At 34.2% G+C, this 215149-nt stretch overlaps 4 protein-coding genes across 18 annotated transcripts; 2 read left to right on the top strand and 2 right to left on the bottom strand.

The window, feature by feature from the left end:
* Nucleotides 1-8610: 8610 nt before the first annotated feature.
* Nucleotides 8611-33197, top strand: ACAT1 (acetyl-CoA acetyltransferase 1). Its single transcript, XM_016160570.2, has 12 exons — nucleotides 8611-9104; nucleotides 20471-20518; nucleotides 21537-21654; nucleotides 21936-22031; nucleotides 22254-22354; nucleotides 22717-22860; nucleotides 23293-23443; nucleotides 24364-24459; nucleotides 25786-25899; nucleotides 26685-26749; nucleotides 32291-32448; nucleotides 32877-33197. The coding sequence occupies exons 1-12, from the start codon at nucleotides 9033-9035 to the stop codon at nucleotides 32995-32997; spliced, it is 1284 nt and encodes a 427-aa protein (XP_016016056.2). The 5' UTR covers nucleotides 8611-9032; the 3' UTR covers nucleotides 32998-33197.
* Nucleotides 33198-33899: 702 nt separating this feature from the next.
* On the bottom strand, nucleotides 33900-93493 carry LOC107518684 (protein NPAT). 5 transcript variants are annotated; one of them, XM_036220217.1, is made up of 18 exons: nucleotides 93330-93493; nucleotides 71731-71849; nucleotides 68231-68291; nucleotides 66669-66741; nucleotides 65017-65057; nucleotides 64370-64594; nucleotides 63373-63454; nucleotides 62369-62456; nucleotides 61721-61812; nucleotides 61552-61639; nucleotides 55368-55464; nucleotides 54547-54675; nucleotides 50801-52447; nucleotides 49301-49416; nucleotides 49117-49225; nucleotides 46549-46606; nucleotides 46318-46445; nucleotides 33900-42269 (listed from the first exon to the last, which is right to left on the bottom strand). In XM_036220217.1, exons 1-18 carry the CDS (start codon nucleotides 93364-93366, stop codon nucleotides 41989-41991), a joined length of 3471 nt encoding a protein of 1156 aa, XP_036076110.1. In that variant the 5' UTR covers nucleotides 93367-93493; the 3' UTR covers nucleotides 33900-41988. The 5 variants fall into 5 exon arrangements, with proteins under 5 accessions (XP_036076110.1, XP_016016046.2, XP_016016047.2 ...); XM_016160560.2 differs by lacking the exon at nucleotides 33900-42269 and adding an exon at nucleotides 42797-44094 and having other exon boundaries at nucleotides 45287-46445; nucleotides 93330-93492; XM_016160561.2 differs by lacking the exon at nucleotides 33900-42269 and adding an exon at nucleotides 42797-44094 and having other exon boundaries at nucleotides 45287-46445; nucleotides 49367-49416; nucleotides 93330-93492.
* A 149-nt stretch (nucleotides 93494-93642) lies between these two features.
* Nucleotides 93643-212852, top strand: ATM (ATM serine/threonine kinase). 11 transcript variants are annotated; one of them, XM_016160559.2, is made up of 64 exons: nucleotides 93643-93806; nucleotides 94250-94423; nucleotides 98249-98349; nucleotides 98435-98547; nucleotides 99738-99883; nucleotides 102843-103007; nucleotides 110175-110340; nucleotides 111020-111258; nucleotides 112819-112982; nucleotides 114394-114563; nucleotides 115219-115590; nucleotides 116140-116334; nucleotides 117139-117234; nucleotides 118117-118342; nucleotides 120568-120693; nucleotides 121246-121371; nucleotides 122283-122372; nucleotides 123416-123587; nucleotides 124339-124538; nucleotides 126686-126768; nucleotides 126863-127018; nucleotides 127815-127890; nucleotides 128014-128144; nucleotides 130265-130385; nucleotides 131944-132117; nucleotides 133213-133382; nucleotides 134284-134530; nucleotides 137022-137137; nucleotides 138090-138216; nucleotides 138677-138876; nucleotides 142915-143089; nucleotides 143636-143800; nucleotides 144595-144727; nucleotides 146043-146138; nucleotides 146980-147151; nucleotides 149736-149877; nucleotides 150805-150981; nucleotides 152598-152775; nucleotides 160965-161052; nucleotides 163772-163927; nucleotides 167213-167300; nucleotides 169254-169342; nucleotides 169441-169543; nucleotides 170090-170238; nucleotides 172093-172197; nucleotides 173431-173550; nucleotides 176496-176730; nucleotides 177271-177438; nucleotides 178510-178623; nucleotides 179319-179539; nucleotides 180041-180248; nucleotides 181205-181318; nucleotides 181631-181789; nucleotides 182236-182374; nucleotides 186417-186499; nucleotides 187636-187776; nucleotides 188542-188658; nucleotides 195015-195164; nucleotides 197194-197359; nucleotides 198704-198790; nucleotides 203713-203827; nucleotides 205366-205429; nucleotides 209378-209514; nucleotides 209623-212852. In XM_016160559.2, exons 3-64 carry the CDS (start codon nucleotides 98278-98280, stop codon nucleotides 209804-209806), a joined length of 9177 nt encoding a protein of 3058 aa, XP_016016045.1. In that variant the 5' UTR covers nucleotides 93643-93806; nucleotides 94250-94423; nucleotides 98249-98277; the 3' UTR covers nucleotides 209807-212852. The 11 variants fall into 11 exon arrangements, with proteins under 11 accessions (XP_016016045.1, XP_036076101.1, XP_036076102.1 ...); XM_036220208.1 differs by lacking the exon at nucleotides 93643-93806 and adding an exon at nucleotides 93813-93992; XM_036220209.1 differs by lacking the exons at nucleotides 93643-93806; nucleotides 94250-94423 and adding an exon at nucleotides 93813-93992.
* On the bottom strand, nucleotides 170654-170984 carry LOC107518687 (60S ribosomal protein L30-like). The gene is given in 2 exon segments (XM_016160571.2): nucleotides 170654-170921; nucleotides 170923-170984. Coding segments are annotated over 2 exon segments (330 nt in total).
* Nucleotides 212853-215149: the final 2297 nt, after the last annotated feature.

Genomic DNA, 215149 nt, shown 5'->3' with positions numbered 1-215149 from the left:
TTGTGAGGCTATGACATAATGACCTCTAAAAGCAAAGCTCCCCCGACCCCAAAAACATCACATTGGATTAAGTTTCAACATATGTCTTTTGGGGAGACACACAGTCTATGGGATTTTATAATGGCTCTGAGCTAAACCTTGGACTTTAACTGGGATTCAGGGTTTAGGAGAACTGACTTGGAAATGAAAACAGGTAAGTACAGTCTCAGTGTAAAATTCATCAGAACCTAGAGACATTTACCATTCTGCTTAAGCTTCTGGGCCCTTTGCTTGCACAGGTCCCTTCCAAGGTCCTCAGAAGTGTTCCTAGGAATTTGTTATTTTTCTCAATCCCCAAAATATCAAAAGTTGGATCTAGTTCTGCTAAAACTGAATATAAAAACCTGTCTGACACATAGTAGAAACGTAGTAGGCACTTACTTAAATGTAGATCGAATGAGTAAGAGTGTATGTTCTTGAGAACAGGCTAGAGTTCAGTATTTTAAGTTTTAAATGGGGACATTTTGGTAGTTGCTTGTTCTAGGCTATAAATTCAAACATGGATGTTATATGTCACTAACCTTCTGTTTTGACCAATGGACAGTCTGGAGCAGGGGTCTTAGACTGTTGAGGAGCTGCTGACTTTTTTGAGCATCTCATTCAAGAAAAAGACAGGCATATAAAGGTAGAAACAATTCAGAGTATAAATGTTAAGTGTTTCAACACCCAAGATTAAAAATCTTTGATAGATCCTAGAGTGACGAAAGAGAGTAGCATTTTGTTCTTTGGATTGGTAATGACCTAACGTCACAAGTTCTGATTCAAACTTACTCTAGTGTTTGGTTGTTTGTCTAAAGAATGGATAGGAGACTTGCCTAGGTGTTATTGAGTTTTGCTATTTTCATTTAATGGTAAATGGTGTATTTCCTATATTGTCTTGTGGTAACTGAGGCGGACTGATACTACTTAAGGTGTTTCTTTAGAGGTAGTTGATGGTTGAAAGCAGTGGGAGAGTGGAAACTTATTGTTTAATGGGTATAGGGTTTCTGTTTAGGATAATGAAAAAGTTCTGGACGTTGATATGGTGATATTTGCAGAACATTGAATGCCACTGATTTGTACACATAAAAATGGTTAAAATGCTTATTTTTACCACAATAGAAAGATAAATATGTTTTAGAAAGGAATGAACTACTGATACATGCTATGATATGGATGAATCTTAAAATGTTATGCTAAGTCAAAAGTCATAAAAGACCACATGTCGTATGATCCATCTATATGAGATGTCCAGAATAAGGAAATCCATAGTGACAGGAAGGAGATTAGCTGTAGCCAGGGCCTGAGAGGAAAGGACAGGTAGAGAATGAGTTTTAACTGCTAATGAGTATGGGGTTTCTTTTTGGAGTATTGAAAATGTTTTAAAATTTTATTATGGTTGTACAACCTTATGAATTTACTTAAAAGATATTGAATTGCACATTTTAAATGGATGAATTGTATGGTGTGAATTACATCTCATAATAATCTTAAATAGATAATAAGTATTAATGGACAAATAGGTGGAAGTTGTTACTTGAGAAAAGGTAAAATATCTGTAACATGTAATTGGAATCAAAGAAGACAGAAAGGCCATAAGCAATAATTGAAGAGCTATTGACCAAAAATTTACCAAATTGATAAGATACTGACTCAAACTCAGGCATCTCTTTGAGACCTGAGCAGGGTAAATGCCAATTAAAGCTTCCCTAGGCACATCACAGTATAACAGCTAAAAACTGAAAACAACCAGAAAGCTAAAACAGCCAGCGAGGGGGTAAAATTTCACACTACCTTCAATGGCAAAGAAGTTTGAGGACAGAGCCAACTTTGCAATGAGCCAAGTTTAAAAATTAACGCCCCTTGTTAAGAGACCATAATTTCTGTACCTGTGAGAAAGAGTGGGGCTTGGGAACATCTTTCCAAGCTCATTTTCCTATGGTTGCTAAATGTGTGATTCCCCTCACTACCTTACCACCTCCATTCTCAGATGACCTTGCTTTGGGAAAACAAGCAGGAAAAACAAGGCCTAAGGGCATGAACTTTTATAACTTGCCTTCTCTCCACCTCTAAACTTTACCTCTAACAGTGCACATCTTCATCTGATGCCTGTCTTGGGAAAGAGAGAACCTCACTTCTTACTCAAGGCTAACTCTTTTACCTTTTCACTGAACCTCTTCTGCCTCCTGTGCTAAAAATATCTATGTTTTCTATATCTATATCCTTCCTTTGGTGATTTCCTCCTTAGCCTACAACAAGGATGCTCAAAGTTTTTGGTCTACAGAGCAGCTGCATTATCATCACTTGAGAGCTTGTTGGAAATGCAAGTTTCTTGAGCCCTACCCCCAGACCTACTGATTCAGAACTCTTCAGGTGGGGCCTAGCAATCTGAATTTTAATAAGCCCTGCAGGTGATGGCAATGCACACTAAGGTTTGAGAACCACTTGCTTACAAATGTATTCAAGTATCCACCATCCTTTAAAAAAATTCCTCCCTCTACCTTGATCATGCTATGACCTTATTTTCTTTCTTCCATTCTTTGGTAAACATCGTGAAAGAGTAGTCCATAGCATCTCTAGTTCTACTTGGTACTCATTGGTTATGTCCCCACTGGACCTCTCTCCCAGCTCGTCAGTGACCTTTCTGTTGGTTAATGGGAAGTTCATATTCAGTCTTCCTTTTGCTCTATCTCCATATAGCATTTGCACCTTGAACACTCCTAGTTATGGAATTTGTTTTAGCCCTTAGCTTCAAAGATACCATTCTTCTTCTCATGCTTCTCTCTCAGCTTTCTCTCAGCCTCATTCCCTGGCCCTTTGTCTTCCTTCACATCTCAGGATTCCACCTCCGTTCTCTACACTTGGTGAGCTGGATGCTCTTCTCTGGCTTCAACCACTGTCTGCATTTTGATGCTCCAGACTGTCCCTAATTCAAGCTTTCCCTCCCAAGATCAAATGTGTTTCTTGAACATCTCATCTGTCAAACTTGTTCCACTTAGTAACTATCTCAGTCTCCCAGGTTAGCAACCTTGATGTAATCTCTATTGCTTCCCTCCCGACACTGTGTTATGATTCTACTTATCTCTCGAATCTGACATTTATTTACCTTCTGTGTTCGCTGAATTGAAAAACAATTTCATAGTATGCTTATACCATCTGAGGTATGTGAGGACTAGCTGCCTGGCTCCTTCTTGGCCTGTGTTTCAAAGAAGAGTGTACAGAGTGGTAAGCGATGGTCAGTAAGATTACTTTTGCTTTAAATCTGTGGCCCTTCTGGACCCGTGGCCTAAGCTCAATCTTTCTCTTAATTGAGCCTGAGGCCTGAGACACCAGATGTGAATTGGATCATTCCCTTTAGCCTATGGCTGAGGGATCACCCCAAATCTAAAGCATAAACGCAGGGAAAGTATTTTCATTTTTTAAACATTTCCCACACTTTCTAGTGCAGTTCCTTGCTCAGTTAGGGTCCCACTATTTGTAATATGAATTGCTAGGCCTGGGAACCACTATTGACAAAACCACATTGTCTGAAGATGAAGGAACATGTAACAAAGCCCAAACATTCTCTGGACAAATAGGACTTTTGTCTCACACTCATTAAGACCTTCCTAATATTATCTTCTTTTGTATCTTTCTGTTCTAGATCCCAAGATAAATCATATGAAAGTGATTTTTAGGAACCATCTACTATTGTTTGTGTATCTGCCTATTGTAATCATTTTCTTAGAACCGTCGTGTCAAACGACAAAACAATTTATTAATAAGTTTGATGTCCTTATTCAAGGAAAAACAATCCATAGATTGGGGGAGTACGTTTCCTCACAAGCAGAACATGCTTCCCAAGGGATTTGGAACAAGAGCAAATTTTTTAAGAGTGATAAGCAGCAATGTGGAAACAGCACAATTGGCTTGGAGGTTAGGCTATTCTTATCAGGCTAGCACATCAATCAGGGAAAAGGAAAGAGTATTTGGCTTAAATTGATTGGCTGAGGTTGCATATCTGACCTTATTTAGAACAAGGAAATCATTACAGATGCTTGCAGTTGGGGATTGACTGGCTGCACATACCGCACTTCTGGACAAGCGGAACATTTACAGGGACGCAAAAGTTATCTAAGTTTCAGTTTGCTGACCGGCACCCCGGGCAGGTGTGGCTCCATTTTGGACCTAGAAATTTATTTCAACAATGGAGTACAAACACTTCCTTATGTCTACTGAAGAAGCTCTCAATATTGTGTACTTCCCAGGACTTCAAGGAAAGAGATATTTTATGGGGCATATACAGTAAATAGAAAAAGTAAGGAAATGGCATATGCAATTCCACCCAAGACATGTATTTTTGTTTCCTATGGCTACCGTAATAAATTACCACATACTGGGTGGCTTCAGACTACAGAAACTTATTCTGTCACAGTTCTGGAGGCTAGACGTTTGAGATCAAGGTGTTGGCAAGGTCGGTCTCTTCTGTGCGTTCTAGGAGAGGATCTGTTCTGTGCCTCCTCTCCTGACCTCGATGGATGCGGGGACTCCTTGGCATTTCTCATTTTGTAGACTCATCACTCCCATCTCTACCTCCATCTCCACATGGCTTTTTGTCCTGTGTCTGTCTCTCTGTGCTCTCTTTATATGGATACCAGTCATTGAACTTAGGGCCCATTCGAATCCAGTGTGACTTCATCTTTACTTGATTACATTGCAAAGACTCTGTTTCCAAATAAAGTCATATTCACAGGTATGGGGGTCAGGCTTTTGGGGGACACTATTCAACCTAGTACAATGAGTTATCCAATACACTAACTACGATAGAAGTTACTTGTTATAGAGGAACTTAATTAGAAGTGAATAACAAAGATACTTGTATTATGAATCTAATATCCAGATTTTTTCTAAATTTCTCTTTAAATTTTTTTATTTTCTGATTTGTTCCCTGCCATGGAAAATATTTTTATAACCTTCCTAAAATTAGCTCTACATTTAGAAAGCCATTCTGGGGCTTGTATTATGGACATTTATAGAGAGGAAGGGGCCAAAAATTTTACCAAGACTGCTAACTAAATATACTGTTCAAATCAGAAGTCGCCACCTATGCTATGGCCACTAGAGGGCGATATTAGCTAGATTTCTAACAAGTGTAGTTAGAAATTATGAGGAGCTGCATTTCAAAAGATTTAGCTCTTCAGTAAAAACTATGTCTAGATACGGTGTTACTTATGGTGGCAAGAATGATAACTAAAAGGTACAAATTCAGATATGCAAAAAAAGTTTTTAATTTTTAACTGGACTTAATTTTCTTAAGCCCAACACTCTATCTCATGGAAGAAATTTTGATGTAGTAATTTTTACCTAAACTCAGTCAGATTTGGTTACCTTTTCATAAATTTTAGGTTTAAGCTCTGTGACCTTCAGGATTGTTACCTTTTCCCCTTCCGTCCTAGGCATTTATGTCACACTGGTCTACCCAGACCCAGGCACTGTCTGCTGCACCTCCACATGGACTTGTATTGTGAGACCTGATTTCCCAAGAGTGGAGCCTCTTGAGAATCACCAGCTCTAGCTAACTACTCTTCACAGCTACAAGAGGAAAATCACTGTTAGCTGTTGGGGGAACTTTTTAGGGTATTGGAGGCTTTCTGTGAGGCTACCTTAGGCCCCTCGTATACAAGCATCCCAAGCAGCCACCTCAATCTTCTATTTAACCTCTGGTCTCATGTGGACTTCTTTTTTGGAGAAAATAGATCTACTCTCATAAAACTGAATTTAATGTATGTGTGTGAGTATGTACGCACTCGGGTGTATGTAACAGGGTGGGGGTTCTATTGTCACAGTCTCCTGTGAATGGGCTGCAGGAGGAGGCAAGGACCAAGGCCTTGTCTCAAGGACACTACTCATCAGTGGCTAATCCTCTGGCTTTTTCTCCAGCCCTAGCCTTCCTTCCCTGAGTTCTACATAACAAGCATTGGGTGGCAGTAGGAAAATGGATTTTTAAATTGTTCTTGTAACCTAACCTAAAGTCACCTAAACTATGACTTTAGAATTTTAGAATAAAACATTTTGTGTCCTTCTGTTTGTTTCGGTTCCGATCTCCAGGGTGATCATGACTTCACAAGTTGAGGGTGAATAGGAGATCATTTACAGATTTTTTTAAAAGGGGGTGGAGGATGCAGCACATTACAGAGTAGTCTGGTTTTCTGCTACCTTTCTCTTCACAATTCTTGCTCCATCTGCTTCGTTGTGTTCTCTTCCTCCACCTGAGGACAGGTCTTCCCTATCCTTTGGGTAATCACATCCACTTAATACCCTCAACAATTGCCTCTCTGCTCTGACTTTCAATTATATATTTTAATCCTCAATTGGTTTCCATTTTTTTTTTCTGACAAATGTAAATAAAGATCAGAATTAGTTTTTATTTATTTAGGAGTCTAATCTGCCCCAAGTACAGTCTACTTGAGTGCTATAATTATTCTGGATGCAGTCCCCTGTCCCCCTCCCCCCATTTTCTATACAAAATCTTAAAATTTCAAATAACTAGATTCTTAAAGGAGATTATTAACTATATTTGTGATGAAGCTGCTCTGATTTTTTTGCAGTTTAGTTTAAAAGAGCAGTTGTCTGCCATAGTTCAGGGAAAAAAATTGCTCTCCTTCTCCCCCGCCTACCTCCTAGGTCTCTTCTTATTTAGAAGCTGTCCTGTCCAACATAGTGGCAATATTTCCATAGTGGAAGTGCTTTTGATGGCAGAATTGTCCAAGGCTGACCCCTCTGCTTCCAAGGTAAGTCTTTCTTAAGGCAAAACTAGTGTAAAAGTTAAAAGCCTAGTGCCTGGGTTCAAATTGCAACTCTGTTACTAAATACTTGTATTGCAAACTTGGACAAATTATGTAATTTCTGTATTTGAGTTTCCTTATCTATAAAATGTGGATAATAATCTCTAATTTATTGGGATTTTGTGAGGATTAAACAAATTAAACTGTGAAAAAACCGTGTTGTACTAAGAACTATATAAGTAGCCATAATTATAACATATAAAAAAGAGGCATGAGAGCTACACAGATTGGTTAAATAAACATTAAACCAAGTTGAATTGAGAGCCTGCTACTTGCAAATAGACTCAGAACCTGGCAGATTAGCTTTAAGGCCAGACTACAAGGAATCTGCAGAACAAAGGAAGATTCCTGCAGAGATTGCTAACAACTGTTTACCCATACCTTTAACTCTTGCCCATATCATGAAAGGAAAACAGGAAAGCAAAAACTTTAAGCTGTACCTTGCACAAGTTAAAGATAAACTCAATCATTCATTCAGTTCTTTACTCCCTACAGTCAATAATTTTTCATAGAAACTAAAATAACATATGTAAACCCAGCTCTTCAGATGTTATGGGTCATCAGCCTTGGACTCTCACAACTGGTAATCTCTGTTACGCCAGACAAACTATTTAATTTTGTTATTCGTTTAAAGTTTCAGCTTTTAAAAACATCTAACATACTTTGTACATTATACACACACATGCACACACACATGCGCGCACACAGCTTAAGCACTAATACACATCGCAATGATTTATTTTTAATAGCTATTGAAGCAATAGTTATAAAAATGTTTGTTCTTGGCCTAGAGGAGAGTCTCCAAGAAAGAAGGCATGGATGTGACAGTCAAAGGCAAGACTTGGTGACTTATTGAATATAGAGGATCTGTTGGGTAAAGGAATCACACATTGCTTCAAGGGAACAACCTGGGGTGACAGGGACATTAAAGATAGATGTGCTGTATTTATCTATTGCTATGTAAAAAAGTTATCCCAAAACACAGTGGTTTAAAACAGCAATAGATATTTATTCATTCATTTATTTTATTTTATTTTTATGTGGACCATTAATTTAGGGCACAAGAGGGGCAGCTTATCTTTGCTCAATAATGCGTGGGGGCTCAGCTAGAAGGGTTGAAGACTGGGAACGGGAATCATCTAAGGGCTTTTTATCCATACTTGTGGCCGGACCTAAAAAATCACATAACCTCACTCCTGCCATACTCCATGGTGGAGGCAGTCAGTAGTCCTTGCCCAGATTTTAGGAGACAGAACACAGACCCCACTTCTGGTTGGAGGAGTAAGCATCAGTCACATTAAAAGACGGCTTGTGGAGTGAGCTAACTATAGGTGTGGCCAGTTTGAAAAAAACAATCTCCCACAGCTGCCAACAAAATGTAGTAAGTTAAAAAGTAAGTAAGGGGGTTACTTTAGGAAAAACAAAGGTTTGGCTTAAAGTTGAGTTGAAGTGTTCATTTTGTATGTTGGCATTCCTTTAATCTTCTATTTGACATTTAATGTAAAGGAAAATAATGCCACAAAGTCAAAGATTCGCTGTCTCCAACTGAAGATCCAAAGTTAAGTAATAGGTTCCCAAAGTGTGAGAATGATCACAGTACCAATATCATTCTCTGTGCAATATGATGATATCAGTTCAGACCCCAGCTCTACAACTTTCTCTGCAATCATGGACAAAAACTTAACTTCTTTGTATTTTAGTTATTGTGCATGTTCAGAGATAGTCACCCCAAGATGTGCTTCTGTGGTATGCGGATTGTATTGAGCTAAAGACTTTAGCTTCAGGCTCAGGAGAAACTTCTGCCCTCTCTTTGACTACCTGGAAGAACTTGAATTAGGGGTGTATGGGAGATTAGGCCTAGGTTTACACATAAACCGCTGGCTTGGGAAGGTCAAGGGCGGTGCAGCCCGCAGGAGCAGCGTGCCAGGTATTTACTGTCTTGCCTGCCAGCGTCGGGAACCACGTGGGCCGTTCCTCAGCTGGGCCGCGCCAACTTCCCGCGAAGGCTCCGCCCCTCCTCTGGAGACGGGCGGATCACCGCGGGCAGCCGGCTCCTTAGCTGCCATTGGAGGACGCCGCTCGGGGGCTGCAGGGTTGTGGGGTGAGGTAGCGATTGTTGCGCAGTTGGACCTGCGCGCTCGCGGCCCGTGCTCCGCCCTCGAGTCCCCTGCTCCGCGCCAGGCCTGTCCCATGGCCGTACTGGCGGTCCTTTTGCGCGGCTGTGCCCGTGGGCGCAGCCCCCTGCTTCGGCTACAGATGCAGGTAAGAGGGGCCGGCGCCCGGCGTTCGGCGTGCCCAGTGTCCCCGTGGCAGGTCCCTGCCTGCGGCCCCGCGGCGGAGCCTCGCTGCAGGCTCAGGACTCATCCCTCCGCGGGTCCTGCTCAGAAGGCGCCCCAGTGCGCGTGTGGGTTCCCAGGGTTTCTTGTGTAGTTGCGATGGTTGCTGACTGGTGTGCTGAACGGGCCGCGCAGTTCGTCCGGCGGAGAGGCCTGGGATTGGCTCTGGCCTTTCCTGACCGCGTGGAAGTTCCGTAAAAGTACTTCCGAGCTTTTCTGTGAGCGTTAGGCCAAGAGATTTTGCAATAGGTAATCATTGGGCTTACAAGGTCGAGGCACTATGTGATAGTAAAACGACGTATGCCTTTATTGGTTAAAATTAAATGGTCCTTTAGATCTTTTAGGCCCGCAGTTAGATTTCTGTGGCACTCACCTGAAGAATACCAGTGATTTTTTGGTGTATTTTTTCCTCCTTCTTGACCTTTATACTGTATTGGACTCTATTGACCTCTACTTGTAACTCCTATTTTTCTGTTTTGAACTAAAATCGTTATTTTAATACTCAGACTTTAAAATTTTTTCCTGCATTGTTCTTGTACTGGGCCTGTTAGCTTCCAGATTCATTACTCTGCTCTCTGCTGTATGGATTGCTGTGAGGCTGATCGTTGCAGGTCCCAGCGGTCTCCATTAGCTGTGTGCAGACACCTGCTGGAGATTGGGAGACAGCAAGGGAGAAGCCACGATAATTTCCCCCTGCCCATTTCTGTGGTGTTTCTGACAATGTCTGTGACTCCTTTGGTTCTTGCTTCTGTCAGGTAACCCTGCTTCTTCCCTTTGTCCTAAGTGTGCTAGTGCCTTCTTGTTGCTAATCTCTGTACTCCCCGTCTCCTGTGTTCTCAGCTCTTCTATCACCTGTGTATTTCATTCTCTGCATTTAATTCTGTTTCAAGTGAATGGTTTTTATTATTTCCCTGGTTGAATCCTGATGGATACACTCAGTGTTTTTGCTTCCTCCCATTCATTTTCACCCTGTAGCTTTTTGAATCTCCTTCCTTGGGCCTTTCTTCCTAGTGGGCCAAAGGAACAGCCAGGTATTATATGCAAACAAGTAGTGCTAGTGATCTGACGTAGTAATAGACAGGGAGATAAATGGATAGATTAAAGAGGAAAGCACCATGGTAGAATCTGTTAACTTAATGACTGGCTGTGAAGGGCTGAAAAAGGAGTTAAGTATAATTTTGGGGGCCTGGCCTGACATGTTTGTGGATACTAGTAGTCACTGAGGAACAGATGTGGTGGTAGAAAGAAAGTTGTGAGTTGAATTTTAGACTGGTGTTTGGAGTTGCTATTTAGGAGAAAGGGTTTGGCGCATAGGACTACTGGGTGAAATACAGATTTGGGAATCATCAGCCGTGGATGCAGTGACGTCCAAAGGCATTGACAAGCTTACTTAGAGTTAGTGCGTAGAGGAAGAAGAGGGTTTAGCATGGGGGCTTCGGAGACACAGTATTTCAGCAAAGGCACCAATGAAGGATAGTGTCATGGAAGAAACTCAGTGGAATGTAGTCAGTTGAAAGCCAAGGGAGGTGAGATCTTCAAGGAGGGTGTATTAGTTTCCTTAGGCAAATGTAACTAAATACCACAAATTGGGCAGCTTAAAACAGAAATGCTTTACAGTTCTGGAGGCTAGAAAGTTTGAAATCGCGGTGTCAGCAGGACCCTGCTCCCTCTGAATCCTGTCGGGAAATCCTTCTTTGCCTCTTTCTGGCTTCTGGTGGTTTGCCGGCAAACTTTGGAGTTCCACAGTTTTATAGATACCTCACTCCAATCCTCATGCATAAGGCAGCCTTTCTTTGTGCTGCTCACTTTATTTTTCCTGTGTGTGTGTGTGTGTCTTCTGATTTTCCCTTTTAGTAGAGATATCAGTCCTGTTTGATTAGGGCCTACCCTAATGACTTCATTTAACTTATCTCTATAAACACCACATTTCAAATAAAGTTACATTTTAAGATGCTGGGGGTTAGGACTTCTTTTTTTGGGAAGATACAAATTCAACCCATAACATGGAGCATTCAACAGTGTAAAAATTTAATGTAACAGCAGGTATGTAAGATTTTAACAAAGGAATTATATAAATGAAATACATAAAATGGGCATACATAAAATGAAAAATTAGCACAACTATTGAATACTTAGCTTCATAACAGTGAAGAAATACAGATGTGGGATATCACTGTTTTATGTAAGAGAATTTTGCTTTCCTTATGCAGACATTAATATATCAATGCAAGGTATTTTGAATACCAGCTGCTAAGCCCTCTATACTAAGAAGTTGAAAAAAATTAAAAAATTACTTAATCAGGTTTCTGAAAAGTATTTCCTTGATAATGGCTCAATTTCTAATTCATTCAACTGATTTTTACAGTTATTTTGGCATGTAGTTATTTCCCTTGAAATGTTTTGTATCCTTTGGTTCCACCTATATCTACAGCAGAATAATGAAAAATTAGTGTCACTATTGACATGCTTGGTCAGTGAAGGATATCATAAGCAAATCATTAATTACTGAAAGATAATGTAGTACTTTGGAAAGAGCAGTTGCCTCAGCTTCCTAGATTTTATTACCATTTTAAATAAAATATATACTGTGTGTAATAAAATATATAATATGTATATATAATTTGTATGTATATATGTGTAAGCATGTAAAAACATGCATGTATAATAAACTGATTGGATTTGAAGCACACTGGCTGTGTGACTCTGGGCAGGTTGTTTAACCTGCCTGTGCTTTAGTTTCCTAACCTGTAAAATAAGAATAGTACCCACGAGCTGGTTCTACCTCTAGAACATATTCCAGATCCATCTGTTTGACTCTACCCCTCTTGGGACCTCCCTGGCCCTAGCCACATGAGGTCTTGCATGGGCGCCTCCTTTTTCTACTCCTGCCCCACTAGTCAGTTCCCTATGCTGTGGCCGGAGTGGTCCTTTTATAGCAGTTTCAGTAGCTTCTCATTACGCAGACCAGAATCCAGACTCCTCACGTCGTTCAGTCCCTTTTGCTTCTCTAGCCTCTGCTCACCTCTAGCCGTGCTCTCCTGAGTGTGTCTCTCCTGCCATACTGTTCCACTGTCTATACTCAGCACATGCCAAGCTCCTGATTCAAAGCCCAATGCCTCAAATGCTCTTTCCCTAGATCTTCCCAAGGCTCTTTTATATTCATTTTTCAGCTCCAATGACATCTCCAGAGAGCCCTTTTTTGACCATCCTTTGTAAAATAGCCCCTCACTCTAGCTCACTATCCCATTTTGCTGGCTTCATAATGTATTTACTCTGGCTGAAATGTTTTTCAGAGTTACTAGTAAGCATCAGGCTTTGTTCAAATGTTTGTTTAGTATCTCTTGCCATCACTGGGATAGGAAATAAAATCAGTCTCTTCTTGGAACTCACAGTCTAGTGGGGACCGCTGAGGGTTACAAAATTGTCCATTCTGGGGAAAATGAGCCTGTGCGCAGGGTGCTGTGGAAGCTGGGATGGGAAGCCTGTCTCTGTCCGGCATGGTCAGTGAGTTTCCAGAGTGGGTGGTGCAGCTGAGCTGTCCTGGAAAGATTGTCTTAAGCAGATAAAACCTAACTGGTTGTGTTCATTCAGCACAGATTTATTAAACACTGTTTTTAGTCTCCTGACTCTTCTATACTTTTTCCATTCATTCTGAGGTATTCAAGGAGTACTAGGGGCTGCACCAAATAACAGGGATGTAGCAGTGAACAAGAGACAGTCCTGCTATCAGGAAGCTTGCATTATATTGAGAGAAGGAGGGAGGAAGAGGGAGGAAGAAGGAGAAAGAGGGAAAAAGGAGGAGAGAGGGAGAGAGAGAAGTGGAGAGGGCAAGGGAGAAGAGGGAATAAAGATGTGAACCCCATATTTATACAGTGAGATGTGCTTGAAGGAAGTAAACGTCAAAATAAGAGAGGCCAACTTAAGGTAGCTAAGGAGAACCACTCTGTGGATGTGTCTTTTGAGCTGAGAACTGAAGAATAAAAATGAACCAGCCATGGAGAGCTGGGGAAAGACTTACTAGGAGAGGCACACTGCCAAGATCTGGAGGTAGGAACTGGTTCAGAACAAAGAGGTTGCTGTGGCTGGCATAGAGCAAGAGTGGCATGAGTTTGGAAAGCAGGTCCGGAGCCAGATCATGCAAAGCCTCGCAGGATAAGGGGAAGTATTTGAGTATTATATCAAAGTCAATGGGCCATCAAAGGATTTTATTCAGGGGAATGATGTAATCTGATGTACAATTTTTTTTCCCTAGTGCCAGAGCCAGCTGGCTTAGATTGAACAGCACCTGAAAGAGGGGGTGAAGCCTAAAGAAAAAAGAAGAAGACAGGAAAGTTCTTCGGGAAGGCATGCAGTCAGAGCTGCAGCTCCGAGCCGAGTTTATTTAGCATAGCCTTTTTTAGGTGATTTTGAATACCATAATCAATCACTGCATTACCATAGCAAAGCACACCATACATATCTAAAACAATGCTTGTCAATTACATAAGATTCTACACATTATTGTTTCCGTGGTAGTATAACATTCCATTACCTTAAAAGGTGACTTTATGAGGCTTACCAAGGTAACTCAACATCCTGTTTCCTAGAACCATTGTTTTAAACTCATCAGCCATACTATGGCTTTTAGCTACGTGACTTCTTCAGTGCCTCATAATGGCTCCCATCATGTCTCAGAATGGCTCTCGACACCCTAATCCCTCTTTTATTTATTTTTAAATTTTAATTAGTTTCAGGTATGGAGTACATTGGTTAGACATCTATATAGTTAGTAAAGTGATTCCCCCAATTGCTCCCTCCCTTCCCTGACCCTCCACCTAGCTGATGTATTAATACTAACTGCATTCCCTCTGCCTTGCTGCCCTTCCGTGTGACCAACTATCAACTACTAATTTGTACTTCTTTAACCCTTCACCCCATTCTCCTAACTCCCCAAACCTCCCTCCCCTCTGTCCGTTGCCAAATTGTTTACTATATTTGTGAGTCTGTTTTTGATTAGTTCTTTTTATTCCTGACATTCTGCATATAAGTGAAATCATATAATGTTTATCTTTATCTGTCTGCTTTAAATACCTTCTAGGTCCATCAAAGCAACATCTTTTTCCATCCCCTTCCTTTTCATATGCAGGGGTCTTGTTTTCTTATCCTTTCAGCCACTCTATCTTTTGGTTGAAGCACTTAATTCTTTTCTAATTCAGGTACTTATTGATAGGAATGTAGTTGTTACCATTCTTTAATCCTGTTTTTGATACATGTTTTCGTATTAAAGAAGTCCTTCCAACATTTCCTGTAATACTGGCTTGGTGGTGATAAATTCCTTTAGCTTATTTTTGTCTGGGAAGCTCTTTATCTGTCCTTCAGCTCTAAATGATAGCTTTGCTGGATAAATTATTCTCGTAGATCCTGGGTTTTCATCCTATTGAATATTTTGTGCCATGGTCTTCTGTCCTGCATAGTTTCTTTTGAAAAATCAGCTGCCAGTCTTATGGGTGTTCTCTTATAAGTAATTATTTGTTTTTCTCTTGCTGCTTTTAAGATTCTTTCTTTGTATTTAACCTTTGGCATTTTAATAATGATGTGTCTTGGTGTGGGGCTCTTTGGATCTCTGATTTTTTGAATTCTCTGAGCTTCCTGGGGTTTTATGTCCATTTCCTTCACCAAGTTAGGGAAGTTTTCCATCATTATATCTTCAAACGGGTGTTCAACATCTTGCTTTTATTCTGTTACACCAATAACAGAGCCTTAATAGTGTCCCATATCTACCTTAAATTATTTTTATAGTCTTGGCTTCTTTTTTCTTGTCATTCTGATTGTCCTGACTGGCTTTCCTATCTTCTAGATAGGGCATTGTATCTTCTTCTTTATTCACTTTGTTTATTCCATTTAATATACTTCTCATCTCACATAATGTGTTCTCCATTTCAGACTGGTTCTCTTTTATAATTTCCATTTCCATTTTTATCTCTTTGTTGGCATTCTCTACACTTCTCAGAAGTTCATTCAGCATCTTTATAACCAGTGTTTTAAATTCTGCATCTGTTCGATTACTTGACTCCATTATATCTGGATCTCTGTTCTTTTCTCTCATATGGTTTCTGCTTCTTTGTCTTCCCATTTTAGCTGCCTTTTCATGTCTGTTTCTATGTATTAAGCAAAGCTTCTAAGTCTCCCAGTCTTATTAGTGTGGATTTTTGAAGTAGGTGTCCAGTGGCATAGTCCTGAGAGGGGTTCAGCTGCAGGCCAAATTTAGCCCAAGCCTCTACCCCTCTGGGGCTACCTGCTAAGATTCAGCAAGCAATCCACAGATGCTGTGCATATAGTTGCCTCAAAAGGCCACGCTAGAAACTGAGGCCAGCTGTCTCCACTGGCGTGAGTCTCAGCAAGGAGCACATGACTTGCTGAGGCTATACCTGGATGTGGCTTGAGTGGACCTGAGTTGGAATAGGCGGGGTTTTAGGGAATCCTCTGGGTAGAGCAACTTCTATTATCCAGTTTGATGATGTCTGCTATGGCGATGCTGTGTCTGGTGCACTGGGTGCAGGGAGGGATCAACATGGAACAATGGATGCTCCTGGCACTTCTGTACAGAGTAAGTCTCACTTAGGCCGTCACTCGGACAATGTCTCCCTGTAAGTCCCTGCTGCCCCCTGTGTGTACTGAATCAGTGCTGGTGCTCAGAGCGAGCAGGTCCGTCACTGCGAAAATCCACTCGTGGATGTGGCCCCTTTAAGAGGTTTCTGCTGCTGCCGCAGCCTCCGTCTCACTCAGCTGCTTGAGACTGGGCAGCCCCACATCCTCACCTAGTCCTACTTTTTGCCATTGCAGGGTGGTTTTGGAATTTCTCCCTAGTTATATGGCTTGTTCATCTAGATCCCAGGCGATTTTTCCTTGCTGCTTCTCCTTGTTTCTGTCACAACTATGATTTGGTCGCTGAGGGATGAACAGATCCTCTCACCTAGGCCATTTTTTTTTTTCTCCTCTGATTTACATTTTTAAAACTAGATGGGCTATGGAAGGGAAGTCGGGAAGCCGGAAGCGAGATAGAAGACTATTATAGTAGCAAGTGATGGTGACTGGGACTAGGTGGCAGTAGTGAAGATGAAGCAAAGTGAAAGAATTTAGGTATATTTTAGACACAGTATTGACAGTATCCATGATAGAGTATCTGCGTTTTAAGGAAAGATGAAGGGTGAGTCCTAAGATTTTGGCTTGCATACCCAGGTGAATTGCAATGCGATATCCTGAGGTGGGACATACTAGGAAGAAACTAGTTTCCTAGTGGTGGAAATTGAGAGCCATGATATTTTTAAAAATTAAGTTTATTTGGGGTAACATTGGTTACTACAATTAAAGAGCCATGATTTGGACATTAAATTGAAACTATCAAATCAGCACATGGATAGATGAGCCTGGAGGTCAATTGAGAGGCTAAGGCTCCAGACAGAAATTTGGAAATCATCAGGACATAAATACTGTTTAAAGCCATGGGACTATATATAATTAAGAAGAACATGGATAGACCTCGAGATAATCATGCTAAGCGAAATAAGCCAGACAGAAAAAGTTGAAAGTCACATGATAACATTTGTATGTGGGATATAAGCCTAAAAACAACAAACAGGAGAGAGACTCATGGACATGGACAATAGACTAGTGGTTACCAGTGGGGAGGTGGGATGTAGATGGGGTAAAGGGGGTCAAATATATGGTGACAGAAAGAAATCTAACTATGAGAGGTGAACACAGAATGTAAATATATATATATATATATATATGTATATATATGCGCCTTACTATTATAATGTTCAGCTGAAACTTACAGGATTTTGTTAACTGGTGTCACCATAAAAAAAATAATAATTAAAAAAAAATTTAAGGAGACAGTGAAGTTGGAAAATTAAAAGGGGCCTGGAACAAAAAACCCTTGGGACATTTCATCACTTAGAGGTTCAGAGCAGGAGGACGAGACAGCAAAGGGGACAGAAAAATAACTAGTGAGGTAGAAAGGGAACCTCAGGATTGTGTTAAAATGGAAGCCAAGAAAAGGGAGCGTGTGTGTAGTGGTTTACACATATTACCTCATTTCATTCTTACCGCAACCCATGGCGGATAATTGAGAAAACCAAGGTAAAGGAAGTCTAAAACTTGCTCAAGAATTCTTAGCTAAGTGAGCCCTGGCTCTTAACAACTGTGCGTATTTCCTGAAGAAAAGTGAGTCCGATGTTGCTGAAAGGGTGAGTTGATTACAGTGATGTGTGTATTGGATCTTGCTACACAGACATTGTTGACTTTGCTCAGAGCCAATGATAGTGTGGATAAAAGCTGGATGGGGGAGGCTTGAACAGTTAACAGGAGGTGAGAACAAGGAAACAGAAATTATCAATAACTTGTTGGAGAACTTCTGTTATAGAAGGGAGCTAAGAAATGAGGTGAAAGCTTAGTGGGACTGTGGAGTAATGGAAATTTGTTTTTTTAGTTTTTTTTTTTTTTGTATAAACTTATGGAATGATCCAGAAGTAAAGATGAACGATGTAGGGGAGAGGGAAGGGATAACTGAACATGTGGCATCTTTGAAAAGGCAACTAGAGACGGGATCCAGGGCAAAGTGGAGTGACCAAAGAATGTCCAGAAGCTTTAAAGAAGAGTAGAAGTGGCTTAAAAAGCTTTCTGATGGCAAGAACATCCCATTCCAAATTAGGCACGTACCAAGGAGCATTTTTGAAGATATATGATAGACAGGCTCTTGGACAGCCAAGGAGAGAAAATAGCTGGTGTTGCTGAAACCCTGAGGAGAAAAACACTAACCAGTCTCGTTTTGTCTCTCGTAGTGTACCATGGTCATTTTTCTTCTTTTAGCTGAGTATTCATATGTCATTCCTTTTCTTCTCTGCCTTTGCCGTAACCTCTGCTTTTATGTGGCATTGGCTGGCCATGCTGCTGGTTAGCTCTCGCCCCTTGTGACCTTTCAGTTCAAGTGCCCATCAGCATCCAGCTGGCCTTGTCTCTCAGGGTGCCAACATGGGTCAAAGTGCATTCCATTCTTGGCCCTGTAAGCTCTGGGTCACCTTAGGCTGTCCCTTGCAGACCCTTTAGGGAAAGGAGTGTAGTTGGAGAGTAATGACTGGCATGTTTACTACAAGTAAGAACTTTTAACTGATATGTTACAATCCTTAGTGATAAGTAGGTTATATAAGCAGCAGCCCAAATTACATGACACGTTAGGGTGCACTTGTTTTTGCACAGCTCATACTAAGAGGTGTATCCATTAACCAGATGTACCTGGGCCTACTGAGCAGATGTGTGCTGGGCTGGGCCAGTATGTACACTGCCACTTTGATGGACATGTGAAACTCAGGGTAATAAAAACACAAACCTTGCTAATCCAGTGACACAGCTTTCAGAGGTACAAATACAGAGATGGCATATAAATTTTACTTCAAGGTCTGCACAAACAGGTTAATCTGATAGTAACAAGTAACATGTTGATGGTGTCTATTATGTTTACACTGGATATTCAAAAGATGAATTTAAACTATGTTTGTAGAACTCTTGCCTGAAGCATTTAAATGGAATCCTATATTTGATGTTCACTGCACAATACCAAGTAATCTTTCTCCTTTGAACGTGTTGCGGGATTCTCGAACAGACAGACGAGACACCAAGGCTATAAGCAGAAAGCATTGTTTATTGATACCGGCACTGGCTCAGCAGATTCTTATCCAAAGACTGAATGTAACATAAAGGGCAGTTTTATGCAATCTTGTCATTCCTACAAATAAAAGGAAGAACACTGATTGGTTGGTAAGCTGTGAGAAAACCGATGCTGGCGGGAGAGTCCTTGGAAGGGGGTGGGGGCAGTCAGGAACAAACTCGTTCCAGCAGGAAATGGCCTGGCTGGGTCAGGCTGCCGCAAACCCTGAGGATGGCTTGTTTTTATGCCTCCCTTATAGTTCTTACTAAATTCTGGCTTAGGAATATGTACAGATAACTTTAACATTTCTCCCTTATAAGATTATAATAATGCTTGAATACAGGGACCATATTTTACAGATCTTACATTTCCCCATAGTGCCTTCTATAAGGTAAGTGATCTTAACATGTCTGAGAAAGCGAAGGATCAAACAGTATTGTGTGTTAGTTATCTCTCCCTCACAAAGATGGCGAAGGCATCTCTTCAGGGTGGGGGCTTCACTGAATATTCTGATGACATTTTCAATCAAATCAGGACTAAATAAAGTTATTTCTTATAGCAAAGTTGTTTTTATGAACTTTCTACATAAAAGTGACTTTATCTATTAACTTTGGAAAAAAGATTACCTTAAGTTAAATCCTGTTCTTCCACTGCCTAGGAAAACATCATCTTCAAGCTGCCATTTTCATATATCTATTCTTATCTAAACACTTTATAAAAATAAATCTTGGGAGGATACCATGTGGTTACTGTGGTTATCTTTGCTTATAACCACTACTTGTCAAATAATCTTTCTTTTTGTCTGTATTATAAATTAAAAGCTTTAGTTGATTATTTGCATGGAGTCAGAACAAAGCTTGTTTAACCTGTGAAAAGCTAAGTTCTTGGGTTGGTTTAGTTTTTAAATGTTTATAGGCTCTAACATATGTTTGGGCATTATAACTATCAATGAGATTAGGTTCTAAATATAAGTTGCCATGTTTGAATATTTATTATGCTTTCTGATCTTAGAGAACAAAAAACTTATTTTGTTCTTCATCTAGAAAATTGTCCAATTTCAGATTAATTAGGTCTCTGAACTATGATCTGCATTTTTAGAATTTGTTCTTATTGGCATTGTTCTTAAGAATAGCGTGCAAAGAATTGAGATGTAAGGGCAAGATATTTACTTTTTTTTCTTACAAAAGAATTTATCTGATAATATAGACCATATTGGTATGAGGTGTGTTTGCCTGAAAGCAGAGACATTCGTTAGAAGTGGGTGGGGAGAAACAGCAAGTTTTATTTAAATATTTTTTTAAGGAATGAAGATATTTTCTGTGGTACTCAAATTATTTAATTTAGAACTGAAAGATTTAAGTTAAAACTGTGTTTTATGCTTTTGCTTAAAAAAGGCTTAGACATTTTAAGATAAACCAGATGTTAAAACATGAACAGTTAACCAGAAAAGCATATTACATAGTAATATTTTTTTGATATATGCTAACTGTAGAACATTTGAAAATAGAAGCATACAGAAGCAGTCACCATAACCTCATCACTAAGAAATATAAAATGATTTTGATTACTATTTTCTACATCATAACATTGTATTTATATTACAGGAAATAAGTTATGTAGAACGAACTTATGCATCAAAACCCACTTTGAATGTAAGTATAAATTTAAATTGTGCTTTAAAATTTAAGAATTTAAAGGAAATGTAGTCAGTAAAAGAAATGCATATTCTTAAGATTTGTGTGTGAGGGTCAAGTCATGGTGATACAATAGTTAGGAATAGCTAATTATTAAAATATTAAGTTAAACTCCTAAATTATCACAAAAATATTTCAATCTAGTACCCTGGATAATTTCTGCTTTTTCCCCTTGGTATATTGTAAGACAGCCTTCTCTCAAAAACTGGGCAAAGTTTTTCCCTTAACTCTCAGGGACCCCTCATTATATTGTGTGGCACATTGTAGAGGCCATGTGGAAGATACTAGAAGGGACTGAACTAGGCTGGGTATTAGACAAGGACCATCACCTGATCACCTAGTGCTTTCTGAGGGAGTCCTCTCTGTTTCATATGGGTCCCTAAAATGATTTAGTAATAGCCTTCTACCACAATCTAGGGACTGAATCTCTTATTTATGAGTTTCAAATGAGAATGTGGAAGGCAAATGTAAGGAGAGAATTGTTACAGTAGTGTTTCAGAATATTTGAGAGCCTTTTATCTACTTTAAATTTCATTTTAATCATTTAAGAAATTATGGTTCTGGCTGTGTCCTAGTTGTGGTATGGCCACATCTAGCATACAGGTATTGATTCCTATCTCAGAGTTCCCTCCAGTAAGGAACCCTTTGGTTAGGGTTGTTTAGTATGCAGTTAATGACAAAGTAATCCTTTCTTAAATTTAACTGAGAAGAATTGAAACTCAAGATTCTGGTTTCAAACCTCCTGTGGAGAACTGGGGAGGATCTATGCCTACTTTAGAGTTGGTTTGTCTTAGGTTTTCTATTAGGTCTTAAATCATAATGTACCAGCATTGAACTGATTAGTTTTATTGTTCAAATATTATTTTAATCTTTGATGAGTAGTCATATTTCTTAGATAATAACTATGAATCATTTTTAATAAATGATTTGGGTAAAATATTTAAATGTAATGTTATTTTATCTTCTGTCTCACCAGGAAGTGGTAATAGTAAGTGCTGCAAGAACACCCATTGGGTCCTTTCTAGGCAGCCTTTCCTCCCTGCCAGCCACTAAGCTTGGTTCCATTGCAATTCAGGGAGCCATTGAAAAGGCAGGTCAGTAGTTGCTTTGCTTTTTGTGTTGAGGGGGCAGTGAATCAATAAAACAAATACTTATTTTGCACTTACTGTATACATCTCACTGAGAAATGACTTGATGCCTACATTTCTGAATTTCCTTGTAAAGAAGTTCTTGTACTACAGAATTAGGAATAAAACTCAAAACTGACAAGAAAAAGAAACCGTTCCTACTATATAATGTTATGTACTGTATTAAGTAGTCACTAATTATTAAATTGAACAAAATATGGAAATGCTTTTGATTTTTTTTAAAAAAGGGATTCCAAAAGAAGAAGTGAAAGAAGTATACATGGGTAATGTTCTACAAGGAGGTGAAGGACAAGCGCCTACTAGGCAAGCAGTACTGGGTGCAGGTACTTGGAATACATTTTTGCTTATTTTATACTTAAAATATTTGACATGACAAAATGGAGGTCATTTCAGCTTAAATGTTAAATGCATAATGTAACATTTAGAGACATATTGGCAGGAATATCGCAGATTACAGCTTAACGTGCTTTATTAATTTTAATTCTACAGTTGTTTGATGAGTATCTTTGTTTTTTAAAAATATGACTTATTTATATTGGTTTTAGGCTTACCAATTTCTACTCCATGTACCACTATAAACAAAGTGTGTGCCTCAGGAATGAAAGCCATTATGATGGCTTCTCAGAATCTTATGTGTGGACATCAGGTAAGAAGCACCTTTATTTCCATTTTATAACTAAAATACGCAGTGCAAAAAGGCACCAAAAGCCTAAGCACATTTATGCTTTAAAAATGATTCTCCTAAGTATAGTTGCTATGTTGTTTCAGACACTCGAGTGTAATTCCTTTGGAAGTAGAGGTCAAAACAATAGCTCAGGCACCTGGCATTCTTATTAATGTTAGATTCTAATCTTAATTATTACACATTTTGGACCATTTCCTTTCGTCAGGATCAAGAGAGTTCTTCCTGTATATAAAGTCTGTGTAAAGAACTTGTTTGTTGTAGCGGTATAATGGGTTTACAATTACTATCTGAACTGACACCTGGTTTTCTGTGTTGCTGAGCAGGATGTGATGGTGGCAGGTGGGATGGAGAGCATGTCCAACGTTCCCTATGTAATGAACAGAGGAGCAACACCGTATGGTGGGGTAAAGCTTGAAGATTTGATAGTAAAAGATGGGCTGACTGACGTCTATAATAAAATTCATATGGTAATTATTGCTTTTTAATGGAGAAATGCCATCTCTATACAATACTGCTTGATTTTAAAAAATTATATGAATTTTAGAAATTGAACTGAACGTTGGGCTCTGTAAACGTTGATTTTAGCCATTCATTTTAGACAAATATTTTTCTATGCTCATTGCATCAGCTTGGCTCAGTTGTTGAATGAACCGCCCCACACCAGAATAGGGTATTTTCTGACTTCTAATAATGGATTCCATAACTATTTAATTATTTGCCTTTGAAATAGCAACTTCTGGGCTAATTCAAGTATTTGAAGATAAGACATGAATGAAAAGTTACCTAGTACAGAAAAGTAAACTTTAAGAAACTAAATTTAACTGCTAATTTTATTTTATGGAAAGGTAACAGATATAAGTGATGCAAAGTTAGTTTAAAAAAATTCCAACTTTTATCAGGGCAACTGTGCTGAGAATACGGCAAAGAAGCTGAATATTGCCCGAGATGAACAGGATACTTATGCTATTAACTCCTACACCAGAAGTAAATCAGCATGGGAAGCTGGAAAATTTGGAAATGAAGTTATTCCTGTCACAATTACAGTAAAAGGTAGAGGAATAATGTTCTAAAGTAGATCTTAATTTTTAGTATATTTTACATGTTGCTAAGTTTTTTAAGTTTTAAACTAGTATACTTTTATATTTGTTCACTTCCCCTGAGGACAGACATTTCTGCTCTGGTTAAGGAAATGTTGCTACTTCAGAGTTAACATAGTTCAACCCAATTTAAGATTCCTACTCAATTGCAGATTACACTAAGCATATTTCTGAGAAATGTATTTATTAGAACCTTAAGTGACCGACGACAATTAGCTTAAGCGAAAAAGGGGATTTGTTAGAAGAGTACTGGGTGTACCTCCCAGAACTGAAGGACGTACGGTAGCACCCAGTCAGCTCTGGGAACTTCAGAGATTGGAAGTGCGTATTCAGTACTATTAGGCTATGCTCTCTTGGCTTCTCGGTGAACCATGCTTTTGCGCTTTATTTGCTCAGTTTTCCCAAGTTGCTGGCTCCATCTCTAGGGCTCTCAGTCAAAGAGGAAAGAGACCTACCTCCTCACCAACTCCACTAGAATAAATCCACAGTAAAGACTCATTAACTTGGTTTAGGTTATATATCCACTCTAGAAATGATTATTGTGCTCAGAATGATGGGGTACTAGAGCTTATCAAGCCTAGGATGGACATCTCCTGTGGTCGCAAGAATGGGATCTGTGATCACAGAAGGAAGTGGAGAGAGAAGAGAATGGGGTGTGGCTGAAATAGATTTAAATTGTGTTAAGCTACTTAAAAATCTCTTTAAGACATTAACAGAGATTATAGATGGCAGATTCTAGATTAGAATTTACCTGGTATGGTTTAATGTATGCAGGCATACAGGGGAGGCACAGGTGACCAGGCACCTTGTACCAGTTTCTTATTGAATAACTGTTGTCTTGAATGGCGGTTACTTAAAAGATTTTTGTTTTAGGCAAACCAGATATAGTGGTGAAAGAAGATGAAGAATATAAACGTGTTGATTTCACTAAAGTTCCAAAACTGAAGACAGTTTTCCAAAAAGAAAACGGTTAGTATTAAAAGCATAAGAAAAAAATGGAGTCAATATTATGTCTAGGATTTGCCTAAGGATTTTAAAAAAATCGAGAAAACCTCTAGATCTGCGGCCCCCAACCTTTTTGGCGCCAGGTACTGGTGCCCTTATACGATTCTAATGCCTGATGATCTGAGGTGGAGCTGAGGCAGTGATGTTAGCACTGGGGAGTGGCTGCAAATACAGATGAAGCTTCACTCACTTGCCCACCACTCACCTCCTGCTGTGCAGCGTGGTTCCTAACAGGCCATAGACTGGTACTAGTATTTGGCACAGGGGTTGGGGACCCCAATCAAGATGGTATTTAATGTTTTCAGTATATCAGGCTCAAGTGAAATTAACAAATGATATTTAAAATTGCCTAACAGTTAATAGTTTTGGAAGAGATTACAGAATGACTATAGAATTCAGTTTTCCATATGCCATTCATCTTGAAAATTTACTGTGATATAAAAGTCAAGTTTCCATAGTCGTTAGATATCTGTAAACTTCTTGAGGTCTAAGATGACCACTGTAGTTCACTGTTGTATCTCCAGTGCCTGGCATGTAGTAGGTCCTGAAATAATTGTTGAATGTTAGTATAAATGGGATTCAGTGTTAATGGTTTGGAGATCCATTGAGAAAAAACAGGTTACACCTGCTTTTAAAATTGGCCGTATACAGTTGTGATAAAATTGAAAAAATTTCCCCTTTCCTGACTGAATTTCTCAAAACTAAGTATAGGAACAGATCAGTATTTTTTAAAAAAGCACGCTAAAGTACACTTAAATATTTGGCAGCAGTCTAGTATAGGGTCTTCATTGATCTTTTTAAAAAATAGCTCGACAATTTACATACCATAAAATTCTCCTGTTTAAAATTAAAATGTACAGTTCAGTGAATTTTAGTATTCATTGACATTTAACTTCAAGTGATTGTAGAGAAGAAATTTCTGATTTCACATTGACTTGAAAAATATGAGTGTCTGCTTTATGGTGGATAAGCAGAGACTCGGGAAAAAAATATGAACTGGTACTTATCTGTGAAGAATTATAAACCAGCACTTACTTACCCACTGCTATCATGAATGTGTTTCTGAGTTAGCTTTGAATAAACTGTTACCAAAAATTAACACCAACAGGCATTCTTCCATTAATTGTTATAGTTAGCTATGTGTGTTTTCTGAGGGCAGGAGTTGTCTCCATCATATTTGCTAATTATCCATGCATTTAACAACTAAGCAGTACTCTGTAGGAATTTGTTATATTGAACCAAAGGAATTCAGTGTGAATGTTTTGACTTCACGCTTGTTGATGCTTTCAGGTACAGTAACAGCTGCCAATGCCAGCACACTGAATGATGGAGCAGCTGCTGTGGTTCTGATGACTGCGGATGCAGCCAAGAGACTCAACGTTAAACCACTGGCAAGAATAGCAGGTAGAAGATGTTCTGAACTTGTTTATTCTTAAACCTCTATAAGTTTTTCTTGAGTCTCCTTGTCAGTGACACATAATACTGAAGTTGGCTGTTTCTAGCTATAGGTTGTACTTTGTGACAGAATTTAACTACTACATATTTTAATTGAGGAAAGTTTCTTTAATATTTTTGTTATAATTTGCTTCATGTAAGAGTAAGCTTTAAAAATCTTTTCCTATCCTCTATGAGTGGGAGAATATAAGGTATATGTTTTACCCTAGCACTATGGAGAAAAGTAGCCAGGTAGAATCCCATATACATAAAAAGAATATGGGATTAGGAGTCTGGAATTATGAAATCTAGATGTATTGGCATTTATTATTAACTATGTCGGCTTGGCAGACCCTCAGCCTCCTTAACCATATTTTTAGCTATAAAACCTGCCTTGCCTTCTTATAAGGATTTACATATTTTTGTTACTTTATAAAAACCTTGTAACTTCATTTTATTCTTAATTGATCATGGTTTCTTAAACTTAGCACCACTGATGTTTTTACCACAAATAATTTTTTTGTTGTGGAGGCTGCTCTATGTATTGATAGGATATTTAGCAGCAACCTTGGCCTCTACCACTAGATAGCATGATAAGTGTCATTCTCCCTGTTGCGACAATCAAAAATACTGATGTGTCCCTGGAGGCAAATTCTCCTTTCCTGTGAAAGTCAATGGCTTAGATTATTAAAGTATAAAATTTTAGAAAAGGAACAGATAAAAAAGATTTTAATGACTTCATTTTTTTAATAAAGCATTTGCTGATGCTGCTGTAGACCCTATTGATTTTCCGATTGCACCTGCATATGCTGTACCTAAGGTGAGAACATACTCCATTATGTCAACTTCTGGTTTGCTTATACCAAGGCTGCAGGTTTTAGATTTTAAGATCTCCCAAAGCACAGAGATAGCTTGAATTACTTGTAAGGCACATACTGGTATGGTAACCACAAAGTGGAAGGTTGGTATGGCAAAAGAAAAAAAGGAATGCTGAGGGTCCTGGCACTAGAATTCAAAGCAAATACTACCAGAAGGAGAGGGTTTCCATTCCAGAAAAGGAACTGCTGGAAGCACACAGAGAACACACTCCAAATTGTCAGTCTGTATCTCTGTGGAAATTGCTGAAGAGTCACAGGAAAAGAGAGCCCCAAGTAGGTTTAGGGGTTGAGGGATCTCAGAAGACTGGAACAAATATTCTCTTTCAGAAGGAGGGCCTCATCCAAGAAAGCAAACTTCAGAGAGTAGCACCAAGGTTTTTTTTTTTTTTTTTTTTTTTTTCTTAAAAAAGGGCAGAAATCAGTGGCAATTAAGGATAGAGAAAATCAGAAACAGTGGGGAGTGACCTGTCCAGAGGTGGCAAACCTCAGAAAGTGACATTATACAGCAAAAAGTGAATGAATCACCCTGAAAAGCTAGAGTGATAAACAGTTGTGGATTCTGAAGGTAGAAGCCAGATTCTGAGAGTGAGAGAATAGCTACACTTGGGTGCCATGTTTTGACTTGTGATGCTGGGACAGAGGAAGATGTTTGAACTGTATAGCTTAGAAAGTTATCCGAGTTCACTGGCAGAATAGAGGAAGGGGAAGGAATAGTTTAATTTTATTGTTGCTTACAACAGCTTCTGAAGAAAAAGGGCACTAGCAATATTTAATGAAGATAATAGTATTAAGGATAATCATCACTAGCACCACAATACCTTCCCGCCTATGAGGAACTACCAAAAGAAGAGATATTTTAAAAGACTTTAAAGAGATAAGATTCGATAATTTACAGTCAAGTTATATCTCTGAAAATCTGTGCCCCAAATACTGTCCAGCAACTTTTATAAAGCATAAACTATAAAGGATGCAGTAAAAAACATACTAACACTGGAGATTAACATACCCTTCATTTGAAAGATCAAGAACCTAAAACTAAGCAACATATAATCAGTAAAGTAGATCTTAGTATGTGCTTCCAAGTAGAAGGCACATACTAAGGTATCCATGGAATGTTCAGGAAAATCAAGTTTCTCTTGCTCCAAAACAGAAATAAGATAGTGCAAACAAAATCTTTTGATTATAATTCAGTAAAATGAGAATTAATAAGAAAATAAAAGGGCCATTCCTCCTTGATACTAAGAAACTCCCAATTTAAAAATCTCTTGCATCAAAGGGAAAAACAGACTGAGCTTCTGGTCAAGATGGTGGAGTAGGTAATGATAAAGGGATGATCCAACAAGTGGCTATAACTCTTGTAAACATATGCACCCAACATAGGAGGGGGCTTTAGCACCCCTTTGACATCAATGGATAGATCATCCAGATAAGAAATTTAACATGGAAACAGTGGCCTTACATGACATATTAGACCAGATGTACTTAATTGATAGTTTAAGGATATATTTCACCCAAAAGCAACAGAAAGCAACAGAAGAAGAATGCACTTCTCGAGTACACCTGGAACATTTTCCAGGACAGACCACATGATAGGCTACAAAACAAGTCAATAAATTTAAGAAGACTGAAATCATGTCAAACATGTCTGATCACAAAGACATGAAACTAGAAATCAATTACAAGAAAACTGAAACACACACAAACATGTAGGGGCAAAATAACATGCTTTACTAAACAATAAATGGGTTAGCAATGAGATCAAAGAAGACATCAAAAGATACCTTCAGAAAAATGAAAACGCAATCACCCAAAACCTATAGGACACAACCAAAACAATTCTAAGAGAGAAATTCATAGCAATACAGCCTTACCTCAAGAAACAAGTCTCAATGTAACCTTACACCTAAAGTAACTAGAAAAAGAACAAAGCGAGTAAAGGAAAGAATAAAGATCACAGCAGAAATAAACTATAGTCTAAAATACAACAACAGATCAATGACACCAAGAGCTAGTTCTTTGAAAAGATAAACAAAACTGATAAACCTTTAACCAGACTCATCAAGATAAAAAGAGGACACAAATAAAATCAGAAACGAAAAAGAAGTAACAGCACCACAGAAATACAAAGGATAAAAAACTATGAATAATTATATACAAACAAATTGGACAATCTAGAAGAAACGGATAAATTCCTAGACACATACTGTCATTCAAGACTGAATCAAGAAGAAAAAGATCTGAACAGACCAATAACTATTAAAGAAATTGAATCAGTAATTTAAAAAGCTACCAACAAACAAGATGATGTCACGGGTAAAATTTACCAGATATTCAAAAGAATTAACATCTATTCTTCGCAAACTATTACAAAAAACCTGAAGAGCAGTGAAGGCTCCCAAGCTTATTTTACGAGGCTAGACTAGCATCATGTGGATTCCAAAGGCAGACGTTACAACAACAAAAAATTATAAGCAAGTATCTCTGATGAGCAAAAGATACAAAACCCCCCAACAAAATATTAGCAAACCAAGTTCTACAATACACTGAAAATATCATACCCCATGATTAAGTGGGATTTATTCCTGGGATGCAAGGTTGGCTTGGTATTTGCAAATCAGTTGTGAAACACCACATAAACAAAATGAAGGATAAAAATCATGTGATCATATCAACAGACGCAGAAAAAGCATTTGACAAAACCCAGCATCCATTTATGATAAAAACTCATCATGCTATAGTTGCCACCCCCGAAAGACACATAGACCACCAGAAATCAGTGAGTTATAGGAAACACACTCTTCATTCAGCCAGCCGGGTCTGCCAGGGGTACGCAGACCCCAAATTAAGCAGCCCCAAAATGTAGAGGTACAGGGTTTTTAGCCCCTAAACCCCATTCTTCATTCTGTCTGAACACAAAGGTCTACTTTTCTTTTATTTACTACCTGTCAACCCACAGGATGGGTGTGCAAGCGGGGGTACAGAAGCAGAAAGCTTATTATTAGAATATTATGTTCCCATGGGTGATAGCCTATGTTCCCATGGGCGAGAGCCAAGCAGTAATTTTCCAGCCAATCAAAGTGGGCATAGAGAGAACACACCTCAACATAATAAAGGCCATATATAACAAATCCACAGCTAACATACTCAGTGGGGAAAAGGTAAAAGCATTTTCCTTAAGATCAGGTACAAGACAAGAATGTCCACTTTCACCACTTTTATTCAACATAGTATTGGAAATCCTAGCCACAGTCATCAGAGAAGAAAAAGAAATAAAAGACATCCAAATTGGAAAGGAAGAAGTAAAGCTGTCATTATTTGCAGAAGATGATACTATATAGAGAGAACCCTGAAGATTCAAGCAAAAACCTATTAGAACTGATAAATTCAGTAAAGTAGCAGGATACAAAATTAATATTCAGAAATCAGTTGCATTTCTGCACACCAATAATTAACAGAGAAATTAAGAAAATCCATTAACAATTGCATTAGGAAAAAAAACAACAACAAAAAAACAAAATAAATTTAACCAAGGAGGTAAAAGGCATGTACTCGGAAAATTGTCATTGAAGAAAGAAACTGAAGATATAAATAAATGGAAGCAATATACCATGCTCAAGGGATAGGAAGTATTAATATTTTGTTAAAATGTCCATACTACTCAAAGCAATCTAGAGATTCAATGCAATCACCATCAAAATACTAAAGGCATTTTTCACATAACTAGAAAAAATCATCCTAAAACTTATATGGAACTTCAAAATACCCGGAAAAGCCAAAGCAATCTTGAAAAAGAACAAAGTTGGAGATACTATGCTACCTGATACCAAACTATACTACAAGGCTATAGTAATCAAAATCGCATGGGACTGGCATAAAAACTGACATGTAAAAAAATGACACTAGACCACTTCCTTATACCATATACAAGAATAACCTCAAAATGGGTTAAAGACTTAAGTGTAAGACCTAAAACTCCTACTAAAAAACAGGCAGTAAATTCTTTGACATCATTCTTAGGAAATCCTTTTGGATGTCTCTTTGGGAAGGAAAACAAAATAAAAAATAAATGGAACTACATCAAACTAAAAAGTTTTGCACTGTGAAGGAAACCATGAACAAAATGAAAAGACAACCTACTGAATAGGAGAAGACATTCACCAATGATCCATCTGTTAAGGCAGTGGTCCCCAACCTTTTTGGCACCAAGGACTGGTACTCCTATGAGAATCTAATGCCTGATGATCCGAGGTGGAGCTGAGGCAGTGATGCTAGCACTGGGGAGCAGCTGCAAAAACAGATGAAGCTTCACTTGCTTGTCTGCCACTCACCTCCTACTGTGCAGCCTGGTTCCTAACAGGCCATGGACCAGAACCAGTCCCCGGCCCAGATTTGGGGAACCCTGTGTTAAGGGGTTAATATCCAAAACATATAAGGAACTCATACAGTTTTAACACCAGAAAAAAACAATCCGATTAAGACATGGGCAAGGGACCTAAATAGACATTTCTCCAAAGAGGATATATAGGTGGCTAACAGATATACGAAAAGATGCTGAATATCACTAATCATCAGAGAAATGCAAATTAAAACCACAATGAGATACTACCTCAACCTCGTCAGAATAGCTGTCATCAATAAATTAAAAACAAGTGTTAGCAGGGATGTGGAGAAAGGGAGCCCTTGTGCACTCCTAGTGGGATTATAAATTGGTGCAGCTACTATGGAAAAGTTTGGAGATTCTTCAAAAAATTAAAAATAGAACTACCATATCATACAGCCATTAAACTTCTGTGTGTTTATCTGAAGAAACCCAAAACACTAATTCAACTATATGTACCCTTGTGGTCAGTGTATCACTATTTTACAATAGCCACGATACGGAAGCAACTTACGTGTCTATCAGTAAGACAACTGGATAAAGATGTGGTACATACAGAGAATGGAATATTACTTGGCCATGAAAAATGAAATCTGGCCATTTGCGACAACATGGATGGACCTTGAGGGTTTTATACTAAGTGGAATAAGTGAGACAGCGAAAGACAAAGACCATGTGACTTCACTTCAAATGAATAAACAAAACAAAAACAGGCTCAGATACAGGGAACTGATGGTTGCCAGATGGGAGGGGGCTTGGGAGGTTGGTTGAAAGGGGATTAAGAAGTATAAAGTGCCAGTTTTAAAAATCACAGGTATGTTAAAGTACAGCATAGGGAACATAGTCAATAATGTAATAACTATGCATAGTGTCAGGTGGGTATTAGACTTATAGGTACTAGACTTTATGTAACTTTTGTAAGTTATATAAATGTCTAATTGCTATGTTGTATACCTGAAACTAATATAATATTGTGTCACCTGTAACTGAAAAATATTACATATATTAAAATAGAAATACAGGCCAAAATTGCAGAATTTCAAGAAAACAATGAAAAGTTTTGACTTAATTATTTGAACATAATCTATATTTTAAACAATTTTAGGTTCTTAAAGATGCAGGATTGAAAAAAGAAGATATTACAATGTGGGAAGTAAATGAAGCCTTTAGTGTCGTTGTACTAGCAAATATTAAAATGCTGGAGATTGATCCCCAAAAAGTGAATATCAATGGAGGAGCCGTTTCTCTGGGACATCCAATTGGGTAAGTAAAATCATAAAGAAAATCTCTAAGTAGGTTAATGCTTGCTTTGCGTTTCTATGTAAACTTAAACTGCTTCATGATAGTTACTATTACTCTGGGCTTGTTTTCCTCCTTTCTCCATATCCTTCATAGGCAAATACCATCTGTGATAGAATCCAACACCGAGCACAGAAATCTGTCACATTTGTTGTGTTGCTTGAAAACTAATAGTTTTATGCTTAAGATCTAAGATTAAAGTCTATCCTAGTGCTTTTAAAAAAGCTATAACTGTTTTTGAAACAAGTCTCCTAAATTTAAGAAAAGTAGTGAAATTTAGCTAGAAATAATGGCTAATAAACTTTTCAATAAGTTAATTTGGAATAGAAACATTTTTTGGTTACTCAAATTCTGTAATGCATTAAACAACCCAAATATTTTCTTAATTCTAGGATGTCTGGAGCCAGGATTGTCAGTCATTTGGTTCATGCCTTGAGGCAAGGAGAATATGGTCTTGCCAGTATTTGCAATGGAGGAGGAGGTGCTTCTGCCATCCTGATCCAGAAGCTGTAACACAACCTCTGTTGTCTAAGGAGACAACCCTATGTGGCTAGAAAGGCCTGCTACAATCAGTGTGACCACCTTGGGTCAGCTTGTTCTCAAAATAACGTTTCATTTTTTAATTATTTTCTATTTTAACTTTTTTAATAAGGTGAAAAGATCAAATCTCAAAACCTTTTGAAATTACAAATAAATGTTTTCTTCTGCTTTAATTTTTTTTTAATCTTTAGAAGTTTAACATTTTTATGTTATAAAGTTGTAATATTTGAAATACCAGTGTGCAAACTTAGTGACTTATAAGTAGCTAGGAACTTTTTAGAAAATAATTTATTTTTGAGGACTATTAAAGATCAGGTGAGTGTCATCTACAGCTAATTTGGATCTAGTGGACTCTTTAATGTGAGAGTGGCTTTATTGGTCAGAGTAGCAGTCCCTCATACCATTAGTCAAAAAGCTACAGATGGTGTGTGCAGCACTGGAGAAAAACATGTGCTCAGGTCTAGAGTGGGTATAATTTCTCATAAGCTCAGCATTCCAGATTTGGGGTGGGGTCACACAGAAAATCCTGATATTTGAGCTCTGAATTACTATAGCAGCACAAAAAAATGGGAAAGTAGAAACTGCTCAACTGAATGGATTTATAAAGGGACGAGATTACCAACTCCAATATGCCACAATGCCTGTTTTTAAGCAAGGTAAAATGCAGCACAAGCTTATTGAATTGCATTTCATCTGGGAAAAAAATAAACACACTGTAGGCAGGGGCTATGCACACCAACCCCAGCTGCAGCTCTGGGAAGGGAAAGGTCCTATTTAATTTGAGATACACAGTAGTGGGGGAAGAGAGAGGACAGAAAAGGTCATTGTATATACATATTTCTTGGCAGATAATTCATCGTGGATCCTTATCTTTGAAGGAACCACAAAAAAAAAAAAAGGGAAAAAAGTTTCGTTGAAGGAATACTTTGAAAAATATCTGTATAGCAATCACAACTAACTTTTGTGGCTCATCATGTGCTAAGTACTGTCCTAGAAGCTTTGTATTTGTATTAATTCCTTTTAGCCTCAAAACAACAACAACAAAAAAACAAGAGGGTAGGAACATTATTCATACTAGACAGATAAGGAAATTGAGGCATGGAGAGGCTAAATAATCATTCCAAGGTTAAAGACCTGGTAAGTAGCTGAGGTAAGTTTAAATTGAAGCAGTCTTGCTCCAGCGCCCACGTTCTTAACTCACTGTGTTTATCTTCTCAGTACTCTTCATAAATATATGCCCTAAATGCAACAGGAACTGGGTAAAATTCATGAAGAGGAAACCCAAAATATATCAGAACACTTCATTGAAGATAAGCAGAATTAACAATGCAGCCAAAAGTCAGTAATCTGGAAATGTCTGAGGAGCTCTGACAATTCTGAGAAAAAGTGGAGAGGAAACAAAAAAAAAAAGATACAGAATCAAGTAAATGGTAGTTCTTGAAAAGAAATAAAAATGGTATTCTGGTAGTAATTACAATATAATAAAAACCAAGATTTTTTTTTAGTACTAAGCAAGCAGATTTTACTTATTTCATTAGCAAATTAACAGAATCATGCTAAGACAATCTGGAGAAAACATAGTAAAAGAAAAAAATTCTTCAAACATCTTGGTAGAATAATAGATAGCCTCAGTCCTTATTTCTATTATATTAAATGCCAAAAGATAAGTGACCGACACCTGCATAGTATTTTTAACAGAATAAAGTGATAAAGATACTAGATAGTATCTACGTATGTATGCAGGAGCTTAGAAAATACAGAACTGTGATATATTTCTTCCAAACAGGAAAAAAATCAAAATTAAGAATGCAGTAATGTGAAAGTTAAAATATTTTTATATGACCAAGGACTGGCTGGGGAGAATGGGAACATACTAGTAAAAAAGGGATAGAAATTATAGTTGGCTAAACAATGCGTGGTTTAGGGGCACTGAGCCCTGGTGCAGTCAAAAATCTGCATATAACTTTTGACTCCCCAAGAACTTAAGTCGTCCCTCAGTATCTACAGGGGATTGGTTCCAGGACCCCCTTGCAGATATAAAAACGCAATGATGCTTAAGTGCCCTATGTAAAATGGTGTAGCTCAATGCATACAGTTGGCCCTTCACCTCTACAGACTCTCAACCATGGATCAGAAACAGTGCAGGTATCCACTGAAAAAGTTTAAGAGACAAAAGGGAACTCTGGCCAGACTGATAAGGTTCATATCTTACATAAGATTACTCTGTCAAGATTGAGAGAGACGGCTATTTTACCTCATGCACAGAAATCAACAGAGTAAAGAAGAAATGAAGTGTTCCAAATAAAAGAACAAGATAAAACTGCAGAAATAGACCTTTATGAAAGAGATAGGCAATTTACCTGATTAAAAAAAATCAAATTGATGGTCATAAAGATGCTCAACGAGGTTAAAAGAACAATGCATAAAGAAAATGAGAATTTCAAAAAAGAGAAGTGGTGAAAGAAAAAACTGCCAACCAAAAATATTTTACCCAGTAAAGGTGTCCTTCAGAAATGAAGGAAAAATAGTTTTTAGACAAGCAAAAACTGAAGTTCATCACAACTAGACCGGTCTTAAACAGGAAATATTAAAGAATATTCTTCAACCTGAAACAAAACCACACTAGTAATAAGAAAACATTTGAAAATATGTCTCACTAGTAAACTCAGAATACTCTAATGTTGTAATGTTGGTGGGTAAATCACTTATTACTCTAGACAAAAGTATTGAACATAGTATATCTTCAAAAAATTTTAATAGAGACACAAGATGAAAATATGTAAATTGTGATACTGAACACAAAATGTTGGGGGAGGAGAGTAAAGACCTTGATTGAGTATATATTTGAAATTAAGTTGTTATAGGTAAAAATAGACTTACAAATGATATATTTTATGTAAGTATCATGGTAACCACAAAGCAAAAACCTGTAATAGGTTTTTAAAAAACATGAGAGGAAAAAAAAAAAGGAATCTAAGCCCAGCACTACAAGAAATCATCAAATCACAAAGAGAGCAAGAGATAAACAAATTACAAAACAGTCAGAGAACAATATTAAAAATGGCAAGTGAAATCCATATCTATCAATAATCACTTTGAATGTAAATGAACTAAATTTTCCCATCAAAAGACACAGAATGGCTGAATGGAAAAAAAAATACCCATCTCTATGCCGCCCACGAGAGACTCACTTAGGCTTTTTAAAGACACATGCAGACAAAGTAAAGGGATAGGAAAAGATATCTCATGCATGGAAAGCAACAGAAAGCACTTATATTGGACAAAATGGACTTCAAGACAAAGACTGTAATAAAATACAAAGAAGGTCATTATCTAATGATAAAGAGGTCAATCCAAGAAGAGGATAAATAATTGTAAATATTTATGCATGCAACACAGGCGCACCAAAATATATAAGGCACATATGAACATACCTGACGGGAGAAATAGACAGCAATATAGTAATAGTAGGGGACTTCATTATCGCACTTTTAACGATGTATAGGAAATCAAAACAAAACAATTATCAAAGTGGTATGGTATTAGTATAAAAAGACATGTAAATCAATGGAATACAATAAAGCCCAGAAATATACATATAAATGGTCAATTAATTTAGGACAAAGGAGCCAAAATACACAATGAGAAAAGGACAGTCTCTTCAATGAATGGTGCTGTGAAAAATAGCCAGCCATATGCAAAATAATGAAACTGGACCCCTATCTCACATCATACATAAAAATCAACTGAAAATGAATTAAAGATGGAAATTTAAGACCTGGAACTGTAAAATTCCAGGAGAATAACACATAGGGTGTAAGCTCCTTGACATGGGTCATGACAATGATTTTCTGGATTTGACACCAGAAACAAAGGCAACAGAAACAAAAATAAGCAAGTGGGACTACATTAAACTAAAAGTTTCTGCACAACCAAGAGAATCATCAACACAATGAAAAGGCAACCTATAGAATGAGAGAAAATATTTGCTAACATAACTGATTAAGGGTGAATGTCCAAAATATGTAAAGAACTCACACAACTCAATAGCAAAAAACCCCACAAACAAACCATTTAAAAAATGGGCAGAGGTACAGAACAGGCATTTTTCTAAGGAAGACATACAAATGACCTGTAGGTACATGAAAAATGCTCAACATGAGTGCTCATCACTGAAATACAAATCAAAACCACAATGAGATCAATTTATACCTTTTAAGAACGGCTGTCAATAAAAAGACAAGATCATAAATGTTGGTAAGATGTGGAGAAAAGGGAATTCTCGTGCACTGTTGGTGAAAATGTGAACTGGTGCAATGACTATGGGAAACAGTATGGATGTTCCTCTGAAAATTAAAGAGAAAAAAATATGATCCAGTGATCCCACTTCTGGGTATACATCCAGAGGAAATGAACTATTATCTGCCCTCCAATACTTACTGCCATGGCTGAGATATGGAAACTCCTAAGTGGCAGTCAACACATGAGTGGATAAAAAAGATGTGGTAAATATATACTATAAAATATTATTCAGCCATGAGAAAGAAGGAAATCCTGCCATTTGTGACAGGATTCTATCTTGATGGAATTAAGCTATATAAAATAAGCACAGCAGAGAAAGACAAAATACTGTACGGTAACACTATTATTTGGAATTTAAGAAAAGTCAAAATCATCTGCAGGAATGTGGTTGCTATGGCATGGTGTAAAGGTAATAACAGGGAGAGGTTAGTAAAAGGGTACAACATTTCAGCTATCAGAGAATAAAGTCTGAGCATCTAAAGTACACAATGGTGACTACAGCTGAGAGTACTGTAATTACATAATTCAAACAGAACTCAAATGTTGCACACACAAAGATAAATATGAGGTGATGCATGTGTTAATTAACTAGACGGGAAGAATTCTTTCACAGTGTATACATAGATAAAATCAACATTATGTATACCTTTACAATTAATTTTACCTCAATAAAGCTAAAAAAAAAAAAAATGAAGTTATGAGTTACACCCTATACACTGAGCAGTAATACCTAATAACTGAAGCAAAAACTATGGCCAAGATAATTGTAATGGGAAATCAAACATTTATGACAGAAGTGTTTAAAGCAGTTAGATGCAATTTGATAGTTTAAGATTGAATAAATATCAAACTTTTTCTTTTTATAAACAAAATTCCTGCTTTTAAGCATCCATACAACATTTATAGAAAAATTTAACCTATCCTTTGACCACAACAAAACCAAATTTGTAAAAAAAGCATGTTACCTTACTCCAAGTAATAAAGACATAAAAAATAACTAAACAAAAAAGTGAAAGTACTTACCCCATCTTCCAAATTTTGATGTAGAAAGTTGAAATCAGACCTAAATTTATCACTTTAATGAAATATATGGTTTTAAAAGAAAAAAAAATCAGATAACTTCAATTTAAGCAGTTAAACATGAAAAAGAACTCTGAGGAAAACAGGAAACAAAGAATAAGAAATTACTGAATCAGAAAGGTATACAAATGTCAAATATTAGAGTTAATTTTGTTATAAAAAAGCCACATTTAAAGAAAACACAAGTAAATATTAACACATTTTCTTCTGCAAAAGCCTCCATGCCTAGAAGATTTATCAGTGATTTAAGGAAGTTACTTCCCATTCTAAATAAACTCCTGTAGAAAATAGAAATAAACAAATAAGCTAATTGTTAAAGTGCTTATTATATTCTAGACATCGACCTAAATGCTTTACATATATTGCCTTATTTAAATATTGCATTAATCTTAAAACAGGTACTATTTATTATTCCAACATACAGATAAACTAAAAAGAGATGGAAAGTTTCACATTCATTTAAAAAAATTGGTGTAAGCTTGAAATCAATTTCATTAAAAGTAAACATTTAAAATGTTGACAAATCAAATTTAGTTATATTTAAAGAATCACTAAGATTGCAAAGTATACAATATTAGTATTATTAATATAAAAATAAATTCATGGGTTTAATAAAAATAATTTGATATTAGAACAGCACCTAGTTAAGTTGAACAGATACTCCTAATGCAAATTCTTAAATTACTGTAAGAAAAGTCAACATTATACTTAACATTTCCCATTAAAATGAGAAATAAGATAATGAAGTCTACTTTGATCATTATTAGTTGAACTAGAAGTGCTAATCAGTGTAGTAAGAAAAAATAAAATTGGCAAAAAATTATTTAGAGGTGATACATCTTTAGTAAATAAAAAATAACCGTGAAGAAAGCCATTAATTCTACTAGAGTTCACTCAGTAAGGGGCCCAAATATAAAATATAAAATAAATAAATCTTATATAGTAATCAAGATGGCATGTGACTGACACATCTTTAAAAAACAATCCAATAGAACAGACTAGGATCCAGAAGGAAATCCAGATAGATAGTTTACCAGCTTATGACAATGGTAACAGTGCAATATATTTGGGAAAGGATAGTCTTTCCTCAATAAATGGTGCTGGGTTAATTAGATATCTCTATGGAAAATAAATTGAAGATGGATGATCAAGGAAAACACAGAAGGTTAAACAAAACTGAGTAAAATAGTTAGACATCTGCTATCCATCTGAAAAGGACTAGTTAGTATCTATTTATTACATATCAGTAATAAAAGGTAGACAACCCAATATAAAAATGGGCAGAAACTCCACAAAAGATTATCGAAATGGCCAATAAGCATTTGAAATGGTATTCAACTTTATCAGGAACAATTAAAACCACAACGTGTTACCAGCATACTTCACCAAAATGGCTAAAATAAAAATACCAAGGACTAACGATGTGGAGACTGGAACTCCCCTTATACTGTTGATAGTATGATTTGGTATAGCCACTCTGAAAAACTGAAAAATATGATTAAGGTTGGATATATACAATCCTAGGACCAACAACTCCACTCCTAAGTACACATCCAACTGAAAAGTGTAATACATTCACCAAAAAACATGTATAAGAATATTCACAAGTTCTATTCAAAATAGCTTCAAACTGGAATTAATTTAAATGTTCAACTATAAAAGGGATTAACTGTGGTGTAATACAATGTGGATAAACACAATGAAAAAAATACACAGTATTGAGGATGAGAACTGAGTTATATACAACATGTGTAGATCTTGCAATGTTGAGCAAAATAAATTATGAAAGACTATATACTGCATGAATCCATTATACAGGGTTAAAAAAACAAGCTGAACCTATGGTGCTACAAGTCAGAATAATAATTGCCCTTGGGGCTAACAGTTACCAGACTGAAGCATGAGGGGATTCTAGGGTCCTGGCAATGTTCTATTCTTGATCTGGGAAATTAAGTGAATGAGTTTACTTTTAGGAAATTCATTGAACTGTATGAACTTAATAGTTTATGTACCTTTTCTATATTATGCTGCCATAAAAATTTTACATTAACTAAAAAAGCAATAGTTAAAACAAAACAATGGAATGAAGAATTCCCTAAATATAGCAACAAACAATAAAATACCCAGTTTAGCAAGAAATTTATGAGGATAAGAAATAACTACATAACTATTATGCATACCATATTACCATTACCATTTCCTTATTTCAGTATCAGATAACTTAAAGGGTTAATGTAGTTTAAATGAATATTTCACAGAATTTTAACTTGAAATAATACAAGTCAATTCTGAAGTTACCAGGGAGCATAAAAGGAGCGAGCACTTAAAAAATAAGCTATAATGGACACAAAGCTATAATTAAATCACTGGCACAAAATAATCTATGCACCACAGAATATATAGTGTGTGCATATGTGTATAAAAATTAATATAGGTCCAAAATCTTTGATTTTACACCTTTATGATTAGCTGGGTTTCATAATAGGATTTTAAAAAGTAACACAATGTATATGTTATATACCCTCAGTTAAATCTGAAACAACACACTAAGCACATAACTATTTTTCCAGCAAAATATGAACGTTTACATCAAATGAGGACTCAGGCCTTATGTCAAATCAGGTCAGGTTTTGCCATGAAATGAGTTTTGATGCTAAACTTAGGGGGAAATATTGGTTGTTAGACCTTTTGAATTCTAGAATTGTGAATAAAACATAGTGCATCAATACAGAACAAGAGAGACATTATAAGTAAATGTATGTGGGAGAGATACCTTATTTTAACTAATTATACTGAGTCAAGTGGTTAAATATTTAGGGAAAAAAATGTACATTTTTACTTCAAACCAGGTACCAAAACAAATTATATGTGGATAGCTTACTACTAATTTAACAAATCAAGAAATAAAAGCTTGTAAACCAGTGATGATATAGCTGAATATATATCTGTAAGAGATAAGCATATACTATAGAAAAAAAAAATGACAATTTGCTGGCAAGAATGTAAATTAATTTTCTGGAAGAATTGGGCAAAATGTATTGAGATCCTTACGAAATGCACATTAATTTTTTGATTTGGAATTCCACTCTCTAAAATGTCTCCTAAGGAAATAACTGATAACATATTTATAAAAATGTTCACTATTTTTAAAAATATAGCTAAAAACTGCAAAATGCTTGATATTATCTTAAGTAAAAGAAGCATCATAAGTATAATTTAAATTCAACTATGCAGAAAAAATAATTTAGGAAAAAGGGACTAAGTATGTTAAAATATCAACTAACAATTATAAAAAGTCTATTAAAAGAGGAAGTATAGTAATAAAGTCAAAACTTGATGATAATTTCAAAAAGTTGGGCCTGAGGCTGAAAGATGGTGGCTTGAGAAATGGATGAACACAGACTATGCCTTTGAAAGTATTCCTATTGAAGCTTAAATCTTGGTCTCCCTAATAGTCAAGCTTTTGACAAACCTGACCATCACGCCTTTGCTGAATGTTAATGGATGCTTTTCTCATATAAAATTTCAACATTTGGTTAGAATTAAAGGGTTCTAACAATATCTAGGGCTAAAATAATCAACTTAATTATAAGACTTCAAAGACTTGGCATACACTGACATATTAATCACTAAGTAATGTCCAAAATAAAGAGTGAATCTCTTTTGTTGTAAAAGTGGCCACAAGTTGTTTGTGGTATACTTTGACCCTAAAATGCTGTCACTGGGCATCTGACAGTTAAAATAGGTTACCAGGTACAATACTAAAATTAAGTCCAGCACACATGGACTTTTAAGGTAAAATGTGGATTTTGGTTTTGGTCTTAAACATAAATGAAAGCTCCAAGTATGAGTTTGTCTTTGGACTCTATCAGTGGCTGCTGGCTAGTGAACTAAGAATCTTGAAGAAAGTGAACTTATTTGTAGGTGAATTCTTAGTACTTTGCACACAGACTAACTAAATAAAAAAGAAATCTGTAATTTTCAGCATTATGTGAACTTCTGAAAAAGCAAGAACTGACTTGCAAAGGAATTTAATCAAAGTATCTAAACAAGAATGACTGCTAATATTAATTCAAACTTTAAGTTAATGAAAATATTTATTCAAACCTAACTGTATTACAGTACCATGTTGAGTTAAATAAACTTTAACTGTATATTTAGTCCTTAAGAATAGACCACTCCATATCATAAAAATGTCTTCCAACACAAATTTCTGCTGTAAGGTTCAGCAATTATGAAGTGATTTCCACACTGAGAAATGTTGTGTTAGAGTAGGATGGATTTCATTTTTTAAAGGCCCAGTACAAAAAATGGTTGCGGAAAATAACTCTTTTACCAGTACATCGGTAGAAAAAAACCTTAATATATCTGATATTTAACCAAACAGAAAGCACTTAAAAGAACATACTTTAATATCTAGGCACAATCGGTCAGGTACTAATTATAATTTCTGTTCTCACTTAAAGGTTTAAACCAATTCATCCACTTGACTGACGTGTGTGAGTCTAATACAAAGAAGGCACCTCTTTCATTCTCCTTTTTTAAGAATAACTCTTAAAAACATTTTAAGGGACACAGAGACAATGTGCTACATCTAAGTACAATTATAGTTATGTAACATAGCTCATTTCAGGAAAAATTCCATTAAAACATAAAACTGTGATTTTCCTTCTTACATCTTATGATGGACATGGCTTTCTAAAAGGATGCCAGAAGATAACCCTCCACATAAGCTTTAATATAGAATACAAGATTTAAATTAAATATGTATTGGTCACTACTATGTAAGGAGTTCTATGAATTAGTGCAATTCTTTAAATTCCCAGTACTTAAGGGAAAAGTATATACATCCCAAGAAATCTCAGCTACTACATAACCAAACTTTTTATGGCTCAATAGTTTAGACACTTAAAGTTCTGTAAAAGGTCTTGAAAATTATAAACAAAAGATCAAATACGCAAATGGTTTACAAAACTCTCTTTAAAACAGAGACCAGAACGACCAGAAGTATAAAATTTCAGGAACATAATCTTTACTGCAATTATGAGACAAGTTGGTCAAGTATTCACTATAGAAAAACCCAAATTGTTTTCTGGTTGCTTTACTACCATTTGAGGTGGTTATCACTTTTGTACTACTTAGTGGCTATGTCTTTAAATATTTTATTGGACAATTACTGAAGGCAATTTATAAGAAAAAACATATTTCCCCCCCAAAGTGAGAAACTATTCCAGATAAATAAGCCTCAGAATTAGGGATCAAAAGAAGTCAAAAAACACAGTGTAAGAACATTAGGTTGATTGAACCTCTATTTCAACAATATTTACACAATATTTACAATATGCAATTGTCAAAGCTATACAGTTTTGCAGATTGGCTTTACTTACATTTCTGCAAATATTTTTTTCCAAAATAAAAATATATCAAGTAAATCTATTTACAAACTAGGAAGCTGCTTCAGAAACAGCATGATCTAGATATAAAGTGAAATTTCAGTACGACGAAAGTGCAGGTCATGCTTTCAGATTTCTGTCAATATCTCATTCCCTACACTCATAGTTTAAGGGATACGAGTTTTAAACAGCTATTGTATTTATATGTTCAGAATGTTTACTCATCATAATGCAAGGATAACAAAAATTTGTCCACATCCATTCCAGCTGGAAATGAACTGGGTAGCTTCTTTTTCTGTCAAAGAAAATGAAAATAAAATAAAATAAAATAAAAAGAAAGAAAAAATAAACCTAAGTTAACATATTGAACTCAAACAAGGCTATAAAGCTTTAAGTCAACTCAGAACCCTTATTGGGTTCCTCTATATACTACTAAAATTGTTGCTAAATTTTTTAGTTCATTAGAATTTTAGTTATACAAAGAAGTACATACAAATTTTATAAATCTAAGGCAATAAAATATACATCAATGTTTCTTCCAATATTAGTTTAGGGCAAAAGACATTATACGAATCCAGAATGTTGAATGAGATAAGATAGAACATGCTTTCTATAAGGTGGTCATTATTGCCAAGCCATAAACCTTAGAAAGCTTTACTAAAGTTTTAAGAGTAACAGGTACTTTTCAAGTTCCAAACACATAATATACATCAGGTACTATACATTTAGTCCTCACAGCCATCAGGTAAGATGTGTGGTAACCTTCTGTTAAATCATGCAGCTGAGACTCAGAGAGGCTATATGGGCTTAACTACAGTCACAGAACCAATAAGGAGATGCAGGATTCTAACCTAGACTTGCATGGCAGCAAAGCCAAGATTCTTTCCCTGATACCATATAAACACCTTTCTTTCTACTCAATCCATTTACTAAATGGCTAAACAGATTTAGGAAAAATGAGTTTCATTTGTCAATTCTATCCCTGTAATGCTTTCCTCCAGATAACCAGGGTTAAAGAAAAAAAAAAAACAACAGGTAAATTAGTTTTTACACTGCTCAACATATTAACATCTAAAAGTCTATGAAAGACATGGCAGGACATGTGAAAAAAAATCAAGATGTAAGAATCGCTTGGTAAAAAAAAAAGTTTACATGGTAACTCTACACACAATCGTGGCGTCCCAATCTTTGACGCATTATGAATTTTCCCCCACAAAAACTTGGAACCTACCATGACATAAACAAAACCTCCTTTTCCCAAGGAAGATGTTTATAAACAAAAACCATAGATTGTTTTGAAAATGCCTAGACAACTGAGTACCACACTGGCTGAGAGACACTACAACAGAATATTTATTGCTAATCAAAGCTCAGAGCTGTCTGACCAGATTGTTCAGTCAGAAATGGCAAAAAATGCTGAGCTTTTTTAAGTGAGCACTGAAGGAAGGGCAAAGGTATAATTTTGAAATTAAAATGTTAAAACTTGCCTTAATTCTCTTCTTTTTCATTGGTACTGATGAATTTGTAATATTTTTATTAGAAGTACGAGAGTTTCGCTCACGCTCATCTAATTCCTCAATTTTCCGCTTTTTTGTGGTGTTCCTTGAAGATGCTCTAAACTGTTGTGTATTGTCTTTTAGAGGAGTTGTTGATGTAGTCCTAGAAATGGCTGCTCTGGAAAGAATCATTAATGTATGGGCAGCCATGTTTACACTATTTTCACTCCCTGTTTCACTGGCAGGGCTGCAGGCAGGCAAATCTGGGGTGACAGGAGGGACCATTACTTTGGGTGTACTACTATCTTCAATGAAACGCCTACTAGAAGGGACCTTGATACCATCTGTAGGTTCTTCTTTATGTTTTTCCCCTGCCCCTGAGCCAGATGTACGGGGTACAGATAAATGAGTACTATCAGTGAGCCTATTTACTGGGCTATGTCGCTGAACATCCTGTAACATTTCTGTGGTATGTTTACTTAGCGGGTTAATCAAAGAATTGGCAGATTTGGTTTGTTCCTGTTTTAGATCCTTCATGGCTGCACCTACTGAAATGACATTTTTACTGTTTGAGGATGTTCCTTGTTTTTTGGTTAGTTCTTGCAGTGAAGCTATAGTTTTCTCATTCCGTAAACCCCCATTTTGTTGCCCATTAGACAGTTTTGAAGTTTCTGGATTTTTTTGCCTTTCCACGTCATTGCATAATTCATTCTCCTTATTAGCTGTTGCTTTATGAAAAGATTCCAGTCCAATTTCTGTTGGTGAAACTTTCTTTTCTGACAGAGCTTCTTTTACGGTGGTGTGTCGATTAATGGCAGTTTCTGATTTAGATAAAATCTTAGGCACAGGAGGTTTCTCTCTCTCCCTTTTGAGAGCATTATTAGAAGGGGGTTTTAAGGCAGAGGACATCATGGATGAATCACGATTAGGAAATAAAATGTCATTCTTTTCTCTGTTTTGGGATATCATCTTATGGCTTGTCCCCTGTGTATTTGCCATAGGAGAAGCAGTGTTATCAAAACAGAGCACACGTCTGTGGCTTTCAAATGGTTTGCTAGTTGGAACTATATTCTCTACTGAGAAGGGAACTGTGATTTCTTCTAGTTTTTTCCCAAGATCTGTTGCCATATTCTTGTCAGAAACTTCAATTCTTAAAAAAAAAAAAAAAAAAAAAATAGCAATATAAGGAAATCTTTTATGTTTTGAATCTGAGCATTCAAATAATTTATAATAGAAACTACTTTTATGCTCACCTTTGTGCATGACATCCAACTAAATGACTTGATGAATCCAAATTATTTACCTGCTTTCCTGGAATTACAAATGAATTGATTAGAAAAGAAAAACATTTCTGAAAGGGTATAATCCTCTGAAAGAAAAAGAAACAGACCACAGTATCACATATCATGAGAAAATATTTTAAATGATAGCTAATGTAGAAATGAAATACTTTCACATATTGAGTTTAAAAAGCAGCTCTGTAATATATACAAGATGATTACTCATCCATTTTACAGAGGAAATATGGATAGGAAACAAATGTCCTACTTCAACTTCAGGCAAATGTTATAAATCCAGTCTTTGGCTTTATGAATTACAATGCTCAATACAGCACTTAAGGATCCTATTTAGATTCGGAAAGTTACTTAAGGAAATATGTTACACTTATTTTAAAAATTTGCCCACGTAACTGTCATGTTTATTTGCAAGCCTAGAGCACATGCTCTGAAGCTTTAATAGCCATATTTTAATAATTTCCATGGACTTATAAGTTTATGTGAGAGAACAGCAAGATACAAAGCTTGAAAGAATATCAAAGATGAGATCATGAAAAAGACTATGTATTATGCAGGTTCCATAGAGAAACCTTAAGAGTTTTAAATATGAAAGATACATGATTAGATTTATGTTCTAGAGTCACTTTGGTAGTAGAAGAAAAAATATTGTAAACAGGAATTCTAGTTGGACGGCTATAAATATTCCAGGTAAGAGATGATGAGGGTCTCAAGAGACATTAAAGGGCAGTCACATAGATATGAAAGGTAAAGAAGGCATCAATGGTGACATTAACCAAGGGAGAAAAATTAGGCAGAAGAGGTCTTTGAGGAAGAAGAAGTGAAACTTAGATATGTAGAGCTTGAAGGTCTCAAATTACATAAAATTAGAAAAGCGGAGATGTAGTAGTTTAGTGGTGGTTCCAGAAGCCATCAATAGCATCAACTGTTAGAAGGAAATAAAGTAAGAATGGAAAATGTCCAATGCAAATGGCTACATTAGGCCACTGGTAACCCCAGTTTAAACAGTTTTAGTGGAAATATGAGAAAAGACAGTAAAATGAATAAGGAAAAATTGAGAGCTAAAAGGGGTTGGGGATAAAGAATTGGCAGGTGGGACAAACCTAAGTAACTTTATAGCCAGAAACAAAAGGAGCCGAAAATGAAAAGTTGAAGATCTATAATATAGAGCACAGGTAGAATGCATTAAGCTTATAAAGAATGAGATAATTATTCCTCTAAGGAAAGAATGCTTTTGGAAGTAGAGTAGGTACATATTAAATGGAGGGACATGAGAAAATGAAATTTACTGCTGATGAGTGGGGAGATAAAACCACTGGCCTAGAATGAGGAGGATGGGGATTGGATTTGAAATGAGCTGTCAAAGTCTTTCGGAATAGTCTGGGGGGGACAGGAAATAAAAAAGGATTGAAAATGACTGCTAAGTGGTAGCGAGGGTAAGAATTTTTAAAGTGGTATTAAAGGATATGACACTTTTTCTAAAGCAATGTTAATTTAAGAAGCTCAGGTGTAAAGGCAGAGATTGATGGTTGTTGGTTAAATCCAGGACTGGAGCATAGCAAGTGGGTAATGGTAGAAGAATGTGAATATGAAGGTGTTAAAGAGTACTGGGAAAGTGGTTTGTGTGGTGAATTGTAGAGTCTAGCCTGGATATTAAAGGAACCGAATCCAGAAAGAAACTGAAAGTTCAGGTAAAAAGTAAAGATTCAAATAATAGGAGCCCTCAATGGTTGAAGAGAGACAAGGGATATATGAAAATGAATATTCTGAAAGAAGTTATTGGCCTTTAAAAATCACATAGGTCTAATAAAAACTAGTGAAAAATTGAAGGCAAAGATAGGGGAGAGATTGACTGGGGTAAAGATTAAAGACTTAGAAGTAGAAAGGCTCAAAGAATTCTGAGGGTTAGGGTATTAAGTATGTTAGCAAAATGGGCATTATGTTGCCCATGAAGATGGAAAAATTTGAACTGAGAATGAGGTACAAATTCATGGTGCATCATTCATCGAGGCCCTGAATAAAATCTGGTGTTACTTTGTCTGTAGTCTTTTGTTGACAAAATCTTTAATTTTGTAGTCAGAGCTACCACATTTTTTCATTTATAAATTATGTTTCTATTTTTTAAAAGCAATTTTTTTATCTCAGTATTATTAAGATATTCTCTTACATTTTCTTTTATTAACTGTTTTGCTTTTCACTTTTAGGTCTTTAATCACCTTGGAGTTCACGTTTGTACATGGTATAAGAAAGAGATCTAATTTTTTTTCCTGTAATATGTATAACAGCCAATAAATTTCATCCACTCAGATGTTACTTCTATCAAATGCAAGTTCCTATAAACACGTGGTCTCTTTCTAAACTTTTTTGTTCCATTTATCTTTTTAATTACTGCAAAAAACTTTAAGCAAAAAATGAACAATCACCCGTTGGGAATGGTGTAAGTATTCAAAAAGAAAATACTGTGGAGCTGCTGCAAACAAATGAATATATAGACATAAAAATGACACAATGAACTTAAAAATGTACCTGTACAAGGCTTATTTCTTAGTCCCTGAGTCTTCTGAGATTTTGGAGGTATGGAGAATTGAGGGATACTTCTATTGCATACAGGTGCTGCCAAAGGCATATGAAGGACCTATAAGAGAAGAGGCCATTAATTATACTATATTTAAAAAGTATCACCACACCATTTTTAGTTCATAAATCTTACAGGCTGAGGAGGAGCAGAAAATGTATTTCCATTCTGTCCAACCACAGACACAGGAATCATTCCTACCATTCCTTGGAGTACAGGCTGAACTGGAGAAGCAATTATGATAGCCGATCCTAAAATAAAACCAAAAAACTCAAAATTAGATTTTCTCTGATAAACAAGAGACATCAACATAATTACTAATTTGAAATAGACTATCTATAATTTAATTCTTTTTCCTTTACAATCTACTCTTCTTTTAAAAAAAATTTAGGACAAACAAGCTAAAAAGTAAATTTGAATATTAATGTAGACTTAGGGCATTTAGTCAAGTATCATAAGTAAGCACAAGCCTCCATAGCTAGATCATATTACAGTTATGTCTTGATTCTTTTAGAAAGAATAGTGAAACTGATTAAAATTAGGGTCCCAACTGAATGTTAACAGCCCAAGACTTGTTCACAATCTCAACCTATTATCTCAGTGGTACCGATCAAGAAGGGTCCAGATAAGTGAGCAACTAGTCATAACTTTGGGGGGAAATCACAATGCTTATATGGTTCTTAGAAGTCAACAATATAGTAAGTATGTGGCTATCATAATTTAGCTCTGTCCTGTAAATCAATCTTTCCTTCATACATTCACTAACTGCTTCTGTCAGGTTGATCTCACTTTCATGGACATCTACTTCACTGTCTCAAATACCTATGTACACCTGTGCTGCTTAAGGACTCCCTTCCTTTTACTCCAAATACTACTTTACTTCTCTAAGCTTCAACTCAAGTTCCCATTCTCTATTCATTCTGACCCCTCCTTTATCTTAAACAGCATATGAAACAGATCCATCAGGCTTAATATTTCATTGTTAATATTTAATCAGATTTTATTGTATGTCTGTAATGTAAAAAGAGCATGAAGCCTGGGAACCAATATATAAGAAAATGTAGATGCATGTGCCATAAGCTCTATCTTCAAGGAACATACAATCAAAAATGACCAATATGACAGGCGTGTCAATCACTAACTACACATAAAATGGCATGTAATAAATGCTACAAGTACTACTACAAACAAAGAATTCTAGAGACAGTGATCAATTCTGGAACGTGGAAGGCAGTGAGAAATTACAGAGGATTTTATGGAGGGAGAAATTCAATAGATAATAGATTCTTTGAAAATTAAGACTGTAATGGTTATTTAAAAAAAAAGTCTTCCATAACATTGGGTTTCAGTAGGTATACAGCTATTTGATAAATTAGTCTTTATCTCTTTAGTACCTTAGTACATGGATTGAGAATTGTGAAAAAATACTAAAAAGTAAACCACCAAATTCCATAGCTTACCAGATTTTTAAGAAGTATGACAGAATTAATTAGATAAAGAGGAAGTATAATCATCAATTTCAGAATCTTTTCTCATACTACCTATGACTTATTACCATTTAGTCAATAACTGCATACACAATAGAAATCAGAGCCTATTCCAGGGAAATAAACTTTAATATGTTCTTAAAGTTACCTTGTGAAAAGTTGGGTGACACAGCTTGGTTGACAGCAAATACACTGTTTGACCTTGGTGGTGTCTGTAGTTGAGGTGGTGGAGGCTGGGCAGTCAGAGGTGCAGAATTCCCAGGCAACACCACAACATTAGATTGACTTACAGTTGTTCCTAAGGCTGTTGGATCAGTTACGCAGGTAGCTATCAGAATGTTATTTGAATTGCCAAAAGTTGTGCTTGTTGTTGGCATCAACTGTATGTACCCTCCATCCTTGGAAACACATGGTGTAACACTGGCTGAAAAAGCAATGTTCTCTTCATTCCGAGCATTGTTTACTACAGAGTCTTCGGGTTTAAGCACTAAAAGGCTCTGTTCCATTGAGGCTGAATCCCCTATTTCTTCAGCAGATGTGACAGCACCTGCCATTTCTTCTGAAGATAGGCGTTTAACTATTTCTGCATTTTTGGCAGGTGATTTAGCAGATGACAAAATTATAGTTGGCAAATTTTCACCACTGATACTAGAAACAGCACTGTTGAGTTCTGTATCTGAGGAAACAAATGGATCATCACTGATGATAATTTTGAGAGAGACAATATTCGATGCATCCATCTCTGTTGCGTTGTCGCTAGCAGGTTTATCACTAGTATTTTGGGACTTGGGGTGAGAATCTACCACTGAAGAACATACAGATTCTGGAGGAACAGAATGTCTGTCTTCTATAAGATTACTTTCTGGAGGCATCAGTGCAACTTCCCCACAGTTATTCTCACCTAGAGAGATAAAAATACTATTGCCATCTTTTATGGAAGATGAGGACTCTTGTAAATCCAAAGCAACTTTCTCAGACTTGGAGGGCTGCGGTTCATGGTGTGTATGACCTAACTCAACACATGATGAATCATTAGATGGTTCTTTAATTGAAGATATCGAATCTCCAAGACAAATTTCTACTTCTTGTTCAGATACATTTAAACCTGAAGTTTCAACAGACACAGGTAATATTTCACTCTGAAGTGAAGAATTATCTTGACAATCTGAAAGTTGTGATACAACTGGTAATACGTTATTAATTTCAATTCTACTCTGGTGAATTTCTCTAGAATCTGGTGACTTAGAACCATGGAAATTAGTTTTAAGTGTTCCTGTATCATTAGAACTTTCACAAAATTGACTTTTTTTAGATGGTTTTCCAGTTAATGGTATATTTGGGGATAAAAGTTGAGAACTTTTCCCAGAAAGAATTAAGTTTTGATTGTTAGTTTCACCATCAAGGGAAACAAATGAAGTTATTGGTATATCAGACTGATCATTCGGTACATTTGGAGACAAAGAATTCTTTTCAACTTCCACAGCCATTTTGGTTTCAGTGGACATCTGACTGGTATATAATTCAGTACACTGCTGATTACATTCAGCATCAGAATTTATTCTTTGGTTAAAGTCATTTAAATTAGGCACAGATTCAAAGGTAATATCAAGGTTACTCTTCTGCTCAGCAGGAATAATTGTTTTGAAGGCTTTTTTCTGGATGCTAGAGCCTGTCTGGGAAAAATGTTCCTGGGCTTCCTGTCTAAGTTCATCATGGTTGCTGCCATTCTTCAAAGCATTTGATGTGTCTTCATTTTGATAAGATGTACAAAATGAGGGTTGACCAGATTGATCATCTGCAAAATATCAGGATGGTAGAAAGATATGGTGAGTATGTACAGGTTACAAGGTATTATTATTTTTACCATGAAACCTATTTTGCTAATGAATTAACTAATCATTGACATACCAGTAAGCAGAAGTCTGATAAACTTTATCTTGAAGATACTTTTTTTTTTTATTACTGATATCTTTTTAAATAAGTGCCAAATTGTTTTTTCAAGCCTCTTGGAAAACAGATGACACAATGAAGGAAAAAGTATATAGTTTTAAGAACATCTAATATTTACCAGTTTGTAAAAAAGCTGGCTCTATCTAACATGTAGTTTTTTCCAAAACACTTGACTTTTCAACTTGTACCATTTCTATTGAACTTACTTTATCTGATACATTCTTAAAAGTGAAATGGGGTCAAGTACACGTTGCATGATCAATATTTGATATTACTGTATACTGTTTAACATTCAACACACTTACTGAAGATCAACTATATGACTGGTGCTGGAATTGAAAGATGAATGACCTTGGAGAAATCAGTCTAGTAAGGGAAGCAGGTATAGAACAGAAAGTCAAAATAAAACATGGTGAAAACTATAAAAATAGAGGAACAAAAGGCACCTCTTTCTGCCTGGGGAAGTGAGAAAGTGATATAAAAGAGAAGATCTTAAAAAATAAAAGAACTGTAACAGCTGGAGTAAAAAGGACATTTCAGAAAATAACAGCACTGATACACTGTGTCATACAGCATTCACAGTTTAGGACAGAAAACAGTAACAATTAACAATATGAAAAAATGTAGACAAAAATCCAGAAAATGTTTATCAACTATCATACAATTCTGTTAAAGAGATATCGGTAAAACAATATCGGGTATAGTCTGAAGCAGTGGAAATTACATCTATGTCAAATAAATTGAGGAGGAGTCACTTTCAACAAAGCGGGAAGACCTTCTGAGAAATAGGATTTCAAGTTTCATTTTGTGCAAGGTAGAGCTTAACTGAAGCACAATCTTCCAGCCTAAGAAGAAATGGAGGATTGGGCTTGGGTGTAGGCATAGGATCCGAAGTAAAAGTGTAGTCTGAGTTACTCCAAAACTAGTTTTTGTAAGACATTATGTGAAACTTGGAAGCCATATGGTTTTTAGGAGGCTTACGAGGATAGTGACGTTTAAGATAGACATAAAAGATTACTTTGGCATAGCTCATGTAGACAGAAATGGATAGAGGTGGCACTCTAAAAAGGCATAAGGTCAAGCAAGAAGTGTAAGATGCCAGCATAACGTGAAAGAAGCCATAATGGTTATCTCTGAGGAAGGGGGATGGAGAAAAAATTTATCGGGAGGGGATATGAACAGAAGTTTTGGTGGTGCTAGAGGTGTTCTATTTTTTTGACTTGAGAGATGGTTACATGGTGTTTGATGGATTTTAATTCAATAAGCTATATATATATATTATTGTATACTCTGTACATATATTTGATAAAAGTAAAATTTGAAGAAAATTGGCAAATATTTAAAAGACCTAAGATGCACATATTTACTGCTATCCCTCATTTGAAAAGTAGTTATTGTGGGGCAATTATGCGCCATATTAGTATTCCATGGGAGGCAGAAATACAGAGAACTGACAATAGACACATAGGAATGTTACCTAAAACCTCAGAAAATCCGTAATTCAAGACTATTACATACAATTTCCTCTAAATAAGTGGGATATAGATACTAAGTAGTCAGCTAAACTTGCTTACTAGGATGAACGATTAATACTATACATCAACGTTACGTATTAGGGATTTGAATTTGTGGCTCAAAAAATTGTTACATGTTATAGACTTTTGTTGACTTGGTGAACACTATTAATACTGAATTGTGCAGGTCGATAATCTATTGAATCATGAAAGAGTAAGTATTAAAAATTCACCTTTTAATCAAAGCACTAAAGGCTGGGGAGTAATTTTCTTTTTATTTTTTCCTAGTGAAGAGAGAAAACTATAAATACAAAAACGACCTCTGTGGCAATTTGAACAACTTCCAAATTAAACAGTATTTTTTGCCTTTGAAATTTTGAGACTGACATCAGGATTTGGATTGATGATATTAACAAAGTCAAATTCTTACCAGATTCTTCTGTTTTAAAAGAACCTTTAACTGCTAGATTAGTTTCATCTGCTAAGACTACATTGGGATTGGTTTCCATATGCTGACTGGAAATGCCTTGTGAAATATTTTTATTATTCTTTGTTTTACCTGTTAAAAAGGGAACAGGGAAACAATCGGTTAAATGACCAAAATAAAAATAAGCGTCAATTAATGCAGCTTGACAGTGGTCAAGCTAATGTTAAACTTTGGTTTTCCTTATGGAATTTTGGATGTTTTTAATATGTTGCCTTATATATATCTTTGACAAGTACAAAGATTTTTCCATCAGACTTATAGTTCTTAAATTTCAGTCTATTATCAGAATCACCTGGGCGGGGTGGGGAGAGAAGGGGTCCAAAAATTTGCATTTTTAACACGTTCTCGGTTAACACTGATACTGCTGGTTGGGGGACTACACTTTGAAAATTACACTGCACTAGGCTATAAGATTGAGGGAAGTAGCCAATTTTTTAAATTTCTTTTGTTATCCAATTGTCTTTAATATAATGTATGTACAGTAGTAGATTTTAACACATTTGTGCTGACTGGCAAAAATGCCCACAAAAACAAATCACAAAACTGTTCTCCATTTTTAGAGCTAGCTAAAGTTTCTTTAACAAAGAATAGAACAACAACAACAAAAAACCCAACAAAACCCCTTTCATATCCATATAATGTTTAATGAAAATAGGAACTTTTTTCAGAAGCTCTGGGGAATGTTGCTTCACTCTGGTTAAGTTTCCAAAGAAACCAGAAAAATATTTTTCTTCTAACTGCCTCGAAAGAAATGGTCTTCTTACCATAGTCAAAGAGATCAAAGAGTGCCTGAAATGCTGGATCTGATTCCGTCTGTTCCAATATATCCTGTATAGCTTCTTCAGACATGTGAATTTCGCTCTTAAAAAAAAAAAAAAAAAAACCTCATTAATGTTTAATATCAGCTATATTATAAAACATTGAAATAAAATGAACACAGAAACTATATATGTGTATAAATACAAAATAAAATCACGCTTCTTTATGTAACACATAGGACTGTATAAATTTTAAGTGTACAGCATAATGATCTCACCTACATGTATTGTAAAGTGATTACCACAGTAAGTTTAGTTAACATTCATCAACTCATATAGATTAAAAAATTTTTTTTTCCTTGTGAGACCTCTTAGGATCTACTTTCTTAACAACTTTCAAATATAACATACAGTAGTGCTAACTACAGCCATCGTGTTGTGTATCACATCCCCAGGACTTATTTATAACTGGAAATGTGTACCTTTTGACCACCTTCCTCCAATTCCCCCATTTCCCACCCTCTGCCTCTGGTAATCACAAATCTGATCTCTTTTTCTATGAGTTTGGTTTTATAATGTTAATATGTTTCTTTCACATTAGCTACTGTACACTGCTTACTAGATCCTCCGATATAAATCGAACTCGCCCCTTTTATCTTTCTGCTTTGGTCTTTATATTAAATGTTTTCTTCAAATGTTGGACGATCCTTGCTTGCCTGTTCATATTTAAAAGTAGCATGCTAAAAGTTACCTGAAAACTTTGTGCTAATGGTGGGAGCTTGTCAACTACAATCTAAGGTCTAGAATAATCTTACAGAACCATCTGTATTTTTAGTTTTTTTCTCTCAAGTTAAGATTTCTTGCTGGGAGAGTATGATTGACAACAGCATTTCTGAGGGAAACTGGAATGGAGAGAAGATATGGAATTTAACTAATTCCTAAATTTTGCAACCTGTTTATTGAAGCCCTATCTTTGTCTTTACTTTCAGAAGTACTGGTGCCGAGTCTTTTTGGATTTGTGTTGTAAAGTGGCTTTTACCTAAGCTTTGCTTTTACTGCTAAATCAGGTACCACTTGTTCATTCTGACTTCTAAAAATTTTATGTCCTTTCCTCTTCTTTGTCTTTGTGGGTTAATGCTTTTTAAAAGTTCTTTATAGTGTCTTTTTAGTATTAGGGTACAAAACTAAATTTTTAATCCACTGTTTTAAAAAGGAACCCTTTTGTAACAGACATTTTTGTTTGCATAACTATGTCATAATTTAATTAATTTCCACTTTTGGACAATGAAAACCTTTATCCAGGCCGCTGTTCATTTCTTGGGATAAATTCTTCTGTAGAATTACTAAGTCCAAAGATACATAGATTAAAAATTTTGAAAACTACTGCCAAGCAGCCTTCCAGAGAAGTTGTATAAGGATGCCTGTTCTGTTTTGTGTGATATATGCTCTTACACAACAGACAATCTCAATTTTTAAGCATTCTCAATTTAAGAAATAAAAGTAATCTGATGTCTTAATTTATATTTATTATTGAACTAAATGTATGTCCATGTTTACTGGATATCTGAACTTTTTGGAGACCAATATAATTGAATTAAAATGATACTGAATACACTTTAAAATAACTCATTCAAAGCTGGTGTGCGACCATGGAGTAAAAGTATCCCCTATCCATGAGTAGTCAGCAGAAGTGCTATTTCTCACACTTAAAAGCTATTAAGAGTAAAACACCATCACTGCTGCCATGTTTCCTGTAAAAGTCATTGCAAACAGTAGATTGATAATTCTTATACTGGAGATGGAGTAGTATGCCAGAAGAATGTGTAAAGTAACTGGATAAAAATGATGTATTTTTCAACTGTATAATTTTACATGAAGACTTAAGATAGTTTTAAAAAGATATTTAAAAAAATAAAACAAACAGGTACAGATTATAGAATAAAAAGCCAAACTGACAGAATATTTTCAGTTAAAATATTAGATTTCAAAGAAGTTTCAGTACTCCAGCAAAGGGTGTTCACTTACTCTTCTTTTATAGTTAGAGATGTTAAATTTTCAATTTCAGTTATCTACAAATCATTCTGCAATGCTGTATTCTTCAATTTTCATAAAGCATAACTTTTGAATCTTATGTGAAAGGAAATTCATGTGGGGCAAGAGGTAAAGTGGAACTCTTGTAAAGTGATAAAAATTTGGATATTTAAATAAAAATGGCTATAAAATGAAAAAAAATTGCTTGAAGTTAAAAAACTTGGATTACAAGGATATAGAGAGAATATCAATAATTTTTGGCAAAATGTGCTTTAGAAAAAATCAGGAGTTTGAACAAATATCTCTATTCCATGAACTTGAAAATTTACAGTATTCTAAATGTCAAATCAACGATCTAATGTTACTCAAACTATGAAATGATACACCATACCCTCTTGGTTACTGTTGAAGAAACACATTTTTCTGGTAAATCTCTTTTACCTTAAGTCTATATATAGTTCAATGACCTTTGACCACTGTAAGGACTGTGTAACCATCATCCTCAAACAAAATTAAAATGTTGAACATTTCCATAATCCATGAAATTCATACATCCACACGAACCATTTCCCCTTCTAGAGAACTGCTCCGCCTAGCAAATCACTTCCCTTACCCTCACTCAGGCAAAAATTTCTGATTTCTACCAGCACAAATTAGTGTTGCCTGTTTTAGAACTTTGTATTAATGGAACCATACAATATGCATTATTTTGTGTTTACTGTCTTTGATCAACTTACCCTTAAGATTCATTCATGTTGTTACATGTATTAGGAGTTCATTCTTTTTTATTGTTCAGTAGTATTCTATTTTATGACCGTATCAAAATTTTATTCTTTTTGATGGACGTGTGGTTTGTTTTCAGAGCTTGTCTATTATTAATAAAGCTGCTATGAATATTCTTGTATAAATCTTTCTGTGAACATGTGTGAACATATTTCTTTGGGGTAGAATCTTAGTAGTAATTGCCAGGTGATAAGGTAGGTGTATAAGTGTATATATAAGTTTTTAAGAAACTATCGGTTTTCCAAACTGGCTGTATTATTTTACAACCTCCGCCAGCAACTTTTCATAGTTCTAGTTGTTTCACATCCTTGCCAACATTCGGTGGTATCAGATTTTTTCTTATTTTAGTCATTTTAGTGAGTGTGAAACGGCATCTTGTACTCTTAACTTTCATGTCCTAAATGACAAATAATGTTGAGTACCTTTTCATGGGCTTATTGGCCATTCTGTATCTTCCTTTGTCTGCTCTAGTTTTTCACCCATTTTTTAAAAATTAGGATGGCTTATCTTTTTATTATTGATTTGTGGGAGTTCTTTATATACTTTGGATATAGATTCTTTGCTAGACAGATTATGAATATTTTCTCCAAGTTAGTGGTTTGACTTTTAATTTTCTTTAATGATACTTTTAACTAGCAGACATTTTTAAAATTCCTACTTTACATGCATAACTGGCTGTTCACTGCTTAATGAAGTTGATGCATATACTTCTCAGTTGGGTACTGTGTCTTGCTGTTCTTTTAAAAAATCATTTAAATTTGAATTTTTAACTTTTCCCAAATACTATACAGTATTATGAACCAAGAACAGAGGGTGGTATCTTCACTTTCATATAATCTCTCACAGTATCTAACAGAGTACCTTGATTATAGCAACCATCTGATTTCTAATGTTGTAGATAAAATAAAGACAAAGAGTTTGAGACTATAAAAATTTAAACAGCCAATGTGTATCTGTTAAACATTAACATAAAAGAGGCTTTTTAAAGCAGTAGTGGTAGATAATTTAAAGATTGCTTTAAAAAGCTTATTGTATTTTGTTAAACTTACCAAATTTCACTGTGGGAAAATATAGCAATTTTTTTTTAAAGTATTCTGAAGGAACTGACAAAAGAAAAAAATTCAGTGCTTTTGCCCAGGATTCATTATCTGAAAGAAAACTTGCTATAATAAACACATTTTGTGGGCACAACAAAAATGATTACATTGCCTATAGTACAAGTAAAAGGACATGCTACAGTCATAATCTCACCTGCTCTTCAAAAAGGATATTTGCACATGGACAAATCTTAAAACATATAGTTAAAGTCTTCCTTTACTCGTTTGCATTCATTCACCTTCACTTTCACTGAATAGCAAAAGTGATGGTATCCCCTATCTTCCTTCTCTTAGCTGTAAATCTCACATGACTATTCATTTAGTTAGTAACTTCTCTTTTCAAACCGTCTCGTTCATTTTATTTTATTAAATATTACTTGGACTCACAGATCTTTAACATATTACTTCATTGTTTCTTTACATTTTTAGTTTGTAGTAGTGTAGAGAAAGTAAATTATATATACACTGTATAGTACTGCTGCTTATTGCACACAAATATACCCACTAATGAATCTTTTAGTATTAAATATTTAGAAATCCATGACTGATTGTTGTATGGATATAAGTATTTTACTGATATGTAAGAGTTGGTTAGAGTTATTAGATGGGTTAGAAATGTCTTATTATTTTTAACATTTAAATAATGTAATTTTAATATATACATAACTCAAACCATCATGCTATATGCCTTAAACTTACTCAGTGATGTGTGTCAATTATTTCTCAATAAAACTAGAAAAAAAATAAATATAGTCATGTGTCGCTTAACAACGGGTTATGTTCTGAGAAATGCATCAGTTGTCAATTTTGTTGTGTGAATATAATAGTGCAGCACTTAAATGAACCTAGATGATACAGCCTACTACATACGTAGACTATATGGTACATCCTATCACTCCTAGAATACAAACCTATATATCACATTACTGTACTGAATACTGTAGGCGATTTTAACACAATATTTGCAAATCTAAACATAAAAAAGGTACTGTAAAAATATGGTCTAAAAGATAAAAATGGTTTACCTGTATATAGCACCCAGCATAAATGGGACTTTCAAGAACTGGAAGTTGTTCTGGGTAAATCAGTGAGTGAGTAGTGAGTGAATATGAAGGGTGAGGACATTATTGCATTCTACTGTAGACTATAAAAATACTGTCCTATAAGCCCTGCCCTTGCTTTCTTCTGACAGGGTCAGAAATAGAACATCGAAGCTGTCAGTGCTGCTCAATGAACAGGGATGTGGGCTAGACTGACTGAAAATATGAAGGAGGAATTGGCTGAGTAAGGCATAGACCACCATAATAGTGCTTGTCAGGAAGGAGTGAAAGCTGGCCTGAGGATTAGTAGGAATATGAATCAAGATGGAGAGTTAAAAAAACATACAGGGGATTGTCAAGGCAATACAGTTTTGGCTACTGCATGTTGGACCAGTGGTCAGATTAAGGATCTTTGCGGTATTTATAAAAAAAAGTGGATGTAGAACTGAGAGGACTCAGTATTTTGACTTTGGAAATTTGTTTTTGGTTCCATTGACCCTATCTGGCACAAAGAGCTCTCTGGGATTGAATTAATGGAAGCAATAAATCTTATTTATGCTTACTATCATTACGACCTGAAAATATTTCCAAAATATAGAACAGGCTGGCTCCACGCTACCATAGAAAACTTTTACTAAAATGACAATATTGTTAAGGCAGTGTCTGTGGACCTGTCTTTGTACAGCATCTTAGGTTCTCCGCAAAAAATTTACAGCAATATATCCTGACGACCATCAGGCGAGATCTAGGAGGGCTATAGCCCTCTTTGAATATGTAGTGCTGGGGACAGGCTCCTCTGTGTTGAACTAAGTCACTGGTAGACTTACTGGAAGGTAACTGTGCACTCAAAACTGAGCTGCTGTGAATGAGAGGGAATCTATTACCAAGGCCCACAGATATGGCTCCTGTCAAAAAAAAAATCCTCCTGAACCACATATTCTTCTATTTCTTACAGAAAATTCAGCTCTATCAATAATTATATGGGACCATATTTGTATATGGGTCCATTGTTCACCGAAACACCGTTATGTGGTGCATAACTGAAATGAAATTTTGACTGATTATTTGAAAATTCACTAACACATTTTTAAGCAATGGATTACACTCGGATAATAAAGGAAATCTATATCTTATATTATTATTTAAAATAATTTTACAAGTTATCTAATTTGTTGGCAATGGTTTTGGAATGAAAGCAAAATACCATCAGTTTTAACTATATGTACTACACACAGATACCTGAAGTCCCAGGAGTTCATCGATTGAAGTCTCTGGTTCAGCAGGGTTGTTATCTGTTTGCTTAGGTACTTGAGCAATATTGTTGTCGCTGTAATACAGAAAGGAAAAATTTTAACACAGTTCTCAATGCGGCAAACACAATTAGGCATTTTGAACACACACAACTTACCTAGTCAAAAATTTATTAATGTTTTCTGCAAGCTTTTCTTGAAGAGATTTGTTGCTTAGTATTTTTTCTCGTGCATTTTCAATAACCATTTGCTGGAAAATAAAGTCAATTATTAGCAAAACGATAGATAAAATATTATGTTACTTATATAAAAAGAACCCCTTAATGGAAGCTAGATAGTTTTAATAAATCTAGGTGAAAACTCAGAAGTTTATGGAGGCTCCTTCCATATTAACATCTAAATACTATACCTTACAACTGATAAGTGTTTTCACAGATCCTTCACCAATTCTTTCTTCACTGGTAACAGAAGACAATTCTAAACTCTTTAGCTTTCATATAAGGTTTTCAATAATCTGACTCTAGTAAAATGCCCTACTACATTACATAATTCAACAATAACAATGTATTTAGTGTTTCCTAAATATACCGCTGTTTCTTGGTGCATTTGCACATGCTATCTATTCTGAATGAACTGTCTCCTACTGTTAAACTTCACCACTCTCTATCCCAAGGCAATTCCACTGCACAGTCTTATATAACATACTGTATTATATATGCACAAATAATATATACACAAATTTGTGTATATATTAATATTTTAAAACTCAGTAGTATCTCACCGCAAAGTGTGGAAAACTCACTCACTTTTTCTACTGCAAATGCATTTGGATCCTGGAAATTCCGTATTGCAGATTGAGGCCCAGACAAAGTGATACTTTTCCTTTGAGATTCACTGAAATACATTTTAAAAGCCTGTCTTTTAACTAGTATGATTAACAGAGTCAATGATAATTGTATATACAGACATAAATCTTAAGATAATGGTAGAACAGATATTTTCTTGATTTGTGGTAAGAACAAAGGACAGTAGAGTAGAAAAGCATTACTAGATTTGAATTAAGAAACACATTTAGCACTTATTAGCTATGTGGTCTGTAGCAAGGCAAGCTATAGCTGACCCTCTGACCAACCTTATTATGGGATAAGACCAAGTTTCTTATTGTGTTTATGAAAAAACTGAGTGAAATAAACTATATGTAAAGACATTATAAAAAGGTCAAGGTTCCCATAAATCTTAAGATATTATTACAGTTGTTTTACTTTTTATATGTTTAAGTGAGAAAGACTGTTATCATAAAGGAGACAGGTTAGCCTTGAATGAGAGAAAACGAACAATAAAAATTCCAACAAAAAAACCCTTGGCATGGCAATTGAAAAATCAGGGGAAAAAAACTCTAAAACATTTTAAATTAACATCCCTCTTTCTTGAAATATCCTTCAAACAAACATGGGCTAAGTAGGACAGAAAGAACTTTTCTCAGACTGTCTTGAAAATCACTATCAATTGGTTTAGGACTTTAAATATATGTTTGTAGACATGCCAGCATTACTTGTATTTATTTAGAAAACATTTATTTAAAAAAATCTGAGATAATTTTAAGATATACCTTTCTGTATTGCAAGAGAAAAACATTTCCAATGAAACAGTGATATGCCATTGATTATAAGATGCAACCCGATTTCAGGGAGGTTTCAATGTGAAACCCAAGATTTAACCTGATCTTGTTATTTTATTTACAATGTAAACATCCTGGCATAATACTTTTTTTTAACGTTATTGGAAACTTGTCCTTTTAAAAAGCATTTACCTTTTGCGTCTACCAGGAGACATTAAACTGGCATGAGTTTTCTTCTCCTGAGGACCAGGAATGATATTTAAAGCCTCTCCCGCTGTATTTCAAGAGAACAAAGCAGTAAGTCAAGGAAACTGAATAGTATTCTAAACATGAATTACTGGCATATGTAGCATTACAAAATTTTATATTAAATTCAGTTAGCATACAGTGAGTGACTACTATGAAAAAGGTAATGTAGAAAATATTAAGATTAATAAGATATAGTACCTATCACTTAAGATTTTGGAATACAACATAAAGTACGGCATAGTCTCGACAAAACATAACATGGCAGAATAGAAAAATTATAAGATGTATAAACTAAGTGTGGTATAAAAGAGGTTAGAGAAAAGATGGAAATGAAGAAGAATCTAATAGATGGCAATAAATTTTAGCTGCACAGAAGAGAAAGAAGAATGGACTAGAAACAGAGCAGGCACCTCAGTTCTAATCCCAACTATATTATGAACTAGCTTTTTGCCCTTTAGTGTCATGTGTTTACAGAAGTTTTGAGTATGCAACAAGCAAGATGTACCCAGATGATTTTTAAGTTTATCCCTAGCTCTAAGACTCAGCAAGGAGTATGAAAGATTTTTGACAGGTAGAGATGGAGGTGAACTAGAAAACAGTTCTGATACCAGAAGAACAGACTAACACGAACAAAAATAAGGTTGCGAATTATAAAGTGTATTCCTTTTAAAACCAAACACAATAGGGTCTTTTCTGTTAGTGTAGAAAACTGCAAGTTAGAAGAGAGTTCAAGGCTGGACTTCAGTTAGAGCAGAAATAAGAATCCTATATTAAAATGTCTCGTAGATTTAATAATATGCCTATTTCATGGCAAATGTACCTAAAGTTTATTTCTCATATTTTTTTTTGCTATAATTTTATGAGTATAAAGACATTAGTTTATCATCTCATTCATACAATTTGTTTAAAAACAAAATTTATGAGAGTAATTTCGACTTACTGGTCACAGTGTCTTGTGACTGTGAATGATTAACCACTACAAAATTCGACCTCAAAGGAACTGAAGTTTGGCTAGTTGGTCGAATAACTTGTGTAGCTGTCAAAGGAGCAGTAGTAAATTGTCCTGAAAGATACGGTAAAGTCAGCAACTCTGAACTGACAGGAGCTCCTTGAGATGCAAGCCTTCTCTGCCGTTTGATTTCTGCAATTCCACTTCTTGTTCGAGCTGAAACACATGAGCATTTAAAAAATTAATGCAATATCAGAGTAGTTTGAGAATTTAAAGAAGTCTACATGATATATATCCTACTGTTTAACATGTTAGATCTATAAATTGAAAAAAAGCCCTTAAAAATAACAAGTTTATGTGATGTCATAAGAAACAAGCTAAAATGAATACACTGAAACTTTATAAATCTAAGAACATATTTCTTTTATAATAATTCATACCGATAACACCTCAAACTTAGAGAATATTTAAAATGAATTTTTTACAATAAATGAAAATATTATTTCCTAAAATAACTCTACTTAGAAAAATAATAGTTTAAACAAATACATACTTAGCACACATGTAGTGTTAATTAAAATGTTCTTCTGACATTTTATATAAGTAATCCTGGACATTATTTAAAGCTGAATACCAACCTCTCTGATTGGCAGCAAACCCTGGGGAACTTTGCATGCTCCTAACAAACAAAACAAAGTAGTTAGATATTAAAAAAACTTCTGCTGTTAAGACACACTCTTATTAAGCTGTAGTCAGACCCAAAGTAAATTATGAGTTAAAAGACAGTAAGTGTCTTTCAGACAAAAAAGACAAGCGTATTTTTTTGAGGAGGTGGGTAACCAAATCTTATTTTAGTAGAAAAATAGTGGCACATTCACACACAAATAATTTTACTAAGTTTGTACCTAATGCGATATGCATTAGAGAGCCTTGACATCCCATTAAGTATACAATTTGTCTTGACTTTAAAAACTCAATATATTTAAGAAAGCTGTATATATAAAATTTTATAATTATCAATTATCTCTTAGAATTATAGAGATGTCTTCCCTCAGAAATTCAGATTTCATATATGACTACATACATAAATACTTCAGAATCCCAAAGTTGATTTCAAAGGACATCTTGCTTTATCAAATTTATGACTATTAAATTATTTCATTCAACCTCTAAAGAAGGAACAAAGCAAGCATATAAAATTCACTACAAGGTGATTCTCCTTTTACTATGAATTGGAGTTACCCATGTATTTGGAGAACAATCAAAGACACTGTACCACTGTCCTAGGAAATCTGTCAAATGTCTACCAACAAGAGCCAAAAAACTTACTAAATCAAATAAGCATTTTTAAAAACACACAAACCAACCTTAGAGAATAACCTGGCTAAGAGCCTTCTCTTTTTATGTAACACTTTATCAATAAAATATCCACTTATAAGTATTTATAGGTGTTAATGAAATTGTGAATGTCTTTGAAGATTACTGGAAAGTGGAGAAATGACAAGTCAGAAAAGGAGAATAAAGGTAAGACTACCAAATAAGATGGGGTGCAGAGTTAGACATAAAGCATTGGGACCATTTTAGCAGAAATTAAAGGAGCAGTTTTCCTTTAAACTGAGGAAGGAAAATGAGGCCTATGCTGAATTAAAGTGAGGTATTCACTTGTAGCTCTGGCAGAAAGGGTAAGAAATTAAGGTTTTCATACCAGACTCCATAGTTAGATAAGAGACATTATAAAATTGAAATCAACAGGGCTGGAATTCTTCCAAGGATGCTGAAACTAGCATTCCAAAGCCATGACCCAGGTAGAAGGTGGATATTAGTACTATGTAAAAATTTTAAAAGAAGATTCCAGAAGTATTATTATTCAAGCTTGATTTTTTGCAAGGAAGAACCAACAGAGCATGGATTCCACACATCAATTCTCCATACATAATGAAGATGCAACTGCATAAGAGAATTAACAGAGGACTGGGATTAGGGAATTTGTATTCTAGCCAGAGATCTGCCTATAAATTGCTATGGGAACTTGGGAGTGTCATTAAACTTCTATAAGTCTCAATTTCTTCATTTCTGAAAATTTTATTAAAGCATGCAATTTATTTCAAATTATTCCAATTAAAGACAAAGAAACATCAATAACCTCTAATTTCAAAATTAGATCAGTGTTATATAAATGCACCATGTGGGTCATAAGAAGATTTTAAACTCAAAGTAATTCTTACATGTGTTTGTATCCCAAAATCATTATACACATTCAGATAAGCTTATTACATAAGCTTTTTATTACCTGATCTGAGAAAGTGTATGGTCTAACTTCTTCCACAGAGATGACATAATTGCTGGGACATGATTTGATGTTTCTAAATCATAAGAGGAAAAGTTTCTTAATAAACTCAGTTGGAGAAAACTTATCACTTAATTTGAATAGACATAGAGAATGAGGAAAACTTAAACTTTTCTCTCAGTGTTGACATACTCAGAATAGAAGCTATAATTAGGCTGCTTTCTTTTTTCAAGCCATTGAGTATCAGATGCAATATGAGTGAAAATGGACATTTGTAAAATTTCTGAAGCTTTTTTAGAGTAATAACTTTGTATCTCCTTTGAATTAAAAAGACAAACTATTTGAAATCTTTGTTCTATTTGACGTCCTGTGACATTTAAAAGTAAATTAAAATAATTTGATTTATAAGTAATCATAAGGGTTATGGAACTCCTTGAGTGTGGAAATTAGTTTTCTACAGTCAATGTTTTCATGTCTAAATCACTGTAATTGCCCAGCAACCCCTTAAAAAATGTTACTAGTTACTAAGAATTACGGGCAAAATTCCTGATGATTAATTAGTCTTTTTTAGGATGTGTTCTAAAGCCACAATAATGGGAAACTCAGAAGATTTAAAATCTTTACCATGTATTTATTAAAAAAAAAAAAGAGAGAGAGAGAGAGAGAGAAAGCTATCTGATATAAAAATAGGATATAATTCTTTGGACTGCAAAAGAATATTGTTTTTGATGTCATTTACACTGTAAATATTCCTGTAAGATAGTTAAGGTAGTTTGAGAAAAGAAAACTTTGGCAGAAAGTAACCTTCTTGAAGAGCTAGAAATGAAATTCGAGCCCTGAATTTCCAGACCTATTACTCTCTACAATTTCTAGTTTTGTGATCTTGGAAAAGTTATCTGGCTTCTTTAATCTTTGGTGTTCTGATATTTAAAAATGGGCCTAAAACAATCAACACCTCTCATCAGACTATTTTAAGGGCTAAGATAAAACATATGAAAGCATCTAGAACAATAATGTATACGAATAGGATTCAATAAATGTTAAGCTTATTTCTTTTTTTCTTTACCATTTTAAGCTATTTACTAATTATTCTTTTGTTAAAGTGTGGGTTATAAAAATAATATTAGAGGACAAAATAAACAATTCTAAGTTTCTCCCTAAAACATTTAGGAATTATTTTATATTCTGATAAATATAAGCCAGAATTTTATGACTTGTTCCTGTATCCAGATCTAGACTACAAAAAACTTAAATAGTTTGAAATATTTTAACACAAAGCAATGTCTGTTCATCAGAGTAGATACCCAGAGTTAAGAATTTTACTATATAGTAACTTAAAAATTTTTATTATATTTTCTAATATTCAGATTTTCAATTTATCACTCAACATATACACAAACTATTTGATTAGATATTCCCCACTACAATTTATCTCATAACTGAGACAGTTTTCTTTTGGCTTTTTAGAGGCATTAATATTCTTTAAAAAACTACTTCTAATAAAAACAATTAGATAAAAGCTATATAAAACTAACAAACACCAATCCCTGAACCTGAATTCTTACCTTTTGTTTTCATAGCTACATATTCATTCAGAATTGTTGTCAAGTTTTTTCCAAATAAGGACTGAAAAGAAAAAGATCAAGCATTACCCAAACTGTATACTACTAATTTCTCACCATGAAACAGTTCACCAGATAAAAGTTATTAAAAGATCTGATTGCAGAGCAGCTGCTGAAGAAAGAGTAAAAAGCAGGTCATCAAAAATGAAAATGCTCATTCAAGTTAGGGGCTGAATCAAATCTTACAAGGAATAAGACATTGTGACTATGTTTTTTAGTTCAAATAATGCAAAGGCATAAAAGCAGTTTTCAGCTGGGAGGTAGAGATGCAGTCATACAACTGTTTAAAAACTCCTAATTTGCCCTTTCTACCCTGCAAGCCATGTGAACCTGCCAAAGAACAAAGCAAAAAACTGAGTGTAAGAGACACTCTTCCCAAGGATAAGTACAATTGTGTTTTCACTTCGACCATTTCATAATCTCATTTGTTCCCTATTCTTGCTACTACTAAAGGGCAGGCTTTTACTACCTCAGGTTTGTGGTCACATAATAAAACAGGAAAGAGCAAGGATTTTTAGACAGTTCTGGTTTCAAGTTCAACACTTACTACAGGTATAATAAATCACTTAAATTCTATAAGGCTTACTTTCATATATAAAAATGAACATATTAATTCAGACTCTTGTTACGAAGATTAAGTGAAGATACATGTAACATGACTAGGACAATGTTTAACACATCATAGGTGATTAGTACCTTTTCTCCTCCTGAACTTTCAGATTTCTAATTTGTTTTTCTGTCTTAATTAAAGCCTGAGAGGTTAGGGTATTTGCTTAATACTAACTTTGTCCTTATATCTTGCTTTATTCTAACAGCTAAAAATTAACTGCTGAATGACTTATTATGTACTGAATTGTGTCCCCACCCAGATTCATGTGATGATATAGCAAGAAGGTGGCCTTACGCCAGGAAGACAGTCCTCACTGGAAATGAATCAAGGACACCTTGATGTTCAACTTCTCAGCCTCCAGAACTGTGAGAAGTAAAGATCTGGGTGTTAGGTGTGCTTGTAACTACTAGGGCATTACTGCTACTAGGCCCTTCTAGCTGACGAAACTAAACAAAACACAGACATGCTAATCCACATATACAAACATATCTATATTTATATATTAGTACACATTAAAATAAACATGACTTCATACTGATACCTGGCTATAATTCAACACCACAGGTTTTATTCTTATGTTTATTTGTATCTTCTTTCTCAGAGAAACTTGGCTCCCATTACCTATAATGTATTTATGTACTTGCTTAGAATTGCTAATTTAGAAGAACTAAGAATTTATTTAAGATTTATTCATGTTGTGTGAATCAACAGTGCTATTTTATTGTTTAGTAGTGTTCCACTGTATGAATATACCACAGTTGCTTTGCTTACACAGTTGCTGAAAGACATTTTGGTTGTTTTCAGTTTTTGATCACCAAAGATAAACGTTATTGTGCAGGTTTTTGTGTGAATGGAAGTTTTTCTGTTCACTCGGGTAAATATCTGTGCATAAGTGCTAAGTCACATGAGGAGAGTATGTTTAACTTTACAAACAACTGCCAAACTGATAATATGGAGCGCTTTTTTCATATGCTTATTGTCATGCATATATTTTCTTCAGAAAGGATCTTTAAATCTGCCCACTTAACAAAAATTCAGGTTTTTTTTTTTTTTTTTTTTTAATTTTAAGAGCTTTAAAAATAATCTGGCTAAGTATCCTTTACCAGATATTCCTCCTAGCTGTGGCTTGTCATTCTTTTAATGCTGTCTCTTGCAGAGACAAAGTTTTTAATTTTTATGAGGTTGAAATTTTGTAGTTAGTGCTTTTGGTACCATATCTAAAACCTCCATGCCAAACTCCATACTACACAAATTTTCTCCTATGTTTTCTTCTCAAAGTCTTATAATTCTACATTTTACATTTTACTCTACTATCTATTTGGTTAATTTTTGTATAAGGTATGTGTAGAGGTTCTTTTTTTTGTATCTGGATGTCTAATTGTTCTATTGTCATTTGATGATATTATTCTTTCTTCATTGAATTTCCTTTGCACTTTTCTCAAAAATCAGTTTCCTTCCACTGATCTAAGTGTCTAACTTTCCCCTAATGCTACTCAATCTTAATTAGTATAGCTTGTTAGTAAGTAATGTGAATCCTCCAATTTATCCTTTTAAAGAATTGTTTGGGCTACTCTAGATCCTTTGCATTTCCATATAAAATTTAGAATTCAGCCGTGTTCTATCTATAAAAATGCTTGTGGAGATTTTGACGGAAATGAACCTATAACCCAAAATGGGGAAAACTGACATTTTAACAATACTGTTTCTCGATCCATGAATACAATATCTCTCTTCTTTTATTCAATCTTTGATGTCTTTCATGGACATTTTAGAATACATATCCTGTATTTTATTAAAATTATTACATATGTATTTTATTTTTGTTTGTTGCTATTGTAAATATTTTTTAAAAACTCAACTTTAAATGGTCCATTGTGGGTATACAGAAATACAATGAACTTTTGTGTATTTTGTACCCTATGACCTTGCTAAACTCTAGCAGCATTACGGATTTTTAAAGTTTCCTATACAGATAATCATGTTGTCTGTGACAGATGAAATAAATCTAAGAAGCCATGTTTGAAATAAGACGATAAAGTATTATACCAAATAATGTCACTCCAGAATATACCTATTATATACCAAATGATACTCTTATTTAGTGATATTTTTAAAAGTGGTGACAAGATATCAAAATACCTATTTTATATTTGTCTGAGGTAAATAACCAATAGGAAAGACTGGGCTAATATAAATACCATAGACCAGATGGCTTAAATAACAAGTGATTTCTCATCATTCTGGAGGCTGGACAATCCAAGAAAAGGTGACGGCTATCTGGTTCCTGGTGAGAACCAACATTCTTGCTTGCAGACGTCCACCTTCTTGCTGTGTGCTCACATGGCCTTTCCTCATTGTATGCACATGGAGAGATCTCTTTCTTTTCTACTTATACGGGCATTAATTTTATCATGAGTGTCTCAAACTCTTGATTTAACCTAAACTTAATTATTTCCCAAAGGCCCTATACCCAAATGCCATCACGCTGGGGTTTAGGGTTACAGTATATGAAATTTGAAGTGATACAAATATTCAATCCATATGAGCAGTAAACAAGTAAGTCCAAAAACAAGTAGTAGTAAATGTAATTTGAAATGAGGGTGTCATTTTGAAACTGCTTTTCAGAGGCAAAGTTGTAATTCACTTACCGGTTTTGGCATAAATGTGTGATAAGAAGAGGTGGTGTTCTTTGGATCTTTCTAATCATGCATGAATACAAATTATCAAATTTCTGCCAAATTTGATTTTGCTAATGAGCTGATTTAAGATTGTGCTTATAGTCTCTTATGTTGGTTAATAATGAAATACTTCCTTTAAGAAACAAATCACTCACCAGTAAGCAGGCTGGGATAAAACCTTCATCTGTACAATGTTCTGCGTATTCTTTTAAATGCGAACTTTCCAAAATAAAAGTCTGGCAAGTAGAAGAGAGGTTTTCCTGCTGTAAGTAACCTACATGAAAAATAAAAGTTTAGGTAATTTCAGTAAATTCTGCGCCTTGGATAAAACTATTAAAAATGCTAGAACCCCACTTTGACCACACACAAAAGCAGAGCATTTTCATATCACAAGTGGAATTTCAAGTCGAATGGGCTTGGATTCTGCAGCCTTGCCCAGCAACACCAATTTGTGCTGCAACAAAGTATAATTCCTAAAATAGATGACTGTTTAATGGGAAAAACTCTAACAAAACTAGAAAAATAAAATGTAATTATTGCATAGTAATACTTACAGGAGAATTAATAAAACAATGATAAAGAAATAACAGGAGAACCAATAAAGGAATGATAAATATTATTCTATTCAATAACCTCGATATTAGCTAGGTCAGAAGTTGATATAAATTAACTTACTGAATTATAAAAAAATCTACATTCTCTTAATGTTGCTATTTACTTGCATACTTCACTTATTTGTCCAATGGTTAAAAAAAAATGAACAAAAGAACTACTTTGCACAAAAGGTAAGAAAAGTACTCCTTGGTTTTTAATTTATGCCCTTTGAGAATCAAAGCATTAACTATGTTAACAAGAACTTTAATATTCAAATCTAACTGACATTTATGGAACAATATTATGAACCAGTACTTGGTACTTTTACACTTATGAACACTATTTGTCCTGATTAGCAGCCTATCCTTGTTCTTTTGTTTCTTAGGATTACTAAGTTTTAACTAAACCAACCACGAAAAATAGCAGTGTAGTACAAAAAGAACAGTGGATAGGCTATCAGGAAACCAGGTTCTTCTTCTATTTTGTTAAAATAAGCACTGTGACTTTGTGGGGAAAATTACCAAAATTCTTCAGGACTCAACAGAACTTCATCTATAAGGCAATACGCTTCCCTTGAATTGTGGATCAAATCTGGTTAAATTACTCCCTTGTGTAAAGCCCTTCAATCACTTCCTGTAGCTCTGAGTTTAAACTCTAAATTCTGAGTGGCTTCAGTATGAATGGTGGATTGAGGACTCCAAAAATCCTCTCCTCCATAAAAGCAACGAGAACACTAGCACAAATAATTAAAATCAATTTTTACAGAACTCTGAAAAACAGTAAAAGTGTTGCAAAAACCTGAGCATTTATTTTTAAACATGACTAAATGTTAGCAAGTACAGTGAATATTGTTGAATTTTAACTTGCGCTAGTCCTACACTCATTTCCCCAGCTTCGTGGCACACCTGAAAATCAACAGCCTGTAATCATTGTGAAAACTAACAGCCTAGCAGCCAGGGAAGAAATCAGATAGTGCTGGAATTCTTCTGAAGCCTTATTCTCAGAAACTGTCATTATTTGACCCTTGGGACAACACCCTGTAAAATCGCACTTGCATGGCTTGTCTTCGAACTGAATATGTGCTCATCCAGTGCAAACAAGGTTCTCCTTGCCAGTATTTGCTTATAATGATCTACCATGTAACAGTTGGGACAAACAATAAGTAAACAAACAAAAAAACCCTTAAAAAGTACACACAGCCCCCTGGCAAACAATGGGAAACTTACTGACGCCAATCATTTAAGGAAATCAATGTCCAATCATAGACTATAAATTCAAAGAATACAGACTTTTACTATATAATTGGATCAGCAACTAAATAAATAGCAATTGCTAAAACAACCCCAACAAATAGTAATAACAAACATGGGGAAGAGAGAAAAGTTTGATCCTAAGAGTTGTCACATATAAAGTGTCCAATTTTCAAAAAAAATTTATGAGACATGTGGAGAAACAAGAAAGAATGACTCACATATGGGGGGGGAGGGGTGGGCGGAGCAGTCAATAGAAACTATTCCTAAGGAAGCTAAGACACTGGACTTATGACTTTAAACAGCTACTTTAAATAAGTTCAGAGAACTAATGAAAACCATGCCTAAATATCTATAAAGGAAAGTATGATAACAATATCTCATCAAAAAGAAATATAAGTGCCTACAAGACACTTACTTCGAATCAAAAGAGCAACTGAAAGTAAAAGGATAGAGATATTTTACGAAAATAAAAAGGAAAAAAACAGCTGGGGTAGCAATACTTATACCAAACAAAACAGACTAAAACAAAGACTATAATAAATTAGACAAAGCAGGACCCACTACTACTACTTCTGGATAATTATTTACCTGAAGAAACCCAAAACGCTAATTCAAATGGATGTTAGTACTCATATGTTAATTACAATAAAGATATGGCAACAACCTGGGTGTCTATTAAGAAATGAATGGATGAAGAAGAGGTGGTACATATATATAATACAATACTACTCACCCACAAAAAAAATGACATCTTGCCATCTGCAACAACGTGGATGAACCTAGAGGGTACTGTCCTGAGTGGTGAGACAGACAAATGCCATATGATTCACTAATATGTGTAATTTAAAGAACAAAATAAACAAACAACGGAATGTGGGGAAACATGGTGGAATAAGAGATAACCCTAGATCTCTTCCCAGGAAAAAATAAGGTGAACATTTAAAACTCAACAAAAACCACCCAAACTGCACACGAGCATGTCACAATAACCACACGTCAGAACCCTGGGTGTTGGGCGGTAGACTGAGAGAAATAAAGAAGCTGCCTCTCGAAGCCTGCAGGAGCTCCTTGCAGGAGGAGGGACAGGGGTGAAGGTGCTGCGACTTCCCTGATCAGCCTGCCCTGAAGTGCCAGAACTTCTAGCAGCTGGCAGCAGGGCCCAGCCATCAGGGCAGAAAGCAGAGAAGTGGGATGGGACCACAGAGAAACAACAGTTGATTTTTTTCGGCCCGGTTGCAAAACCAAGGCTGAGTACCGGCCCCCAACTCCCAGAAGCTACCTCTCCCAATACCCTCCTAGACTGAACAAGGTGGAGCCCCAGGGGAATCTGAGCGAAAGCCACCAAAACTGTTGCCAGCATTTACAGGGACTGAAACTGAGAGTACCAAGTTTGATTAAATATCTACAAGAAAATAAAAAAGACATTTAGGCTTTAGATAAAGCAGGGATCCAAGAGGCTTAGATGGCACCTACTAGAAACCTAAAAGAAAAGCGCCTTCTTTGCAGCAGGCTAAAGAGAGATCTTTATATAATAAATCTTTCTGGAAAAACAACAGAATACACTTCCATTAATGCCCAGGCGCAGAAATAGTCCATTAAACACCATGAACAACCAAGGAGACAAGGAATCTCAGAAAGAAAGAAAAAAATCTCCAGAAAATAAGCCTACAGACATAGAATATGAGACTTAAATGACAGAGAAATCAGGATAATACTTCTGAAAAAACTCAGTGAGATCCAAAACAAATCAGCAATTTCAGGAATTGAAAAAACATCTAGATGAGCAAAGCAATGAGACTGAAACCCTCAAAAGGAACCAAATAGAACTGCTAGAGATGAAAAACACACTGCAAGAGTTGAAAAATGAAATAGCAAGCTTGGGAAATAGAGTCAACCAAATAGAGGAAAGGATCCATGATACCGAAGACAGAAATCTAGAAATAAATAAGAGGGAAGAGAGAAACCAAAGAATGAAAAATAATGAAAGAGAAATACAAGAACTAGCAGATACCATCAGGAGAGGAAACATAAGAATAATGGGCATTATAGAAGGTGAGAAAAAGGAGCAGGGACTAGAACGCATTTTCAAATAGTGGACAAGAATTTCTGAAATCTAATGAATAAGCTAGAGCTTGAAATTCAAGAAGTCAACAGGACACCTAATTATCTTAACTCGAAAAGGCCTTAACCAAGACTCATTGTATTAAAATTATCAAAAATCAATGACAAAGACAAAATTCTTAGGGCAGCCATAGAGAAGAAAATGGTAACTTATAAAGGTAAACCCGTTAGATTATCCTTGGACTTCTCAGCATAAACCTTATAAGCCAGAAAGGAATGGAATCAAGTATTTAAACTATTAAGTAAAAAGAACTATCAGCCTAAAATAATGTATCCAGCTAAGCTCTCCTTTAGATATGAAGGAGAAATCAAGACTTTTCCAGGCATACAAAAATTGAGGGAATTCTCCACTATGAGGCCTGTACTACAGAAAATACTAAAAGGGGTCAGCTCACCTAAAATAAAATAATGAAACAAAACAAAACAAAAACAAATACATAATTAGGAGTAAAGTGACTACCAGGCAATTAGAAGCAGGGGAGTGTAACTCTTATTAAGAACACAGCATTATAAGCTTAAATAAGAAGAGAATGGCTATAATAAGATAGTAACAAACATTCAGCATACTCAGAGGCAAACTGAAATAACAATGACAGAAAGGGGAGGATTCAAAGATCCAAATTCGCAAAGGGAAAAGGAAATAAGGAACACGCAGAAGAAAATGGACAACTGTGTGTGTGTGTGTGTGTGTGTGTGTGTATAAAACTATCCTTTACATATTCGTAATGGTAACCACAGGCCAAAGATTAGAACTGAGAACCAGAAGCAAAACCCACAAAAGCCAACCAAAATAAAGAAAACAGAAATGCAAGGACAAGGAAGCAACGGAACACCGAGCTACCAGAAAGCAAAAGATAAAATGGCTACAAGAAGACCTCATATTTCAATAATCACCCAAATGTAAATGGACTAAACTCACCAATAAAAAGGCACACAGTTGCAGATTGGATCAAAAAATAAAACTGAACCATATGCTACCTCCAGAAGAGACACATCTCAGCATCAAAGACAAATACAGACTCAAAGTGAAGAGTGGAAAATGATATTTCAAGCAAATAGTATTCAGAGAAAAGCGGGAGTAACGGTAATAATATCGGATGAAAGACTTCAAAATAAAAAAAGGTAAAGAAAGATACTGAGGGACATTTCATAATGATAAAGGAAATCATGTACCAAGAAGACATAACACTTATTAATATCTACACTTTCAATCAGGGAGCCCTGAAATATATAAAGCAATTATTAACAGAACTAAAGGGGGAAAGAAATCAAAACACTATCGTAGTAGGGGACCTAACTATCCCACTGTCGGCTATGGCTAGATCATCCAAACAGAAAATCAATAAGGAAATAACATCCTTAAATGACACATTAGACCAAATGGACATAAGTAACATATACAGAGCCTTCCATCCCAAAACAGCTGCTTATACATTCTTCTCTAGTACACATGGAACATTCTCAAGAATCAACTACATACTGGGACACAGAAATAGCTTCAACAAATATAAGAAGGTTGAAATCATACCAACCATATTCTCTGAGCATAATGCTTTGAAACTAGAGATCCACTGCAAAAAGAAAGCAGGAAGAACCACAACTACATGGAGATTAAACAACATGCTATTGAAGAATAACTGGGTCAGAAAACAAATAAAAAGAGAGATCAAGAGATACATAGAAATGAATGATAATGACAGTATAACATATTAAAACTTTTGGGACACAGCAGAAGTGGTCATAAGAGGAAAGTTCATACATTAGAGGCCTATTTCCAAAAACAAGAATGAGCCCAAATGAGCAATCTAATGCTTCATTTAAAAAAAACTAGAAAAGGAAGAACAAATGAGGCCTCAAGTCAGCACAAAGAAAGAAATCATCAAAATTAGAGCAGAAATAAATGAAATTGAAAACATAAGAATAGAAAAAATAAATACAACAAGGAGATGGTTCTTTGAGAAAGCTAATAAAATTGACAAACTCCTGGCTAAAGTCACTAAAGAAAAAAGAGAAAAAAACACAAAAATCAGGGATGAAAGAGGGGAAATTACGACTGACACTGCAGAAATACAAAGGATCATGCAAGAATAAAATGAAAAAGTATATAACAAATTTAATAATCTAAAAGAAATGGACCAGTACTTAGAAAAATACAATCTTCCTAGACTGAATCAAGGTCTGGAAAACTTGAATAGACTGATCAGCAGTATGGAAATTGAAACAATCATAAAAATCCTACCAAAAAGTAAAAGTCCAGGACCAGATGGCTTCACCAGTGAATTCTACCAGACATTAAAGAAGATTTAATACCTATTCTCCTAAAACTCTTCCAAAAAAATTGAAGAGGAGGCAATACTTCCCAACTCATTTTCTGAGGCCAATATTACTCTTATAACAAAACCTGGTAAAGATAACACACAAAAAAGAAAACTACAGACCAATATCTCTTATGAACACAGATGCAAAAATCCTAAATAAGATACTAGCAAACCGAATACAGCAACATATTAAAAAAGATTATATACCCCGATCAAGTAGACTTCATCTCAAGGGCACAGGGGTGGTTCAACATACGCAAATTAATCAATGTGATACACCACATAATCAAATGAAAAAGAATCATATGATCATATCGATAGATACAGAAAAAGCCTTTGATAGAATACAGCATCCATTTATGATCAAAACACTTAACAAAATTAGTATACAAGGACAGTACCTTACATAATAAAGGCCATATATGACAAACCCTCAGTCAACATTATTCTCAATGGCGAAAAACTAAAAACCTTCCCTCTAAGATCAGGAACAAGACAAGGCTGTCCACGATCGCCACTCTTATTATATATAACATTGGAGGTCGCAGCCAAGTGTAATTAGGCAAGAGAAAGATATAAAAAGCATCCAAATAGGAAACAAAGAAGTCAAATCATCATTATTTGCAGATGACATTATTTGCTATATAGAAAACCCTAGACTCCACAAGAACACTACTAGAAATAAGCAAATACGTTCAAAAATCCATAGTATTCCTATACTCTAACAACAAAGTGTCAGAAAAAGAAGTTGAAAGAATAATTCATTTCTCAATTGCAACAAAAAGAATAAAATAACTAGAGATAAATTTAATGAAACATGTGAAGGACCTATATAATGAAAACCACAAGACCCTATTAAAAAAAAAATTGAAGATACAAAGAAATGGAAACATATTCTGAGTTCTTGGACTGGAAGAATCGACATAGTTAAAATGACCATATTACCTAAAGCATTATACAGACTTAATCCAATCCCCATCAAAATCCCATTGGCATTTATTAAAGAAATAGAACAAAAAACATCAGATTTTTATAGAAGCACAAAAGACCCCGAATTGCCAAAGCCATCTTGAGTAAAAAGAATGAGGCTGGAGGCATCACTCTGTCCGACTTCAAATTATACTACAAAGCGACAGTAATCAAAATGGCATGGTATTGGCAGAAAAAGAGACACACGGATCAGTGGAACAGAACTGAGAGTCCAGCAGTAAACTGATATTTATATGGGCAAATGATTTTTGACAAAAAAGCCAAAAACAAACAGTGGAGAAAGGAAAGCCTCTTCAATAAATGGTGTTGGGACAATTGGAAGGCCACTTGCAAAAGAATGAAACTAGACTGTTTTCTATCACTACACACCAAAATTAACTCAAAATGGATTAAGGACCTGAATATAAGACTGGAATCAATAAAATGCATTGAAGAAAACATAGGAACTAAAGTCAAGGATCTTGGACTTAAGCAATGCCTCCAATAAGGGCCTAATATCCAAAATAATACAATGAACTCATATGACTCAATAACAACAAAAAAAACAAATGATCCAATCAAAAAATGGGCAGAGGACCTGAACAGACACTTCTCCCCAGAGGATATACAAATGGCCAACAAATATATGAAAAGATGCTCATCATCGCTAGCTATTAGGGAAATGCAAATCAAAACCACAATGCAATAACATCTCACACATGTTAGAATAGCTATAATCAACAGGGCAAGTAATAACAAATGTTTGAGAGAATGTGGCTGGTGGGACTGCAAATTGGTACAGCCACTACGGAAACAGTATGGAGTTTCCTCAAAAAACTAAGAATTGATCTACCATATGATCCAGCAATTCCTCTAGTAGGTATTTACCCCAAAGACTTGAAAACTCATATCTGAAAAGGTATGTGCACACCGATGTTGATAGCAGCACTCGGCCAAGACAAGGAAGCAATCGAAAAGTCCTATGATAGATGATTGGTAAAGAAGCCGTGGTACATATATACAATGGAACATTAGCCATAAGAAGAGATGAAATACTGCCACTTGAAACAACCTGGATGGATCCTGAGATAATCATGCTAAGCGAAATAAGCCGGAATGAAAAAAGTTGAAAATCACCTGATATTACTTATATGTGGGATAAAAATCTAAGAGCAACAGATGAGCAGGAGAAACAGAGACTCAGGGACATGGATAATGGACTAGTGGTTACCAGAGGGCAGAAGGTAAGGGAGGAGGGAAAAGTTAGACAGGGTAATGGGGTTCAAATATAGCAGTGTTCGGGGAGGGTGAAGTGGGTAAAGGAGATCAAATATATGATTCTTGAAGGAAACTGGACTTTGGGTGGTAATCATACAATAGAATATATAGATGTCAAATTATAATGTACAAGTAAAAATTATATATAATCATATTAACTAATGTTAACCCAATAAACGTAATAAAAAAAGAAAACCGAAAAAGCAAATAAATAAACAAACAAACAAATAAATAAACGAACAAACAACAGAAACAGACTAAGTTACAGAAAACATTTCGATGGTTGCCAGATTAGGGGGGAGGTGGTGGTGAGAGGATGGGTTAAAAAGGGGAAGGGATTAAGAAATACAAATTGGTAGTTACAAAAAAGTCTTAGGGATGTGAAGTGCAGCATAACTGATACAGTCAATAATATTGTAATAACTACGTATGGTATCAGATTGGTACTACATTTATCAGTGATTACTTCATAAGTTAATGTCTAATCGCTATGATGTACACCTAAAACTAACATAATATTGTATTAACTGTAATTGAAAAATAAGAAATATAATAAAAAAAGAAAGAACAATTATAGGATAAAAACGAGTAGACATTCTGGAGGTGAAAAACACAGTAACTGAAATGAAAAATTAACTAGAGGGGGCTAAAGAGCATATCTGAGGAGGTAGATGAAAGAATCAGTGAACTTGAACTTGGACAAACACGATTATCCAGTATGAGGAACAGAAACAAACAAACAAATATCATAAAAAGTGAACAGTCTCATAGACCAGTGGGACATCATCAATTGTATCAATATAAGCATAATGAGAGGTCCAGGAGAGGAAAGACAGAAAAGGACAGAAAGAATATATAAAGAAAAAATGTCCAAGAACATCCAAAATATCAGGAAACACATTAATCTACTTATCCTGAAAGCTCGACAAACTGCAAGTAGGATAAACTCAAAGAGAGCCATACCTAGACACATAATAACCAATCTGTCAAGACAAAAAAAGAGAATCTTGGAAGAGAAGGAGAGTTAAGCTCATCATATACAAGGCATCCTCACAAAGGATTAACAGTTGATTTTTCATTAGACACCACAGGAACCATATTCAAAGTGCTGACAGAAAAAGGGTTAACCAAGAATTCTGTATCCAGCAAAATTCCTTCAAAATGAAGAAATTAAGATACTCTTGGATTAAAAAAAAAAAAAAAAACAGAATTTGTTGCTAGCCAACTTGCCTGACAAGAAAGACTAAAGGGAGTTATTTGGGCTAAAATGAAGAGACTTCATAGTAAATCAAATCCATATTAAAAAGAAAAAAAAAGAACACTGGTAACAGTAATTACACAGGTAATCATAAAACAGTAAAAATGATTTTTGTATTTTTCTCTTCTCTTTTAAAAGACAATTACAAATAGCAATAATTACAATCTGAGTTGATGGGCATATGATGTATAAGGATGTAATTTATATGACCTTGACAGCTAAAAGGAAGGGGAATACGATGGAGTTAAACAGGAGCAAAACTTTTATATAGTATTCAAATTAAGTTGGTAGTAATCCAAAAAAAGATTGTTTTAAGTTAATTCTAATCTCTCAGCTATCACTATGAAAATAACTCAAATATAAAAAATATAAAGAAAATAACGGAATTAAAATAGTAACTGGAAAATATTTAACACAAAAAGGCAGTAATAGAGGATGAGAACAAAGAAGTCAACTGATATACAGACTACAAAAAACTAAATGGCAAAATCCACACCTAATCAGTAATTACATGAAACGATAATATATTAAACACTCAAAAGATAGAGACCCACAGAACAGATAAAACACATGATCTAATTATATGCTCTCCACAATAAAAACACTTTAGAGTCAAAGACACAAATAGGCTGAACATAAAAGGATGGAATAAAACATGGCATCCAGACAGTAACCAAATGAGAACTGGAGAGGTTATACCAATATCAGACAAAGTATATATTAAGATGAACATTGTTAGAAGGGTATCAATAAAAGGTTCAAAAAATCAAAAAGATAAGAATTACAAGCAGATATGCACCTAAGAACAGAGGCCCTCAAAACAATAAGCAGAAATTGAGGGGGAAGGGAGAAATAAACAATTCGACAATTAAAGTTATAGACTTCAGTATTATACTTTGAATAATAGACAACTAGAGAGAAGATCAAGGAAACAGAAGACTTGAATACTATAATCCAAACAGACCTAACAGATATCTACATTCCATGGTATCTTCTACCCCAAAACAGAATACGTTCTTCTCAAATGCACATAAACATTTTCCAGGATAAATCATTATTCAGACATAAAACAAGTCTCGAAAAATTTTAAAAGACTGAAATCGTATAGAGTATATGCTTCGACCATAGTGGAATGAAATTAGAAATCAATAATAATAGAAAATGTAGGAAATTCAGAAATATGTGGAAATTAAACACCATGTTCTTAAATAACCAAAGGGTCAAAGAAATCACAAGGAAAGCAGAAAAAATGTTGAGATAAATGAAAACAAAAACACAACATATCAAACCAAACTGTATGGGCTGCAGCTAAAGCAGTTCTTAGAGATATATTTACATCTGTAAATACTTGTATTAAAAAGATGAAAAGATCTCAAATCAATAACCTGTCCTTCTACTTTAAGAAACTAGAAAAAGCACATACTAAACCCAAAGGCAGAAGAAAGGAGATAATAATTAGTAGAGGAGAAAAAAAATAAAAGAGAAAAATCAATAAAACCAAATGTTGGTTCTCTGAAAAGGTCAACAAAATTGACAAACATTTAGCTAGACTGGACAAGGATGTAAGAGAGAAGATAAATTACTAGACAGGAAATGAAAGAGACAATAATACTATCTACATTCTGGAAACAAATTGGATTGAAAGAAATACCATGAACAGCTCTGTGCAATAATTTAGTGAGCACAGATAAAGTGGATAATTCCTAGAAAAACACAAAATAACAAAATTGAGTCAAGAATAGAAAATCTGAAGAGAGCTAAAACCAGATTGAACTGTAATAAAAAAAAATTTCTACAAAGAAAGGCCTAGAATCCAATGGCCTCACTGGTGAATTCTACCAAACACTGCAAGAATCAACACCAATCTTTTGCAAACTCTTCGAAAAAAGAAAAAACCGAGGAGAGACCTCCCCTAACATATCTGAAGCCAATAATAACCCAATACTAAAACCAGACAAAGACACTACAAGAAAACTACACCCAAACTTATGAAAAAGTAGATATAATAATTCTCAACAAAACACTAGCAAACAAAATCCAGTAATATTTGTTTATAATAGAGGTGAATGATTATACACCATGACCAGTGAGATTGTGCCAGTGATGCAAAGTTGGTTCAATGAAACAAAAATCAATGTAAAATACTATATTAATAAAAAAAAACACATTATCTCAATGGATGTAGAAAAACCACTTGACAAACTCCAGCACCTTTTCATGATAAAATCACCAGGAGTAGAAAGGAATTTCTTTAACCTAGAAAAAGTATCTATGAAAATCTCACAACTAACATCATATTCAATGGTGAAAGACTCAAAGCTTTTCCCACAGGATCAGGGACAAAGACAGGGATGTCTGCTCTTGCCACATCTATGCAACATGGTGCTGCAAGTTCTAGCCAGGGCAATTAACAAAATGAAATAAAAAGCATCCAGACTGGAAGAGAAGAGTTAAATAACTACTTGCAGATGACATGATGTTCTATATAAAAATTTTTAAGAAATCTATCCATACACACAGAAAAACTATTAAAGCAAATAAAGGATGTCAACAAAGCTGCAAGATGAATATAAAAAATAACTTTTATTTCTATACACATGCAATTAAAAACCCAAAAATGAAATTAAGAAAACAGTTCCACTTAAAATAGCACCAAAAAGAAGAAAATACTTAGGAATAAGTTTCAACAATTGGAGCTGGGACAACTAGATATCCACAAGCAAAAGAATGACCCTTACCTCATACCAAAACAAAAGTGAACACAAAATGAATTTAAGAGCTAAAACTATAAAACTCTTAGGAAAAAAACATAGGTTGTAAATCTTTCTTTTCGACTTTGGATCAGGCAGTGGTTTCTCAGATACGACATGTAAAGAACAAGCAACCAAAGGAAAAACAGAAAATTAAAAACTTTTGTGCTTCCAAGGATACCAGCAAGAAAGTAAAAAGACAACTAGCAAACAAAATGGAAGAAAATATTTGCAAATCATTTATCTGATATGGACTAGAATCCAAACTATGTAAAAGACAATAAAACACAACCCAATTAAAAAGTGGACAAAAGATTTAAACAGCTCTTTCTCCAAAGAAGATATACAAACTACTAATAAACACATGAAAAGCTCAACTTCATTAGTCATGAGGAAAATGTAAAAGCAAAACCATGAGATATAACCAATTCATACCCACTAAGATAGGTAGAATTAAAAGACAGACAGCAGTAAAAACAGATACTCCTCGAGTTATGATAGGGTTGTCCACATAATCCCAACATGAGTGGAAAACTGAAGTTGAAAATGCATTTAATACACCAAACCTATCAAATATCATAGCTTACCTTAGCCTACCTTAAACATGCTCAGAACACTTACATTAGCCTGCAAATGGGCAATCACCTTGGAGTTTCAGCTCAAGAGTAACTGCCTTCCTTTCTCACCAGAAGGAGATACAGATGTGTGTTCCAAGGACATGATGGGATGTGAAGACACAACATCCAAAAAAATCAGCATACACTATAGACTATCAATTGTTTACCTGTATGCATGATCATGTTGTTGACTGGGAGCAGTTGTTCACTGCTGCTGCTCAGCATCACAAGAGAGTATCATACTGAATATTGCTAGCCAGGGACAAGATCAAGATCGAAGTACAGTTTCCACTGAATGTCTATCACTTTTGCACCATTGTAGAGTTAAAAATTGTAAATGGAACCATGATGAGTCAGGGACTGTTTGCATTGCAAAAATGTAGAGAATCTGGAAACCTCATATATTGCTGGTAGGAACATAAAAATGGTGCAATCACTTTGGAAAACCACTTGGCTGAGTTCTCAAAAATATTAAGCATAGAATTACCACATAACCAAGAAAGTCCATTCCTATGTATATATCTAAGAGTATTAAAATCATGTCCAAAAACTTGTACATGAATGTTCATAGCAGCATTTTTTAATAGCCCCAAAGTGGTAACAACCCAAAAGTCCATCAGTGAATGGAAAAACAAACTAATATAGCTATACAATGGAACATTATTCAGGCATAAAAAGTTTACTAAGTACACTTGCTATAATAACATGGATGATTCCTGAAAACTGTTAAGTTCAACTCAGACAAAAAAGGCCACATATTATATAATCCCATTCACACAGAATGTCCAGAATCGGTAAATCCACAGAGACAGAAGGTAGATTAGTAGTCACTAGAGGATGGAGAAAGGGGGAAATTGAGTAACTGTTAACAGGCACGGGGTTTCTTTTTAGGGTAATGGAAATGTTCTGGAATTAAGGTAGTGGTGACAATTGCACAAAATTGTGACTATACTATGAATTACTGAATTTTACATCTTGTGATATATGAAATTTATCTCAACGAAAAAAACATAATCCTAAATTCTTAACATGTCATGAGGTTCTACTTGTGTTGCATCCTAATTTCCTTAGTCTAATGTCTTGTTATTGCACATCTCTCAGCCAACATGGTCTTTCAATTCTGCAAATAAACGAATGCTCTTATTTCAAGGCACTGTATACTCTATTCCTTTTGCTTGGGAAGCTTTATTTTTTCCTAGCCCAGCTATTTGTGACTCATTCCTTAAGTCTAGGGTTACTATTACTAGAATTTTTTTTTAAGTCCTCTCACTATGTACCATATTCTAATCACCACATACTTGATTCCCTTATACTTGCCTTCATAGTATACTTAGCTCAGTGCTGGTATACTAGTCAATAACTATTAACTATAGTAAGCCCTCACTTAACGTTGTCAATAGGTTCTGTCTGTGACTAAACAAAATGATGTATAATGAAACAAATTTTACCACAGGCTAATTGATACAAACAAGAGTTAAGTTGATGAGCTGGCATCCACCAACACTGAATGAAATGTTATTTAAGGAACTGCTATACTAAAGCAATTATTTCTAAGGTTTCTTCGAATTTAAACATTTTAAGGTTCTACTCTTTTCACCTGAAACCATATCTTTGACCAAGTACTACAAGTCAAAAAACAAATGAATGGGCCCACAGAGTCAATAAATAAGGTTATAAAAAGTAAAGAGCAAGGAAATTGTCTCGTTTTTAGGCAATGCCCTAATTGGGATTTGGGAACCAACTCACAACTTTCTACTTTTAGCTGATGATTTTTCCAACCTCTTGCTAACTAATGCTACAGGGAGAAACGACAAGTGTAAAAATAACAAAAAAACAAAGACACTGTCCTTTGGAGCATGGGAAAGCATTTAGAAATGAAATTTTTTTTAAATCTCTGATACTATTACTTCAATATCCCCGTCATTGACAATGTGAAATCACCTCATCTGTGAAATTAAATGGATATAGATTGCTATTTTCTTTTTTTTTTTTTTTTTTAATTTTTTCACAAATAAACAACCTAGCTTAAAACTGTAAAGTTAAAGCCAGGTAAAAAGAAATAATTTTTAAGATGGTTGGCTTTCTGAGTTATGTTATTTGGAATAAGTCAGCTGCTCCTAGGATTTCATGAATATAGAAATTTAAAATATGTATAAACCATCAGTCATCCTGGAATCAGGGTAGTTGGAGCTTTTTCTTTATATGCTTCAAGAGTAATGTTGAAGACCTCAGGTAAATAGGTTCTATTCATGGTACAGAGTTTTGAAAGCACTAATCACCCCAGATATTTTTATAACCACTAGGAGTTTCTAACTGACAGTGGTATGAAATCTAATTCCTTAAAGTAGATCTGACTTTCTCTAGATCAAGCATTCTCAAAAATTTCACCCAAGGGGGTGAAAATTGGTACTGGGAAGGCAGTAGAAGAAAATATCACTCTTTTTATGCATAAATCACAGATATACATACAAAATATAAACAGCACATTTGTGATATTTAAATTTCATGCAGGAGGACTGATTAGGGAAAAAAATGTCTAAAAATATTCCTTAAGGGTGTGATAATGAAATAAAGGTTGAGAACACTTCCCTATACGAAATGTAGTTACCTTTCTAAGAAAATATGGTTATTTGTGTTAGCATACCCTGGGAAAGGAATCATCACAGATTATATAGTTTATGCTTATCAAAAGACACTATACTTTCATAGACACTTGAGAAATGACTGTTAAGTGGCTAGATTACTTCTAAAACAAGTGTTTAAAAGTTATACTGCATCTAAAAATAACGATATATGAGATATATAACTTCTGCTCTTAAAAACACGCCTCACTTTAGGCAATCTAGAGTTGCCATTTTAGATTAAACTTATTTTGCTTTACCTTTGCCCCAGAAGTTCCAAAATAATGTGATAAAGCGACAATCGACTACATTCATGTTAATTTATCATTATATAACCAGTTATTTGCCTACAAAAAGCTTATTTATCATTAAACCTTGATTGTAACCAATCCTCAATCATAATAGGGGAAATTTTAGGTACAAATTATTCTAAATCTCTAATGTTACAGTGAAAATACAAACTAGGGACCATTTTTTTCTCATTACCATAATACAAATAATTACTCTTCAATTAACATTACTGTTTCTCCTTTTTATTTCTAAAATTAACTTTAAAATAAAATATCTTTTCTGTAAACTTCTGACAAAGACATTCAAATAGGTAAGAAAGTATGCCAGGGTTTTCTTTTTCTCAATACTGCCTTCTGCCTGCTTTTCAGTGACTGCAGTAATGAGTAACAAAATACACTGAAGGGGAAACATAACTGAAAAAGAGGAAGATAAAAATTCTAACTATAAGGTGCCAAGAGTCTGGCTTCTCTTCTTCCTATTTATAAAGATAAAAAGAGAGGTGCCTGATTAAGAAAACAAGAGATAGCAAATCCCCTTACCTGAGAATATCTTCACATAATCTAATAATTCCCCAGAAAAATCAGTTTAATGATCCTAAAAAATATAAATATTTCTTGGGAAGACTTAACTTATGGTGCCTTATATTACTAGATCTACAAATAACAAAGTTTCTGTCTATAAAGAAGTTATGATCTACTAGGACACAGAAGATATACTACACACAAATAACTAAGACAAAGCAAAGGTGGTAAGAAACTAGGACTTCAGGAGAGGATAGAGACTAGGAAAGTATTACTAGACTTGGGGAAAATTATGCAACATTTCAAGGAAGAGTCTTGAAGGATGGTTGAGGAATCCCAAAGAAGCTGATAAAAAGCATATATAAAGAGCATGTTTGGGGAACATGTCCGGTTTGGATGAAGCACAATGTATATGCTAGAATAGGTGGAGATACAACTGAAAAAGACAGAATGGGTAAGAATAAATGGATAGAAGACCTGAACAAGTATTTCTCTAAAGAAGAAATACAGATGTCTAGTAGACATGAAAAGATGCTTAATGTCACTAATCATCAGAAAAATGCCAATGAAAACTACGAGATATCACCTCACACTTGTCGGAAAAGTTATCATCAATAAATTAAAAAACAAGATGTGTTGGCAAGGATGTGGAGAAAAGGGAACCATCATACATACTGCTGCTGGGATTGCAAATTGGTACAGCTACTATGGAAAACAGACAGGAGGTTCCTCAAAAAAATTAAAAATAGAACTACCTTTTGACCTCACAATTCCACTTCTATTTATCCAAAGAAAACCAAAACACTAGTTTGTAAAGATCTATGCACCCCTATGTTTATGGCAGCGCTATTCACAATAGTCAAGATATGGAAACAACCTAAGCACCCATCCACAAAGAACTGAATAAAGATGTAGTACATATATAATAGAATATCACTTGGCCATAAAAAAATCTTACCATTTGCAACAACATGGATGGACCTAGAGGATATAATGCTGAGTGAAATAACTCAGAAAGATAAATACCATATGATTTCACTTATATGTAGAATCTAAAGAATTAAATGAAAACATACTCACAGATACAGAGAACTGGTGGTTGCCAAAGGGGAGGAAAGTTGAGGGGCTGGGTGAAAAAGGTGAAGGGATGAAGACAGGCAAATTAGTAGTTACAAAACAGTCAAGGGGATATAGAGAAAAGCATAAGGAATATAGTCAATATTATTGTTAATGACTGTGTGTAGTGTTAAATGGATGCTACAGTAATTGGGGGATCACTTCGTAAATTATATAAATGTCTGGCCATTGCACTGTATGTCTGAAACTAATATAAAAATATACAGACTGGGTAAGGATCATAAAAAGTTATGTCAGCAATGACATATTATCATAAATAACGTGAATAAACAGAAGAATCAGAATGACAGGTATTCAGTAGACAAAGGAGAATGTCATGATCACAGCTGCATTTTTGTATTTATTAAATATCTATAATGTCATGGTGATATAAAGGTGAATAGAAACAGTGGCTCTTGACTTTTCGGGGGTGTGCCAGTCCCGGTTCTGTTTGTCTTTGAATCTATTCTTTGCCTTTCTCCTACTCTGTACTTGTATGACAGGAAACCTGACCCCATGCAGGCAATGTTTCCTAGGCTCCAGGTCTGCTGGCTTCTGGCTGGGTTCAATAAATGGGAGGGACCAGAGTGAAATTGGAGGGCAGTTGGAAGAAGCTGTATTTTTTTCCCTCTCATTCCTTTTCTGCCTTGGTAGAATCTCTATGACTACTGTTCCCTCACCAGACAAACCTACCTTCCATATTCCAGAGTGAATCCAGCCTCTGGGTTGCCTCATCTCTTCTGATCTCCTGACTACCTTAGCGACTTCCAGCTATTGCTACCTTCTGAGTTGGCTTGTTTAAGCTGTCTTCTTAGCTTTTCCATCACCAGTATAACCAATTCCTTCATTAAATCTCTCCATGTTAAATACTCAGATTGGTTTTTTTTTTCCTGAATGGACACTAACTCATGCAGAAATAAACAAACCTGTTTAGGAATTTAAAGAAAGTTCTAAACACTTCATCCATAAAAATGGCCCCAAATGCACATAAACCTTTATAGTTTTGGGGGAGCCCAGAATTCTTGAAGCATGTCCATTAATTCAGATTAAGAATACTGAATAAGATAAAAAGATAAGTTTCAGTTCAGGAAGATGAAAAAGTTCTAGAGGAGGATGATGGTGATGGTTACAGAACAATGTGAATGTAAATTAACTTAATACAACAGAACTGTACACTTAAAAATCGCTAAAATGTTTAAATTTTGTGTATATTTTCCACAGGCAAAAAGTAAACAAGTTACAATAGAACATGGTAAGGGTATAACAGAAGTAATGTTCAATGGTATGAGAACATTAAAGGAAAAAACACTAACTGTACCTGCTGGAAGAGGCTTCAGAGATTACATCAAATCTGAACCTTGAAAATAAGTATACTGGAAAAACACTGCAGAAGGAAGAGAATACATAGGAATATTTGGAGAAACTGCAAGTAGTTTGGTATACCTCGAGCATAGCATAGATGTTGAGAAGTTGAGATGAAGAGGCACGCAGGATCAGTTCCACAGGGCACTTTGTATAACATACTGATAAAAACCAAACTAGTGGCCCAGTAACAATAAGCAACTTTTATGTATTTTGGCCCGTGCAATATTTAACAAAATTCTAGTAAGTTAACAGCTGGCTATAGCTGAGTAGCAAGGGCTGTTTGAGTAGTAAGATACAAGTCAGTACAGTATGCTGAAGAAGGGAAGATAGGTAAGGAAGTAGAGCAACTATGTGGAATTCATCGTTCTTTGAATAAATTTAACTTATGAAAGGATGACAGTATTAGAATGTGAGTTGGGGTATAAGTGAAATGTTCGATGTGTGTGTATGTGCAAGGGTAAAAAAATCCTAATTATGTAAACTTTAAGCGTTTACTTCTCTATTCTTAGCATTTGGCAGTATCTGGAACATACCAGGCACTCGAAGATTTGCTCAAAAAATATCATGAAGGGGCCAACAACAGAAAAGGATGAACATGGGGAAAGGGTGCTGACAGAAGAAACATGAGCAAATAATAAAATTGTTAATATTTTAAGCCGCTAAGTTTTGGAATCATAGACCTCTATGTGTTGATATGAGCTTCAAGATATATAATGCTAAATGAAAAAATGCAAGAGCAGTAAATGTGGGGAAATTTTTATTACATATTCTTTTGCACAACTTGAAATTCTTGGTAAGTGAATAATTGTTTCTACTTTGAAAATAGGTATAGTGTGAATGAATGCATTAGACAGATTGTGTAACAGTAAATAAGATGAATACAAGACTACATATTGAGAAGCCATAACACAAATCCAAAAGGGAAGTAAGAGGAAGCATATTGCTAGGATAGATAGTAATTAAAATGGAATGTGACAAAACTAGCTTCGATAAGAAATGACTGTGGAGTTTTTATCCATTGGGAAAAAATCAGAAGTCAAGCATAGCCACTGTTTGTGAAGAATAAAGACTCACAAGTTGGTATAAATTATTCCAGTTAGAAAAACATATTGCTTTTTAAAGATGAGTGGTTCTTTAACTGCGGGTGATTTTGCACTCCAGGGAACATGGTGGCAATATCAGGGGACATTTTCATTGTCACAACTGGGCAGGGGTGAGGAGTGGGGTCCTACCGGCATCTAAAGAGGGCAAGAATGCTGCTAAACATCCCACAGTGTACAGGACAGTTCCCCATAAATATTTATCTGGCCACAAATGTCAGTGCTGAAGTTAAGAAACACTGTTGAAGACTGTGGTTACTGAAGGATATCTGGATTACCAAATTGCTAAAACTCAAAAATTCTTAAGCAAACACTGCATGGAAGGAAAAAAAAGTATGTCAATGTTATTGCGAACACTCAAAGTATACTTTAAATTGGTTTATATATAAGTCTAATAAATACAACAATTACAAGATAGCTTTTTCTCATACATACAGATGTAAGTTAACTGTTGATATTCGATTCTGATAAAGTGGGCAAAAGATTAGCCAAACATTAACAAAATATTAAACAAGCCATTAAATTAGTTTTTCCAAAAACGGATGGTGGATCCACTACCCTCTAATATTTCCTGTAAAATGTGTGTATCAACAGCCTGTGCACAAACACTATTTCTTTGGACAAGAATGAGTATTTTAAAAAAAAGGCAAATGGGTTTTTTAAAACAATAAAACAATGGTAGTAATGGCTGTGGATATTGTGGTAAGTTTCATCACAGATGTTTACCATTTACTTTCGAAGATAACGCACACGATGTCTGCAAATCATGGGCTCCAGTTTTGAGCTTTACGCGATTCTCGTTCACAGCAGTACAATCCTCGTTATTCTTTCAAGGGACAAATAACAACAAAACCCGTTTCCCCCACAGACGATATACCCTGACAACTGGCCGTGAATTAACCCTCCTCAAAAGGAGGAAAAACTAACCAGGACAATAAAAATACATCTGAAAGGCGTATTTCCTCTGTGAAATTTTTGGCTAATCGAAATAGGAATTGCTGCTCTTTTAAAATATGCAACTGGCATTTCGAACCTCGAGAATGGATGACTTATTGCGGGGGGGGGGGGGAGAGGGAGGGGACGGAGAGGGAAGAACACCCATTTGCCCCTAATTCGTAGTTCGAAGGGAGACTTATGAGAAGGGCGTCAGGAAGGTCTTTCTACAAAGCTGGGTGGCTGGGGAAGTCCTTATTTTTCCTATTTTGGTCCCAGCCTTGACAAGGAAAAGTGTGCCCAAGGTTGAAACACACGTAGCCCGTCCGTCACGTAGACAATCTTCCTTCAAGGGTCCCAATTAAGTGTGCAGGCCCAACTTGCCCTCCGAATCGGGGCCTCTGTTGTTCCAGCCCGAGCTTCTCTTCAGTCCTCCCCTCGCCACGCAGCCTCTGAGGAGAGAAGCAGCCACACACAAAGAGGCGAAAGTGCCCGAGCCTCCGGCTGAAGAAGACTCACCGGCAGGCTGAAGTTGCAGGTGGGGAGGCAAAACCCTAAAGCTTCCCCACCCTGGGAAAGCCTTTGGTCCCAAAGGTCCTTCCGCCCGGTTAGCTGGTCCAATATCCCTCCCTTTCGCGTCCGAACTTACCCAATACCAGCCGGGCTACGTCCGAGGGTAACAACATGATCCAAGCCGCAGAAGGAATCGCAATAAGACACAAGACTCAGGAAAAAGCCAACACAGCGACAGCTCCTGCGCCGCATCTCCCGGTTCCACTGGCGGCACTGAACCCGCGGCAATTTGTCCCGCCTCTTTCGTTTCACGCCAGCCAATCGCTTACGCGGGAGAAAGAAAGGCGCCGAAATGAAACCCGCCTCCGTTCTCTTTGGAACTGTCGTCATTTCCGCCCTCATATTTGAAGAGGTGGGATTAAAGGGGGGTGAGGAGGTGGGCTGCTTGCCCTGGAGCGCGAGCCAGAGGGCAGGCAGCAAACGCCAGGGCGCACGCCATTGGTGGGCAAGGCGCAGGCGCGGGTCTTCAGCGGAACCCAAAATTTTGGGGGAGCGCGTGGAACGGAGAACCAGGGATGTTGGCGCGCATGAGCAGACGGTGCCCAGGCGCCGGGTCAGTTCACATCTTCCTCCCAAGACGGGCGCTGCGTGGTCACGCCGGTTTTGACCCGGAAGCGGGAATATTGCGTGGATAGCGGGCTCGAGCGGCTGTGGCCGCAGGCGGAGGCTGGTGAAGCGGCGATTTGGGTTGCATGCCTGCAACTTGAAGAGATTGCGCTTTGGCTGTCGGAGTCCAGCGGTAGGGGCACGGAAGCAGTGCTGTTGGGAGAATTTAGTGGTATCCGAGCCGTTCTGTCCCTAGCTCTCAGACGCCCATTCTCACGCACTCCTGTAGAGCGGCGCTTTCTCTACACGGTGTCTGTCCCGGCCTCTCCGAGTCTCTAGCGGATTTAGCCGTGAACCTTTTTCTAAATGCCCTGAGTTGAACCCTCCTGCGCGTCCTGTTTAAACTACATGACTAATCATATTTTACTCCCCTCTAATAATTTTAATCAGCGAGCATCCGTTGAGACTTAAACTACAGTTACGTGGTTAAGATTACCGGCTCTGGACTCACACTGCTTTTCGGAGTTCGAATTCTGTCAGCTGTGTAACCTCGCTGTACTGTCTTCCTTGTGATAACCCTTGCCTGTGGTTGCATTCGAGGGCGTTCGCTGCTGTTTTTACCAGGTACAGAAAAATAAAGAGACTAACAATTCCGGATGGTAACGTGATAGAACTGTGATGGTACAGGGGTCTGTGGAAAGTCAGCCTGGGATACTTTTTTCAGTTTGTGCTGAAACTTCGCAGTGTTAAATTGCCCTCAAGGATGAGAGGAGCCTTCTACACAGAAGAGAGAGTGCGTGTGAAGGCAGACAATGTAGAAGGTTCCTGAAGCTCGAAAGCGAAGTTTCATATTAAATAAAATAGATTTGGGCATTTCAACATGTTGCGGACATAGAAGTGGATAAAATCCCACTGGGAAAACACAGAATGAGGAGGAAAGGATGTCCTTTCAGATGTGGGTAGAAGAACAAACATCAAAAGAGATTTATGAAACAGGAAATAGTGATGATAATCACTAGTGATAATTTATTGGGCATATGCTGTTTTCCACACAGTGTTAAACTTGTACTTAAATCTTGCAATAACTTTTTTTTTTTTTTTTTAGTTTCAAGTGTACAGTACATTGGTTGAACATTTATATAGTTTATGAAACAATCCTCCTAATTGCTCTTTCTCTCCTCTGGCTCTCCACCTAGCCAATACATTAACTGCATTCCCTATGCTGTATTCCCCATCTCAGTGACCATATCTCAACTACTAATTTGTACTTTTTTGACCCTTCACCCTCTTCTCCTAGCTCCCCGATCCTCCTCCCCTCTGGCCATCACCAGATTGTCCTCTATATTCATGAGTGTTTTTGATTAGTTCTTTTTCTTCCTTAGGTTCTGCATATAAGTGAAATCATATAATATTTATCTTTGTCTGACTTGTTCCACTCAGCATAATAACTTCTAGGTCCATTCATGTTGTTGCAAATGGTAGGATTTTGTTTTTTTTAATGGCCGAGTAATATTCCATTGTATATAAGAACCATAACTTGTTTCTGTTGATGGGCATTTAGGTTGCTTCCATATCTTGGCTATTGTAAATTGTGCAGCCATGAATATAGGGGTGCATAGATCTTTATGAATTACTATTTTAGTTTTCTTTGTATAAATACCCAGAAGTGCAATTGCTGGGTCAAAAAAATTTTAATTTTTCGAGAAACCTCCAGACTGTTTTCCATAATGGCTGTACCAATTTGCAATCTTGCTAACAGTGTAAGAGGGTTCCCTTTTCTTCACATCCTCACCAATACTTGTTCTTTGATTTATTGATGGTAGCCATTCTGACAGATGTCAGGTGACATCTCATTGTGGTTTTCATTTGTGTTTTTCTGATGATTAGTGACTTTGAGAATCTTTTCATATATCTATTGGTCATCCGTATTTTCTCTTTGGCAAAGTATCTGTTCAAGTCTTCTGCCTATTTTTTAATAGGATTTTTTGTTGCTGTTGAGTTGTATGAGTTCATATATATTTGGATATTATCGTCTTATCAGATGTATCATTAGCAAATATCTTCTCCCATTTACAATAACTCTTTAAGGTAGGTTCTGGTATTATTATTTTATCATTGAGAAAATAGAGGCATAGAGAGATTAGCTTGCCCAAGAGTATACAGCTTGTAAGTAGCAGAAGCAGCATTTGAACAAGTAGTCTGACTAAAGAGCCCATACTCTTACCACTAGAAAAGAATGTTATGCCAAGGACAGGATTATATTTAGGAAGATAGGATTTGGCATGATTGTCAAATTTTGCAAAGGTATCAACTTGGTTGAGATCTAAAATGGATTTTTGGATTTGGCAATTCAGAGGCAATTAGGAAATCTGGATCATTTCAGTTGTGTGTTGACAGTGGAACCTAGATCTTCTAAATTAATATATTAATTGAATTCAACTTATCTGCTGACACAATGTAGCTGTACTACTTTTTAGCTCCTTTGGTTTTCTTTCAGTTCCTCCAACATACCATGTGCTTTTGCATCTGAGGACCATTAGGCTATGCTAGTTTCCTTCCCTAAAATATTGGTCTTCAAGCTCTATTTGATTAGCAGCAGTTCATTCGGATTTTAGCTTTATTGTAACCTCTTCTGAGACTTGTTCCCTGACAGTTTATCAGAAATGATCCTCTCTTTTGTACTTGTGTATTTGTTTCCTTTGTGTCATATATCGCACTTTGAAATTCTGCATTAATTTATCAGTGTACTTGTTTATTGCCACTGTCTCCTATTAGTTATGACTCCAGGAGGGTAGGATTTATGTCTGTTTAGTTCATTATATGTTTAGATCCTCCTAACATGGTACCTAGAATACAGCAGTTGCCCAGTAAATATTGTTGTAAGTATCAGTGAATGAACATCTCCTATTTATGTAGATAGTGAACTCTTTTGTTTTCTTGAAAGTAATTGAGAAATGGAAAGGGAAAAGAACAAGTTCAGAAAAGCCACAGCTTAATAAAGAAGTTTAGAGCTACCTCTTCCTGGAAGTGTCACATGTTTAGTAAACATGCATTTTTTTTTCACATTAGAAATAACATCTTTAGTGTATTTAGGAATAAAAGTGGCTGTCTTTATAGTTCTTTGTATATTGCTTAAGTGTTTTCATTGGTTGAAATCCCAATTTTATTTTCCATATTGATTCAATCAAGAAGGCTTTAAACAAAGATTGAGCAAGAAGGGGGACAAATTCTAGATAAAACCATAAGGAGTAGAAAAATAAAAATTAATAGACCTGTCCTCAAGAAGTATACAATCAAATGAAAAAGGCTCAAGTAAATAATATTCTGTAACCTATGACAGAGTTAAAGAGGTAATAGGGGTCACAGGAACCAATGAATACGAGAGAAATAGAGCTGTCTGCTAATGAAATAGTCTTATTAGGTAGTTTGATCTCACCGAGAGTGTTTAAAGAGAGAGCATTAATTTTGTAGGAGGGATTTCTTCCTTTGTAGAAAGATTGGACATGGTCTCAGTTCCTCCAAGTTTTAAGATTCTTTGAGATGAAACGGGCAGAGGAGCATTTTATCTCGAAAGATCAAGTAGAATTTATATGGATGGATGAAAAAAGGACTTCATCTTTTTTCTTTGAAATATATGTACATGTAGATATAATAAGCATACATATGAGTGTATTTTTCTTTGTTTATTAACAGTCTAATAGAAATGAAGCCTCTTTTTGAAAAAAGGCTCAGAAACATTAAAAAAATGCTTTTCTTATAAGATTTTTCTTAAGGTTATCAAAGGAAGGTTTGCTTGTATCAGAAAACTTAAAAGGAGAAGAGCTCTTGCAGTGGCATTAAGGTATAATATAGTTGACCTTTGACGTTTGCAAGGGATACCACTGTAGCATATAATTTCCTTCATTTCCTTTTACAACAGGAATATTATTTTCCTCCTGTTTTTATGTATTAAATGAACTATAAAGGCAGTTGAGATGAAGGTGCTAGGCAAGGCTTAGTAGCTCTGATAACCTCCTGCATATCAATTCCAAAGCATAAACACTTTAAGTTTGACTCAGTTAAATGATAAGTCATTACATATAAGAAAGAATGCTTTTAAATAGTTCAAATGGTCAGTGTTAAATCCTTAAGTGCTCTTTTCCTTGTTCTTTGCATGGCTAGCTTTTGTTCATTATGTTTCAATTTAAATGCCTTATTTCTTAGAAAGGTCCCAGAACAATAAAGTAAATAACATGTTTGATATTTTAATCCTGCTACTGTACACGAAACACTCATTTGCATGTTGAAGCTTTGTTTTGATATATTCTAAGAAAGTCTCATTTAAATATGGAAATGTTAAGAAAAATTATTGTGCCTTTGATCATGATATGCCTCTAGTTGTACAGGTAGATCTAACTATATATTAAAACTATAATCTGAAATAATTTTGTATATGTATTTTTTTTTCAGACAATGATCTGTTTTTGAAATTCTGAACCATGAGTCTAGCACTTAATGATCTGCTTATTTGCTGCCGTCAACTAGAACATGATAGAGCTACCGAACGAAGGGTAGTAAATTACTTAAATTCAGTATTTCCTTGAAGCAAGCATATGGTTGCTAATTCATTATTATCTTATTTTTTTTTATTTTCAGAAAGAAGTTGAGAAATTTAAGCGCCTGATTCAGGATCCTGAAACTGTTCAACATTTAGATCGATATTCGGATTCCAAGCAAGGGAAATATTTGAATTGGGATGCTGTTTTTAGGTATTCCATTCTAATTTTTTTACTATATTTTTCTCTCATTTTTATTTCTGTTGTAATTTTATGTGTGTGTATTTAAATCTTCTTTATCTTTGTTCCCTATATAATGTGCCTTGTGTGTGAAGTTGGGGCATAATATTTATCTGAAATAATTTTTAAAAGATGTTTATACAGACAATGTTGAATTATTTTTCAATGAAGTGTCTTAGATGTCTCACTCCAGATAAGAGAATTCCTTTCATATCAGTTTAAAATTAGAGAATAAAATTAAGATATAATAAGTTTTATTATTACTTTGACATCTTTAAATATGGCTCTAAGTAACTTCTAGGTGTTATAATAAGAAAAATAAAATGAATTTTAGAATAATTCCATATGAATGCAATTAAAAAAACAAAACTTAGGCATTGGAAACACCATTGATGGCCGATATTTTTTACATTAAGACAGTTTTTACCTATGAAGTATATTTATATCTGAAATAGCTTATAAGACTTGACGAGATAAATAAAATATTTTAGTATAGAATACTGAATAACTTGAACCAACATTTGCAGTCTAGAGGAATTATGAGTATTTACTTTTCTTGTTTTAGAGTAGGTAATCTATTTTATTTTTTACCTCTTATTTGGTACTAGATTGTTAGCAGTTTCAATGCAGATAACATGATAAATGCATGTTTCTTTTCCTCAGTTACTTAGTTTGTTTCAGATACCACCAATATAGTTATTATCTAAAGATGAATACTATTTTGCATAAGCTGATTAGGTAGGGCAGATACATACTCGCACTTTCAATTAATCATGAATGCCTTCTAACCAGTCTTCATTTAATTGCTAAAGTCATTACCAATGGCCTAGGAAAGAGGTAGGTCATGTATGATTAACAGAAATAGGTGAAAGAGAATTGAGAGCCCTTACTAGCACTGCAAGCTTTCAGTGATAAAAAGAGAAAGCAGACAGTAAAGCAATAGAAAATCATGGAGATTACAGATCAAGAGCTTTGCAGACAAGACTTTAAATTGACATTGTGTGACTTATGCCTTGGTAGATAAATTTATTTCATTTAGCTGGTACATTAATTGAAGCAAAATGGTTTAAAAAATACTCTTTATTATGGCATGAAGGACTTTTTGAAACTATTATAATTTAAGCATTTCATGAGTTTCTGAAATTCCATTTTGGTTCTTGAAGATTTTTACAGAAACATATTCAGAAAGAAACCGAATGTCTAAAGACAGCAAGACCAAATGTGTCATCCTCAACACAAGCCACCAGGCAGAAAAAGATGCAAGAAATCAGTAGCTTGGTCAAATACTTCATCAAATGTGCAAATAAAAGTAAGTGCTGTGTTATTTATTATAAATAATTGGCTTAATAGGTTATCATTGCATGAGTTTGGTCTGAATATGGTGAGATAACAGTTGAGCACTAACTCTAATTTCTAGTACATATAATGATTTTTAATATTATAGGTTCAGTATTTGGGGAATTTATGTAGGCATGGAATGATATAGTCTCGGGTTCGAAAAGATTAAAAATTATTATTTCAACTACCCATTCTTCTTGGATCCCTTCTTTATGTCCTTAGCACTTAAGTAGCTATAATGATTAAACATACCTTTTGAGACTTTATTTTCTATCTTCGAATGTCTTTGAGAGAAAAACCTATCTTTTTGTTACTGCTTCTGTCTCATGAGATAATACAGAAAAATTCTAATCAATTTTTTGAGTATGACATTCTTTAAGATATTTGAACTTGGCCATGGTATTTCCCCTAACTGCTCTGTGCTGAATAGACCTATTTCCTTAAGTACGTATGACCTGATTTTTGCGTCATTTTTCTGAATATTCTTCAGTTTAATTACCTCTCTCTTAAAGTGTGGGACTCCATCTTGTAAGATATATTCTGATTGGTACAGAGTGGAGCAGAACTTGACATCTTTTATTTTATTCTTTTACTAATTAATTTTAAGATCACATTAGCTTCTTAGCAATCAGAACCCACACTTTGAACTAACACTGTGCTTACTATTGATCTAAAAAAATACTGTTTATTTTTTTGCTCCTGATGAGCTACATATCTCCCATTGAATTTGTACACTCGATATTTTGAAGAGTCGATCTTTCTGAACCAGAATGCAGGTTCTAGTAGGCTTATGTGAGGAAATGGACTTCATACAGTATTGAAAAATTAGAAGCAGAAATGTTTGTTTCGGGACTCTTGGGCTCAGATTTTATTCTTCATAGATAAGGATGATGCTTTGTGATATCAAGTTTAGTTTAAAAATCAGAAAAACCCAATGTTAGTAAACATTATTAAGTAGAAGGCCATAGGTTTTTCGTGAGTGATATTTCAGAGTAGAGATATGAGACTTGAGTCTAAAAAACATGGTTTAGCAAAACTTTAGTGTTCTAGCTCCTCTGTGATGCTAGTTTGTGTGGATAGCTGCAAGCCCTTGTCATGGACCCCAGCAGAGACAAAGGAAAACTGCACTGAAATATTCTGCACCTGCTTTTGCCCTGTATGGTAGCCCTGCATTCATTAAAATTTGTAGTTTTGGCTACTAATGTTGGGTTCTCTATAGATCATTACATGTACTTACCGAGTTTGTGAGTAAGAGAGATATCAAGCCCATTTGTAGCCCAAAGGAGAAGTGTACAGTTTATAATTTTGCTTTACAGTGAAAAAAACCCCTTTAATTGCAAAATTGACAATGGATATCACATCTTAAAATATATGAAAATATCAATATGTTGGTTTACAGACATGAGTCAATGAAATTATTAATGTAAGATCATTTAAATGGTTGAAAAGTGGTGTTTTTTATTTCAGACCTTCTTTTCTTTCAAGTTCGACTTTGCAGCTCAAATATCTTTAATCTTAGAGCAAACCCAGGATACTACTATCATGGCATTTCACTTCAGTTGTTTTTTCAAAGGATTGAGGGTTGATGGGAATTTAAATGCAAGTCCAGACTTCGTCACACTTGCTTGGTGTTGTTATCTACAATATGATGAAAGAAACAAAAATTAGAAAAAAAAAGAGGCAGCTAGGATGGAACCAGTGAGCAAATATTGTTTATTCCTTTATGTAGACATTTGTTTTCTTCTACACAGACAGCCTAGACATTTTAGAGAATAGAAAACCCAACTGTGAAAAATGTTAAGTTCCATGAGGTTCCTTCATCTCTACAGCCAATTAAGTTGTCCTTTTGAGGCAGGTTCTTTAGAAAAAGTGTCAGCATAATTCTTGAAACATTTCCCAGATTTGGCAGAGGAAGGATATATATCAGGATTAAGGCCATAGGGATGTAGGATTTCATTCTGATATTAATATATTTGGTTATTCAACAGATGGTTATTAATCATCTACTATAGGACAGTCTCTGGGCTGTGTGTTGGGATACAGAGATTAATTCCTTTCCTTAAGGCTGTAATAATATAATATGTTATAGAAAAGAAAGTGTTATAAAGATTGTAAGAGATGTACAGGGGGTAATAGCAGAGGATCATATGATTGTATATTTCATCACTGGCCAGATGCCTAAAATTATGAGATAAGCCTTAAGTAAAAATGATTTCCCAGTTATATTAGCATACATTAATTTAGCAGTCTAATTCTTCTCAATATGATAGTCTCATCAGAAAATTCTAAACTAGAATATATTCAGAATATAATGACTTGCAATGCCCTACTCATAGCTTATAATAATATATCCATTAATACTGAATTTCAGGATCTCTAATAAAATTGTAAAAATTACAATCTTAAATATTTATGTGTTATGTAGGACTTGAAGTATTTTTGCTTTTCAAAGCAAATATTCTTGTAATCTTATGTTATTCTAATAAATTCATTCTTTATAAATAGTATTAAATAACTTTGGATCATTTTAGGTCTAATGCCAGAAATTGTGAGTTATTAAGGGTAGAATGAATGGTGGTTTTGCTATATATTTGTACTGGGATTGGTAAACTTTTTTTGTAAAGGCATCAGATAGTAAATGTTTTTGACTTCGTAGTCTATATAAGTCTCTATGTCTAGTACCCAACTTTTGTTATAGTCTGAAAGTAGCCACAGACAACACATGAATGCACATGGCTGTGGTCCAGTAAAACTATTTCTAAAAATGGCTTGCAGAATTTTGCCTATGGGCCATAGTTTGCTAATCTGTGCTCTATGAGAAGGAGGTTGGTTAATAGCAATTTCCCAAAAAACAATTATTTATATAGTTACCATTCCTTATTAATTTTTCAAAGATTTATATGTTATTTATTTATTTTATTTTTAAATAGGAGCACCCAGGCTAAAATGTCAAGAACTCTTGAATTATATCATGGATACAGTGAAAGATTCATTTGATGGTGCCATTTATGGAGCTGATTGTAGCAACATACTGCTCAAAGACATTCTTTCAGTGAGAAAATACTGGTGTGAAATATCTCAGCAACAGTGGCTCGGTATGTTTTATTTAAAGTTTGTTTTCAGTAAATTTTTCCTTGTGAAATGATATTTCACCAGAAGAGCAGTCAGTCTATGGCCCTTAAACTATATCACTGTTAAGTAGTACTTTAGTATAATTAAATGGTTATAGGATCTGACCCTAAATTTACATTTATTATATACTTCCTAAATTATTGTTACTGATAATCTATTAGGTGTCTGCTATCAGAACTGCAATTACAGATTTGAAAGATGCCATCCCCTATTCTCAAGGAATTATACCAGTCCAGGGGCAGAAAACAAATAAACCAAAAATTATAATGCAATATGATATAGACATGTTTGAGTACATAGAGTTCACAGATCAATGATATTTAAATTCAACCATGATTAAAGTAGAAAGAAGAAAACCAAAAGTGAGGTATGTTAGAAAAGTGAAAACAAGAGTTACAAGTTGGAAAGGATATGACAATTTAAGTGTCGTAGAAATGATAAGACACAAGTATTCATTGATTCAGGTAATTAGCAGGTCGCTGGTAAGGTATCAAAAGTATTAGAACAGGATATTTAGGACATACTAGGTCCTATATAAAACCTACAGGATGTAGGACCCAGTGACTTAAAAGATAAGTAGAGTGGTTGCTAGGGAGGAATTTAGTGTTGTTGACAATTTGTAGGTGAGAGATCCTGAGAAGACCACAAAGGAAGGAAGTTATGGTCAGAGACTGAAACCTTTGAATTTATTATTTCAAAGGTTGAACATTTCTGCATCTAAATGGGTTTAATGGGTGCCAGGAAGGAATCTAGTGTTATTGACAGTTTGTTAGTTAAGAATTACTGAGAGACCACAAAGGAAGGAAGTTATAGTCATAAAGTGAAACATTTGAGTTTATTGATTTCAAAGATGGAACATTTCTGGGTCTGAATGGGTTTAATGGGTGAAAATGGGATTTGACGGTAATGAGGTGACTCGAAGCCAAATGTCAAAGTCTAATAAAACCACCTGAAATATTAGAAATTCAATAATTTCAGTGAAAAGTATTCAACATAAATTGTGCTAACTAAATTGAGAGACATTTATCTATATTCTTTACTGTCAGTGTATCCTTTCAAAATGAGATATATAGATTATAGAAGTGTGATCTAATCAGTGCCCTGCATTACACTGTACTGTTCCACATGAATAAAAGGCTTCTAAGCTGTTGTATTAATTTCTCAGATGTCATCTGGGGTTTGTGCTATTGCTCTGAATAGGAGGCTGTATCCCAAACACAGCCCTCAATAAGCCTAGTGGCAGCCTTTGGAGAATAGGCCAGTGCTATCTAGGGTACTCTGACAGGTCTCACCAAAGTGGTACATCCTAAATATTTAGGATATTTCCAAATTTTAGGTGAATTAGTACTTAAAATAATGGGCCTCACTGAAACAATGGTGGCCCTTCTTTTTAGTCTCTTTACTATGATTCTATCATCTGGCATGTTCTCTGAAATCTTCTTTTTATTTTTAAGCAAACTACTATCACTTCTAATAATCAGCCCTTTTGTTGAATTATTTTTCTAGTTAGCTCCCTTCCCTGAAACCTGCTTCTCTAATGAGGACTCTGCTCAAGAAGCGAAGTTTATGTTGAAAATACATATTTATTAGTGGTGGTGATTGAAGCTATGGTTATCGATAAGATTGTTTAGGGAGAGATTTCTGAGTGAGATGAGAAGATAGCCTAAGACTGGTACAGGATTTCTGCGTAAATTTAGTATCATCTTGTTGAATTCTACAAAAAATCCTACTGGGATTTTGATAGGGATTACATAGAATCTGTTGAACAATTTAGGAAGAATAGACATCTTAGCAACGTAGACTCTTTCAGTCCATGAACATGATATATCTCACAGCATAGGGAATGCAGTTAACATTAATGTAATAGATAGGTGGAGAGCCAGAGGAGAGAAAACAATTGGGATCATTTTATATACTATATAAATGTCTAACCAATAAAATAAAATTTTTTAAAAAGTCAGTGTTTTATAATTCTCAGTGTATAAAATTTGTGTATTTTTGTTAGATTTATACTCTAGCAGTTTGTAAATTGTGCTTTTATATCATTCAATGCTATTATATAGAAGTGCAGTCAGTTTTTGTCTATTGATCTTATCTTCTGGGACCTTGCTAAAATATTAATAGATCTAGGAGCTCTTTTGTAGATTCTTTGGATTTTCTCTTTAGACAATCATGTCCTCTGCAAATAGTAGAGGATTTTTTCTCTTCATTTCGAGGCCATGTGGCTTTTATCCTTTTTCTTCCTTATATTGGCTAGGACCTCCACTATGATTTATTTAATGGTAAAATATACATAACAAAATTTACCATTTTAACCATTTTTAAGTGCAGTGGCATTAAGTATACAATTGATTCTTGAACAGTGTGAAAGTTAAGGGTGCTGACCTCCTGCACATTTGAAAATCCACACATAACTACTATATTCACATTGTGTGCAACCATCACCATCTATTTCCAGAACTTTTCTCATCTTCTCAGACTGAAACCTACCCATAAATAAGACATCTTTCTTCTCCCCTCCTCCAGACCTTGACAATTGTTCTACTTCGTTTCTGTAAATTTGGCTACTCTAGCTACCATCTGGACGTGAAATTATAAAATATTTGTCTTTGTCAAATGCCTTTTTTCACTTAGCATAAGGTCTTTAAGTTTCATTCATGTTGTAGCATATGTCAGGAATTTCTTCTTAAGACTGAATATTCAATTTATGTATATACCACATTTTGTTTTTTCATTTACCTATCACTGCACATTTGGGTTGTTTCTACCCTTTGGCTATTGTGAATAATGCTGCCATGAACATGGGTGTGCAGATGGCTCTTTGAGTCCTTACTTTCAGTTTTTTTGGGTATAGATCTGGAAGTGGAATTGCTGCTTTGTATGGCAAATCTATGTTTACTTTATTGAGGAACTGCCATACTTTGTTTCTATCAGGGCTGTACCATTTTACAGCAATGCTCAAGTGTTTAAATTTCTCTACATCCTCACAAACCCTTGTTCTTTTTTTCTATTTTTCATAATAGCCATCCTAATGTGAATGTGCGTGAAGTAGTATCTCATTGTAGTTTTGATTTGCATTTCTCTGATGACTAATAATGTTGAACTTTTCATGTGCTTATTGGCCATTCTTATGTCATCTTTGGAGAAATGTCTGTTCAGGTATTTTGATCAGTATTTAATCAGATTTGTTATTTTTTTTAATTGTTGAGTTGTAGGTTCTTTATTTGTTTTGGATATTAATCCCTTATCAGATATATCATTTGCAAATATTTAATTCTGTTTCATGGGATGCCTTAACTCTGATGATAAAGTTTTTGATGAATTAAAGTCGTAAATTTGATGAGTACAGTTTATCCATTTTTTCTTTTGTTGCCTATGCTTTTGATGTCATTTCTAAACAACTGCCAAATCCAATGTCATGAAACTTCCCCTCGATGTTTTCTTCTAATAGATTTATAGTTTTTTCTCCAGTATGGTTTTGAGCAGGAATAGTGAGAGTAGACATCCTTGTCCTATTCCTGGTTTTAGGGGCAAGTATTCAGTGTTTGACCATTAAGCGTATTAGCTGTCAGTACAAGTTGAGGATGTTCCCTTCTATTCCTAGTTGCTCATGGTTTTTATCAAGAGTAGATATTGAATTTTGGTAATTTTCTCTGCATCTACTCAGATTATCTTACGGTTTTTCTTTCTTTAGTCCGTGGATAATGTTGAATTATATTGATGGCTTTTTCACAGATTGAGTCAACCTTGTGTTTCTAGGATATACCCCACTAGGGCATGATGTACTATTCATTTTATATATTACTGGATTGAACTTTGAGGTTGTTTTGGAAGATTTTTAACTCTGAATTCAAGAGATAGCCGCCTACCTCTCTGACCTTTTAACTCAACTAAAATAAAAGCCCACCTCATTCTTCTGATTTTTGTGCTGTAGCTACAGTGCCCATTATTTAGATTCTCTACACAAGTAGTTTCCAAACTTTTTTTAAAAAGTTTTTTAGAGAAGTTTTAGATTCACGGCAAAATTGAGCAGAAAGTAGAGTTCCTATGTTACCCTCCTGACTTCACATGTGCACAGTCTCCCCCACTGTCAACATCCTGCACCAAAGTGATAACTTCATTTCAATCAGTGAATCTTCATTGACACTTTATGTCACCCGTAGTTTACAGTTTACACCAGGGTCACTCTTGGTGGTGTATATTCTATAGGCTTTGACAAACGTATACTGACAAATGTATATCCACCATTAAATTATCATACAGAAGTTTCACTGCCCTAAAAATCCTCTATGCTCCACCTCTTTATCCCTCCCTCCAGTTTCTAACAACCACTGGTCTTTTTATTATCTCCATAGTTTTTCCTTTTCCAGAATGTCATATAATTGGAATCATATGGTATGTAGTCTTTTCAGATTGGCCGCTTTTACTTAGTAATATGCGTTTACGTTTCCTCCATGTCTTTTCATTGCTTGATAGCTTATTTCTTTTTGGCGCTGAATAATATTTCATTATCTTGATGTATCACAGTTTATCCATTCACTTACTGAAGAGCATTTCAATGTGCTTCCAAGCTTAGGCAATTATGACTAAAGCTGCTGTAAACATCTATGTGCAGATACATTTTCAAATCATTTGAATAAATATCAAGCAGTGTGATTGCTGGATTATATGGTAAAAATATGTTTAGTTTTGTAAGAAACTGCCAACTTGTCTTTCAAAGTGGTCATTGTTAATTTCTGTATTAAATATCAGTAAATCTTAATTTTATCTGTAATTAATTTTAATCTTAAAAAGTTCTAATATTTTGTTCTGACACTGCAATGGATTATCTCATACACTCCTATTCAGAGGGAACAAGCTCTTGCCTTGTGGCATTTGTCCTTGTCAGAGGCTGCCCTCTGTATGACTGGTTTCTTCTCATCCTTCAGATCTCAGCTTAAATGTCGCTGCAATTTTATGAGTGCTCTTCTAAATTTTTTTTTTATTTTTTATCAAAGTACTCTGTTTCCTTCATAATACTTTTATGAAAATGTATAACACACTTCAAAATAACTCATGGGTTAAAGGAAAAGTCTTGAAATCAAAGCATAATAGAACTGAATGAAAAATGAAAGTTACAATATATCAAAATTTGTGTACTGCAGTTAAGTTTTGTTGAAAGAGTAATTTATAGCATTAAATGTCTACATTAGAAAAAAGGGAGGATCTTAAATCAATGATGGGAGTTTCCATCTCAAGAAACTAGATAGAAAAACAAACCCAAAAACTTCTAGCAGAAGAGCAGAAATAAATGAAATTGAAAACAAAAGAACACTGGAGAAAAATTAATGAAACAAAAAGCCGATTCTTTGAAAACATAGAACCTCTAGCAAGAGTGACTAATATAAAAACAGAGGACAGAAATTAGTGATACTAGGAATGAGATGGGATATAACTGCAGATCCTAAAGCTATTAAAAAAAAATAAGGGAACACTGTAAAGAGCTCTATACACATAAAACTGACAACTGAATTTAAATAGACCAATTTCTTAAAACCAAACACCATCAAAACTCACACAATATGAAATAGATAATCTGAATGGTTTTTTAACTACTAAAGAAATTGGATTTATAATTTAAAACTTTTCACAAAAGAAATTGCTCTTACTATTTCTATTCAACATTGTACTGTAGGTTCTAGCCAGGATAATTAGGCAAGAAAAGCAAATAAAAGACATACAAAAGAAATGAAACATTTCTATTTGCAGAGAGCATGCTCGTCTTATAAAGTCCCAAACAATCTACATTTTATTATGTAATTTGGGATTTTTATTTTATTTTCTTGACTCCAGGAACTTCTTTTTAACATCATGTTAAACCATCTGCTCTGAGCTTTTTCTGTCATTGAATTCATGGAGGAGGTAAAATCATCTGGAGCCTTTTTTGAAGAAGTTGCACTTTATTCTCCTGAGACTTTTGTTGATGTCTTATATCTGTTTTTTTACCATTTAACTAGAGGAGTATGTGGATTCTTTTAGAATTGGGATAATTACCCCCAACTAACATAATAACCCTGAAGCTTAAGCTTTCATCAGAGACATTTGCATTTTGGGTTTTCCTATTTCACCTCTCTGCTCCTGGCAAGTTTTTCTGATCTCCAAATTTGTATGTATTAGTGCAAATTTTTTACCATAAGATTATGTAGTGGGTGTAGAGTTCTATAGACTAACGTCAGATATGATGGGAATCATTCGAAAATCTTTTTTTTTTTTTTTACTATTTAATGTTTGAGGTATTTATAGTGTCCTTATTCTTTTTTTATATTGCTTATTTTAAACTATTTCTGTAGAATCATATACCATCCACAGTGGAAAAGGAAGCTACTTATAGGTGTTCTTACTTTACTGAGGAGTTTCTTCTTCTTTTTATGGGAAGAAGATCATGCATTAGCAACTTTGCTTTTCATTGTTTTGGGAGATAATTCTCAAAGCATCTCACATTTCTGCAAATGTTATGAGTGTACACACTACTTTTTTCTAGACTATTTTTAAAAATATTCTTGTATGATGAGTCTCGGAAGATAGGGATGATGATGGAAATAACTGATAGTTTCCTCTAGAGCAAAGGACAGATTTGCTTGCAACCCATTCGTTATAAAGACTTGGGATTTCTCTCCTGTAACGTAGCTCGTCATTTGTACTTGTGTCACCTGTCCCTCTTCACGTTGCCTTGGGATTGACGAATTTATGCAAAAATGAAAGTACCCTTGCTACTCTTATTGCCGTGAGAAATAAGTTCTCCATTATTAGTTAAACAGCATTAATACAAAACAAAATGGAGTGTGCACTGTGTCAAGTGCTTTGTTAGGCCTATATGAGGGAACAGAGGATTAGGGAAGGAACATAGAGAAGCTTATTTGAAGTCTGTTTTTTAAACTGGTATTTGCGTTCTCTGTAGCTGTTCCTGTCTTGAAGGCAGTTTATATAAAATACAATGAAAGATTGACGGAATGCTTTTATTAAATAGAAGTATAATTTTAATCTTTTTTACATATGGAATTGTAGAAATTTAAATTGAATTGTGACATTTGAGTTAAATAATTCGATAGTTTTTAAAAATATAACTAATACATTTTGTTTGTCTTTTCAAGAATTGTTCACTGTGTACTTCAGGCTGTATCTTAAACCTTCTCAAGACATTAATAGAGTTTTACTGGCTAGAATAATTCAAGCTGTGACTAAAGGATGCTGCTCACAAACTGATGGATTGAATCCCAAATTTTTGGATTTTTTTTCCAAGGCTATTCAAAATGCAAGGTATTCTAATCTCTTTTTGTTTTGTTTTATTTTGATGATCCATTTGATCTTGGAAGACTGTGTTTTAGATTCAATAACTAAAAATACTAACAATTTTTTAAAAAATTGGCTCATTGTAGTAGAACTAGTGGATTTCAAAAGAAAGTATTAGGTCCAGTACCTTCTGAATATCCAATATACAGAACATGAAAGGATGTTCTTTCTTCAGTGGGAGATCTGTCTTTTCTAATGACAGAAAGTGCTAAATATCCTCTTAAGTAGTTTTATTTTTCCCATTTTTGAGAATAAGAATAAAATAAAATAAAATAAAATAGTATAATTTGGAAGTATCAATATCTTACATTTGTGTGGCATTAACCAGTTTATAATGTAATACATTTTATAAGTGGTAGATATTACAAATCAGTTTTGTATAATTTTATACCATATTTCAGTAGCAGGGAGAGCAAACAGGAATAATCTTCAACATCAAATAAGAATTTTCTTTCTGTTGCTGTATAGTGCTGCTGTGATGGTTTCTTTTTTTCTGATTAGTCCTGAAACTAATGCTATTGTTATTTGAAAATTAGATTTTTTTTCATTGTGTAATTTCATAACTGTCCTCACTTTGTGTATCCACATTCCCCGCCCCATTCCCCCTCTGTTATACCAAGTTGAGTCTGTTTGTTTTCTGTTACAGACAAGAAAAGATCTTTGCAGGTCTAAGTCATATCTTAGCAGCATTTATTATCTTCCTCAAGACTTTAGCTGTTAATTTTCGAATTCAAGTGTGTGAATTAGGAGATGAAATTCTTCCTACTTTGGTTTATATTTGGACTCAACACAGACTTAATGATTCCTTAAAAGAAATAATTATTGAATTATTTCAGCTGCAAATTTATATCCATCATCCAAAGGGAGCCAAGACCCAAGAAAAAGGTATAAAGGAAATTTTTGCTGTTTTAAATTTTCTTCTTCATTGAAACATAGAGGCTTAAGTATGAAATTTGTACTTGGTAGGAGGTTATGACCATCTTCTGAATTCCTGTGCTTGGTAATGGTATTAGTCATAATGATATTGTTCACACTTTTTTTTTAGATTTTGAAGCTGTGGTAGCAAATTATATGACTTACCATTTGTTTAGTACAATGCTAGGTATTATGAAAAATACAAACATAAGACACTGTTTCCTCTAGGAGCTGATTATGCAGCAATTAGTTGCTTAGAGGTATGACACAGACAAAGAATTTAGAGATGGCAGGATTTTGTTTACATATAGCGTTTATTAGAAGATAAAATAGATAAATGTGGACCGAAAACAACCAATTTGATTAGTCAATTCCTGAAGAAGATATGTGCATAGAGACTCATAATTATTTCAGTCCACTGTTTGCTGTGAAAACCAGAAATGAATAACCCATTCAGCCATGATTTCTTTACATTTGTCTTTTATCAAGAGAATATTGATTGATGTAGCTCCGTTCAGTAGACAGGAGCTTTATTGGGCAGAACTGGAACTGAATGAGTTTCCTCATGCTCAGGCTACGTTTACCTTTGGGCTTGTGCCAGCCTATAGACCAATTCTTCATGGCTAGTTTAATGACCTTATTATGAAATCATGCAACAATGAGTAATGGCAGGTAAAACGGGAGAAGTATTGTAGCCACTTTTAATCAAAAGTAGCTGTGTATGTTTCATGAGTTCTAGTATTTATGGTTACACATATTTGTAGCCCATGAAACCACTGTGAGTCAAAAAGTGGTGGCTTTTCTTAGTTTTTCATCTTTCACATAGCTCTCTCTAAGATGAAAATCAGGCTTATTAGGAGATGGTATGACATATATAGGGTTGTAGTTAACTGCATATTTAGGATGAATTAAATATTGGCAGAATCATGAAGCTGCCAGAAATGCTAATGTAGTTTTAGGCTACGTTATTAGATTTCATGTTTTGTTTTCATTTGTTTTGGGGAAATAATAGCCCATTGTTCCCCATACTGGTCAGTTTACAGTTAGTGTATTATGTTCACCAGATTTTGTAGAGTCAGCATTTTAAGAGGGACTTAAGTTGACTGGAGTATGTCCAGGGAAAGAGGACTAGGATAATGAGAATTCTGGATGTCACTTGTATGCTAAAGGAACTGGTAATGTTTTTCATTTTAACTAAGAGAACTTGGTCTTCATGTAAAAGAGGGAATATATTAATTGTATTTGCCTTAGGGAAGAGAAGATATTAGAGAAAGTGTGAGATTTTGATAGAGTTGATTTGAGAAAGATCAGAATATAAAAAATATTAAAATAAATACAGTTTACTATGTGTGAAATAGACACCTTTTTTTACTAGAGCTTGTCAAGGATATTGTCAGAAGAGGCATTAGTACTGAATTGAAGGTTGGACCAGATGTTTTCTAATGTTTCCACCTTAACAGATGAATAGTTTTGTGGGAATTGGCAATATAAATGGAGTGTATATATAATTTATAACTTTTTAAATTACAGGTGCTTATGAATCAAGAAAATGGAGAAGTATCTTATATGACTTATATGATCTGCTAGTTAATGAGATAAGTCATATAGGAAGCAGAGGAAAATACTCTTCAGTATTTCGTAGTATTGCTGTCAAGGAAAACTTGATTGAATTGATGGCAGATATCTGTCACCAGGTACAGTAGGTCTTGTCACATTTTGAAATTTCCCATATTTCTTTTCCTGGGCTTTTTAAACCTGCATTCTGATTTAAAAAAAAAAAAAAAAACAAAAAAAAAAAACATGTGAAATTGTTCTACATATAGCTACTCCTTTCAAAACACCATAAATATTTGGAATTGCCTTCTCACCAGAAAAGATAACTCTGCTGCATATATAAACTGATGAACTTTTCCATTCTTAAAAGATTGTCTATAGGAAGTAAGTTCACCTTAACCCTAAAGTTTCTTCTTTTTGTTCTGAGTTAGAAGTCACATAGCATAAAAATCACTATTTTAAAATGTATGATTCAGTGGGTTTTAGTATTTTCAACATGTGTGCCCATCACCACTATTTAATTCTGGAACATTTCCATCAGCCTCAAAACAAACTTTGTACCAGTTAGCAGTCATTCTTAATTCCCCACTTCTTCTAGTCCCTAGCAACCAACCACTAATCTATTTTTCGTCACTATTAATTTTGCCTATTTTGAACATTTCATATAAGTCAGTGGTCTCCCAACCTTTTTGACACCAGGGACTGATGCTCCTATGAGAATCTAATGCCTAATGATCTGAGGTGGACCCGAGGCAGTGATGCTAGTGCTGGGAAGTGGCTGCAAATACAGATGAAGCCTCACTTGCTGCCCGCCACTCACTTCCTGCTGTGTGGCCTGGTTCCTAATAGGCCATGGACTGGTGCTGGTCTGCAGCCCAGGGTTTGGGGACCCTGGGTGTAAGTGGAATCATAACAATATATGCTCTTTTTTGTCTGCCTTCTTTCACTTAGCATAATGTCTTTAAGGTTCATTCATGTTATACCATGAATCGGTATTTCATTTCTTTTTATCACTGAATAATATTCATTTATATGGCTATATTACATTTTGTCTATCCATTCATCAGTTGATGGCTTAATTTTTTTTAAAGATTTTTATTAAAATATAGCTAACATATAATATTGTACTAGTTTCAGAAGTATACACCATAGTTATTTATTAATGTTTCTTAAGTAAAACTTTTTCCCCAGACATTTGATTAACATCCTAGATAATTTCATTGGTCAAATATTTTATTAATGCTAAATTTATTATTTAATTCCTTTGAAAATAGAGGTTTTTGCTTTACTTTTACATATCTTTCTGTGCTTAGTAAATGTTACAAGGAAATAAAACTAACTTGATAATATTTGCTTTCTAGAGAGCCATTAGCGTCATGCAAAATGTTTGCTCATTACTATGTGATCATATTTATATATTTCTATAACTTATTACTCTTGCTTTATGGCATCCCTGTATCTTCATTTGAGGAAGAACAATCTTTTCCAAATGAACAACTAGAAAACAATAGCAATGTAAAAAAAGTAGGTTATCCTTTTTTAATTTTACAGGTTTTTAATGAAGATACCAGGTCTTTGGAGATTTCTCAGTCCTGTACCATCACACAAAGAGAATTCAGTGATTGCAGTGTACCTTGCAAAAAGAGGAAAATAGAATTAGGCTGGGACGTAATAAAAGATCATCTTCAGAAGTCACAGAATGATTTTGAACTTGTACCTTGGTAAAATGTCACTTTTTACCTCTTTCAGTATCATTTTAGTCTCATTTAGTTTTTCTATAAGACCTCGGATAGAATCCTTTAATATTATTGGCTAGAATTAGGTCATTTGTCTACTTTCAAACCAGTCACTGATAGAGGAGAAGGTGGTCCCAGAACATGTTGAGATCAGCCACTATGGCTCATCTGCTAGGGCCAGGGACAGGGCCGCCTTTCTTAAGCATATTACCATAACAAGGAAGAAGGGAGAATGGCTGCCTAGTAGGCAATCAGTGTATGCCTCTTGGAACCCACTGAGTTGTACACCTCAACACAAAGGGATTTTAGCATATGTAGCACCTGGTAATAGGATTAGATTAGGAAGAAATTAAAAATAGCGTTCAGGAATTTAATAATCTTTTACAAATCTGTGTTTTAACAACCTAAGGGAAATATGAGAGCTTACCTAGGTAGCCAAAAAGTTGTCAATCTTCTGGCCACTTTAGGAAGTGGGGCTTAATAAAAATTAAGAGTAAGTATACTCTTGAGATTAGTATGGAAAATGATGATAGTGAGGCTCTAGTATATTATAAAGGTAATGTGACTATATATTTATTTTCTTTTAACTTGTTAATGGAATAGAATAATTTTCAAATTAATTATATATTTTTTCTTTTAGGTTACAGATTGCAACCCAATTAATATCAAAATATCCTGCAGATTTACCTAACTGTGAGCTGTCGCCATTATTAATGATACTACACCAGCTTCTACCTCAACAGCGACGTGGGGAACGCACACCGTTTGTGTTACGATGCCTTATGGAAGTTGCTCTGTGTCAAAGCAAGAAGTTGGATCTCGAAAGCTCACAAAAGTCAGATTTATTGAAACTCTGGATTAAAATTTGGTCTATTACTTTTCGCAGTATAAGTTCTGAACAAATACAAGCTGAAAACTTTGGCTTACTTAGAGCCATAATTCAAGGGAATTTAGTTGAGGTTGACAGAGAATTCTGGAAGTTATTTACTGGATCAGCCTGTAGACCTTCATGGTAAGTTGTCTCTGCATTGTATAAGATTTTGCAGTTTTCAGTGTGTGTGTGTTTGTGTGTGTGTGTGTGCGTGTGTGTGTGTGTGTGTGTGTGTGTATTTCCCAACCCCCTGATTTTTGGAGTTTGTAACTTCAGTTAAAGATTGTTAAATTCTATTTCAGATGCTTTTTTGATGTTTGTTCAGAAAGTGCAAATAAATAAATGCAAATTTAGTTTTAGATGTGGAGAGGTTACTAAGGCCAGTTTTAAAGAATTAAGTGTTTAAATATTTTTATTTGTAATTTGACAATTACTTGTTTGCTCAGGATTCATAAACCTTATATTTTAATAGTACTACATACTGTTTAAGAGAGTTCTAATCAGGAATTTTCTCAAATGCAGTCAAACTTTTTACATGTTTTTGTGTTCATCTAGTCAATAGAAGTATACAACATGTCTACCATGTACCAGGCACTGTCCTAAGCATTGGTGACCTGGTGATAGACAGTCAGGGTTTCTGTCCCTCAAAGAGATTACTTTTAACATTATTCATCTTTCATTTTGTTATAGTCCTGCAGTATGCTGTTTGATGTTGGCAATGACCATCTGTGTAGTTCCAGAAACAGTAAAAATGGGAATGGAGCAGAATATATGTGAAGTAAATAGAAGTCTTTCTTTAAAGGAATTAATAATGAAATGGCTCTTATTCTATCAGTTAGAGGATGACTTTGAAGACAGGACAGAGCTGCCTCCAACTCTTCACAGGTAATTTGAGTTCATTAGCATGTTGAGTTCATTAGCTGTTTTGGGGGATTTGTTTTGTAAGGTGCCTTCAATTATTTTAAGATACTAGATGGCTTTATTTCACAGTGATAATGCAGGATTTCCCAGAGCTAGCCCTAAAAATATTAAGTAGTCGTTTTGTTTTTACACATTCTATATCTTTGTACCTGGGTCTTTGTCCAAGTACTTTGTTCTTGTCTCTCTGTCTAGTCATTGAGGATAAGGGGAATGAATATGCACAAACTATATGCATGTAGCTCTGAGCACTTATGTGACCCTTTGTGACCTTCTGTAAATAGGGCTGTCTGAACATATATTCAGTTCCAGTGTATTCCGGAATCATAATGACAGTATCTTCTGGGTGAAACGTGAAATCAGTGGTGGGGGAAGAAACGAGAAGACAAAATGGGACTTAAGCACTAGGATGAGAAACAGCTTGCCCACTTAAGCTTTCCATAGTTAGTAATTGGAACTGAATGATTGGAGGACAGACCCTGGATCCTAGTGCTTTCACTTTAATTTCATAATTATTTTATTTCAGAAATGAGCTTTAAAAATTGGACATGTTTCTTCTTCTAGGAAGTATTGAAAACAATAGTAACAAAAAATATATGCTCTTTAAATAATTCTTTCAGATGTTAAAAAATTCATTATAGATGATAGCAATTTTAATTTTGAATCCAGATTTTAGAGGTTAGTATTAAAGCCAAACATGGATGTTTAATTTAAAGACTATGTTAAATGGCTTTTGGTCTTCTAAGTAAAGGTTTTAAATTTTCTTTATAGTGATTTTCCTCATCTTGTGTTGGAGAAAATCCTTGTGAGTCTCACTATGAAAAACTGTAAAGATGCAATGAATTTTTTCCAGAGCGTGCCAGAATGGTATGTTATCTAACAGAGTTTTATTAAGATATAGCTTTGATTGCAAAGATAAATAATTTTAGCAGAATAGTAACTACATCTTAAGAATTATGAACTAAATTGGTCAAGTTAAAAAAAAATCACAACTATTAGGGAAAAGTTTCTTTTAATTCAGTGTTTGCAATTTATTTGCTGTAATTTTAGATCTAGTATACCATTTTTTAATGCTTTATAGTGTGATATGTGACATTTGCTAATGGAAGAAGTGGAATGGTTACGATAGGATATTAAGAACAAAAAAAATTATGTGAAATGAGTTCCTTAAAGGTATTATCCATTTTTATATGTCAATTAAAATCTGGTTTTGTTAGCTTTAAAAACTAATGATAATTGAGGAAACGGAAAACAAAAATGAGTCCAAAAACCTCATTTTAGTTGATTGACTCAAAGGGTTATGTTTATTATTGTGGCTGAAGATCACACATTGGCATGAAGATTTCTAATCTTCAAGAGGGCATAAGATGAAAGAAATTCTACATGTTGGAGAAATCAGAGATTGAAAAGGGAAATGTTTTTAGATAATGTTATTCTTTAGATTTATACCTAGTGTTAGGGTATTCTTTTTAATACTTTCTGGATTTGGGGGGGTCATTTATTTTTGAAATCATAACATATTTCTTTTGTCCATCGATTAGTAAAATTTGCTACTGAATAATGAAATATCATACAAGTATATAACAAAGTCCAAAGAAGAGAAACATTTAAAAGAATAATTAATTGTATAAGCAATCTTTGAATAATGTAGACACTGAGTTAATGTTTTCATTTATAATATATTACTGCTGTATGAAGGTAAAGTATAAGGTAGTTTGATTATAAATTAAAGACCTTACTTTCTTGAAGTGAACAGCACCAAAAAGACAAAGAAGAGCCTTCATTCTCAGCAGTTGAAGAATTATTTCTTCAGACAACTTTTGACAAGATGGATTTTTTAACCATTGTGAAAGACTGTGCTATAGAAAAGCACCAATCCAGTATACACTTTTCTGTTCACCAAAATCTCAAGGAATCACTGGATCGCTATCTTCTGGGGTTGTCAGAACAGCTTCTAAATAACTACTCATCTGAGGTGAGAATTTTCAAAAAAAAATTAAATTCTGTATTTGATTCCACTTTGGTAGAATGTCAGGAGAAATGGACAAGAAAGGCACTAAGGGTGGTGAGAAACTTCCTTTAAAAGCATAGTGACAGTACATGTCTGCATGTTGAGAAAACATCATGAAAGAAGGAAAACTGATGAATAATAATTTGATATTTTCAATGTACCAAGATTCTGGTAGACACTAAAGAAGTAGAATTCTTTAGGCGAGTTAATGGGGAATGATAATGGTTTTGAGCATAGCAATTATTTGATGAAAAGAACTTTGCAATAAGTGATGGGAGATGTTACAGTAAAAGGACATAATTGAAACTGATTTAATAGATTTTGGTGGTGCTTCAAGAAGCAGGAGTTTTTATTTTAATGGTGAACTAACAGTCACCTGTATTTTAGAGGTCATGTAGTAATTTCTCATATGCTTCCATTGTCCTCTTAAAATTCTCTTCATGTGTGCCGTTGTTTTGCCAAAACTCCCATGTTTTCTACCCATTTCTATATGTTTGAAATCTTTACTAAAGCCTTTCTTAGATAACCTCAGCCATAATAATTCATCTTTTAATTTTTATAGTACTTAATATTTTTTTCAAACGACAGCATCTCTGTACCATAATTTGTGTATATGTTTTATATACAGATGTTTCTTGTACCCTGTTATAAGCTCCTTAAATAACATGTTTTATTAATCTTTATATCTGCCGTGATGCCTTGTTATATGGTAGATGATAAAATATTTGTTGAATAAAAGAAAACCTAAAAGCTACTCAAATGAGTGAATTCAGTATTTAGGGAGAGTGAGCTAAAGAGCCAGAGAAGGGACACTGTGCCTATTTCATCTGCCTTACCCTCAATTCTGACATTCTTCTGGATCACAGCTGTAACCACATCCATTACAAAGTAACACGGACTTCTATGTTTTCCCCTAAAATGCCATTACCTACAATATAGGATCAAAAAATACAAAAATCTTGTTTTTCTGTGTAACCTTTGCAAATTCTTACATAATTCTTTAAAACTGAGTAAAGCAGTATCTACTTTGAAAAATATTTGTGTTTAGTCCGTGGAGTCTAAAAAGCTGAATAAATCAAGGTTCTTGTTCTTTAGAAACTCAGTATCAATCTAATGTCTCAGTATCAATCTAATTTCTGTTGATGTTCTAAGACACTTATTTGCCTATCATATTTTTCCTTCTTATCTCAAATAGTTAAGGGCCAAATGTGCAGTACACTGTGCCACTTTAAGAGGAGAGATCTTAGCCATTAGGAGATAACTTCTATTTTTCCTGAGGATTCTGGTTATCACGACTCTGCGGATCCTTCTCTCTCTCCCTTTTTTTTTTTTCAATTTTGAATGATTTATTTTGGAATTAGGATCATGGTTCATGTTGACTGCACACATGGAATTTTATTTTTTTGAAGCATTTTATTATTAGTTTCAAGTATACAGTACATTGGTTAGACATTCATGATTACCCTGTTACTCCTCTGGCTCTACACCTAGCCATTACACTACTGCTGACTACATTCCCTATGCTGTACTCCTCATCCTAGTGATCATATCTCAATTACTAATTTGTATTTCTTTAGCCCTTCACTCCTTTGTCCGAGCCCCCCAACTCCCCTCCCCTTTGGCAGTCACCAGATTGTCCTCTGTATTTGTGAGTCTGTTTTTTGATTAATTTGTTCAATTTGTTCCCTTAGATTCGACATATAAGCAAAGTCATATGGTATTTGTGTTTCTCTGACTTATTTTGCTCAGCATAATAACCTCTAGGTCCATCTGTGTTGTTGCAAATATTAGGATTTCATTTTTTTTTTCATGGCTGAGTAATATTCCATTGTATATGTGAACCATGACTTTTTTATTCAGTCGTCTGTCGATGGGCTTTTAGGTTGCTTCCATACCTTGGCTGTTGTGGATAGCACTGGAGTGAACATATGAGTGCATAGATCGTATGAATTAGTGTTTTGGTTTTCTTTGGAAAATACCTAGAAGTGGAATTGCTGGGTCAAAAGGTAGATCATCTTTAATACAGAGATCTCTTAAATGCTTTTTAGAGATGATCAGAATTATGCCACTATTAATTAATTGAACTTTTATTTCTTAATATATACATAAAATTTGTTCTTATATGAGATAATCATAGATACCCAAAATTATTTATGAACTATATATATTTATTTGTGTTTTACTTTAAGACTACAGATACAGGAACACTTGTTCGGTGTTCACGTCTTCTGGTGGGTATTCTTGGTTGCTATTGTTACGTGGGTGTAATAACTGAAGAGGAAGCATATACATCAGAATTATTCCAGAAAGCCAAGGTAGGAGAATTTATGCAAATAATTCTGGATTAAGTTGAAGTAACTATATTCATGAGAAAATTGTTATATTTATTTGGAAAGCATAAATTTTATGTAGGTTAATCCTTTCATTTATGCAATCTGAGAAGAAATAATACTATGTGTCTTTAACATTTGAAATTATTTTAAGCCAACTATAAATATAGTAATTGAAACAATATCACATTAAAATTTAATATCATTAACAAAAATACTGTTTTTTATGTGTACTTTTAAGTTTTTCCTATGATCAGTTATCCTAAATAATCTTTAACCGTGAGTATTAATCAAGTAGGCCCAAGGCATGAAACTTATTTCATCTCTGGGTACTACTCTTTGTCAGTTGTGTGATTTATAAGGACAAAGTATAAGATTTGTCATTTAGAAAAATTGTTTATAATTTTTAATTAGACTATAAACCAAGTATAACTCCTTAAAGCACTTAATTTTCCCATTAAGTAAAACTTTAGAAAGGAATAACTAAACTGTAATTTTAACCAGAATTTGGATTTTTCTTTCTTTTATTTTTAATAGTCTCTAATGCAGTGTGCAGGAGAAAGTATCACTCTGTTTAAAAATAAGACAAATGAGGAATCTAGAATTGTTTCCTTGAGAGATATGATACATCTATGTACAAGTTGCTTATGTAACTGTACCAAGGTATGATGTTCTCTCTACTTGACAATATAGCCTAACTGGAGGGTTGGTAACTGGTTGGTGTTATTTTTTTCTTTTTTGGTCCATTCATAAGTTTATACATTGATTTAATATTAAATTGAATGATAAATAAAGAGTAGTATCCAGAGGAATAAAGTAATAGGTACTCTGAATTCCTCATTAAACTAATTTCATCATTTCAGGAAGGTTTCTGAGATGATCTTCCTACTTTTAAGTACTATAGAGGTGACTCTTTTATTGCCTGGATATTTTAATTTAATAAAAATTTGTTGACTGCTAGCTATGTGATACGCATACCACGATACCAGGGCTTGTGAGCACCACAAAGAAAAACGGTTCTGGCACATAGCATTACTCCTTTTGTCCAAAGAGTCTTACATAAAATTTGGTAGAAAGAATGCTGTTGTGTGTAGTCTTTGTTTTGATTTAGTGGGCCTGACAGGTATCTAAAGCCAGGTCAGAGTGTGGATAATAATTGGATACATTTTTGGAAGCTAATATTAAGTACAAATCCATACATTAATATTATCAGCATGTATTTTTGGTTTTGTAATGTGTTTTTCTATACTTTTTTACAAGTGGAGAAGGAGACAAGTGGAAGAATAAGCTACAATTATTGTTTTTGTGTAGAGCCAGCTGATATTTTACTTTAATGTTGTTTATATACAATGAAAGATATGTGCTATAGTTATTAGTCTAAGAAAAGAGATTAGTATTTTTGAAGTAATTTATATCTTGGCCCCAATAGTAAACTTTTTATCCATGCTTCTTATGATAATTTCCAGTATAAAGGAATATCTACAGTTCATTCAAGATAGAGAAAATGTCTGCCAAGAAAAATCGTTTGTTTTGATTTCTTTGTTTACTTGTTTTTTTGTTTGTCTTAATTACAGCACAATCCAAATAAAATTGCATCTGGCTTTTTCCTACGATTGTTAACATCAAAGCTAATGAATGATATTGCAGATATTTGTAGAAGTCTAGTAAGTATGTTTCCTGTTTTTATACTGTATTTGATTGATTCTAAGATGCTTTTTCCCCCCATTGAAACCTCTCTTAAATAAGGATACATCTAATTTATGGCATCTTATATTTTTTAAAATGTGAATATTAAAGTTACTTGGTTGAGAGGGAGGATATTTTTTATTGCTTTTTAATTTCATTACCAGCATAGTGCTTGGCTTTTAGTTTCTCAATAAATAAAATAGACTGAATTATTAGATACTAATCACCCAGGCTCATACTTATTTCTGTGCAGCACTATATCAAAATTCAAAATAATTCTCTATCCTTAAAAATAACAAAAACCTTGCCAGAAGGGGAACATATTCTCATTGTGACATTTATATTTCTTCCACACAAATGAGCTTTTTCCATACATACTTTTTTGTCTGGAACAGTACCTGGCACACTTAGAAGATACTCTAATATCTAATGAGTGAAAAAAAAATTCTGTAATTTAATTTTCATTTAATAATAAATCTTGATAATTTTTCCATGTTGCTACATTGTGTTATACCTGACTTTTTTTTTTTTTTTTTTTTTTTTTAGCAGTAGCATATGTATTTTTAGCCCATCAGGTATTAATTGACATTTTAGGTAGTTTTTTTTTTCTTTATGGTCACAAAGAATTCTGTGTTAAAGTTTCTTGTACTTTTGTCTACTTGTATTTGTGCCTATGAAAGATGTAGGATAAACTCTAGAAGTGGAATTACTTTTTCAGAAGGAATGTGAATTTTACTTTTATTGGCTACAATCATTGTCCTCTAAAATAGTCATAGCTAAAATAGTCATACCAATGTATAATTTTCCCTAGACTCTTATCAATTTTAGGTAGTATAAAATATCTAAGTATAAGAAATTATTTATAAAGATTGCATATTATTCTATTAGTGGGCATTAATAGAAATAATACTGCAGTGTTCATAACACATGAATCTTAAATTGTTTGATTAGGTGAGTTTTAATTACAACATGCTTCTGAAAGAAGTCAACCTGAAAAAAACATTTTTCTTTTTTTTTGAAGGCATCTTTTATCAAAAAGCCACTTGACTATAAAGAAGTAGAATCAATGGAAGATAACACTAATGAAAATCTAATGGAGATGGAGAATCAGTCATCCATGAGTATATGTAGTGATTTCCCTGCTAGTAGTGTTAGTGATGCAAATGAATCTGGAGAGAGCCAGCTTACTCTTGGTAAATACAAATTTACTGTTTGGGATTTCTTTTACCTCTTCATGTTGATTTGGCATTACAAAAGTCCTCATACATACCAATTTCGTGCTCAATTTATTTCTTTTTAGTATGTTCTATTAGGATTGTTCCTTTCTAAATTAGATTATTTGATTGTTTAAATTTTTTAGTTTCCTATTCTTTATAGAGAAAATTTTAAATAATTACTAAAGAAAATCATATGATAGATTATTTGGAAAATAGGAAACAGAAGAGTAAAAAAAGCACCCATTATGCCGTCACTCTTAGCCTTTTTCCTGTCATTTCTTTACAGACCCTTTGAAAATTGTAATCAGCATCAACATTCTAATGCCTTCTATTACCTTGTTTGTTTTCGTCAAATGTTAACTTATAAGCATTTTTTCCTTTAGCTACTAATATATCATACTCAGTAACGGTCTCATAATATCCCAATTAACATATATACCATAATTTACTTGACCATTCATTACAGTTAGAAATTTGTTTCTGTTTCCCCATAATTAATAATATTACAGTAATGTTTGTTTACATAGCTTTTTAAAAATAGATTACTGATGACAGAATCCTTTAGTAACCTTTTATGAAGAATTTTGAGGCTTTCAATTTCACTATAATTTTGTTTTCCATATACTTTTTTTTTTTTATTGCTAGAGGGGAACACATTTGAGTTAATGTTCAACATATTTGGTTGTTGTGGTCCTCTCTTAGTTTACCAAGTGCTTTTTCCTTTTAGGGGCCAAGAGTCCTTTAGCTGAAGAACATCTGTCAAAGCAAGATCTACTTCTTTTGGATATGGTCAAGTTCCTGTGCATGTGTGTAACTACTGCTCTTACCAAAACTGTGTCATTTAGAGCAGCTGATATTCGGAGGAAATTGTTAATGTTAATTGATTCTAGCATGCTAGACCCTACTAAACCTCTACACCTACACATGGTGAGTTAAGTGAAATGAAAAAGCTCTTCAATTCTGTCTGGTGTTGCTGCTGGGCTGACATGAGAATCTCATAGTACCTTTGAAGACTTGAAATCACTTCCTTGAGAAACGAATCTGAGACTAGTTATAAAATACACTTCTTGTATGTGCTGTGAAAAAATTTTAAGAGGATACCGAAACATTAAAACTTGGACTTTGGATAGATTTATTTTATATATATACATATATATATATATATATGTATATATATATATTATCATTAATTATTGTAAATTATTTTCAACTAGACTAAGAAACACAGCTCCCAAATGTAAAAATAATGTTTAAATAATGTAGCAGTTGAAGTCTGAATCTTGCCTTTACCTTAGTTTACTTTCTTCAAATTTTTTATCGTAATTTCAAAGTGATAATAAAGTTACAGTACTACAAGAACTTCATATTCCATTCATAAGCTTCTACTGTTAACATTTTACCACATTCGCCTTAGTATTCTCTCTCTACACACACACAGGTACACACACACACATGCAATGATTCTTTCTGAATCATTTTAAGATTAAGTGGCAGATGTGATGCCTCTTATACATCAGTGTATATGTCTTAAAAACAATGATACTTCCCTGTATAACAACAGTATAATCATCTGGAATATAACACTATTACTGCATTTAGTTTTCAGGTCTGTTCATTCTCTTACAATCTGATACTGCTCCTTAGTCTTATCTTTCATGACTTTCATATTTTTTCATAGTACAGCTACTTGTTCTGTAGAATTCTTCACTTTGAGTTTTTCTCACATTTCATCATGATTATATTTAGATTTAGAATTCAGTGAGAATATTACAAAAGTAATCCCTCTCCTGCCCCACACCACATCTACGGATAAGTCTCTCCAATTCCAATAAATTCATCATAGAATTTGTTTATTTCTCTGTATTTATAACTCCCTTTTCCATCAGTAAGAAACTGGGCTTCCCACTTAACCTCAATACATTTGCTTGTTTACCCAATATTCTTATATATATAACTGCTCTGCTGACCATGTGGGTCATCCCTTAGCCCTAGTACTGGTGAACATGCGTGGAGAGTCCCTGGCCCAGTGAGTATGCTGGATGAGTCCGTGGTCATTTCTCTAGTCTCAGCGAATCAGCAAATATGCCAGGTGATTTTCCCAGCTTTGGGAAACATGTCAGGTGATTCATTAATTAGAACTTCTTGGAAACATAAAGGTTGAATTTCTGGTAGAATCCCTGGACATGTTCTAGCTGTGGCGAACATAATGGTTGAGCCTTGTTTGATCCCCTGGTTTCAACCCTGGCAAACGCTAATCAAGTCTCCAGCCCTGACCAGTGGGGAGGGCTGTATGTTCTTCTTAAGGCTTTGCTGTTTAAAGGCACTTCAAGACACTCAGTAACATCACAACCATGACTTTCATGTCAAATATTTAAAATATCCAATTTAATGTTCTTTTATAATATCTGAAGAGTAAGAAACATTTTTCTACATATAGATGATAGGGAAAAAGTCTATTTCTTACTACAGCCAGAAAATTATTTAACAACTCTCAGAAATAGTCATAGCGCCATAGAGAGCCTTACCAGGTTGCTTTATAGGAAGATAGATCAGGGTATTTGACTTCTTCCCTGCCTATGATTATCTCTGCTTTCTACAATTCGTTAATAGTTTTTAAACAGTGAAGTCTTATCCCCCAGCATTATTTTGGAAGGGTGGAGACAGTATAGTTTCAGATTTTTTGCTCAGGCTCTTAACCCCAACAGTGATAGCAACTAGAATTTATTGAATTTTTACAATAATTGCTAGTCCTTTACAATTATTTCCTTTAATCTTCACTGTAATCCGGCCAGGTAAGTGCCATATCCCCATTTTACAGGTGAAAGTACAAAGGCTCGGATGAGAAGGCAAGTTTTTTAACCACACAATAGATTGTGGTGTTGGGATTTAAATCTAACTCTGTTTGACTTTAAACGCTCCCCCACCCCTTTTTTGCTATACTGCCTGTGTAAAAATGTGCTGCTTGTGTGGGTGCATGTGTACACACACATGTGTCTATGTATGAATTTATGGTTATGTATATATTTAAGTAAATGACATAAAAAAAGCTGGGTTTTTTTTCCTCCCTATCTTAGTATCTAGTGCTTTTAAAGGAGCTTCCTGGAGAAGAATATCCTTTGCCAATGGAAGATGTTGCTGAACTTCTAAAGCCACTATCGTAAGATAATAAAGCCATGTTGTGTTCACTTTAAATTTATAAACTAATAGATGTATTTTGTTATGCTTATTAAGTTAAACTTTTTCAACCATAGCAATGTGTGTTCTTTGTATCGCCGTGACCAAGATGTTTGTAAAACAATTTTAAACCACGTCCTTCATATAGTGACGAACCTATGTCAAGGCAACATAGATGCTGAGAACACAAAGGATGCTCAAGGACAGTTTCTAACAGTGATTGGAGCATTTTGGTAGGTACAGACTATTCTGTGGCATTCTTATTTTTCTTTTGCAATTTCCGATACAGGTGCAAACTTTCCATTTCTGCAATGAACTATACGCATGCAGTATATAGTTACCCTTAAATGTAACTCTGTACATCTTTTAATAATAGTAGAATGTAATTTGTGTTTTCTTCCATAATTGCTTGAAGAATTAAACTGTGTTTTTCTGAAGGCCTTGCTTTCTTAACCTGTGAATTTTGAATCACTTAATAGTCTGACATGTGTGGTGAATAAAGCAAAGTGCAACAAATCTAAATTGAATCATTGATGTTCCTAAAATGAACAAATTGGCCTTGTCACTATCTGGTTATTTCATGTGTATAGTCACAGTGTGAGGTAACACCATGATACTTATAGAGGAGCACATGTATGTCATTTAGAGCCCTCATATCATTTGACCGATAAGGACTTCTGAATCAGTGTAGAATATGGTTTTGAAATCTTTGATATAACAACAAAAACTTAAAAAAATTTTCCCTTTAAAGTAAGTTTACTATAACGTGTTTAGATGAAGTATGATAGCCCCAAAATGAGGCTTTATGATATAAAGCTAATAATACACATTAAAATGAACTCCTTTTCAAACACATCTTTTAGCCAGAATTTTTTGGAAGGTAAGAATATTGGCATATGCTACATAATGAGAATTAAAGTTAGCCTGGCAAAGAATTTTGGAAATAACAAAATAATTCTAATGTCCAGTAATTTATTTTTCACTGCTTTTATTGGAATAATTATTTGACATTGAAATACTGTATTTCAGGCACTTGACAAAGGAAGGGAAGTACACATTTTCTGTAAGAATGGCACTAGTAAAATGCCTTAAAACTTTGCTTGAGGTGAGTTACTCCACATTAAATATTAGGTCTTCATAAATTTTGAAAGCACCTTTGTTTCTGTTGTTAATGCATGATTTTTCTCTTAGTATTTCATATTTAATCTTAGTTGTTCTTTTCCCATAGGCCGATCCTTATTCAAAATGGGCTATTCTTAGTGTAAAGGGAAAAGACTTTCCTGTAAATGAAGTTTTTCCACAATTTCTTGCTGATAATGATCACCAAGTTTGCATGTTGGCTGCAGAATCAATCAATAGGTAATGAGTCAAGTATTTATGAAGTGTCTGGAATGTTGCAGATATCAATGCAATATCTAGCACAGTGATAGGTTACTAGTTGTGATATTAAAAATATCTAACTGTATGTCAACTATAATTAAAAATGAATTGAAAAAATAAAAAATAGCTAACACTTGTTAAGAATATACTGTTTGCCTGGCATTTATGTCTTCTCTTAATTCTGACAGCTCTATCACTTAGATACTATTATTTTTTCCAATTTATAAATGAAAACTTTTTGGTTTAGAGAGATAAAGTAACTTGCTCAGTACCATACAACTAGTAAGTGATTGAACTAAATGAAGTGTGACTAGTACTGTTTATGAGAGATATAGAATGTTTGGCTGTTACTATACTTTTATTATGAGTTTGTAAAATGAGTTTACATTGTGCATATTATAATTGTTCATTCAAGTAAACATACAATCATAGGGATCTGCTCTATGTTTCTATCATAGGAATCTGTTTGAGTACCTGAAGGAAATACTAATTTCTTAAAGACTCTATGTTTATCAGGCTATCAAATTGATTTTTAAGCTCTAAATTATAACCTACCTGTACTTTTCCCACTCCTCTGCTTAATTTTTATCTATAGCATTTGTCACTACTTGAAATATTTTAAAACATTACCTGGGATATAAGTTCCTAGAAGTCATTGGTTTTTGTTTGTTCTGTTCATTGCTAGGTATGTATTTAGCACCTAAAACAATACTTGGTATGTGGTAGGTGTTTAATAATTTGTAAAATCAATGAATATTTGAAAAAAAGTTATACTTTAGAAACATCAAAGCTGAATATTGTTTGAGTAACTTTATTGTTCAAATGCAAGTAACCAATAATTAAAGTTCATTGTAAAGAAGTTGCCCCAACAGTCATACAGACATATGTGTTAGATAACCTAATGTGTTCAAAGTTTGAATGTGCTGATGGTAATGTTTTCATAAATTAGAATTGTATCTAACTCCTCCGGTTTGGGACTCTTTTCAGTTAAAACAGTGGATTTGAAGGATTGCTAAGAAATGCGTACTTTACTACAAGGATAGAAAATATATACTGAAGTTAAAGATCTGGGATTAGACTCAGAAACAGAACAAACTGATGGTTGCCACAGGAGAAGGGGGTGGGAAAATGGGTGAAAAAAGGTGAAGAGGAATGAGAAAGAAACTTCATTTATAAAAGAAATAAGTCACAGAGATGTAGTGTACAACTCAGAAAATATAGTCAATAATATTGTAATAATTTTGTATGGTGACAAATGGTCACTAGACTTAGTGTGGTAACCTCATCATAAGGTATATAAATGTCAAATCACTATGTGTTACACCTAAACCAATGTAACTTTGTATGCCAAGTATTACAAAAAAAAAATTTTTTTTTAAAGGATGGGGTTATAGAGGATCATAAGTTGGACGTAATAAAGCAGTGTAGTGGTGGCATTTAACTAGCTCTTTAAGATTCAAAAATGTGTAAATTCAAGAATGGCATGAACCTAGCATTTGGTGATTTTTTGTTGGTAGTTTTTTTACTTGTTAGATATTGAATATTGGACTATTTTATGAGAAACTGGAGAAATCAGAGGAACACCAAAGTTTTGATACTAGAAAAGCATAAAGGACAAAACTGATTAAAGAGTCATCCTTAAATATGCTAGGATATTTTGCAAAAGTCACTTACCAACTGTGCTCCATCACATAAAAAAATTTTTTTAATGGAACATCAAGACATTAAGCTATTAACTTTCAGGGTGGTTAAATATTAGAGCACATTGTCATAGGAGTCTGGCTTCTTCTAATTGGCATTTGACCAGAGGACAATTTTCCTTTTTTGGCTAGTTTGAGTTTAGGGCTATTCAAGTTTGACAATAAGCTAAAAGATTTTTTGAGACCCTTTGTAGTTCTAGGAGAAAATAGAGTATATGGTAAAGACTCTAATATTAAGCAGTGGTTCTGAACCCCTTTAATTGGGCTCAGATTTTCTTAGTCTTTTGAAAGAAAATCTAGTGTGTTAGTATGTCTCACAGAATGACTAATTTTTGTCCTGTAATATGTTTTGCAAAGTAGTTTGAGATAAAGAATTATTTCACTTTTTTTTTTTTTAAGATTATTTCAAGATGTGAAACAAGCAAGTTCTTCTACATTATTGAAAGCACTTCCTTTGAAGCTTCAACAAACAGCTTTTGAAAATGCATACTTGAAAGCTCAGGAAGGAATGAGAGAAGTGGTAAATTTAGTAATGCATATTAGATATTATATACTTTTTATAAACATTCTATATATAACTTTACCATATTTGTCTTGATAGTTTATATTTAATAGTTTACAGAATGAGATTAGACTAGAACAACTTGTGAATTGATTTAAATTGCTTTATTTACAGGTAAGAATTGGCAGTTTCCTTTGGTTTAACTTACATGTAGCATTTTTCTGAGAAAAGCAATTTACTGAAGTTTTATAGGAGTATAAATGCCTTCCTTTTTTATTAAAAGCTTTTTAATAAGACCTGAATAAAATCTAATTCAGAGGGTGATAATAGGAAGAAATGAATTTTGAAAATGTTCTAATAGGTAAGATCAGATTATTTTGGTGTTCTTTAGTGACCCTTACGATTTTCATAGTTTTATGTAGAGTAAATGTTTTTTCTTAAAATGGCAAAGATTATTTTAGTGTTAGAATTTATTCATTTATATATGCCTTGCATTTTTTGTAAAAAGTATATGAGGTAGTTAAATCACATTAGTTATCTATGATAGCACAAGACTAAAAAGGATAGTTGTATGAAAGAATGTGAATTTAGAAAACGATTTCAATAGAATGGAAAGATGACTGTAAAGTAATAGAGATAATGTATATTATACATTTTAAAATCAGCCTGTCATCTGCAAAAATGTGAAATATTGACCTGACAGCAATTCATTTAGAAAAAGACCTAAGAATTTTTACATCTTGAGAGCACAGTATGAATCGACATTGTAATAGTTATTCAGAAAAGCAAATTCTGCCTTTGACATTAATAGAAGCATACTGTCATGAACAAGTTGGTAAGAATTTGATCCGTACATTTTAGAGGGCAGCTAGCATGTCGGTGCTGAGTAAAAGTTGATTTTTAACTAGAGTGTTAGAGATTCTATAGACCTGTCTCTTATAAGGAATAGGTGAAGAAGTAGACTTAGTAGAAACCTCATAGCTATTTTTAAACATGTCGATGATTGCCATTTTTTAAAGGAATTAGGTCCTGTCTTTTTCTTGTACCAAAGAACAACTAGGATCAGAGAGTACCAGTTTGTTTTTCTATATGTCAAGAGAAACTTCTGTCAAATATAGGTAATCAAAAAATGTACACATCTGTTGGGATATAATAAATGATTATTAAACTAGAAGCATATGTCATGCTATTTAGTTACATGGTTTTATTATTCCTTTTGGTAATATATATGATATTTTAAAATGTATAAAGAACCATATATCATAGTGATAATAAACATCTTATGAGGTATACTTGATATACTTTTTAATCTCTTTCAGCTTCTTGCATTATCTTTTTTCTTTTCTTTAAAGTGCTTTATACCTCACTAAAAATTTTGGCAGTTCTTTCCATAATATCAAAGGCTGTTTTTCCCACTCTAGAAACTGATGTCTTCTCAAAATCTCTACACTTCGCTCCATCACTGTAGGATTTAAACTGTTCACTGAGTGCTTAGATGTCATGGTGTACTTTGCTTTTAGACTGATAGGTTTATTTGTAATGTTTAAATATTTACATTATTTTTAAAATTCTAAAGTCCCACAGAGCTGAGAATCCTGAACTTTTGGATGAAATTTATAATAAAAAAGCTGTTTTACTTATGACAATAGCAGTGGTTTTATACTCCAGCCCTGTTTGTGAAAAACAGGCTTTGTTTGCCCTATGCAAGTCTGTGAAAGAAAATGGATTAGAACCTCGCCTCATTAAAAAGGTACATGTAGATGGATATTTTTTATTATAATCTTCCTTGGGTGACTTTTTAACATTTAAAAAGTTAAAGTAGAATTTTTAAGTGGTACTTACGAAAAGACTTGGAGACAGTTTTATTTTTTAGATTTGGAATATTGGAAAGTAGTAACTTTTTAAATTGTATTTATTTGTATGCAGTGTCATGTCTTGCCTTCAGTTTAAGAGTATTTCACAAGGCATTCTTTGAACCAACAAGGGTGAATGATTTGTCATCATGTAGACCAGGTCCTCTAGAATAGCATTTATTGAGGGAAACACATGAAAAAAGTACATATTTTCCCTGGTGGATTCTGGGGCAGGACATAAGGATCTACCAGGGCTGGGAGTCAAATTTTAGAGTTATGAAGCTTTTAAATTGCATGATTAGAGAAGGAGGACCAGGGTCCAGCCTTGCCGTTACATCGGCACAGTGTTATAGAGTGTGCATCCCTGCCCTGTTCTACTACCTCAGAATTCATGGTTTGGGAAATTCCAAGCCTTTCCATTGTAGATTTTAACATGATGAACCAGTGAAAGATTGGTGGCCTTATATGCCATTCTGCATTCTACCAGCATAGTTTCCATGGAGCTTTATATTGGGCCAAACCACAGGTAGTCAGTCTTAGACATTAATCTTTTATTTCTCAGGATTAAAAAAAGAAGTTGTTTTTAAAAAATATTATACAATTATACTACCTAATTATTGTAAGTGGAATATAGTGTTTGGATTTTTCTCATTTGGATTAAGGACTGAGAAGGATTATTTTAGTTCAGATTGTCCTTTGCAATATAATCAGATGTTTAAAATGGCAACATATTTTCCTGTTTTTATTCATTTACCATTTATTAAGGTGTTTTTTTATGTGCCAGGCATGGTGCAAAGTATTAAATACATTTTTCTTATTTAGTCTTGCCAAAGTGAGTAGTTTTATTATCCCTATCTCATAGATGAGTAAATCAAGGTATAGAAAAGTTAAATGAATAATTAAAATCGTACTGTAAGTAAATATTAACAAGGATTTAAATAATATATTATTTCAATGTTTTCTTGAAACTGACTTATTCTTGATTTGTACAGGTTTTAGAGAAAGTTTCTGCAACTTTTGGATATAGTCATTTAGAGGACTTCATGGCTTCTCATTTGGATTATCTGGTTTTGGAATGGCTAAATCTTCAAGATACTGAATATAGCTTATCTACTTTTCCTTTTGTTTTATTAAACTATGCAAGCATTGAGGATTTCTATAGGTAGGTTTACATATGGTGCATGTGAAATGTGTTTAATTTAAAATTAGGTAATGATGTTTGGCAATCCCACCTCCACACGTGCAAAGTAGGAGGCTGTATAGCAAAGGGGCAGCACAGCTTATTTTAATGAAACTATATTGAAGGGAATCTGTGGACTTAGGATCTGGTCCTAACTGTGCCAATAACCAGCTATGTGAATTTAGGCAAGCCATCTAAACACCCTTTGGGATTTGTTTTTCTTAATAATCTGTAAAGTAAGAGAGTTACACAGGAGCTCTTTAATGTTCCCTTCAGCTTTGACATTTGATAATCTCTATGAAAAGTTAAAAATAAATTACCAGTGGCTCATTATTTCTGCCTTGTTTTTCTTTTCTGCTCCTTGACTATAGGATATTTAGTCATTTTAATTTTATTATAAAAATATTTTGCTAATTTTAGAGAAGAAAATTTTGAAAATGGAAAGGTTTGAAACAACTAAAGAATGATGCTTAGGTAGTAGAATGTTGGGAAGGCGTTTCATAATTGTTTATAGTGGTCCTTATTCATTCATTTTGGCAATAAAATTTACATTCTTTGAATTTATAAATTGCTTTCTCATTTCATTTTAAATAGTTTTGCACGAATTACTTATGCAGGAGAAATAAATACAAATTCAGTTTCTGCTTTTTTTGATCACAGAATTAGGGTAGTATACTCTAAGATCTCTCTTTTTTTTTAGTGTGATTGTTTAGAATTTACCTAACTTCATTTTTCCATTTATAAAATTAGAGTAAGAATATCTAATGATGTAGATTAAATTATGTTCTAATGCTTATTAAAGCCTTTTGTTATCTTAAGAACTATATTATGAAATTTTGCTTTGAAAAGTTATATATAACATTAAAAATTTTTATGTTTTTAGATCTTGTTATAAAGTTTTGATTCCACATCTGGTAATTAGAAGTAATTTTGATGAAGTGAAATCTATTGCTAATCAAATTCAAGAAGACTGGAAACATCTTCTAACAGACTGCTTTCCAAAGATTCTTGTAAATATTCTTCCTTATTTTGCCTATGAGGGTACAGGAGACCTTGGGATGGTACAGCAAAGAGAGACTGCTACCAAAGTCTATGATATGCTTAAAGATGAAAATTTACTAGGAAAACAGGTATATGACTTCAACCTTTACATGCATTTTATCCCCTAATTGATCTGAGATGTAACTTTAAAGTTTTAAGGCTATTTATTTATGCAGTTAAATTTAGTATGTGAATATCACCATCTAGCATAGGCAATCCATGAATTTGTTTTTTGTTATTCAATGTTCTCTCCTTTTGATTGGCTTTTAAATTAAATGTTTTAAATCAGAAATTTAAAAAAAAATGAATAATTTTATTTTTTCTTTTTAAAATTTCTTTTAATTGGCAGTAATACTAGATGCAAGTTGTTCATTAAGTTCAGGCAGTACTGAACAATGTTTAAAAAAATTTCCTCACTTCTTCAATTTCATTAAGTCCTTCACTTTTCAAGGAGAAGTACAATCCCAAGTTTTTATACCCTGCTCTTTCTTTTTTTCCATAACTATCTTCTAATAGATGATATAATTTACTTGTGAATTATGTTCATTGTTTATTATCAATCTTCTCTACCATAAGTACTATGAAGGTAGAATTTTTTCTTTTTCTTTACTGGTTTATACTGATGATCTAGTAAATAATGAGTACTCATTATTTAATAAAAGATGGAGTCATGTTAAAAAGGATCTAACAGTTTGTTTTATAATTTATATGCATCCAAACTTATTTGAGATAACTTATATTAAAGAACATTTTTAATCTTTTTTAAGGTAAAAGAGGATTGGTCAGCCCAAATTGTTTTTAATGTAATTAAAAGATGACGGAACAAGTTTGATTATCATTAGAATTACAATTGGATAAACTCCAAGAGACTTTTTTTGGTTTTCCAGTTATCTACATTGAAACAAGAAATGGAACAGCAAATTTCTTAGTTGCTTAGGTAGACCATTGCCAGTCAGAGCTGGTTGTGTCTGTAGACTGGAGGCAAATGGTAAACAGAGGGGCTCCTTTCTCAAAAGACAGTTGTAACAGAATGTTGGCACTCCAAAGGTAATGGAATTACGAGAGGACACTCTGTTGCTACCGCCTCCCACCCTATCTCCCAACTTAGACTTCTGAGCAGGCCTAATCTTATTATTCTTTTCTATGTATTCAAACCAAAAGATAGTAATTTTCAGAGTCAGAATTAGTCTAGGAGGGAAAGGTGATTGTATTAAATCCTGATTAAAACATCAGTCTCAAGAACGGAGGCAAAAATAATTTCTTGGTTAAAAACATAAATTTTTGTTAGTCTCAATTTTATTTAGCATGAAATTGTCATTAAAAGTTAATTTTTTGTTTCTCTAATAGTGCTTTCTCTGAAACTTCTAGATTCTTTTTTCTGTTAACAAGTGTTAATATGACTGTTACCAGTCTTCCGGTCTTCTAAAACTGCCAATTTGTTGACTGCCTAAAATATTTACAGTTATAATATAGTTTAGCTATGCCTAGACATCTGAACAACTTACATGTACTTTAGCTAAACATTACACATCTGACTTATTAGAGAATCATATAAAACTAGTAAATCCAGTTGTCATCTTATGTACAAGGAAGCTCATTAATTTTTTTCTTTGATATTTATCAGACCTGGCCAATTTGTTCTTGCTTAGTCCAGATGTATTTCAAAACAAGGTTGGGTTTATAAAAGGGTTGAAACCTTGGAAATGATGACTTGAACAACTGAGGTGTAAGCCTGAGGGAAAAGCTAGGGTTTTTACATTAGGTTTCTTGTCACATTCAAAAATATTTCTGTTATTTAGAAGTATTTCCAAACCTCCTTGTCCATCAAGTAAATCAGCCATTTGCCTTTTTAGTTTAGAGCACTGTAATTCTTTATTTGGAGTGCTAATCAGTTCACCTTTAGGGCTGTCACACAGTTCTCAATCATTTGACAGAAGTGTAATGTAGCAGATCCATTCTTTATATTTAGTGAATTTATGCTTTTTGTGAGGCTACCTGTAGCAGGAAGTGGATTAATGAAGATTCTGCCCCTGTAGGGAAGGATTTTAGTCTGCTGTTGACAACAGGGAATGTGAGTAGCCCCTAGCTTCAGAATTTGGGGTATCAACCAAAGTAGAAATCTGGGGAGAAGTCATGCAGGGAACAAAGAGATGACTATTATCAGTCACTGATAATTCTTACTAGCAAAGTTTTCTTGTTCCCAAATAAGAGTAAAATGCAGATTGAGGAGAAGCATAGATCAGTGGGGAAGTTGGTTGATGGGAAAATGATTAGTTTGAGGAATTTAATATTAAACCTGAAGCCTATGTCTATTAAAATCATTCTTTAAAATTTAACTAAGAGTTGCATTAGAGAGTCTTATTTGGTATGATTTCCCTACTGTCCTCCACTTTATAAGTCGGCGGCATAACAGAAAAAAGTGGAGTTAGCTGTATGTCTTGTAGATTTTAGATCTTTCATCATTTATTTCCTTCTATGGCTACTGAATAATTTTGGAAATGAGGCTAAAGTGAGCCCCTTGAGCTGTTTTAAATGTCACGGACATAAAAACGTAAATAACTTAATTTCATATCCTTACAGATTGATCATTTATTTGTTGCTAATTTACCAGAGATTGTGGTGGAGTTACTGATGACATTACATGAACCAGCACCTTCTGGTACCAGCCAAAGCAATGACCTCTGTGATTTTTCAGGGTATGGGTATTTTAAACTTACCGAATTAGCTGCGATTTCAGAAATTCCTTAGGAAGTTTATTGGTTGACACCTTCAAATGTCTATTACAGATTTTAGGCACAAACTCTGCTTTTAAAATTGTTTCTTTAAAAATAACTTCTTTTGAATTGATTAACTCATCTGCTTCTACTATAGCCCTGCCACAGTAACTGCTCTTTCTGGTTGGCCCCCTTGTTTGTAAATTCAGTGATCTTTTTTGTTCTCCATCTTCCTGTACTGTTTGAGCATTGTATCATTTGTTGCCTCTTGAAAATGTCTTCTTTATGACAGTATTCCTTGTTCTCCTTATCTAGATGCCTTTCTAGATGCCTTTTCTTTATCGTGCTCCTTAGCTCTCAGAATCTACTATACTACAATTTAATTTGGATGTGAAACTCACTTGGTTATACATGAATGTTAGAATTATTTTCCCAATTTGATTATAAACTGCTTAAAAGTAACTTTTACTTTTTTATATGCCTTAGTGCTAGGCATATAAATTATAATGATATGTACCAAAGTACTTTTATATGTATACTTTCATTTGATATAATGTTTAATAGCTGTGTCTTAAAATATTATTGCATTTACAGTAATAGCATAGAGTTTTAATTCAGATCTGAATTAAAGTGGAGTGGCGCTAAGGCTCCTTTGTGGAAATGCCATTAACTTAATAAAAGATTTTTTAAACAAATCATTGGAAACTGATTGCTAGAAGGTAAATATCTAAAATATACTGGTTTTTATGTATAGACTAAAATGTCATTTATGATTTTATTAAAAATCTACCTTTTCAGTAGAAATATAATTTTTAAATTTAAGATTATTATAATATAAATTTTTATTCTGGAATTTCATTGTTCTGGCAACCAAATCTGTTTTTCTTGATAATTTTGTTCTGAAAATGATGACAGTTTTTCCTGTAACTCTTAGGGATTTGGATCCTGCTCCTAATCCACCTCATTTTCCATCACATGTGATTAAAGCAACATTTGCCTATATCAGCAATTGCCATAAAACCAAGTTTAAAAGCATTTTAGAAATTCTTTCCAAAAGCCCTGTGAGTATACATTACTGGTATAGTTACTGAAGAGAGAATTCCTTTTTTTTTAGCTAAAAAATCAGTATAAGTACATCTTAAAGAGAAAAAGTAAACAAATAGAAAGTTCATCAGAATAAATTAAAAAGAAAAACATGCTTTTATCTTGGTATTATACTTGTCAATATTAATTGAAATATATATGTTACATATGAGGGCTGAATTTTGTGATACTTTAGTCATATATTGAGTCAGGGAATTTTTTTAAAGAATATGCTATTATAGTTTACTATCTGAAAATTAAATAGACAATAGCTTTTTTATGTTTAAGATAGTAATTTTCTTAATGTAATACCTTATATTTGATATCAGACCAAAAAATGAATTCTGTAATTTAGTTATTTTGAATACAAAATGTATTTCTTATAGCTGAGTATGCATGATTTGAGAACATTTTACTAAATGTGTCTTTATTTTCTAGGATTCCTATCAGAAAATTCTTCTAGCCATATGTAAACAAGCAGCTGAGACAAATAACATTTATAAAAAGCACAGAATTCTTAAAATATATCACCTATTTGTTAGTTTATTACTGAAAGATATAAAAACTGGCTTAGGAGGAGCTTGGGCCTTTGTTCTTCGAGATGTTATTTATACTTTGATTCACTATATTAACAAAAGGTAAATAATATATATAGAGAGTAATATATAAGTATTTTTTTATTCTCTTAATTGAATATTTATATGTTTCTAGAGGTAGAAGCCAGAGTACTATTCTCCGAATTTTGTGCTTTTTTTGCATTTTAAAAAATTTTTTATTTTTCAATTATAGTTGACATACAATATTTTATTAGTTTCAGGTGTACAACATAGTGATTAGACATTTATATAACTTATGAAGTGATCACACCAATAAATCCAGTACCATCTCACACCATACATATTATTAACTATATTCTCTGTGCTATACTTTATATCCCCATGACTATTTTTAACTACCAATTCGTACTATTTAATCCCTTACGCTTTGCACCCATTCCTCCAGACCCTCGTCCCATCTGGTAACCATCAAAATGTTCTCTATCTACAAGTTTATTTCTGTTTTGTTTGTTCGTTTCTTTTGTTTTTTAGATTCCACATATAAATGAAATCATGTGATATTTATCTTTCTTTGTCTCATTTAGCATAATACCTTCTAGATCTATCCATGTTATTGCAGGTGGCAAAATTTTGTTCTTTTTTATGGTTGAGTAATATTCCATTGTATATATGCACCACTTCTTTACCCATTTATCTATTGAAGGACAGTTAGGTTGCTTTCATAGCTTGGCTATTATAAATAATACTGCAAAGAACATATGGTTGTATATATCTTTCTGAATTAGCGTTTTGGGTTTCTTTGGATAAATGCTCAGAAGTGGGATACTGGGTCCTCTTCATTTCTTGTTATAGCCTTTGTTTTATAGTCAGTTTTGTCTGGTGTAAGTATTGCTACCCTAGCTATTTTTGTTTGTTTGTTTGTTTCCATTTTCATGAAATGTTTTCATTCCTTTATTTTCAGTCTTTGTCTGTCTTTTGATCTGAAGTGAGTCTTTTGTAGGCAGCATATGTAAGGATCTATTTCTTTATCTGTTCAGCCATTCTGTCATTTAATCCATTTACACTTAAAGTAATTGTTGAAAGATATCTAGTTATTACCATTTTATTATTAATAATATTTTTAATCTTTTTTATTCTTAAAGGAGCCCCTTTAACATTTCTTGTTCTACCAGTTTGGTGGTGATAAACTCCTTTAGCCTTTACTTGTCTGGGATGAATTTTACTTTTTAATATATATTGTATCTGCCTATATTTTTTACAAATTGCATTACTACTCCACCTCTAGAAACCTTAAGTACTAGGGTCTTCAACATTTTAAAATAAATATTCTAATTTTATTTTATTTATTTATTTTCTTTTTTTCTATTTCTATTTAAAACATTTTTTTATTATGGTGACATTGGTTACTGAAATCCAGTAAGTTTCAGGTGTACAATTTAGCAGTAAGACATATATATATATAGCATGATTACCTCAAGGTCCATCTATGTTGTGACTAATGGAAGTATTTCATCCCTTCTTATGGCTGAGTAATAGTCCATTGTACATATGTACCACAGCTTCTTTATCCAGTCATCTATCGTAGGACGCTATGGTTGCTTCCATTTCCTGGCCACTATGAATAATGTTGCTGTGTACACTGGTGTGCAAATATCTTTTCAGATATGGGTTTTCAAGTCTTTGGGGTAAATACCCAGAGGAGGAATTGCTGGATCATATAGTAAAACAATTTTTAGTTTTTTTGAAGAACCTCCATAGTATTTTCCATAGTGGCTGTACCAATTTGCAGTCCCCCTAGCAGATTATGAGGGTTCCTTTTTCTTTTACAGAAGAAAAAGTTATTACTTGCCCTGTTGATAATAGCTATTCTAACAGGTGTGAGATGGTATCTCATTGTGGTTTTGATTTGCATTTCCCTAATAGCTAGTGAGGTTAAGCATCTTTTCATGTGTTTGTTGGCTATATGTATGTCTTCTTGGGAGAAGTGTCTATTCAGGTCCTCTGCCCATTTATTGGATTGTTTGTTTGTTTGTTGTTATTGCGTTGTATGAGTTCTTTGTGTATTTTAGATATTAGGTCCTTATCAGAGACATTGTTTGCAAATATATTTTCCCCTTCAAATGGTTGTCTCTGCCTTGTTGATGATTTCTTTTGCTGTGCAGAAGCTTTTTAGTTTTATATATTCCCATTCATTTATTTTTGCTCTTACTTCCCTTGCCTTTGAGATCAAATTCATAAAATCCTCTTTAAGTCCAAGGTCCTTGAGTTTAGTTCCTATGTTTTCTTCTATGCAGTTTATTGTTTCAGGCCTTATATTCAGGTTCTTAATCCATTTTGAGTTAATTTTGGTGTGTGGTGATAGACATATAGTGTTTTGACAGAGATTTCCTTGACTACTAGGAGCCAAGAGAGAGAAATAAAACCTTTCTTAGTCTTTTAGATTAGCTCTGTGTTAGGGTTCTCCCTTAACACTTAGATGTGCAGCCTAGGAATCAGCCCTAGTGAAAGCTTGTGGTCTTCTCAGGTAGTTTTTGAGCATGCATCTTACCCTGGGCATATATGTGGCTTTCTAAATTCCCTGGATATATGGGTGATTTTGAATGCTCTGATTTTCCAAGGAAGCTCTCCACTTAGCTTTCCCACCTAGATATTAGCCAGTTTATTGTACGTCGCCACAGTAATCTTTTGTCCCAGGCAGCTGTGGGTTGTTGGCCAGTCTTACAATGTTTTCTGTGAATGCCCTCAGCTTTTCCAGCCATGGGGAGATCCAGGTTAGGCAAAACAGAAGTCAGAACCCCTCAGTCTTTCAGGTAATTCCCAGACAAGTTTAGAACAGACGTACACAATAATAATTTGTGAGTAAGGCCTGCTCTGCTTTCTCTGGAAATGAGGAACAGGGAATTAGGGAATGCAGTGTTCCTGATTATGGTCAAGCTGGATGGAGGTGGGGCAAGAACAAGTAAAGTCACCATAAAGCTTTTCTACAGTTTTAAGATGCCATTTTCTTGACTGATTAAGCATTTGCTTGATTGCTATAAATTTTTGTCTATTTAGAGTTCTAACAAAGTTCTGACAGTTCTACTTTTTAAAAAAAATTTATAATAGAAATGATTTTTATTCTGTACTATTCTTAGAGATCCTTCCATGACCAGCTTCAGAGCTGCCACCTCTTTTTAAATTTTTTTTTAATTTATTTTTCAATTACAGTTGACATACAATATTATATTAGTTTCAGGTGTACAACATGGTGATTAGACATTTATATACCTTTACAAAGTGATCATCCTAAGTCTAGTACCCATCTAACACCATATATAGTTATTACAATATTATTGATGTTATTTCCTATGCTATACCTTACATTCCCGTGACTATTTTTATAAATAGCGGTCTGTACTTTCTAATCCTATTCTCCTTTTCTGCCCATTCTCCTAATTCCCCTCCCATCTAACTACCATCAATTCGTTTTCTGTATTTATGACTTTGTTTTTGTTTGGTTTGTAAATTGGTGCAGCTAGCATAGAAAGCAGTATGGAGGTTCAAAATAATAGCACTACTATATGACCCAGCAATCTTACTTCTGAGTATTTATCTGAAGAAATCTAAAACATTAATTCAAAAAGATATATATTCCTATGTTCATTGCAGCATTATTCGCAATAGCTGAGATATACAAACAGCCGAAGTATCCATCAATAAATGAATAGATAATGAAGAGGTACAGATATATAATGGAATATTATTCAGCATAAAAAAGAATGAAATCTTTTACGACAACATAGATGGGCCTAAAGGGTGCTATATTAGTAAGTCAGACAGAGAAAGACAAATACCGTATGATTTCACTAATGTATGGAATCTAAAAAATAAAATAAATGACTAACAAAACAAACAAATGAGTAGTTCTTGTTTTTTAGTGTTTCTGTCAGGGGAGCTTAGAGCTGCTTATTTTTCCATTTTGCTGATGTCTCTTCTCATTTTGGCTTCAAAGAATTAGATATGAAAATGACTTTTGTGTCAAGCCACATCAGAATTAGAACTGTTGAATAAAAATGATGTTTGAATGAGTTTATATCACCGTAGTTTCCTAGAACTTATACTTTATTTTTCCTATATTAGGCCTTCTTGTTTCATGGATGTATCATTACGTAGCTTCTCCCTTTGTTGTGACCTATTAAGCCGGGTTTGCCACACAGCAGTAACTTACTGTGAGGATGCTTTAGAAAATCATCTTCATGTTATTGTTGGTACACTTATACCCCTTGTGGATAATCAGATGGAGGTTCAGGAACAGGTAAAGTTGTATATTATCTTCAAAATGATATTTGAAATACATTGATAAAGTATTCTCGGATTGAGCTGAGTGTTTTATGTTTATTTAGTGTAATTAGTAATTTCAATGAAAATATTCCTTAAAAATAGTTGGACAAACATTCTCAATGAGTTAATTTTTATAAACATTTAATTATAGAACACTTAGTAATTTTGATCTAGTAAATAATCTGATAGTTTGTCTTCTCATGCTGACATGTAGTCAACGCTCAGGACAGTAGTTCACACCTCTACAGTAGTGCGTAGGATATTACTTATATAAAATGTTGCAGTAATAGTGGCATTTTTATACCTCAGTGCCCATGCCGTAGTAGTACTTTAACTATTTGATGAATTATTTCAAAGCACAGAAACAGTAATAGTTGAGTACCTTAGAAGTAATTAAAACATTTTGTCTGAATCTAGATTAGTAGAGTTTTTATCAGTTATTACAGTGGTTTGGTTGTTCTACTTTAAAATATAATTAAGCCATATCTCCCCCTTTTTTTCTTTTTTAAATTATGTTTAGGTATTGGAATTGTTGAAATACTTAGTGATAGATAACAAGGATAATGAAAACCTCTATATCACGATTAAACTTTTAGATCCTTTTCCTGACCGTGTTGTCTTTAAAGATTTGCGTATTACTCAGCAGAAAATCAAATATAGTAGAGGACCCTTTTCACTCTTGGAGGTAATAATTATTCCATTATCTTACTATGTTGTATTAGAGATGATAGACAGTAGTACTTTTTGAAAGCCTCTAATGCTCTGAAAGTAAAAAATTGAATCTTTTAAATTCAATTTAAAAATAAATTGATTAAAAAAATAACGAGATCTACTCCTGTCTTAACAAATAAAAAACTCAGTATATCCTCCTGCATAATAGTAAAAATAAAAATATCAGAGTTTTTTGGTAAAGATTTGAATTTAAATATTGAAGAAATGTGATAAAAATGTGCTTGATTTTCATATGCATAAGATTCATTAATATTTCAAAATTACCATCTGATTCTTAGAGGGACAGTTTAATGTTCGAATTAGAGATACTTAACTTTTTAAAGAGTTTCTCTTTAATTCTCTTTTAACCTTTATAACTTCAAAATTATGTTCAGGTGTATTTTTCTTATAAATCGTATTATAATTTAAAAATTATAATCTTTTTTATATCATATCAATATGAAAATATAGTTAAGTATATTAAGATATAAAACCAGAGTTACGGTACTACATAAATAGAAACTTAAGGTTTTTCCTCTAATTGAGTATGCTATAACATTTTTAAAATCCAATTATGTAATCATGAGATTATTAGAATTTAAATTAAAACATTGTAGAATTTGAAGTGGAAGAAGTAATTTATTTTTAACTTGTTCATTTGTAGTGGTATGAGTGAGTGTCTGTAAAAGGCATTTAATTTTTTTCTTTTAAGTTTTATTTGAAACATGTCAAAAACAAGTTACATTTTTAACTAATTTTCTCTTTTAGGAAATTAACCATTTTCTCTCAGTAAGTGTTTATGATGCACTTCCATTGACAAGGCTTGAAGGGTTGAAGGATCTTCGAAGACAACTAGAACAACATAAAGATCAAATGGTGGAACTTATGAGAGCATCTCGGGGTACTAATTTTAATGACATGGGCTATTTGTACTTTATTTCTTTCTGAAAGAATCTTTTATAAATTATTGCTCTTGGTTTAATTGTCATGGACTTAGTTAAGACTTTTATCATTTAGTTCAGAACTTCATCACTTCTCATTCAATCATAAAAGGCTTCCTAATGGGCTCCTCATCTTGAACTACTCCCATGTTATCCATCCTCTATATCTCTGCCAGAATGATTTCTCTAAACTCAGACATGATCATGTTATTCTAATGCTTAAAAAAAGTTCTCTTCCTACTGCCTAAAAGAAAAATTATTTTCTTGTAGCCATGCATATAAGGTAATCTGTCTCTGCTTACTGCTCCAACTTAATTTAATGTCTCATTTTAAATTATGTATGTAGTATGTATGTATATATGTGTGTTTGTGTTTTTATATATACACATATGTATACATCTAGCTTTATTTTACATCAGAAAACATTCATTTTTATATTAATTTGATTTGAGTTTAGGTTATTATAGTATTGTACTCAGGGGGACCCTTTTCTACTTAACGTTTTGATTTTCATCTTCCTTTTCTATTACATCTTCCTGTGCCCATTATTTTCATATTTCTATTGTGTTATTCTTATCCTCAGTACTTTTAAAAGCTAGTTTTGGTTTTAGCCGTCTGAACTCTTAGTTACTAGTACATTTGTTCTGAGATATTTATATGTGTAAAATATGAATACCTCTATCTCTTATTTTCATGTATTTAGGTATTTTATTGGTTTAGGTCTACCTTGTCCAATATAGCCACTAGCGATTTGTAGCTGTTTAAGTTTAAGTGAATTAAAATGTAATAAAATTCAGAGTTCAGCTTCTTCATTGTACTAGCACATGTCAAGTTCTAAGTAGTAGCATGTGGCTAGTTGTTATCCCTGGACAACAGATTATAGAATATTTCCATCATTTCAGAAAGGTCTTTTGGATAATGCTGGCCTAGACTAAATGCTAGAGATTAAAAAACCAATCATGCTTCTAGGGTTCCTTATAGCTTAATGCTAAATGATTATTGTATTTCCGTTTGTGATTTTGCTAAGGTACTGACTTCTCTAACTACCTTTTTCTCTTTGTGTCTGCCAATATTGCTGAAAACTTTTACATGGTTTTATTTCATAAGGTAGTTCAAATACATTCCCTTCATATTTTTCAAGTACTTATAATTTAAAACATTTAAAAAAACTTAATAAAAAGTTTTCTAGTCAGATAATTTTAATATATAAGCATATTATAAAGAAAGTATTTTCTCCATTATAGTTTAAACTAATTTTTTAAAAACTGCTCCTAGGTAACCCACAGGATGGCATAATGGTGAAGCTAGTTGTCAGCTTGTTGCAGTTATCCAAGATGGCAGTAAACCACACTGGTGAAAGAGAAGTTTTAGGTAAACTCTTTAGCTGAATGAATATGAGTTTTTATATCCAAGTGGTCATCTTTATAATATTTTCAAAATCAGTAAATAAATTCAACAAAGTCGCGGGATGTAAGGTCAACACACAAAATTCAGTAGTGTTTCTATAAACCAGCAAAGAAAAATCAAAAAAAGAAATTCCTTTCCATTTACAATTCCATTTATAATAATATCTAAGAGAATTGAATACCTGGAGATAAATTTAATCAAGACAATGAAAGACTAGTAGTACCCATTGTGTTTGTTAGAAGTGAGTCACTAAGTACAGTCCACAGTCAAGTGGGAGAATTAGGCTCTACCTTTTGAAAGGACTATCAAAAAATTTGTAAATATATTTTAATAAATTCCACTATGAGAAAGAGCTTAACGGAGTCCTCTGGTATACTGAAAACATTCTTTCTTTGTCTGGGTAGTGATAATATAGACAGGAAAAACATGTGTGTGCACATGCATACATATGTATATTTTTGAGTTTTCACTGAAGTGAGCATTTAAGGTTTGTGGACTTCATTTATTTAATACCTCAAAACATTTTTTAAGTTTTAAAGTTGATACTTTGATACAGTAACTATTTTAGACTTTATCCTTTATCTCCTGGATATATTTTTATAGGGGAAATTACCTATGGCTTAAATAGATGATATGTAAAAGAAAGGATATAATATTTTGTAGCTTCTTTAATTGATACAAAATCTTTGAGAAACACTTTACTCTTGGATGACAAAATGGAATTGTATTTTTGAAATTGGAAAATTTCTGTTGTATGTATGATCTCTTAACTATAACTCAACTGATAAGGAATTTCTATATGTAGAGGCTGTTGGGAGCTGCTTGGGAGAAGTGGGTCCTATAGATTTCTCTACAATCGCTATACAGCATAGTAAAGATGTATCTTATGCCAAGGCCCTTGAGTTATTTGAAGATAAAGAACTTCAGTGGACCCTCATAATGCTGACTTACCTAAATAATACACTGATAGAAGATTGGTGAGTATTTAATGATATTTTGTTTATGATAGGACTTATTTAATCTGACATTCAAGGAGAATGATACCTCACATAAAATTTTTAATAGCTTTAACACTTTTCTACATTGCCACACTTTTCCTTTAATCACAACTATTATAATGAAAATCATATTTTTATTCACACAATTACTAAAATCTACTGTGTGCCATTTGATTTAGTAATAAATACATCAGACAAGGTCTGTGTTAAATTGTAGTGAGAGTAGACTAGACAATAAAACTGCCAGGTAGTTCTATACACAATGTTAAGATAGGGGAATGTAATGCAGAATACTTTGGGCATTTGTCAGAATCAAAGGTACTGTTGTCTTCTCAGCTAGACTACTTTGATCCTTTTAAAATAAGTCAGAACAGAAATTTTATAAATCCAAATTTTTTAAGCTAATCAGACAGGTTCCCTCCCCCCTTTTTTTACCCATTTATTCCCTATGCAAAACAGAATTGCAACAGTTATTATAATTTCAGCTTGTTGGTTATGAGATTACTTTTGTTTTTCTTCTTTGCCCCTTGGCTCCCATCCCCGTTTATATATCTGTTTGTTTGTTTGTTTATGGTATATTTAAACACCTGATGGCTGTTTTGGGGGGGTGGGTTGAAGGATTTTTGCCCACAACTAGGCATCCTTCTAAGTTAAATAGGTGTTTTGCATCTGTTTCCCTACAACCCACCCCGTTTCTTTTTGGGAATAAATGGTTGGCAGTAATGTGTACCTGCCATGTTTTCATTGTTGATTTAATGGACTTGTATTTTTTTCTCTTTCGTTGTTACAATAAAAATGCTAGCATGGTTTTATCCCCAAACAGTTTATTATAAAAATTTTTGAATGCACAGTAAAGTTGAAAGAATTTTACAGTAACACCCATATACTTACCACTTAGATTCTACCTAGATTCTATCATCAGTATTTTACTACTATTCTTGCTTTGTCATATCTAGCCATCTTTCTGTCCATTTATTAATCCATCTCATTTTTAAAATGTGCAATTGGCAGTTTTCGAAGACTTTTTCCATAGAAAATTTGCAAGCATTAAATGTTTCATTAAATGTCTCACAGTAATTTGCAGTTGGTTTTTCTGAAAAAGGTGTACATAGATAGTACTTGAACTTGAGAGCCATAAGGAACAGATACAGTTTGTTGTTCCTATCTTTTTGTAGGAGGAAAAAAATCATTTCATGTTTAAGAGGCATCAGGTTTATAGAAGCAATGTTGACCAAGGAATTCCCAGAATACCTGGTCATGAAAGACTTTGGCTAAGGAAATGTCATCTAGCTGAGCCGAGTGATCAGGAATCAGCTGTAAGATGATTAGGGATCAAACATTACAGACAGGGAATATCTAGAGTAGAAATAAGTTTGGTGTCTTTAAGGAACAGAAAGAAGCCAGGTGTGGAACAAGATGGTGTGAAATGAAATGAGAAAGGTAAGACTAATTCTGATGAAGAAATTTGGATTTTATTTGAAATATATAAGGAAGCCATGGAATTTAAAGCAAAGTAGTATCATAATACTACTTACATTTTTACTTAAGTTTACTGAAAGAATATTAGAAATCTTTTTATAATTTTGGCTTTGGTGTAAAAGAATTTTATAGATACAAACTTTCCTGATACATGTAAAATTTTCTAATATATTTATTGGCTTTTATGTGGAAATGGATCGTGATGGGGGAAAAGTGGAAACAGGAAGCCTGATTATGAAGCTTAGAGTAGTGATGGTAATACAGATAGCTGGAAAATGGATGGAACCAGGGTATGTTTTTAACATAGCCAACAGAACTTGCAGATTAATTAAATATGGAGGTGTGAGGGAAATAGGAGTAAAGGATGAATCTAAATTTGTTTATACTTCTATGTCTTAAATTGAGAAACCTAAAAGACATTAGGCCTTTACTTGACAGCTCATCATCATTTACAGTATCAGGCTTTATGACATTTTTTTGTCAGCTGTCATATTTTCAGTACTCTTGTATTGCAGCCCTCCTTTTCCTAATTTTTTTGCAGAAGAGGAGGCACTTCAGTGTTTTAGTAGGTGTTTTAGATGACTAACTTAATGATTCTCAGCTACCTTCTGGTCATAACAACTACTTTTTGGTTAAAATTGTTCTAGACAATAATTTTATCATTTGGAGGGAAATATCATTCTACATTAGCCCAAATTATTTGTATTTCTTAAAGAAATATTATCAAAATATTATGTTCTCAGGTGGATTACTATTCTTCTATCATTCTCATTACTCATTTTTTGTCAATTATTTTTACTTTTTGTGAGTTCTTTTCATTTTTAGTAATTATATAGTCATTATATAAACTGTATTATATTGAATGAAGGGAATTGCTATTGCAGTGATTAGTAACTCAAATTTACTGAAAGAATATTAAGATCTTTTTGTAATTTTGGCTTTGGTGTAAAAGAATTTTATAGATATAAAATTTCCTAATACATATTTTTCATTTAAATTTTTTTCCTTGGAGGTTGCTTAACATTTATCACGATTAATTAATAGTTGATATACTTTATAGGCATTTGAATTATATGTTTTTCAGTGTCAGAGTGCGAGCAGCTGCTGTTACCTGTTTGAAAAACATTTTAGCCACAAAGACTGGACATAGTTTCTGGGAGATTTACAAGACAAAAGTTGATCCTATGCTCATCTATCTACAACCTTTTAGAACATCGAGAAAAAAGGTCTCTCAATAAGCATTTATTGAATACCCACTATTTTAGAACAGTTCTATTTGCTGTAGTATAAGAATATCACATTGCTTAAATAGTATTATACTAACATTTAATCTTTTTTAGAAATAATTCCAACTATATTTTTTGAATCCAAGAAATTTGTATTTTTAATTATGGCAGTGTAGAAAAGCTGAGATAGGTAGCCTAGAGAAGTGATGATTGGTTTGAGGAATAGGAGGAGTTCTTAATGACAGGCCTTTTTTCTGAGGAGAAAATGCTGACTTTGATTCTATAAAAGCCATCGATCCTGAATATGGTTTATAGGTATGGTAATCAACAAGCAAGTATTTATTTCTATAGCAAGTTTAAGTATCACAGCCGCCTAGTGAAATATAAGAAGATCTATAAATTTCTCCCTTTTATCATGCTATCATAACAAGATTACAACAAAAGTACTCCGTGAATGATGTTTAAGAACTCTTATTTCCCCTTTAGTCTAAGCATTCCTATTTATTATTTTCTTTCCATAAAGTGACCGAGAAATGTACTGTTGAGATTTACCAATTTAATTTCAGGGCATATACTCATCACTGAAATAGTAACATAAGACAGATGAGGCAGAGAGTTTGTGATTCCTGTATTATACTAGTAGTGAGTTTAGATTAGAACTCGTTTTCTGCTGTCTAAACCAGTAAGCTTTTGTGATACCACTCTGACTCATATAAACATAAATGTATTTTAAATTTGTAAGGTGACTGACCATTGCCTCTGGATTTAGTTTTAACTAGATTTAGTTTTATTTGGAAACAGATTTGTTTGTCTAGATACTTGTTTTGCACAGGAAGGGCAAAATGTATTTCTGATTACCTTATTTTATTTACATTTCCTGATCACTTTCTGGGTTTTTTTTTTTTATTATTTTTTTTTTCTTTCTAGTTTTTAGAAGTACCCAGACTTGACAAAGACAACCCTTTGGAAAGCTTGGATGATTCAAGCCTATGGATTCCTCAAAGTGAAAATCATGATGTTTGGATAAAGACACTGACTTGTGCTATTTTGGATAGTGGAGGCACAAAAAGTGAAATTCTGCAATTATTAAAGCCAATGTGTGAAGTAAGAAGATTAATTGGTTTGACTTAATCCCTTTCTACCTTTGCTTTTTTCATTTGAGTTTTCTCCTAATAGGTTTTTTTTTTTTTTGCTTGTCCCATGTCATTTAGCTTCTGCGTACATTTGTGGCCTTTATGTCTAGAAAGAGTGCTGTGGTACAGTTCATCATCTTCATGCAGTATTACCTACACTCAGCTGTTGGCAAACCATCAAACAGGGCATCTTTATTTAGCCATAACTTTGTGCAGCAGGTTTCAGCTGTGGGGTAGTTACATACTGGATGAGTTCTAAGGGGTGTCGAGTAATTTGTTACTAATGATAGTTAAAATACTGATCATTGTAAATATTTATATTAACTAAAACTCTGCTCTTTGTTTACTTCTTCTAATAAGGTCATTGTCATTTACTTTTCTTGATGTGCTTTCTTGAGTGAGAAAAAGGGATGGGGGTTGCGGTTAACATAGCTTTTTTATTTTGAAGGTACGGTACAATATATTTCAATAGAGAATAAAGGTATGTACCAAATCGAAAAAAAACTTTAAACGCTTTTATCAAATATGTCATCTAAAACAGCACAATATGATAATGCTCTAAGACTGAAAGGTAACCTAGTTTATAGTACTGCCAATCATGATTCAACAGAAATGTGAAAACAAAATATCTGACTAGGTCAAACATCAACCAGTGACAGATAATTGATAGGGAAGTGAATATTTTCATAAAGTGCACTCACTGAAAGCAGTTTAAAAAGAGTCCTTGTTTCTTACAGAAAAGATGTTGACAGTGAATAAATTATCACACTTTGCAATACTACATGTACCAGGTCAGCAGAGTTGGACACACACACACACACACACACCCCTCATTTTTCAGTGAATAAACGTAATATTTTTATAAAATTCTGACTTTGTGCTGGAGTGTAAATTCCCTATTTCCAAAACTGGCTTTTTGACTTGTCTTTAGTTTAAAAAGGAAAAAGTGTGCAATTGGTAATCTACAACCTGCCTTGTATGTGTACTATATGATGAGCATATGAAAATGATATTTTGGCAGAAATAAGACAAATTACTAAACATATTAAAGCACTTTTCTGCACTTGGAGTATAACACAAATAAGTACCCAAATTTATACTCACAAATTGGGATTTATTAAAAAATAAACATTTTAACGTAGCTGTTGTAGCTCTTCACGGTGTATGGGAAATGTGCAAAAATCAAATTTTCAGCATTTCTTATAAATTTTGACCCCCATTTTCATTATATCAAATTACAGAACTTCTGTTAATAGTAACACTTTTCAACCATGAAATTTTATTTATAGTAATGACATAATTTAATTGTAATCAGTATGCTATTTCATTATATGTAAATGGCCTAGACTAGAACTGAATAATTACATTGTAACTAACACATATGTTTTATATAGGTATTCTAGATTTGATTTTTTTTTTTTTTAACACTGTGGTACACATGGTTTTTGTATATTTTTTAGCAGTATGTTGGATTTACAACATTCATCTATCATTTTTTAAAAATGATGTCAGCAACAGGGGATGAAACTTAAAGTAAAATTTATTTTTTAATTTAAACTATTGACTGGATGTGTTTGTGTGTTCTAGGTGAAAACCGACTTTTGTCAGGCTGTGCTTCCATACTTGATTCATGATATTTTACTCCAAGATACAAATGAATCATGGAAAAATTTGCTTTCTACACACATTCAGGGATTTTTCAGTAACTGTTTCAGATACTCCTCACAAACAAGCCGATCCACAACCCCTGCAAATTTGGATTCAGGTATTATATTAAATTTCTCACATTTATACTGTTAACTTCTCAGTTATAAAGATTGTTTGACTCTCATCAGGATGCTTTGTTACGCTTAATTCCATAGCCTCTAAACATCTATTTCTTCATCTGTAGAATGGTGATAAATGTAGCAAGTTTTCAGTGAGATAATGTATGTAAAGCAACTAGGATAATGATTGGTGGATAGTACATTCTTAGTAAATTTGGCTATTAATAATGGAGAAGCTAATCGAGCATTCAGTATGTGTAAAGCACTATGCTTAGCACTGGCAAAATAGATGTGAACAAGACACACCCTGTATTCTAGCAATGGAAAAAGCAGACAAATAATTGCAAGCAAATATTATAGGTACTATGTTGGAGATATGGTGAAATTTTCATATTAAAGCTCTGGCCAACTCATTTTTTAAAAGTAATTTTTACATTACAAAATCATTTATCGTGGAAAATACATAAAAATCAGCATAAGTTTAAAAAGTTACCCATAATCCTATGATCTGAAATAATGACAGTTAACATTTGGTATGTATCCTTCCAGTCTTTTAAAACAAAAATTGAATTAAACTTTATTTACTCTAATAAACTGCTTTTCATTCCATGCTATATAAGTATTTTCCATATTTAGAGCTTATAGCAGGAGAAATTCCACCAGGAATTAGGTACACATTATAAAAATATGCATACTTGAGAGCTCAGTATGGGTTACTTTTTCAAACTTAAAAAAAAAAATTCTCTTGTCTTAATTGAAAATTTAAACTTTACATCTAAAATTCTACCATTGAAATGGAAAGTAAATATATAGATTTCTATCAAATAAAAAGGTATATCTTTTTTTTTTAAGTTTATCAGGGTGACATTGCTTAATATAATCATATAATTTTTAGGTGTACATTATCATTTGACATCTGTATATTCTATTGTGTGTTCACCACCCAAAGTCCAGTTTCCTTTAGCTACCATATATCGATCCCCTTTACCCACTTTATCCTCTCCCTACTCCTCTATATTTGACCCCCTTTACCCTGTCTACCTACCCTCTCCTCCCCGACCCCATCAGTAACCACTACTCTATAGTCCTCTGGTAACCACTAGTCTATAGTCCATGTCCATGAGTCTCTGTTTCTCCTGTCATTTGTTGCTTTTAGGTTTATATCCAACATATGTGATATCATGTGATTTTCAACTTTTTCTGTCTGCTTATTGGCATATTTCTCTTAGCATGATTACCTTGTGTTCCATCCATATTGTCGCAAATAGCAGTATTTCATCTTCTTATGGCTGAGTCGTATTCCATTATATATATGTACCACAGCTTCTTTAGCCAATCACCTATTGTAGAGCACTTCGCTTGCTTCCATGTCCTGGCCACTGTGAATAATGCTGCTATGAACATCGGTGTGCAAATATCTTTATATATATGAGTTTTCAAGTCTTTGGGGTAAATACCCAGTAGAGGGATTGCTGGATCATATGGTAGAACAATTCTTAATTTTTTAAGGAACCTCCATACTGTTTTCCATAGTAGCTGTACCAATTTGCAGTCCCACCAGCAGTGTATGAGGGTTCCTATTTCTCCACATTCTCTCAAATATTTGTTATTGCTTGTCCTGTTGATTATAGCTATTCTAACAGGTGTGAGATGGTATCTCATTGTGATTTTGATTCGCATTTCCCTAACAGCTAGCAGTGTTGAGCAGCTTTTCATATATTTGTTGGCCATTCGTATGTCCCCTGGGAAGAAGTGTCTGTTCGGGTCCTCTGCTCATTTTTTGATTGGATCATCTGTTTTTTGTTGTTATGAGTTCTTTGTATATTTTGGATATTAGGCCCTTATTGGAGGTGTTGCTTGCAAATATAGTTTTTTATTCGATAATTGTCTCTTTGACTTGTTGACGGTTTCTTTTGCTGAGCAGAAGCTTTTTAGTTTGATGTAGTCGCATTCATTTATTTTTGCCTTTACTTCCCTTGCCTTCTAGGTCAAATTCTTAAAATCCTCTTTAAGTCCAGGTCCTTGAATTTAGTTCCTATGTTTTCTTCTATGTATTTTATTGTTTCAGGTCTTATATTTAGGTCCTTAATCCATTTCGAGTTAATTTTGGTGTGTGGTGATAGACAACAGTCCAGTTTCATTGTTTTGCAGGTGGCCTTCCAGTTTTCCCAGCACCATTTATTGAAGAGGCTTTCCTTTCCCCACTGTATGTTTTTGGCTTTTTTTGTTGAAAATTATTTGCCCATGTAAATATGGGTTTACTTCTGGACTCTTGATTTTGTTCCACTGGTCTGTGTGTCTCTTTTCCTGCCAATACCATGCCGTTTTGATTACTGTCACTTTGTAGTATAATTTGAAGTCAGGCAGAGTGATGTCTTGTTCTTTTTTCTCAGGATGCCTTTGGCAATTTGGGGTCTTTTGTGCTTCCATACAAATCTGATGATTTTTTGTTCTACTTCTTTAAAAAATGCCAATGGGATTTTGATGAGGATTGCATTAAATCTATATAATGTTTTAGATAATATGGTCATTTTAACTATGTTGATTCTTCCAATCCAAGAACATGGAATATCTTTCCATTTCTTTGTATCTTCTTCGATTTCATTTAATAGGGTCTTGTAGTTTTCATCATATTGGTCCTTCACATATTTTGTTAAATTTAATCCTAGGTATTTTATTCTTTTTTTGCAATTGAGAAATGAATTATTCTTTCAATTTCTTTTTCTTTCACTTTATCGTTAGAGTATAGGAACGCTATGTGTGTCTGAATGCTGATTTTTGTATCCAGAAACTACTATATTTGCTTATTGTTTCAAGTAGTGTTCTTGTGGAGTCTTTATGGTTTTCTATATAGAGAATCATATCATCCGCAAATAGTGACAGTTTTGACTTCTTTGTTTCCTATTCGGATGCCCGTTATATCTTCCTCTTACCTAATTGCTCTTGCTAGGACCTCCAGTGTTATATTGAATAAGAGTGACGATAGTGGACAGCCTTGCCTTGTTCCTGATCTTGAAAGATTTTTAGTCTTTCACCAGTAAGAATAATGTTGGCTGAGGGTTTGTCATATATGACCTTTATTATGTTAAGGTGCTGTCCTTCTATACCAATTTTGTTAAGTGTTTTGATTATAAACGATGCCGTATCTTATCAAAGACTTTTTCTATATCGATATGATCAGATGATTCTTATTTTTTAATTTGTTTGTGTGGTATATCACATTAATCAATTTGCATATGTTGAACCATCCTTGTGCCCACAGGATGAGGCCCACTTGATTGTGGCGTAAAATCTTTTTAATATGTTGCTGTATTCGGTTTGCTAGTATCTTATTTACGATATTTGCATTTGTGTTCATGAGAGATATTGGTCTGTAGTTTTCTTTTTCTGTGATATCCTTGCCAGGATTTGGTATCAGAGTAATCTTTGCCTTATAAAATGAGTTGGGAAATATTGCCTCTTCTTCGATTTTTTGGAAGAGTTTGAGGAGAATAGGTATTAAATCTTCTTTGAATGTTTGGTAGAATTCACTGGTTAAGGCATCTGGTCCTGGACTTTGACTTTTGGCAGGTTTTTGTTGATTGTTTAAACTTTCATACTGCTGATCGGTCTATTTAGATTTTCCAGTTCTTCTTGATTCAGTCTAGGAAGGTTGTATTTTTCTAAGTACTGGTCCATTTCTTCTAGGTTATGAAATTTGGTGTTATCTACTTTTTCATAGTATTCTTGTATTATCCTTTGTATTTCTGTGATGTCAGTCGTCATTTCCCCTCTTTCATCCCTGATTTTGTTATTTGTGTCCTTTTTCTTTTTTCCTTAGTGAGCCTAGCCAGGGGTTTGTCAACTTTATTAACCTTCACCAAGAACCAGCTCTTTGTAGCATTTATTTTTTCTATTGTTCTTTTGTTTTCAATTTCATTTATTTCCGCTCTAATTTTGATGCTTTCTTTCCTTCTGCTGACTTTAGGCTTCATTTGTTCTTCCTTTTCTAGTTTTTTAAGACGAAGCGTTTAGTTGTTTATGTGGGTTTGTTCTTGTTTTTAAAGGTAGACCTGTAGTGATAAGAACTTTCCTCTTATGACCACTTCTGCTGTGTCCCAATAGTTTTGATATGTTGTACTAAGATTATCATTTGTTTCTATGTATCTCTTGATCTCTGTTTTCATTTATTTCCTCTTTGACTCAGTCATTTTTCAGTGGCATGTTTAATCTCCAAGTATTTGTAGTTCTTCCTGCTTTCTTTTTGCAGTTAATCTCTAGTTTCAAAGCATTATGATCAGAGACTATAGTATGATTTCAACCCTCTTATATTTGTTGAGGCTATCTGGTGTCCCAGTATGTGGTCAGTCCTTGAAAATGTTCCATGTGCACTAGAGAAGAATGTATAAGGAGCTGTTTTGGGATAGAAGGCTCTGTAAATATCAATTATGTCCAGTTGGACTAAAGTGTCATTTAAGGATGTTATTTCCTTATTGATTTTCTGTTTTAATGATCTGTCTATATCTCACCAGTGGAGTATTTAGGTCCCCTACTACAATGGTGTTTTGGTCTGTTTCTCCTTTTAGTTCTGTTAGTAATTGCTTTATATATTTCAGGGCTCCCTCATTGGGAGCATAGATTTTAATGTGTTATTTATTTCTTCTTAGTGCATGATTCCCTTTATAATTATGAAGTATCCCTCAGTATCTTTCTTTACTTTTTTTATTTTGAAGTCTATTTTGTCTGAAGTTAGTACTGCTACTCCCACTTTTCTCTGAATGCCATTTGCTTGAAATATCATTTTCCACCCTTTCACTTTGAGTCTATATTTGTCTTTGGAGATGAGATGTGTCTCCTGGAGGCAGCATATAGTTGGGTTTTGTTTATTGATCCAATCTGCAACTGTGTGCCTTTTAATTGATGAGTTCAGTCTATTTACATTTAAGGTGATTATTGAAATATGAGATCTTATAGCCATTTTATCTTTTGCTTTCTGGTAGCTCAGTGTTTCCATTGCTTCCTTGTTCATGTGTTTCTGTTTTCTTTATTTTGGTTGGCTTTCGTGGATTTTGCCTCTGGTTCTTCTTGTTTCATGTTATGAATCTTCTGTGTGTGGTTACCATTACGAATATGTAAAGTATAGTTATATATGGTCGTCTATTTTCTTCTGCGCGTGCCTTATCTCCATTCCCCTTTGCGAATCTGGATCTTCGAATCCTCCCCTTTTCAGCTATTTTTGTCTCAGTTTGTCCCTATGTATGCTGAATGTTCATTACTATCTTGTTATAACAATTCTCTTCTTATTATTTAAGCTATAATGCCCTGTTCTTAGTAAGGGTTGCATTTCTCTGCTTCTATTTGCCTGATAGTCACTTTACTCTTCATTATGCATTTTTGTTGTTATTTTGTTTTAGGTGAGCTGACCCCTTTCAGTATTTCCTATAGTGCAGGCCTCATAGTGAAGAATTCCCTCAATTTTCATGTATCTGGAAAGGTCTTGATTTCTCCTTCATACGTAAAGGAGAGCTTAGCTGGATACTTATTCTAGAATAATAGTTCCTTCACGTAATAGTTTAAATATTTCATTCCATTCCTTTCTGGCTTGTAAGGTCTTTGCTGAGAAGTCCAATGACAATCTAATAGGTTTTCCTTTATAAGTTACTGCTTTCTTCTCTCTGGCTGCCTTGAGAATTCTATCTTTGCTGTTGATTTTTGATAACTTTAATACAAAATATCTTAGTGAAGGCCTTTTTTGGGTTGAGATAATTGTGTGTTCTGTTGACTTCTTGAGTTCTAGGCCCCAGCTCATCATTCCTTAGATTTGTCTGAAAATGTTTTCTAGTCTCTGCTCCTTTTCCTCGCCATCAATAATGCGTATTATTCTTATGTTTCCTCTCCTGATATTAGTTAGCTAATTCTTATATTTCTCTTTTATTATTTTTCATTCTTCAGTTTCTCTCTTATTTCTGATTTTTTTCTAGATTTCTGTCTTCAATATCACTGATCCTTTCCTCCATTTGGTCGACTCTATTTCCCAGGTTTGCTATTTCATTTTTCAACTCTTGCAGTTTGTTCTTCATCTCTAGAATATCTAGTCAGTTCTTCTTGTGGGTTTCAGTCTCTTTGTTCTGCTCATCTAGTTGTTTTTTTAATTCCTGAAATTGTTGTTATGATTTGTTTTGGATTTCATTGTTTTTTCAAAAGTACCATCCTAAAGCCTTTGTCATTTAAGCTGCATATTTTTATGTCTATAAGGTTATTTTCTGGAGGTTGTTCTCTTTCTTTCTGAGCTGCCTTGTCACACTGGTTGTTCATGGTGTTTAATGGACTATTTCTTTACCTGGGCATTAATGGAAGTGTATTCTGTTGTTTTTCCAGAAAGAAGATTTATTAACTAAAGGTCTCTCTTTAGCCTGCTGCAAAGAAGGCGCTCTTCTTTGGGTTTCCAGTAGGTGGCGTCTAAGCCTCTTGTATCCCTAGCAGTTTTGGTAGCTAGCATTTGCTCAGATTCCCCTGAGGCTCCGTGGTGATGGGTCTGAGAGGGATTTAAGGGTAGGGACCTTCTGAGTCAGGGGTGGAGAGTTGGGGGCTGCGGTTCAGCCTCTGTTTTGCAACTTCACCAGCAAAAATCAACTGTTGTTCCAATGCGGTCTCACCCCGCTTCTCCGCTTCCTGCCCTGATGACTGTGGCCTGCAGCTGGCTGGGAACAGCTCACAGTTTTTCAAGGCAGAGCTGTCCAGGGATCTCCCCGCAGGAACTAGCGCTCTTCCCCTCCCCCTCCTCATGCAGATAGCTCCAGAGGCTGTGAGAGGTAGCTTCAGTCTCAGGAACATTTGTTCAGATTCCCCTGGGGCTCCAAGGTGATCAGTCTCAGAAACATGGGTTTGAGGGGTCCTCTGGATTGGGGGTTGGGGGCCATGGCTTAGTCTCGTTTTTGCAGCCATGCTTGGTAAAAATCAGCTGTTGTTTCTCTTCGTCCCTGCCCCGCTTTTCTGCTTTCTGCCCTGATGACTGGGTCCTCTGGTCCCTTGCGTACAAGCCCCGGCACATCCAGGTAGGGTTGTTCAGGAATATTGCTGCACCTTCACCCCTCCCTCTCCTCCTACAGGGAGCTCCAGGGGCTGCCAGAGGCAGCTTCTTTATTACTCCCAGTCCTCCGCCCGACACCCAATGTTCTGACTTGTGGTAGCTCTTATGCGCAGATCCCATGCATAGATGTGCTGGTGTGCAGTTTGGGTGTTTTTTTGTTGAGTTTTAGATGTTCAGCTTATTGTTGTTCCAAGGGGCGAGATCTAGGGACATCTCTCACTCCACCATGCTTTCACCCCTTTCAGGTTTATCTTTTCTGATGTCTGTTAGACTCACTGCCTTCACTCGAATCTCCCATGTGCATCTCACATTTAACTCTTTGTAGGTACACTTACCATCTTCATCCTCTTCCCCCAGCCTACTTCTCTTAATATATAGCTCCTCAATGAACGGCATGCAGTTGCCCAAGCCAGATTCTTTGTCACATGTCTCATCTGATTACCAAATTGTGTTGATTCTGTGCTATAAATAACTTTCGTTCATCTATTTCTGTCTGTCTCTGGTGTCCTTACTGCTTTACAGCTCTGTGGTTCAACAATACTGAAATTATTTCAGTAAATTCTCCAAGTGCTTTCTTGTCCCAGCTATCTCAGATACTAGTCACAATTGCCCAGACTACTCCTTTCCTCTTCTACTGCCTGACCATTACTCTTTCATCAGATCTCACTCATTCGGTGAAACTTTTCTTGTTCAGATTGTGTTCCTTTCTATAATCCTCTACAGTCATCTAAACATTCCCTGTCATAGCACTTACACACAGTTTTAAGAGTCAGGCTAGTCAGTGAGTCCCTAGGTGGTCAGAAATAGTCTGGCTTATTTATTGATGTATGCTGCACCTAGTACGTAAAAGATTCTAGGTAAGTATTTATTGAATCAATGAATTAGTCCTTTTCAGAAATAAAATAAATAATTTCTCAGTTTTATTAAACATAATAGTATCCTTTAAAAAAAAAATGCCATTAAGTTCCATATATCAAGTCATACTCTTTAGGAACCAATTTTGTGCTAGGTACTGCCCACCAAAACCTTTTATAGTGTAGAGGGAGGGAGATAAAATGAAGAAAGTGCTTAAGCAAGTTTGCCTAGGACTGAGAGGAGATATCTTTGTCTGTTTGTCAGAGTCACAGCACTTTTCCCGATGTTATTTGGATAAAAAATCACAGAGAACAATGCTTGCTGTTGTGGACTACATGAGGAGACAAAAGAGGTAATGTAATGAGTATTACTTCTTTGGAAGTATAACTTGTTACTGTTGACTACACTGTTAATTTTAACATGATTATTTGAGGTGATGCAGCTGCGAGGTGCTATATTTAATTTGCCTGGTGCTTATATCTCCTTGTAATAATCCATGTTCAGGGTAGTACTTTGGTTAAATCAAATTTAGGAACTCTAAATTTGAGCCCTAACTGTACCAGTAACAGTGCTATCTTTGCTAAATTATAAACCTTTTGAGACTTTAATTTGTTTTCTCTTCAAGGGGATGGGAAAGGAGTAAGTTATTTTCCAGGTTACTTTTAGTCGTATTACTTCTCTTTTAACTTTCCCTTTACTTTTAGCTCATAGAAGTAACTACAGTTATGTAAAAGTCTCCTTTATGTACCTTTATTGTAAGGTATGAGTTTCTTTTGTTGACTGAAAAACTATTGACTTAGATCTTTTGTCACCGAAAAGAATCTATTGGGGGAGGGGGGGAGAAAGAGTTGCAACCCAGTGCATGCAGACATGGCAAGCCACGAGCACATCCGTATTGCACAGCTGCCAAGATGGAGAGGTATTTATAGAAGGGGAAAAGGAAGTTAAAGAGAGGGATAGTTACAATCATAGAGCTTTACTATAATAAGCATACAGCTCTCCCTATAGGGTTCTTGTGATGCCATAGAGTGGGAAAATTCTTCCCATAAGCCCTAAATTCTCCCATAGACCCTCCTGACTAATCATAGTCATTTAAAATCACAGTCATAATCTTTTTCACTTTACTATGTATCATGGTCCTCAAAGTCTATGATTCTTTATAATAATATTGTGCTATGGCAGTGTTTATTTTCTTGATTCTTATACATTGTTCTTAAATTTAATATCTTTGTTCCTATTCTTTCCTTGAGATTTTTAGCAGTCAGTGCAGGAATTGCTAGAGCTTATGGTCTGGCTGATCAGTACTGCTCCAGAGTTGATCAGAACTTTGAAGAAACAATATAGTAGGCCTATAACTTAAGCAGGTGAGAATCGATGTCTCATGGTGGATATGAAGGCAGTGGCAGTAGTTGATAAAGAATGGGAGGAATAGGTGGAAGAAAAACGAAAAGTCATTTAACACATTTACATTTTAAAAAGTTAATTCTTCTGTATCCTGCTCATACCATTCTACTCCATTCTTAGAAAAAGAAGTGTTAGGCTTTTCAGTGTCTTTGTTTCTGGTTAGAAAGTTACTGATTCACCTTATTGTCTTGTAACATCCTCATCTGTAAAAGCCCATAAAAAGCTTTAACTACAGCTGGAAGCATTTCTTTTCTTTGGTGTTGAGAGGCAGTTTCACCTTTAAATCATTCATTTCAGATATATCATTGAGGTAGAATGCTGTTGACATTCGTAGGCCTTGGAGAAAATAACAATTCTTAATGTTCAGTTTTAATTCTAAATAAGACTAGAGAAGATTCCTTGAGAGAATATTAATGAGACATCAAATAAAGGGTAAGGACCTGAGTTTAAGTCTAAGTCTGATACTTAGAAGCTTTGTGTTCTCTAAACTTCAAGTTCCTCAGAATAGCTGCAATTAAGTGTTGACTATATAATAGGCACTTATTCATCAGCCTTATAAGCATTATTTACTCATTGCAACTATTCTCTGAAATATATATTGTTCCCAGGTTTTACAAATGAGGAAACTGAGGCCTAAGAATCTAAGTTGCCAAAGATTATACGGTTTGTAGTAGGGGATCCAGCTATATTTGAACCTAGCTGTATTCTACTCTAAAACCAGTTGCTCTTAACCACTACCTTGTCATATCTCTGTAATGTTAGTTTTAAAAAGATAACATCTATGATCTTTTCCAGTTCTGGCCTGCTGTTACTACAGTGGAGGTTTTTGTTAAATAACTCAATTTAGACCATGAACTAAGGAGAAAATGAACTACAAATAGGAAAGACATGTAACTATGTCTTAGAAGAAACAATATTTTTGTTTAATTGACCATTGAAAAATATTTGTATATGTGTTACTAGTTGTTTTGTGCAGGCTATTCTTAGCTATGGTCCGTGGATCTCTTGGTGGAGGGGTGTTACTGCAGATTTGTGTGGGTTGATTAGATCCATAGCTTTCATCAGGTTTTCTAAAGGGTGTATATTTTAAAAAGAGTGACAGGGCTCTTTAGCTGTTATCTTAGATGTATAGCTACAGCTGGCCCTTCGTATCCACGGGTTCTGTATCTGTGGGTTCTGCAAACACATATTTTAACCAAAAATATTCGAAAAAAGAAATGTTACCTTGTTGCTGACATGTACTATGTAGTTAAGCCTATGATGGTTGCATCTGTACTGAACACGTACAGACTTTTTTCTTGTCATTATTTCCTAAACAATACAGTGTAACAACTATTTACATAGCATTTATATTGTATTAGGTATTTTAAGTAATCTAGAGATGATTTAAAGTATATGGGAGAATGTGCATAGTTTATATGCAAATACTGTGCCATTTTATAGGGTACTTGAGCATCCGTGGATTTTGGTATCTTGTTTGGGGTCCTGGGATCAATCCCCTGCAGAAACCAAGAGACAACTGCATATATTGGAGAAATGTGGTTTTTGGTTATTTGAATGTAATTTTATTTTTTACTAGCACTTGTTACCCTTATATTCAATGTCAATATACTTTTAATATTGAAATTAAAGAAATGGACATGACTTCATTTAAAATTTTTCTTTAGCTCTTCTTCAGGCACAGTGTTCGATGATGCTTTCTGGCTGGAGTTGAATTATCTAGAGGTTGCCAAGGTAGCTCAGTCTTGTGCTGCTCACTTTACAGCATTGCTCTATGCAGAAATCTATGCAGATAAGAAAAACATGGATGATCAAGAGAAAAGGTAATGGAATTTTAAAATTTTGGTTTTAAAAATTAGTGCTGACGTTGAATGTTTTATTAAAGGTTCAATCTTACTGTCACATTTTTAAAAGAAATAATTCTTCTCTGAAATAGAGATGTTTATTACTTCAGAGTTATAAAAATTATACAGATAGGGAACTGCTTAGGGACAGAGACCATACTTATTTTTCCCTGTATTCCTTATGGCAGCTAGCATTGGAAACTTAATATAAGTGAACAATAAATATTTTTCGATTGGTTGAGTGATTTCTTGATTTCATTAAGTTTACTGATACCCCCTCAGCTTAGTCAAGATCCATTTTGCCAGTTGATTGTGAGTAATTAACTGATTTCTTTCTGTGATTAAATCATTTTCATCCCATGTTATCTGCCTATACTTTTAGTACTTCAATTTGCTTTTCCTCCGAGTTGGGACACTCATAATCTAATAAGTAATAGTACTAGATAACAGTAAAAAACAATAGTAAAAAATAAAGAAATTTTAAGAGTAAAAAATCGTTTATAATCCCACAGCCCTCAAATTTTTATTCATTTGAAATAGCCTAGTGTTTTTTGTACTTAGCCTCACTGTCACACCACAAAATCACTTATATTGCAAAATTGAAATCGAAATATGTACTATGTTGACATGTTTCTCATGCTTGCTACTTATAATTTCTACTTTGGATTGCTATTAAGCTGGAAGCATATGATTTTTAGACTGTAGAAAACCAAGAACCAGAATTCAGATGCTTGTTCCAACGTAATTAACTGAGTAGACTTGTACTACTCTCTGGTTTGGTATTTAACGTCTACTTTTTGAATGAAAACAGTTAAAAATCTACAATGTGTAGATCATGTGTATAATATGTAATTGATGTATTCACAGTCACTGTAGACTTCCTATGAAGACAAGCATGTTGTTATTTAAGTATATAATGAATGAGAAATTGATTATTGCCTATTCTTAGAGTCTTAAAAATTTGAGTCAGGGCCTGCATACTTGGTAGTAGTAATTATACCAATGTGCTTCAATATCTTGGGTCCATAGAATGGCATTTCTTATTAATCTGGAGTGTATAACTGAGCTCTTCTATGAGTATAAATAAAATCACCTTTAATTTGAGGGTAGGTGATTATATAGAATGTGGCAAATTTATGCAAAATTGATTATTAATAGCAAGCCAGAGTGCCTAGGTTTTATTTTGGTTAACTTTAGGAAAAAGTACTTGACAGTTAAATAGGGCTTTTATTTGCTTAGATAGTGTGGTTTTGATTTTTTTTTTTTTTTCATGTATCTGATGGGAAAGGGATGGCAAACAGAGATAATGAGGTTTATAGAGGGTATGGAATGCTAGTTTTCTTCAGTGGCTCAGGTAAACTGAGACTTGGTAAATCCAAAGTGATCAGGAAAAGTATAATTGTAAGCAAAATACAGATCAAGAGTTTGTAAACACTGTCGGGTCAAAGAAATGAATGTTCTCTTAAGTTTCCTATTCAAGTTATTTAATAGCAAAGTACCTCCATGCTAGATATTTAAAAATACATATAAAGTTTTATTTATTTGTTACCTTGCTCCTGAAAAAGTGTGGGATTTCAAAGTTAGTGTCCATATTTTTTAGAAAGAAGTCAAAACTCCTTCAAGGAGGATTTAGACAATAGTTGTTACCTAAGTCATTTTAGTAATCCTGACGGAAGTCCTAGCCACTGTTTTTTGCCTGGATGAATGACAGCCTTAAATTTACAAAGTCATAATCTCTAATACTATCTTTCTTACTTTCCAAATTTCTCCTTTAAAAACTAGCTTTTTTCTGTATGACTTGCCAGAATGGAAAATACATGTAATACCTACGTATAACGATTATAAAGCAAAATAGAATGTTGTCAGTAACATTAAGTTAGTCAGTGATCTCTGTGCTCCCTCTAAAGAATAATGTTATCTTCCATTTTGTTTGTCATTCATTTGGATGATATTGGTATTTGAGTATGAACCCATAAATATAATGTAGTTTTTTTCCTGAGCTTTATAAAAATTATGTGTATACTTTCTAAAACTTGTTTTTTCATTCAGTATTTTGTAAGATTTACCTATGTTGTGTGTTGCTGTAGTTCATTAATTTGTCACTGCCACGTAATGTACCAGTGAAAGAATATGCCATAATTAATTTATCCATTCCCCTGTTAATGATATATATTTAAGTATAGAATTGCTAGGTTGCAGGATATGCAAAATTTCAACTTTATAAGATAGTTCCAAATAGTTTTTTCAAGTAGTTATACTAATTTACATACTTCTCAGTAATGTGGTTCATGAGGAAGTAGATCATAGGAAACTTTATATTTGAAGAAGGAAGCCAAGGAACAGTTATTTCTAATTTGGGTTAAAAAAGTAAAGAAGAAACTGGAATAAGTTTACAGGGAAAGATAATAGAAGTATTATCATTTGTTATAGTATTTATTTTATACATTGGATTATTATTATCATAGATACTATATAGCTGGCATGATTTTAGAATCGAAATTACTTATAGGACTGAATATCATATATGTAAATGCATGGTTTAAATATAAGGCCTTGTAGTGACAGAAAGAACTCTATGGGAGGGGAACACACAATGCAATATATATATGCCATACTGTTAAATTGTACACCTGAAACTTACTGGATCTTGTTAACCAATGTCACCAAAAAATAAAATAAAATTTTTAAAAAATTAGAAATCAACTGAACCTAAAAATCAATCAATCAATCAATCTAAGGCCTTGAAGTGGACAAATTTGAATTCTAATCTCTACTGTCTGTCACTTATTAGTTTTATAATTTTGGGTATAGGTAGAACTTACTGATCCACTTCTTGTCGACACTTAGTATTTTCAGACTTCTTAATTTTTGCCAATGTATTAGGTATTAAGTGGTGTCTCAGCGTGGTCTCATTTTGTATGCCAGTGATTAATAATGAAGTTGAACTTTGGGTAAAACCACTGGCAGATGATTAGAAACTGAATGGGAGTCAGCTTCTCTGTTTTTAAACAGGCCTATGTCCATAAACATATTTTGGCATATAGCTTTCCCATGTATGAGATTGTCAATAAAATGTAATTCTAATTGAAAGAATATTGACAAATTTCCATTCTAAGCCAAAATGTATTATGTTTTAACGTGTAAATTGTTTACTATTTATTATTTGTAACCTTTGTTACTTTTTCCATCAAAGTCTATAGTACATGTATTAATAAGCATCAAAATAGTATATTCTCATTAAAAGAAGTATTTTGTGACAAACAGGAATCTTATGTTTGAAGAAGGAAGCGAAAGTACAACTATTTCTAGTTTGAGTGAAAAAAGTAAAGAAGAAACTGGAATAAGTTTACAGGTAAATATTACAGGCCCTATTATTTGTGGTAATATTTATTTCATATTTTGGATTATTATTTTATTATAGAGACTATATAGATGTCATTTGATTTTCAAACTGAAGTTACCTTTTGGACTGTCATGGTTTGAGACTTAGACTTTGACTTTGAACTAGATGGACTTAAGATCTAATCCTCACTCTACCACCAAATTTTATAATCTTGCACAAAATATATTAACCTTTCCAACCTTGAGTTCCTTTATCTGAAAGATGGAAATAAAACCACCTTATCTCATAGGGTGAATTTATACCATATATTTTCTGTCACAATACCCTGTCATTTTCCTTATAGCATGTAACATTTATAATTATATATTGTTTACTTGTTTATTATGTATCACATCTCAGGCAGACTACTTCTTCTGTCAGTTTCTTAACATCTACTCTTAAATTGGCCCATTCTTACTGAATTTCTTTGGTCAACTCATTCCTCTAAAATGACAATTTCAACATCTCTATTTTGCCTAAGAGTCTGGTCTTTTCTTCTCTGCTTTTGATTTCAGCTTGCCTCCTACTTCTTGGAGAAAACAGGGGACACAGATAGGAAATCCCATCACAACCTGCTGTCAAACATAGAAATCTCCCTCCATCTGCTCCCATTATAACCTTTTCTCTTGTTAAGATAGATAGAGTTTCTCCTTCTGTCCAAGACTGTTCTTTCTTCCTGTGCTTTGTTTTTCATCAGCTCTTTCTCAGAACATATACATATCCAAACATTTCCATATTTTTTATTAAGAACATTCCCCTTCAAATTAACACAAAATTATTTTCCTCTTCCTTGTGTTCTGTCTTTTTAAAGTGTCACCCTTTTTTCTCCTTTCTCTTCACAGCCAGACGTTGTGTAAGAAATCTATATTTGCTATCTCTATTTCCTCTCCTTCCACTCTCTCTACGGAAGTAGCACTTGCTAATGTCACATATAAACTTCATGTTACTAAATCTGGTGGTCGGTCACCTTTCATTCAACGTCTTCCTTAATGTTCCATTAACACTTAACACCATCCAAGCATGCCTTGCTTGAAATGTGTTCTATCTCCCTTTTTTTTTTTTATTCCATTCATCTGATTTTTCTCCTTTTTTTTTTTTGCTTCTTTAGTCTTACTCTCCTTTACTGAGTTTTTGGAGTATTTTCTGTGTACCAGGCACTGTGCTAAGCTTCAATACTGAATGTTCCAACACTGAGGGCTTGATTTCATGTTTATGAATAAAAACAGTTTAATTTCAATTATAGAATTATGCCAATATCAGTGAACTTTTGTTTAAAAAATACTCTCTGGAGCAAGTACAATGAAGGCAGCTAAATTGTTTGATCAGTTTCTATGCAATACAGTTTCCAACTTTTTAAGTTTTCTATTTTTTCTACTTCTATTTTACTAGTGATTTAAACAACTAATTTTTTCAGCATAAATTTTACAACAAAAATCTGTCATCAAACCACTTTTTATCCATGTCACATTTTACCAATTATAACATAATGTAATTTCAAGTTTTTTCCCAAAGAAATGAAAGAAATAGAGATCTTTATTTTAACCAAATTTAGTTTTTAAAAGTCAGACTCTACTTCAGAACATCATTTTCTTATCTACAGTTTTAGCTGTTGACAGGATTATTTGTTTTTGTTTTTATGATTTTTTTGCATGTATTAAAAGCCTGATAGGTTGGGATTTATTTCTTATCTAATTCAGGAAATTGCGAGCAATTTTTCTGTCACTACATAATCATTCTTTTGTCTCGGATCAGTGCATTGTGTTGCTAGTCCAGATGTTTTAGTATGTATTTCAATATCATTATATTTTGTAACATAACATTTAGAGTTGAAAATTACATGTCAGTAATGATATAATTTCCAATTTGCTAAATTCATAAAGTGATATTTTTTCTCTCCAATGTTTATTGTTTCCATGTTTTTAGGATCTACTTTTAGAAATCTACAGAAGTATAGGAGAGCCAGATAGTCTGTATGGCTGTGGTGGAGGGAAAATGTTACAACCCCTTACTAGGTAATTGCATTTTCCTAGGTAATGGTATAGTAATTCTGTTTGTGAAGGAGTTACATCCATGTAGAACTCAAAGGCATTTTGAAAATCTTTAATTTTAGACTAAGAACATATGAACATGAAGCAATGTGGGGGAAAGCCCTAGTAACATATGACCTTGAAACAGCAATCTCTTCATCAACCCGCCAGGCAGGAATAATTCAGGTATTTTTTTTTTCTGCTTTGGTAAAGCGCTATAAATGTAACGCTGAGATTATTTCATTGTGTTAATGGAATATTTACACAACCAGATAAACTCTAAGGATAAGGCTGAAAATTACCTATTTTTTAGGCATTCGGTGAAAGTCTCAGAGGGATACATGGGTGAATCAAACAGATCATTGACCTAAAAGATAGTGTGGATTTGTTAGTTATAATCTTGTTACCTAACAGTAGAAGACATTTGTATACAATGTGCCAGGTGGTGGATTAAGTCCTTCACCTGGAAAATCTCATGTGAACTATTTCTTATAGTTTGCATTAGAGTTGGTTCCAAAGGCTATAATATTCCTTAGCCATTCTTCCATCAAATATTAGAGTCTTTGTGTTTTTGGTAGAACATAATAATCAATATTTTGGAATTTTAAGTAATATATTGTGGACTACTAAAATTTTTTCATAGTGACTTTTCATGTTTGATTGCTATTTTTTGTTTCTCTAGTTTTCTGTTATCTTTGATTACTTACATTTTTTTTTTCAACTGTTGCTCAGGCCTTGCAGAATTTGGGACTCTGCTATATTCTTTCTGTTTATTTAAAAGGATTAGATAATGAAAATAAAGAGTGGTGTGCTGAACTACAAGAGCTTCATTACCAAGCAGCCTGGAGGAATATGCAATGGGATCACTGCATTTCTGTTGAGTAAGAAACCTGACACTTTTTATCACCATTTTTCTCTAATTATAAATAATACACTGTTTTTCTCTTGTTCTATGCATATAACTGGAGTTCTGTTTTTGTGTCTTTTAGATCCAGCAAGCTATAGATATGCCTAAGTGCTTAAATTAGATAGCAGTAAGCAGTTAATATACCTAGGCTTGAAGTTCACTCTCTTCTTCTGTTAGGGCAACTATACCCTCCCCTCCCAAGATATATTTGAAAGTAGAAATAGAAAAAGTACATTCTCAGTAGAATCTTCTCACTTATTGGTTTTAAATCCAAAGAAAAATATAGGTATTTCCCTCCCTACTTCTGCTATAGACATTTTATTCAGATAGCATGTTTTCTAAAAAAAACAAGCTCTGGCCAGTTCTATTAAAGAAAAATTTTGCATGATTTACCTTTCACCAGTCTGTTCTGGCCTGCTTCTAATGATGTCAGAATCACCTAGATCAACGAGAGCTAGTGCACATATGCAGTAGGATTCTCCACACACTGTGCCCAATTCAGTATTGCCACTGTAGTGATGGACACCACTCTTGGCCAGCATAGCATAGCACTCTATTTCAGATCTCTTCAAGGCTGGGCTGTTGTTGGCAAGGATGACCAGTTTCACTTTGCCTTGTCTGATCATTTTCAGAGTGTGCTTATACCCCAGCACATACAAGTTGGAGTCAAGAATTAATCAATTCCAGTGACTTTTTTTTTATCTTCTTTGCGGCCACCATCTTCCTGCCTTAGGTGTGGGAGGGCCCCCAACCAAGAGCAGTTGCCAAGATGGCTGGGGAGCCTGAAAAAGCCAGATGGCACTTTTATTTGCTAGATGGTACACAAAAGACTGCTTATCTTTATTTATGAAATGTTTTCTTTGACATAAAAAATACTGTTAAATCACTAACACTAGAAGGTAATGTTTATACCCTGTATGTAAGATAACCATGTTTTCTGAATGAAAAGCCAAACACCTAATTAAAAGATTTTGTATTTATGTTAAAAAGACTTTCGATGATATGAACACCAAAAAGTTAAATCACATTAATTGTATGTTTAACTGCCTTCATAGAAAAAAGATTTTTTTCATTAATTGGCATATCTTTCAAATTTCAAACTATTAGATTGCTGTAAAATTAGAGATATGCTTTTATATTTTTAAAATATTTTACTCTCTGAGCTTATTCCTGCTTGCCTATGTAAATCATTATATACTATACTTCCCTTTGCCTACTCTCTTTCAGCCACATAGGACTTTTCTGTGTTTTTTAATTAGGCCAATCTGTTTCTAGCTAAAGGCCTTATATGTATCTTTTTTCCTGTTACCATATATATGGTTTCTTGTCATTCAAATTCTAGTTTAATAACATTACATCTCAGACCTTTCCTGACCACTGTTGTAAAGTAGCTACTCAGTCATTTTGTCTTGTTACCCTGTCTTAAATCTCTAGATGTCTCTTGTCATTATCTCATATTTATTGTCCATCTTCTCCAAACCATAACATAAACTCAGTGAGAGCAATAACCTAATCTGACTTGTCCACTAATGGATCCCCAGTATCTAGAAACTGGTGCCTACTGCCTGGCACACAGTAGGTGTTTATTGAAGAAATAAATGAGAATATAACATATCTAGAACCAGGCACAATATGTGAGAAATTATTTTTTTCTGTTTGAAGCATTTAAATGACCAAATTCTTTGTATTTTTTACCAAAATTTCTAGAAATGCACTTTTAAAAAAATGTAGAAATCTTAATTTTAGTTTTAAAATTTTCTGTCTTGGTAAAATTATTTTTACATGGGTTCTTTGTTTTTAAACATTTTTTTCTTTTATTTTATCTCAGCAAACAAGTAGAAGGAACCAGTTACCACGAATCATTGTACAATGCTTTGCAGTCTCTAAGAGACAGAGAATTTTCCACATTTTACGAAAGTCTCAAATATGCCAGGTATTAGAAAAAGTTATAATATTTTAACATTTTAATGTCATAACTTCTTTTCTAAAACTTGACAAATGATTTCAGTGTAAGGATTTGCACTGGTGATGGGAGAACTTGATGGCTATGGTCAGTTTGTTTCCTTGTCATCCCTTCCCTCTTCTCAAAAGAAATTACCTGTGTAACTATTTATACCAGTAAGTGTTGAAACTCAAATAATACCGAGGTGGGGGAAGGGGGAACGAGCAGTATCCAATGATTAACGTTTTCATAGCTTTTGCATATCTAAGAAATGAGCGATAAGTTTATCTTCTGCAAACATGTTTTTCTAATTGTGGATGTGCCTATCTTGTTTTCCATTATCTTAAAAAAGTATTCTTTGTTTTTTAAATGGAATATGTTAGAGAATTCCTTAATGTACGTTTGTCAATTATATATATTACAATTTTTATTTTTTGTTTTATATGTAGGAACATGCTCATATGTTAAGTACTTACATATATGTTACGTAATTTTTTTCTTATCTAATTTCTCTTTTTTTGCTTACGTGGTTCAAATATATTCTTTCCTTTAAAAAAAGTTCCCTTTGGGACCCCAGATCAATTCTTTATGCTAAATCCTCAAGAAAGTCTTGTCCATTACCAACCCTCTGTCTTCTTCCTGGACTACACTTGTCTCCTCTAGTGCATAGAATTTACCTCTCTAAGCATTAGTATTCTTTTTATAAAGTGCTGATTTACAGTCAATACTTACAAACTTGTTATAAGGCACAATTGAGATAATGCACCAGAAAGTACATAAGTACTTACCTCTCTAACAAGTTAAACAAATGTAACATTGTTTTTTAACAATAGTTAGTGACCTAATTTATCCTATATTTTATTACAGAAATAGCATTTGCTACCATTTAAATATGTATTATGTTTTAGCCACTTTGTTGGGTTCTTTTTATATGTATTCTCTAATCTTCAAAATAATTATGGAAGTGGAACTTAGGTTCAGAGACAACCAGTAATGTGCCCAAAGTATACAGTCTTAAGTGACAGAACTGGGATTTAGATTTAAGTTTGTGCGATTCCAAGACTTATTTTGTTTTCACTGCATTGTACTGGCATTTGTGAGTACTAGTATCGTAAGGTCAAAATCAAAGCCTATGATGAAAACTCATTAACAATAGGTTTGAACTTTTATATTCCGGAAAACCTCTTCTTAGTTTTCAAAGTGTCTTGTCTTTTTTGCCACTAGAGTAAAAGAAGTAGAGGAGTTGTGTAAGGGTAGCCTTGAGTCTGTATATTCACTCTACCCCACACTCAGCAGATTGCAGGCCATTGGAGAGCTTGAAAGTATTGGGGAGCTTTTCTCAAGGTATGTGATTCATATAACTTTGTAATCCTGAGTTGCAGCTTTTCTTTTACCAATAATGACTTTAAAAAACAAAAAGAGACCAATAGTAGGTTTGTTTCTTTCCTTTCATCAATATGTAGGTTGACTGGCCTAATGAACTGTATCCTTATTAAAATAAACATTTCAAAAATTTTTTTTGTAAAAATTCAAGTTTTAAAAATTTAGCTTTATTATACTTTCTTCTATACAGCTTTTTCCCTTTTCTACCCCAGATAAAAGTGTTTCCTCGTGTTTTTTGCCATAGAACATTATACTCCATTCTTTTTTTGCACTGTATTGACATTAGTGTCATTTTATATATACTCTGCTATGCTATACTAGAAGCTCCCTAAATGAGGGGGCCGGAGCATTCTCTTGTTTACTATCGTACCCCAGTGCTTTTTCCTCATGACTGATTCTTAGTAAACATTCAGTAGTCATTATTCAGTGATTGTCAGTGAATTTGGAGTAGGTATTTAAGGGAGATTGTTATAATGGTCAGAAGGAAGTGTTCCAGAAATATTGGAAAATGAGATAAAACAGTTATTCAGGTTCTGTGGATCTAAGTTTTGATTTTGTGACCCTGAGGAAGTCACTTGACCTCTTTGGGTCTCATTTTCCTTATTTCCTCATTTATATTTTATGGCCTGTAGGACCCCTTTTAGCTCTACCATTTTGAGTCACTATTATTATAAGAGAAAGGAAAGAAGATATGATAAAATAAAGTTTGAAATATGCTTTGTAAGTAGAAGGGAGAGGGAAATTTTAGAGTCAGAAAATACTATGGCTTTTTCAAAATTGCATAGCCAAAGAGAACTGTTGATGTGGTGCTTCTCAGAGAATAAAGGAACAAAACTGCTTTCTGTTTTAATTAAAGTATTTTAGTAGTTCTTACTGTTCACAAGTTCAGGAACTTTTTCTCTTACTGAAAGATGTCTTTAACTAAAGAGAGGGTAGAATTCCTTAAGAAGCCCCTAAAGAATAATACTGGCTCTTTCTGTGGTAGAAAATTTTAAGGAAGAGGAAGAGGAAAGTTGGATGAGCTGGTGAACAAATACTTGCATTCTAGGAAAATAGTTCCAAAAGTGTGGTATGTCGATTCCTGGAGGTCTTCAAGATCTATTCAGGGGGGTCCATGGACCAAAATTATAATTATACTAAGATGTTATTTACTTTTTTTTGTTCTCATTGTCTCATGAGACGCAACAGTAAAGTTTCTGAGATGTATCAGAGAAAAATATCCAGAATTATCTGAAAAGACTGTTAACATATTCCTTTCCAACTACATACCTGTATGAAGGTAGGTTTTCTTCACGTACTTAAACCAAAACATCATGTCACAACAAACCAAATGCAGAAGGAAAGATGAGAATTCAGCTATATTAAGGCAGACTTCAAAGAGATTTGCAGAAATGCAAAACAGTGCCATTCATACTACTAAATTTTGTTTTGGGAAGTATGGTTATTTTTCAGAAAAAAAATGTTGCTTAGGATATATACTATTATAATTTTAAATAAATTAATATATATTTGATTTTTCTTTGGTTATTTTTCAGAAAAGAATATTGCTTAGGATATTTACTATTATAATTTTAAATAAATTAATATATATTTGATTTTTCTTTGTTTTAGTTTCTAATATGGTGAGTATCAATACATATAATCCAGTAAACAGAAACTCTTTAGGGATCTTTAATAATTTGTAAGAGCATAAAAAGGTTCCTGATATTAAATACTTTGATACCTGCTGCTATAGTATTATTTTGGAAAGTATTAAAGTTTTGGTTCCTATGAATTCGTGTCACTGTTTCCTTCTTTATCAAGTAACTAGAAGAGCTTTAATTACCTTATCAGCACCTTGTTGTTATCTTAATCTCCCTGCTTCTCCTTAATCTCTCTCAATACAGTAGTCTTGAAGGATTGGACAGTATTGCTTAGTTTAAACATCTGGGAAGCATACCGTTCATATAAACTAATTCTACAACATGCATTTTCTCTTCCTTTAATAAATAATGTTCATATATGAAACCTTTGCCAGATGCCAGCATTTCCTACACTGCACTGTGATTTATTTAACAGCTTTAGTTATGCTAGAGTTGGCGGGTACAGTAGGTAATTAATGAGCTGACTTCATTTCCTTGTTAACATGTCCTTTTTTACTACAAAGAGCACTGAACCAGGACTAGAGGTATAGGCATCTGGTATGATAGCCCAGATGAATGTATTCTCCCTTTAAAGACTATATATTTAGCAGTGTTATTCTTTGTGAGGTTGAAGAGTATTTTTAAGAATGTCTTCAAAAATATTCAAGCTGTGGTACATATATACAATGGAATATGAGATGAAATACTGCCATTTGCAACAACGTGGATGGACCTCGAGATAATCATGCTAAGTAAAATAAGCTAGACAGAAAAAGTTGAAAATCACATGATATCCCTTATATGTGAGATATAAATCTAAAAGCAACAAATGAACAGTACAAACAGAGACTTATGGTCATGGACAATAGACTAGGAGTTACCAGAGGGTAGTGGGGAGGAGGAAGGTAGAAAGGGTAAAGGATGTCAAATATGTAGTGACTGGAAGAAATCTAACTATGGGAGGTGAACACACAGTGTAAATATATATATGCCTTACTGTTAAAGTGTACAGCTGAAACTTACTGGATTTCATTAACCAATGTCACCATTAAAAAAATAAATATATAAATAAATAAAAATATTCGTCATCTGTGGCCTCTGTGCTAACCCTCAGAGGTCTGAGTGTATTTTTCTAAACTTTGGTTTTTATTTTGGATTATGTAGAAGTTGCAGTCTTATTACCATAAAAATTCATTTGTATTATACCTTAAATTTAGGACTTGCATAATAGCAATTTTTTTTTCATTTCTCTTGCTTATGTGAATTCAATGATTTTGCTTTCAGATCAGTTGCAGATAGGCAACCCTCTGAAGTATACATTAAATGGCAGAAACACTCCCAGCTTCTCAAAGACACTGATTTTAGTTTTCAGGAGCCTATCATGGCTCTACGCACAGTCATTTTGGAGATCTTAATGGAAAAGGAAATGGAGAACTCCCAAAGAGAATGTTTTAAGGACATTCTCACCAAGCACCTTGTAGAACTCTCCGTACTAGCCCGAACTTTCAAGAACACTCAGGTAATAGGATTTAAAACTATGTTTTCTCACTTCTCGACCTTTCCTTTTGTTACCTAGAAAATAGAAGGCATGAGTAACAAAGCCATGTCATTGAGCGACCGAGATCACTATTAAAACATGGTAAAGCATAATTGTTTAAGTTTTTCCATTTTGGAATTACACCTGAGTTTAAGCTTTGGACAAGACACTTACCTTCTGTAAGTCTCAGTTTCCTGTTTATAACATGAGAAGATACCTAACTTATATTGATAACAAGTCAATGATCTTGTATCTTGTATACATACACACATATATATACATATACATATACATATATATATATATACATATATATATACACACACACATATAAATACATATGTATGAGAAAAACACAAGCAGACATGGGAGCTGGGAGAGTCAGGTAGAGATGTATTTAAGACAGTTCTGACAAATAGTCAAGTCCTCAATGAATGGTAATGACTGTTTTCCCTTATTATTAATAGTGGTAATACTAGTAATAGTAAAAATATTTATTCCCATATGTCATTTTCATTTCAGCTTCCTGAAAGAGCAATATTTCAAATTAAACAGTATAATTCAACTAGTCGCGGAGTCTCTGAGTGGCAGCTAGAAGAAGCACAAGTATTCTGGGCCAAAAAAGAACAGAGTCTTGCCCTGAGTATTCTCAAGCAAATGATTAAGAAGTTGGATGCCAGTTGTTCAGAGGTTACTTTTTTTTATTGGCTGAATTAATATTTTACTGTTACAAAAAAATTACTGTGCTTTAAAATATTTTTAGTAAGTCCACAATTTTATTAAAGTCTCGAAATTACTGATCCATAATAAATAAGTCTGAAAATTAGTATTTGTAAGAAAGGTATAGAAAGTTTTCATTTTTCTTACTTGTAACAATTCTTTCAGTCCATTTTGTGGTAGATTTATTTGATTTATTCCAATGTTAAGCCTTTCCTTTAAACTTTATAGAATTCAAGTAGAATATGTGGGAAATAAAGATGAAACAGCTACTATAAATTTGAAATAACAAAAAAAAAAGGAAGAGGAAATGTATGAGAGAACAAAATTTTTTTTAAATGCAAGTTGGAATAATTAGGTTGTCAGTCTAAATACTTTGAAAATATAACGTCTAATATTTTATCCAACATTACCTGTTAGTTACTGAAAACTTGGTTGCTTCTACAGCATGATTTCCAGCATACAGTGGACAAAGTGGAGACATTTGTAGAAATCATGAATTGTTAAAAGATTTGGTCACAATAGTGTCCTTTTGACACTCATCTAGTTAGCAAATATAAACTTACTATACATTTGGTATTGGGCACTTGTATAACATCTTCCGTTATTAGAGAATTCACCATTATACTAGAACATTGGGAGCCAATATAGTATGTTTAAATATTGCTTAACAATATGGGCCCTGGAGTAAGGCTGCCTGGAGTTACATAACCTATTTGTAGCTCAGTTTTAGTTTCTGTTCTGCAAATTCCGAACAATAATACTCATTTCATAGGGTTCTTGTGAGATTAAAAGAGTTAATAATATGTAAAGCCTTTAGAAAGTGCATGTCACATATAGGCTCAGTAATTATGGGTATTTTAGTACTAATAATAAATAGTAGAGAATGATTATTTCATAAACTTACATACTTGGATTATTTAAATAGTCGTATGGTGAAAGCAAATAAAAACATTTTTAACCTGCATTTTTCTCCTACATGGAAGATATTTTTGTAGAGTCAAGATAATGAATTACATTTTAAGATTTGCTTTTCATATACAGAACGATCCGAAGCTAAAACTTATATATACAGAATGTCTGAGGGTTTGTGGCAACTGGTTAGCTGAAACTTGCTTAGAAAATCCTGCAGTCATCATGCAGACCTATCTAGAAAAGGTAAGATTTTCTAGCAACCCTTAATACAATTGTTTAGCACGAATACACTTGATCTTTTTATCAAGGCCAAATTTATTTCAAAAGAAAAAAATATATAGGGTTTCACTTTTCCATATATTATTACTATTTTAGCTCTGTATAACCTTTAGGACAGAATGAAACAAAATATTATAAAATAAAGAACATATTTTAAAAGTAAGCCCAAATATGTCTTCTCTTTACCTTCATACCACAACAGCTACTCTTTCAACAAGTTATTTCTGATAATTTCTGTTTTTATCTATAAAACTAGATGATTAAGGAATATGCAAGTCATCCTTTATTATTCATTTATAGCCCAACCACCCTACAAGCAGGAGTAGGACTTAAGTACTTCAGCTTCTCTAAGCCTTCCTGTTTCTTCTTCTCATTCCTTTAACTAATTTTAGAAATAATTACCTCACTAAATAAGTGTGATGTAAAAAGTATAATATGATTGTTTTTAAATTTTAGAGAGCCCTTTGTTTTTACAGTTTTTTACAAATATTAGCTGTTATTTACTATCAGTTGTTTTGAAAAGTCAAGACTACTTCATGTATTTTAGCTGATACATAAATAAGTTAAACTTTAGTGTAAGTATTTCTTCGACCTGAATGATTCTGTAGATGCATTTAGTACCTGTAAGTATAATATAAATGAATTGTGTTTTCTTGAAGGCAGTGGAAGTTGCTGAAAATTATGATGGAGAAAACAATGATGAGCTCAGAAATGGAAAAATGAAGGCATTTCTTTCATTAGCACGATTCTCAGATACTCAGTACCAGAGAATTGAAAACTACATGAAATCATCAGAATTTGAAAATAAACAAGCTCTTCTGAAAAGGGCCAAAGAGGAAGTGGGCCTTCTGAGGGAGCATAAAATTCAGACCACCAACAGGTAAGTAGGTGTCTGCAAGTGACAAGATAAACAGATATACATACAGTGACTGTATACATACAGAACCAGAACATGAATTCATAATTCTAAACTCATTGTAGAGTATATGGATGTTTGCTTTTTGTTTTGCTTTTTTGGTTTCTTGGTATCATAGTTGAAAAGATATCATGTTAAAATTAAATACAAAAGAGTTATCTATTTGATATAATTAAACCTTTTAGTCAAACCTACCTTTAGTTTGTATATTTTAGTGTAAATAGAGAATAAAGTTAACTAAGTATCTTGGGTAGAGTTCATTTTGTCTTTGGTTGCCTAGGATAGCTTTTGAATTGCACGAACTAACTTTAAGAAAAAAGTTTGTTCCCTTTATAATCCTTAGAATTTTGCTTTTTCTCCTGGGATAAACACCTGATTTTTCGTTTGTGTTGTATATCATGTATGATTTTGTAGTTCCATAAAATTCGATTGCTTTTGTATTTTACTTTAATTATCCAATGCAAGATACATAATAAAAGTTCAACGAGAGCTGGAGCTGGATGAATGTGCACTCCGTGCACTGAAAGAGGATCGTAAACGTTTCTTATGTAAAGCAGTTGAAAATTACATCAATTGCCTGTTAAGTGGAGAAGAGCATGATATGTGGATATTTCGTCTTTGTTCCCTCTGGCTTGAAAATTCTGGGGTTTCTGAAGTCAATGGCATGATGAAGGCAAGTCATCTTTTTCAACCAAATACTCTACCCTATGATTTAAAATCTTATACATAAACCCATCAACGTCATGGACTGTGTATACTTTGTATTCCTAGCACTTATACAGTACTTATAGTACACATAGGTTCAAGTACACCCAGGTTCTTAATTAGGTCCAACAATGTAGGTTTATGTGGAGATGAGAAAATTTGAGTCAGTCTTTTCCTGTTTCTCTGCAGTTACCCCGGGAAAGTATCCAGAATGCTAGATTGGGGGATTTGGAAAGCAATTAAAAATGATGTGATGTGATTATATGTGGGTTTCTTTCCCCCTGCTTTATGCTTTTCTGGAATTTTCACTTTTGTAATTGGAAAAAAATATTTTTTAAGAACACATCAAGGCAGCAATATTTTGTAAGTTTTTATTAAAACTGCTTAGATTTTATTAATGACACCTAATATTAAAGTTAGGTTAACTAGATATAAAGTCAATCAATTTGAAGCTTAAAAGTAAAATGGTTCTTCTAAACAAGAAGAATGATAAGAGTCATAGAAGCAACCAATTTCTGCTACTAGTGCACATTAAATCCTGTTACTTTTGGCAGATAGGGGACAAAAATTATTCCATTTTATTACACACTGACTTCTCAGGAATCAAGGTCACCATAGTCCTCTGACCCATATTTGTCCACCTTGGATTCACTGAAATATAAATAGTGCCAGCTATTCCAGTGGTGAATACAGTTTAATTTGATCAAATTCTGTGACTTAACAGTGAATCCATTTAGAATACTCATCAGAAAGACTTTCAGATGAGATGAATGATATGGAAAAAAAATGTAGTTGGTGAAGTTTTAGTAACAAACACAAATGGTTGTGCTTGTTAAAGAGCATTATTTTAGAATAATTTATTAACTTAGATGTGAGATTGTTTGAAATGCATTATTTCTTAATTTTGTATTTTTTTAATCGTAGAGAGATGGAGTAAAGATTCCATCGTATAAATTTTTGCCCCTTATGTACCAACTGGCTGCTAGAATGGGGACCAAGATGATGGGAGGGCTAGGATTTCATGAAGTTCTCAATAATGTAAGTAAACCTAAAAATCAAAACAACAATTGCTTTTATTTTATATTATATATTATATAAAGTATGTACTACTGTTCCAATCTTGGAAATGGAAATACAAAAAAAAATTTATTTATTATGCTATATAAGGGTAGAAATAAAGATTTCCTTTTGTCTGCTCTCACAGTATAGTCTCTTATTCCTCAGGTCCCTCTGTCTTGTACACATGCTCTACCCATTGCTGTATCTAGTACAGTTAAACAAAGTGAAAAGAGCTGTGAATTTTCTGCTTTTTTGTTTGCATAAATCTAATAGTTCTTTATTTTCTGACAGCTCATCTCCAAGATTTCAACGGATCACCCCCATCATACTTTGTTTATTATACTAGCCTTAGCAAATGCAAACAAAGATGAATTTTTGACAAAACCAGAGGCAGCAAGAAGGAGCAGACTAACTAAAAATGCACCTAAACAAAATTCTCAGCTTGATGAGGTATTCAGATTGAACATACACAACTTTTTGAATTGTGATATTCATATTTTTCCAAAAAATGTTTAAATATCAAGGATTCTAAGAATGTGTGTCATGATTATATTCAGTTTGTAAATCCTTTGTTGTTATGATGCCACCTAAAAATGGTTCAAAATTCTTGACTATTTCTCAAAGCATAGCAGGTACCAGTAATATTTCAATTTTTTTCTTTGCAGTAATGAGCAAATTAAAAATAGATTTTGAAAGGCACCCAGGTCATATACTCTCGAGATTATTATACTGTTGATGTGTTGTGTTCATAAGGTGAATGTTTTAATTGATCTGAGTGATTATAGTCCTTTCATTGTCTACATGTGTGTGTAAATTTTTTTTACTTCTGTTATTATAACTGAAAAGTTGAAGTGTTGGGTATTTTTTTATGTATTGCTTTTTGTTTTTGTCAAAAGGATCGAATTAAAGCTGCAAACAAAATAATAGATACTATCAGAAGTAGAAGACCTCAGATGGTTGGAAGTGTTGAGGCACTTTGTGATGCTTACATTACATTAGCAAATTTGGATGCCACTCAGTGGAAGGCTCAGAGAGGTATACGTTTGAAAGAATGCGTGTTCCTTTTTTTGCTGTCGTTCTCTATAGGGATATATTCATTATTGGGCCTAAAATGTAAATATGTTTAAAGCTTAATTTTTATCTAATAGCTTCAACACTTCCCACTTTTTTATTTAATATCTTTTGGTGGAACTGATAATAGATGACTGCTCTGAATGAATTAATTTGATTTCTCTGGGTAATCTTCTGTTGTAAGTACTTTTTGCAAAGAATGACATAGAGGTAAGTCCTTCAAAATAACTAAATAACTGAGAGTTTCAGGGTTAAAGTTTTTTAAAAATGATATTGGTTACTCACTGTGCCCTAAGACTTAAAAAGAAAAGGCCTTGATTACAGCAGGTTGCCAGCACTGTGAGCCACATTTCAGGGATCCAGCATAGGCAACAACCATCAGAGGATCGCTTCGTAGTTCTTACCAGGTAACCCTGAGCAATAAAAAGCAGCAGCTGATCTTGACCTACGAGGGATCCTCTCCCAAGGGGCCACACACAACAACTCATACTGTGGGTGCAGTCAATTCCTACAATTAGCCTGAACGTTAATCCCACCCACTGATCTACTAACAGCAATAAGGGCTCGGCAACAAAGAAGATCACACACAACCCACACAAAGATCACGTCCAGATCTCCCGGCATAAGGGATCAGGGAGAGTGCGCCACTGGGCCACACAGAACACTTTTCACATTAGACCATCTGGCCAAGGCTGAGAGATGAAACAAATATTCCTGACACATAGAAACAAATACAGAGAGGCTAATAAAATGATAAAACGGAGAAACATGCCACAAATGAAACAACAGGAGAAAACTCCAGAAAATAAGCTAAATGAAATGGAAGGAAGCAACCTACCAGAGACAGAGTTCAGAATAACAGTTGTAAGGATGCTCAATGAACTTATGGGGAAAATTGATGAGCACAATGAGAACCTCAACAGGGAGATGGTCAGAATTAAAAAGGACAAAGAAACCATAAAAAATAACCAGACAGACATGAGGAATACAATGACCGAAATGAAAAATGCACTAGAAGGATTCAATAGTAAATTGGATGAAGCAGAAGATCAAATCAGCGAACTGGAAGACAAGGTAGCAGAATACACCCAATTAGAACAACAAAAAGAAAAAAGAATTTCAAAAAATGAGGATAGTTTAAGAGACCTCTGGGACAACATGAAGCGTAAAAATATTTGGATCATAGGAGTACCTGAAGGGAAGAGAGAGAGCAAGGGATTAAGACTCTATTCGAAGAAATAATGACAGAAAACTTCCCTAAACTGGCAAAGGAATTAGACATACAAGTTCAGGAAACACAAAGAGTCCCAAACAAGAGGAATTCAAACAGACCTACACCAAGACACATTATAATTAAAATGTCAAAGGTCAAAGACAAAGAGAGGCTCTTAAAAGCAGCAAGAGAAAGGAAGCTAGTTACTTACAAGGGTGCCAGGCCACCACTAAAAATCTATTAGAACTGATCAATGAATTCAGTAAAGTAGCAGATTACAAAATAAATATTCAGAAGTCAGTGACATTTTTATACAACAATGATGAACTTTCAAAAAGAGAAATTAAGAAAACAATCCCATTTACAGTTGTGTTGAAAGCTATAAAATACCTGGGAATCAAATTAACCAAGAAGGTACAAGACCTGTTTTCAGAAAATTATAAGTCATTGAAAAAAGAAATTGAAGAAGATACAAATAAATGGAAGCATATACCATGCTCATAGGTAGGAAGAATCAACATGCTCATAGGTAGGAAGAATCAACATTGTGAAAATGCCATACCACCCAAAGCAATCTATAGATTCAGTGCAATCCCTATCAAAATACCAATGGCATTTTTCAGAGAACTAGAACAAATAATCCAAAAATTTCATGGAGCCATAAAAAACCCTGAGTAGCCAGGGCAATCTTGAGAAAGAAGGACAAAGTTGGAGGTATCATGCTACCTGATGTCAAACTATACTACAAGTCTACAATAATCAAAACAGCACGGTACTGGCATAAAAACATATATTGATCAATGGAACAGAATAGAGAGCCCTGAAATAAGTCCACGCCTATATGCTCACTTAATATATGACAAAAGAGGTAAGGATATACAATAAAGTCTCTTCAATAAATGAGAAAATCGGACAAGTACATGCAAAAAAAAAAAAAAAAAAAAGCTGACCATCTTCTTATACTGTATACAAGAATAGACTCAAAATGGATTAAAGACGTGAATGTAAGACCTGAAACCATAAAACTTCTATGAGAAAACATAGGCAGTAATTCTCTGATATTACTAATAGGAATTTCTTTTCAGATATATCTCCTAGGGCAAAGGAAACAAAAGAAAAAATAAATGGGACTACATCAAACTAAAAAGTTTTTGTACAGCAAAGGAAACCATCAACAAAACAAAAAGACACTTGACCGGGAGAAGGTATTCGCTAAAAATACATCTGATATGGGGTTAATATCCAAAATATATAAAGAACTTCTACAACTCAACAACAAAAAGACAAACCAGTTAAAAAATAGGCAGAAGACCTGAACAGATACTTCTCAAAAGAGGAAATACAGATGGCTAATAGACATGAAAAGATGCTCAAGGTTGCTAACCATCAGAGAAATACAAAGTAAAACTACAATGAAATACCACCTCACACCTGTCAGAATGGCTATCATCAATGAATCAAAAAACAAGTGTTGGCGAGGATGCAGAGAAAAAGGAACCCTCATACACTGTTTGTGGAATTGCAGATTGGTACAACTGCTATGGATAAATCTGGAGGTTTCTCAAAAAATTAAAAATGTATATACCTTTGACCCAGCAATTGCACTTCTGAGTATTGATCCAAAGAAAACCAAAACAGTAATTCACATGCACTGCAATATTCATAGCAGCACAATTGACAATAGCCAAGATATAGCAGCAACCTAAATGCCTATCAACAGACAACTGGATAAAGAAATTATGGTTCATATATATATATATACAATGGAATATTACTCAGCCATTAAAAAAAAAATGAAGTCCTATCATTTGCAATGACATGGATGGACCTAGAGGTTATTATGCTTAGTGAAGTAAGTCAGACAGAAAGATAAATACCGTGTGACTTCACTTTTATGCAGAATCTAAGGAACAAAAAGAACAAACTTATCAAAAACATTCACAAATATAGTGGAAATTTGGTGATGGACAGAGGGGAAGAGGTTTGGGAGGCTGGGAGAATGGAGCAAAGGGTTAAAGTACAGATTAGTAGTTGCTAGTTGGTCATAGGGATGGGGAGCACGGCAGAGGGAGGGCTAGGGGAGGGAGGAAGCAATTGGGATCATTTTATGAACTATAGATGTCTAACCAATGTACTGTATACTTGAAGCTAATTTAAATAAATAATTTTTTTAAAAAAATGAAAAGTCCTTTCCACTTCCTCCATGAGTGTTAAGATGCCTTCCGAGTAATCCATCTCTCTTCTTGCTGTGTCTCTTCACATATTTAAAGCTGCTATAGTACCTGGGTATGTGCATATATTTACTAGAATTTTTCCTCCCATACTTTAATAATGATGTTCCTTTTTCTGTCCAGAATTATGTCTTCACATTTAAATTCTTATTAGTTTAAAATAAGAATAAGACATTCTTGTGTGCCCCTAAGCAAGCAAAAACTATTGTCATGTTCTTTAGTCACATTTAATAGTTATATGGCAGGAGTACATCCTTCATGTACTATGCCAACTGTTACGTAATTACCTTAAGATGTGCACCCTGGCCCTGCAGGTGAATGTGGTCTAATTACCAGTGCCAGTAATCTGCAGATGCATCTGGGAGCTCTGTTAGCCATTGCTATGCTCAGACCCTGAGCAACATTGTGTCCTGAGCCCTTGGGTCTTTCTTTCTAAATCAGAGCCTGAACCCACAGATCAGCTACAGGTTGGGGATCTGTGAAATATGCTAAATTGTGCTTTACTTTCAGTGCTGTTCCTCAATTTGCAGTTTTCACTAAAACCTCTTTATTTTAAATGCAGGAGGCATAAATATTCCAGCAGACCAGCCAATTACTAAACTTAAGAATTTAGAAGATGTTGTTGTTCCTACTATGGAAATTAAGGTAACTTACCATTAACTGTTTTGATTTTTGTTTTTATTAAACTAAATTTCTCTTTACTCCTCTTTATTAAATTAAATCATTTGAAATAGCCTTTTTTGGCCAGTCATAATTAGTTAAATATTGGCAATTAGTTAAATATTGGCAGTTTCATTTGTTTCTACCTATAGTTTTTTATTTATTTATTTATTAGATTCCCTTTGCCCAAGTCTTAGAATACTTAAAGGCCTCTCCTGCTTTCTTTTGTTTTGCCTTCACTGTTATACCTCCCATCTTACTTATGAAAGAGGTTCATTAGACTGTTATCATCATCGGCAGAAGAAAGATTCCATGTGTTTATGCCAAGATTAATTTTCATCTTGGCAGGAAACATCCTAATTGTTTTATATTGGTTTTAAAAATTCTGTATGCATTAGAATATTTTAACTATGATGTATTAAAGTGTTAAGTAATGCAATATGTATTACAGTAGTAAATTGACTAATATACCTTATACTTTTAGCTATTTAACAATGATCTGTTATTGATAGAAGTACCATGTAGACAGGGATAAATGTAATAATAAAGGTTATAGTTAAAAATGATCATTTTAACTATATTGTAAATCTCTCAATTTTGCAGTTTAGTGCTTGGTATCTGTAGTTATTTGATTTGAAATATAGCTGTATCATGTGGATTAACTGATAACTTTCCAGCTATACTGGCAGCTGAATACTCTCTGAAAATGCCATATTTAGCAGTTATAACCTAGAAAACTTCTCTCTACACATTTATAAAATTTATTATGTTTTTGTGAGGAGTTCACTATTTCTCGTATGATTTAACATATACAAGCCAGTGTGAAGACCTGAACCCTGGTTTTTAAATAGTTTTCAGTGATACTATTCTAACTTTGTATACCTTACTTTTATTAAGAGAGCTTTAGGGAGGTAAATTGTGTTATCTATGTCACTTTCTTAAACTTTCCCTATGTCAAATATTCTATTTCATTTAAACAAAATTAAAATTATAGCTCTAATTTTTAACCAACAGCACATTGGCATTCATTCCTCTGTTTAATATTAAAATTGTTAATTATAATCCATTTTTCTTTAAATGCAAGTAGTGTATCTTATCTATTACCATATTCTTTTTATTAGGTTGACCCCACAGGAGAATATAGAAATCTGGTGACTATACAGTCATTTAAAGCAGAATTTCGTTTAGCAGGAGGCATAAATTTACCAAAAATAATAGATTGTTTGGGCTCTGATGGCAAGGAAAGGAGACAGCTTGTCAAGGTGAGACTTTCCTTCTATGGTGTGGTTTTTAAAAGTTAATGAAAAAAAGTCAAAGAAAAACTATAGTCGATATTTTCTTCCTTCTTTATTTGAGTCTTTATTTTTATTCTGAATAATTACAAGTAAGAAAAACTTATAGAATAGAAATACATTATTTTCTAGAAGGAGAATGCTTGTCTCTATTTTTTTGTGTATCTGAAAGACCATCATTATAACCGTCAATTGAAGTAAAAGAATACTTGTAATATGTACAGACATGATGAGGTTAACAATCAATCAGATGGCTTGTTATAGAAAAAGTATTTTGGTGGTTGTTGCTTATTGTCTTCAGTAGTCAAATTGAAGGCCTTTGCTTCCGTATCCTGAGTCTGGCACAATGCTAAGTGCTATTAAATGTACCAGAAAGGGACAGCAGTCTTACCTTACTGTGCTCAAAAGCTCTTTGGATCTTGCTGGAGGGTAGTGGGGAGACAACAGTGCTGTTCCACCCAGATATTTTGCCGTGTGTTCTCAGAGGAGTTCCAGTTAGTCTAATTATAAAAGCAGCTAGGGAAAACTTCTTTTCTAAATTGCTCTGTGTTACTACCCAGTGTTATAGCTTATTCTAAATTAAAGAATAATCTAGGTCTTAATTATTTAGGAAACTGTTGAGAGGAGCACAGATGCACAGATTTCTGAATGCCCTTTTTCAGTCCTCGGATGGCTATGTGTGATTTTATAATACAGTAACCTAAGCTCAGTTTTCTTGTTTTGATTATTCTGAAGGGCCGTGATGACCTTAGGCAAGATGCTGTCATGCAGCAGGTTTTCCAGATGTGTAATACATTACTACAGAGAAACACTGAGACCAGGAAGAGGAAATTGACTATCTCCACATATAAGGTAACTAGTGTATACTTCTACTGCTTCACCAAGAACATGTAAAAGATGCCATTATTCAGACCAGGGGTCAGTGAATGTTTTCTGTGAAGTACCAGATAGGAATCATTTGAGACTTTGTGGGCCACATGAGGTCTCTGTCACATAGTCTTTATTTTTCCTTTATAACCATTTATCCTCAAAAAACACTCTTAGCTCACAGGCTGTATAAAAAACAGTCTGGGGCTGGATTTGGTTCAAAGGCCATAGATTGCCAACCTCTGATTTAGCCATATTGTTTTTATATTCGTTTTTAAAAGTACTGATTAATGTTGATGGTAATTAGATGTTTCTTGTAATCAACTAAGATATTTTTTCCTTATCTTTGTCCATTTGGGTTACTCTCGTATAAAAGTATCCTTAAGAATAAAAACGGTGTTACGAAGAAAATAGTTATTCAGTACAGATATAACACATAAAATAGGCTTTAAAATTTTTTAATTTGTTATATATTGACTAGATAATAAGTTTGAATGGTTGAAACTCTAACAATAGTAAAAGGTATAAAAAAAGAAGGCTTCTCTCACCCTTATCCCTGTCAACCTCATCCCCTACCCTTTATTTATATAAGTACCATTTGCATTTGTTTCCAGCATTATGAAAATGGAATATATGGATATATTTCACTGCTTTTCCCTTTCTTAGAGAAAAGACAATATGCAAATCTTTTTTAACTCAACAATATAGAGACCTTATTTTTTAAGAGCTGCATTTTGTGGATGTACATGGTTATTATAAAAGTTCTTATAGTATAAATTGGGTCTTTGGGTCATTAGTCTTTTGCTATTGCAAGCAGTACTATGCTACAATGAATAGCCTTGAACACATAATATTTCACATGTGTAGATCAGTTTGTGGGATAGATTTCCAAAAGTTGTATTGATGTATCAGAGGATAAGTGCACCTATAATTAATTTGTTAGTAATGGCGGAATATATCAATTTGCATTTCCTCCAGCAGTTTTCTGAGAACACAGTTCTTAAATCATATTATTCTATTAGTCATCTTTGGGCCTTATGTTGAAAGGTCATTTAGCATGTTTACATTTTAAAAAATAACAGAAAACCCTCATTTTGAAGGGTTTGTTTTTCATAGGTACATCTTTTTTGGTTTCTCATGCCTGAATCTCATGTTTGCCCTTTATTCTTCTATCACTGCTGTAATGACTTATTTGTTTATTCATTGTTCATGTTTCTGTGAAGGTATAAACAAATTAAGAAAGTATATGAATAATTCACTGCGTAAGAGAGAAGTAGTCTTTCAAAGACTCTTAGGGTAATGTCCCATATCTGTTTCTTATACCTATGAAATGGTACATACCAACAGGTATTTATTTTCTCTAGTAATTAACGCTGCTTGACTTAGAGTTATTTTAACCTTCAACTAAGACTAGTTTAAAAATATAATTGAAAAAAGTCCCTTTCACAGTAATAAAAAGTATAGACTACATGAAAAAATATTTTAAAAATATGCAAGAAAAGGAAAACTAGGATAAGAGAAAGATACCATCTTAAATGGGAAGACACTGAAAAATGTCAGCTCATTTCAAATTAATGCATAGACAATGAAATTCCAATCAAAATTTTTATAACTTGAAAAAATGATTTAAAAGTTTATCTTGAAAAATATATTGTTGAGAAAGACTAAAATGTCTTTGATAAAAGTAGTAGGTGAGAATAGGCTTTATTCAGTCATACTTAATCAAATGGTAAAGTTTTAGTGATGAAAATGGCATGATTTGTGGTGTAATAGATAAGACAGAATAAGTACCCTTAAAACAGATGTTTATGTAAACAATTTATAAGAAATCAATATATAACTATGACTTATAAAAAGTTCTTGAATAAGCCTAAAAATGCTGTCTTCTCTGAATATGATGGGATTATGGGTACTACCTACTCTTTTATATATTTTAAATTCTTCACAATGCACATTTGTTATTATAAAAGTAATTGTTCAACTTAAAATCCCAAATAGGGGAGCAGGGCTGAGGATTAGATCATTATTTGTTAGTAATTTTGAAACAAATATAAAAATCATTTAGTTGGGCAGGGTAGAGACGGGAAAGTATATTATTAAGAAAAGCACCCTTTTAGCCTTCAAGTTTGTGAGAAATTTGCTACATTAACTTTTATAGGATATTAACTAATATAATTGATTCTTCCCATTAGCAGTTAAAAAAAAAAAAAAAAACTAGTTCTCAATGAATGCTAAACGGAAGTTAAACTTAGATCAGTGTTACTCGAACTTGGCAAGCATCATAATTATTTGGAGGGATTATTAAAAAACAAATTGCTGAGCCCTATTTTCAGAATTTCTAATTCTAGGAAGGGGCTTGAGAACATGCATTTCTAACAAAATACCAAGTGATGCTGATGCAGCTGTGCACACTTTGAGACCTGCTAGTGTAGTTACTTTGCTATTGATCTAGTTTCCTTGTTGTACAGAGTTGATGAGCTAATAGCTGTCTCCTATCTGGCCGATACTTTAGTGATTACTAAAGGCAGATATTCTGTAATATGAATGAAAGAAAATTTTTATGTTCTAAATACCAAGCTTTTAGATACAAAGACGATGACTGAAGTTACAGTGGGTTACAACAGGTCACAAAAAATGTGGGCCCTTAGTAGTACCTCCTGATTCTCTCAGAAAGCATCTGAGATTTTCATGCAGATACACAGTTGAGCCTCCAGAGTTCCTTACTCTAAAGCATGAGAGAATTCCTTGACCTAGAATAGTTTGAAGGCAGAAATTACTAAACTTCCACATCTACCTTATGACTTTTTTAATATTTAAGTTTTGCACAGAAATGTTTTACCAATTTAATAATTGCATTATTAATGTTATACAGCTATCTGAATATTAAAGTATGACCTCTTAGCATGAGAGTTTAGGTTTGACTTTATTGCTTAGAATTTCAGAACTAGGCCAATAGATCTGTTATTTTGAGGTTGTTCCAAGAATGTGAAAATTATGTCATCAATATAGTGAGCTAGTTCTTGGGTTTTTTAGTTAAGGTTTCTGGAGGTACTGTACTATATATAGGAAGCAGTCTACCTAGTCCAGACCTTCTGTGGAGTCGTTCCCAATTCTGGCATTCAGACCTTCTGTGATCATCGTGTCAGCAAGAGGGTTCACTGACTACCTGGAACTAGCTCTTGGTACCCAAATCTCAAGTGTCAAAAGGAGAGACTTATATATTGCAGTGCACCAGGTATCTCTTGTCAGAGAGAATAAGATGAAGATGCAGGAAGACCAAGTTCTTACTGTATGTGCAGATAATCATAGCACTAAAAATCAGAATCAGTGTGTCTTGCCTAGTTTTTCTCTACCAAAACTCCATTCTCACTAAGTAAACAGAACAGCAAGTATTATGTTGGGTGATACACTAGATACTGGGGTTATAAAAGTACTAAAACATAGCCCTAGTCCTTAAGGAGCTCACAAGGGGAAGTAGACTCATAAACACAATTATAATGAAAAGTGTTAAGTGCATTGTTAGAGACAGTGCCCTTAGGGTATGTAGTATCACAGGAACAGGCCCAGCCTGAAGAGGTCCTGAAAATCATTAGAAAAATTTACATTTTAGATTGTGGATCAGTAGTCTTGGTCCTTTTGCTCTTTGGACACCTTCTCTGCTTATAATAAAACTAATTTTTCCCTTGGTTAGTCTGTAAAAGATAACTTGTAGCTCAGATACAACCTTTTGGAAATGCTGATTCCTGATGAGGTTAGTCAGTTATGTAGAGCTCTAAGAGATGTCTCAAGCTCAACAGGTTTAAAGTAGAGCTCTTGTTTTATCACCTCTACCTCCAAAAACCCCTAGACCAAAAATAATCTGCTCTTCCCCATCTCAGCAAACAGCACCACCTTCCTTCATCTAGCTGCTCAGACCAAAACCTGGAGGACTTATTTTCTTTTTACATTTATTACTATGGAAAATTTCAGACATATACAAAAGTAAATTGAATTATATAATAGAACCCCTGGTACCCATCACCCAGCTTCAACAGTTATCAGCTCAAGGACAAGTTTGTTTCATTTCTATTTCCACCCATTTCCTTCCTTCCAATATTACTTTGAAGCAAGATATCATATTATTTCACCTGCAAGCATTTCGATGTGTAGTTCTATAAATAACAACTCTTAAAAAAAATGACCATAATACTGGTGTCACTCCTAAAACAATTAACTGTAATTCCTAAATATTACCAAATATTGGGTTTCATTTTAAACCTCTCTCTCTCGTAATTCTCACATCAATTCCATCAGCAAGTCCTTATTGGTCTGCTTTTAGTCAAGTCACTTTTTACCACCTCTGCCATTATCACTCTACTCCAAATGGCAAGTGAACCCTTACTTCCTTTCTTGGCTCCCCAAAGCTAGTTCTACTCAACAGTTAAAACGGTTCTTTTAAAAAAGTCTAAGAGAATGTCACTTTTCTGTTCAAAACCCCAGATGGCTTCACAGTATCCCTTAGTGAAAGTGATTTGCCCTTTGCTGTTTTCTCTCCAACCTGACCTACCACTCTTCCTTTATTTCTCACTTTCTCCTTGTGACGGATGAGTCACCTTTACTTGACACAGAGGATCTTCTTGTTATAGCTCAGATACATCAATTTTGTTTCACCTCAGGGCTTTTTTACTTTCCATTTCTTAGAATGCCCATCCCTCAAATCTTTGCGTGAATTACTCCCTTCGTTCAGATTTGTGCTCCACTGTCACCCCCTTAGAGAGGCCTTCTCTCACCTCAATCACTTTCTCTTTTTTTAAAAAAACATATTTTTCATTCTATTATATTTATTATCTGACATCATTAAGTGTTATTAGTGTTTACATTACCTCACTAGAATGAAGCTTTATGAAGACATGGTCTTCATCTTGTTTGCCACTCTCTTTTCAGTGCCTTGGCAATCATGTATGACACAGAATAGACAGACTCTCAACAAATATAGTTAAAAATTAATGAAAGGCCTCCTAAGACACAAAACAGAAAACAGTTCAACATTTGAGTAGGAAAAAAGGTAAAAAATACAAACAGGAAATTCATAAGAAGAAAATATTCAAATGACTAATTAAGCCTATCAAATTATACTCAGCCTTTCTGGGAATCTGGAAAATACAAATGAAAATCACAACGAGTTACTATTACACACCTCTCAGATTGGGAAAATCTAAAAGACATGCTATGTGTTGGGAAGGTTATGGAATAAACTCTGCTGGTGGGTATATAAATTGGTATAACCACTTTGGGTAGTGATTTGGAAATCTAGTTAAGTTGAAAATGTACATCCCCTATAATGCAGCTGTTCAGTTCCTATGTATTTATTGTAGAGAAACTAAACTATATTCACCGGTAGACTAGTTCATTACAGTAGTGTTTGAGACAGATCCAGAAACAGTGTAAATTAATATATGGATTAGATAAATTAGATAATCGTGGTATATTTATACAGTTGTTAAATGATTTAAATGTGCTAACACAGCTAAAGGTAAAATAGTGTTGGTGAGGAAAAAAATCAAATTGCAGACACATATAGTATAATATTCTTTATTTAAAACCTACAAAAATTTATGGTTATGTAGCTTTGAAATAAAAATACACCAAAAATACATGAACGTGATAAGCAGGTTAGCAGTCATCTTGATGAAGCATCTGGCGTGCCATCTTGGAGAGGGACATGGGGGTTACAAAGGGTGTGTCCTCCCATTCCCAGCAAATATGAGAAAATCTCAGATTCAGTAAAGCTGTTTAGTGAGTAAAAGGGTGTTTGTTTATATCGTTTTCTACACTTAATGTATGTTTATAATATGTCATAATTTTTAATCTTCCCAGTAAAGATTTTATGTTTAGGAATACATTTCTTCTTGGTGAAACTAATAAGACTATAAAGTAAAAGTACATCTACTTATAATTATTAAGGTATATTGAAATTGAGACTACATTCAATATTTTCCAAAGTAAAATTCTTCAGATTTGTTTGACATTAAAAATATAAGGAAAGCATGGTTAATTCATCTTCCAAATGGAACAAGCTAAGTACAGTTCAGGCACGGATGATGAAGCATATCAACAGGATTGACCTCTCAGGGAATCATAGAGACCGAGAGAGATAGATGAGCAGGTGCCCAGAAATCTAAGCAGCAGCCTAGAAAATCTTACTCTGAGCTTAACTGTATTTTTGGTTGCCTGCTTCCAATGAATTCTGTCTCCTATGCACAACTTGGAAAAATGCTTCTGTCTGACTCTGATAGCTGAATGGATTGTCACATGCTTTAATGCCCTTCCATAATCAAAAGGTACTTAATCTGTAATTTCAGGTGGTTCCCCTTTCTCAGCGAAGTGGTGTTCTTGAATGGTGCACAGGAACTGTCCCTATTGGTGAATTTCTTGTTAACAATGAGAATGGTGCCCATAAAAGATACAGGCCAAAGGATTTCAGTGCCTATCAATGTCAAAGTAAAATGATGGTAAGTGATACTCAAAAGTATGTTATTGCAAGATATTTAATAGCTTTAAAGCTGACAGTTATCAAATATAGAATATAAAAAGTTTTAATTTCATCAGGTAATTAACAATACTAAAAAAAGAAAGGGAGCTCACCAGAATGAAAGTGTGTAAGTGAAAAAAGGTTTTTAAACTATGTAGTGTCAACCCTTAATGAGAAATTTAACAGTTTTCAGTGTATGCTAATTTGCTTCCAGTTTGGGGTAAGCTAATTCTTAACAAAACAAACAAAATACTAACAAAAAAACATTATGAAATAATTTTTCTATGAAACTAATACAGAGACCTTTTGAGACATTTGACAATTGGTCAGACATTCACCCAATCAATATTTATTGAATACCTGCTCTCTACTAAGTACTATACTGAAACTTCAGAAATGTTACTACTAATCATCTTCATACTTATCCCATTGTAAGATGAGAAGAAATTTAGAGAATTTCACTTGCCCAGGGTCAATAAACTAATAAATGGTGGAGCAAGGATTTGAACCTTGTCTGTCAAGCTCTAAAATCCATTTACTTGTGCTCTTATTGTGTTTTTTATTATATATTTTAAAAATGTATGGTAAAGTACTATAGGCATTGTAAAGTACTATAGGCATTGTGATATTTTAAAAATGTGGTAAAGTACTATAGGCTTTCTATTATGTATTTTTAAAATGTGTGGTAAAGTACTATAGGCATTGTGATGGATGGCTGAAGAGGGTACAGTGTAGGCACAGAGGAGGAAATGGTTAGTTTTACCTGGGAGAGAGGTGAGTGGAGAGAATCAAATTCAAGGGAGGCTTCACAGAGGAAATGATGTTGGATTTGAGTTTTGTAAATGAATTTGCCTAGCAGAAGGAGATACAAGCAAAGAGAAAGAGGCATGAACAGGCAGTTAAAGACAGCATAGGTTTGGTCTTTGAGTAACAGTAGATAGGTGTTTGGAACAGTAGTCATTGAAAAAATGGAGAATTGTTTAATGAAATGCTAAGTTTGTACTTTTATAGGCAATGGAGAACCCTTGAGAAGAATATTAATATTAGAATTGCAGTTTAGAAAAATAACTGATAGCACTGTGTGTTATATTTTCGAGAAAGCCAATGAGAGGTGTAAGATGGATCTGAACTAATTTTAATTAATTTTCATTAATTTTTAATAGGAATGGAGAATAGGGGGTACATTGAGAAATATTAAGGAGGCAGAACTGATAGGATTTGGCTGCTGATTAGAAGTGAGGTTGGTAAAAGTGTTATCGGTGGCACCTAGTTTTCTGGTTAGGGTGATGGGGTGGATGAAGAGACTATTTACAGTATCAAAAAATAAGAAGTGGTTGAGGTTTGCCAAAGATGAGAAGGTAGATTAGTTTGAATTTGGAAGTGATCCAAATGAAGATGTTGAGGGGGCAGTTGAAGAAGCACATCACAATGGAACTTAATAAAGATATCTGGGCCAAAGATACAGATTTGGAAGTCATCAGTACATTAATAGCTGAGAGTTGAGCCCACTGAAGTAGACAAGCTTTACTTCCATGAAGTATTATTATTCTGTATAGTGAGAAGATGTTAGAGGGCAGATCTGAGACATGTCAACTACTTTGCCATCTGTCAGTGATTCTTCCATTTTTCCTTCTTTTCTCTCTTTCCTTTCACACTTCTTTTGTTGTGATACCACCTAAGATTATCTGGAGCTGCCTTTGGAATTTTCGTGTTTACTTCCACATAGATTACAGGATCATTCAAATTAGAATTTACTTAAAAAAAAATAAGTCACTGTTGGTGTACCTCTTTCCATTAATATTAACATGAAAACTCTAAAGTGGATTATAACTTGTTATTAATTGCTTCCCTTACCAAACTGTTAACTTCTTATGGGTAAAGATAAAATCGTGTTTATCTTTTTATTTCTTCTATATGTATCATACTAGTTTCCATATAGAAATTCTTAGTAAACTTAATTAGTTGAACACAATATTGAGAAAATAATTTTGTATTTGATCTATTTAAAGGCTGTGCAAAAGAAGTCTTATGAAGAGAAATATAAAACCTTCATGGATATTTGCAAGAATTTTCAACCAGTTTTCCGTTACTTCTGCATGGAAAAATTCTTGGACCCAGCTGTTTGGTTTGAGAAACGATTGGCCTATACTCGCAGTGTGGCTACTTCTTCTATTGGTAACCTTCTTACACATTTTAGTAGACTCGGCACTTCCTACATTTTCAATTGAAGGGGAAAATGGTGTTGATGGTGGTCTTTGCCAAACCATGTTATCATTAGATCATTGAATTTCTTGTTCATCGTGATTCTGAGCTTCTAATTGTAGCTCTTCTTAGCTTGTACAGGAGAGAGTTCTCCTACCTCAACGTAGGGCACTAAGACTGGTTATTCTTTTTTCTTTAATAGTGAATGTAGCTTATTTTTCTTTTTCTGAATTCACTATATTGTTTTCTAAGATTTTCGTTGAAAAATAAAACCATGATGACTCCATTTAAGTTATTTCCTTTAATTATTGTTGTTCTTTTGCATAGAACCTCTATAATACCATGATATTATCACCCAGTGATTGATTCTGTTTAATAGAATTTTGTTTTTGGAATAGAAATAATGATATGTTTATTCAGTGTACAACATATATTTTGACTTTTTTTTTAATTTCTAAGAGTTTAGACTAGATAGGTCAATTAACAAAATCCTAGAGTATGAGAAGCAAGAACATCAAAGCTATTTTAATTTATTAGTTTTTAACTAAAGACTACCTCCTCAATCATTTACATATCCCCAAGAAGGCAAGGGCATGTATATTTTGGAAAAGTTTTAGGTAGTTATGAAATCCTTTCTTTTTTTCTATATTGAGAATCAGTAATCCTATTCAACTAATTTAGTTTATAAACAAGAAAGCAAGCCCACTTAATGACAGAGCTCACCAGGCACTCAAGCATTCAGTGTCTTTTCTGTAACACCACGTATAGTGTATGTCATTAGGTTAAAAGCATTTTAAGGCTTGTTATCCTCTGTCTTAAAAATGGAAATGCAGTTTTTTCTGGCTGTATACCTGATGAAATGAATTAATGATTAATTTGTATTAAATATAATTCATCAAGCAGAAAAAAAGTTTCACTGAAGAATGAAGAATCTACTCCTCGGCTTCTCAATTTAAAAGTATACTCAGTATATATTTGACTGTATATAATGCTTTGCCTTGGCCCTGGTAAATAATGGTCTCAACTTTAACCACACCAATTTTTGAATTACTAATATTTTTTAAATGTGTTTTTATTAGCAAAGGGAAAACCTTTTAACAAATCATCTAGCATTTGTAAAATTCAGTATAAATGAAAATAGCTAGCATGATTTGACTTAAACTCAAAATGGCCAGTGAGGTACATAATTTCCTTTAAGTTGGCTAAAAAACCTGAGCTACTTAAAAATTATACAGAGTCAGTGATATTAGTTGAAATTATGGCTAAATGTGTTACAGAAATAGATGATATCAGTGATTTCAGGTTGTTTTTTTCCAGTTGGTTACATACTTGGACTTGGTGATAGACATGTACAGAATATCTTGATAAATGAACAGTCAGCAGAACTTGTACATATAGATTTAGGTAAGTAATCAAACATGTATTTTTATTCTGTTTAATAAATACTTGGTCATCTAGAAATGTTGTTTGCTTACCAGGATAATCAAGTAATAGGGAGATAGATAATCAAAGCAATAAATATTATTTTAAGAAGAAAATATTCTGCCTGGGATAATGAGTGAAATTTACTAGAAGTGACATTTAAGCTAGGATGTATAATCCAGACAGAAGATAAAGCAGATGTGAAAGGAGGGCTAATGAAGCAGGTTGTAGGAATGGGGAGACCTTCGGTGTGGCTAGAGTGAAGTTTGCTTGTAGTTGAGTGGCTTGACGGATAGATTGTCATTAGACTGAAAAGCCAGGCTAAGGAGTTTCAACTTTAAACTGGTAATCGATGGAAAATAAATGAAGATATATTTAAGTAAGACTTAAATAAGCAAGATTACATTTGATTATTGGAAATTAATTTGGGAGCAGTAGTGGCAGCAGGAAAACAGGTTAATGGATATTAAAATAGTTTAGACAAGCAAGGTTGAAGATTTGGACTATGGTTGTAAAGACCAGGCACTGGATTTGGGGGACATTTTTGTAGTAAACTGCATCAGTGATAGTAGATGTGGAATTAGTGGGAGACCAAACTGAAGTTTCTAACTAAGGAATACAGGTTTTGTAAAGAATAAAAAAGCTGTGAGTTTAGTTTTGCACATTGTTTTGAGGTATTCATGGGATTTCCACGTGAAGTAAGCAATTTAATACATAGGAGAGCAAAATGATAGAGATGTAGAATTTTCAGCAAATAGATTTCAGTTGAAGTCATTGGACTAGAAGAGTTTCTGATGTTATACATCAGCCTGGATAAAGAGGACTAAGGGTAGAATCATGAGGAATGCCAGCATTGAAAAGGCTGAGTCAGAATAGGAATAACCAAGAAGTCATGGAAACGAAAAGGTGGAGATGCCTCGGAAACCAAGGGAGGAAAAATTTTCATGAAGAAGTGCTTAGTAGTATCTTATACAGAAAGGTCAAATAAGATGATTGCTGAAAATAGGCCTTTGAATTTAACAATTAATCAATCTTAGAGGTCTAGGAAGTAACCTTTAGATAGAGTGGATGAAGTGAGACTGTGAAAAGGCAAGGGCTGAATGGAAATTAAAGATATATAGACTAAGAATGTGGAATTGTTCTTCAAGAAGTTTAAAAGTGAAGGGAAGGATAGAGAAATATGCTACAGACATGAGAAGATGAGAGATACATGTTTGCCTTTTTTGTTTGTTTTGAATGTTTAATATGAGAGGCATGAACATGTTAGATATTGATAATATACAGGAAAGAGACAAAGGTAATTAAAAATAGCAAGGGGAATTATAAAGTATGTGAGGGGTAGAGTTGGCTTTACATTAGAGGTATGTCAGCTTTTCCACTCAGAGAAGAATAAAGGATGAGTGCTAGTAGGAAAATCTAAAGTTAGAGGGGAAAGAATTTGAAGGAAATTATAATTGCTGTTCTGTTCTTTTTCTGAGAAATAGAAAGCATGTTTATTTGCTAAGAATTGCAGAGATGATAACTGGTCTTAAAAATAGAACAATAAAATTCTAAAACAGATACCATAGCAATGAGACCAAGAGTCATAGAAAGGGACAAGTAAAAGACATGCTAAGCAGTTTAAGGGTCACTTTCCTAAGGTGATAATCCCAAATTTATACTGGGGCCAATAGTGTCATCACACGATTTCTTCCAGTAGTCCTCAACATCTCGGGATTTTAGTTTGAAATGGTAGGTGGAGAGGCAAGGGAGTGATCAGCCTTGCAGTCTGTTTTCTAAGCTGAGTAGGGAAGAGAGGCAAATAGACTAGAAATCTCAATGAGTTTGACAACTATTTAATATAAGTGTGTAGAAGAAGAGGTTTTTATTAAAAATGTAGAATTTAAGATTTCTAAGAAGGTACAGTTTCAGGAAATTATAAATTCTACAGTATAATCCATATAAATGACTTGAGTAAATTGAGAGTAAATTGAATTTCATTAGAACAAGGAAGATCAAGGATTTTATATGATTTTCCCCAGAATGAATTCCAGAGTTGGCACAGAATGGAAGTTTGTGAGCTAGGTCCATAGCAACATTCAGTGAATTGAAGAGAAAGTCTTAGAGGTTGGAGTATAATAATGAGGATGAATGGGGCCACTAGAGCCAGAAGGTAGGAACCTCAGTAGAGGAGTGAGATTTTGCATAAGAATGAAAAGGCAGTGGTCTGGAAACTGCAGAATAGAGATAGGAGTATGCCAACTTCTGTCCAAGCCATGTTAAAAGTATCCAAAAATGAGAAGGATAATTGATACAACCATGGAATACTGTTTAGCATTATCTTCTAAAGCTGAGCTTGTGCATATCTTATGACCCAGCAGTTTCACTGCAGTAGAAATGCACACGTGTATAAGAATGTTCATAGCAGTGCTTTTCATAATAGCTCAAACACCCATCATAAATAGAACGGATGAATAATTATAGTGTTTTCATAAAATGGAATACTATATAACAATGAGATTGAATGAATTATAACCATCCACAACATGGAAGACTCAAATATAATGCTAAGTGAAAAAATCCACATACAGTATGGAAGTACATACTGTATAATTCCATTTATATAAAATACAGAACCTGGTAAAATTAATCTACAGTGTTAGAAGTCAAAAAATCCAAAAAAAAAAAAAATGCAAATCCTGAGAATTGTACAGTGTTGTATTGTAGAAAAAGTCTCATTTACCCTTCCTGTACAAGTACTCAGGGCCTTTAACAGGTCAGAAATCTACTGAAATAAATTTTCCATGAATTCTTTGCTGCTGAACCAATCTTTAATTACCAGAATTTAGTGACTATTCTATCTCTACTCCTATATTGTTTTCTATGACAGTAGTTTATATCATTCAATGACTTGAGCAGTGACCCTTTGAAAAGTTGGTGGTTACTGGTTGGTAGAGAGGTGAAGAGCTTTTGTAGTGCTGGTTACATGGTTTGTTCACTTCACAAAATCTTTTAGCCATACACTTGGATGGCTAGATGATTTGTACACTTCTGTGTGTCTCTTTGGTTATCTGTTGCTGCATAACAAACCACCCCTAAATTTAGTAGCTTAAAACTACAATTATTATCTTTCATAGTCAGCTGGGAAATTATCACTTAGGATCTTTCGTGCAGTTGCAGTCAGCAGCTGGGGCTAGAGTCATCCTAAGACTGAGCTGTGCCAGAGTCTGAGATAGCTTTTTCACTTACATGTTTAATGCTTCAGTGCTCCTCCATGTGGCCTTTCTGTCCAGCAGAGTAACCTGGACTTAGAGCCCATTTCAGGGCCCTAAGAGAAAGGAAGTGGAAGTTAAGGGCTTGGCCTGCAGCTGGCACAGCTTCACTAAACTCCTGCTGCAACTCTCAAAGCAGCAGGAGTTTAAATAAGATCCAGAGTCTCACAACATATATTTAAGAGATTCTCTTTAATCGAAAATCATTTGTCAATAAAGAAAATTTCAGTTTGAATGAAAAACAATTGCTGGGTGTCAACACTGAGCTGATAAAGATGTTAGAATTATCTGACAAAGATTTTAAAGCAACCATCATAAAAATGCTTCAAGGAGCAATTACAAACATGCTTGAAGCAAGTGAAAATATAGTTAGGTCTCAGCACAGAAATAGTCTCAGCATAGAAATAGAAGATATAAAAGAGAACCAGATGAAAATTTTAGAATAGGAAAACACAATAATTAAAATTTAAAAACTCAGTGCATAGGCTTAATAACAGAATGAGAGGACAGGAGAAAGAATTAGTGAACATAAAGAACAGTAGAAATTACTAAATCTGAACAACAGAGGGAAAAAAAAAAACATGAGAAAATCTTCAGCTAGGGTTTGACAAAGAGTTCTTAGACTTGACACCAAAAGCACAGTCCATAAGAACTCTCAAAACTCAACAACAACAAAAAGGAACAGAAACAATCCAGTTATTAAATGGGCAAAAGGCATAAGCAGATATTTCATCAAATAAGCACACAAAAAGATGATCTCCTGTACCACAAATGTTTATAGTAGTTGTATTCGTAATAGCTCCCAACTGGAAACAGTCCAGATGTCCTTTAAATGGGCAAAAACAAACTTATATCCACACCGTGGAGCACTACTTAACAATACGGAGAAACAAAGTACTGATATACACAACAATTTGGATGATTCTCCAGAGAATTATGTTAGGTGAAAAAAGCTAATTCCAAAGGCTGCATACTGTTTGGTTTCATTATATAACATACTTGAAATGATAAAATTATAAAAATGGAGAACAAATTAGTGATTGCAGGAAGAACGAGGGGCAGAGGTAGGCCATGGGAGGAAAGTAGGTGTAGCTATAAACAGGCAGCATGAGGGATACTTGTTGCAATGGATATTTTCTGTGTCTTAACTGTATCAATGTCAATATCCTGATTGTGATGTTGTACTATAGTTTTACAAGATGTTACTGTTGGGGGAAAATGAATATAAGTTATATGGAAGGATTTTTGTGCTTTATATTTGATTAACTGCATATGAAATCTATAATTATTTCAAAAATTTTTACTTAAAATTTAAATATATAAAAATTATAATATATGTATATTTAAATAAATTGATACATGTATACATCTTCTGGATTTTAAATTCTACCCGTAACTACTTCATTTATAAAAGTCAAGCTTTAATCTAGATTCCTCTCTGTCAAGAAGTAGTTATTTTTTTTAATTTGAGGTAGATCCCCTTGACTATGGTGGAGATAAGGAAGGCAGGCGGGGCAGAAATAGAATAAATAGAATAAACTACTGATAGGATATAGGTGACAGATTATTTGATACCTCTATAAAGTTCATGTGCCAGTTGGGAGGTAAAGTCAGCTATGGGACCTCCTAACCTTCTTGTGTTTTTTACTTTAGGAGTTGCTTTTGAACAGGGTAAAATCCTTCCTACTCCTGAAACAGTTCCTTTTAGACTCACCAGAGATATTGTGGATGGTATGGGTATTACTGGTGTTGAAGGTGTTTTCAGAAGGTAAGTGATAATAAGCTAAGGTAGAGCAGATGATTTTTGGTGTCAAAATTATTTGGATTATTGATTTCTATAGATTATAGAATTTAATAGAATAGTGCTTTGCCAGCACTAAGGAAAAGACCTTGGGTAAAAATAGTAATAGTTTCCCCTTCTTTCAGATCCCCTGGGACCTCACCCAATATAACATACATACTGTCCTTCCCAACCTCCTCTGGAAACAGCCTTTCTTTAACTTTAATGCCCCTGTGCTAGCTAGCTCGTTCAGTTTACTGCTCGGAACTCCTTTGTGCGCTCATTGTTGGGCATATAAACTGTCCTAAAGGTACTTAGGATCCAGTGCCAGTGCCTGCTAAAAGAACTCTGCAGTTCCCTGTAGTCTTCCAACATCAGGAAAACTATATACTCAGCTTTTAATGGGACAGGTTCTAGTCAAAGTAAACTAATACTGTAGTAATTAATGATTGAAAGAAATATTTTATTGTATTGTGTTATTTCTTAATAAATGCTAAGCTTATATTCACAGTTTTTAAAATTAAAGTATCATTGACATACCAGGTTATGTTAGTTTCAGGTATACAACATAGGCTTTTGATCTTTATATGCCTTACTGTGTGATCTAGTAGCCATAGGTCACCATACAAAGATTATAATATTATTGACTATGTTCCCTTTATTGACTGTGTTCCCTGTGCTGTACATTATATCCCTGTGACTTATTTATGTTATAACCAGAAGCTTGTACCTCTTAATCCCCATCACCTTTTTCACCCATCCCTCTATTCCTCTCCCTCTGGCAACCATCAATTTGTTCTCTGTATCTATGAGCCTGTTCTGTTTTGTTTGTTCATTTTTTTTTTTTTAATTCTGCATATAAGTGAAATTATACAGTATTTGTCTTTTTCTGTATGACTTATTTCACTAGGATAATACCCTGTAGGTCTAACAGATTTTGTTGCTGTTTCCTAGGGAGATAACATTCAAAAAAATCTATTGCTAAGACTGATGTCAAAGAGTCAAATGCCTTTTTTTTCTTCTAAGAGTTTTATGGTTTTAGGTCTTACCTTTAAGTCTTTTAATCCATTTGAGTTTATTTTTGTATATGGTGTAAGCACGTTGTCTAGTTTTTTTGTTTTGTTTTGTTTTGTTTTTTGCATATATCTGTCCAGTTTTCCCAACACCTTTTATTGAAGAGGCTGTCATTCCCCATCGTATATTCTTGCCTCCTTGTTGTAAAGTGACCATATAAGGGTTTATTTCTGGGTTCTGTGTTCTGTTCCATTTACGTACATATTTGCATTCATTTCAGAAACATCTACTAAAAGCCTACTCTGCCCAATACTATGCTCTTTGAGATACTAATTTTGGATTTATTATTAAGGACAGTCTCAGCATACTATACATGAATATAAATAGATGATAGATTAGATAGATAGATAGATAGATAGATAGATAGATAGATAGATAGATAGATAGATAGTAGATATATAGAGATATGTTGAAAATGTTAGTGTGTAACAAAATCCCTATTGTGTTTGTAGATGCTGTGAGAAAACCATGGAGGTTATGAGAAACTCTCAGGAAACCCTGTTAACCATTGTAGAGGTAAAGTATATTATAAAGAAATCTTTTTTTCTGTGTCTCGTTAGGAAGTCACTGATTTGAAGATCAGTGCTTCATTTGGTTAAAATGATCCTGGGCAGCAGGAGGGCAGGAGTTTGCACACATCAGTAAAGACTGGTTTTGAAATGCCCCTAGTCCCCCCAAGTTTCTTATAATGTTACAGCATAATAAGTGATCTCTAATACATAAATTAACACTTTTACATCTTAGATATCCTGTATTAATTGTGTTCAAAGTAGATTCCATTACGGTATTAAGACAAATCAATAAGTTATCTCCTTTTCCCCTCCCCAGGTTCAGAACCATTTAGTCAGACAGATGGTGATCAGGGTCAGCATTAGTAGTGGAGGAACGTGGCTGAGGAGCGAGGGCCAGACTGGCCTGCTGCTGGTGCTCCCTCAGTGTCTCTCTGCTGTCTTAACCTTGGGACAGCCTACCGAGTCGGGGTTTGGGCCTGTGGAGCATACACACTTCATCAGGCTCACTTCCTCCTGTTGAACAGGGCAGAAAGGGAAGGAAGTCAAGCAGATTTCCAGGACTTGGGACCTTAGCTCTGCCCAATGAGAATAGTACCTGAGGTGGCCAGTCACCCGCCCCTGGCCCCCGTACAGGGTCTGTGGGTAAGAGATGAAGAGTATTTCCTCCACAGGGAAACAAGGTAGGTTAGTGTGTAGGCATGCCTCCCTTGCATTCTTCAGCTTTTGTTCCTCTAACCTGATGTGCTGGATCTAGCTGCATGTTATTAACACCTGTACTGCTTTAAAAAATATTGTTGCTGACCAAATTCAAACCAAACTTGTAGGGATGGGGCAGGAACATTTATATTTTTTGAAAACTCTCCTACTATGCAGCCAGGGAGGAGAATCTCTGTCATAATTCACTGGAATTAACCATTAAGCCTGTCATCAACAAGAGTGGGCCTATCCCAGGGAGGGTGAAATTAAGACTGTTAGAGTGGTCCCTTGTCACCATTATAAATCAGATGTCTCCCTATAGATCCTTAGGCTGCTGACGGCAGACTACAGATTTTTGCTACAAAGGGGGTCCTGAAATAGGTCCCAGTAGGATGTTGATAAATTTAAATACAATGCTATGCTGTCCTAAGTCTGAATGAAAATGCATTCCTTTTTCTTTTTCCCCTTTCAAATTATGTTCATATATGGTATTTATTAGTTTGCCATTGGTTCTGCAGTAAGAACCAAGTTTTTGCCCTTTTGCATTTAAGACAAAAAAATTCAAACTTTTCAAATTAATTTAATATCCAAAGAAGTTTAACATACTCACCTGTATTTTACTCTGCTCAGTATCAGTAAGAAGGATTTTTTTGTGTCTAGGTAGATTTGAGGGTTCCTTGAGCAGCTTTATCCTGAGTTAACACTTTCTGGAAGAGCCCGATGAAGTGTGTATGCTCCACAGGCCCAAACCCTGACTCGGTAGGCTGTCCCAAGGTTAAGACAGCAGAGAGACACTGAGGGAGCACCAGCAGCAGGCCAGTCTGGCCCTCGCTCCTCAGCCACGTTCCTCCGCTGCTAATGCTGACCCTGATCTCCATCCGTCTGACTAAATGGTTCTGAACCTGGGGAGGGGAAAAGGAGATAACTTATTGATTTCTCTTAATACCCCAATGGAATTCCTTCCTTCAAGACCTCAAAAGTTTTGTTAGTTAAATGCCAAATTGTTCATAAACCTCATTCTTTAAATAGTGGTAGGATATCAAATTAGAGAAGTAACAGTGGCCAGCTCACTTAGAGGTCTTACACCATCATAAGGACTTTTGATTTTACTGAGTGAGATGGAAACTGTGGAGGGTTTTGAGCCTGAGAAATGATTTGCATCTCTACCTACAATAATTGTGTCACTTAAAGCTCACCCTCTAATGCTTTGTGTATTTTACACCTATCAACCCAATCTTGCCTCTGTCCAAATTTCCTGAAATCATTTGATGTGATTGTCCCAGTCTTCAAGAGTAGTTTCCCAGTTGAGCTTACTGTGGACTTTGTGTCTTCTGCTTTAGGAGGGCACTTCTCAATAGCAGTGTGGACCCCAATCCTGTGGATTGCCATTCCAGGCTCCTCTCTTGTATGCAATACTTTTCCTATGCTAGGTTTCATTGAGCTGCAGTCACTGTTTCTGATCTAATAACAATTAAAACATCTCACTTCCTAAATCCCTCTTTAAGAGCACTTTGATTTGGGTGCATTTCCCTTTCCCTTTCAGTATATGTAACTTTTCTGGCCTTCAAGATCTCTTTCTTCTTCATAACAGACTATTGTGTCCTCCAAGATTTATCAGTAGTTGGCAATGTCTAAAGACATTTTCGGTTGTCATATTTGGGGGCTGGAGGGGAAGGATACTATTCACATTTAGTGGATTTAGACCAGGGAGGCCACTAAGCATCCTGTGCACAGGATGGCTCCATCAACAAAGAAGTACCCAGCCCCAAAATGTCAGTAGCGCCAAGATTAAGAAACTTTGCTCTAGCTTAATCAGTTTTTATTCCTTTATTGTTTTCATTCAACCACTTTTGTTCTGATACTAAGACTATATTTTTCAAGTTGTTCCAGTTCTTCCTTGATTCCATAATTTGCAATACAAATCCTGTTACAAGCCCTTGGGTTTGAAATAATTTAATTGTGTTGTTTCTCTACTCAATGCAAGACCATGTAGTTTCTTTATAACCACGGCCTTCATTCCTTTTCATTAGTCGATTTAATAAATATACTTCCCTTTTGTCGATGAAACTGGTTTGGATCTCTGAAATCTAAGCCATGTCAGTGCTCAACTTATAGTCACATAGGAACCACAAACTTAGGGACAAACCACACATATTCAAAATCAGTCCCTCCACAGTTTTTAATGGCCCTGAAGAACACTCAAAAGAGCATAAACAGATGACTAGATTTTGGTGCTGCTGATCTGGTTCACATTTTGGAATTAAACATGTAATGCTAAAGGAACATTATAGTCCCAGCCCGCAGACCTGCTGAGAAACACAGTAAAGGCAGGTAAGTGTTCTAACTTTATAATTAATGCTGGAATATCCTGCAGCATCACTCATCCCTGGAATTGAATCTTCACTTATTCGTTAAGAACTGTATGGTAAGCATTTGCTAAGGCCTATTTTTTTTTTTTTTTTAAAGTTCTGTGCTTATAAATGCCAGAGGCAGTTAGCTGTTTTGAATTGCCAGGGTCAAAAATTCCTTGTGACCTCACTTATTAAAATGTAAGACTTAAAGCCACTTACTCTGGCCATGCCAGTTATTTTAGTATTCAAATTCTTCTCTATATATATCTCAAAATGCCAACCACAGCACTTAACCTTGGGTTTTGATGAGCTTTCAATAGATTATAACCTTTTTTCTCCATACAAAATTAAAACTAATTCAGAGATAAAGCAGGAGCCTTAGGGATAGGATACAGATCAGAATGTTAGGTTCGTTACTGATAAAACTGTTGGAGAACATGGCTTGGGAGTGAGTTCCAAATAGGCTTACTATTGCTGTCCAACTCTTATAACCTAACCGGTCCCCTGGTTCAGCCCACCTGAGGGAGAACTGGGCCTGCAAAGCAAATGCCCTTACCCAGGACTCTGCTGGTCAAGAGGAGAGAGAGAAGGAAAGGAAGTGACCAGTGCTTATCTCCTTTTAATAGATTAGGTTCACCCAGTCAGGAAACATGAGTAAAGGGTTGTCATCACCCCCAACCATGGAGGAAGGATGAATTCAGAATGGGATCTGAAGCCAGAGCATTGTGCTAGTATAGCTTCCTCCACAAGGAAACAGGAAGAGTGTGCAATAAGTTTGCTCCTCCTTCCTAGTCAACTACCATGTGACTGGTCTCTGCTGTTTTAATCATTGTGATCTGTTGTTTCTAAATATACATCATCAAAATACACATTCTTCTTCTAATACATACGTTCTCTCTCTCTAGGTCCTCCTGTATGATCCTCTCTTTGACTGGACCATGAATCCTTTGAAAGCTTTGTATTTACAGCAGAGGCCAGAAGATGAAACTGAGCTCCACTCGACTCCGAATGCAGGTCACCAAGAATGCAAACGAAATCTCAGGTGAGCAGTATTTTAGGAAAGACCTATTCTCAATTGTCCAGATTTTCCTATTCCTAACTCCCTTTAAAGTGTTCCACTTCATTAAGACCTTTGTGTTTTTGTCATTAGTGATACTGACCAGAGTTTCAACAAAGTAGCTGAACGTGTTTTGATGAGACTGCAAGAAAAACTGAAAGGAGTGGAGGAGGGAACTGTGCTCAGTGTGGGTGGACAAGTGAATTTGCTGATACAACAAGCCATGGACCCCAAAAATCTCAGCCGACTTTTCCCAGGATGGAAAGCTTGGGTGTGATATTCAGCATATGAATTACCCTTGAATTCAGCCTTTTGAAAATACATTTTGGCCTTCATTTTTAACCCACCCGTGTACTTTGTATAGGTATTAATGTTAAGTGAACTACTTACTGTTTGTTTTTTAATATTTAATACTTGCTTCAGTAACCAAAAGATGCTTTGACAGTCTCAAGAAATACCTCTCATACTTTAGAAATAATTGTCATGCATGCATGCATTCTAGGCTAAATGTTTTTCCTTCTTAAGTACATTCTCATATCGTTTTCAGTAGTCACAATAACTCACGCTTTAGCTGAAAATGGAAGCAGCAGGAGCACAGGAACATCACTGGCAGTTTCTCCTTCAGTATGAATTAGAACAAATAAAGATACTGCTAATTTTGAGATGGCTTTTAGTTAAAATTTATTTCCCAGAGATTATTATATATGAATGACAAATTATTTGATATTAATACATAAAAGGAAGAAAAAACTTTAAAATCGTAACCATCTCTATATCATGGTAAAGCTACCTTAAAAATAAGCAATGTTGGAAACAAATTAGCATTTAAGAAATATGTTTGGATTTTCAGTAGCAGTGTTACTGAATCATACAGTTGTCATGTTATGGAGAACAAATTTCAAAAACCCAGTTAGTATGACTACTATTTTTAAAAGACATATATTGATCCTACTCATTCTGTCCTCTATCTTTTAAGCCCTTCTGTTTTTTCCATTAATCTTTCTGTGATATCTGTCTTCTGGTTCATGAACTCTGTTGTCAGGTATCTTTTTAAATTAATCATTGGGTTTCTACTTTCAAAAATTGTTTTTTAGTTTCTAGCTATGTCTCATTCATTCTTCAGATCTGCCTATTGATTTGTAGTGTCTAGTTGTTTTTTAACTTTTCAATTTTTTTATGTCACTAGTCACTTTAAACATTCTTATTTTATAGTTTCTCTAATAGCTCTATTAAATCAATTTTCTTTTGTTTGTATCTTTTGATTCTTATATTTGGTAGACTGCCTATTTACGTATTTTGTAATTTTGAAAGATGAGCTTATTTTCAGCAAAGCTTTCTCTGTGGGAATCTTACGAGACCTGGGTTAATAATAATTCCTTCCAGATAAGTTTTGTGTCTCCTTATGTCATATTCCCAGGGCTAGCACTGACAAAGGACCACTGTTAATTTCTTGGTTGTGGGGTTTCTAGACCCCAAGAGTAGTGTAAATGACCGAGAGAAGACTCCAAGGCCAAGACAGACACTCGTCCTCATCATGTCCTTATGCTAGTTTTACTGACTCCTCTTTCTCTGAGGGTGCCAGCATCTGTGTTTTGTACCTTCATGATGGGCATAAGGGGAGGTGGATTTCATTCCTACCCACTACCTTCTGCGAGTCCAACATTTTATTAGTCTCTTTATAGATGTTAAAACTGAAACCCATATAGGTTAATGAGGCAGATTGTGCTAGGATAGCTAGAATGTCAGCTCACACATTTAGCTCTCTGGTTTTCAGTTCCCTTCATTTTTGGCCCTAAAGATTTTCCCTTACTTTCTTGTAAGTTCTGCTAGGCATTTGAAAGAACATCTCTTATATTTTATCCAGCATTTCTGTCCCCATACTCTTATATTTTATCCAGCATTTCTGTCCCCATACCGTCAGCAGATAAACAAGTAAAATTACTGACTTGTATATTGGTGAATCTAATTCCTCCTTTATTCTTAAGAAAATATTCATCTCAGTGCAGAGATGAAGAAATGGGTAATTGAATTTTCCTCTTATTTGTACCTTAGGTAACCAGTTTATGTAAAAAGATATTTCTTACGACTGGTTAGCATTTCTGCCTATGGCCAGTGGCAAGAACTCACTCATATCTGACCTCGCCATCTTCCCCTACCTCCAAAAACAATCTCCAGAACTTTGTGGACTATAAATTTCTTAGTTTGGTTTTTTTGGAGAGCTATTCTTAAATTTATTTCTCATTTCAAGTTACAGTCTTATCGTGGTGTCTCTTTTGCTTATAAGCTGCCTGAATGAATACTTAATGTATATTGGTAGTTTTATTACTATAGTGAATCAAGGGAATGTAATAAACTTGGAATATCTTTATTCAAGAAAGCCATGAAATCTTCATGGATGAATAAGAAATGATTAATTAGATGAGAATATAGGTAAATGAATTTGTAACTAATTCTTGCTTGTTGATGTATCCAAAGAACTCAATGACATCATGAATCCACTCTTCAATCTTTAATGGTGTTCCATAAGGCTCCTGTCCCATTCAGATATTCTTATTAACAGCTTTGAAAAGTTTACCAAATTTGTAAATAACAAACCTAGGAGGAATAGCTGATTCACAGGTAACACAATTGGGATTTTTAAAAATTTTGACAAGCTGGAATGCTGGAAATGCTAAGATAAAAATTTATTGGGAACCAATGAGTCATGGTTAGATTTCTAAAATATTAATCATAATGTTATATGCTGAGTACCTAACATGTATTATGTGTAGCATTTCTTGCAAGATTAGTCATGTTTTCCCAGTTAATACCTGGAGAAAGTGAAGTTTGGAGAAATAAGGTAACTTCTCCAAGGCCAGAATATAGTAGTAAATCAAAGGTACAAGTTTAGGGATATCTAACTTGAAAAACTTCCAGGTGAAAAGAATGTAGGCATCACCAATCAGTTGCTCACAAGGTCAGTGGAAACCAAGTAGAGAAGCTACTAGAAAAGCTAATAAATTACATACCAAACATGTATCCAGATTAAGGGAAATAATAGCCCTCCCGCCATTCTCTGTGCTAGTCATAACACCTCAAAGAATCTTCCTAATTAGGTACATAAATTCATAGTCATTGTAGTATATGTACTTAGAAATGCTAAGAATTTAAATATAGTCTAAAGCAAATAAAAACAAAAAGGAAAAACTTTGGACTTCTTAATGAAATGATAAATTTCATATAGATTTATTTTAATACTTTTGAATGTATTTCTGTACTACATGGTTACCAGATTCTTCTTGTACTATTACCTGTTTTGAATAAATAATTCTAAAAGAAAATAACATGCTAAGACTCATTCATCTTATTTAAATATTTGAATATTCCGTGTGCCAGACGTGGTGTGCTGGTTCCTAGGAAAACAACAGTGGGCAAGGCAGGCATAGCCGGCATTTCGGGGCAGGGGAGAACTTACTTACAATGCAGTGTGAACTGAGAAGGCTGTTACACAGAACCAGCCTGCCTGGTATGCTGTGTCTCAGTCTAAATAGTCTGGTAGTTTTCCTTGATTACCTCATGACAAAAAGGCAAATGAATGTTCTTTGGGCCTAGAGAGTGATCTAGTTGACATTTCTAAAGTTTAAAAGATATATACAGAAATTTGACAGATATAAAGACCTCGATATCCTAAATGTGAAGTTTGCATACCACATTTTTTTTTTTTTAATTTAGGCCTTTTCAGAGTTTCAGGCTTTTCGTCTAGTTTCTAAATTTTGTATAAATACAATACAAAGTTTTCACAAAGATTAAATTCAGAAGTTAGTATGGTGGCAATCTTATTAATGAAAATTATTCCCTAAAAATTCACTTTTCCCATAAAGCATAGCATGCATAATCTTTTTAATGTGCAGCTATATGTACAAAAGTTACTTTTTACACTAATGTGTATGATTCTAAAGAATTGGTTCTCAATGAGGGCTGATTATGCTTCCCCACTCTCCACCCCTACAGAGGACATTAGGAATGTCTGAGAACACTTTTTGTCTTTGACATGGTGAGAACTTGAAATACTGACATGTAGTGTTGGAGGTTAAGGTCAGTCTTTCTAGACCAGGACAAACATAGGAGAGATATGGTCATAAATTTGCTTGTAGCTCTTGTCATCCTATAAGTTTATGTTCACAGCTCGTCTAATGTGTGAATCACTATTTTTAATTGCGAAATACACACTATAAAGTTTATCTTCTTAACTATTTCTGAGTATACAGTTCAGTAGTGTTAATTAAGTTGATGCATATTGTTGTGCAACCCATCTCCAGCACTCTTCACTCTGCAAACCTAGACTTATACCGATTCCACAACTTCCCATACTCCCTTCCTATCCAGCCTTTAGCAACATCATTCTATTTTCTATCTATGAATTTGACTACTCTAGCTACTTTCTATAAGTGGTATCATATAGTATTTTTCTTTTTATGAGTGGTTTTTTATTTCACTAGCATAAGGTTCATCTATGTTGTATGTTAGAATTCCCTTCCTTTATAAGACTGAAAATATTCCATTGTATATGTATGTACCACATTTTGTTTATCCATTCATCTGTTGATGGACACTCGGGTTGCTTCTCCCTTTTGGCTCTAGATGCTGCAGTGAACATAGGTGTACAAATATCTCTTCAGAACCCTGCTTTTGATTCTTTTGGGAACATACCCAGAAGTGGAATTGCTGGATCATATGGTAGTTCTATTTTTAATTTTTTGAGGAACCACTACACTGTTTTCCATAGCAGCTACACCATTTTACATTCCCACCAACAGTACACAAGGTTTTCAGTTTCTCCACATCTTCGCCAACACCTATTTCTGTCGCTTTGCTTTTAATAGTAGCCCTCCTAATGGGTGTGAGTGAGTCATTCATGTAAGTAAAAGCATTGTATACTTTATACAAATCTTAAGAGTGGTATTGCAAGAAATGAGTTTTAGGAGGAAACTATGTCCTTCCATTGACACTTTTGAAACCTGATACTCGTTAGTAGATCTTAGGTTGAAAACTACCCCCAAAATGTCCCCTAGTGTTTCCTGGTGTTTGAATATTCTCTATAGACTTAGAATTCTTTGTTGATACTACTAAACTTAATGTTTCTTATTTTTTAAACAGTTCTTTAGATATCCATGTTTGTAAGAGTTGGGAGTATTTTAAGAGAGGAAAGGGTAATCAGCTGTTTGCAGGTTTCTTTTAAATCACTGCAATGTACAGCAACATGGACAAGTGGGTTTCATAGGCATCTCAAACATATTCAAGGCGTGAAAAAGACAAAAAGCCCTGAAAATAATCCTGAGTCAATGCCTTCTATTTCTAAGGAAGAAATAATACCAATGCTGCAAATGCAAATGCCAGTATTAGAAGGGCCTATTTTATGAGGCCAGGATTATCCTTACATCAAAAATTATGAGAATTAAAACTGAAGACCAAGTTCCTTCTTTAACAGAGTTGCAAAAATTCTTACAAGTATTAGTAAATGAATTCCATCAATATGAAAAAGATAATACATTGTGATCAAGTAGCATTGTTCCAGGGACACCAGGTTGTCTTCGTATTTGAAAATCAATGTGAATAACAAAAACCATATGTCAATAGATGC

Source organism: Rousettus aegyptiacus, unplaced genomic scaffold (genome assembly GCF_014176215.1).
Source record: "Rousettus aegyptiacus isolate mRouAeg1 unplaced genomic scaffold, mRouAeg1.p scaffold_m13_p_5, whole genome shotgun sequence".
Lineage (NCBI taxonomy): Eukaryota > Metazoa > Chordata > Mammalia > Chiroptera > Pteropodidae > Rousettus > Rousettus aegyptiacus.
This window is presented reverse-complemented; position numbering and strand designations above follow the sequence as displayed.

Coding starts and splice junctions, on each gene's coding strand:
- LOC107518684 (XM_016160560.2), bottom strand. CDS start 93,366: ATGTTGTTACCCTCGGACGTAGCCCGGCTGGTATTGG. Junction 65,058..66,668: donor CATACACTTTCTCAGATCAG/GTAATAAAAAGC, acceptor TTTGTTTGTTAG/GAGCATGCAAAGTTCCCCAG. Junction 63,455..64,369: donor GTCACAAGACACTGTGACCA/GTAAGTCGAAAT, acceptor CTTGAAATACAG/CGGGAGAGGCTTTAAATATC.
- ACAT1 (XM_016160570.2), top strand. CDS start 9,033: ATGGCCGTACTGGCGGTCCTTTTGCGCGGCTGTGCCCGTGGGCGCAGC. Junction 22,355..22,716: donor ATCTTATGTGTGGACATCAG/GTAAGAAGCACC, acceptor GTTGCTGAGCAG/GATGTGATGGTGGCAGGTGG. Junction 23,444..24,363: donor TGTCACAATTACAGTAAAAG/GTAGAGGAATAA, acceptor TTTTTGTTTTAG/GCAAACCAGATATAGTGGTG.
- ATM (XM_016160559.2), top strand. CDS start 98,278: ATGAGTCTAGCACTTAATGATCTGCTTATTTGCTGCCGTCAACTAGAA. Junction 110,341..111,019: donor AAGGCTATTCAAAATGCAAG/GTATTCTAATCT, acceptor TTTCTGTTACAG/ACAAGAAAAGATCTTTGCAG. Junction 149,878..150,804: donor TTAGAACATCGAGAAAAAAG/GTCTCTCAATAA, acceptor TTTTCTTTCTAG/TTTTTAGAAGTACCCAGACT.